At 38.0% G+C, this 288,358-nt stretch overlaps 8 protein-coding genes and 1 long non-coding RNA gene across 22 annotated transcripts; 6 read left to right on the top strand and 3 right to left on the bottom strand.

The window, feature by feature from the left end:
• Positions 1-58,914: 58,914 nt before the first annotated feature.
• On the bottom strand, positions 58,915-82,598 carry LOC100127872 (uncharacterized loc100127872). Of its 6 annotated transcripts, none has more exons than XM_031892486.1 (6): positions 82,458-82,598; positions 75,722-75,839; positions 66,056-66,151; positions 63,329-63,481; positions 62,607-62,801; positions 58,915-60,629 (listed from the first exon to the last, which is right to left on the bottom strand). In XM_031892486.1, the coding sequence occupies exons 1-6, from the start codon at positions 82,578-82,580 to the stop codon at positions 60,190-60,192; spliced, it is 1,125 nt and encodes a 374-aa protein (XP_031748346.1). In that variant the 5' UTR covers positions 82,581-82,598; the 3' UTR covers positions 58,915-60,189.
• Positions 82,588-86,704, top strand: c2orf69 (chromosome 2 open reading frame 69). Of its 2 annotated transcripts, none has more exons than XM_012970432.3 (2): positions 82,588-82,834; positions 83,900-86,704. In XM_012970432.3, the coding sequence occupies exons 1-2, from the start codon at positions 82,607-82,609 to the stop codon at positions 84,713-84,715; spliced, it is 1,044 nt and encodes a 347-aa protein (XP_012825886.1). In that variant the 5' UTR covers positions 82,588-82,606; the 3' UTR covers positions 84,716-86,704.
• A 1,532-nt stretch (positions 86,705-88,236) lies between these two features.
• On the bottom strand, positions 88,237-97,010 carry maip1 (matrix AAA peptidase interacting protein 1). The gene is given in 5 exon segments (NM_001113118.1): positions 88,237-88,830; positions 91,147-91,297; positions 91,727-91,853; positions 93,633-93,704; positions 96,476-97,010. Coding segments are annotated over 5 exon segments (915 nt in total). The 5' UTR covers positions 96,962-97,010; the 3' UTR covers positions 88,237-88,751.
• On the top strand, positions 96,801-109,820 carry tyw5 (tRNA-yW synthesizing protein 5). 4 transcript variants are annotated; one of them, XM_004917763.4, is made up of 9 exons: positions 96,801-96,887; positions 98,802-98,890; positions 99,793-99,947; positions 101,693-101,762; positions 105,440-105,484; positions 106,006-106,143; positions 106,457-106,544; positions 106,805-106,921; positions 108,180-109,820. In XM_004917763.4, exons 2-9 carry the CDS (start codon positions 98,807-98,809, stop codon positions 108,434-108,436), a joined length of 954 nt encoding a protein of 317 aa, XP_004917820.2. In that variant the 5' UTR covers positions 96,801-96,887; positions 98,802-98,806; the 3' UTR covers positions 108,437-109,820. The 4 variants fall into 4 exon arrangements, with proteins under 4 accessions (XP_004917820.2, XP_002937758.2, XP_004917819.2 ...); XM_002937712.5 differs by lacking the exon at positions 96,801-96,887 and adding an exon at positions 97,131-97,212; XM_004917762.4 differs by lacking the exon at positions 96,801-96,887 and adding an exon at positions 97,156-97,232.
• Positions 109,821-113,076: 3,256 nt separating this feature from the next.
• Positions 113,077-130,935, top strand: spats2l (spermatogenesis associated serine rich 2 like). 2 transcript variants are annotated; one of them, XM_002937711.5, is made up of 9 exons: positions 113,077-113,870; positions 119,505-119,567; positions 119,760-119,994; positions 122,357-122,492; positions 125,708-125,766; positions 126,429-126,538; positions 127,229-127,331; positions 128,953-129,173; positions 130,566-130,935. In XM_002937711.5, the coding sequence occupies exons 2-9, from the start codon at positions 119,529-119,531 to the stop codon at positions 130,857-130,859; spliced, it is 1,197 nt and encodes a 398-aa protein (XP_002937757.1). In that variant the 5' UTR covers positions 113,077-113,870; positions 119,505-119,528; the 3' UTR covers positions 130,860-130,935. The 2 variants fall into 2 exon arrangements, with proteins under 2 accessions (XP_002937757.1, XP_031749273.1); XM_031893413.1 differs by lacking the exon at positions 113,077-113,870 and adding an exon at positions 115,490-115,684.
• Positions 130,936-134,863: 3,928 nt separating this feature from the next.
• LOC100495429 (aldehyde oxidase 1) lies at positions 134,864-181,584 on the top strand. Of its 3 annotated transcripts, none has more exons than XM_012970229.2 (35): positions 134,864-134,967; positions 140,197-140,254; positions 141,879-141,975; positions 143,606-143,714; positions 145,519-145,645; positions 147,109-147,170; positions 148,305-148,373; positions 149,459-149,539; positions 150,335-150,476; positions 150,631-150,723; positions 150,802-150,953; positions 151,037-151,130; positions 151,238-151,335; positions 151,686-151,870; positions 154,780-154,942; positions 155,024-155,098; positions 155,413-155,582; positions 156,589-156,715; positions 156,898-157,020; positions 157,582-157,678; positions 158,472-158,596; positions 161,213-161,346; positions 161,918-162,005; positions 163,153-163,239; positions 164,073-164,264; positions 164,917-165,144; positions 168,936-169,031; positions 170,287-170,415; positions 171,591-171,665; positions 172,673-172,725; positions 173,301-173,415; positions 173,713-173,778; positions 174,307-174,495; positions 177,347-177,514; positions 180,321-181,584. In XM_012970229.2, exons 1-35 carry the CDS (start codon positions 134,914-134,916, stop codon positions 180,369-180,371), a joined length of 3,972 nt encoding a protein of 1,323 aa, XP_012825683.2. In that variant the 5' UTR covers positions 134,864-134,913; the 3' UTR covers positions 180,372-181,584.
• Positions 181,585-182,456: 872 nt separating this feature from the next.
• Positions 182,457-229,002, top strand: LOC100493336 (aldehyde oxidase 2). Of its 2 annotated transcripts, XM_031892938.1 has the most exons (28): positions 182,457-182,750; positions 188,806-188,853; positions 195,238-195,382; positions 200,866-200,958; positions 201,663-201,805; positions 202,039-202,132; positions 203,616-203,725; positions 204,187-204,371; positions 204,694-204,883; positions 205,549-205,635; positions 206,655-206,833; positions 209,938-210,043; positions 210,137-210,259; positions 210,377-210,473; positions 211,897-212,021; positions 212,972-213,102; positions 217,460-217,547; positions 218,956-219,042; positions 219,615-219,806; positions 220,661-220,888; positions 221,503-221,598; positions 221,689-221,817; positions 222,809-222,883; positions 223,610-223,662; positions 224,058-224,169; positions 224,415-224,480; positions 225,428-225,610; positions 228,459-229,002. In XM_031892938.1, the coding sequence occupies exons 3-28, from the start codon at positions 195,238-195,240 to the stop codon at positions 228,660-228,662; spliced, it is 3,321 nt and encodes a 1,106-aa protein (XP_031748798.1). In that variant the 5' UTR covers positions 182,457-182,750; positions 188,806-188,853; the 3' UTR covers positions 228,663-229,002. The 2 variants fall into 2 exon arrangements, with proteins under 2 accessions (XP_031748798.1, XP_002937755.3); XM_002937709.5 differs by lacking the exon at positions 188,806-188,853 and having other exon boundaries at positions 182,458-182,750.
• LOC105948542 lies at positions 220,883-230,972 on the bottom strand. The gene is made up of 3 exons (XR_004220396.1): positions 230,825-230,972; positions 222,472-222,654; positions 220,883-221,554 (listed from the first exon to the last, which is right to left on the bottom strand). It is a non-coding gene; the product is annotated as an uncharacterized LOC105948542 (long non-coding RNA).
• Positions 230,973-231,034: 62 nt separating this feature from the next.
• Positions 231,035-276,072, top strand: aox1 (aldehyde oxidase 1). The gene is made up of 35 exons (XM_018097547.2): positions 231,035-231,351; positions 234,374-234,431; positions 236,278-236,374; positions 238,129-238,237; positions 239,117-239,243; positions 239,930-239,991; positions 240,311-240,358; positions 241,684-241,764; positions 244,739-244,880; positions 246,001-246,093; positions 246,955-247,106; positions 247,724-247,817; positions 249,338-249,441; positions 249,612-249,796; positions 251,440-251,602; positions 252,513-252,599; positions 254,268-254,437; positions 254,871-254,988; positions 255,255-255,377; positions 256,057-256,153; positions 258,035-258,159; positions 258,733-258,866; positions 261,147-261,234; positions 261,317-261,403; positions 262,011-262,202; positions 262,475-262,702; positions 263,565-263,660; positions 264,793-264,921; positions 265,276-265,350; positions 265,982-266,034; positions 267,013-267,127; positions 268,370-268,435; positions 269,709-269,897; positions 272,803-272,970; positions 275,793-276,072. The coding sequence occupies exons 1-35, from the start codon at positions 231,295-231,297 to the stop codon at positions 275,847-275,849; spliced, it is 3,969 nt and encodes a 1,322-aa protein (XP_017953036.2). The 5' UTR covers positions 231,035-231,294; the 3' UTR covers positions 275,850-276,072.
• The last annotated feature ends 12,286 nt before the right edge of the window (positions 276,073-288,358 follow it).

Genomic DNA, 288,358 nt, shown 5'->3' with positions numbered 1-288,358 from the left:
TGCTGCTATGAGTGAGTGAGTATTGCTGAAACGCAGCAACAACGAGAACTAGACAACTCCTTTCATGCAGCACCGCACATACTGATATAAGGGAAACAGAAATCATACAGTATAATGCTTTTCATCCCTCCTTTAACTAACTACGTTTTAATTTCTCAGTTTATTAGACTGTAAGTTCTTTTGGGTAAGAGGAAGCACTTTTAATATATTAATATATTTTAATATATTGCAAATGTAAGCAGTCAATACATATTTAAATTTGGACTTCTGGTTGCTTCTAGGGTCTGCAGCCAGGCCGGTCGTCAAGGTAGATTTTTATTTTGATTGTTTTCTATATATACACCAATCATGTTTCATTTTAACATACGAAAGCCTGGTTGCTATGACCCTAGCAACCAGATAGCACATTCAATGGCAAGCTGTAGAAGTTTCCATTTTTAGTGCTGCCACCTAAAAGGCACATAACCATCTCTCTACTCTTCTTATGAAAAAAAAGAGATATGTCTCTGTGTCTATCTGTGTATATAATACAAAACGAATAAGCTGTAATATATATCCTCATACAAAGCGCTTGGTGATATTATTCTGTATCACTACTGGAGCTACTAGAAGCATCTTCAGAGGCACAGATCTTCCCAGCTAAAGCACTTTGGGCTGGTACAGAATCTCCAAACGTAATGGCCAGCATTTCTACCCTACTTCTTTCTTAGGCTTGTGTTCTAATTTAAAATAAGATATATTAGAAGTCACCATGGACAGATCACTAGCATTAAAAGTATATTATAAAGTGACTTATTCTAAGCTATACTGAAAAAATAAGCACCCACTTTTTTCCTATAGATCACGTTTAAGCTTCTTGAAGGTTATTTTTATACTGAAAAGAAACCCAGTTCTAAAACTTCCCAAACTGTGTTATTGGTATAACCACAATTGCATGGCATACAGAGCCAACAGCATTTCAACATGCAATAAAAATTAACCTTTTTTTTTAACTATTTTATCCTAAAACAGACTCAATATCAGACTCCACATGCTTTTCTTTGTAGCTCTCCATTGTGTTTAATTTTATTCAATGCTTGGACAGATATGGGATTCATTATCTGGAAACCTTTTATCCAGAAAGCTGGAGTCATAGGAATCACAGGCAACCCACACCAGTAGGCATGGATCTGCAGCAAATTTCTGCATTTTTCCTTTGGCGTATTGTTTTGCAAGACGGCTGCAAAAATTAGTCACGGAAAAAAATGGTTGCATGTCAAAAAAATTTTCATTTTTTTGACACGTGCAACAACTTTTTTTGACGCGCATCCTTTTCATATTTCGAAAATTTTTCACCTTTCGCTAATTTTTTCACAGTTTTGCCAATTTTCCAGCGAAACAGGACAAATTCCTTTATAGAAATAGCTATGGCACAAAAAGACAATGATTGAATATACTTTTTACAAACTTGACATAACAGGTTTCACATTTGACACATTGGGGAGGAGGGAAATAGTAATAAAAGTCATTAATGGAAAAATATGTACAATCCAAAAAATGATTCCTCTTTGCACAAAAAGATTGAAGTGGAGCGGACCGAAACATCTGAATTTTGTGCGATGTGCTCACAATAAAGATATTTCTATGTTTTAAAAAGGGTGCGCAGGTCTGAAAACATATTTTCTATACTATTTATTTGACTGAGCACCCCGCTACGTGATATTTTTTTCTTGAATTGTACTTTTAGTGCTAAAAGTTTCAACTTTTCCAAGATTTACTATGTGACAAAACTATGACAATTCCAAAAATACTCCATCTAAAACTTGTCAAGATCATGTAGAAGTCAATGGCAGATGTCCCTTCCCTTTTCTTTCTTTGCTTCGAATTGTTAGTGGTTTTTTAGATTTTTGACGCAAGCTTTTATGCAACAATTTAAAAAAGTCACAACTATCATGCGACAAGCTAAAAAAGTTGCAGTTTTCACAACTTTTACGCTACTTTTTCCTGTATATGCTTCATCAGTTCAGATTTTTTTATAAATGTCAGACATTTGTGGAAATCAGTTTATTCAAACTTAAAAAAATGAGAAAAATTTGAGTTTGAAAAATTTGAGTTTACTGGGTTACTGCTCCTGGGCAAACTTTGTGCCTTTTATTACATATGGGGGTTAGAGTTTGAGTAAATCTGCCTCATAGTAAGAGCATCACAGGTTAAGTGGACACATCTATAAACTTTCCTCCATATCCAGTCAATAGTTTTATGTCATGCAATGGCCCAACTGATTGAGTCCTTGGGCTGTTGTATAACCTTGTTAAAGATCCCAGCTTGTTGGGAATGGTATTAAAATGGTTACTTGATAACTTTTACAAGTATTCCTTTACTTTTTAATGATGGAACGTGCAGAGAATAAGCATGATTTAAAAGAATAATTCTGAATGAGAAGCCTTACTTTCTGTCATTCTTCAGTCATGAAAGCTTAGGATACTCAGATTCTTCTTCCTTGTCTCCTATTGTAAATCTATTATATGCACAGTAAAGCATAATTCTAAGAGTTCATAAAGTTACCAGTAAAAATTCTATTGAAAAGTCGATAATCACTGTACCACTTCCAGTTAAAAGTGCTCACAATTGTAAAATATTTGCACAGACCTGATAAAAACAATTGCAGAATAAAAAAGTTCATCAGTCTATTCCTTAGCTAGAGTTTTTTTTAATTCAGTAAAAGACATCACAGAATTTGTCTGGAAGAATATAATTTTATGTTTTTTTCCTGATTATTAGTTTATTTTATTCTGCACTGATTGTAACTTTGTAAGTTCTAGTGGCAAACACTATGGGGCTCATTTATCAAAGTACGATATTTTCGTTAATCTCCGCAACTTTTTCATACATATTTTTCATACAATTTGTGTGACAAAATCGTTGCAACGAGTACGAAAGTTTTGTTCAAGCTTCAGTATTGTGAATTTCCTTGGGCCAGGTTGGAGCTGCAGAGTGCCATTGAGCCCTATGGGAGACTTTCCTTGGGCCGGGTTGGAGCTACAGAGTGCCATTGAGTCCTATGGGAGGCTTCCAAAAACATGCACTGAAGGTTTAAAGTCTGAATTTTCTTTGCTCCGATCATTTAGATACGAAAATTTCGTAACTTTCAAATTGTACCACAATATTTTTGGATCGTAACAATCCGAATTTTCATAACATTTACGCAGAAATTATCGTTAAGAATACAAATTTTCGGCAATCGGACTTTAAAAGAATCATGATTCGGACTTTGATGAATCTGGCCCTAAGAGGCCCATTTATCACCATTCTTGATAACCACAACTAAACTCTGACTCTTCTGACTAAAACCACAACTTTCTAGTCATTTATTAAAAGATTTTGGTGAGGGCAGTGAGGTTGGGGAATGCCCTTCCTATTGATGTGGTAATGGCAAATTCTGTTAATGCCTTTAAGAGGGGCCTGGATGAGTTCTTGAACAAGCATAGTATCCAAGGCTATTGTGATACTAATATCTACAGTTAGTTTTGATGTTGGTATATATGGTTTATGTATGTGAGTGTATAGATTGGTAAGTATAGGTTGTGTGTGCTGGGTTTACTTGGAAGGGGGAACTTGATGCACTCTGGTCTTTTTTCAACCCTATATAACTATCTGGATTGAAAATGCATGAACAAAAAAAGGGGAAAAAACCTGAAAACCACATTCGTTTCTCATTTTCCAACTAATATAGTATCTGAAAATTCCAAAAACCTCTAATACCACAAAGCAAAAGAAGATCTTCCAACTGGAAGTTTAAAGCTTAATACATAAAAACTTGCTCACATTCTGTTTATTGCTATGGGATTTTTATAAGCGTATTTATCAATGGGTGAAAGTTAGAGTACACCATTTGATAAATATCTGAAAATCCTATAGGAATGAAGAGAAATGGGTGAGTTTGTCTGTGGTAAGCTCTGATTTCACACTTTAATAAATCTGCCCCTTAATAAGTATCCTTGCAGGGTCTAGCATTTGAGCATTTCATTTTACTTTGCCAGGCAGGCAGAAATGCTACATAAGACTGGACTGTGTGCTCTCACCTCCAAATGTTTCTGCAGCATCTCTGGACACAATTACATTTAGAAAATTATTAAATCCTAAATCATTAAACTGGAAGCACAGACAGCAAGCAGGAAAAATATTCTAACAAAACTATTGACAGTATTTTAATACTTTTTCTTCCACTAGCCAATCAATTGGCTGATCTTAAATCAGAATGTAGAATAGCTTGGCATATACAGGTATACAGTATATATGAGAATGATACACATTTACCTTTATGAACCGAGTCAGGGTCATCATTAGGATAAGTGGCAATATAAGCAAAATATTTCTGTATATACAGTATATACATATATTTACAATGGCATAATAGTTACCTTTGCATGCATACTTGCAGTCTGATTTTTAATGATGGATCCAGTAGTTTACAAAGTACAGAATACAAAGTACAAAATATGGAGGTTCATCTTAGCACCCCTTTCATGTGGCACCATGTGCCGAGGCACAGATAGAATTCTCTGAGGGGCAAACCAGTTTTTTGTAACATCCACTAGGGTGGGTTTTATTCTAGTCAACCTTAAATACAATTTTGATCAGACAGTTTTTATCAGACTGATTTATAGCATGGAGTTGTTTATATATACAAATCATTTAGTGAAATAATGTAGAATATTAAATTACAAATTAAATGTGACACCTAAGAATTGACAATGCGATATATTGTTCAAATCTGCTAGACAAGCCTGGATTTGTGGGAAGGCCACAAAGACCCAGACCTAGGGTTCGGCAGAAAATTAGGAGCTACCCAACTGCATTTGCCTCTGGAGCACTGAGGACTGGAGATTTTGACAGCTCCTTTATCTCCTGAGTGACTACTACCCTGTGACAGGTAAAAAATACTAACGAGCGGCACGCATGCATAGTAGGGGGCAGCGTGAGTTGTGACTAATTTAGGGGTGCCAAGTTTAGAAATTTAGCCCTGACCATAGTTATAGTTAATGGACCTGTCACCCAGACAAATAGCTATATAATAAAATACTTATAAAGGCATTTAAAAATCCCAGCTGTCGATCTTATATTGCCTGCCCCGCCTCTATGACTTAGAGGCAGGGCAGTCAATTACTTTCACTTTCTATTCAGTACTTCCTAGATTTCACTTCACTTTTCACATTTTCCCTCCCTCCTAACCATCTAATTGTGTAGTCAGTGCATGGGCATGAGCATCAGGACCCCCATTCTGGCACATACACACAATATTGGCATGATGCAAAGCCTTCCTTAATAACAGTGCCCACAATATGGCACCTGCATGCTTGCTGTGGTTTAAATTCCAAGACTAAAGGGCACAAATGTAACTAATTTATCTATTGTAAGTTAAGTTAATTTTGCTTTAGAAACAAAGCAGAAAATAATATAGAATTATTTCTTAGGGTGACAGGTCCCCTTTAAACTGAACAGTTCAGTCAGGCAGGTGATATTGAAGAGTTCTATGATGTCACATATACAAAACAGATGAAAATTTAAAGCATTTTGAAAAATGAAAATATTTTTACTAAATATTTGAAAAAAAGAGAGTTTGGACCTCTGTTGTAAACATTTAGGTTGTTTTTCTTTTTAATTTATTTATTAATTACTTTAAACTTGGCCTTATCTGCCATGGGAATAATCTACCATAGTAGAGATAACATTTAAGACTATTGTACTGTTTGCTAGTGATGAGCGAATCTGTCCCATTTCAGTTCGCCATAAAATTAGCAAAACAGCGAAAAATTCGCAAAACTCATTTGTTGCGTGATTTCTATTTTTGTCGCCTGTGTCTTTTTCTTTCTGTTGCCCGCACTTTTGTGACGTGACTGCGCCTAATTTGATGTGACAGCACCCTTTATAGAAGCAACCGTGACCAATTTTTGACGCGCCCAATTTTCAAAGAAGTTTCTCAAAACAATTCACCAACGGCAAAATTCGGAAATTTGCTGCGAATCCATGCTTGGCGCAAAAATTCGCTCATCATTACTGTTTGCTATATTTTTTCCAATTAAAAATTGAAGCATATTTCCATGCTCTGTTTTAGTGTCCCACAATCTCTGCGTTTACCACTGAACCAGAATTGTGTAACCTAAGATCTATAAAGCCTCTGTCTGGGAAACTTAATAGAAGAATTCAGAATAAAGTTACCCATTTAGGGTACCAAACATACATGCAAGTAATACACTACAAGGGCTGTATTGGGTAATTGCTTAGTGGCAGTCCCTAGAAAAGTACTCAACCACAATCAGTGCCTAGAAAAGCTACTCACATGTGCTTGTGAACAGCAAGTTGTTTACACAAGATGTCTAATATACCAGAGTGCAAAAGGGCAAAACCTTAAGGATTACAATGGAACATTTTCCTGACCATCAGAAAAGTTTGAATTGAACGGACACATCAAGCCTAATATTCACATCATTTCCCCAGAATACTACCTTCCCATTGTTTTGTTGATCATCTGCTGGTGGGTGAGATATCACTCAACCTTGCAGCGCAGCAGCAAATTGTGACTGAAGTTTATCAGAGTGCAAATCACATGACTATGGGCACCAAGGAAAACTTGACTAGGAGATGGGCTTTCCCATAATTCAGAGCTTTCTGAATAAGGGGATTCTGGATAATGGATCCCATACCTGTATTCCCATTTTGTTTTGCTTTCCCTGCTTCTTGAGATATTGACTCAAATTCCATTTTAACATTGTATGTCTTCTTATATGTGTCTGGCTACAGCCATAACCCAATTGTTTTGTCTTAGCCCCTTTGCAAGCCATAAGGGCAAGGTTATGCTGCCTGTGTGCCTGCACTGAAAACTACAGTATCCGCCTTAGTGCAGCCACAAACAGCGGAGCGTAGGTCCACCTGTAAAATGCGAAAGCAGGTATTTTTGGGTGTACATGCACTTCGCTTTGCAGCGTTAGGGAGTGGATCCACTTCACTGAGCCCTGTGCTTGTCCTTTAGGCAGAGAGAAATGGATCCACTTCCCTATGCTGCCTGTGTGCCTGCTCTAAAAACTACAGTATCAGCCTCAGTGCAGGCACACACAGCGCACAAGGGAGAGGAACTAATAAGAGAGAACTAATGAAATTGGGCATTTCCCCCTAGAAGCAGACACAAATTGGATTATTATTATTATTACTGGGATTGTTATTTTATTAAAATCATCTCATCATAAGTAGTCCTCTGTGCCTAATGCTAAAATTTTTACTGTAAAATGAGAATGATTGATGGAAGTTTGGGTTTGTACTCACTTAAAAATTGTATATTAACATGGCATAATAGTGTAACTTTATTTTCTTTATATAGGTTACAAATAATGTACTAATAGGTTAGAGACCAATATAAACAAGTGGAGATCTCTGTAAATACCATCTTCCCCAGCTGTCCAAAAGAGACAACTCAATGATGCCCTTACAAGACAAAAGCTTTTTTATTAAGCAAGAGGCTGCCCAAAACAATAGCAATTGGAGTAACAAAATTCCAAAGGTTTCCAGTGTCCAGATAAGACAAACAGTGTAAAAAGCTGTATAAAATAAGTGGTGAATTTATAAATGTGTGTGTTTTATTTTACACCACCCATTTGCTGGATGTGACACCATTATCTTATATGACTACAGGCCTTGTTTAATTCATTATAGTCAATGGGAAATTTTCAAGCGGCAAGTAAGTTCCAATTAAAAAAAAACAGGTACGTGAATGCTGGAAATCAATACACAGCTTGATGAGAACACCATTTTTTACAATGTGGTGTCTGGTGATGTGTGGTGAATTTGGATGCAGTTTTTTTTTACACAGCATGATAAATAGGCCCCATAGACCTGTACAGTGACACACCCCTGTGAGTACAGTGCAAAACAACCCTTTCAAAAAGTGTGTACCAAATAGCAATGAATAGTGATGAGAAAAAAATTTCAGCAAGAATGGATTTGTGCCAAATTTCCTCGTTTCTCCATTGGTGGATTTTTTCACAAAACAGCCGCAAAAAGTTGTGCATCAAAAAAGTTACAATTCGTACATTTTTTGCAGTTTTGCACATTTTTTCTCTGTGAATGGAACAGATTCACTCCTCACTGGCAATGAATAATCAACAGTAATAACACCAAAGTGTATCGCTATCCAAAAAGTTACAAACAAGCCATACTCTAATGAAGGTGGTTACTTAGAAACCCAAAATTGAAAGTAGTCACATCATTAATGATAAAAAAAAACAAAAATATATTTCTAGGGATATGATCACTCTTATGAAGATACATACACACCTTTATTCAGCAGTCTCTGTAGCAGTGACTTCTATTTTAATGTCCAGTATAGAAATACATTGGAAGGTAAAATTAAGCAATGTCTGAAGCTATGCTTGATCAAGGCCCAGAGGCAAGGCTATGGACTATATACACTATTCTCTCACTCCTCTGTCTAACATATTGCCCTTATTCCATTTCTATTCTTCTGTGTCTTTCTTTTATCTTATTTTTTATCATTTTCTTTTCTCCCTCCATCTTGAAATATTTAACAAGATGATTTTATGCCAGAGGGTAGTGGCATGTATTTCATTTTGTTGGCTGTGCTTATTCTGATGTATCTGTAAAAGAGCTCAGTTAAGTATTTTCTGTCATTCTCTGGAGGGTTACTGTGTAGGGTTGAACTTGATATTCTAAGAGCAAAAATGTTTTTAACAAGCAGAAATTTGCAAATGGTGGTAGAACTTTCTTTAAAGAAACTTTTAGCCCAAAGAACTACATCTGATGTTGGAAGCCAAACTGGGACAAAGGACAAACAGTCAGTGAGGAATTCATAGAAACATTGGCAGATCATCTAGTAAAATGCAACCTTGAGTGTTATTTACAGTAAGTGAGGTTCATTTTATTAGATTATTGAGGAATTGAATCACTAACATGGTCATAAACTTTATCATTTCTTCCTTTTAAAAGACAGACTACTGCTGCCTAATACAGCATCCATAGTTGGCGCAATAATAGGTGTAGCTTGAAATACTGACTATAAAGTCAATGTTGCATCATTGTGCTAACAAAAACCTGGTTTTATGAGTTAATACGTGCGGTGGCTAATGTCTGACAGCTTTTAAAAAAATTCCACAGAGAGTAATATTAGATTTTACCACTTTATAGCACAAGACGCCAGCAACAAAAGAGAAATGTACAGATATGATAAATAAGTAAACCTGCACTTTTTATGATTTATGATTAAATGTATAAAGTTTTAGGTTGATTCAAACATTTTTGTTGAAATCACAAATGTTAAAAAGAAATTATATTTTTAAAACAGCAAGCTATAAAATCCAGGCAGGCCCGGATTTGTGGCGAGGCCACAAAGGCCTGGGCCTAGGGCGGCACAAACTTAGGGGAGGCATGCCGCCCCGCCGCAGCAAAATTTTAACATTTTGCTCCCAAACGGAGCAATGGGGACCTTTCCCCACTGCTCTGTATGGGAGTTTAAACGTTTGCTCATGGGCATCGGGGGCGTCATCGGGGCACGCAAATTAGAAATCCGGCGCTGAATCCAGGGCCTGTTTAAAACAAAATTGTCAGAAGTTTTGCTCAAGGCCCTTCTGGATTGGGCCCCCACCAGTCCCTTTTCTGAACAAAACGACCATTCTCTGTGTTGCTGGTTGTGACGTAGAACTAATATGGATACTCCTAATCCCATAATGGCATGCATGTTTTATGATTATGAGAGTTGTGAAAAATGAGAATGGGTGTGCAACAAAGCACTGTAAAATGGAGTCTTGGATGGAGGGGATATGAATACTGCAACATTGTTTTGATGGTACATGTAGTCAGAACCAACAGCACAGGGAATGGCAAAACACAGACAGAAACTACGCTCAATAGCAATTATATTACAAATCACTTTAAGATCAATCAATATTTATAATCAATATATTTTGCGGAGTTGATCTACTTTCATTATGCAAAGTTTATATTAATTTTGGAATGCAAAGGTTTTTTTTAAACTCGATCACAAAAAAATAGATTCAATCAATCAAGTTTTTCCTGCAGTCAGTTCTGTTTCTATTTCTTAATTGTGGGCTTATTTACAATTATTGCATTAAGCCACAAAAAAACTCAATTAAAATGAATATTGCATTGTTCTATTCATTTTTGAAAATTTAAAATAGCTGAATGATTACAATTCCCCTCCCCTAGATTTCTACTAAATCTCGCCAGGTTTTAGTAGCCATATTTTTTCCACTCAAAGTTTTGAGATTTTTTTATACCCTTCCTTAAAGGCTAGGCCAAGTGACAAGGCTCTGGCATGAATACGACTAATTATCCTAGTACCATGTCCTGTTTCTGTAGTCTGGCTGGATTAGAAAGGTTGCTCTGAGTATTAGCTGCTGCTCTAAAGGTTATGTATGCCTGTTTGCCACAGTTGTGTACATTTAGCTAATCAAAATATTTTTCACTGCATGTTGTAACAATTCTTATGTCAATAAATTTGTCAATATTGTAAGGAAAAAGCATTGCTGCAATTATGAAACATTTCACAGTGAATAATTTGATCTAGTTTAGAGAATTTTCAAAAAATGTACAAAATATGTTATGTTACATTTTTTTCTGTCAATTTAGCTTTAAAGTAAATCAATCTGTGATTCACTGGGATGCTAAATTTGCTTCCACTATAACATATTGTTAAATTAGGCACTATTTTAACTAATACATCTGTCTGGCAGATCGAGCATGTAAGCACACTGCCCCCCACACACTGTTGGATATTATCCTGAGTGTTGTGTTCATGGAAGCTGGAAGGACACAAGCTTTCTGCTGTGGGGAAACCTGCTTGCAAGGCTTCAACTTTAATGTTGGTATTAAAGAATATTTAGTGCAAATGATCAAATCTATATTTCCAAATCCTATTTATAATTGTCTTTCAAGTTGTATATGTCAGCTATCTTGATACTTAACCACAGAAGAATAAAAACAGACTAGTACGGCTGTGTAAAACCATAGCAGGATATGAATCATAGTGACTGATTAAGATCTAATAGGTCATTTTTGAATACGTGAAGTACAGACAGGTGGCAACTATATTATCCTCACATAGTCAACCAAGTTCAGATTGATCAACACAGACAGGATCATTCGACTTCACTGTAGAGCTTGTGGCTAATGGTGAGAGAGTTATTTTCTGGCGTCAGATGTAATAAACAGGAATAGCCTGTGTTTACACACCCTCATTTGTTGCGTGCGTTTTGTCTTAATTGGCCGTGTGAGCCATCATAAAATGACATGGAAAACATATAGTACCTGTCCAGGTCTCAGTAACAAACCTTCCACCTACTAATAGTTTCTCACAAGGTCAAAACCTGTTTTTTTGTTTGTTTGTTTTTAAAAATAAAAATAATTAAAAAGGATAAACCTCTTAAAGAAATACTAATATTGAAACATAGGATTTAAGTTGGAAATGTTTATTAAAAACTAGTAAAAACTTCTTGAGGGATTGAAGCCTATTACAGGAAGAAGTAGGAGGTGAGCAGTGTAAGGGTTATTGCTTCCCAGAGCAAACAAAAATTACAACCAGCAACATCTCGTACTGTATATTAACATTTACTGTACATCTTTATTTGGAAATCCTACATGACACTCTTATATGACATTGCTTAATATGAATGTAGTGTTAGTAAAGATTCAGTGGAAATGCCTATAGCAGGAAATTCCACGTCATACCAGCAAAATAGTGTTTTACATTGTTATCCAAGCAAGAAAACTAAAGGGTTTTAGATGAAGCTATCCTGTCTCTGCAAGTTAAACCTGATCCCAGCTGTAAGTACAGATGGAACATAATTACTGAGGTGTATATTGTACACATTACACATGGCACACCATTCATCTGAGCTCCATGCTGAACATGGAGCTGGCCTACTGGTCATAAATATGTTAAATGAGGTGCAAAAGGCCAGAAATCAGGAAGACAGAAGCAGCAACAGCAAGCATTGTATGCCTCTCTTTCTGAGTGAGGCCCATGACACTTTCACTAACATGAACACAGAAGTAATGCCATGTTTTATTGCAGAGACTCACCCTAGACAAATCTGTAACTGTGCAGCACTGCTATAGGACACTTTTGTGATATAAAAATTAGTCAAGCATTTTAACAAATGTTAAAAAAAAAAAAAAAAAAAGCAAGTCGGTCAGGAAAATGTCAAAATGTCACTGAAATGTATGGCCAATATAAGGTTTGATATCTAAACCCCATGGTATAAGGCCTTTAGCATAGTTCCAGCAATTACAATGTCTTTGGAATCAATGGCTAAATATATAATTACAGTATTATATTCAATTAACACCCCAAACTTTTGCATATATATTTGTGCTTATATATATTGTATTTATGTATTGAATTTATGTATTTTATTTAATGTTTCTAGCAATACATATCTGTCCATTGGGCTCACGTACCACTGCTAGGCAAAAATTGGTTTACCAATTTGCCAGCTACTGTTACTCTGCAAATAGAGACTTACTTTTATTTTGTGTGAAAAGCACTTGACCTTGCACTAGTTGAATGACTAGCTACTGAACAACATGTATGCTTATATCCTACCTGCATGCTACTTCTCACCTAATAAAATAAAGAGTGGTATCATAAGTGGATCCTTTATAATGCAAATATATCAAGTACCAGTATTTATTATTTAAGTGAGTATGGAACTATGTCTTTTGCAAATTGTTGTTAATCCCAATTTACTTCTATGGCCTTATACAGAGGGTTGGGTGGGGGGTACCGTATTTCCTATTATGAATACCTATTGGAATAGGGATGCAGGTTGTGTCCCTATGGAGGTATAAAAGGAAGGGGTTCACTCACATGGTTTACATAGTTAGGCATGTTAATATTTTAAGCTTCACTGACGCAAGTGATTAGATACCCTGAGATAAAGAGAGATTCAGAGGAAACCTCTGAATGAGGGCTAGCTAGTTGTAACCTAAAACCTACATTTAGTTGCTTTAGGAGAGAAAAATAATAAAGGGTACTTTGTAGAATAGTCTGAAGCTTCACCAAGGGATTAATAACCTGTGTGTTACCATTATCTTAGTATGTAGGCTTAGGGTAGTGAAACTACCTTTACTTTAAAGGTCCTGTGGCTGGGATTCCACAATAAGTACTACGTCAGTCTGTAACTAATAGTTTTACCTGGGATGATAATAGCTAAGAAACTGATTTTCTGACAATGCATCTTCCTTCCAGCAATTGCATTAGCAACTTTACACTGTAACCTAGATTATGTATGTTAAAAGGTATTAAACCTTCATCCAACATGATAGCAGTGGCCTACCTACCCTTAAGTACTCATTCGTGGGTCCCTTTTAATGAATTGCACTTCTCTGGGGTCTGCCTAACCGAGGGCATGGATATGCATTCATCTCTATAAGGGGCTTTCAAGACAGAGAGGGTGAGACAGATCTGGACTACTCTCTTCCTGTATACATGGTTCTGCCTGTCACTTGCAATCCTAACCAATCCCACAATTGAACGTCATTATTTGTACGGCTGAACTATGCCATGCTACTAATGTTTCCCAAAGCAAACAACCATCAATGCAGGTTCGCTTCTTCGCCCTTAACCCTAGTGAGGCATCAAACAAAGAACAATCTATGGTTACTAAGTATACCATATGCCTACACTAACATTAGAATGGTCATGATGACTACAAAACCTTAACGGCAGTATAGAGCATTCTGTAAGGTGTATATTGGTTTTAACACTAAATGATTTATGTGAAGAAAAATCTGTACTTTGTTCTTCCATAGCCTGACACTACGCAGAAATAAGCTTTGAAAGTCTCATGAGGTATGGCTAAAGTGTGGTTTCCTCTGTACTTTCTTCCTGACAGTGTAGGTAAGGTAACATGCACATTCTCATAGAAGAATAAGGAGAGCACTTGCTACTAACCAAAATGTTTAGTAGGAAATAAAAGGTATGCAAGAACAGATTCACCCTGCACAAACCTAGTTAACAAATTCTGCATACTGCATCTCTGCTGAGTTGCAATATAATTTAAGTTCCATTAAAATCCTGGAATCCTCTTCTGTGAAGCCACATTGTCCTGAATTTTTCTTTTGAACCCATTCATTTCTCAATTTTTCAATATATATTTCCAGTGTATGGAGGTAATTTAATAAAGCAGCTGCTATTAGTTCTCCACTATTGTCTTATTACTGAATTGTATTCCCTTATTTATGTGTGCATATTTATCAGGGGGAAATTGTTTCTATTGCCCAAATGTTTGAATGAAATTAGCATGGGAAAAATATACAAACTCCTTGCGATAATGCCCCAGTTGGAGCTGAACACAGGACTTCAGTGCTGCGATAATCTAACCAAATTTAATGCCAGCTTCTTCAGAGGTGTCAAGCATGCTATAGTGAAGTCTACTACACAGAAATGCTATATCAACATGTCTCACAAACACTTATTCTGTTGAGCTACAGAGAGGGTTGATAACATAAATAGTGACATACCCTGACCCCCCCCCCCCCCCCCCCAATCCCCCAATTTTTATATATGGGAGCTAAACACTACCCCTTTAATGCAAAACAGAACCTGTTTTCAGAAACAATATGGGGTTAATGCTGGGGTTTCAGTAGAATTGTTCCAGCTACAGCACACCACACCATTTATTTGTTGCTGCAAGAAACTGTACTGATACACATTTAAGCCTACAATTATGGGTTCAGGATGCTTCTGCACTTCTTCATTTAGAATAAAGTGTATCTAGCTCCTTTCAATTCAATGTAGTTAATTCATGTAAGTGCCATTCCGGTTACTATACAAGTTACGGAGTTGGAGGAGTGGTGGAGAGTGGTATGAAAAGGTGGTGGCTCTAAGAGGAACACACGAGACAAGCCAGAACACACAGAAACTAAAGAGATATATAGTGAGGTGTCGAGCGGTGAAGGGCTTTGAAAGTTAGTAGAAGGATTATGTGAGTTATCCTTTAGGGAGCTATAGTTAACTGATTTTTTCTTAAGGGCTGAACTACATTGGAGATTTTGTGGGATGGTGTCAGATCACCAGATCACCTTTTACAAGTCAGATATAGTTTTAGGGGTCAACATATAATAGGACCAACATAAAAATGTGATGTGTAAACTACATGGGAGATATGCCATCAATCATGACATGCCAATCAGAGGGAAACATTGCATGCTTCATATGCATCCGACAATATTAAATCTGATGAAGTCTGAATGACTTTTCCTTCTCGCTAAAATACATTGTCTGTCGGATGTAGGATGGTATTGCATCCTGCAAGTCAGATGACGTTGCATAGGGTCAAAATGATATACCTGTCAGAAGGGAATGTAGCGGAAGGATAGATTAAGAGCATGGATGAGTATTTTAGTATAAAATTGTGTCTTTTTGAAACTGTTTGGAATTCATAAATCTGTCCTATAAATAATGTTTATAGAGTTCTCCTTAGTATATTTCTTCTTTAAAACCTAGTCAGATCTAAAACCTAGTCATACCTCGTAGGAATACAGTATAGGCTGTTACAGCAGGGCACTACATTAACTATAATAAATTGACCTGTTTTTGCTAGAAGCTCCGTGAACATTAAAACTTGCTGTCTTTCTGCTGTAGAGTTAAATGGTCTTAATTACCTCTAACAAATGGGACCTGGCCTCCACACACACGTACCAGGATTCCAGCCACGTTGCAGTGATTACCTCACTTTAAGGAAGGAGTGTTTTTCTTTCCACTTTCCAGAAAATTGTCCAGACTCAAACACTTCTTGTAGAAAATGCTTTTCCTAGAAAAAAAAACCATCCTGATTTTTTTTTTCTTAAATGACCCTTTCAGGTAAATGGTTAAGTAAGTCTTATTGTTAGAGTTTGTGCCGCTGACAGCATACAGCAACCTATAAGTAAATGTGTTTAGTTGACAGATCTTGGGCAGATTCACTAGGAGCCTAACAGCTCTGCAGTGACAAGATTTGTTGCAGAAAAATTGCAAAAAAACTGCAAACAGCACTGTCGATTAAGTTGGTAATTCAATTTCTTAAGTGGCTACATTGTCTCTGTAATCTGTGTAGCTCACACGCTGAGGTATGTGGGGAGACACTATGGCAGGACTGAAACAAGATAAGAACTGCAGAGTATAGCTTAGCAGAACAGAACCTAAGCAGGACTGGGAACTGGGAGGTAGAAATGAAAAATTCAGATTTGAGAAACACAGAGAAGCAAAATTGGAACAGACCTTGTGGCAGGCAGGTGTTCAGGAATCAAAGTCAAGGCTCAATTTGGTTTAGGCACTACACTTAAAGAAAAACTATACCCCAAGCAATGTAGGTTGTATGCTTACATAAATAGATAGACAGATAGATAGATAGATAGATAGATAGATAGATAGATAGATAGATAGATAGATAGATAGAAAATTGCCATTTTAAGTACTTTGGGCTGCCTTCTGGGACCATATGATTTATGGTGCACACAAACAAACCAAGGACACACATACAAGTCACATTAGCAAATGAATGGGCAATGTTCTGTCTGTCTTGCTCCCACACTTCTTCCTGTTATAGTTAGAGCTGCATTATTTTTGGTGATCTGTGAGGAAGCACACAGCCCATCACAATATGGTAGCTCAAGGGAAAACATATAAAAGGGCAATATTTATATGATATATATGTTCCAGTTCAGAAATATTCTTTAATAGGCCACTTAATATAATATAATTTCCTAACTCTAAGGAGGTAATGCATTGCAAGTCTTACAGTTTGCACCAGGTCTGTAAGGGTACAATATGGAATGAGAATGTATCCTTAATATATATATATAATGCTGATGTTGCTAAATGTGTAAATACTAAAAAGGTTTATTAAATTTTTGGTACTGAGGGGAGGAGAGTAAAAGTTTATGGGCAGCGCCAATTGTGTTTGTAGGAAAGAAGGATCTTTGGTTCTGTGTTGATTACAACAAGCTGGACTCTTGTACTCATCAGGATGCATATCACAAGAGTCTAGGGCACTAGGGCAAGCAAAACATTTTTCCACACGTGACTTAGCTTGTGGGTATTGGCAAATACCTTGGCAAATATTTAATATTTAATAGAATCCATTTTGGGCTAACAAATGCCCCAGGTACCTTCCAATGTTTAATGGCGATCAGCATTTTGTGTCCATATTGATTTATTTAGATGACATCATTATTTTTTCCAAGACCTTCAATGAGCACCTCTCCCACATGGAACAAATCCTGCAGCAATTAAAGGAATATGGACTTAAAGTAAAGTCTAGGAAGTCCTTATCGTGGCTTCCTATTAAACAAAGAATATCTTACAAACTCCTTCTCTTAACTTTCAAAGCCTTCCATTCTTCTGTTCCTCACTACAGAGTTGATTCACTAAAGTGCGTTATTTTTTATTGCACGTTTTTTTGCGTTAAAATAGGCGCGAAAATTAGCGTGCAATTCACTACAGTATTACCGCGTGTGTTAAGTTGCATGTCGCATGCGTTAATTTTTCGTGCAACCGCATGCATTAATTTTAACGAATGCGTTAATTAGCGCACTGAAAAGAATACTAACGCATGATTCACAAACACTTAGACGCGCTAAATATCGCATTAGGCTATGCGAAAATTAACACCTACTTGAGGCAGGCGATAATTATAGAAAAGTACAGTTAATGAGCTTTTGGCAACACAATATGGACTTTGCAGTGTTATTTATTCAAGTATGTGTTTCCCCTAGAGTGATGCAGCCGCCAGTTTTCAGGGAAATGGTCATTTTTAATACAGTAATTTTACGAAAGTATTGGCAAGTATGGCTAACATGGCGTGCGTTTATTCGCACGACTATTTATATGCAGCTACAAGTGATGAAATATTTCGGCATCCAAAAATTGTCGTAGGCGTCAAAAAATAATAGTCGCGGGCAACAATTTTTTTGCCCGCACGACATTTTTGCTGTTTTGCGAATTTTCTCTTGTGTCTCTGTACGTTCCTGGCCGGGCTCCTTCGTTCCTCGCAAAGCAACTGCTTGATTGCGCCCCCCACTACTATTGCTGTCTCCCGCCTTAAACCTTTCTGCCTTGCTGCTCCTTACATTTGGAATGCCCTCCCTGATTTCCTCCGGAAAGAATCCTCCCTCAGTCTTTTTAAAACTAAACTTAAAGACTGCCTTTTGGAGCACTCGCCCAGCACCTGATCTGGGAACTAGCACTTATATTGTAATGTCACCCACTGTGACCTACAGCACTTATATTTGCCTATTTGTGTCTGTAAGTTACCCTCCCATATAGATTGTAAGCTCTACGGGGCAGGGACCTCCATCCTCTTATTGCAACTGTATCTTGTATTTATTTATTTATTTGTATTTATTGTTATACTTTGTATTTATCTGTTATTATCTTAATAACCCCTTGTAATGTATTAATGTATTCTACTGTACAGCGCTGCGTACATAAGTAGTGCTTTATAAATAAAGATATACATACATACATATAGTTCCAGCACCAATTCTAGCTTATGCAAACTACCAGCTTCCATTTATTGTATACACTGATGGGATTGGTTGCATTGTTGACTCAGAATCAAGAAGGATGTGAAAGGGTATTGCTTATGCTAGCCGCAGTTTGAGACCATCAGAGCGAAACCCAGAAAACTATAGCTCCTTCAAATTTGAATTACTAGCTATGATTTGGGCAGTAACCGAAAAGTCCTCAGAATATTTACTTAACAACAAGTTTGTGGTGGTAACCGATAACAATCCATTAGCCTATCTACAGACTGCCAAATTTGGTGCTCTTGAACGCTTGGTGGCTCAATTAGCCCAATTCACTTTCATCATATGACATTGGTATGGAAAGAATAATATGAATGTTGATGCTCTCACTCATAACCCATGTGAGGCACCAATAGTAGAACTGGATGAAGAAAGGGAGAGCATAGAATTCCCACCTGTGAATCTTTCAGCTAATTACACCAAAACCCTATTATCACAGCAAACCCAAAAGGTAACATCTTCCCTGTCTGAAATGTATCTACCAGAGAAACGGAGACATCTTAAATGGGAAGATACAAGTATAACTAGAAAGGGAAGTTTGAGAACAAACTTCATGTTGGGTTGAAAAACATGACATCACTGAATGGGCTCTGCCCACTTTCTCTGACCTTGGACCACAGTTATATAGTAAAAACCACTGTTCAAAGTTGGGGACCCTGGTTTTAATAGTGTCTGAATGGCAGCAACTTCAATTTCCCCACTGAAAGTCAACAAGTGACATCTGATTGGCGGTTGGTGGCTCCACCCCCTTTTTCTAACCTGGAACTGCAGTTACCCAGTGACTAACTCTGCAAAGTTTAGGGACCCTAGGATTAATAGTTAAAGAACGGCAGCATTTTAAATTTAAACCAATAAAATTCAATGGATGAAATCTGATTGGCTGTTAGTGGCCCAACCCACTTTTCCAATTTTTGAACTGCAGTCCCCCAGTGACCAAGTTTGCAAATTTTGGGGCATAAAAATTGTGAGACTGACAGCATTTTACACTTCACCATTGAAAGTAAACAGATGAAATGTTATTGGCTGTTGGTGGCTCCGCCCACTTTTCTTTTTAATTTTGAACGGCAAATACCCAGTGACTAACTCTAGAAACTTTAACAACCCTGGAATTAATATTTAAATAATGGAATCAGTTTAAATATAAACCAATGAAATCTAATGGGTGGAAATGGATTTGCTGTTGGTGGCTCCTCCCACTTGTTCTAGCCCTGAATATGTAGTCATCCAGTGACTGACTTTGCAAAGTTTGGGAACTTTGACATAAATAGTGTGAGAAAGGCAGCATTTTAAATTTAAAAAAAAAAATCAATAGGTGAAGTCTGATTGGCTGTTGGTGGCTCCACCCACTTTTAAAAACCTAAAAAATGCAGCCCCCTAGTCACCCAGGTGTTAATACTGTAAGAATGGCAGCATGTTAAATTTCCCCATTTAAAATCAATAGTTAAAATCTAATTGGCTGTTGGTGGCTCCACCCACTTTTTCCTAACTCTGAACCGCAGTTACCAGGTAACTAGCTCTGAAAAGTTTGGAGACCTTAGTATTAATATTTAAAGAATGGCAGCAGTTTAAATTTAAACCTATGAAGTCTATAGGAGGTAGTTGTTGGCCCCGCCCACTTTTCTAAACTTGGAACATAGTCACCCAGTGACAAACTGTGCAAAGTTTGGGGACCCTGACATTAAACATGTGAGAATGGCAGCAGTTAAAATTTCCCCACTGAAAACAATGAAAGAAATGTGATTGGCTTTTGGCGGCCCCGCCCATTTTTTCTAACCTTGCGTACAAAGTCACGCAGTGACTGACTGTGCAAAGTTTGGGAACCCTGGCATCAAACCAATAAAATTCAATAGGTGAAATCTGATTGGCTGTTGGTGGCCCTGCCCACTTTTTCAAAACTAAAACTGCAGTCCTCTAGTGACCAATTGTGAAAAGTTTGGGGACCCTGGTGTTAATACTGTGAGAATGGCAGCAGGTTGAATTTTCCCATTGAAAGTCAATAGGTAAAATCTGATTGGCTGTTGGTGGCTCCACCCACTTACAAAAATACGAAAAACCTAAAATGCGTAAAGTAGTCACCCAGTGTCTGACTATGCAAAGTTTGGGAACCCTGGCAACAAACCAATAAAAATCAATAGGTGAAATCTGATTGGTTGTTGGTGGCTCCACCCACTTTTCAAAACTAAAACTGCAGTCCCCTAGTGACCAACTGTGAAAAGTTTGGGGACCCCGGTGTTATTTCTGTGAGAATGGCAGCAGGTGGGATTTCCCCATTGAAAGTCAATAGTTAAACTGTGATTAGCTGTTGGTGGCTCCACCCACTTTTTATTACCTTGAACCACAGTTACCTGGTGCCTAACCCTGCAAAGTTTGGGGACCCTGATGTTATTACTGTGAGAATGGCAGCACGTTGGATTTCCACAAGTCCATAGGTAAAATCTGATTGGTTGTTCACAGCTCCGCCCACTTTTGGGCATTCAACAATCATCATATTTTCATTCAGGCTGAGCCCATGACAGTGTGATTCAAGTTTGGGGAGTGTAGCCTCAAAGCTGTAAGATTGGCAGCAGTTTCAATTTTCCCATAAAAGTCAATGGGTAAAATTTGATTGGCTGTTGTTGGCCCCTCCCACTGTGCGTTTTTTAAAAAAAAAAAAAAACTTGAATGCGTAGTCACCCAGTGACTGACTGACTGCAAAGTTTGGGAACTCTGGCATCAAACCAATAAAAATCAATAGGTAAAATTTGATTGGCTGTTGGTGGCTCCGCCCACTTTTCAAATCTAAAACTGCAGTCCCCTAGTGACCAAGTGCAAAAAGTTTGGGGACCCTGGTGTTATTACTGTGAGAATGGCAGCAGGTTGAATTTCCGCCAAATCAATAGGTAAAATCTGATTGGCTGTTCACAGCTCCGCCCACTTTTGGGCATCCAACAATCATCATATTTTCATTCAGGCTGAGCCCATGACTGTGTGATTCAAGTTTGGGGAGTGTAGCCTCAAAGCTGTAAAATTGGCAGCAGTTTCAATTTCCCCATTAAAGTCAATGGGTGAAATTTGATTGGCTGTTGCTGGCCCCTCCCACTTTGGGGTCATCCAACAAATGTTGCTGTTTCATTCGGGGTGACCCCACGATTATGTTATTCAAGTTTGGGGGGTGTAGCTTCAAAGCTGTAAGAGTGGCAGCAGTTTGAAAATCTTCCCTGTCAAAGTCAATGGGAAAATTGGGGAGTTCGGAGCGGTGCCACAAAAAGACGGGGGGCGGGATCGCTTAGAAAAGCACAAGCAACCTTCTCCGCTATTGGGCGAAGAAGTGTGGAGAGTTTGGGTATTGTACCCCTAAAACTGTAGGAGGAGTAGCGTTTAGAAAATGGGGGGCGCTAAGAAGAAGAAGCGGAAGAATAAGCTAAAGTCGAAGAACAGTATGTTGGGGTTTTCAACCCAACATAACTTAAGTTAGACAGTACCTCCAGACTGGACAGAAAACATCCAAGAGAGAGAGAGAGAGAGAAGTGAATTAACCCCTGAAGTATCGGAAAAGCCACAGTCCAAGAGATCAGCGGGAAGTATGGCAATTAGTCTTGCCGAAACAGGAAGTAGGAGATGTATTACATTTGCTGCACGAAATCCATGGGCATCTTGGAAAAATTGCAGAATATGCAGCCCGATATTATTATTACCCCAATATGAGTCGATGGGTAGATAAAATCTGCCACACGCGCCCTGTCTGTGAACAAATGTTCACCTCAATCTTGTTCCAATTATATCACAGTACAGGAGTCACAGGGTGGGCATCTATATGCCCTTGTTTTGACTGGTCATTTTACAAAGATGGCTGTAGTGATTCCCACCAAGAATCAAACTGCTTTAACCACAGTGCTATGGAAATAATTTGTACAGGTATATGGATGTCCACGCAGGTTTCATTCTGATCTGTTTGTTTAAGAACTTTTCTGGGACAAGAGAAATGGAGCTTGTTGTGAATGCTAGAAGAGAATTGGCAAGAGTTGTGGCCTGAAGCTGTGTTGGATCTATAATAATACAGTTCATCAAACAACTGGGTATACAATATTCTTCATGATGTTTGGAAGGAATGGTCAAACCCCTATAGATTTGCTACTCCAGAAGCCACAAGCTGAACATAACTTTACTTCATTTACGAGGGTGCAGTATCACAAACAAAAACTGAAGGAAGTGTATCAAACTGTGGGCAAAATACTTCAACAGAAGCAGACTGAAGATACCCCCAATAAGAGCAGGAGATAGAGTTCTTGTTCTTAACAAAGGGAATGAACGAAAGGATAAACTTTTACCGAAATGGGAAAAAGAGCAACCTGATCCTAAATTCCTGTGTTTGAAATCCAACCAGAACTGACAGCTGGAAAAAAATGTGTGGTGCACCATAACGTGCTGTGTATTTCATACAGAGGGTTCATCAGAGACATCAGTACTCTCTCAACAACAGCACCCTCCAGTTGAGTCTACAGCTGTGCCTGTTACTCTACCTGGTCCTGAGCAATCAAATATAACAAATAACCTGTGCTCTACAAGTGCACCAGAAATAAAGGAGAAGGAAAGGTAAAAACTAAGTAAGCTGACTTTCTCAGAAAGATCCTTCATTCCCTGGGCCAGAGACTGTGCAGCTCTCTCCCCTCTCCTGCTCCCCCCTCCCTTAGGAATGTGTGATCTGAGCTACCAAGGGAATGCAAGCAGGAAGCTACTTAAAATGGAAGCTGCTGTCTTAAGCAAACGGAAAAAGCTTCTAGAGCTGTTTACTCAGGTATGGAAATGCTTTCTGCAGAATAAATATATTGTCCTAGGTGGCACTAATGTGACAAATCTTTTGGCAGTAAAATGCCAATATGACTTTCCTTCTCCTTTAAGGGCACTAAGATGGAACGTAAAACTCTTTCAGAGGGAAGAGAACAACACACATAGGTGGTAGGGTCTTTGGCCACCTATAGGATGGCAGGTAACAATACCAGGTAGGTAAACTTACCTGGTATCGTCACCTGCCATCCAATAGGTGGCCCAAGGGGCTTGAAAGTACCTTTAAAGAAATTGAATTATCAACTTAATTGACAGTGCTGTTTGCAATTTTTATTTTGCAATATTTCTGCAACACATTTTGTCACTGTGGAGCTGTTAGGTTCCTATAATTATGTTGAATAGTTGTCTTCCAAGACAGCGGTCTTGAATAGTTGTACAATCATACAACATTAAAGTTTTAAAGAGACAAGAGGAAGCACATACCACCCTCACAGAGCTTACAATCTAAATGGATGGTCAATTATATATTATATAAGTGTGTAAGGAATGTAACAGGCCACATCATACCATATCAAAGTAGGAAAGTGGGATATGAAAGGAAAGTCAATAATAGAAATATTGGTAATTACTTTGCACACCCTTACCCTATGCTAAGCATCTCCCTAGCCTTGTAGCTTTGATCTACAACATAGATGCACAGAACTTGGCTTAGCATACTGGGGATTTACTCCTGTTCTAAGGGGTTAATGTCATTTTATTGTTGTTTGCAGTTAAACATCTCAGTGTATATTTTATACACATTTCAATGAACCCTTTCCTAATTCCTGTCTTCTCTCCTTGCCAGAATCATACAGTAAATTGGTCAGAATCTTACAGGAAGCCAATCTACCTTGAATAACGCCAAAGATCACGAAAATCTCAGTCTGAAAGCAAAAGCCAAGCAAGTTCACATTTCACATTGCTGAACTTGGCAAAATCCAGATCTGTAGCCTGTTGTTGGAGAAAAAAATCTTGTCAATTTCACTCAAAATTTGTATTGTTGTTTTTTCACATTTCACTTGAAATTTGCAATCAATAGTGACTATTTTTTGTGCTGCATGACACAAGTAAGATTTGATTGGCTGAGAAAACCCACACAGGCAAAGCAATTCATTACTGTTTTCTTGAAAGCTAGAAGCACATAATGTTTATTAATAAAGGACTAGGTTTACACAGATTTTATTATTATTGAGCATAAAATGGTTTATAGTACAAGCAAGGGTGAAATTACCAGCTAATTAGGCTGCGAAGATCAGGTTTAATGGAATATAAATCTGGATTCTTCACAAACCTTAAGGGCCTCATTCATTAAACATTTATACATACAGCGTTTCTTCTCAAGTAGGGGGGTTTGTACATACAGATGGTGATCCAAGGTCAAACAACTCATTTCAAAATGCAAATGACTTGCTGAGATATTAAAGATTCTCTAAGCATGGAAGGAGGGAAATCAAATTCTTCACAAATGGAAATCTGGCTATTGATATCTTTCTATGCTGACAATTGTTTTTCTGTATATCTATCCCTTTTATTAGACTTATGCAGCACAATAACAACATAATATTAACAATAATAAGACAAATAACTGAAATATCCATAAGTAAAAAATTAAAAGCATTCTGTTCAACTGTTTTTATTTGGACTTCATTAAAGGCATTAGGGTCTGATTTATTAAGCTATGGAAGACATCTGAAAGTATAAAAATGCAATGGCTCTGTTGTACCCCCATGGTATACAAAAGGACTTATTTACTAATAAAAACAAATTGATGTGTTCCTTAACCCACAATGCAACCTTGCTAAACAGCATGCACATACCTCCCAACATTTGAAAAATGCAAAGAGGAATAAAAAGAAATGGTGAGCCCATTTTTGATACATTTTTTAACACCACACCTCTAAATACAACTCTCATGTTACAAAATTTGGCAGGTTATTTAAAGTTTGAACACATTTCAGGGGGTTTTGGAGTCTTGTTTTATGCGTTATTACAGTTTTGCTTAAAAAAATGTAAATTGCCCTTTAAGCTGCAAGTCTCAGTTCCCCCAAGAGACCTGTTTAGCTCACTAGTTACAATTGTATCTAAGTGCAGGTGTAGATTGTTACGTTTTCTGGGCTCTCTGCCAAAAGCTACGTATTTAGCTAAGTTTGAGGAACATTGTATCTTTTGTAGCATTCATTGCAGGTTCAGTGAAATCAAAGGGAAATAATGAACTTTTCAGAAAGAATCCGGGACTGCGTAGCTGTCAAAATCAGGACTGTCCCGCAAAAATCGGGAGAGCTGGGAGGTATACATGCACTCCAATATGTGTTTGCATTAGTAAGCTGCATGCAAGAGGCCTTGGTGTTGCAAGGGTGAGAATTATTTCATTTACAGACCACAAATGTGCATGGCACAGAAAAATATATAAATATGCTATTCATTAGGTGAACGTCAGATGGATGTATAGGCAACACAAGGGGCCCTGATAGTAAGAAATCCTCAAGGCAGGTGTTAATTTTAGGGCTCCCTTGCATCCATGCATCCTGTGTTTTGCACCTTATTTTGGAAAGCAGAAGCAACCAGCATTTTGGAGACGGGCAGGTGTATAAAGAAGCATGTATTAACACAAGTACTTTTGTAAATAGCATTTGAATGGATGCAGTTTTGCATGTTATTTTGCGCTTTGCACTGGTAAATGAGTCCTTAATGAATGCAAATACAGGAAAAGGACCCATTAACCAGAAAGGCCATCTCCCATAGGTATGGAATCAGTTACCAGAAAGCTCGGGACCTGTTTTTTTGTAGAAGTGTTACTGTATATGCAGTGCTGCACAATTTTACAAAGTACAAATAAGGATAACAAACATAGAAATACATATGCAGAGATTAAGTTCCATGTCATAAAATACATTGGTGGTTTCTAGAATTGCAACCTGTAGGGTTTTCACTCGGACATCCTGTCCAGAATTCTAAATTAGAAAACCCAGACAGAACTCCGAGGTAAATGATGCAGAGATCAGCCAATCACAGATCGCTTGCCATAGTTCCCCCCATTGATGTAATTGGCCTGCCTCCAGGATGTCACTGCTCTAGCCCTGGCAGCACTCATCCCCCAAAACTTCATAACCCCGTCCTTGCCACCCAAACCTATCCTGTGAAAATGCAATTCCAATTATTTTTTCACTTACACTAACTTTTCTCATGAAGATTACATGAGAGAAAAGTCTGCTTGCAGTCAGTGAATCTGGGTAATGGAATTATTTTCTATGGTCACTAGTAGAGTACCTAGAAATAACAGCTTGATATGCAATACTTGCACATACTAAAACTGAGCATTAATCTCTACTGTCTTCAGAATGGGTCTGCTATCTCTAATGGTACACCAAAAAGCCTATAGTTTTTTTGCCCATTGTTTATTATTATTAATAATAATAATAAAATGTTTTTTGTTCATTCTTACACTAAGCAGTATAAAATCTGAAACTGAAAGGGAATCTGTATGCTGATGATATCCAAATTTATCTGTCGACCCCTTCGTTAACAGTTGAAACTGAGACTCAAATCTCTAACTGCCTCCTGGCTATCTCTAACTGGATGAACCAACGCCACCTCAAACTGAAACTAACAAAAACTGAACTAATGATCTTTCTGCCTAAGCCTGGTCCTACCCCCCCCCCCCCTTTTCTATCTCTATTGATGGCACCCTCATCAACCCCTTCGATTCGGCGCGTTGTTTGGGGATGATCTTTGACTCCAGTCTCTCCTTTTCTGACCACATTAACACCAAAACCTGTCACTTTTTCTTACGCAATATTGCCAAAATCCGTCCCTTTCTTTCTACTGCAACAGCTAGGCTGCTCATGCATGCTCTCATCCTGTCACGACTGGACTACTGCAACCTGCTACTAACCGGCCTCCCTAACTCCCATCTTTCCCCCCTACAGTCTATATTAAATACTGCTACCAGAATTCTCCTCCTCTCATCCAGGAGAGTTCAGGCCCTTCCCCTGCTAAAGTCCTTATCGTGGCTTCCTATTAAACAAAGAATATCTTACAAACTTCTTCTCCTAATCTTCAAAGCCCTCCATTCCTCTGCTCCTCACTACATCTTTTCCCTTGTGTCTCCGTACGTTCCTGGCCGACTCCTTCGTTCCTCGCAGAGCAATCGTTTGGTTGCGCCCCCCACTACTACTGCTGTTTCCCGCCTTAAACCTTTCTGCCTTGCTGCCCCTTACATTTGAAATGCCCTCCCTGATTTCCTCTGGAGAGAATCCTCCCTCAGTCTTTTTAAAACTAAACTTAAAGACTACCTTTTGGAGCACTCACCCAGCACCTGATCTGGGAACTAGCACTTATATTGTAATGTCAACCACTGTGACCTACAGCACTTATACCGCATTTGCCTATTTGTGTCTGTAAGTTACCCTCCCATATAGATTGTAAGCTCTACGGGCCAGGGACCTCCTTCCTCTTGTGTCCTCGACTCTTAACTTATTGCAGCTGTATTTATCTTGTATCTATCTGTATTTATTGTTGTACTTTGTATTTATCTATTATTATCTTTTTAACACCCTGTTTGTATTAATGTACTGTACAGCGCTGCGTACATAAATAAAGATATACATACATACACAAGGGAACTCACATTCTAATTACAGTTCTTACAAGAAGTCCTCTGTATTAACAACCAATAAGTGCCTTATTATACAGAAGATGCAGAGCAACAGTGCAATAAACAACACAAACATACATATTTCCTAATTTACAGTTTACCATTAAAAAGAGGTTTCAAAAATTAGAACTACATGGGAGGTATGTCAGATGCAAACCTTTGCTGTCCAGGAAGAACATCAAAGCAAGAATAAGGTTTGACCATAAACATCTGGTACAGATGGGACTAGAACAATGTTTACTGGTCAGATAAGACAAAATAGTGTTATTTGGTCATAGTACCAGAAGAGAGCAACTCATAATAAGAACCTGATACCAACTATAAAGGATGGTGAGTGAAATGGTATGGTTTGGCCTGCTTTGTTGCATCAGCTGAAAGTGGACCTTGCAACCTGACAATGACCATAAACATTTCAGCCAATTCAACAATGAATGACTGAAAAAAAAAAAGAAATTGAAAGTTCTGGAATGGCAAAGTTAAAGCCAGATTTACATCCCATCGACATGGTGTAGGGGGATTTGAAACCAGCTGTGCATGCAATAAAGCCCTCAAACATTGCACCGCTCAATAAAATTGGGCATGGAGAAATGGGAAATAGATTCTCCCAGTTGATGTCAGAGACAGGTAGACAGTTATAAGAAATACCTACTGGAGGCTGTTTCTGCCAAAAGGGGGGCTATGCCAGATATTAGAGGCATGACTGTACTTGTTTTTCCCACAAAGGAAAATGGCATTTATACTAATTTTCTAAATAAATTATTGCAAGGTCAATTTTCCTTGCTTTTTGTCCAGTTGCGTTACTGTTAGCTTTATATATTGTACGTATAAAGATCGAAAATTGATATGTTCACATAAGTTAAAAAAGAGAAAAAAACTTTACATGGGGTACGTGGAATAACCTAAATAATCTACTAAACATTTGCAGAAAAGCTGTGAAGCTCCTTCAGTTGCTGAACTACAAATTTTCTGTAAACAGTAAATATGGAGGGTTGTGGGTTCGACAGTCCTACTTTAATTAAAGAATGGGGCCCTTGCAAATGCTAATATACCGAAGTCCCAGTACCATTAAAGCCAGCCCTGTTTTTTTGCCACTGTATCATTTTGTAGCTGGATAATTTCACTCAAAGCCCCAGCTGCATCAACCATTACAAACCATTACAAAGTCTGTATGAAGAAAAGATTTTCCAATTTTATTTCGGCTGCACAATACACAGCAGAAGCAGTTAAGGGATTTAGAAAATAAGTAAAAGCTGCAGGCAACTGATCTTCCCAAATTCACTGCAGGGAGACTGGTTTATGTGAAATTATAGATGTCTGATTGTCCAGACCAACATTTCTAAATTTGCTTGGGGTCAAGTAATTACGATCATCATGTTCTGCACTTGAAGCCGGGCGAAGGAAAACGGTATCATGAAAATGTTAGCTTTAGATCAGGAGCATGGGTGGGCACGAAGGACACAGGAAAAGATTTGGGCTCATTTCATGACTCTCTAAATGTTAGGTTTACCTTGTGATTTGAAAGAAGCTTAGCTCCCTAGCTCTCTGGCCAGTAAGGGTTACACAGAAACAGCTGTTTAAGATAAATAGTTACCTTTTAATGAAAAATGTAGGTTTAAATTTGCAAAATCCTTTCTTAATGGTTAAAGGGAAACTTAGATGCAGACAAGGGGAATCATGCATTCAGAAATGCTAAAGTTCCCCAGTGTTTTACAGCAAAGTTTTCCAACTCAAGTTACTTGCAGGATAATGTAGTTTATGCACTGATTGCATGGCTGAATACAACGGACATTGTCCTGTGTGAGGAAGTAAGGAGGAAACAAAAAATGAATCTGCAAGCTTATGTAACTGGATCAGATGTCACTTCCAGATAGTCATTTCCTAAAAAAAATGGCAAAGCTGGGGCAAGTGACTAACAAGAGCATGCTTAGGTTATGAAGCAGAGGTCTGGGTAAACGTTAGCCAAGGAGCATAGTGATCGAAGCAGGCATTGGCTAAACTGAAAAGGCAGAGAGCAGAGAAAGCAACCAGAACACCAAACAAACACAGGGGTCCTAGAACCTACAAACACAGCTCAGCAATTTGGGGTTCCCCATCATTATTCTAAATGAACCTAACCAGAAAACATTAACTCATTAACTAATTAATTGCTGAGTCAAAAGTCCAAGTCAAACCTTTGCTGTGCATTAAAGAAAAAATATACCCCATAATCAATGTACTGTAGGCCTCTATATAAAAACATATTGCATAAAAAAGCTCATCCAAATAAACCCTTTTCATAAAAATATACTTTTTTAGTAGTATGTGCCATTGGGTAGTCCTAAATAGAAAATTGCCATTTTAAGAATGAGGGATCATAGGTAGTGATGGGCGAAAAGTTTCGCCAGGCATGGATTCGCGGCGAATTTCCGCGTTTCGCCATTGGCGGATTGTTTCGCGAAACTGATGAAAAAATTCGCCGCACGTCCAAAAATTGTCACCGGCGTCAAAAAAAGAATAGTCGCGTGCGACAAAATAATAGCCGCGCGACGAAACAAGAGCCGCGCGACGAAACAATAGCCGCGCGACGAAACAATAGCCGCGCGCGACGAAACAATAGCCGTGCGACAAAATAATAGCTGCGGGCGACGAAATAATAGCCGCGCGACAAAACAATAGCCGCGGGCGACGAAACAAGAGCCGCGCGACGAAACAAGAGCTGCGCGCGACGAAATAATAGCCGCGCGACGAAACAATAGCCGCGCGACAAAACAAGAGCCGCGCGCGACGAAACAATAGCCGCAGGAGACGAAACAATAGCCGCGGGAGACGAAACAATAGCCGCGCGACAAAATAATAGCCGCGGGCGACAATTTTTTTTGTCGCACGACATTTTCGCCGTTTCGCGAATTTTTCGCCGTTTCGCGGATCTTTTCAAAGATTCGCGAATTTTTCGGCGAAGCAAAACGGAACAGATTCGCTCATCACTAATCATAGGATTCACAGTGCACACAAACAAGCCATGGCACACATACATGCTAGGTCACATCAGCCAATTAATGGACAGAGTTCTGCCTTTTGCTTCCATGCTACTTTCTGTTACAGTTAGAGCTGCATTATTTCAGGTCATGTGAGGGAGCAATCAGCCCATCACTAAATGGTAGATCAAGATAAAGGATGTACAATGCCAATATTTAATGATATATATTCCAGTTTGGCGAGATTCTTTAATAAGTCACTTTGTAGATTGTAAGCTCTTTTGGGCAGGGCCCTCTTCACCTCTTGTATCGGTTATTGATTGCCTTATTTGTTACTCTGTATGTCCAATGTATGAAACCCACTTATTGTACAGCGCTGCGGAATATGTTGGCGCTTTATAAATAAATGTTAATGTAATGTAATGTAAACATAATATAAAATATCTGTTGGTTAAGTATTCATTCTAGGGCAATGTGGCCCCCCACCTGGCCCCCCACCTGTCTGGCTGCTTTGATGGCTTACCTTTGTGTAAGCTTTAAATGGTATCAGAACTGTGATTAACTGGCCCCCTGCATGGTTCTCACCTCAGATTCAGGCTGTAATCAGGCTGTATTGTTTAAATATGTAATCCCCTGTGTTGTTCACACCTTTTAATCTCTGCATTGTTCACCCCCTGCAGTGTTCACACATCAGGCTCAGGCTGTAATCACCCCCATTGTTCCCCTGTTCACACCTCAGAAGCAGTAGAAACCCACAAATAATCCCTGCGTACTACAAAAAGAACATATACTGAGGTGGTACTGCAATTAAAAAGTTTTTTAATATATAGTTATTGTGCAGACTGTAGGAGCAGTGCCAGCATTGTGTCACTGTAGGCTGCCTGTGTGTGCCATACAGCATAGGGCAAGCAGAGTATGGCACACACAGGCAGGGTAGGGAAGGCAGAGTATGGCACACACAGGCAGAGTATGGCACACACAGGCAGAGTAGGGCAGGCAGAGTAGGGCACACACAGGCCAAGTTTGGCACAAACCAGCCAAGAATGGCACACACAGTGAAAGTATGGCACACACAGGCAGGGTAGGGAAGGCAGAGTATGGCACACACGGGCAGGGTAGGGAAGGCAGACTATGGCACACACAGGCAGGGTAGGGCAGGCAGAGTATGGCACACACAGGCCAAGTATGGCACAAACCAGCCAAGAATGGCACACACAGTGAAAGTATGGCACGCAGGCAGGGTAGGGCAGGCAGAGTATGGCACACACAGGCAGGGTAGGGAAGGCAGAGTATGGCACACAGGCAGGGTAGGGCAGGCAGAGTATGGCAGGTTTTTGCTGTACTACAACCATTAATATGGGTGTGGTTTCAAGTGGGTGCAGTTTTAAAAAGGGGAGTGGTCAAAACTGGCTTCCATTATCGGCCCTCCACCACGTAGGTCGGAAAAATTCCGGCCCTCGGTACAACAGAAGTTGGACAGCACTGTTCTAGGGGTATAGTTTTCCTTTAACATTTGACTGATGTATTCCATGGCATTCTGCGCCAACAAGTGAGCAGATATCTATGTATTCTATCACTGTTTGCACCAAGCAGAGCAGTTCTACAAGTAAAAAGGTGTCCATGCAGTCATATAAAAGATTGCCAAAGCAATGATATAATTGCCACCCGAGGTCAAATACATGCCAATGTTGGTGAAGTATTTATGGTGCCATGGGTTCAGCAAATGCAAGTTTTGTTGTGTGACTAATACGAAATGCATTATACAGACTACTAGCTTTTTATAAATAAGAAGGACTAAGGGCAGGAATGAGTTAATTTGGATTGCCTGGAAAATGAATTCCCATTTAGTAAAGCAAGATTTGTTGTTTTGTTAGGTTAACCACAAGGGCAAAGCAATTGATTCACTCTGTTTTAGTCTGGTTAAATGTAAAAGGCTGAAGTTTGTAGAAAAGGCCATTATGCCAAGTGGATGATCAGAGATCAGACAAACATGATTGGAACAATATTTTAAAAGGCCCATCCAACCCACTAAGCAGGATCCATAGAGATTTGTTGTAAGAAAGTAAAAGCAGTAGGTTGAGCAAACTTTATTTATTGTGCTCTGCTATACAGGTATACCAGGTATAGGATCCTTTTTCTAGAAATCTTTTTTTCACAGAAAGCTCAGAATTTCAAAAAGGTCATCTCCCATTGAGGAATTCAAAGCAAATAATACTAACATTCTAAAATGATTTCCTCTTTCTCTGTAATAATAAAACAGTACCTTGTGCTTGATCCTAATTAGGCTGCATGAATCCATATTGGGGGTAAAACAATCCTATTGGGATTATTAAATGTTTAATGTATTAAATGTTTTTAAGGAATGGAGATCCAAATTATGGGAAGATTCAGTATGGTCTTTTGGCAAGTTGTCAGGTTCTAAGCATTCTGTATTATAGATCCCATACCTTTATATAATGTTAAAAATCCTCTGTTGCCTTTATGTAGCACCCACTAATTTATTCCTTCCACCGCAACTCAGTACATTAATTTATACTTGTTGAGCAGGGTTCAATGCAGGCTTCTCTGACATCTAATGGGTTAACTAGGCCAATCAAAAGCAGCCTTGTTTATTAAAACATCATTGGGATGAAGGGTTACATTACATGACACAGCGCTGCCCCTGTAATCCTAGATGCTATGTGGCTGCCTTTTCAAGTTCAGGGCTGTACAGTTTTTTTATTTTTTTTTTTTAGTATGTGATATACCTAAAACTGCATTGCCATTTTATAAACTGTATGCTTGGAGCAAAGATCTACTGTGCATTAAATATAGTGGCTAAAGATTGTCCCTATGTATAATTGCACATTTACAGATTCAAATGCTAAAATCTTTTATTGTGAACATATATAGTGTTTATAAGAAATCTTTATATACAATGTATTTCTGGTTCATTATTCAGCAGCCAATCTCTGCAGAGAAACATTAACATTTTTTTAGAAGAAACAATAATACTTGGTAGATGAATCCAAAACTGAATGAGGATTATTAAATTTATTCAAGTCAATAGGTCAATTTAATCCCGTCAGGGAGTCTGTATTTTCATCCCCCAGTAAAACTGCTTTGAGATATTGAATCCCATAGTAGGCAATGTTTTATTTCTATTATTTTATTACATGTTTTTTACCGTTTATTCGTTCAACATTGATATTTACATTAATCAATATGAGATTTTTCTTTCCGTTGCTTCTGAATCAATCTAATTGGACCAGATTTGTCAATTTGCCAAAAGTCCCAAAATTGATATATATTGATTGGAATTTTTTTCATCTTAGGATGCCTCACTGCTTATCTAAAACAGACAATTCCTTAATTCAGGAATGAACGTAAACCTGTATTTATGCTTTCTACTATACAGCAGAAGCATAAAAAAAGAAGAGAAAAATAAGTATTTCCAAAAAGTTTGTTTCAAAAATCATATTTTACTATTCCCAGTTTTAGGGTGTCAAAATAAAATAAGATTGTGACAACGAGGCATATTAAACCCATTAGAGAACATAAACCACCTAGCCACCAGAATAACAGTTGACTCTTTGTCCTGTTTTCAAATGAGCACATATAACATAGCACAAGTGCTGACCAGCAAATGAAAGCAGAGGATGCACTACACACCTTAGTAACCTGGCCTGGGGGTTAGAGGCATTAAAAATGGAGACAAAGGGGCAGATTTATCAATACAGTGGCTTGCAAAAGTATTCGGCCCCCTTGAACTTTTCCACATTTTGTCACATTACAGCCACAAACATGAATCAATTTTATTGGAATTCCACGTGAAAGACCAATACAAAGTGGTGTACACGTGAGAAGTGGAACGAAAATCATACATGATTCCAAACATTTTTTACAAATAACTAACTGCAAAGTGGGGTGTGCGTAATTATTCAGCCCCTTTTGGTCTGAGTGCAGTCAGTTGCCCATAGACATTGCCTGATGAGTGCTAATGACTAAATAGAGTGCACCTGTGTGTAATCTAATGTCAGTACAAATACAGCTGCTTTGTGATGGCCTCAGAGGTTGTCTAAGAGAACATTGGGAGCAACAACACCATGAAGTCCAAAGAACAGGCAGGTCAGGGATAAAGTTATTGAGAAATTTAAAGCAGGCTTAGGCTACAAAAAGATTTCCAAAGCCTTGAACATCCCACGGAGCACTGTTCAAGCGATCATTCAGAAATGGAAGAGTATGGCACAACTGTAAACCTACCAAGACAAGGCCGTCCACCTAAACTCACAGGCCGAACAAGGAGAGCACTGATCAGAAATGCAGCCAAGAGGCCCATGGTGACTCTGGACGAGCTGCAGAGATCTACAGCTCAGGTGGGGGAATCTGTCCATAGGACAACTATTAGTCGTGCACTGCACAAAGTTGGCCTTTATGGAAGAGTGGCAAGAAGAAAGCCATTGTTAACAGAAAACCATAAGAAGTCCCGTTTGCAGTTTGCCACAAGCCATGTGGGGGACACAGCAAACATGTGGAAGAAGGTGCTCTGGTCAGATGAGACCAAAATGGAACTTTTTGGCCAAAATGCAAAACGCTATGTGTGGCGGAAAACTAACACTGCACATCACTCTGAACACACCATCCCCACTGTCACATATGGTGGTGGCAGCATCATGCTCTGGGGGTGCTTCTCTTCAGCAGGGACAGGGAAGCTGGTCAGAGTTGATGGAAAGATGGATGGAGCCAAATACAGGGCAATCTTGGAAGAAAACCTCTTGGAGTCTGCAAAAGACTTGAGACTGGGGCGGAGGTTCACCTTCCAGCAGGACAACGACCCGAAACATAAAGCCAGGGCAACAATGGAATGGTTTAAAACAAAACATATCCATGTGTTAGAATGGCCCAGTCACAGTCCAGATCTAAATCCAATCGAGAATCTGTGGCAAGATCTGAAAACTGCTGTTCCCAAACGCTGTCCATCTAATCTGACTGAGCTGGAGCTGTTTTGCAAAGAAGAATGGGCAAGGATTTCAGTCTCTAGATGTGCAAAGCTGGTAGAGACATACCCTAAAAGACTGGCAGCTGTAATTGCAGCAAAAGGTGGTTCTACAAAGTATTGACTCAGGGGGCTGAATAATTACGCACACCCCACTTTGCAGTTATTTATTTGTAAAAAATGTTTGGAATCATGTATGATTTTCGTTCCACTTCTCACGTGTACACCACTTTGTATTGGTCTTTCACGTGGAATTCCAATAAAATTGATTCATGTTTGTGGCTGTAATGTGACAAAATGTGGAAAAGTTCAAGGGGGCCGAATACTTTTGCAAGCCACTGTATGTGAGATTAGAGCTCACCACAGAAAACTTCATCCACTTTATATTTAATCCTATGAAATATTTAGAATAGTTCACTATTTTATTAATCTGAAAATCCCATAGAAAATTATAGAGAGTGGGTGAATTTTTCTGTTGTCAGCTCTAATCTCACATTTTGATAAATCTAACCCAAACTGTTGTATTATGTTTCAAATGTGTCCATTTTTCTTGAAAGTCTATTTGGCTAATTGTCAGAATGGCTTAGAATGACAGCTAAGGTCAATGCTGTTAGAGCTTGTCATTCCAGAGAAGGGTTTTACTGAGAAAACGTGGGCAAGGATGTACACACCCAGCATAGCTAACACTAATTAAAGAAAAAAAAAATCTACCCTGCTGAATTCATAGGAAACAAAATTACATTTTACCTCAATATTATAGATTTTTATTTTTGCCACTTTATATTTGCAATCAATGGGCTGTAGATAGGTGTAGGATCTATTACATGACTTTTTTGGGACTTGTGCTTTTCCAGATAAGAGAATAAAATGTGGAAACTGTTTCACATTGTTGCACAAAACACAGCGTAAAAAAAACTGAAAAACCTCTAAAAACCACAAAGCAAGGAAAGATCTTCCAAATAAAAAAGGAACCTCTTCCATTGACTTCTACATGATCTCGACAGGTTGTAGCTGGCGTATCTATGCATTCAGAATTGTCACAGGTTTGCCGCATAATAAATTGTGACAAATTTGAGTTTTTTTCGTGACAAAAAAAACTCGGACTGAAAAAATCAAGCAATAGTAAATGCAGCTTAGATACCATTCAGTACAAGGCACTGTTTCATTATTACAGAGATAAAGGAAATCATTTTTAAAAATTAGATTTATTTTCTTTAAATGAACTTTATGGGACATGGCCTCCTCGTAATTTACAGCTCTCTGGATAATGGGTTTCTGGATATCAAATCACATACCAGTTCTAATCAGCACATGTTTATTGCTTAAAAGCTGTATATAGAAATATAATTCAACAGATAAAATGCAGCATTCTTTAATATGCACACTGATATGCATATACCAAAAATATGATGTATATGAATCCTCATTCAGCAGAAAAGAATATTTCCAATGAGCAGTATAAAACAATTCTGCATACTAACAGAGGTCGTCCTACAGTACTGGGGTTTCATAAAAATTAAAAATGAGATATAAAACTTAATATTCCTTCCCATCTTTCATTTCTTCAGCATCCCATCTCTAAAATGTATATCCTGTACCCTCCATCCTATTTTCTCTTCAGTGTTATACCCTAGTCCACTAACAAATCCCTATGAGGAGGCACTGTAAAGGACAAGTAACCTTTATTTAAACAAATACAGGCCCCACCATAACCTTGGATGTTTTGTGCACACAGTGTTTAATCATAGGCTGCTGAAATTTCAGGCCTTTGCACCCAGACTCCACGTCAGTACTGGTGGGCTTTTTGTTTGTGGTTTCACACTATAATCTCTTGCCATTATTCCCTAATTCTTTCCACTTTATTTCCCCAATCAGCATGAACTTTAGATTAATTTAGATTAATTTAAAGTGTTAAATAACATTTAAAGGGCAAGGGTATATATACCTGCACATAACTTACTGGATCAGGTAATAGCAAGGCAACATTATGTATTATTATTATTAAGTATGAATAATACAAAGAAATATTTTTTTTTACAGTTCAAAACCTGTAACATCATTTGTATACAGCTGGCAAAGGAAAGAGAAAGGAAAGAAATTGAAGTTGTCAGTTTGCCAGTCTTCTTATTCAATAAGCTAGATGTTTACTCAGAGACTGGTATGACTATGTGCCGCCATGGCAAATCAGGTGCAACAGGAGAAATGGTCATGGATGACTGCTGAGGCCACTTGGTTCAAGATGCATACACACACACTTGGCATTTTTGCAGCCACAACAGAATAGCAGATAATCTGTATTTCTTGTCAGTTGTTGCAAAACAAACATGGAAACCCTATGTGAATGTTTAATAATGCAAATGAAGAACTGTACCTTCAAACATATAGAATAAAGGCAAATTTAAGTCATTTTTTTGCACTTCTCACTATAATTGTTTTTACCCTCTCTTCACTGACTATTGTCTACCAACAACTGCTTTGACAAGAACTGCATCCCTGATCACTTAGGACAATGTCATACGATACGTGGTGGCCCTCTACTACCCTACTTATGTATGCAGCATGCAGGGCATTTATACACAGGTACCATGGAGAGCCATGGTCCTTGTTAAAAAGGAGCCACTTCTTCCTGCAAAAATAATGTTTAAAGGGATAGTTCAACTCTGGATGAACTGAATTGTGAATTTCAGCAGCTATATACATTGTAGTTTCTATAGTCCAAGCTGCCCTAGCAACCAGATAATAATTTGCAGGACAGGCTGGAAGATGAATGGGAGAGGGACTGAGTACAGTGATATGTAATATAAAGTAATAATAAAAAATATACTGTAGCTTAATAAAGCAATAGTTTAAATGCTTCTGTGGTCAGTGCTCCCTAAGAACCTAAAATCATTTTAAGATGAAATCTGGAAAGAGATAGAAGAGGAAGGCAAATAATGAAAAAATAAAGACCAATTCAAAAGCTGATAGAGTAGAAAATTCTATAATACATGTTAATTTAGATGTGAGCAACCTTTAAGGGCTCTTACATGAAAGCATTTCTTGATATGTTCCCCTGCAGTGGCCCTTTCATATGTTTCGCTGCAAGGTAATGCATGAATGAACACATTCTACGCTACAGCACAGAAGCACAGCAGGTTGATAAAAGCAAATGGTGGCAACACACTCAGGTTGTAAATGGCCAGACAGCATTTATGCAAGGGGGCCACACACACAGGTCTGTATAGAATGCAGAAGCAATTGTGAGTTTGAGGTTAACAACAGGCAGAAAGCTGTATTTTGGACAACCATTATTGTAATGGTTAGTACACTCACTAATAACTGTGGATGCCATATTTCTATACATATATAGGTGACTAATATAGAGCAGTTATTGTTTTTAGTGAGGAGGGTAAAATTTAATGCAGACTGTTTAGACAAGTTGCTTATAGATTGTCCAGCACAGGTTGTGATATGCACCATTGCCTCTGCCTGACAGCCTTCCCAAGTCTGCCCTCTGCTCAATATGTTTCAGTAGGATATGAAGATTAACAGCACCATCTACTGGAAATTTTCAAGATACACAAAGTAACATCATTGGTGTAAATAAATGTTTTTATATCCATTTCTTTGCGCTAAAAGCATTTTAAGCCCAATGAAAATCACAATGCGGCTAGGGGCACACAGTCTAATAAATGCATTAAAAATTTAAGTGAGAGCTGTTCCATTAGTGAGCCAGCAGTATGTCCTTCTTACATGTTGGTGGGGTCTGGGAATAGCTAAATTATTGCGCTCCAAGCTGTATACTTACAACTCTTCAGACCAGAATGACACCTCTCTTCTTCTGATGCCTGATGCAAACTGGTGCTGTATTATGGTCACATCAGGTACGAGTACAGCTAAGTTGTTGCCCCCAGTCCATTAATCTTAATGGGGGCCACACTGTAAGAAATTAATAGATCTTTCACCAAGTATGGGACCTAATATGCAGAATGCAAGGGAACTTTGGGTTTTCCAGATAAGGGGGTCTTCCTGGAATGTGGTTCATCATACTTAGGGTTGATTTATCAAAGTACGACAGATCCGAAATACTAAAAATTTTACAAAACAAAAATTTTTTCATACTGCGACTTTTTCGTACATTTGCGTGACTTTTTCGTTCTTTGCGACAAAATCGTATTGTCACGCCGAATACGAAAGTTTCGGGTTCATTTAAGCTTCAGTATCATGACTTTCCTTGGGCCAGGTTAGAGCTGCAGAGTGCCATTGAGTCCTATGGGAGGCTTCCAAAATCATGCACAGAAGGATCAAAGTCAGAAAGGTTTTCCCGCCGTTTACGATCGCTCAGATACAAAAATTTCTTGACTTTCGGATGGCCAATACAATATTACCGTGACTATTACGAGTTTTTCGTAAGCATTTTCGTGATATTTGCAATCATCAGAAATTATCATATCTAATCCAAATTTTACCCATTTCGGGATTCGAACTCATACTTTGATGAATGTGCTCCTTAATGTCTACTAAAAAAACGTTTCAACATTCAATACATTTGTTTTACCTCCAAAAAGGATCTTAGTTGGGAAAAAATACAAGGTAATGTTTTATTATTATAAAGAAAAAGGAAATATTTTTGATTTATATTGAAGTCTATGGAAGATGGCCTTCCAGTAATTTGGAGCTTTCTGGATACCTGGTTTCCAGATAACCCAGATCCCATATCTGCATAAAAATGAAAATGTATTGCTTATATGCTTATAAACCTGCCTGCATTACTGGGCTTCATCTAGTTTCTTAAGCTCATTCTACTTGCTACTAATGTTAAAGATTAAAAATGTTGGGCTAGTTCTACAAACTAAATTCCAGTCATGTCTTCAGATATATTCTGTCATTTAGTTAAGTATTTCCTGATATTTCTGGTTTTGCCTGAAAATTTCTCAGTGATTGAATGATTCTTTGTTTATATTTAGAGTCTGATGTGAAATTAAAAAGAAAATGTGTGTCGGAATGTAACCCCATTGAAACACAGACACACAAGCAGACATTATTTTGGTATCTTATATCACTGTAAGAGCCCTTACACAGGGGCAGGTCTGGTTCCTTATGTTGTGGCTTTTTTTGTATGTTCCACCGCACAGGAACACACACAAGTTAATGGACTCGTCTCCAATATGTGGGCTGTACTCACGGGAGAGTACTAAAACGCCAGATGCTGATAAAACACTACATGGATTTTACTCCTGCATTCTGGTTTTGTCATTAATAACTTTACATTTTTATTGTTCTGACAGATTTATCCAAAGAATTTCTTCTTTTAATGACAATGTAATATTTTTACTCCAATTTCAGTTTACTCCACTTTTGTGAATTGCAACCTGCCAGGTAAGTGCTTATTCCTACCCCCACTCCAGATCTCCTTCATGTGTGGAAATAATAACAATACAATTGCAATTTAAAAAATTGCAAAATAGGTGAAAATAGGGAAACTACTGGAGTAGTAAGAGTAAGTAAAATAGTCCATATGCTACGATTTTAAAAGCATAGTTATACCTTCTAGGTTTTAATAGGACCTTGCCACTATTGTTGTTATGTAATAAGAGTTTGCCCAGTAGCACCTAATCGGCAGGTCACCTGTTTAAAAGCAACCATCTTATTGGTTGCCATGTGTAACTGCTCCTGGGCAAATATTTATTACATGAATGTATGTCTATAAAATCCTAACAATACTGATTTCCCATTTTCATTTCATACTGCAGACTAACCCATGTTGTAGTATTGACCAACTACCAGAAGCATCCATATGGCAGGGATCTGTCTAATCTACTTTTTAAAGCTGACCCATTGCTACAAATGATATACAGCTATTATTAACTCAAAAAATAGTGAAAACGATTGTGATCACATGGGCAAATATATATTTTAAATCATGGGTCACCACTGATTCTCCTTTCTGCCTACACATACACCTTACCCCTAAATAATGTGTTTTAATTGATACTCTGAGACCTACTTACACTAACATTTATACTGCTAAGTATATTTAGATCTCACAAAATGAAGTAAAAAATGGTGGTATTAGTTTATCAGCAGGTCTCTGTAGAGGGACAGATTCAGGCTAGTTCTAGCAACAAGTGTTACATTTAAACATACAATTTATGGCAGAGGCAGTGGTTTATTATTTTAAATTAATTGAATTCATTCCATATCACAGCACTTTATTGTCTATAGGAAGTCCTCTATAGTGTTAAAGGGTTAAAGAGTTTTTAGATGGCAGTTCAGTATAAAACCAGACCTTTCCACTTGTGCTGAATTACAGACCACACAAAAAGCCCTAATAGAAGCCAGCTGGTATCAGGCCTGTGTCACCAATGGAATCCAGTGTCTTGCTGATGTCTGTTTCTGTTGCAGGTCATACTTACCAAACCCACTGAGACACAGAGCCCAGTGCCTGCCTGGTCTTTCTTTTTAACCTGTTAGTGTTAAATTATAAGGCTAGTAGAATTGCCATTGTTATCCTGATCATATTTCTTCCCTGCATATGATCTTTATCAATTTTTGACTAATACTTCATTGTTTAATGCACCGTTAATGAGCCATTTAGGTCACTTCTCGCTAAATCAGGGTGATCCAGCAATTGTCATCTACAGCTCCCATCATTCTCAGCCAGCCAAAATGCTTGCAGCTGTCATTCAATAGTTTAAAATCTGCAAGTTATCCATATTTCTTTTCATGGACTTTGAGCATACATTAAGTAAGTCTGACTTCTGGCACTAGTTGGGCTATGACATTGTAAGTAGTGATGAGTGAATTTGTTTCACTTGGCATGGATTCGCAGCGAAAATCTACATTTTGCCATCAGCAATTTTTTTTTCTCGAGACTATGGAAAAAGTTCACAGCAAAAAATTCAGCGATACAAAAAATTTAGCGAGACAAAAATCTCGCCAAGACATAAAAACCGCCACAAAAGAAAAACCTTTAACTTAATACATTTGGAGTAAGAAAAAAAGTTGTGCATAAAAAATGTCACTCACGTAAAAATTTGTCGCACATAAAAATTGTTGCATGTAAAAAAAGTTGCCTTTTGACCCCAATGCGTTTAGCTAATTTTTTGTTGATTTCCTCATTTTAATTTACAGGAACAACATAGCTTACTCAGCATATTCAGACAGTGACGACTGACTACACCTTCCCAAATCAACTACAAAGAATATCCTAAACACAAGTCTAGAGGTATTTGGAGATATAAAATTGGCAATGTATTTATCCTACAATGTGTTCTTGGGGTATTATACATAGTTACATAGGGTTGAAAAAAGACCAGAGTCCATCAAGTTCAACCCATCCAAGTAAACCGAGCACACACAACACACACCTTCCAATCTATACACTCACATACATAAACTATATACAGTGGTGTGAAAAACTATTTGCCCCCTTCCTGATTTCTTATTCTTTTGCATGTTTGTCACACTTAAATGTTTCTGCTCATCAAAAACCGTTAACTATTAGTCAAAGATAACATAATTGAACACAAAATGCAGTTTTTAAATGAAGGTTTACGTTATTAAGGGAGAAAAAAAACTCCAAATCTACATGGCCCTGTGTGAAAAAGTGATTGCCCCCCTTGTTAAAAAATAACTTAACTGTGGTTTATCAATTTCAATTTTCAATTTCAATATCAATTTCTGTAGTCACCCCCAGGCCTGATTAGTGCCACACCTGTTTCAATCAAGAAATCACTTAAATAGGAGCTACCTGACACAGAGAAGTAGCCCAAAAGCACCTCAAAAGCTACACATCATGCCAAGATCCAAAGAAATTCAGGAACAAATGAGAACAAAAGTAATTGAGATCTATCAGTCTGGTAAAGGTTATAAAGCCATTTCTAAAGCTTTGGGACTCCAGCGAACCACAGTGAGAGCCATTATCCACAAATGGCAAAAACATGGAACAGTGGTGAACCTTCCCAGGAGTGGCCGGCTGACCAAAATTACCCCAAGAGCGCAGAGACAACTCATCCGAGAGGCCACAAAAGACCCCAGGACAACATCTAAAGAACTGCAGGCCTCACTTGCCTCAATTAAGGTCAGTGTTCACGACTCCACCATAAGAAAGAGACTGGGCAAAAACGACCTGCATGGCAGATTTCCAAGGCGCAAACCACTTTTAAGCAAAAAGAACATTATGGCTTGTCTCAATTTTGCTAAAAAACATCTCAATGATTGCCAAGACTTTTGGGAAAATAACTTGTGGACCGACGAGACAAAAGTTGAACTTTTTGGAAGGTGCGTGTCCCGTTACATCTGGCGTAAAAGTAACACAGCATTTCAGAAAAAGAACATCATACCAACAGTAAAATATGGTGGTGGTAGTGTGATGGTCTGGGGTTGTTTTGCTGCTTCAGGACCTGGAAGGCTTGCTGTGATAGATGGAACCATGAATTCTACTGTCTACCAAAAAATCCTGAAGGAGAATGTCCGGCCATCTGTTCGTCAAATCAAGCTGAAGCGATCTTGGGTGCTGCAGCAGGACAATGACCCAAAACACACCAGCAAATCCACCTCTGAATGGCTGAAGAAAAACAAAATGAAGACTTTGGAGTGGCCTAGTCAAAGTCCTGACCTGAACCCTATTGAGATGTTGTGGCATGACCTTAAAAAGGCGGTTCATGCTAGAAAACCCTCAAATAATGCTGAATTACAACAATTCTGCAAAGATGAGTGGGCCAAAATTCCTCCAGAGCGCTGTAAAGGACTTGTTGTTAGTTATCGCAAACGCTTGATTGCAGTTATTGCTGCTAAGGGTGGCCCAACCAGTTATTAGGTTTAGGGGGCAATTACTTTTTCACACAGGGCCATGTAGGTTTGGATTTTTTTTCTCCCTAAATAATAAAAACCCTCATTTAAAAACTGCATTTTGTGTTTACTTGTGTTATCTTTGACTAATAGTTAAATGTGTTTGATGATCAGAAACATTTTGTGTGACAAACATGCAAAAGAATAAGAAATCAGGAAGGGGGCAAATAGTTTTTCACACCACTGTATACAACCACTAGTACTAACTGTAGATATTAGTATCACAATAGCCTTGGATATTCTGATTGTTCAAGAACTCATCCAGGCCCCTCTTAAAGGCATTAACAGAATCTGTCATTACCACATGTCTAGGAAGGGCATTCCACAGCCTCACTGCCCTCACCGTGAAAACCACCTACGCTGATTCAAATGGAAGTTCCGTTCCTCTAATCTAAAGGGGTGGCCTCTGGTGCGTTGATTGTTTTTATGGGAAAAAAGAACATCCCCCATCTGCCTATAATCCCCTCTAATGTACTTGTACAGAGTAATCATGTCCCCTCGCAAGCGCCTCTTTTCCAGAGAAAACAACCCCAACCTCAACAGTCTAACCTCATAGTTTAAATCTTCCATCCCCTTAACCAGTTTAGTTGCACGTCTCTGCACTCTCTCCAGCTCATTAATATCCTTCTTAAGGACTGGAGCCCAAAACTGCACTGCATACTCAAGGTGAGGCCTTACCAGGGACCTATAAAGGGGCAAAATTATGTTCTGATCCCTTGAGTCAATGCCCTTTTTTATACCAGACAGCACCTTATTTGTTTTAGTAGCCACAGAATGACACTGCCTGGAATTAGACAACTTGTTATCTACAAAAACCCCTAGCTCCTTCTCCATTAAGGAAACCCCCAAATGAACTAAGCACTGCATATACAGTGGTACAGTCCTGATTTCTTATTCTTTTGCATGTTTGTCACACTTAAATGTTTCTGCTCATGAAAAATCGTTAACTATTAGTCAAAGATAACATAATTGAACACAAAATGCAGTTTTTAAATGAAGGTTTACGGTATTAAGGGAGAAAAAAAACTCCAAATCTACATGGCCCTGTGTGAAAAAGTGATTGCCCCCCTTGTTAAAAAATAACTTAACTGTGGTTTATCACACTTGAGTTCAATTTCTGTAGTCACCCCCAGGCCTGATTACTGCCACACCTGTTTCAATCAAGAAATCACTTAAATAGGAGCTACCTGACACAGAGAAGTAGACCAAAAGCACCTCAAAAGCTAGACATCATGCCAAGATCCAAAGAAATTCAGGAACAAATGAGAACAAAAGTAATTGAGATCTATCAGTCTGGTAAAGGTTATAAAGCCATTTCTAAAGCTTTGGGACTCCAGCGAACCACAGTGAGAGCCATTATCCCCAAATGGCAAAAACATGGAACAGTGGTGAACCTTCCCAGGAGTGGCCGGCCGACCAAAATTACCCCAAGAGCGCAGAGACAACTCATCCGAGAGGCCACAAAAGACCCCAGGACAACATCTAAAGAACTGCAGGCCTCACTTGCCTCAATTAAGGTCAGTGTTCACGACTCCACCATAAGAAAGAGACTGGGCAAAAACGGCCTGCATGGCAGATTTCCAAGGCGCAAACCACTTTTAAGCAAAAAGAACATTATGGCTCATCTCAATTTTGCTAAAAAACATCTCAATGATTGCCAAGACTTTTGGGAAAATACCTTGTGGACCGACGAGACAGAAGTTGAACTTTTTGGAAGGTGCGTGTCCCGTTACATCTGGCGTAAAAGTAACACAGCATTTCAGAAAAAGAACATCATACCAACAGTAAAATATGGTGGTGGTAGTGTGATGGTCTAGGGTTGCTTTGCTGCTTCAGGACCTGGAAGGTTTGCTGTGATAGATGGAACCATGAATTCTACTGTCTACCAAAAAATCCTGAAGGAGAATGTCCGGCCATCTGTTCGTCAACTCAAGCTGAAGCGATCTTGGGTGCTGCAGCAGGACAATGACCCAAAACACACCAGCAAATCCACCTCTGAATGGCTGAAGAAAAACAAAATGAAGACTTTGGAGCGGCCTAGTCAAAGTCCTGACCTGAATCCTATTGAGATGTTGTGGCATGACCTTAAAAAGGCGGTTCATGCTAGAAAACCCTCAAATAAAGCTGAATTACAACAATTCTGCAAAGATGAGTGGGCCAAAATTCCTCCAGAGCGCTGTAAAAGACTCTTTGCAAGTTATCGCAAACGCTTGATTGCAGTTATTGCTGCTAAGGGTGGCCCAACCAGTTATTAGGTTCAGGGGGCAATTACTTTTTCACACAGGGCCATGTAGGTTTGGATTTTTTTTCTCCCTAAATAATAAAAACCCTCATTTAAAAACTGCATTTTGTGTTTACTTGTGTTATCTTTGACTAATAGTTAAATGTGTTTGATGATCAGAAACATTTTGTGTGACAAACATGCAAAAGAATAAGAAATCAGGAAGGGGGCAAATAGTTTTTCACACCACTGTATCCTGCCATGCTCTAGGATGTGTTATAAACAATGAGGTACTGTATTTGTCTTGTTACATGTTCTAGGGTATCATAAATTACCTGGGATACTATGAAGCAATCTGTGCAGAAAATGTCTTTATTTGCCTGCCCATACACAAAAATCACCCCTGCATATTCTGCTCAGCCCTATACATCTAGCAGCAACATCTAAAGATATATAAACCAGACAATAAGAACAAAAAAAATACAAATATAGTGAATAGTTGCAAAGAAGGTTACACTATCACACTGTACTATCATAAGTCAGCACTTGGTATATGAATTTAAGCAACAAAACCAATGCATTCTAAATAATGGATCCCCCATATCTGTATATTAAATATTACAACGGCACATTTTTTTTAAGAGCAATTTCCAAGAAAGGATATATAGCTCAGTGATCTATATGAATAAAAGAGCATATGCAAAATTTAATGGACATTGCTATTAATTTATTATGAGATGGCTTACCAACACAAAGTGGTTACTATGGCCTGATAAATTTTATCATTCTCATCCCTCCATATGTAATATAAGGCACTACATCTGCCCAGGTGCAATGCATGCTTTGTAATGAACAGACCTGTAAAGAGGGAGAATCACAGCAATGTGGATAGCACTGACTACAGGAGAGCTGCCTTTCCAGCAATGGAGAGGGAGATACTTTCAAAGCATTTACAAATAAATGGAAAATCATTCAAAAATTGTGGTTAAAGTATATTTGAAATAAATGTTATCATTCTCATCCCTCCATATGTAATATAAGGCACTACATCTGCCCAGGTGCATTAACCCATAGCAACCAATAAGGTGCTTGTTTTTAAACATGTGAGCAGTAAATGCTACCCCCTTCTGATTGGCTGCTATGGGTTACATCTGGGCAAGCATATAAAATATCCACAATAATAATGTACTATGATACTACTAATTATCTACAATCATTCTGTTGATCAAATATAGTATTGTGTTATGCAGGGGAATATTTAAAAGATGCACCAAATCTATAAAGCCTACACCCAAGTGCAGAATTGGGTGACCCAAAATTGCAGGCACTAAGTAAACCAAAATCATAGGCTCTTAGAGCCCCATACACAAAGCACTTGAACCTATCCCTTGGTTAGTGTACACTGCATCATTGGTGAAATGAAAATAAAGCACAAGCTGCATGGGACCCCTGTATTTAAAATCTGTCGCTAAATATAGGGGTCTCTTGCGCCTCTTTATTTTACCAACCCTTCCTGTATGCAATACTACCAAGTGCCCTATGAGCAAAAAGGCTTCATGCCAAGAGCCCAAAGAACCAAGTCACAGGAAGAAATATGCAACTCCAGGGCTGTAAAAACCTAGAAATTTGCACCAGCACTCTTTTTGCATATACTGTACCAAATTATCTACAAAAGATGTGGATGCAGTAGAGTAACTGTAGAGGAAGCAGAGCAATCTAAGGTTGAAAAAAAAATCAATAAATCTGCTAAAAATCTCAAAAGGATTATTTTACCACCATTATGAAATCATGCAACTTTGTTAGGATCAAGTACAAGGTATTGTTTTATTATTATTATAGTGAAAAAAAAATATTTTTATAATTATTTGGTTCTCTATAGGGGATGGCCCATAATTTAGAGATTTCTGGATAATGGGTTTCCAGAATTTGAAATCTTCTGAGTTTGCTCTATTATACCACAACTCACTTATTAGAAAAGATGAATAAGAGTGCTGGTGTAATATAACGCTACCAGATTTTAAATCCAGAGACACACCACACGCTACAATTGCTTGCAACCATTTTTGGTTTTGGTTAAACATTTACTTGACTTGTTGCTTAATAATCTATAGGAATGTCAACAATATTCAGTTGTTGGCTGTATACATATCAACCCCTATACCAATAATACCCTGCAATAAAATGTATTGAATTGCAAAGACCTGCACATGGACTATAAGCATGGGGCAGGATGCAAATTCACTTTGAATTCTGCCCAGTGATCATAAATGAGGCCCACAGTGCTTTAGCTCTGAAGTAGTAAATGAGCCATATAATTTCCAAAATTGCAAGCACTTGCAGGCCTCTGCTTATGATGAACAAGAGATTGATTTATAAACATAGGTGCTAAATTGAACAAGTGCGGTTGCCATTAGCTGGAAATTATATACAGTGAAAAGAGGAGATGTACTGTAAAAAGGACAACTGTGCTATAATCGATTCAGAAATGTAACTTGAAGGACTGAGAGGTGGGACATGTGGGCGTGTTTTGCCAGTAAACCATTCCTCCTGGGACTGTTTAAATTCACTTGGCGTTTCACTTTGTTATATGCTTGGATAAAGGGCTCCATGAACTACACAGTTCAGTTAAATTAAAGGGATACTGCTATAATTTTTATGGCACACCTTTTTATTTCAAAATTACACAGTTTACATAGCAAATAATTCACTCTACCATTTAAAATTGTATTACTGAACCAACAAATGTATATTTATTGTAATACTTCCATGTAACTACAGAGTTCATAGCTGGACTTTCTTACAATTGATTGCTATTTTGTTACCTACTGGGAGCTGCTATCTTCCTACCTTCCTAATGTTCTGCTTATTGGCTTCTGGGGGGGGGGGGGTGATATCACTCCAACTTGCAGCTCAGCAGTAAAGTGTGACTAAAGTGTCTTCAACTCTTATCTTATTGCAACTATATCTTTTATTTATTTCTGTTTATTGTAATACTTTGTATTTGTCTATTATCTTACTGACCCCGTTTGTATTAATGTATTCTACTGTACAGCACTGCGTACATAAGTAGCGCTTTATAAATAAAGATATACATACAAGTTGATCAGAGCACAGGTCACATGGCTGTGGCACTCTGGAAATGAAGAATATGGTTAGCCCCATGTGAAATTTCAAAATTAAATATTTAAAAAAATCTGCTTGTGTCTTTCTTTTTATAAAACATGTTTTCCCATGAAAGTATTTCTTTAAGATTGTAAAGTTGTCAGTAGCAACTAGTAAATTGACTACTACAAGTTGGAATATGAGGGCAAAGCCATGATTTGTAACTACTGGCAATCTACACTGCTGGTTCGGACTACACATACCAGTAAACAGCATTGCCAGTCAGCTTTTCTCCAGCCAAGACTCCAGTTTATGCAATGCATGCTTTGTAATGAACAGACCTGTAAAGAAGGAGGATCACAGCAATGTGGATAGCACTGACTAGAGGAGAGCTGCCTTTCCAGCAACGGAGAGGGAGATACTTTCAAAGCATTTACAAATAAATGTAAAATCATTAAAAAATTGTGGTTAAAGTATATTTGAAAGCTGCTTTTTTACTGAGTGACTGTATGTTGTTTATAGCTGCCAATATTTCAGAATATTGACACAAAGCCAGTACATCACATTCGTAATGTGCCACCAGCACCTACAAAACCTCAAAAAATAGATTTGAAATGCTACCTATGTCTCAAGCTTCTGTACCAGACCAAAGCCACCACAGTTGTTTAGCAATGAAGATCTAGGCCAGTAGCTCCACCACATCTCCTTTTCTGTTGGTTCAAAGCACATCAACTTAAATTTACATTAACTAGGACAGCACGTTGTGCATCAGAAATAATTAGCCCAGTGACATCAATTTCTATATCCTTACCTTCTGCTAATGTGTTAATGATTTCCTACCCTGAAGTTCAAGTTTCACAAGAAAAGCAAACTGAGCATGTGTAGTGGCACTCTACAGAGAAGCTTACAGGATCTGAAGGTGGGATGCTGCTATGTACATTTTGAAAGCCTGGCTTATTACTTATATAGAAATGCTGGACCTCTTGCCTGGTACATTAAGTTCACTATATAACATAGAGAAGATTGTAAACATTACTTTCTTGAAAATAGAACACAAAAAATATGTTGTGCACCTTATACTTGGAATGGGGAAGCTGTCCCTGGAAATTAGATTGTAAGAGTCACTGTTTCAATAGAGATTTTTTTTTTTTTTAAAGATGCACAAGCCTATAATAGAAATTACCATAAGAATTTGCCCTAGCAGCTTTCTTTCTGGAGTCTAAGCTGATAACAATGAGCTGAAATTTGTGGTCAGCAGTTAAGAAAGAGTCCAAAAGCATTTAATATTCGTGGTTATTGTGTGAGCAGGAAGAAAACCATCTTGTGGCTCCATATTGTAATTCCAGATGGAAAACGTCTACTTAAAATAGAAGCAAAAGACCAAACATAAATTAGATTTGGTTGGAAAAAACTAAGGAAGAAGAAGAAACGGACTTTTATTTACCTAATGTTTCCATCCTATACTTGAAATATAGTTACCTCTTTTTTAACCCCTTTGTTCTTGGCTCTACAATGCAGAATTCATTTTTATTAGTGTGACTATGCTAGAATTAAGACGATTTATAATTCTGCTTAAAGTTCATCTGTTCCCTATTTGGCATTTTGCTCCAGACAGACAGTAAATCACAATGACACTGCCCATTGGGTGCACAGACCATCGACATTTAAATTTACACATACAGTTTGGAGATGGAATATTATTTTTTTAGTTAAAGAAACCTCCAAGGGTTTCCAGATACAAAATTCAATCTGGATATGTATAGAACCAAATGTATCTGGACATGTCTGCCCAACATTCTCAAACCATGGCATTCCAGTTCATCCCACTGGTGGATTGCAGCCAGAGTTCTGTGCAGGCCAGTCAAGTTCATCAGTTTCTGTTTTCAGCAAACTCATTCTGTACGAACCTTGTTTTGTGCGTGGGAACATTTTTGTGCTGAAACAGGAAAGGGCCTTCCCCAAACTGTTGCAACACAGTAGGATGCGTGGAATACCAAACCCTCTATGGATAGTTCCAAAGACAGCAAAATAAATATCAAGTCTAATGGAAATGGTGGCACATGGGGTGATACAGGGTGTGTCACTACCAGAGTGATATACAGTTTGGCAGGTAACAAAACACTCTGAATTGCCAACATCCAATTCAATGGCATTACTTGGATGCAGAAGTGCACTCATCTGTCCAAACAATTGCCATTCAATTGAAAGTGGACAATTTTCAATGTTTTCTTGCCCACCCCCTTAAGCTGTAAATATGTGAATTGCCTAATCTTCCCTTTCCCTAAGTAAACTCTAGAATTTCTACGATTTACAAAATAACAAAGCTTTTAGTTACTCCACAATCAGTCTAAATGTTAATTGCATGGACATTGCCTGCCAGTGCACCAGCAAGGTACAGGAATTAACATTTAGACCAATAGGTGACTGATTGCAAGTCTTTTGCCACAGCCCAGCAAGTTGGAAATTGAGTGGGCAACAAAACACTTCCAATTTCCAAGGGTGCAACTGCCCTTAAGGCAGCCAAGTGGTTGTTGTATTAAGTAACAACAACCACTTGGCTTCCTCAAGGCAATCTGCCTTACAACTATTGTTAGACGTTTTGTCTAGCACTAGTTTTAGAGCACCCTAGAGCATATATGTCAAACACAAGGCCCGGGGGCCAAATTCGGCCCACCTGGCTGTTTTATGTGGCCCTTGGTGAGTGTGTCTGACCATCCAGCCTGATCAATTTCCATTTTCCTCACATAGTAACTAGTAAGACTAAGGGGTATATTTATCATGCTGTGTAAAAAGTGGAGTGAAGCATTAACAGTAATGTTGCCCAAGGCATCCAATCAGTAATCAGATTTCAACAGTAGCAAAGCATCTATTGGCTGCTATGAGCAACATCACCGGTAATGTCTTACACCACTTTTTACACATTTTGATAAATATACCCCGTAGTATCTTACTAAGTATATTAATAAAAAATTTGGCCCACGACTTAGCCTGTGTTTTAGATTTCGGCCCCCTTATGTGATTGAATTTGACACCCCTGCCCTAGAGCATAGGAAAGCACAATAGAAGTTAGTTTTGAAGCCAATTAATCTGTCTGTATTAGTTGGAGTATGGGAAGAAACATATACGCCATTGGTAATGCCTAGGTTGAAAATTAACTCAGGATGTCAGGAGCTAACCATCTTGTAGTAAGGGGACATTCAAGAAAAGCATCACAGCAGATTCCCAGACAGCAGTGGTTCTCAACCTTCCTAATGCTGCGACCCTTTAATACAGTTCCTCATGTCGTGGTGACCCCCAACCATAAAATTATTCCTAAGACCATCGGAAATATGTGTTTTCCGATGGTCTTAGGCGACCCCTGTGAAAGGGTTGTTCAACCCCCAAAGGGGTCACGACCCACAGGTTGAGAACCGCTGCCATACAGGAACATCACACTGAAACTCACAAGAACACAGTACAGTTAGAAAGAAGATCCAGGACACTACTCTGAGCAAACAAATTGAATCCTTTTGAATTTCTCTTGAGTGACCCCTATATATGTTAGCTGGTGTTTTCTTAACATAGTTCCAGGGATAGTGTGTGGGAAATGCAGATGAATCAGGCTTAAATGAAGCATTTAGCATTCACACCTTCCAATTGACATAAATGGTGCAATGAATTTGCAATGTGGGATCATACACACTAATAAAGACTACTCTTTCTGTATTTGCAGTTCAGGTAAAAGCCCCTAAATGAAAAAAGCAAAGCCAGACCTTCATGTAACAATTCTAGCTAATTATATGAAAATGTGTATAAATGTCACATCTGTGTGTATTATGGTACCAGCGTAAATATACAAACAAACAGATCCTTTTTATTAATGAACTCGCCTAACAACTACATAAAAAAAAATAATATTGCTGCTCCTTTCTGTATTTAAATATTATCTGGCACTAGATATTAGCATTTTAAAGGTAAATTAAAGGGTGCACAATTAATGACAACCTGGACCCTGATTAACCAGACAGTATTATTTGTTCTTATGTTTAAGAGCTGTGTAGGATAGCACAGCTTAGTAAATATGATAACCCATGCCACTGGAACTAACAAGGATGCAGTCATTGAGGCTTAATGAAGCTGTTGGACCATAAGTGAATTTTTGAAGTGTAAAATAATAAAGCACATATCACGTACAACATCATAGGAAGACAGGCCTGCAAGTACTAATGGAATGCCATTAAGTCTCTGAATTTGCTCTAGGGTGAACTAAATGTTAAAAATAAAAGAAAGAAACATGCTAATATCATGAATAATTAAGCAACACAACAGCCGCTACAACAAAACAGCATTAACAAAAATGAGTTTTCTTGCTTATGGAGAGCAGCAGGTCATTTCTAATTAAATGCCCCTTGCGTCTATAAAAAACAATTACATTTTTAACATAGCCTTATTAGCTTTCTTCTGGAGTAAAATCTTGAGTACAAACAAGAACATTTCTGCTGGTGAATGAACAGAGAAAATGGAATTCTTTAAATGCTACAGGGTCTTAATTATATGAGTAAACAATCAAACATATGCATTAGATCGGCAATGCCAGCAAGGAATCTGTAAGCTTTAGGGTGAATGCGCATATGGGTTACAAAATGCATTTCTAGGCCAGAGTCCATTAACCTCATATGGGCCTGGAATCTATCACCTTGCTTCACTAAAAGGTTTAGGGGCATATTTTTATGCATGAAAACCATATATATTCTATTGTTACAGTAATGTTTGTACAAATCTAACCTTTGCTTTCCAACAAGTACACAACATTTACAACACAAGAATTTCTACCAGACTGCCACCCACAGAGCAGACTGTTTTTTGGACAAGGCAACATAACAAACACTGATTTTGTAGTATCATGCACAGTAAAAATGCTAATTGTGCATGGGTGTTGTTTTGTGAACGGAAACACAAATTATTTCCCAGAGTCGTCGGGCAATACTGTACAGTGTTTAATATATGGTTAGAAAATGTAATTAGATGCATTCATTCTGGATTTGTAGGGGAATCAATTTAAAGTCTAAAGCAAGTAGAAAAAAGTTGAGAGTAACAACTTTTGTTATGGGCAAAAGTGCATGCACATTGGGCCCCAGAGGGTGCAGAGTACTGGTGCAAAATTATTCCACCCAGGGTTTACAAAAACAAAGTTGTACTGGCAAAATCCCTATGAATTTTGTGGTCACAGTCTCATTGCACCCGTCTAACGGTTTAAAATTTGGTGGTGAGTACAACTTCCCCTTTTTTGTTATGGTTCATATAGGAGCAGGGCCAGTTCCCACCAATCCCAGCTACAACTGGGTAATCCCAAGGTTGGACAATAAAAGGGCAACCATTTGGGAGTTTTGACCTTTGATGGAGGCAAGTTGCAGGAAAAAGCAGTCCCTTTGTAAAATGTATAATGAAGCAGCGGAATTCTTAATGAATCAAATTAAAGTGAGTAGGAAAAAGGCAACTATTTGGAGGTTTTAATCTTGAAAGCAAGTAAGTTACAGGTAAAACTTAGACCCTTTGTAAAATATATAACGAAGCAGTAGAATTCTTAATGAATCAGATTAAAGTGAGTGTATGATGGCCAGACTGGGGATGACTTTAACGTAGTTGGCCATCTTGAAGTATGTTGCAATAAATGGACAAACAATCCCTGTGCCTCATCGCACCGCCACTTAATGGTTATAAAATTTGGTAGTGAGCACAACTTCCCCCTTTTTATCATTTCAACTATGCACATAAACCCCCTTATCTATGTTTGACAGAGTGCTATGTTACCCATTGGATACTCCAACTCGTTGTACAGTAATCTCAGGATGGAGTGGCACAAAAGCTCTAAAGCAAGGTGTGCCAGCAGCCTGTTAGACAGTACCACCAAACCTGTATTAATAGACCATAAAATATAGAGTCTGACAGAGTCAGCAGCAAGTACACAGGCTGTCTTTATCCTATGAGTCATTTGACCCTATTTGGGTCTTTGTATAACAATATTTGCTAAGAAATATGTGTCATTTGCGTCACTGCTATGCAAACAAATGCAGACTGTAGTGCATAAGACAATGAAAAATCAATCGGAGCATTAGTGGAGAATTTGGCAGCATTAAGCATGCTCTAAGTAAAAATTTGTTTGTACTCTAAAAGTGTCAGTGGTTTTCATTATTTTTCTCTTTTAAGTGGAACCATCTATTTGAGATTTCAATTGCAAGCAGTTGGCTTTGCATAAATAGCATACTTACAGGTGTACTGCAATCATCAGGGAAAGTAAAAGACTCATACATTCCAGACATGCTTTGGTCACAAAAGATCTTCTTTTATGTGGAGTATGTAAGGGAAATCATTACAGTGTCTTGCAAAGCAAGCTGCCTAGTTTCATTATAGTTCTCTAATATGGTGTGGTTACAAAGAGCTATGTTCTTTTGTTCACTATGCATCTCTCAAGATGGTAGCACTTACAGAAGCCTGCTTATAAATTAATGCATACCCTCGGGGCTCTGCTCATTAGATAATGGGGCTTGAGCTGTGGTTCTGGCATCTATACCAATAACCATACCATAGCATTGCTTGTGCTGCAGTCAAAATTTACTGTAGACAAAGCACAGTAATTAGAATATATACTTGATCAGGACTTTAAAAAAGTATATATCTAGAGCTCTCACTAAACACACACACACAAGAATATTGCAGTTCACTTAAACAGAATAAAGGTTTCAGATTAACACTATCTATAGAATTTTATGCACCAAAATTATACTTTCAACGGCTGGTAATATGGAATGCAGAAACCTGCAATTATAAGTTTCAGGTGCAACCAGTACTCCAGTACTATCTATTCAAGTTTAATAAAAAATATAAAATCGTGGCTTCCTTTAATGTTATTATTTGAAAGGATATGATGTGTGTTAAGAGTCCTGCAGCGTGTTGGGTAGCAACAGGTTACCTACAACAAAAGCAGGTACCCTGCAGGTTCTGGGAAGGAGTTCTGGATGTGGGTATAAATGTAGGTCTGCGGCGCTTATCTATATTTCTTATTATATTATCTATATTTTAGTCCTTCAAAACGTTTTTAAACTTTTTTTCTACTCCCACCCACTTTTGATGTCACTTTTAGAAAATCCTGGTGGTGTGCACCTATTCATTTTTGGATTTTATATATCATTTATTATCCCAAAACCCATTCTCCAGAAAGTGAATTACGGAAGGTCATATGGAAGCAAATAACTCCCAATTACGCTGCATAATTACAAATTGGTGGCAAAACAATCCCTGTTCAAATTATTTTTCGTATGGCAAAGAAAAACTAAACCCTAAAATGAAATGAATGAAAATTAATATGCAACAGCCTAAACTTTCAGCATCTCAATAGCAGCAATGATCCAGGACTACAAACTTGACAAAGGAGCTCCCCATCTTGGAAAGTGTCTGCAAAACTCACATGCTCAGTGTGCTCTGGGCAGTTGTTGAGAATCTGAACTTAGGGGCCGTCACAAATTATCAAGCAGAAAATGAGGTTGGCCTGTCATATAAGATGATTCTACAGGGTGGATTATTAATTTTTTTATGCTAGTTGCACTGTTTTCTGAGCTGCCATGTAGTAATTATCTGTATTAATTACTAATCAGCTTTATATGACATTTATATTCTCTAGTCTGTCTCTAAACTCAGGTAAGTGACAGCAGCACAGGGCATGTGCAGTAAACCAGCAGGAAAAAAAATATGGGGAGCTACTGGGGCATCTTCAGAGGTCCAGATCTTCCCTGCTAAAGGGCTGTGATTGCCCTTGGCTGGTACAGCCCAAAACATAAGGTACAATATTTTTTGACCTACTTAATTAAGCTGTAGTTCTCCTTTAATGTATAGAGATGGAGATTATGGAAAGACCCCTTATTTTGAAAACCCTGGATTCCAAGCATTCTGTATAACAGATCCTATACTTATACTCTGTTTCAGATTTTTTGTATGCTTTCAAAGACCCTGGCCCACTGAAGTGTAGTGTATAAAGAAAAGTTTTCTGTTATCCACAGTAATGAATCTGGTCTTATTCATGACATATAAAGAAAACAGGATGCTAATGGTAATTTCAGCTGTGTGCTAAAATGACAGATGGTAAAAAGTACCCACATCATATACAGGAAAAATATAAGGCAATGGATTCAGGTAAGAAATCTATTATCCATAGAAAGATTTAACTTAGTTTGTCCCTTTGAAGTGATACTACATTTTGGATTTACCATAATGCAGTTAGAATTAAAGAATAATAAATACATTACACTATCATACACTATCAACAACAGAAGACTGGAGGATTTTTGCAACAGATATTGTTTAGCTGTATTATACCACATAGACTCCTGCTACAATAAATTGGGCAATGTGTGATGTGGTAAGAACATGTGCAGGACAGACAATTATACACGTGCAGCTCATTTGCTGACATGAGAGTGGTATGTTTCAGCGTTTTAACGTTTTCAGATCGAATATACTTGTCAGTATAGCACTGCCTAAAATGCTTAACATATTGGAAACATGCCTGGCATTGGACGCGAAGAACAATTTACATGGTGGTTAGTATAATAGTCTCTCGAGGGTACCATCAAAACGGTTACTGAGAGATTCTAGAAATCAAGTCAAAATAATGTAGGAAACATTGTTCTCCCTCACTGGTCCTCTTGGACCCCAGAATCTTTAATAGATATCTGATAAAATGAAGTTTAAGTTAGTTGCCAAGGGTAAAAGCATAAAAGCAAAGTAAGTGAAAGGCTGAGAAGAGATGGCATGGCCTTGATAAATTAGTCGGCATGGACAATATTGTCTAGATTACCACCTTTGGACATTGCTTAAAAAATATTATACATAGAATAAACCTAAAACACACTATATACAGTGAGCTATATAAAAGTTCATATGTACATAAAACAGACATGTGAAAGTCACACAATCTCCTACGCCCCCATGAGTGCTGACCCAATTGAATAACTCAACCCAAAAAAAATAGTTAATAAGCCTCTCTTTGTTGCTGTAATCTTATAATCCAAAACTGGTTGGTATAATGGCTCATTAAAGGAGAAGGAAAGGTAAAAATCGCTGCAGGGTGCCAAATATTAGACACCCCCCGTGATCATAAAGCTTACCTTTTACCACAGGCTGGTGCTTCTGGTAGGAGAAAACTGCACCAGCCTGGGGTAGCTGCAAGGGAGAGATCCTTTTCGTTCTTTCGTCTTTGCACCGCTTCCACATGTGCAGAGTGAAAGGCCGAACTCTAACAAGAAGGTTGGCATTTTCACTCTATTGCGCATGTGCCGGCCCTAGGATTCTGAAGAATGACAATTGGCTGAAGAGGATCGCTCCCTCGAAACTACACTGAGCTGGTGTGGTTTTCTCCCTTTCCTTTAAGAAAATAGTTCCCTCAAAATTTTGTGGGTTTAAAAAGTGATTCCAGTTAATGTGGCCCTAAGTTAATAGCAGGTAAATTTTTAGTGGTACTTTGTTTCAATTTCTCTTTCCTTTATTTGCACTCACTAAAGCCTTTATGGTTTTCTTTAAATACAAGAGAGAAAAGCAATTTGGAAACCTTTCTGGAAAAGTCTTGGTAATTTATTATTTCTGGAAAAGGAGCCAGAACATTTTAATCTTACTTTCCCTAATCAAATGTTATGCTACAAGTGTATTAAATTACCCCCAACATTTTATAAGGCGATATCACTAACACATGACAACATAGGTAAGAATTCTATCTTTGTGTACTGGATACAAAAGGAACAGTCTCTTAACAAAGTGGAAGGTTAGTTTTAAAAAAAAATCTTCTGTTCTTCATATTTTATACAAAAACAAAACCTGCCAATACAATGGCAAGTTGCTGTGAAAAAACACCCCTTGACTTCAATATGTTTTGCATATTTTTGCTGTTTCGCTCATTTTTCTGTGGAACGGCAGAGGTCCGCTAATCACTAATTGTGGGCAAATGCCAAAGGTGAGACATGGTAACCAAATTTGCTTTGAACTTGGCACTTTAAAATTGTCTGCAAAATGACCTTCATTTTAAAAAGCTAGTACTTTTTTTATTTTACATAAAAATCCCTTTTCTTGTTTTCCAAAATTCTGCTATTCCATGAGATAAAGCATACTCTGTAGTGCTTTTACAAATTTGAGGTGAAAAGCCAACAAGTGCAGTCCCAGCTATCTCAATACCATGCTGTGTGGCCAGCTCCCTAATTCGAGCCTCTATATGCTGAGGAGACATGTATGAAAATGCCTTCCCACAAATGCTATAGGAAATATATTTCTTCACATGTGTTGTAAAGCTGGACTCTTGGGCATCACTGAAGCTCTCAACATTACAAGCTATTTCTACCAAACCATCATGTGGGAAGGCCATGGCTTGCACTCCTTTTAAACCCCCTTCTGTGCGGCTGCGAATTGCAGCTGCAATTGCTCTTCCGATTGCCAGATCCTGAGTGCAGAGAGTCACATTACAGTTCATCACATAAGGACTTGCACCAACACCTACAAGTACAGAAACGTGACTAGTTATACATTATTGCCACTTGATCATTTTTAAAAAAATAAACATTTACACTTACACTCAGAAAGTATGATCAAAGCTTGATTTCTATATAACAATTTTTTTTAACAATCTATAACATTACTAAACAGTTAGCCTGTCCATAATGTAAAATACCTGGGATGGAAAATACCTAGTGTAAGGAAATAATCTTTTCAATTGAAAATTTTACCATACCATACCAGAATGTTCCTTTACTGTATTTGTGTTTCAGAAGACAAATATGGAGTCAGCCTTAAGAGAGCTGATTATGCTAGAACATCAATGGCAAGGATGTTTGCGGTAGGCATTATTATTGAATCCATATACACAAGTAAGCAGTAGACAAAACACTGGAGAGGAACACTGCAAAAACAGGGGAGTGGGGTGAAGCGCACAAAGGGATATGCTGTTTTTATTGTTCCCTCATAACAAGTTCTCTCAGAATCAAAATCATTTATTCAGCATAAGTGAATAATAAAAAGAATAAGCAAGCTCTTATTTATGAAAAATGTATTGGCTCCACATAAGTCTGGTATTTTAGTAAAACAGGAAGGGTATTACTTATATAGGTGTGATTAGAATTCAAGAATCACAAGGCTTGTTTGATTGCCTCCAAAAGTCTTTGTATTGTGAGTACCTATGTAATTAATAATATAGCAATAATAATAAATCATTTAAAATGTACTTTTCTCCCATGTAAAGTGTATTACAACAGTGAAAGCAGCCATCTTCCTTTGCACCTATGATGCTAGACCACCAGAAAACACATTGATGTATTCAAGGTCATAAGGAGCCCTGGGACTTATTTCCCTTTTCTAAAAAATAAATTAGCACTTTATAAGAATTTCATTTTTTTTGGGTTTCATCCCAAAAGCTGTCTTTTTGGAATGATATTTGCCATCTGTAACAGAAATGCAAATTCCGCCCAAAGATACCACCATTCTTTCCAAATGAATTGCTGCACAGCATGAATAAAATTAGTTTGATAAATTACTGTACAATAGGAAAGATTTGACGTATTCCAGAACTTGTCACTAAGCTGGTAGAAAATGTGGCCAAAATCTCTATAAAGTTAACTTCGATTTATATGCAAAGCTTATACATTTGGGTTCTAAAATTACCTAAATTTCATATGATGCACATTTTTATTTCCCCATTTTAAGCCACACTGCTAATAAATTTACATTAACAGTTAAAAAAGTTACAATGGAAAATACAGTATACAGTATTTTGATTCTCTAATTTTTCTACTATTAAAAATGTATAGTTAAATATTTGGGCTACTGCTTACAGGGAACCTTTTCATCAGTATATGATAAATAAGTGCAAGTGCTTCCTCTTCTGACAAGGTAAAGCAACATTTTGTCCATGCACGTCAATATAGCATACCCACCAGTAAAATTACAGAACGATTCCTTGCTTTAGCAACCATTACATTTTCCCTAAAGCATGCTGCAAGTATGGAAATAAACTAGTTTAACCCAGCCAAATCACCGTTTAATCATAGTTTAATGTGGTTGCAAAGGGGCCATGCTCTTGACACAATTGTGGCAAAAATTTGCAAAAAGTCTGCCTGGCATTATTTGGAGTGTGAGTGATGCATGCTCCCTATTGTTTCAACCCAGCTGAACTGTGGTGCAAGGTGCTGAGAAAACTCTGGACCTACCGCCTGGAAGTGTGGAGGTGGTGGTAGCACCAAGGTTCCCCTATGTCAATAGGTGAACAGTTCTCATATTGGAACAGAGAGGCAGAATACTAGGAATGCATTTTGGCACAAGCACATTTATGAAAGTGATGTTACTGGCAAATGCACTTGTGGAGGTACATGAGCCCTAATATAGTATATATCACACAAAAAGCTATGGCTTAACTTTCTACTTCTGCTTTGTGCGAGGTTACAAGAGGCTAAACAAATCTTAATGTTTTGTCATGCTAACCTGTTATTCCGTATCTCCTTGATGGCTGTGCTCCAACATCAGCTTTTAGTTTGTTTAAATCAATACCTGTTTTGTTCTTAAACCAACCCAAATCTCTTCTTTTCTCAGCTAGGCTTTTCTGGTCTTGCAAATCAGCATACCCAAAAAGAAAGATACTGCATCCTGGAATGGAAGTGGCCATCCCTTCAGCAATGTCTGGAAACATTGTATGATAGACATATATATATATATATATTAGAAAAAAACGTCAGAACATTTAAGAGTTTGTGCAATATAACTACAAAAGATTCCCAAGTCTCAGTCAACTGGGAGTTACTATTTGATCAGCCACAATCAGCTTTGATGCAGTGCAATGCACAAGCACCCTCTTGGTTTTTGTCACTAAAGAAGTTTTAAGTACCTGCCAATTTCTGAAACAGACCTGTAGTATGTCTATAATAGTTTATTCTGTATGTAATTATTGACAAGAATGGCTAAAAGGCAAATTGTATCTAAGAAGGAATACAATAGTGACATCTAGTGGCTTCAAGACTAAAAAAGACAAATTCTATGGATAATTATACAACATAATCTTGATTTAATAGAACATACACACACCAATTTTAAAGTCACTGACCCCTTGAGATAGTTGAATTTTATATTAATGTCTTCTATTTTAGTATTTCTAATGCGTACTAATTTTATTCCTCTGTTTTATTAAAAAAAATAGTATGCAAACTCACCCCTGGCCACTTCTCCACATTTTTCCAATGTTACACCTGACAGTGGATAAATAGGAACAAGGTCTATAGCTCCAAGACAGGGATGTATTCCATCATGCTCAGCTAGGTCAATGGAAGCAAAGCCTTCAATGCATGCAGATAGCACTGACTTTCCTACATAACAAGGCATTGAAAATAATTGTTGAATATGTAGTGTATAATTCTGAAGATTGGAAAGGCAAGAAAAAGGGACACTGTATGTTTGAAATTGCATAGGGAGGAAAAGAAGCACATTATGATACCTTTGTGTGGTAGACAGACATGAAAATGTACTAGTTGTGCAAGATAAATGCAGACAGAGTTCTGAATGGTAGACTGGGTATCACTTCATAGTTAGCTGGAGGGATAAAGGGAGGTATAACTTAAAGATGGATTTAGTTATAAATATAACACAAAAGTGTGTGGATATTTTATAAAAGATTTTTGAATCTAGATACATTATTTAATGTAGGTGGTGCACACAAACCGATGATCATACAGTTTGTCTCTCTTGGAATGGTGCAGTGTAGTACAACAATAGCTGTACCTATACTCTCTGGCCAAGATGATCTGGCCCCTACCCTAATAATTGGCCTTCTTCAGTGAGAGAGAGCGCTGGGAAAGCATTTCTATAAGATTCCTGGCAGTCACAATGTGAATACATTCTTTCTATTAGTGCTGCCCTAACATTAATTGTAATTACATTTGGACAATAGTGTAAAGAACTCATGAACAAAAAAACATTTTCCAAGGCAAAGAAAAAGAAGTACAATTTATGTATTTATGTATGTATTCATAAATAAATAAGGTTTGACAATGCAGCATTATATATTTATATAATTCACTTATGTATCAGACCGACTAGCCAAGTCACTGACAAGAGTTAAACAAGAAAAGGAAATGAATTGTTAGTGTCTTCAAGAGTTAAACATTTTATGAGCATCTCATTTCTTGAGCAAATGAAGTAATTTAATTAACATCTTTTTTTAATTCCCTTGGGACCTGTTTTTTCACTTGCTCAGCTAAAATAATTGTAACAAATGTTCTTCTGAGCTCTTAAAGCAACAGCAAGCTTATTTATTAAGTGATAAGGCTCTTTATAGGCCATTAATTACATCCACTGACTAACTGCATAGCATTGCCTAGCAACCGAGGGTTTCTTCTTACTCTTCACTCTAAAATAACACAAATTTTAACACAGAATCACATCATTTGACAGCAGTTAATGCAGCCTTTATTTCCCTGTGCATTTAGGAAAATCTTATTGCCACTATATCATGCATCTCAATATTAAACGCTGTCCAAATTCTCCCAGATCATGGTACCCACAAATTCAAAGAGGTGGTTACAAGAATTGAAGATACTGTCATTCAAAAATGATTGCCATTCTGCCTGAAAACAATATGCAATATCGAGCAGAGTATACTTGGATAAGAATTTACTCAAAATGTATAAAAATATAAAATCACATTTTTGCTCTTGAATAGGGGAGATTATTTTCATGGTATATCAAGTCACAGGTCTTTAATCTGTAATTTTTAATGTCAGGAGACTCCTGTAACCCCAGGCTGTTACAGCAAACATGGCTTTTTTAGATAGTTCTTATATTATCAAATGTGGAGCTATGCTTCCCATTTACTCACTTGACTACCCTAAAATGTATAGTCTATGGCATCAACCTTGGAATTGTTGGTGCCGTAGAATTTATGTTTCGGTTACTCTTTGATCTATTGTGTGGTGCAGCAAGACCAGTGGGGCCCAGGGTCAAGAACATTATGGGATATTATGCCTTTTTAATTAAGCTGCAACTTATTGTTATTAATGAAAATTAAGGATTATACTTTGGCACTAATATTTTGTACACATTTACACTATAGTTCTTTCCTAGTGGCCTAAGGTTGTGCTGTGTTTTCTTTGCATCTGTCAGGTGGGTTCTGGCTGACCAGTTACCTCCAGAGGCAGGTTTGCGGGTGGGTGGCAGGCTGTATTTGCCACAAGTCTAGTCACTCCCCAACCTCTCTGTTCTGTCCTAACCCCCTAGTGACAATGTAGTGCTTCTTTATACAGTCACACTTGAGGCCCCTGAGGAACAGTGGGCCAGGTTTCAGCTTGAATCAAGGTTGAACCTGCAGACCGTCATATCACTACTCAGTAGGCCCTGTCTTAAACATCTGATTTCAGCCTTGTTGAGGCAAAGGAGTCAGAATCTTATGAAAGGGAATTCAGGAGAATATAATCTGGCCATTGCCACAAACCATAGTTATGAAGATTATATTGTATGGGATCTGTTTTCAGAATGATTGGGAGACCTGTCAAATCTTTACTGTGTGCCTTGTAAAGGTGATTTCAGCATTGTCCTATGGCATGATGGGGCCCATGCCACCCCAATCCCATTTCTGATTATCTTAAACCCATTCTAAGCTCTTTCTCAACCTCATCCCTTACATTTCATCACGGGACCCGATCTGATTAAGCCCCTTCCAGCCCTGGGTTATTGCATGGTCCATCTGTACTTGCGCCTGGTACTTTATAAATGCACCAGTAAGGCTGGCTTTTTAAACAGCAGCTACCAAGAGGGAAGAAATAATGTTATTGTAAATCCTGGGAACCATTTTGTGATTTCACATTGATTATCTTAAGGGGGATGGATAACATATAATGCTGCACATAACCATAAAATTAAACACACTGGCATGTTATGCTACATACCTATTTGTTCAGCAGTAGCTGCTATAGTGATAACGGATCGGTTGTAGTCATAATCTGAAAATATGTTCAGCACTGCTGTATTTGGATGCATTTTACCTGCAATTACAAAACAAATTCCATTTCCTGAGAGGTGGATAATACTGATAAAGTTTAATCTCGCGTGCAAATATTTAAAAAAAAAAAACTATTTTGTTAGTGAGTAAAAGTTCCCAAAGTCAGTAGGTATGTATACTAATATAGCACTATTTAAGTAAGCACAATGGTATATTCCAAACAACACATAGACAGGAACAATACAATGAAAAGACCATAAATAACTGCTAAAATCTATACAATTACATTAAAGATTATATGCCAAATGTTTAGACATGGGGGAGCTTATTATCTAATTGTGTGGTTAAATACTAGGGATGCACCAAACCCACTTTTTTGGGTTCGGCCAAACCCCCAAACCCACCCTGATGGATTTGGCCGAATACCGAACTGAATCCCAATTAGCATATGCTAATTAGGATTGGGAAGAGTTAAAAAAAAATCTCCCCTAAAATGTAACTCTTCCAAATGCTAATTAGCATATGCTAATTTGGATTCGGTTCGCCCAGGACTGTGGATTCGGCGAACCCTGCCAAAAAAGGCAGAATCCTGGCCGAATACCGAACTGAATCCTGGATTCGGTGCATCCCTATTTAATACAGTTATAAATATGAGGGTAATAAGTGATGGCATTCCAAAGGTTGATGTATTGGCTCATAATTGCCAAGATCAAATCAAGAAAATGTGGACAGGACTGTAAGGATTGTAAAGAGGGACTTCAGGATGTAACGGGGTAGCAAAGGAGTCTATGTTGGTGAGAAGATCCCTGTGCTGGTGGTCCTACAGCAGTGTTCCCCAACCAGTGGCTCATGAGCAACATGTTGCTTCCCAACCCTTTGGATGTTGCTCCCAGTGGCCTCAGAGCAGGTGCTTATTTTTGAATTTTTGGTAAAGAGGCAAGTTTTGTTTGCATAAAAACCAAGTATAATGCCAAACAGAGCCTTCTGTAGGCTGCCAGTCCCCATAGGGGCTATTAAGTAGCCAATTATAGCTCTTATTGGCACCCCAGGAACCTTTTTCATGCTTGTGTTGCTCCCCAACACTTTTTTCATTTGAATGTGGCTCACGTGTATAAAAGGTTGGGGATCCCTGTCCTACAGGAAGGACTAGATAGGTACGTTGAATTAGGTACCGTGAAGTAAACCTCAACAGCTGGAGCAGTGACCAGGCAGGCAAAATTTTGAAGAAATCTTAAAATATAAAATGTATCTCTCTGTTTCTGATTTTGAAGCTTTTAAATCAAGTAACTTAAGGGACAATTGATAGAGGAACAGTAATCACAGGTATGCAGAATGTAGGCAATACACTGGAGCAAATTTGGTCCAATGACTTTCAAGTTCAGGAAATCTGTAATTTCCCTGGACACGTGAGTATCACCAGCTATTGCGTTTTTCTGTGAAAAAGCTACAGGTATGGGATCCCTTACTGGAAACCCGTTAACCAGATAGCTCCGAATTACAGAAAGCCTGTCTCCCACTGACTCCATTTTAATCAAATAATTCAGAATTCTAAAACTGATTTCCTTTTTCTCTGCAGAAATAAAACAGTACAGGTATAGGACCCATTATCCAGAATGCTCGGGACCAAGGGTATTCCGGATAAGGGGTCTTTCCGTAATTTGGATCTCAATACCTTAAGTCTACTAAAAAATCAATAAAAGATTAATTAAACCCAATAGGATTGTTTTGCATCCAATAAGGATTAATTATATCTTAGTTGGAATCAATTACAAGGTACTGTTTTATTTCTACATAGAAAAAGGAAATCAGTTTTAAAATTCTTAATTATTTGATTAAAATGGAGTCTATGGGAGACGGTCATTCCGTAATTCGGAGCTTTCTGGATAACGGGTCCGATACCTGTACCTTGTAATTGATCCCAACTAAGATATAACTAATCCTTATTGGATGCAAAAAAAATCCTATTGGGTTTAATTAATGTTTTATTGTTTTTTTAGTAGACTTAAGGTATGGAGATCTAAATTATGGAAAGACCCCTTATCTAGAATACCCTCGGTCCCGAGCATTCTGGATAATGGGTCCTATACCTGTACCAATGTCAGCAATTATAATCATAGGGGGCCTAACAGGCTGACATGCCTAAACCTATCCTTGTCCTTAAAGCATGACCTTCTATCTGCTAGACATTTCTGTGTGTGGATGTTGCAACAGAGTTAGAATCTGCCTACTATCATACATATAGTGGGGCCTCAGTTTGCATGAGTAATGATGTAAGTTAAGGGGCATGTTATTTTTTTCTGCAATATGCTTTTAGAGATACACATTTTCTTGAATTTCCATACAGATCATGTAAAAGCTAAAAAAAAAAATTGCATGCATAAGCTGTCAATGTGATTCTCTGCAGAAGTAAATTGTATTGTCTGTCTAATGGAGTATAATAGCTATAATTTTACTTAAACTGCAGCCTCTAATAAGGCAAAAAAGCGTAAGGCCTAAAGTATCCTACCGGCACATGGCTGGCACACGGCTGCTAGACTGCTAAATTCAATCGCTTAATCACTAGGCTAATAACTTAATCCTACAGAGTTAGTGAGGAGCCAGGAAATAAAAGCCTGCGCATGGCTGATTTTAGTACATGGGAGGCTCACTAAGGAAACAAAACACTACAATAAATTCTTTTTTGTATGTTGATGTGCAGGTTTCCTGTTGCAAACCAGACACACTACTTGAATAGAAACAGTTTAAGGGGGTGCGTTTACTAAGCAGTATACATGTGTGACATGCAAACTCACGTGTGCACCAGGGCCAGCCTTAATGGTATTGGATCTGGGTTGAGCTGCATTGGGTGCAGAGGATTGCACTGAACTGACCATTCTCCATCTAAATGGTGAGGGACACACTGTGTTTCCCGTGGAACTATTTAGGGTCGTATTTTCTACATAGGCACCTGAGGGAAAGTGCCTAGGTTGGCAGCTTTAGTGTGGCAGCCCCAGTAAAATAATAAAGTTTTTTTTTTTTTTTTTTTTTTTAAAAAGACATTTTGCCAAGTCTGTCAGCAAACTTTTGCAGCTAAATTATAATCGGCACTGAGTGGGATAGGGCGTAACCCTCTCTTCCACGATCACCACATGTAAATACTGCCCTGGAACTATTTACTCTAAGGCAGACCCTAATAGGATTTTTTTCCTGTTAGTATGGGTTTAATAACATTGAGTAGAAGAAAACACATCATACCATAAAATACTTACTTTAACATTCCTACTGTAAACAAAGACACAGGTCAAGTGTGTGGGTCTATTTCCATTTGAGAAAGCACATGTGGTATATACTGGTTTTGTCAGTACATAGAGGAAAAATCTAGAGTAAAAATCCAGGGGAAATGACATACCCAGAAAATGAGGGAAAATAAAAATAATGTTGGCAGTCAGTGTGAACCCACACTCCATTCCTTAGCTGAGGGATAGGGCACAGTAATGCAGGGTATTAATGTTTTGATGTCTCTGCAAAAATTAGAGCAGACCGGAATATTTGCATACCTATATGGCCCAGAGAATGAAACCAAATTAAGTAACACACAACTCCATCACCTATAATTTGCTTCTGTTGGGGTAGATATTACAAAATAAATGTTCACATCATCTTGATACAGGACCATCACCCAATTCTTGACCATTTCAAGAGTTTTGGATTTAAGTCTACTTTTCAGCAGAAATTTGTCTTCCAGGACATAGTGGGCTTCAAGCACACCAGCAATGAAGCTAGAAGGTTTAGGGCATGGCTTGTAAAATGGGCATATTGTGCCAAAGCATACAGAATGACTTAGCTTTGACTAGGACTGGAATGGAATTCAAAAAAGGCCCAGGAATTTTTAAGTACACAGAGGCCCAAACAACCCCCTCAGGGCCTGGTTTTGACCCTATAACTTGAAAAGTAGAGGCACGTTCCTGTGGATTTTAATAGGATTTTAGTATACTTTTAAGAATTTCAAGAAGCAAAGAAATGTAACCAGTGAAGGGGTTGGTTTCATTACTGTTGGTCTCTTACAACAGGTCATGGAATATTATATATTTGTTTCTTGTAACAATATTTTTACAACAATTATTATTTACTGAGAATTTAAACATTACATGTTTGATAAAGTTAATTAAAAGTTTGATAAAAATGGTTTTAAATTTTCCTAAACTTATTCACATATGCCAACAGCTTCTCGGTCCCCCTGCTTTTATTATTAGCAGAAAAGTATGTCTGATAAAGGTCTAGGATAGGACGATTCATAAAAAACAAAACTGCTTATTATAGACAAAATTTTATGCAGTCAAATAATAAATGGTATTGTAGCTAATTAAACAGACCATAAATATGATACAGGTATAGGATCTATTATCCTGAAAACCTTTTATTCAAAAAGCCTCAAATTATGGGAAGGCCATCTCCCATAGATTCTATTGTAATCAAATGATTCAAATTTTTAACCCCTTGGCTCTCAACTGAAACATAGTCCCGAATCCCCTACATTACTACCCTCACAGCAAAAATTACAGACCCTAAACACATAGCAGCCCATTTCACTAAATATTACTCTCATCTAACGAAACTCAATTACATCTTAATCTAACGAATGACCCATTAGAGTCTAAACATACCATAGATAAGATACAGATTTATTTACAACAATGCAACTACCAAAACCCAACCCTCCACAAACTGAAACCTTAAATAGCTAAATTACTCACAAAGAAATCCAGCAAGTCACCAGGCCTTGATGGATTTACAAATAGTTATTAAAAACACTGTAAATAAATTTTTCTGCCATACCTATATATATAAACTAATAAACAGTATTAAAAATAAAGAAACTATCAATCCAGAATTCCTACAAGCAAACATTGTGACAATTCCAAAACCAGGCAAACCACTCTACTCAGCTCCCTCGGCCACAGTTAATGCATCTGGGACCCCGTCCAATGCCTTCTCAAAACGGATCTCAAACGGAACATGCCAGGGCTGCCCATTATCTCCTCTCATATTCACTTTGATGGTTGAGCCCCTAGCTCACTAAATCAAATCAGGTACAGACATTAGGCGAATTCCAAACAAAACAGGTGTTTGCCTACTATCAGTCTATTTGCTGATGATATCCCATTAGCGCTCACAAACCCCATAATAACATTACCAAATCTCCTTTGAGCATTGTCACACTTTCAAACAATTTCACAGTATAAAATTTATACAACAAAAACTCAAGCATTAAGCACAGCAAAAATTAAAAATGTTCATCCACTCTAGGTGTTAAATTTTCTTAAGACCTAGAACAAATTTACCACTTGAATAACCAACCACTGATAAAGACAATAACACAAGATTGCAACAAATGGCATAAGAAAACATTATCATGGTTTGGGTGCATTGTATCAATTAAAATGTCTGTTTTGCCACATATTATATACTTATTCAAACCTTGAAAATCCATCTACCGCATCAATACTTTCATGCACTCCAAAGGACTATAAACAACTTAATATGGTATAATAAACCAGCACGGCTAAAATTTCAACTAGCACAACAGCCAAGGCCACAAGGTGGCCTGGGAATACCCAACATTAAATCCTATTATATAGCCTGCCTCCTATGCATAGCCCCAAAGGTTTCAGAAAGTGGGAAGACCATGAAATGAGCTACACACACACCTCAGACTCAACTCATATTTTTGGTTACCTAAACCAACCTTCCATTTCCAACTTATTTCCCACTACTAAATTAATATTACATAATTGGCATAGAGTGATATCAAGGCACGAACTAGGAACTTTTCCATCCCCATTGTTACCACTATCAGCATTGAATCAACTGATGCCAAACTTAAATATATCACATTGGGCAAATCAAAGACTTCAATCCTTAGAGGACTTATACTCTCTGCATACTCTAAAATATTTTGAGACACTCTTAGAAAACCACCAGATTATACCATATAACAGATTATTATACATATATACAGGTGGTTCACTGGTTCAAATCAACCTACCGAGACCATAAGACAGCACCCACCTCACTCTTATGGAACACCTTTGCAAAAAAGCCTGGAACAGAAGAGGTCTTATATCAAACCATTACAAACTACTATTGCCTGACCAAGCAGACAAAAAACATGCAAAATTGAGAACATAAATTACAGCAAACATTTACCACTGAACAATGGCAAGAAGCCCTCAATACTTCTAAAGGAGCCACCAGATGCATTAATCATATAGAAACCCATACCAAACTCCTTTACTGATGGCAACTCATGTCACAACATATAGCAAAAATAAATCAACAATATGCAACTTTATTTTGGAGAGGATGTGGAGGCCAAGGATCTTTAATACATATGTGGTGGCACTGTCCCACAGTAACCCTTTACTGCCAATAAATATTTCATACGGTTCAACATTCCAAGACCTTCCCGTCCAACCGGAAATTGCATTACTACAAATCTACCCATATACCAAGTCTACTCAAAAGCTACTATTTCGCATATTCAATACAGCTACAACATTGATAGCCAAAGCTGGAAATTGTCTATGCAACCATCTATCCAGCAGTACATCACACAAATAGAAAATAGAGGAATTATGGAAGGCGTAGCAGCTGAAAAGGATAATACATTAGATCAGTACCATAAAATATGGGACACTTCATCAATATAAGGACCTAATGAACCCAACATAACCAAGAGCAATGTAAGGGTGTTATAAAAACAAACTGCCACTATCTCCATCTTCCTAGGGGGTTTTTTGTTTTGTTTTGTACAACTCACTTCTCTCTATATTTCCTTTTTTATACTTTTGTATAAAACATAGATATATAATATTGAATATTATACCAAAGCAATCTGAAAAATTCAGTTATTGATGTACTAATCCAAATCAACTTCTTTGCTTTTTGTGATTATCTAAGTTAAAAAAAAAAATCAAATTTATAAAAATGATGTAATTCCTTTTTCACTGTAATAATAAAATAGTACATTATACTTGAGCTCAACTAAGATAATCCTTATTGGTGGCAAAACAATTCTACTGGATTTATTTAATGTTTGAATATTTTTTTTGTAGCAGATTTAAGGCATGGAGATTAAAATTACAGAAAGATCCCTTATCTGGAAAACCTCAAGTTGAAAGCATTCTGAATAATAGGTCCAATACTTATAATTCTAATTTTGGGCTTAAGCAGAAACAGGGAATAGCTTTAATTAATAGATTTGGTTATGAGAATATTTAGGACATTGGTAGGTGCAAAACACAAATCCAGATGTCTTAAATTGCACAACTGATATTGTTGTTAATAATAAAACATGGTTAAGCGAACAGTGAATTCTTACTAAACAAAAAATCCCAAAGTGTATTGCCACCTCCCCCTACCATACACACAAACACAAATATGCGGATTATAAGCTGCATATTAGTGAATGAGAATTTGTACCATTAAAAAATTGGTAAAAAATAAAAATTAAAAGCCTGAGGCGTTTTCTAGCAAATATTCTTTATAGTGTTTCTTTATGTGCTAAATGAGAGTATCTAATTTGTGAGTGATGAGACAATGATTCTGTCAATCTGGCTCACATAAAAACTTATGGGCAATACAAAAGTTCAAGACAATAGCTCTTTCAGAGCACTATCTGAGGAAGGAAATCATTATTTCCTAGTCAGTATGGTTTAAGAAGAAAGGGGGAGAAATAATGGGTGAGAGACAAAGAGACAAATATATATTTGTATAAACTATGTTTCAATCTCATGGAGTATAACAAGCATGCAACAAAAATATAATGCAGACAAACATTGTTGGGGCTAGAATGACAATAAGCACTGATATGCTGATACTTTCTGTGGTTTTGGAAATATCTGCAAAAGACCTAAGAAAATAATTTGTGGAGTCTAAGAGGCATGTTAACATTCCGTTTTGGTTTCTCAATCCAAACCAGTATTATAATCCAGATTTCATGACAAACTGACATAAGAATTTGCCAGTACATTAAGTACATTTTTAATACTTCTACATAGTATGGGTAGCAATTAGCATATGCACTAAAAGGAAGAGCATCAATAAACTAAAAAGATGATATTTTTGCCAGAAAACTGGATCCAAAAAAGGATACACACATTTTTCTGTTTGCTCTGGGCTCTATATTTTATCTCATTTCTCATCTATACCTTTTTGTACTGCAGGATGCTACGGTGTTTATTATTTAGTGATGGAACATGAATGACAAGAAACCATGGATACTCTGTGGGAACAGATAGTTACAATAGGGAAAAGAGTGGAGAAGATAATCTATGTCACTAAAACAGACCAAGTTTAAAGTTAAGTAAAGGCATATTTATTTGAGATCCAGCATGGAAACTATTTAGTTGTAAAAAGAAATAGAACAGCACAGTTAAATGTGCTTTCTACACTAAATTAAATGTTTCCCACAAATCCTAATTCAGTAAGTAGATTTCCTAAGCCCTAGAGAACCAGCATTACTACCTAGCAAATATACTAGGTGTTGGCAGCAAGAAGCAACATATACTTTAAAGCAGGGCTGTACAACTCATCTTTCTCTATGTTTTTTACGGATGGAACTGCTATTACAGGCAGACTGCAAAGCCCTGATAGTGGGCAAACACACAAGGGAACTGCTGCACAAGAGATTCAAACAGGGGTTGTTTAAGACCTCTAATGCAGTGTACAAAGAATACAATGTTGTCTACATTTAGGAGCATTGTATTATGAGTGGTGGGAGGCATGTAAGAAACATACAGTGGATATGACAGTAGGACTCAAACACAAATCAACATGTTTTCTACAAAACATTCCCTAAAATTCCAGCTTAATATCTCACACATGGTATGTTGTGTCTACTGCAACTTGTGTGCGATGCACCAAAACAGAAGCAAGATAGGATCCATTTTGGTAATTTGTGCACAAGTTGGGTGCACACCTTTCCTCAAAATTTGAGAATGTAGGATTGTATTACAACGTTAAAATGTGAGGAGAAGAGGAATTGAAGGGTTTGAAATTTTTGAGAAGGATTTTGTAAGTCATTACTGCTTAATGGGTAGCCACGACACAGATTTCAACTGCGGAAAGACCTGCAGAGTATAAGACAGACTGAAGCAGGCTTAAGGGTTTTGAAAGGCCAGTGAAAGTACTCAACCAACAATAGAATAAGAGCAAGAACTAGAATGAGGCAAGAAAAAAATGGATTTTGGATGTTGCATTGAAAAAAGTCAAAGGTTTGACTGTGATATCAAATTTTACAAGGTTAATGAGCATACCATCAGTAATAATTCTAAAGACGGGAGTAGGGCCAGGTTTAGGTGTGACTTTAAATAAAAAGAAGCATTTACTATAAAAATAAAATACAAAACATCAAGCAGGCACAAAATAAATAAAATAAACTTAGGATGAGCAGAAAATGCTTTTTCTATGTCTCAATACACTACAGTGACATCTAGTGGTGTCATTTGAGTATTACTGAATACTGGTTGAACATTTTACAATGAGGGAGTATGTAGCATTTTTAGTATCTAATAAAAATAATTATTCCTCCTACAAACTTTCTTTAGTTTGAACTTTAATCAAAGAGACTTACCATTTTTGTCATACAATGCAGCTCTTGCAATTTTCTCTACAACGTATTTTTTCCTGGCCTCTGACACGTTTAAAAGACATGCTGCTAAACGCTGTCCCAACTTGCTCGATGACATTGCAGTTTGCTAAACATAAAGTATATTATTTTATTTATTTATTATCAGTAGAGAATGTATCAAAGTAGAAGGAAAGCCTAAATCAATGGGGGGGGGGGGGGTGCCAGATTGCCAGTCCAGGCCTGGTTTTGTCCTGCTGAAAGTACTTTGTACTTTGCAACACAGAGTATTAAGTACTCGAAGTATTCAATTAAACTTGCCAGTGGGGATCTTACCCCATTAATTTTGACCACTTATGCATTAACATTTTGGTGGGGCTTAAACCTGATGAATGGAGGGTTTATTCCTCTATAACACTGATATACTGGTGGTCACAATAAAGGGGATCAGCTTCCTGCCTTCATGTTATGTAGCGTGTTGCGTGTTTGTGGCTTCTTTAATATTTTGTGTTAAAGTGTATGATGCATGTCTTCCTTCTAGGGAGGTCTGCACGACCATTGCAGGAGTGTGTGGAGTGAAAGTTGTGCGGTTGTGTATATTTATTGGGCTTTCCCAGCATTTTGCACCATCAATTTTTACTTATAGTGAAAACTAAGTGCTTGCTGCAGATGGTCTAATGCTGTAATTTGACTAAAGGTTACAAGTGATGTTATATAAGCGTCATTATTGTCTTACATCTGTTTAATGTTTATTCATGAATTAGAAGTGGCATTTAATGAAAACTATACCATCAGAAGGAATACTTGAAAAGTTTATATCATATTAAGCTGCCTATTAAAGAACCTTACCAAACTGGAAAATATTTTTTATTCTTCCTATTATGTCCCACTACCTGCCCTACACAATAAACAGGGGGGCAGAGCAGAATGGAGCTCACTCCTCAGTCCCTGGCTCAACTTGTACTATGAACTATCTTCCGTAACCCTGTATTTCCTCAGTTGCTAAAAAGCCATCCAACCCCTTCTTGAAGCTATTTAACTTATCAGCCAGTACAAATAATTTAGGGAGAGAATTCCACAACTTCACAGCTCTCACAGTAAAAAAACCCCTTTTCGAATATTTACATGGAGCCTCCTTTCTTCTAATCAGAATGGGTGCCCTCGTGTCTCCTGGAAGGACCTACTGGCAAATAAAGCATTAGAAAGACTGTTATATGATTCCCTTATATATTTATACATAGTTATCATATCACCCCTTAAGTACCTCTTCTCCAGCGTGAACAACCCCAATTTGGCTAGTCTTTCCCTATTACGAAGACTTTCCATACCTTTTACCAGCTTAGTTTCCCTTCTCTGGACCCTCTTTAACTCAATAATGTCCCGTTTGAGTACTGGAGACCAAAACTGCACAGCATATTCTAGATGGGGCCTTACCAGCACTCTGTAAAGTGGAAGAATAACCTCCTCCTCCTCCTGCCTTTGTGGTACCCATAAACTTGTATGGCCATCTTTATACTGTTCTGTTCAGGCTACCTGCCTAAACAATCAAACTGCAGGAAGTGAAGCTGTGGCTCCTTTATGCTTAGTTTTGGCTAATGGAAGTAATTTTCCATCAATACAGATAATCCTTAATCCACCAGAATTATCTGTTGAAACAGCCCCTAAAAAGCCATATGTCCATAGGCGGATTTTCCATAAGGCTAGGGTAGGCTAAGCCTCCCCAAACATGCTTGGCACATTAAAAAAAAAAAAAAAAAAACACCTTACTCCGTTTCTGCACTGTCCTGGAAATGAGTTCCTCAAGCCCGTTTTGCTGTGCTCCGATTGGATTTTTCTTTTTCTGGATTCTCCAATCAGAGCACAGCTTCCTTGACAGACAGTAAAATTGACCAATCAGAGCACAGATGCACACAGGGATCGGGAAACAGTGCAGAAATGAAGACTGAAAAGAAGAATCTGCAGCTGTAACTTTACCTAAGAACCAACTCTCAACTTTTGCTGCAGATTTCATCCCACAGGCACTATACACAGGCACTATACACAGGTACTATACCCAGGCACTATACCCAGGCACTATACCCAGGCACTATACCCAGGCACTATACCCAGGCACTATACCCAGGCACTATACCCAGGCACTATACCCAGGTACTGACCTGACATCTATAATAATTTATAATCTATCCCCTACCCTAACACATGGAGGGTAACTCTTTCCCTCTGAAAAAGCTCATTGTGTGTTTATATATTTGTTGTTGTTTTTTGCACTTACTATTTTTTTTTTTATTTTTGTCATTGTTTTGTTCATTTATAGTAAGTTACAGTGGGGCCAATGCTGTGTATCAGTGCCAGTGTTATAGTGCCAGGGCCTGAATATCTGCCATCAGTACCCACTGCTTCTCACTGTATATAATGTGCTGGGTTTGTAAATACGGACTGCGTCTCACTGTATATAATGGGGAGTCAGTACCCACTGCCTTTCTTGCTATAAAACTAACATTAACACATCTAAAGGGGTGGTTCACTTTTAAGTTAACCTTTAGTATGTTATAAAATGGCCTATTCCTAGCAACTTTGCAATTGGTCTTCCTAATTAATTTTTTTGAATAATTTGCCTCTGTTCTGCCTCTTTCCAGATTTCAAATGGGGGCCAAAAATATTGCTCTGTGAGGCTACAATTTTATTATTATTATAATTTTGTATTACTTATTTTTCCAAGTAGGCCCCTTAACTATTCATATTCCCATCTCTTGTTTAAACCACTACCTGGTTGCTAGGGTAAATAAGACCCTAGCAACCAGATAGCTGCTGAAATACCAAATGGAGAGCTGCTGAACAAAAAGCTAAATAACTGAAAAACCATTAAAAATAAAAGTGAATTCGAATGCGAACTACCCCTTTAAGCTAACTGATCACAAACACAAATGTTTGCAGATCCCCTAACAGAAGTGCACGTATGAATATTTTATGAAGCATTTTAGGGTAAAAAAAAAAAAAAGCACCCCCACCCGCACTTTTGTACAGTATCCCTGGGAGTCAGTGGGAACGGCAAGAGGTAGTTGGGAGGTTAATTACACCAGCAACGAATCCACTAAGTGTCACATTAGCTGTAGGTCAGTCTGTGTATGGGCCATTTTTAGCCTCCCCAAAGTCACCCTCCGCCTATGCATATGTCCCCTGATGGTCAGGAAGTATAGACAAAATAACCAAATAAATCTAGTCATGTATGGCCAGCTTTATCCCAATTCAGTTATGTCCACCTTGTGATCTGAATTATATCTTTATGTGTGGCCCCTATGCTAGTGAATCCAACAAGGTGCCTTTGCCTACAATATCTTATACTATATCTTATAGATGGTTTGCAAATTTTATAAACATGTGTATAAAGTAAATACATTCATAAATGCCTTGATAATTGCTTGATAGTTCTCTGTTCTGGACATATTACAGGTCCTTTTCAAAAAATTAGCATATTGTGATAAAGTTCATTATTTTCTGCAATGTACTGATAAACATTAGACTTTCATATATTTTAGATTCATTACACACAACTGAAGTAGTTCAAGCCTTTTCTTGTTTTAATATTGATGATTGTGGCATACAGCTCATGAAAACCCAAAATTCCTATCTCAAAAAATTAGCATATCATGAAAAGGTTCTCTAAACGAGCTATTAACCTAATCATCTGAATCAACAAATTAACTCTAAAAACCTGCAAAAGATTCCTGAGGCTTTTAAAAACTCCCAGCCTGGTTCATTACTCAAAACCGCAATCATGGGTAAGACTGCCGACCTGACTGCTGTCCAGAAGGCCATCATTGACACCCTCAAGCAAGAGGGTAAGACACAGAAAGAAATTTCTGAACAAATAGGCTGTTCCCAGAGTGCTGTATCAAGGCACCTCAGTGGGAAGTCTGTGGGAAGGAAAAAGTGTGGCAGAAAACGCGGCACAACGAGAAGAGGTGACTGGGCCCTGAGGAAGATTGTGGAGAAGGACCGATTCCTGACCTTGGGGGACCTGCGGAAGCAGTGGACTGAGTCTGGAGTAGAAACATCCAGAGCCACCGTGTACAGGCGCGTGCAGGAAATGGGCTACAGGTGCTGCATTCCCCAGGTCAAGCCACTTTTGAACCAGAAACAGCGGCAGAAGCGCCTGACCTGGGCTACAGAGAAGCAGCACTGGACTGTTGCTCAGTGGTCCAAAGTATGTCATTCGGAAATCAAGGTGCCAGAGTCTGGAGGAAGACTGGGGAGAGGGAAATGCCAAAATGCCTGAAGTCCAGTGTCAAGTACCCACAGTCAGTGATGGTCTGGGGTGCCATGTCAGCTGCTGGTGTTGGTCCACTGTGTTTTATCAAGGGCAGGGTCAATGCAGCTAGCTATCAGGAGATTGTGGAGCACTTCATGCTTCCATCTGCTGAAAAGCTTTATGGAGATGAAGATTTCATTTTTCAGCACAACCTGGCACCTGCTCACAGTGCCAAAACCACTGGTAAATGGTTTACTGACCATGGTATTACTGTGCTCAATTGGCCTGCCAACTCTCCTGACCTGAACCCCATAGAGAATCTGTGGGATATTGTGAAGAGAAAGTTGAGAGACACAAGACCCAACACTCTGGATGAGCTTAAGGCCGCTATTGAAGCATCCTGGGCCTCCATAACACCTGAGCAGTGCCACAGGCTGATTGCCTCCATGCCACGCCACATTGAAGCAGTCATTTCTGCAAAAGGATTCCCGACCAAGTATTGAGTGCATAACTGAACATAATTATTTGAAGGTTGACTTTTTTTGTATTAAAAACACTTTTCTTTTATTGGTCGGATGAAATATGCTAATTTTTTGAGATAGGAATTTTGGGTTTTCATGAGCTGTATGCCACAATCATCAATATTAAAACAAGAAAAGGCTTGAACTACTTCAGTTGTGTGTAATGAATCTAAAATATATGAAAGTCTAATGTTTATCAGTACATTACAGAAAATAATGAACTTTATCACAATATGCTAATTTTTTGAAAAGGACCTGTATATATACATTGTGTCTAATCAGACGTAAGTTATGTAATGTGTTGCAATTACCATTGATATATAATGACAGTCAAGTCAAGTGAATCCTTGAGCTAAGGTAACTACCACAGAAATGATTAGGGGGTACTTGTTTTGTCACCCATCTGCTGATCTGGAATTTGCTTTTCCAATAAAACTCCTTGAACTGCCCTGTTCGTCCTTACACTTAAAGGACATTATGGAATTAAGAAAGCTCACAAGAGGGCAGATTGTTTAGTTCTAATTCAGGGATTTTTAACCCACGGGTTCCCATGTTGGCCCAGCCTATCTGTAGATTATGGCAAATTCCAGAGGTGCTACAGTAGGATGCCATATTTGGGTTGGACTGGGCCAGGGGGGCGCCGGTAACAAACTCAGTGGGACCCGCAGGCCCATACCTAATCCCCACCAGAACTTGCTTGTCCGCGAATAGCTCTTCCCTGACACGCCAACACTATGCATAATGTGTGTGCACACAGGGGAGGGGGTTAGGCAGCCAGTGGGGGCTGTGGCGGGGCCCCTTGGGGGGTGTGGGGACCCGGAAGGCCCTACACCCCCAGTCCAACCCTGGCCATATTTATCGGGTTGGGGTGGGGCTGTTTGGGCCTCTGTATACTTGAAATGCCAAGGCCTATTTTAAATCTCAATCTGGACCTGTTCTCCATGATATAACAAGGATTACATCTAATTGTAAACCAACTTCGGGGTTACAAAGCTGATTTTGCCAGTTAACTCAAATCCCCCAAAGCACAAAGCTGAATAAACATTGTTCAACATAGATACAGGGAATGAAGTATCACAGTTAAGACAGACTGGCTGAGGCACTGACTCCAGGTATAAGATTACTTTGTACAAATATATAATGGGTTCATATAATACAGTGATCCCCAACCAGTCAGCGCCGGATTTCAAATCCGAGCGCCCGGAGGCCACCCCACTCAGCCGCCCCCTGCGCATGCGTGTTTGCAACTTACCCCCCCCCCCCCAGCACACGCATGCGCATTTATGCGGGCGCCGATATGAACACATACGGAGCAGCGGGGAGAGGTCCCCGCTGCTCTGTATGGGAGCAGAACTTCGGTGCGGTGGGCGGCATGCCGCCCCTAAATGTTTGCCGCCCTAGGCCCGGGCCTTTGTGGCCTAGCCACAAATCCAGGCCTGCAACCAGTAACTTGGGGGCAACATGTTGCTCACCAACCCCTTGGATGTTGCTCTCAGCGCCTCCAAACCAGGCAAGTTTTGGTTGAATAAAAACAAGATTTCCTACCAAATAAAGCCCCCTGTAAGCTGATAGTGTGCATAGAGGCTGCCTAATAGCCAATCTTAGCCCATATTTGGCTCCTCCATGAACTTTTATGGTGCCTGTGTTGTTGCCCAAGTGGTTCATGAGTAGGGAAGGTTGGGGACCCCTGATTTAGTAAGATCCGAAGCAGCATATTCACTAATCGATCTCTAGAGGGCAGGACGGCAATCCTATGAGAAAAAGAGATGAGTTTCTGCGCCTCCAGATATTAATGTTATCTTCTCAGTTACTAGCTGTAGCCAGGGGGTAAGTACATGCGTTTCAGGAGATATTTATTACCCTACATGCCTGCCATCCTAGCATCACAGGAATCAGCCCCCGTTCTTTTTCCCGGTGGCAGAACGGGCTCACTTGACACCCCAGCACTGTCACTGCCTACACCTTACTCGCCTCTGTTTCCGGTCTCCTGTCTCTTTCCCAAACGCCAGAGCGAATTGCTTCTCCCCTCCACTTTCCAGCTAACCACGTGGTGCGGTGACGTCACGAACGAGACTGGGAATCCCATTGCAGGCATAGGAACTGGGCGCTAGGTTTGGCCCAATGCACCAAGTGCCTGTGCGCTCAGCCCACAAGCTGCTGCTTCACACAGTGGCAGGGGTCATTAGCATGTGTGCGGGGGTCTCCTCTGTGAGCAGCTCGCCAGCAGTCTACAGGTTGCCCGCCGTGCCCGGTTGCGAGGCTACGAAGTGCAATGACGTTGTGTTGCGCCCAGCTCGGGAGAGTAGCCAAAAGCCCCAGCATGTGGTTTATTTCCCAGGGGATGTGCAGGTGAGCTGGAGCCTGAGGCATGGAGCGCAAGCTGCGAGTAGAAAACACATTTAGCTGGGGACAGGAAGTTGTAGGAGTTGAGGTTAGCTATGCAGAGGGATGCTCCCATCTGTAGTTCAACAGCTGGAAGAGTGCTGACCGAATAGGTGATTCTGGGAACTGTAGTTTAGCAACAGATTCCCAGGTCTTCCAGAAGCTTAAACACCTTAACTACCAGGGTTGTGCATGGGTGCCAGAAAGTAATAAAGGACCCCAGGATAAAGTTGTCACACACCATCTTTGCTGTATTGCCCAGTCTGTGTTGAAAAGTGTGACATATTAGAATGTTTAGCATATGGGTGTTATGTATTAACAACAAATGGAGAAATAGCAGTCACTAATTTGGCCTGGCAGTTTGACTGATTTTGACCATACTGCCCAACCATCTGGTCTGGTATGGAAAGCCATTTGGACCAATAATCCTGTGATCCTGGTGCATTATTGCTCCTGACTAAAAACTCGTCATAGGTTGCCATAAAATCAGTGAAGAAGAGCGACTGAGCCACTTCCATCTGTTCTCATACTTTTGTGTCTCAAAAATAGTACCAGCCACCCAAACTATACACAGGTGGCCATAAACCTATAATGCTCACTGTCTTTCCTTACTAGGGGCAGTCCCTCATGTTGTCTCTGTTGTTGAAAATTCCCCTAGTTTTCAAAACTGACCAATTGCAAGAATGCCAATTATATCAGAAGATGTTGCTTCTTAGTGTCTACTTATAGCAGTGGAATTTATGTAACGATGAGCCATACCAACAATGCAACTTTTTTTGTGTAGTTCCTATGTTATAAATGCCTAGCAACAGTGTCCTGAGAATAATACTTTGAAATAGTTGGCAACAGTGGTGATACTGCAGAATTTTGTTGACACTTCTAGATAAAATATCTCTACCCATGTGTGGTAGACATGGATAGATATGGATCTTTGTCAATAAAACTGCGCTTTTTTCCCTTTCTTTTACCCCCCACTAAAGGCATAGATAATGAAGCATAACCTAACTGACTGTTGATGCCTTTTGCTTGCAGAATTATCGTGATGTGATGGCTAGCCACCCAGAAAATTTCCGATGGAAACAGTGGAGCCTAGAAGATGTTGCCGACATGCTTTCTCAGCGCTTTCCCTACAGTTACATCTGGATCATTAAATCATCTCGCATGCACTTACACAAATTCAGCTGCTACGATAACTTTGTGGAGAGCAACATGTTTGGGGCTCCGAAGCACAGCACTGAGCTGGGAGCATTTAAGCATCTTCAGTCACTGCTGACCAATGCTTTCAGTGCAGCCCAGAGTCTTCTAGTATCACAGAATAACAAATACAGTGTGGACAGAGATTATGATCTGTCTAAAATGGATATTTGTCCCACATACACTACAAATGGTTGTCCTGAAAAAGACAATATAATCCATTCTACAATTTATCTAGGTATGCCTTCCTTAAAGGATTCATTGTCTATTACAGTGATTGGATTCAGCAAAGGTTGCGTTGTATTAAATCAACTACTTTATGAACTGCAAGAAGCCATCAAAGACAAGGATATTCAGTCTTTCCTTGCGAACATCAAGGCCATGTACTGGCTTGATGGGGGGCATTCTGGTGGCTGTGACACATGGATTACAAATCCTGAAATCTTAAAAGCCTTTGCTCTGACAGGGATTGCAGTGCACACACATGTCACACCATACCAAGTTAGAGACATTATGCGTTCATGGATTGGGGAGGAGCACAGGAAGTTTGTACAGCTCTTGAAGAAATATAATGTAAAGGTTGAAAACCAGCTGCATTTTTCATATGAAATGCCTTCCCTAGATAATCATTTTCAAGTTCATGAAGTATTCTGAATTTATTACATACAAATATATCTTGACATGCTAGTGGCACTAGTAGGTCACATCTCATGAGATCAAACTAAAGGACAAAAAAACATTTTCTATGCAAATTTCATTTTCTCCAACAAAAGCCTCATCCATGTATGATCATAAAGCTAGGCTGACCCTAAATACAGCATTAGCGGTTTCTTCCTTAAAGTTTATTTGTTGCATTGGTATATCTAGTTATTGGTATACTTTATTAATACACTATGCATCAACTGTGTCTGCAAGATTGGATTTTGTAGTGATTACTATTTACTTTCTGTCCTGTGTTTAATGTAGGTTTTGGGAACATGCTAGTGTTCAGTTTGTGGACCTTTGCCTGTGTACTCTGTTTTCTATGCTAATTGTATTTGTTTCTGGCATTATTTGTGTAGTCACACAATTCTGGTTGTGTTTTGGTATTTATAACAAAAATCTTTTTTTTTTTTAACTCTTGATCATTCCAAAGTGTACATCTTTATAAAACTCAGCTATAACTTTTCATACAATATATAGATTTGGGCACAACTGCAATACAATTTAAACAAAAATTAGTAAGGCCTTGCAACTGGTTGGGTTACATTTGCAATCATAATGCACTATCTTCAAAAGAAAAACATTTGTATTTATGGTTGACACCAGTTTATAATTTCTACTGGATGGGAAAATGGGTTATCTAAATAAACACTAATGTGCCCCAGGCCCTGCCCCAAAAGTAACAGAACACTCTTTAAAGAGGCAGGTAGTACTGTATTCTTGAATTCTGTGAATATTGCACACTGTCTTACTGGCTTCTGTAAAAAGTCTTCTTTTAAGGCAGGCAATGTTGGGGCAGGCTGGGAGTGGGAGTAAAACAGGTGGATAACAAAAAATGCCAGGTAATGCACTTGGCTAAAAAGGGTCTGGGGAGAATACTGTTTTAGTAAGCCAGATCACCAAAATGTTATCACTTTTGTGCTTTTATTTGATGCTTGTTTTTATTCCTTTTAAAGCAGCTGTTCTGCTTCATGGTTTAATTCATAGCTATCTTTAATTTAACAAATTGACAACACTGGTCTGAGATCTCACTAGCACTAACAGTGAATGACAAAGCAAAAGAAACAAATCGGCAGTTAAAAGTAATTTTATGAAAACTATAATGTATTTAGTAATAGATAACTACCCAGAGCTAATAAGATATCCATTAAAATGTAGTAGAAATAATTTAAACTGGCACACTTGGGGTTAACATGGTAATGTCTATGATATTTGGCTGAATCAGTCTACTCAGCTCCAAGTCAAAAGAAGCTGCTTTATACTGCATCTTTTCTTTGACTCGGCCAGGACATTAGAATACTGCAAGGATTGTTCAGCAGTCGGGTCCCGTGCCATTTTGTGCCAGTCTCTGATACCATTCATATGTAATGAATTAATATTTCATTCTAAAATACCAAGAACTTTTCCCCAAAACTGTGCCTAAGTGTATGGTACTTATGAGGCCTAATTAAAGCTCTAAAAGTCTGTCATGTCTCTAAAGATTATTTGTCCTGTTTGTGAGAAGCTTTACCAGCAGGGTTGGAAAGCTTGTATGATTTTTAGATACTCTCTGTGATTTTACTTTGTTGACTGTGCTTCATCTGTTATAAGAAGCACAGTTGCGAGTGTTTCACTTTTGCTTCCCTGCTCAGTTCCATCTCTCATATCACAATAAACAGAGATTTTGCTGTTCCATTGGCTGTTGCCACAGAAAGCTATACTGTTTCTAATATATATAAAAAAAACAGCACTGCAATTGTTATATGGATGGGTACATGTCCTCTTTAAGGCAGAAATCTGCAGCTGTTGCAGTAGTAGGTGATCTAACATACTTCCACTTTGGGAGCTATATTTCAGTAAAAAAAAAAAAACTGCAGGTTGTAGATACTGAGAATAAAATTACATATTAATATTTACAATTTGGATACTGTAACAGTCTGAATAAAGATCATAAAATCAGGATTGTATTGTATTGATTTTGTATCAAAAACATTTATTTAGAATAGACATTTTATAGACCTCTAAGACCTATTTTATCACCTAATTTTTCAGTATTCATTTGGAATATAATGTACAGGGGTACACAAAGGATTGAGGCATTTAGTTATATCAAAATCTTCTGACCTTTTGCACACCAAGAAGAAATAGATATGGGAACAGGAGCTATAAGTAACATGTTTCAAGTGGAAAACTGCATCAGGTTCAATGAAACTGGGGAACCTAAATTTATGGTGCTGGTGGGAGATATGACTTGTGGTAACAGGGCCATGTAGAGCAATGACTGATTCTTTGTATGGTGACATATTAAAGCTTTTAGCCAGCTGGCATGAGTGTTTTTAAATAGAACAAAGGCACATGGAATGGGGGACTAATAAGGCAGTTAATCTTCCAAACATTTTTTCACTCTCACATCCCCCTGGAGCAGCTCAGTTAGATTTGAGCGCATTAGTCAATACTTTTCTTAAAGGAACATTAACACCAAAAAACAGAATTATTTAAAGTAATGAAAATATAATATACTTTGCCCCACACTAGTAAAACTGGTGTGTTTGCTTCAAAGATGAAAAGGCATAGGAAGACAAGCAGACAGAATCCCATTGTATTCTACAAAACGTTTGTTATCTTCTAAGTTACCTGTCCCTTTTCTTCATTTTGTTCATACTGAATGGCTACACAGCAGCTATATAAACTATAGTAGCATTTCAGGGCTACAGTACAGTATATTTATTACTTTAAATTGCATTTTTTTGGTGTTACTGTTCCTTTAACTTTAGCCCTACTAAACATAATTCCTGAGCTGTATTAAAGATATAATATAATTGATACAATAGTTGCTAACACTGCACAAAATCTGCCATGTACTGACTAATGTAGCAATTTGTAACAGTTAAAAAAAAATGTGGTCCTAGGTGTAATTTACTCAATCCTACATAGGTGGATAAAGATGTTAAACAGCAGTCACAGCTAACTAGATGTTTTTTGAGGTTGACAACTGTTGCATAACTCTTACTGAACACTAATCCCTTTGGAATTTGCAAGCCATGCTCCCAGTGGCATGTTACAAGGCTTTATTACTGGCTCTTTAAACAGATATCAGGTTCACTGGTGTCTGTCTTTGGCAGGATATAGACAGAGATCCAAGAAGCATTACATAATACACTCCGCTAACTCCGAAAAGGAACACGTGCTTGCTTAGTAAGGCCCTGGCTCTGTGGAATATACACAAAGCAGGTCAGAAACTCCAAATCTACAAGAGAGACCAATGTGGAAAAATGTTTATTGTAGCATAACTACAGTGGGAATATACAATATGTATATTTCTCCAGGCATCCAGCTGAGCATTCATACCAATACACAGGCCTATACCTGTACTCACAACCTATTTGAAAATGATTATTTACACCAAAGTTTCCGGTGCAATCTCTCACATTCACTGACACATCATGCATGAAGCCTGAAAAAGCATGCATTACTCCAGTTCATATTTCTATACATTGGTATAAAATATTTAATATTTCCCCCATATGATTTTCAGTTGCATTCAGTGATGTCCAGATTAGTTAGCTCACAGCAATGCTTATTCACTATTACTATATTTAATGTTTTCTATAATGACATCAGACCAAATGTGAACAGGTTATAAAACAAAATCCAGAGGAAAGATTTTTTTTATAACTATGGCATTTTTGTATCCACACTGAAGCAGAGCATACAGGCTGTCACCCTCTACAATTTTCTGTACTGGAAACAATCTGAGCACTTAGCCTGGATCTACAGCCAAACCACCTGTAAGAACCAGTAAATTTAGCACTTAAAGTAATGTAACTAAAGAATTGAGATGTTTTCTATTGAAGGCATTGATTTACCATTCTCAGTGCATTCTCCTTGTGCCTCAGAAGGAGCACCCATATGTACACAAATACTTGGCAGTTTGAATAGAAATAATCAATAAAAGTTCAAAAATGTGGCAGAGAGTTCAGTTCTTTAGCCTCTTCAGGTTCAGGTATTTCTAATCTATAAGTTTGGAGTGCTCAATGCGCGTGATGATCCAGTCTGGTGTAACTCCCTGAGTGAATTCCCTACGGAACCTAGAAAGACACATGCAATGCATTAACCAAGTTTTCCAACAAAATGTTAAAATGTGAGAATATCAGGGTTTTTTAGTTACACAGTGCAAAGGTGACTCATACAAACCAACTAGATAACTGCTTCGTTATTCTATGTATATGTGACTATATATCACCAAAGTCATTAGGTCACAAGCAAACATCTACATAATATTTAAAATGTTAATTTGATCTTCCACTTTAAAGGAGAAGGAAAGGTAAAAACTAAGTAAGCTTTATCAGAAAGGTCTATGTAAATACAGCCATAAGCATTCACAGAAAAGCTGCACAGAGTTCTCTATCAAAAGAAAAACATGATTTCTTGTCTTCTTTTGTGTACACATCAGACGTTCTTCTCTCATAAAAATGCTTTAGGGCACGGCACGAGTCTGGTCAGTTTGTTCCTCTCTCCCCCTCCCATAATCACTCTCTCCCTCCCAACTGTGCTGTAATCTGAGCTACCAGCACCAGAGCGGCAGCACGGAACCTACTAAGACCAAGCTAAAATGGCAGCTGCTTAAACAAACACAGGGCTTTTTAGGGCTGTTTACTCAGGTATGGTAAAGCTTCTACAGAATAAATATAGCATTCTACCTTGTACTATTGTGACTGATCTATTTGCAATAAAATGACTTTCCTTCTCCTTTAAAGAGAAAACATACCCCCCTTCCTCATTTAGTTGGAAAATGTGCATAAACATTATCTGAACTTCCAGATATAAATGTATTTTGCACAAACATTCCTGGTTCCACAGATTGAAAGGAAACCATATGGGCAATGACACATGGAGCTACTAGTAGTATTGTCTACAAGACAATACTGATAATTTTTTTTTGTGCGTTTTAGTAGAGATAATCCTCAGTATTGTCTATGCCAGGGTATTTTAGCTGGCTACAAGTAGCATCATGTAATGATGAGCAAAATTTTTTGCCAGGTATGGATTTGTGGTACATTTCTGCATTCTGCGCATGATACACAATACATTTGCAGATTTTTACATTAGTGGACCAATATTTTCTAACCTGGCCGATTGACTAAACGATCAAACTATAGTAGGGTTACTGTAGCAAATGCATAACTTTTATCAGTGCAAGGCAAACGTACATTATATTTTAATTACTTTAAAGGAGAAGGAAAGGCTATGCCACTTGGGGGTGCTAAAATGTTAGGCACCCCCAAGTGACATTAATCGCTTACCTCGTACCCCGGGCTGGTGCCCCAGTTAGGCAAAAACAGCATCAGTCCGGGGTACCTGGAGCAATGCGCTTCCTCCTTCCGGCTTCGTTTGACTGCGACTATACAATAGGCGCATGCACAGTAGAGTGAAAAGCCGACTTCTCTGTGCGCGCACGAGCGATACAGGAAGAAGGAAGCGCTACAGGTACCCAGGCTAGCGCTGTTCTCTCTGAACAGGGGCACCAGACCGGGGGAAAAGGTATGTGATTCAAGTCACTTGGGGGTGCCTAACATTTTGGCACCCCCAAGTAACTTTACCTTTCCTTCTGCTTTAAAAAAAAAAAAAAACTTTTTTGGTGTTACTATTCCTTTAAGTGTATTTTCTAGATGAAAGCCCCGTGTGTATAGTAATTGGTGCTAGCCTTAAGTCAATGTCTGCCTGCAGTGTGACAAAACAGGGGCAGATTTATGAAAGTGTGTAATTGGAGCTAATGACAGAAAAATTGCCCCACTTTCTATTGATTTCAATGGGATTTTTAGAAGTGTATTTATCAATGAATGAAAGTTAGGAGCAGATTTACTAAAATTCTTAACATTTCTCATTTTCTTTATTGTAAACTTTGAATAAACGCATTTCGCACAGGAAAAGTTGAAGAAAATTCCAAATTTTTCAGCCATGAAAACTGTAACTTTTCCGAATTGTCGCACAAAAACCAGTGTCCAAAAATTTTGAAAGTTTTGAAGCAAAAGGATCATCCAGGGAAGGGACATCTGCCATTTACTTTTACATGACGGCAAGTTTTAATTAGTGAATTGTTGGATTTCGGATTTTTAGCCAGTTTGATGCATAATAAATCTCGGAAAAGCCTCAACTTTTTTTTTTGTGACTTAATCTGCTAAAAATCTGGCAAAAAAAAAAAATAAAAGTCAGACTGTTACTAAATGGTCCCCTTAAAGTTCACCATATGATAAATACACTTCTGTTGTAAGTAGCCACCTCACATTTTGATAAATCTGCCCCTTAGTATCTGCAGTGTGGATTTAAGTTAATTTAGTAAATTCACTTACAGTTGCCCTAATTTATTAATTGCTACTGTATTTTATCACCAATAGTGTTCTTACTCATAGTTTGCAGTGAGAAGACGTTTTGTGTTCTTTGTATTCTCATCTCCCATGATAAACTGAAAAACTTTGGTTCCTTCCAAACGGTCATCTGGGAGCTCAGCACATGTTAGGTACCAAAAGCGCATCAGAATGCTAACAAACTTCCTTCCTGGAATAAAGAAAGGAACATTTTAATAATTTCAGTCCACATTTTAGAACATTAAAGCAAAATAATGTAACATAACAATATGAATATGGTTCCCTCCATATATTACTGGATAACATAAGGACTGCAGTTCCACAACTTATAATTAATACTATATTGACTACAGAGGTTGACAAGATTACACACAAGTGTATCTTGAAATTTATACAAGGAACATTTATTATGCAGATCATTGAAAGAGCAGTTGTGTTGTTTAAGGGTGATGGCACGCGGGATGCTTTGTCTCCAGTGGGGAATCTCCCTAGTTTCCAGAAATGACTTTAAACAGGTCTAGGTTTTTCCCTAAAACTGTAACATCTTCTGCGTTATAAAGGGATATTTCTAATGATGTTTGAATCCAGCATGGTAGGGATCTATTCATGTCACACATACCATTATCATCATAATAAATAGCAACATCGCCTGTGGTTGTATACATGATTTCATCTAAATGTGCTGCCAAAGCATTCCTGTGGTTGTCAGAAAGGGAAGAACATTTTTCCTTGATATCTTCTAGGAGCTAAAACAACAGGAAAAACAAAAATGAAACAAATCAAAATTTCATCATCTGATCTCTTGGTATGAAGAGTCCAGAACACACCACAGTTATTACTACTTTTGTTATATTTGTGGACAGCAAATGGCATAGATGTGCCTATATCAGGGGCACCCTGGCACATAGCTAACTATGAGCAGCTTTTTTAAAGTTAGAAGATGTACCTATATGCATATGGAAATCAAATGAAGACTTTAATTATGATCACTCATTTATAAACAACTTTAGAGAAATTGTTCACAATTAACATCATACCCTGACCCAGAAGAAGTTACACTCAAATGTACCTAGCACATTTTATGAATTCCTTATATATTACATCACACTACAGGTGGAGCCTTATGTTTATGCTAGTACCCACAAAATAAAAAACAAGAGGAAATGTCTCCTTGCAGTATTTATACCAGCACTGCAATGTTCACAGTACTTTAGCAGTTGCTATGGTGCAGCCGGGTGTCAAAGAAATGACGCTCTACCTAACATCAAGTGAGATATTGTATCATCGTCACTATGTGAGAACTAAAGCCTAAAAAAGAATAGGACTAGAAATGCTGCATAAAAAATATAGTACTGACCTAGGGGTTTAGCAGCTCCATTTATGGACTTTATAGTGTCTATATTTTATCATGTGAACCAGACCCCAAGCTTAGGTAGTTAACAGCAGCACATATTATGTACTGTGAAACAGCAGAAAACAAGATAGGGAGCTACTGGCAGAAGGTGCAGAGGGAAAAAGCTCCACTGTGGAGGCCTGGGTCTGGTACTGAAGCCATAATATAAGGTGTAGCCTTATTCTTGGTTCAGTCTTATTTTAAATGTAAACTCTAATTAAATGAACTAAAATGAACAGAATAATTGATTGCAATAATTAAGATATGTTGTACATTTAAGGTATGGGGTAGCTTTTAATATGATGTAGACACTGACATTCTGAGACAATTTGCATTTTTTATGTTTTTTTTCAGTTATTTAGCTTTTTGTTCAGCAGCTCTCCATTTGGTATTTTAGCAGCTATCTGTTGCTAGAGTCTTATTTATCCTAGCAACCAGGCAGTGGTTTAGATGAGAGATTGGAATATGCATAGCAGAGGGCCTGCATAGAAAGATAAGTAATAAAAAGCAACAATAATAATAAAACTATAGCCTCAAAGAGCAATAGTTTTTGGCTGCTGGGGTCAGTGAAAGAGGCAGAAGAGAAAGGCAAATAGTTCAAAAACTATAAAAAAAAAAAAAAATAATGAAAAACAACTGAAAAGTTGCTAGGAATAGGCCATTCTACAACATACTAAAAGTTAACTTAAAGGTGAACCACCCCTTTATGTGAAGGGGGGAGCACTGGTAGGCATGGCTAGTATTTCTTGCAGTGCCTACTCATTGTGGCTGAGGACAGTATCCCTGATAGTAAAGAACACCACAAACCTGCATTCACCCCACCAGTCTAATTACCAGTTTGCTCCACAAGGAAACAGATCAACAGCGTGTCACCAAAGGAATTTGAAATGTGTTAAGTCAACCTTTGTTCAAACTGGGGTATGTTGCCTATGCTCAGTCACTTTTGTCTTTCTCTATCTAAAAGTGACATTTAATTCCAAAGAGCTAAATTAGCAAATCAAACAAACACTTTGGGCCACTCAGAGGCATAATTCCCCATACTGTACATTCCCCCACCTACATCTTCTGCAAAACAAAAAGGAAACAAATGAATTATTTAAACTATCTTACCAGTGTAAAGAAAATTACATACCTCCCCGCTAATGAGATTCTGCAACGCATCAAATTTACATTGAGACAGCAACTTGGAAACCAATGTAAAAGCCTTAAAAAAAAAAAAAAAGAAAAAACAACTCAGTGTTAGTTTAGAACAGTAGACAGTATGGAACACTGGGTATTAATAATACTGATCATTTTAATTGGTCTTCATTTTTTTCATATCTTCTTTTTTGGTTACTCGCCAACTTTTTGTTCTGCAGCTTGGAAGTTTTGGAAGTCATAATGACAGACAGATAGGAAATGAATGATTAGATAAGCCATAAAGAATAAATGTAACCTCACAGCAATGTTCCCTCTAATTCCTTCTTGGCTATGTGTGCAAAAGAAAATTCTTTTGTGAGAACATTTTAAACCTGCATGCACATTCTTTAAATCTGTATGCTCAGGTCAGAATATATACAAAATGTTGTGTTTTGGCACAAATTCTTTGTGTGTGCACAATTTGTTGTGGCTTAAAGGGAACAATTGTGCCTGGAGAGCATAACCTACCTGCATAAATAATGCAGATGGTGAAGTTTTGCTGAAAAAGAATAATAGTCTGGGGCTGTTTCCCATTCTTTGGGGGCAGATATCTTGGTTCCATTTCAGGTTTTAAGGTTAAGGTGACAACACACAATGATATTCTTCACAATTCTATGCTTCCTACTTCGTGGCAACACTTTGAGGAAGGCTTTTTCCTGTAATGCCCACATGCACAAAGCCTGAAGTTGCCTTCTGAGGAAACTCTGGGCTACTTTGGAACACTGAGAAAATGTGTATGTTTTCCCACTGGTGATTTACATTATTGCTAGTGGGAAAGCATTATTGTATTAGTCCCCATTAGAGCAGATTTTACTAAACTCTACATGTGCCATAGCCATAACTGTGAGCCAGGTCGGATCTCCCAACCCCTCTGCTACTTAATATGCGAATAGGACAAAGGAGCCAGTCTACAGGTAATATTTATCATGATGTGTAAAAAGTCGAGTAAACCATTGCCCGTGATGTTGCTCATAGCAGCAAATCAGATGCTTTGCTTTGGTTTTCTAACTGTTGAAATGTAATTGCTGATTGGTTGCCCTGGGCAACATCACCAGTAATGCTTCATTACACTTTTTACACAGCACAATAAATATACCACTAAGTTGCAAAGTTGCAAATTACGATCCCTTTGATAGCTCAGTGGAAGAGCAAGGACTGTAAATCCTGATGGCGCTGGTTTGAATACAGTTCGAAGGTGATCTCCCTTTTTCACCCTGGGTGCAAAAATAATGTTAGCTTGGCCCATAAAAAGATAGATGAAGGAATTTAAAGGAAAAGTAACACTAAAATGTTTTAAGTAAAAAATCTATTCTACCCTGCTCCAGTAATTGCCCTATCCTGCACATCATTTATTATTTTGAAAGCTTTATTAGAAAATACCTGCTAAAACTTGGCTTCCGGTCATTTGATATAGGGCGATATGGATATGCGACGATCGATTGATCGATCCTAGCCCGACTCCTTCCTATACAGAAGGCTAGGAGGAGAAGTCGATTGTCGCATAGTGGATTCTGCTTCTTCTGCATCGCCGTATCGCCCTATTTAAAATGCCAGGAAGCCAAGTTTTAGCAGATATTTTGTAATAAGGCATTCAAAATAATAAACGGTGTGCAGGATAGGGCAATTATGCCCTAAAAAACATGTTTCCCATGACAGTATTCCTTTAAAATCTGGCATGTTTTAATAAACTTGGAAAATAAATAGGGTTGTTTGAGGCAATTCCCTTTGACTTGTATAAAAACCCAACAACTTTTACATGCCATGTTTTTCCTGGCAACTTTTTCACATGATTGTTTCTTTAATAAATTCTAACTTTGAGGGTTCGGAAAATACTTGCATGCATATTGCATGTTTTTTCTTAAAAAGAATCATGAAAAAGGGGCAACTAGCTTTTAAATAAATCTGCCCCAATTCATTAAGAATTTGGACACATAAGCTCTTTGTTAAATATGATTTCAGTGAATACTGTCCCTGTAAAAGTGCTGGGATTCAGCTTAATTCCTGGATTCGGTGCATCCCTGGACTACAAATCAGTAAGTTATGCAATCCTGTAACACTCATCATTATTTGTGCTCCCATAGCTCTGCATGCCCCCTACTCAAGCAGGTCCAGACTGGCAATCTGTAAATTCTAGCAAATGCCAAAAGGGATGCTCTAAGATGCCATAGATAGTCACTATTTAGTGGGCTGGTGGGGGGCTGAATCCCAGTCAGTCCTGCACTCATGCACAACCAGGCTCATTTATTAATTAATCGTTTAATAACTTGTGCAGTAACCCACAGCAACCTGTCAAATTTTCATTTTAATCGTAATTTTACAGCACATATTTGACAATTTCTATTTTTTAACCTAATTCCGCCTATATAACAAAATGAAATAAAATAAAGCTTTAGAATTGGCTGGAATGCACCATTATCATGGCCTAATATGGAAACTCAGAACTACTGTAAACTGCCATAGACTGGTACTTTATATTGGGCCTTTGTGTATTTTATACTTTTGAGTTGTTTTGGATCTCAGACCTGACATACTCATTATCATCCTAATGGCATTGGGGCAGTAATGTCATAGAAAAAATGGGCTGTTCAGGATGTCTCCCTGCAATACCGTGACTACATACAGGCATGTTTACACATAGGTAGTTTTTAATTCTACCCGTCAAAGATGAAGCCTATGGGCTCATTGGAAGGAAAAGGCATACAAGGAACATCAGGGACACTTGGAAGACAGAAGTGGAGAAACACAGGTAAAAAAAACCAAAACCGTGACCATTTTTGAATTAATCACTTTGCCCACCTGCTTGGCACCATCTGTGAACTCCTCAATGTTAAACTCTCTGTCAAAGTAGGCTCTGATCAGGAAGAAATAGATTCTGCTCCGAAACCAGATGACCGGGTTGGGCAGCCCAACTACTAGCACATTCCGCCTCCCGGTGCCGCTGTTGCTGCTGTACCCCCGGCTTGGGCTTGGGATACCTGCGGGGCGGGGAACTTGTGCTTGGGACACAAGGGGAGCTCCCCATTGGGGCCAAAGAAATCTCCGGGCACATAACCGGGACAAAAGAAGCACAGAGTATCGCATCCTGTGCACAAGATAACCAGTCCCACCCGGAAACACGCAACTACAACAGGTTCCTGTCTGGTAATGAGGTACGGCTATCCTTTGGCTTTTCGGCTGCTGTAGAACGACGAATTCCAGCACTCTCTCGGTAAGGCTGTAGCTGTCAGGTGGCACTACGAGCTGTAACTGGAGCCAGGATCGATACTTTGCGAATGAAACCATGTCTTGCAATAAATCTGTGCGAAAACATTATACATGCGTTTTTTTTCTGATTACTGTTAAATAGCAAATCATTTCTTATGGCTCATTGCAAAAAAAGTAATGCACAGTTGATGGGACATGTGAGCCTTGTGTTCGGAACGCAACAAATCTGCCATAGCGATTTTACTACGGAAAATATTGCTGAACGGACAACTGAGACACTTCCGGTACATAAAGCGGAAACATGCAGTTGAGCCTATAAGGATAGGATGGTGAATGCATTATTAAGAAGGTTTATGTTTAATTGCGTTATATTTATTTAATGCATCCTATTGGAATAGAGGTTATTGTACATCTCCTGTTACTGCTGGACTCACAGGCGCAGCGTTCTCTTGTTGTATAGTTCACTGGCGCTGAATTGTTCCAATGTGGTAACCAATCAGCAAATAGTTTTTCTCAGCTCACCATCCGTTAGACAATTATACCAAAGATCTGATTGGGTGCAATAAATAACTGCATTGTCATTTCCATCTAAGTAAATCAGATCCAGTTCTGAAAAAGCAAATATACTAACAATATAATTTACTGGGCTGTGGGGTTGTACAATTAAATTGAAGTAGTTCTGTCTAATGTATTGATTGCCACAGGGTGATGGAAGTTACAACTTGTTCCCTGGCTAAAAATGTGCTGTTGATGTCTTGGTCAGAAAGCAAATTCTCAACTGGTTCATAGTTTTTCTTTAGAGTTACAAAATCTTTCTTTTATTTGCTTTCAAATTATTTTTAGTGTGATATGGGCATATATATTTAGTACTTGTTTTTTTTAATTCTCTAACTTCACTTTTGTTCTGCAGCTATCTAGGTAGAATATTAAAGAGTGGCCCGCTATTTAGGGTCACGCAGACCCTAGCAACCAGACAATGGTTTGAAAATGTAAAATAATAAAAACCTATCCTCTGATTAAATCTCCTTTTCCTGAAACAGCTGTAAGCCTAACAAATTGGCACTCTCCCAGTGAACAACGCTTTCCTTGTGCTTTATTAAATCAGGGTCAGTAGAAGCAAAATAGAAATGAAATGATTCCAAAACTTAACCTAGCACCTTCTCGAATGGCACGTTCTTTGTTGAGCTGAAATGGGATGGTGATAGCTGTCATTTAAGTCAGTGGTAGTCATGATGGTAGTAACAGGCATTATTCTTCTGGCAAAATACTCCATGTGCCTTTTGCCTAAGATAAATTTCCTCTTTAAAAACTGGACTTCTTTGAAATAAAAATGCTTAAGGCATATATAGGAAATCACCACTTGGATGCATAGGAACTGACAGAAGACCCTCGCATTTGAAGTACACAGAGGCCCAAACAGCCACCCCCCCCCCCCCCCCACCAGCCCAATAACTAGTGACTGTCTGTGGCATCATAGAATCCAGGAGATTGCCAGTCTGGACCTGCCTGACCCATAATCAACCTTGTAATGTATATATTTTGTAGTTGTCCACATTAAAAGGCCTCTTGCTTAACCCTCATTAAAAAAGTAACAGAATACTAAAATTCAATATTCAGTCATTCGCATACGTGGCACTAAGGATACTGCGTGCCACGCTACTTCTGAAACTAAATTTCTAACGTTTAAATCTTTAGTCTTACTACAGTTGACCTTTTAGAGCTAACTTTAGATTGATTCTCTGAACTAATCCCATGGAAAAGTGCTCTAATTTTGTCAGTCAGATCAGATTTCAGTGCAATGTTGCAATCCAATCATTCAGCCCCATGTATACATCTAGTATACATCTAGTAATAGTCTGTATTTTAATATTTTGGATCCAACATCATGAGAAATTACTTTTACCTCTTACCTGTGCAGGTATTATGGAGATCAAGCAGCAGAAAATCTCTTTGCCTGAGTACACAAATGTTGATAGAGACAGGTTTCTCCAGGACATTTATCCCTTGGTAAATACATTTATAGTTACTAATCTTTAGTCCTATATTTTTCAAGCTGTATGTAATTAAGTTGTAGTCTCGCTTATGTGTTGATGAAATCACAACCTTCACAGCAGAGATTTATTTTTTAACATACAAAGTAATTTTCATCGGAGTAATACTGTAATATTGTTTTTTGCTTAATTCTAAAAATTTACTTTTTACTAAAAAGAAAAACTGCACTGTTAGAGGGAGTTTTGTTTTCATTGTAAAATGCAGTCACTCTTTGAGAGAGCAACATTCTCACTGCTTCCTATTAAAAAGATAAATGTGTTCTGCCTTTGGTTGTTGCTGGTGACAAGAGAAGGGCACTGCTCAGGAATTTTAGCATTTCCTATTCATTTCAATACAAAGCACTGACAGGGGAGCAAAGGTGGCATGAGTGCCATGGTTTTCATTGAGTGTACCACAGTCGTCAAAGGGCATCATACCATATGGTTTGCTGGTAAAACTCACAGGTTTATTGTGCCTAGATCTCTCAAAAGCTTGTTTTTGTTGCAGAGTATAAGTGTGTTGATTAGACAGTGTTTCTGCCTTGTGGTTGTCCATCTCTTATCCAGTAGATAGCTGAATGAAACTATTGGGACAGCAAGCAAGGTGGTACTGCTAATAGGCGTCCACAGAGGGGGGAATCACACATGCCTGGCATTAATTAGATTTATTTGTGTTAGAGGAAATATATTTTTTGACAGTAAAGTGCATTTAACCTACATTAGGGTAAAGCGGTGGAAAACACCTACATATTTGTTGTTTTCAATTTTACATCCTTTCTGTACTATTACAAAATTCTTTGTCACTGTGTTTAATGCATTGGAATGCTGTTTTTTCAAAGTCCATAGATGTACTATATCCAACAATTATTTGATTTTCAGAGAAAACCAGTTGTTGTGAAAGGCCTGCATCTTGGAGCTTGCAGCACAAAATGGACTGTGGACTATATAAGCAAGACAGGAGGAAGCAAAGAGGTGAAGATTCATGTATCTGAACTCCCTCAAATGGACTTTATCAGGAAGAACTTCTTGTACAGGTGATTCCTAAGGAATGCGAAGGAGCTAGAGAAATTGTAATCTGTGTGTTAATTAGGAATGTCCATGTCACTTGATTAGGCATTTTCCACATTTTATATATGGTATTGTGAAAGAAAACAGAAACCATCTTGTTTTCTTAACTCCATCTTGTTCATATCATTTAATATTAGAGTGTTTTGAAATATGATTAAGTTGCTTTTCTGTTAAAAAGCTATGTTTGAGTTTTGCTTAGTCCGCCTGACAGAGAGGCCTCAAATGTACTTAAGGGCTCTGGCACACGGGGAGATTAGTGGCCCGCAACAAATCTCCCTGTTCGCGGGCGACTAATCTCCCCGAATTGCCATCCCACCGGCGACAATGTAAGTCTCCGGTGGGATGGCACACGCTGCACAGGCGATTTCGGCAAATCGCCGAAGTTGCCTCGCGCCACCGCATGTGCCATCCCACCGGCGACTTACATTGTCGCCAGTGGGATGGCAACTGATGGCAACTCGGGGAGATTAGTCGCCCGCGAACAGGGAGATTTGTAGCGACTAATCTCCCCGTGTGCCAGAGCCCTAAGGCTCCTCCACCCATTGTGTTTACTTAATTGAGGGTCCTTGTTGTGTTGGCCAACTGGGCCCCACTGCTTTTAGAGATAACAGCTAACTACTAATAAGTGTTTTAGAGCCTACTATATTATGAGCATGTTTTGTGACAATAGTCAGAGTATCATTTTGGAGACAGCTCCGTCAGGACTGTCTGTATACTCTGTACGAATAAACATATCTACAATCAAAACTGCCCAACAGTTTCACTTTAACAGTATCTACCAGCTATAATCTTGCACTCGATATATAACTAAATATACCCAAACATCTGTATGCATTAAAGTTTGTAAAAAGGAAGAAAATAATTGGATAAAGTAGTGGCTGCACAAAGTGCAACATATGCTTGTCTAATGTTTATTAAGTGCCGCAGTTAGCAGGAAAAATATATATGAGAGCATCGGTGGCCAGCAGAGAAGTCTTATACTTCATCATTGGGGAGCTCACTGCACTTTGAGATATTGGTCTTGGGGAAAAAAGTAAGCACAAGCTCAGCAAGCGAAAGGAAATCTTTCTTTTACACTTGGGGGTGTATTTATTAACATTGGAGACGAATATCACTGGTGATGTTGTCCATAGCAACCTATCAGATCCTAACTTGTAGGTGACTGTTCAAATGTAATTGCTGATTGGTTGCTATGGGCAACATCACTGGTTATGTTTGTCTCAAATGTTTACAAATAAGTCCATAAGTCTATTTTACCTATAACTTACAGGCTTTCGTTGCTCATTATATTGAAATTCACTATGTCTTGTACACAAATTACAAATGATAGGCCAAGTATTGATGCTAGGCACTATATAATGTTCACACACTTTCTATATTTAGTTTTTTACACATATAATTCTGCACATAGCTCTGTACCCAATAAAAGTCAACAATGCACTGTATGGTGTAAAGTGTGCTGTTTGTTGCTAGAATATGGTTTGTACAGTGTCACTAGTTATCTTGCTGTGCTGTAAATGTGTTAGCTATGATAATTCATAAGACTATGGAGACTGCAGACTGGAGAGACTGGGAATACTGAGATGCAGTTCATTTAATCAACCAATCAGCAATCCTGAGTAATCCTCAGTAATATGGAAGACATTTGGCTGTTTGTAAAATGCTAAAAGTCCTGATGTAAAAGTTTCTTTCTTCCATATTTGTGTTTCAGAACGCTGCCTTTTGATATATTTGTGCAGAGAGCAGCTGAGGAAAAGCACACCGCGTTCTTTATCTCTGAGGTAACAACTACTTATCTACCACTCATATTACCATAAAAATATTAAACAATAAACATACTATACGAAACAATGGAAAGGTGCAGCCCAGTGTCTCATGGCACCCACTCTCCTAACGCATTTCGCACCATTTGGGTGCTTCATCAGAGGATGATGCACTTAATGGTGCAAAACGCATTAGGAGAGTGGGTGCCATGAGACACTGGGCTGCACCTTTCCATTGTTTGGTATGGTATGTTTATTGTTTAATTTTGAGTTGTTTGTTTAATTTTGAGCCAATAAATGTTTTGTTAATTTCACTGAAATATGTTGTTATTTGTTCATATATTGATTCAGGACCTATCAGTGGGATATAACTTATAGATTCTCTTTCTCAATCTAATCTACTATTGTAGTTTGTAATTATAAGACTGTCCATCTTAACAAGTTGCAGAATGTTAACTGTAGCAACTTTCCCTTTGTTGTTTTTGGTTTGACAATCTGTTTCTTTTTATATGATTTTGCTAGGAGCCTAAGGATAAAATAACAATGAAATATTTAATACTGCTAGCATTTATAAAAAGTTTTACTTCATCAATAGTAAAGGGCGGCTGCTGTTCAAAGGTGTCAAATCTATCCCTGAACAGTTCATAGACTCCTGCAAACACATAATTTTTTTTATGGGAGAGTGTCACCTAGCTTCAGTTAATAGGAGACATACAATTAGGGGTGATTATGAAATCACTACAAAAATATTTGCCCACTCTCTGTTTATTCCTATGGAATTTTTAGAAGCGTATTTATCAGTGGGTCAAAGTTAGAGTTCCTAGGACCATTGTTGGACTGATTTCTCTAGATTTTCTGGAAACCTACAGTGGCTATAAAAAGTCTACACACCCCTGGTAAAATGTCAGGTTCCTGTGCTGTACAAAAAAGAGACAAAGGTAAATCATTTCAGAACTTTTTCCACCTAATGTGACCTATAAACTACCACTCAAATGGAAAACAAACTGAAATCTTTTAGGTGGAGGGAAGAAAACCAAAAAAACTAGAATAATGTGGTTGCATAAGTGTGCACACCCTCTTCTAACTGGGGATGTAGCTGTGTTCAGAATAAAGCAATCAAATTCAAAATCATGTTAAATAGGAGTCAGCATACACCTGCCATCATTTAAAGTGCCTCTGATTAACCCCAAATAAAGTTCAGCTGCTCTAGTTGGTCTTTCCTGACATTTTTTTAGCCGCATCCAACAGCAAAAGCCATGGTCCACAGAGAGCTTCCAAAGCATCAGAGGGATCTCATTGTTAAAAGATATGTCAGGAGAAGGGTACAAAAGAATTTCCAGTGCATTAGATATACCATGGAATACAGTGAAGACATCATCAAGTGGAGAAAATATGGCGCAACAGTGACATTACCACGAACTGGACGTTCCTCCAAAATTGATGAAAAGACGAGAAGAAAATTGGTCAGGGAGGCTACCAAGAGGCCTACAGCAACATTAAAGGAGCTGCAGGAATATCTGCCAAGTACTGGCTGTGTGGTGCATGTGACAACAATCTCCCGTATTCTTCATATTTCTGGGCTAAGGGGTAGAGTGGCAAGACGAAAGCCTTTTCTTACGAAGAAAAACATCCAAGTCTCCCAAAAGCATGTGGGAAAAGGTGTTATGGTCTGATGAAACCAAGGTTGAACTTTTTGTCCATAATTCCAAAAAATATGTTTGGCGCAAAAACAATACTGCATATCACCAAAAGAACACCATACCCACAGTGAAACGTGGTGGCAGCATCATGCTTGGGCTGTTTTTCATCAGCTGGAACTGGGGCCTTAGTTAAGATAGAGGGAATTATGAACAGTTCCAAATACCAGTCAATATTGGTATAAAACCTTCAGGGTTCTGCTAGAAAGCTGAACATGAGGAGGAACTGCTTCACCGGAAGAAGATTAAAGTTTTGGAATGGCCCGGCCAGAGCCCAAACCTGAATCAGATTGAAAATCTGTGGGGTGATCTGAAGAGGGCTGTGCACAGGAGATGCCCTCGCAATCTGACAGATTTGGAGTGTTTCTGCAAAGAAGAGTGGGCAAATCTTGCAAAGTCAAAATGTGCCATGCTGATAGACTCATACTGTGCTGTAATAAAATCAAAAGGTGCTTCAACAAAGTATTAGTTTAAGGGTGTGCACACTTGTGCAACCACATTATTTTAGTTTTTCTTTGGTTTTCTTCCCTCCACCTAAAATATTTCAATTTGTTTTTCAATTGAGTGGTACAGTTTAAAGGTCAGATTAAAGGTGGAAAAAGTTCTGAAATGATTTATCTTTGTCTCATTTCAGGAAACTGACATTTTACCAGGGGTGTGTAGACTTTTTATATCCACTGTAGGTCCACTTGTAGGGATAAGATGTGGTTGACCACTTCCTCTTGGATAAGGTGCCTTTGGCAGAAAGGAGGGTTTGTTGGTTGGATTAACAGCCCAGTTTGGTTCAGGCAAATCCTGAGCATGTGCAAAACATCCCCTTTTTATGACAGGGCTTTGATAAAAATGACTTGGTCTTTATGACTGCAAATAATGTCTTAGCTTATATCTCACTTAAACTTCCTACATAAAATCTGCAACAAAGAGGCATCATAGAGATATTTGGAGCCGAGTCAAAAAATCAGCACTATACCAGGGAGGCTCCCACCTAATACACTAGCCTTTGCAGGCCCAGACATGCTACGAAGATCTGTAGATAGATTAAAAGCATTACCTACACTTGCACAAGCAGCATACAGTAGCAAAATTTTTCTTCTTTACTTGTACTCCAGTCCCATGCTACTTGGTGCTCGCTCTCTCTCTGCCTGGCTTGCCTAAACACCTGTGAAAAATCCAAGATGGCTGCACGTTCCACAGTGGAACACAGGCCATCTTGGATTGTTGCTGAAGAACTGAAGAGTCAACTCGGCCAGCGTGAGTAGGTGAGCGGCAGCAAGGGGAGTATGAATGGAGGGGAAAGTTAAAAACATTGTGGCATAATGGTCCCCCTCAAATCAGTGGACCCTGGGCAGATGCCTCCTTTACTCTTTATTAAAGCAGGCTTGCTGTGTTTACTGAACAGAGCAATACATATACTTTATCAATCAAATATACTATATCATATATGTACAAACATCATTATTAGACCCCGGCAAACAAGTGAGTCCAAACTCATATTTGCGATTATATTTTACGTTTAAACCAGCAAGGAGTAACCATTTTTGACATTGTACATTTCACTTGAACATCTTTTTACCCATGGAAACCCTGGCATTTTGGGAGAAAATGGTGCGCTGCGGGTAAGAAAAGCCATATGGGACATTTTTTTGCACTTTATCCAAACTGTTTTTCCATATCATGAGTATTTAATCAACAATCAGTTATGTGTCCCTTAATTTTGTACATTGTATTTGAATAATTATGAAATATTTAGACTTTTCAGCTTTTCGTTTTTAAAGCAAGACTCTAAATGAAAGTTGTCTTTTACTCTTCTTGCCATATGGCAGTCTAACTGAAGCAGAGGTGTAAAAATGTACCTCCAGGTTTCCTGCTCTCCAACAGCTTCTTGTTTGCTTTTTTCCTTATCAGTATTCGCTGCAGGATTTGGGTGCCAGTTATACTAAACAAAGTAAACTACAATTAAAATACAAAGCATTACTAAACTTTGCTTTTCTTTTCTAGAATGAAAAGTATTACCTTCGTTCTTTGGGGGAAGATCCTCGCAAGGTAAACAATAGTTACCATGTAGAATATTTTGATTTATATTGGAAAGATAATGGTAATAGGTCGGTAAAACTGTGTCATTGTCAGGACCATGTATGGAGTCTTCTCTGCAGCACAACCCTGGGATGACACTCCTATTATTTCCTCTTTGCTTAGTGCTGCACAGGTTAATATTAGTTGAAAAGCAAAAAGTATGTTTAAGGCTTTGCAGCCTATAACTGACAATATTTAAAAGAAGACTGTGCAGATGTTGTACGTAGCCTTTGAGTGCCCCCAGACAACTAAAAGAATCTGAAGATTTACTGTCACGTGGAAAAAGCATAGTGAGCAAATTGTGAGTTTCACACACTGTTCTGTTAGTCCTATAGCAGGCAGTTTTTAAGACTTTTTGGGTTTAAGTTCCCTTTAGCCAGCATTTGGTTAGTGTCCTTCAGCTAGTAAAGCTCTTAATGTTACATGTCTTAAGATCTCTCCTATGTGTTATTATCAGTTGTCTATTGATAAATCTGTTTGTCCATATGCAGGATATTGCTGACATCAGTAAACAGTTTCCTCACCTTGCCACAGATATCCAGATACCAGAGTTCTTTGAGAAGGATCAGTTTTTCTCCAGTGTCTTCCGCATAAGCTCCCCAGGCCTGCAGCTTTGGACACATTATGATGTAGGCATCTGGTTTTTTTTTGTTTGTTTTTTTAAAAGCGTGATCTACATTTAAGCCTGTTTCAAACCTGCCAAAAAGATTCTGTCTGGAGCTGCCAGCTGAGCTCACCCTTACTCCATTTGGGAGAAACTACAGCTGGCCCCTGGTTGGACTGCAGAATTGATACATTTTAGGCAAGTAGCTTTAGCTAGGAGACTGAAAAAAGATATCAAGTCTCCCCCTATCTATATTTCAGTATGTGGCAATAAGCTAATTGTTTTGAGCAATTTATTCCTATATTTATTTGCTCATGCACTGGCACATATGCTTTCAGGTGATGGATAACTTGCTTATTCAGGTGACTGGAAAGAAGAGAGTTGTGTTATACAGTCCTCGAGATGCACCATATTTATATTTATCAGGTATGAAGAATTAATTCCATCACTGCTGCTCAAGCAACCGTTAATTATTTAAAAGGCCTGTAGTCTGACACCCAGTGGCTGGCCCTGGTATTGATGTTGCTGTGTGCATATAAACTTTTGTACTTCAGATTTGTATGTGGCACAAATAATAACTTTATGCATGCGCCTGTGATTCATGTTTGAATAGAGTTCAAAATGATTCAGGGGGTTATAATGTGGCACCCATACAAATGCTAACGCTTTCTAACTTGTCTGGACAGGTGACAAATCTGAAGTCTTAGATGTGGATAACACAGACTTGGTCAAGTATCCTCTTTTTTCACATGCCAGGCGATATGAGTGTTATTTGGAAGCAGGAGATGTCCTGTTTATTCCAGGTGAGTGTCACACACCAATGGCTTTTCCCTTTGAATGTGAACAATACCCACCTATCCCTATTGCATAGGAAACAGGGAAATAAGTGCAGAGGAGGAACCTTTAGGCTGGATGGCAGAAGCCTTGCAAATGCACTTCCATTGACTTAAATGGTAATCTTTTGGGTTTGCATATGCATTCACAGGTCAGAAAATAATGTCTTTAATAAATACCTAAAAAGCTTTCTGGTCAATAACTTCCTAACCTATGTGTGTACCAACAGTGTCCAGAAGAGTTACCATTCAGGTCAATGGAGGGGCAATTGCCCATCCAGCAAACTAGAAAAAAATCTGTGGCAGTATGCTATGACCAGAAATCGAATTTTTGGAATTTGGCAACATTAAAAATGTATTAAGTGAATATGAGCTTCCATTTGAATCATGTAAACCAATATTACAAGTGCAACTAGGAAAATATAATCATATAAGGGGTAATTTACGTTACGGAACACAGTATGCAAAGTGCAAAAAAATGGTCTGATGGGCAATTTTCTTGCTCTTTGCCCACTGCATTCTTAACTTTAGGTATTGCGGCACGTCTGTGTGTTTGTCACCTCTGTGAATTATAGCATTCCCCAGAGAGCAAGTATTTGTTAGACAGGCACTAAGGGCCATGCTCTTGTATCCCAGGGAAAGTAAATAACACTTATAGTGTTTTTAGTAAAATTTAGGTATATATCATTATAACCTGTGTAATTCTATATTTTTCTATAGTTTGATGCCCAAAAGTTGTGTAGCATTACAATATACGTGTTAAATATCCTAAAACAGTGGAAAGCCATAGAAATGTATTGTAGTAGTGTACACTGGTGTTAGTTCGCACAGGCAGGGGTTCAAATAAATGTACTGGGCTGACCCTGCCCGCAGGACATGCTGAAAGGAAGCTCAGGCATAAAGTACTACTGGGCAGGCCCCTTTATTTCCTGTTTTATTTGCATGTCATGGCTAAATCATGACTTCATGACTATCAGGGCTTCTCAGCACCTAAACTTGTTCTTCTGCATGTGTACACATTATTATTTGTAAGACTTGTTTTATTACTGCAGGTGTTATTTACTTGTGCGCAAAAAATGTACAGTTTACTTCCACAGGATAGTCCCCTAGTATACTTTGATGGACATGTTTACTCTGTTAAGAATGCAGAAACAATAGGGCTGAATAATTTATTAGAATATTTCTGCAATGACTGACCAAATAAACTATATTCTGTTTTATGTTGCAGCCCTTTGGTTTCACAATACAGTTGCAGTTGGCTTTGGAGTCGGAGTGAATGTCTTTTGGAAACACCTGCCTTCTCAGTGCTATGATAAAACAGACACTTATGGAAACAAAGATCCCTCTGCTGCCTCCAGAGCAATGCAGATCTTAGACCGGGCTTTAAAAACACTGGAGGAGCTTCCAGAGGAGTACAGGGACTTCTATGCAAGGAGAATGGTTTTACGTGTGCAGGCAAAAGCCTACAGTACTAACTATGAATAAACATCTTATAGACTGTTTTTGGGATCTAATTCCATTGACAGAGAGCAAGTTATTATTTTATCTAAACAATGAACCAGAAAAAAGGTGAGGTAATTTTATCCCCACTTTAGCGATTATTGGCAGAGACATGCTTGCCAGTCTATTATGTCAAAGTGGCTATTTTTTTAAGTAACCAGCAGGGGTTTTAAATTCCTAAAATGTTATGTTTTGTACCCAAAAAGTACAGGCTATGAAAATAAACTATTAAAGGAAAAAAAATATCCTAATTATATTGTAGCTCTACAATTTTAATATTTTTTCAGGAAGACCTTATTTATGTGCTCTTAATTCCATAAGTGAGAGCTGATACAATTTGCAATTGGTCTTAATTTTTTATTTTTTATTGTGTGCAGCAGTTATCTGGTATGATTTACCTTAGTAAACCAGGGAGTGGTTTGAATGAGAGACTGATATATTTATAGGAGAGGACCTGAATAGAAAGATAAACAATAAAAAGTAACAAAAAAATTGTAGCTGCACAGGACAGTAGTTTATTTTTGAAAGTTAGAAAGAGTCAGATGAAGAAGGCACATCATTCAAAAACTATAAAACAAAAATAATGAAGACCAATTAAAAAGTTGCTTAGAATTAGCCATTTTATAACATACTAAAAGTTAACTTTAAATTGAACCACCCCTTTGAATGAGATATATCTTAGATTTTGTTTAACCCATCATGAAAATCATTCAGAATTACTTATATACCCATACATTTTAGTTTGATTGCCATAATGTCACTTTGTTTTAAAAAGATGCCCTATAATAAGGTTTTATGCTACTGTTAATGTAAATATGCACATATTTATCTGTACTTTTACCTTTATGCATGGTTGCTTCTATATTGCTTTTTTGTATGGGGAGGTTTAATTAGTTAAGTAATAATTCCAAAGTATTTATTGTGTTGACCGTGGCAAAGGGATGATGAGAGAGAAGAGTCTCTCTCTAAATAATCCATAATTGGTCAATGTAATGACTCTTAACTGCTGCAGATTTTAGTAGAGGAATTTAAAGGACAAGGAAAGGTTAGCTCATTAGGGGGTGCCAAGCTTGAACCTTTTCCCCTGGTCCAGTCTGCTACTTTGTGGTAGGCACATGCTCAGTATGCTAGAATTGCTCTATTTTGCATGTGTCCGACCCAAGCCTACACAAGAACTACAGAGTACATAAAACAAGATGGCAAAACAGGGCAGAAGGCTAGTGTTTGGTTCATTTAATTTTTGTGAATTTTTTGATGTTGGTGAATGCTGGGAATTCTCTACCCCTTAGTTATACTGAAGAAGCCTCAAGGATGAGTGTTGAAATGTTTTTAAGACTATAAAGCAATTCTATTTGCATTAGACTAATAACTACTAGCTATCCTTATTGTTTTATTCTCTTTTGTTTTTTGGTCAAAATAGTGGTACTTCAGCACTGTCCAATTCTAAAGGGGCAGATTTATCAAGGTTTGCATTTCTTTCTTGATTCAAGTTCTAAATCATGAATTTAAATAATGGGTAAAAAATTTGGATTTTCAAAACTTAGTAAGCAAAAAAAACCGCAAATGTAAAACTTCAGCATCTAAAAGCTCACAAGGTCATGTAAGTCAACAGAAACAATTTTAAAATTTAGGCAAAAATAGTCAGTTTGAGTTTTTCAAATTTTTTTTTTTAACTTTGGGACCCATCAAAAATGACACAAAAATAAGGAGGTATTCAGTTCGAGGTAGTCAGTGTTTTAAGGTTTTATTTGACTATGGTTTTTTTATTCTGATTTTTTTTTTTTAAAAACAAAAACCTCCACTTGAATCCCTATGATGAGTTTTGTTCATGCATACTTTCCCATGTATTTTACTTTACTAGTAGGGCCATTCAGCCCTTTCTCAGGTAACTTTGTTTATTCTTTACAGTGCCGCCTGGGGCATCACTTTACCAGGGTCAGTAATAAGCTGAATTTTTTTTTTTTTATATTTTTAAGAAAAAGTGTGACTGTTTAGTGCAGAGCACAGGTATGTGGAGGGGAGGGTGGCATCAGGTCTGCTGCCTCAGACAGCAGCAGGGTCAGAAGGTCCCATGATTCTTTGCCCTACATAGCTAGACATTTTGAACAATTTAGTTTTTGATCTGCAGAAGTGTTTTGCTTGTCTATGAAACCTTTCTTTTACAAACCCTGTACAGAACCCTGCAGCTGAAACGGGCTGTTGTTTTAGCTTCATCTGAAAGCCACAAAGGGTTAAGGGAGCATGGAGATGCTGAATTCTTCCAGTTGTGTCCAGTCATTCACATACTGATGATTCATTCACTGCATCCCTTTAAAAGACATATTCATGCCTTTTTGGGGGGTTTATCTTAAGTATGAAAAAATGTGTTTCCCTGTAGGCACAAAGATTTCTTTCATTCGCCAGCTGCTCAGGTACGCACAGAATGTTCCAAAAGCTTGCAGAGCTTAAGAAAAAAAAAAAATCTTGGTTTCTGAGTCCAGTTATTCCAAATCCAAAATACGTTTGCAGCCATTGTGACTCTTGAATTTAACTACATTTTCTGGGTCCTCTACCTAAACGCTACAGTAATAATATGAATGTTCTATATTGAACATCTAGCTAAGAGGCTTGTTTTTAGCAGTTCATGACAGCCACAAAGACAGAATTTCCTAGGGGTAAAATCAAATAAATTTACTTTGTCCAGTCAGTTTGCAATATTAGGAACATATATTGCCAACATTATAACCAAAATTCACTAGTGGAGAAATGTACTAGTCTGTGCTAATGTGGATAAGTCACAATTTCTCTATAAAGCAGCTTTACTTTTGTACAGTTTCTAGTGTTGGAGTTTTGTGAATGGTTTAGGGACCTCAGATTGTAAGTTCCACTGGCACAGATGTGAATGATAAAAAAAAGTTTCTGTAAAGCACTGTGTAACATGTTGGTACTATATAAAGAAAGCATAATGATTGTATATAGCTTTCTTTTTAGCTGTGCCCACAGATTTCACTACGAAACGGAATAATATGCTAGAAAGCTTAATATAATAGTGTAAATATGATTTCCAAGCTGTGTATTATAGTCCCTGGCTGCATATTATAATACTATAACCCATAACAGGGTAGAACAGAGGCTGTGGTCTGATTAAAACAGGGCGGAGTTTGATTTCTACATTTAATACACAAAACCTATAAGCATAGGTAGAGGGTGAATTTTTAGTTTGGAGAGGCTAAAAACAGGCCATACATAGAGTGACCTAAAGCTAATGTGAGTGTTAGTGGTATCCACTAGGGACTGTGCAAAAGCGCAGATGAGAGTGCTGTTTTAACCTAAAATATTTAGACTGTAAAAGTATTCATACATGTGAGGGGTTCTCTGTCCATTTGTGTTTGTGATCAGTTAGCTTAAATGTGTTTTAGTTTTATAGAGAAAAGAGCAGCGGTACTGACATCCCAGGCACATCATAGACAGTGAGATTCAGTCTGTATTTACAAAGCCAGCACATTATATGCAGTGAGATGCAGTGGGTACTGATAGCAGATATTCAGGCGCTGGCACTATAAGGGCTCTGGCACACGGGGGAGATTAGTCGCCCGCGATTAACTCCCTGTTCGCGGGTGACTAATCTCCCCGAGTTGCCTACCCCTGCCATCCCTCCGGCGAACATGTAAGTCGCCGGCGGGATGGCAGACACGGCGGCGCGATTTAGCGCAAATCGCCGAAAAAGACTCGCGAGTCTTTTTCGGCGATTTCCGGAAATCGGCCCGCCGCGTCTGCCATCCCGCCGGCGACTTACATGTTCGCCGGTGGGATGGCAGGGGTAGGCAAGTCGGGGAGATTAGTCGCCCGCGAACAGGGAGTTAATCGCGGGCGACTAATCTCCCCCGTGTGCCAGAGCCCTAACACTGGCACTAATACACAAAATTGGTTTGTTTCCCAGCTATGCAGTCTCATGAGGGCTCCACTATAACTATAAATTAACAAAAGTGTGAAAAAAGTAAGTGCAAAAAAACAACAACAACTAAAAAAAATATATAAAAGCACAATTAGCTTTTTCATAGGAAAAGAGTTAGTTTAGGACTGGAGCATGGGTAATAGAGATATTATAGATGCCAGGTGAAAAACTATTTAATTTTAGCTAGTGATTGAGCCTTTAGAACATATACAGTATAGTACCCGTGGGAGTGGGACGAAATCTGCAGCAAAAGTTCAGAGTTGGTGAGGTTCTTCGGTAAAGGTTACAGCCTGCAGATCCTTCTTATCAGTCTATTTCTGTAGTGCCTTTAGTTTGTAATATTTCCCCAGCCCTGACAATACCTGTGCCTTGATTGGGCAATTTTACTGTCTGTCAAGAGAGCTGTGCTTTAATTGGATTAGCCCAGAAAGAAGGATCCAATCAGAGTGCAGTTATTACAATAGAACTGTATCTTGCAGGAATGGAAGAAAGTGTCCATTATGTCCATTGTGCAGAAACAGAGTGAGGTTTTTTTAAGGTGCCAAGCAGGTTTGGGGAGGCCTAACCTTATTGAAAATTCGCCTATGAGTTATCTGATCCTTATAATACGGGTACAGGATCCCTTATCTGAAAACACATTATCCATATAGTTCTGAATTATGGGAAGGCCATATAACATAAAGTCCATTTTAAGCAAATAATTTTAATTTGAAATGATTTCCCTTTTCTCACAATGGGTTTAGCTCTTACACAGGAAGATAAACAGATCAAATGCTGTTCATCACTCTCTACAGAACAATACAGAGTGCAAATCTTTGGTGTATAAAATTGGATATTTGTAGCCATGAAATAGTTTATTTATAGCTGCTAGATGAACAGATACAAACAAAATAAATAAAAAATGTATTTTCAGTGTTTAAATGTTATTAAATTAAAATGTAAAATTAATCCTCCTTTGTAGCTGTATATCAGTTCTTCTGCACCTTCTCTTTTTGAAGCTGTAAAATGTTACAGGTTTTCTGTGTTGTGAGAATAACTCTGACTTGGGGGCAGATATGAAAGGTAGATTAGAGCTGCAATGGGCGTATTAGTTGGGACTTGGAAAAAAAATGTTTTGTGAAAAGTATTGTGCTTTTGTAGAGCTGCCATGGTGCATGCACAGCTTCAGGGTGCTTCAAAAAATAGAAACAGAGTGTTGTATTTGGGTGGATATTTTTGGGAGGCCCTTGGATAATACAGGCTGTGCTTGATCTTTCTCCCACTATATTCTTTCCAGGGTTATATGAGGACACTGAAATAAATCAGCTACTTTCAGCCAACCTCTTAACTCATTCTAACAGCAACAGAGTCCTCCCACTTCTTCTGTCTATTCGCTCTAACACTTGGGTTCGACTTTGCTCCTAAACTTCCCAGATAGTTCTGTCTCCTTCTCTGCATTGCCTCTGTATTCCACTCTGTCTGTTTTCTGTGAATCCTCAGCTCCAGGTAAGACTTATTGTACCAGTCAATCAGATCAGAAAAGAATGTTTGTATTTGATCAATGCCCTGTTACTTTTGCTTTCAGATTTTGTGCTTGGAAAGACATTTAATCTAGGGCAGCATCCAGCTTATTTTCCTGCAGATCTTCCAGTACATAATTAACAAAATTCCTGGCAAGTTTTGCTTTTATGTATTGCGAAAACTGCAGGGAAATAAATTCACTTGCCTAACTTTCTGCAAACTGATTTAATTGGTTACTGATTTGTGATGCCTAAATTGATTCACAGAAGTTTAGCTACATTATCACTATTTTATACAGTATAATAATGCTTAATATACATCAATATTTTCTGCATATATCAAATATGAATGTATATGCATTAAAATATATATACATAGATATAATAGGGAAATATTCGCATATTCTGTAGTATTATGTAAGTGTGAGATCAAATGCAATTGCCAAGCGTAGTTCATACAGCATGTTTTCCTATTATTACCAATTAGTATAAATGTATCCTTGTGAAACTGCGCATAGGGTTTGGCTTATTTGAGCAGAACTGTAGATGCAACATTTTAGGAACTTACTGCTTAACCCATTCCCTGCTAAACTGCCTTAAGTTTGGATGAATGAGAGTTTCATATGTTGGGGGAGGGAAATTCCTTGGGGTTAGGGACAAGAATGCTGTGGCTGGAATGTGGTTATTTTACAAAGTCTGGCACAGTACTTGGTGATGGACAGAATGGTAAACAAACCCTCCAATTATAATCTTATTACATGGAGCCTCAGATACAGCACATTTAAAAAACAAATTGGTTGTAGGGTAATATTACATCCAGCAATTGCCTTCTGCACTTTGCAGCTTTTTTAGGAAAATATTGGTGGCTATTATGTGCTGTTGTGATTTCAAAAGAGGGTGGCCAATGGGCTACTTGTCACTTTAGGCAGCTAGATAAACCTTTTTTCGCATTTTTAAGTGATACTGACATGGTGCTATAATTGGTAGGAATGTGTCCGTATGACTAAAAATGGGGGACTGCACAATCATTTTTTTATAACATCCTCCCCCACGCCACAGCCCAGCATTTCTGAAAAACCCCGACAATCTGGCAAGGCTAATCTGTGATTTAGAGAAATGGAGGGCACTCCTGGCTAGAATATCCTTGCCAAAAAATTATATATACAAAAAAAAACAATAAAGTATCCAGGTGCTAGGGTTTTAATAATCCCCCCATAAGAGGACTATAAACATCCACAAAAACCCTGCACACCAGAAAAAACTTCTCCAGGGAGGTATTTATAATTTAAAAAAACATTTTATTCATTTAAAAATAATACAGAAAAAAGTATCAAACTTTAAACATTGTATATCCATCAAAAAGCAAATAAATACATACCCCCAGAGCTCCCTTGACAAAGGCGTTTGAGCCGAAACGTTGGGGTATTCTCTCATCCAAAGTATCTGCCTTCATATCTTGTTTTTTAGTTATTACACTGGGGGTATGTATTTATTTGCTTTTTGATGGATATACAATGTTTAAAGTTTGATACTTTTTTCTGTATCATGTTTAAATGAATTAAATGTTTTTTTAAATTATAAATACCTCCCTGGGGAAGTTTTTTCTGGTGTGCAGGGTTTTTGTGGGGTTTTAAGGCTAATCTGTGAGCCAGGGCTGTCACCCTTGGTTGGATGGGGGCTGCAGGATCCGTCAATAGGCTGGAGCCTTTACATGTGGATATTAGCCCTTAAAAGGATCATGCCACCTCCAGCCAGCATGACTGATGGAACACCTCTCCCTTCTCAATCTGGTCCTAAACTGTAAGTAATGCTGGGCTTGGGGGTGGCTTACAGGGACATATAAATAAAAGAATATTTCTGTAATATGGAGAACCATTTCTTAAGGATACTAAAAGTATGCATTTTTGCACCAAAACCCACTCTGTGCGCACGCAGGCCAACAACAAGCCTGGTGAGGCATTAGCCTTAAAGGTGACATTAAGTGAAAAATAATACTGGGGTGTGAAGCACTCCCCCACCAGTGACTTTTTTTTAAAAGTTAACCATGTAACGGTACTTAGCTACAGAGTGTAGGTGAAAGGCAAGATGAAATGCAAGTATAAGCCCCTGGTACCTTTAAGAGCAGAATTTCTGTTTCTTAAATTCAACTCTTTTAGTGCAGAGGTTGCAATTGTTACCCTCCCAGAGTAACACTAAAGTAAGCACAGTTTGGAGGTGAGGGGTTGACATTGGGGCTGCTGGTTCCAGGTGGTGGCAGCCCCATAAAGACCATGGCTGGGCACTTGCATAGTATAATACTGCACAGTGTCCAGGCCAAGTTGCTGCAAGAGACACTTGGGATGGGGGACAGGAAATGGGATGACTTTTTAAAGAAGAGGTGCACTAGTCCAGGGTTAAAGGTTAACAACTGTGGTGACTGGGTGGGGGTGAGTAAAAATTGCCATTCCCCACTGTGTGGCAGTGCCTTACAGCAACGGCAGTCAGTGAGATTTGTTGTGCACCAGAAATCTTCGCTTCCTACTTGGAACCTAAAAATACCTCTCCCTTCACTAACATTAAGCTGGAAAGTGGGCAACAAATTTCATCTACCAGAGGTCCACCTGTCACATTGCTACATGTGTTGCAGCTACAGTGTTTCCCAAACATTAGTATGGGTATTGCTACAAGATGCAATCTGACTGCTGCTGTTTCCGCAGATGGAAATGCAATGCTATAGATCATACTACTGCCACTTTAAATAGGGCTCTATGGGAGATGGTAATGCAGTATTATGGATATTTCTAGATAATGGGTTAAGGAAAATATATTCCACCACAGTATTTAAGAATAGCTGATTATTTGAATATATCCCCCCCCCCCCCCCCAGAATTCTTTGGAGGCTCCTTGAGGATCCAGTAGTTTACGCCAATATAGGAGATTTATTGCCTTGGCTCCCCCCAATGTTAAGAAACCACAGCTGCTCCATTTTGCACAGATCCATATAAGGGCTGAAAAATGGAATTTAAAATGAAGTGAAACTTCTGGGCAGGAGCAAATGTAACCAAAGGAATGCTATGAGATTATATGAATGTTAAAGCAGAATTTAGCAAATTATGTAAAAAAACCATTTAAGGAGGGAAAAGTATCAATTTATTTTGAATTAATCGCAAAGTTCCAACACATTTCGCAGAAGCAATTCTCTTGGTTATGTTGAAGGCATCAGAGATGTGCAGCCTGTGGCACTGCAGCTTTTTCAGGACTACAACTTCCAGCATACCCCACACATATTCTTTTGGAGGAAAGGTGCTAAGAATAATAAATATGTGTGAAGTTTATTCACCTGGCAGGAATGTGTAGCTCTTGGGTCAGGGAGGAATATCGCTTGCATTTCCTGTTCTGTGCTGTGTTTACACAGTCTGGGATATTAAGCCTGTAACTCTCCAGTGGTTGCTGAACTGTAGCTTTCTGAGAAATCCAGTGACATGGGATTCTTGGAAGTTGTGCTATGGGAACAGCTGGGAATCTACAGATTCAGGATCATTGCTGCAAATCATAAAAGGGACAATTTGCCTTTACAAACACATTTTTTTTCAGTTGATTAAAAAATGTTTTTACAATTTATTTTTTTGTATAAAATGTACATTTTAAAAGTAAATTAGTTTTTTTCCCCTCTCTCCAGCAGCTGCTTAGCAGTCCTGGCCACCTACTCTCTAAATAATTGAATATGTTAGTACAGGTATGGGATCCCTTATCCAGAAACCCATTATCCAGAAAGCTCCAAATTACGGAAAGGCCATCTCCCATAGACTCTATGGGAAGCTGGTTGTAGTAGAACTATATCTCTTGGGTTGAAAAACTAAAATGGGTGCCAGTGGTTCTGTAAACCTAAATTTACCCATGAGTTTATACATGTTGAGTGCCTGTCACTGACCCAAACCGCATAATCTTCACGCCCAAATTGCATCCATTGTCCAGCACCCTGCTTTGTTCTACATCGCATTATTAGTTTTTCCTGGCAGCCATTTTCTCCCATCCAACATCATCACACCCTCACTCCTCCTACAAACACACGTGTGAATAATGTAAAATTTAATAACAGGATATAATGTTTGGTACCCCCCCCCCAGCAGTGATTATAATCTTACATGATACCCCAGGCCAGTACCCCTGTCAGCAGAAAACTGCACCTACTTGGGGTACCTGTGCGCAAGCAATCCTCTTCCTCCATTCTTCATGATCTGGGTAGAGATGAATGGGCAGTACAGTGAAAAAGCTGGCTTTTTTGTTAAAGTTTCCTCTCTTCTGCACATGCGCAAGCAGCGCAAAGACAGAAGAAGGAAGAGGATCACTGGCTCACATGTACCCCATGCTGGTGCGGTTTTTGCTAACAGGAACACCAGCCTGGGGTATCAGGTAAGTGAATACAGTCACTGGGGGGTGTCTAACATTTAGGCACCCCCCAACAACCATACCCTTATCCTTTAATTTTACTAAAGCTTTAAAGTGTGCATGGCTACGATGGCAAACGCCAAAGCTAATCCCAGAGGGAGGAGGGAGAGTGAGTAAGCAATGAGAAGGAATGCAAAATGATTAAGGGAATGCTGCAGTTTTACTGTTATGTTTCGAAGGACCAGAGTGGCAGGTATTAAAAGAATGGAAATAGGCTTTTTAATGATTAGATTTCTGTCTGGGAGGTTTACATGTCCTTTAAACAGTAAAGGCTTTATTAATTGAATCCTCATAAGAGACACAGGTGTCAGGCATATAATTACAGTTATAGCTTCAAACATTTAGTATTTTGCCCCATGGGGTGAATCATTGAACAGAGCATTATTTCAACCTGAAACTGTCACTCCCAACTTTCAGGATTCCTCTCAAGTTGAACCTAGGGGAACTCCTCCAGTCCTCTTCCTAGGTCTGGGCAGTAGTGTGCCCAGCATTCTAATCCTTACTAAATCTCCTCTGCAGCTTCAGGCTGCTTGACTATCTAGCCCTATTCCTATCTATCACACCTAATAAGGTCCAAGACTATCCTAACACTTACTAGGCCCTATTAAACAAAGGTTCCAGTCTCATCCCCCCTGCCTGTTTAGGTCACGGAATCTCTCTTAGAAAGAGATGGGCTCTACATTATATACTTTAGCACAGTGACACTCTCTGGCTAGTCACTGATCTTACAGGAACTTAGTTCTATAACTAAGGACCCCCTTAGCTGTCAAAAATCTAGGGGACTGCCTAAATAAAGGGATAGCTCTTTTACCAGTACCCAACAGTAAGGGGCGAATTTATTAACATTGGAGACAAACATTACCATTGATGTTGCCCATAGCAATATAGCGGGATGCTCTTTATGTGAACGGCGTTAATAATGATGTTTGAACACAATTCACTTTGTGCAATTCAGAAGCAGCAATGATAGAAACACCAGTGGAACCCTAAAACTAGCCCAAGATCGACATTATTTCAGCGATAGCATAGTGTCAATTTTGGCAGCAATAGCATTGTTGCGTGGGGTCCACTCATTGTCAAGTATCCTCTAAAGCACAATATTTTAAATGTCATTGGTCTATACTAATGAATTTATCCAGGGGTAGTACAGTACTGTGTTAAGCTATAATGTGTTAAAATCCTTCTTTTGCAGTGTTCTTGATATATATGAAGCAGCATGGAACAAGCACAAAACAGGAATAGCACCAAAGATCATGTACGTATTGTGGCCAAATCATATGGAATGTGTTATGTAAAATAAAAATACAATGTAAAGTATCTGAGATCTACAAAGTCTTCAGCATGATGTAAAAAGCAGTTCTCTTGTAATAGTTACAATGACTAGAATATAGGAAAAATAATATGTTTTCACAAAATTTTCACATGATTCTTGATTTTGGATTTTTAGGTCCAGAGACACAGAAAAAGTAAGACAAAACACAGTCCTGGGGTTGCCAATGAAAATAATAATCCAGCTGCACTAAGACAATTGAAATGTCAGCTGGAACCCTGCCCTCTATTGAGTGGAAATGATAAAAAAGATTCTGTTTTGCACATTTCTGAAGAAGGTGGAATTGTGAAGAAAGTGGAAATAGAAGAAAAGATGTTGAAAAAAAAGCTGAAGGCTCTTCCTGAAATCCCAGGTGAGGTAAGCTGTACTAGGCTTTATTGCTGTACTTGGAGGAGTAGAAGATAGTTTGGTGGTGTGACTTGTAGCAAAACTGATTTTTCTAACAATGGCCCTTATGCCACTGAAATACAACTCCTACTACAATGTCAGAGTCTTTGGCATTATGCACACTGTTAGCATGTTACCCTAAAATATTGCAGGCAGTCCACCAAGGTTTTGAAGAGCTAATTTACAATTGGGAGGTGGAAATGTTTTCCTATTCTGGGTTTCTTGTCAAGTCAGTAATGTGCTTGGCCTTTTTGCATCCCACCTGTTGAAGGGGTTGGATGAAAAATTCAGACTAAACCACAGTCTGCCATTGGTACACGGTTTAAGCAAGCACTGCTGGAAGTTGTATTTGTGAGTAACTGCATTGCGTCATTTGTACCTGTCCTGCAAAAGATTGTTCTACATTTCCTCCACTAATGCCACAAGGACCCATTCCAAGGATTAAGGCCAAGGGCACAAGGGGTGTTGTCTCTGCTTCTCTGCTTTGTTTTTTCAGACTCGCTTCCAGGTCATGATATACAATATCTAACAGAATTAAATCTAAAGCAATAGGACTTTCTTGAAAACATTTCACCTCTCATCTGAGTGGCTTCTTCAGTTCAGTTGAAGTCCAGTTGCTGTAGACTTAATTCTACTTAAAGCTTTTGGTCAGACACCCCTTTGTGTAAAACTAATAATATATCGCACATGTTATAGTTTCTGGTGTATCTATTATAGAAAACAAACATTCACCCAATTTCAAACCCGTAAATCTTTGGAACTGGAATTTCAGTCCACTGCATTGAGTGCTCCAAGGATCCATCCTAACAGTGAGGAAACTCTGGTTAAACTATTTGCATAATAGAGTGTGGCAGATCAGGGTGTGAACTAAATTTTCCCAATATTCCATTTGGGATCTTTGGGAGGGTTGTCAAATGACATAACAAACTAAATTAAATGAGTGAAAATCAATGTGAGGATTGCACACACTTAAGACCACTGAAGCCCACCAGTGAGTAAAGGGACATATACCACTCCCCAATATCTGCAGTGAGGGCCTAGACATTGAATACAGGGTTAATGTAATCTGTATTCTACCTTAAAGGCAGCAAACAATGGGCATCTATATGCTAAGAGAGAGAATGTAATGTTACCCCTTTTTGGCTATATCATTCAAAATGTCCACCTAGGATAGAGCACAGGGTACATTTGCAGAGTGGAAGCAACTACACGGAGGGTGTTGTGCAGTTACACCTCCCACTGCAATGTGTATGTGACAAGTGCAATAATTAAGCAGGTGGACACCAGGAGCTATTTCAAACAAAGAATAACTGTTTCTTGTCCAAGAAAAGTGATGGTAATGCAGGGCAAATCAATACTCACTCTTTGAGGAGGTATAACAGAATTTCAGCAATACAATTGATGTTAATGCAGATTAAGCAGGGAAGCGGGGGTTTCCACCGGTTTATCCCTCTCATGCAGAGTATGGGCAGGGTAAAGACAACCAACAGAGAGGTAAGTCCACCGGTTTATCCCTCTCTTATAGAGTTGGGCAGGGTTAAGACTGACCTAGTCCCACTTTTGTGTCCCTAAGCAAGGCAAGTAAGCCTGTAGGAGACTAATCCTTTACTCTCCTCTCCTGGGTGAAGCAAGAAATCTGCCTTTTCTAGATACACTCTGTCCGACTCACCTTGTTCTGATATTAATTAACCTGTTCTTTCTTTACCTCGTTCACGGTGTCCCTGCTCCCCGACTGTACTAAGGGTGCTTGTCCCCTTAGGGCCCAACCTTCTGGGCCTTGTGGATCCCAGGCTTCCTGGAGACATCCACTTAGGTCAGATGCTGCAGGCCAAGAAGAAAGAACCACCCCTTTCCTAACACTATATTAAAGTGTGGTAGGGTGTTGTCTAGCCTTGGGCCAATAATAAGGTATATGTTAATACCAAATAGATACATTCATCCTTGCCTAGTGACAAGGAGAAAGGAAAAGTAGGGTTGAAAGCCATAGGGGCACATTAACCCTATGGGTCCCTGCAGTAATAAGAGGTGCAAAATCTGCTATAGCCCTAGTAACCCATAGCAACCTATCACCAGGTAGCATTTACTAGTAAGCTGAAAGCAAAAATCTGAATAGTGTTTATGGGTTACTGGGCCTGGATATGGTTTACTAGGCCACAAGTATTGCCAGTAGTGCCACATCATTATGCACAGTGTCATTCAGTGTTGCTTTATAATTGAGAAGCAGATAACAATTCTCAGATTTTCTATATAAAGAATGTATCTTACAGATGGCTATCACAGATAATAACCTATAGGTTCAGTCTTATAAACTACAATAATATTTCTAGGTTTAAACCTTGAGAAGTCTGCAAAAGATCTTCAGCGCTGCTCAGTCTCAATTAGCAGATATCGAGAGATGGTTAAGGAAGAAGTGGAGATGTCAGTGAGAAACATCAAGAGTACATTTGCTGAGTTATACAAGAGGTTGGTGATTGTTAAATATTAGTTTTGTGTTTCATGCCAGTAGTTTACTACATCAGCACTGGCCCTTGTTCATGAATGAATGAGGGGCGGGAGGGTGTTTGAGACATTCCTAGATACAATACCTTGCCCAGACTAGAACCAGACTAGATCTGTATTTGTCAGCTCTGCATGCCGGGTATCATAAAATTACTGTCAGTCACAGTTTAGGCATAACTGGTAAATGTGGGTCTATATTAGGTGTAGGATTAGTATTGTGCCCAGGGAGCAAAATGGGTCCCCTGGTGATGCAATTCTTTAATAAATGACACACTTTTTTTGCAAAAAAATAAAAGTCAGTGTGCATTAGATAAAGCTTGTTCTTTATTTTTAAGGCTAATGCAAGATAGATGGCTCATCCAGCATAGGTGCAGGATTAGCCTGAAAAGACATTGGGGTTCAAGTCTGCAATCCCTTTAACATATAAACATGCATACTCACTCGCATTCAGGCTCATAAGAACTAACACCTGTTCACTATAGTGAGCAAACTCTCAAACACACACTGACACACTCACACATACAATCCTTCTCTGACAAGAAGTTTTTCTAACAGAGACATCTAAAGCCCTCAATTACAACTCTCACATACAAGCAAACAATCTCTCTCAGACAATCGTAAGCATTCTTTTGTCCCCAAACACCCTCAAGACATTAGGGCACATGTACATTTGCAAATGCAATAAACAAAGTGCAATTTCAAGCCCAATTGCCATGTTTTTTTCCCACTATGCAGTGCTTTTTCCCAGAATTCAAGCATCATTGCAGAGGCAGGGGCTCAATTGTCCTGCACCTACTGCAATTGTGTTTAATTTGCCAAAATTACCACAACTGTGTATGAATTTCATTCTATATTGGACAGAACTGTGCGTATGCCTGGCTTGCGTCATTTCTGGTGTTTGAGTTGCAAATAATGTCTGTACCTGATTCTTTATGGGCAAGTGTGCCGTGCCTATTGATGCTGGTGCAAAGGGAACCCTGGAGCTAGCACTTGGGCAGGAGGTGGTGGCTCTAGGGTTCCCCTGTGTCAATAGGTGCAGCAGGGCTCAATTCAGAATGGAAAGCAGGAAGGACTGAGTGATGGCAAATTCTCAGCCACCTCTTCTGGGCCACGTTATACTAACTACAGGCTTAGGCAAATGCAAAATTTCTTCCAGCTTATAACCTTGAATAAATGCAAAATAATGCTGGTTCAGTGGTTTTATGATTTTTTTGTAGGTCCTCAGAGCTCAGAGCAAGTTAGAGATGGTAAGGTTTTGTGAATGTAGCGCACTTTTTGTTTCCCTATAAGCAAATTATGTCACAATTATGTCACTTCCAGATGCACGCCCTGTCTCACACACCTTGCACACAGGTTAGACTAGTGTCACAGTACCCCAAAGACCAACCAACACCCACTAAACTCATAAAAAACTTGCTGCCACCACTTTTCACGTTGGCGATGAGAGATGCCAAGCACTCTAGTATTAAAGAGATACTGACACCAGAAATTAAACCTTTTTTTTTTACATCTATCATAACATTGTCTTTGCATGACCTTAATTTTTGCCATAAAAGTATTTGCCCAATGCTTTTATATAACCTGTCTGATCGCCCATGTTCCCCTATAAGGGGGCTGCCATATTTGTGCAGCAGTAGGCCGTTAGCATTAGAAGCTATAACTGACAGGCTGAGAAGGGACAGTCAGGTTGGCTAAACAGTCAGGTTTAGGGACTTTAAGTAACAATTATTTACAAAAGCAAATCTCTCAGCGAAAATCAATCAACATGACCTATAGGCAACTTTTTATGTACATTCATATTTTGAGGAGTCATTTTTTAGTGTCAGTATCACTTTAAAAGCGCTCATGTAACTGACACACACACTCTTCCTATCAACAGTCAAAAGGTTACTCAGTATACAGGTTGCAGAGAGCTAAGGCACACAATTACATACTCTGAGATTAGGTTAGCTTAGAGCATGAAGGAAAAAACTTATTAAAATTTAGTGTTTAATATTATTAAAGGTATAACAGTGTATATACAAACAGATATACAGAAAAATAGACATACAGAAAAATAATTACAAAAAGTTTTTTAACATAGAAATCCTGTACTGTATCAAACAGTGTCCTTCTAGTCCTGGAGGCGAGGGAAAACCAGTGGGATGAATGTCTAATCGAAATTGGTCCTCTAATCTTTAGTCAGAAGAGCTGACTATTTATCACAGTTTGCAGGGGCATCAGGTAACTGGACACTCTTCCCCCTAAGAATGTAGAAGGGCCGTCACCATTAGCAGGACACAGTGTGAGTTTTATGATCTCCGGAGTTTATGGACTGGACCAATAATATAATGCCCATAACTCCTTACAGGAACATATTAGAGAAATAATATTAAATTGCATAGATTATGATTTATAATCCTGATTTCATACAGACCAAAAATTACTGCTGTGTGACCTGCCCCTGCCGAGATATTCCTATCTGATAAATTGAGTGCCCAAAGTCAGTCATGTTTGGACTCGTTTGACAGGCAATATCAAATTAAACCTATACCCATATTTTGATACCACTGGTATAACAGGTATGGGTTCTAGGGTGATAAATATGGGCCTTGATGTGAACTTTAAGTTACTGTTATGTGGGCTTTCACTCCCCCCACATGGCATGGCTCTTATCTGCCAGGACTTAGAGCAGGGCATCCCAGGACCTTTACACATGGATGGTTACAGACCTTAGTGAACAGAGGCCTGTTAAATATCTATTCCTGGTACGAGGGAAGATATTTGGATACCTTGGCCTGCTTTATTAACTTTTACAGGCCTGTATCATGACAAGTGTTTTTTTACAATTTCAGTGGCATTGCAGCTACGGCTAAGTTGTGTCTGCTGCACTTGTGCGTGTTGTGACAATATATTGCCAATAAGCATGCACTTTTCCCAGAAAATGTGGAATCGGTGAAAAAGGTGGCTGTGCTAATCGATATACTGTGAGAAAAAAAGAAGGAGGGGCTGATATTTATGCTTAATACTACTGGGACTCATGATGCACCACTAATTCCCTTGTGAACCCATCTTTCCTCAGTACAACCGACACCCTAGAAACTCACACACTCACACCTTGTGAATCTCTTGCTTAGTCTTTTAATTACAGTATAAGCAGTTTTGCATATTGCATTGATCTTTTTATTCTCTTTTTTCAGTCTTATAGACAGAGAAGCTCAGTTGATGCTAGAAGCAGAGAAGCTTAAATGTGAAGCGTGTAAGTAAATTTCTTTAACTTTACTTGACAAATAGTATTTTATTATGATTTCCGACCAAAAAATGTATGAATAATGAAACATAGATTTATAAATAAAAGCTATGCTAAGCATTTAGATAGTAGAAGTCTTGAGAAAGTTTAGGAGATAGTTTGGAGTAAGAATAGTTTAAGAGAGTGAGAAAGAAGAAGGATGGATGGAATACTAGTGGCCACAAACTGCCCACACTGCAGTTAGCAGTAGCATCTGGTTGTAAAAGCTTTAGGCAACAATCTTTTCTTTGTATAGCAAATGTCCTCCAGATGGACAGGATACCTGTCTAATCAGAGATCCATTTTTGCTCAAATAGAAGTTTGTTGCTGAGCACTAGATATGGTGAGCACATAGAAGATGGGCAGTGAGAGAGAAAGAGGATTAATGGCAAGAGATGTACAAAGAGATCAGAACAGGCTGCGGTACAAGAGTAGGGCTCTAAGTGGCAACCTTTAATAAAGTGAAAGGAAATAGTTAGGATTTAAGAAAACTGAGGTATAAGTTGGATGTACAAAAACATGTAATTAGGGATACTTGTGATATAAATAGCCAAATAATGTTTGACAGATATTTAAGAAAACTAAGAACATTTTTACCCACTTACAATAAGTCATTCTTTATTTACATCCAGTGGAAACTTTGCTGGCCAGAGAGCAGAAGGCAGAGGAATTGAGAAGATTTACAGAATTCTCCAGTCAAAGGACAGATGTACAGATGGTTGAGCTGAGATCCCAAATTAAGGTTTTTTCTTCTTATACGCCTTAATTGTCAGAAGCCTTCTCACTTTAAATGATCAGTACGTCACACATCACATTAACACACATTCATTTTATGAAAATTTGAATACAGGTACCTCGAAAATTAGAAAAAAATCATACATTCTACAAATCAAGCTGTTTTCCTATATAAATGAATTGCAAAAGGAGCTCACAGACCAAAGGCCAGTCCATGAATACAGTACTGCCTGCATTCAGCAGCCTGGTATTCATGGGAGTTGGGCATGGCATGGCACATAGTCTATTGCACTCCTTAGTGTTCTTGCACTCTGCATTAGGTCTTTGTAAATGATCCCTATAATTTTAGTATGCATTCAGTTTTATGATTAACCCACTTCAGGTTTAAACTACAAAGCTGCAAAATGTCTATATTTCTGCATGTGTAGTGTTTAAAAAGCTGTCCTAAAGGGTCAGATAATAATGGCCAGTTGTGGCATTTTCAGCAGCATTGTCCAGATATCTTCCCTTGTGCTTGATAAAAAGCATTTCTTTTGCTCTTTATAGTATTATGCTTTTCCACATTCAGTATATATCAGCATTTTCTTCTGTAATATAGGACATTTTCCCCTGAACCTTTGAAATATCAGGCCTTTTCCTGTGAAATCTCCTTTTATATATATTAGCCCTGCTAATAAAATAACCATTAACACTTTAGAATCTTGTAAGTGATCGCAAATATGATGAGGAGCTTCTAAAGACAGCAAGGATCACGTATGATGCAGAGGAACTGAAGAGGCAGATTCTCACTTGTGGAGAAAGTAAGTTCTAGCATCCTGGGTTTTAAAGAAAATTTCCATGCAAAAACTGTTTTTGCATAATGAAAGAAAATGTAATTCTAAGCTACTTGTGTAGAAAAAAGGCTTTCAGCTGTTTTAAAGTTATGTTGGGTTGAAAAATCCAATATATTGTTCTTTGACTTATTGTTACTTGTTCTTCAGCTTATTCTTCTGCTTTTTATTGTTCTTATTCTTAGCGCCCCCCATTTTCGCTACTCCTACAGTTTTAGGGGTATAACACCCAAACTCTCCACACATCTTCGCCCTATAGCAGAGCAGGTTGCTTGTGCTTTTCTAAGCGATCCCGCCCCCGTCTTTTTTTGGTGCCGCTTCAAACACCCTGATTTTCTCATTGACTTTGACAGGGAATTTGCTTCCATTTAACCACAAGAGCATTAGAGAGGTGGGGTGCTGATGTTGGTACTCAGGCCTAGTTTGAAATTAGCCCTACCAGTTCTTCCCTCTAGTGTTCATTTAGGTTGAGGTCAGGGTTCTATGGAAGCCAGTCACATTTTTCTACTCTAGTCTCAGTAAACCATTTTGTATAAAGTTTTTGCACAGGGACAAAATTATGGTAAAACAAGATAGGGCCTGCTTATTAGTTTCCACAAAGAAAGGAACAGCTAATTGGCAGTAATATCGCTGTACATTGTAGCATTAATATTTGCTTTGCCTGGAACCAGGGCCTTAGCTCAAATCAGTAAAACCTACCTCACTCCATTATTCCTCCTCCAAAAAACTTTTTTTTGCATACAGACAGGAAGAGTTCTTCTAGCATCTGCCAAACCTAGATTCATCCTTCTAAATGCCAGATGGATAAGTGCAATTCATCACTCCAGAGAAGGCATTTCTAGGGGTTACTTGTGTGCAGACTCCATGTTCCTGACAAATAGTCTTGTCTTGACATTGCTTACTGAGAGTCCTGATGTTGCTTACAGAGACAGTTTGGAATATGCCTCTAAGTACATCAGTTTAGAGCAGGGGTGTCAAACTCAATCACATAAGGGGGCCGAAATCTAAAACACAGGCTAAGTCGTGGGCCAAATTTTTTATTAATATACTTAGTAAGATACTACGGGGTATATTTATCACAATGTGTAAAAAGTGGAGTAAGACATTACCGGTGATGTTGCTCATAGCAGCCAATAGATGCTTTGCTACTGTTGAAATCTGATTACTGATTGGATGCCTTGGGCAACATTACTGTTAATGCTTCACTCCACTTTTTACACAGCATGATAAATATACCCCTTAGTCTTAGTTACTATGTGAGGAAAATGGAAATTGATCAGGCTGGATGGTCAGACACACTCACCAAGGGCCACATAAAACAGTCAGGTGGGCCGAATTTGGCCCCCGGGCCTTGTGTTTGACATATATGGTTTAGATGAATTGTCCAGAGACTTTTTGAATTGAAATTGTTCATTATGCAGAAAAGCTGTTCAAAAGGAATCCATAATGATTACAGATAGTGAAACTCTCAATACTTTTAAAACTGGTCCAGGGGAGATTTGTTATTTGAAAATTGTCCTTGTATGCTTTTATATACTTTAGATACATTATAAAAATATTTTCTTATTAATTCTTCTTTTCCCTTCTGCAGTTTCTCATCCTAAAAACAGTTATTCTGTAAGGGAAGTATGCAACCAAGTTATGTCATATGAGGCAGACAGTATCACTGATACCAGCCCAAAAACTCAGTGGAAACTTATGCAGAAACCACCACGCAACAGCAAGAGTTGTGCAGAAAGCACTAAAATTGCAACTGTCATTTCCAAAGAGCCTCTGGATTCTGACAGCCCTTCTGCCTGTAGCACTAAGCAGGTAATATATGGAGTTATTAAGATTGTTATTGACTGTTTCAAAGTAAGGTTAATATATTTATTGGAAAACATCAGAGGGCTGCACAGATTGCATTTACATTTTCTGGATGGATTAGTGAAGTGCCACTATGCTTAACATGGTCTGGTAATTCCAAAGAGCCCCTGGATTATAACTACTAAGTTGCTTGTGCTAAGGAGGACTCCCAACTTGCTCAGATTATGTGGTAGTTGGAAACATTTTCTGTGAGAATTTTTTTTGCACCATATTTATTTTACAATATTAATTCCACTTTCTTACTTTCTTTAAAGGGAAGGAAAGGCTAAGTCACTTGGGGGTGCTAAAATGTTAAGCACCCCCAAGTGACTTGAATCGCTTACCTCGTACCCTGGGCTGGTGCCCCTGTTAGGAGAAAACCGCACCAGCCCGGGGCACCTGGGGCGATTCGCTTCCTCCTTCAGCCTTCCTTTCCCCTAGACTCCGAGTCCGGCGCATGTGCAGTAGAGTGAAAAAGCCGACTTTTCTGTTAAAGTTCGGCTTTTCACTCTACTGCGCATGCGCGCGCAGCGAGAGAGGAAGGAGGAAGCGATCGCTACTACCCCGGGGTAGAAGGTAAGCGATCTAAGTCACTTGGGGGTGCCTAACATTTTGGCACCCCCAAGTGACTTAGCCTTTCCTTCTTCTTTAATGACTCTTGGGTTGAAGCAAACTTTATAGAAGGAAAGGTAAAAACTAAGTAAGCTTTATCAGAAAGGTCTATGTAAATACAGCAATAAGCACCAACAAAAAAACTGCACTGAGTTCTCTGTCAAAAGAAACAGGATTTGTTGTCTCTTTGTTTTCCTGTGCCAGAAACACACAGCTCTCTCCTCTCTCTTGCTCCCCCCTCCCTCAAGAATGCTAAGAACTCACTCCCCCCCTTAGGAATCTGGACTGAGCCAGTCAGCAGGAAGCTTCCTCATAGTCTTACAAACTGCACATGTACACTGGTCTTGGTGCAGGAGCGAGGCATTGTGGGAACTTTCTTTACGGAGCTCAGTGTTTTTTTTTCCTATGAGGCTTCTGATCATCTGAATGGGAGAAATATGGGGAGACTTAAGGGCACTATTGAGAAAACTGAAGGTATGTCTGCAGCTTGAGATTAACTCTTTATTAGCCTTTCCTTCTCCTTTAAAAGACATTCCTAGTGACTCAAATACTAAACCTTTTTTGAATTTGAAAAGTTATTTGACATAAGCTAGTAAAAGCAAATGATAGCTCAGATTAACTGGCTTCAAGGACCACTGCCATCACTGATCTGCCTTATTACATCTCTTTATATTAAATAATAAACCTTGTTTTTTTGTTTTTTTTTTTAAATAATGTATGTTTAACAAAAATAACTATCTTTTGTAGAGAGGTGGACATTACCAGCAGAGAAACCCTGCTCCTAAATTACAGAGGATAAGAATGAAAGAGCAGGCCGAGCATTTAAAGATGGAAGAAGCAGCTCAGGGCTGTAGCACTATTTCTTCAAGTGAAAAGATAAGGGGGCAGCACTACACCCGCAGGAATAAATACAGGAGAGGCTTACAGAATAATGGGCTGCCTTTGGCTGAGGACAGTACCAAGCACAGGAGGGATGCAAAACAAGTGGAAAAACAGACACCATCTCAGAGTGACTCTCACCTGCTAAATCATAATAATTGATATGTTACCTGTCACCCGATGATCTCTTTTGTACAGCTGAGCAATAAAATCCACAAAATCTGTTAGCAAATCCAAATATGGTGTCAGATTTCTGTTTAATTCGAAAACAGGTTTTATATTTAAATATAGTTTCCTGTCAAACCGGTGTTTTGAGTCATAGTTATCAAGGGGTTAAAAAATATCTGCAATTTTTACCAATAAATCTGAATGAACTGCATACTTTTATCAACCGAAAAAACACCAGTGGGACAGTACCACAATTAATAATGTTGTTTTGCCTCGCTGCTAAATGCAGCTAATTTATGGGGTGTCATTTCTCTGATATACATTTTGTCTACAAAAATACATTCCCCAGTACACAGAATGAATGTGTGGCCATATACACTGGTAACAAATATACAAAAGACATATGTCTGAGAATAAAATCAATTTTATGCACAAAACCATATTATTATATTACAAACTCCATTCTGTAAATTTTAACAAGCATTCTGTCTCACAAATGTATAACATACATGCAGCAGAACCAGTTGTTTACAGAATTAATTATGTAAGACAAAACTTTGATAAATATACAATGGTGTAACTGACTAGCATATTCCAAGCTAGATTTCATGACAAAATAGATGCTTGTAAAAAAAAAAGCAAGATTATATAGCACAGAATTCATTCTATCAACAAAATGAATACTCACTTCTACAAAACTGATAAAATTGACTCCAGTTAAAACCTACATATTATTGTATAATGAATATGCTTGTTTCTTATTGGTTCAGGAATTTGATTGGTAGTGTTGTTTCACAGAATGGAAATTTTTGCATTTTTGTGGAACTGGGTATTCATTTTATTGATAGAATGAATTCTGTGGTATAGAATCTTGCTTTCTGTCACAAGCATCTATTTTGCCATGAAAATCTAGCTGGAATATGCTATTCAGTTATACCATTATATATTTTGTTGAAGTTTTGTTTTTCTTAATTCATTCTGTAAGTAACTTTACACATAACTGGTTTTGTTGTATGGATATTATACATTTGTGAGATAGATTGTTTTTTCTTCTCATTCTTCACTCGAAATATATCTTTTGTATATTGTGCTTTGGACAAATGGCACCACATACTTACCTGCCATAGCTTGTCTTATTAAAGTACACATTTGAGGGATTTGGGGTGTCCCTTTTTGCAGAACTTACTTGCTATCAGTGAGTGTCTCCATCAATTTCCTACTTTTAAGCTGATGTCCATAACTCCATGCCCTTGTCTCTAGCTTTCCCCAGCTCCTTATAATGTTACCCTTCTTAATATTGCTAAACCTCAGGATATGCCAACAAACCTCATTTCCATCCAATCAGCTCTCCTGCCTTTCCTTCATCTTATACATTTACTTTTCGCATTATACTATTGATGTTATTCATTTCAATGGGAGCTGTTTTTCTGTGTATCAGGCTACACCAGGGGTCCCCAACCTTTCTTACTCATGAGCCACAGTCAAATGTAAAAAGACTTGGGAAGCAACACAACCATCATAAAAGTTCATGGAGGAGCCAAATAAGGGCTGTGATTGGCTATTATGCACACTATCAGCTTACAGGGGGCTTTATTTGGTAGATAATCTTGTTTTTATTCAACCAAAACTTGCCCCCAAGTCAGGAATTCAAAAATAACTCCCAGGTTTGGGGGCTCTGGGAACAACATGTTGCCCCTGAACCACTGGTTGGGGATCACTGGGCTACACTGGGCTACACACACATACACACACACATATATTATACATAGTAACTTGATTGAAAAAAACACATGTCCATCCAGTTCAACCTTTTATGCCTACATGGGGGGGTATTGCGCTCTCTGCGATAGCGATGTGGCCCCCCCTTCTGATGCGAAAAAGCTAAGTGTGGGGGGAGCGGGGGGTCAGCATCAACTTGCCCTCCTCAGCCGATGCCACCCAGATTGCCAGTTTCTAAAAATCCTGCTGCAAGGATGCCACATCCTGGATGGAATTAATTGGGCTTCATCCTTTTGTGTAACACTGATACATTACTTCCAATACCCTCTTCTAAATCATTAATGAACAAGTTAAATAGAAGTGGACCCAGTACAGAGCCCTGAGGATCCCAACTAAGAACCCTACTCAAAGTAGAGAATGTACCATTAACAACCACCCTCTGTACCAGATCCTGTAACCAGTTTCCTATCCATGTACAAACAACTTTACTAAGACCGACAGTGCACAAGAGTTTAAAGTGCCCCCCCGGCACCATCATATTTTAGGAACACCTAGTAGCTGCTGGGCCTGCTGTCTAAGTTTACTAAACCAAGTAAAACTATGGGAGTCTTCTAGAAAACCCTGTTTGGGCTATGCTGGCTGCAATTAAAGGCAATCTAAAGCCATAAATACAAAGTTATCATTGTTAAGATACATCAATTATAAACTTTACAAATAACTTTAATAACTTTAAAGTTATTTGTATATGTAATAACAGCACTTTCCCTGTGGGTTCTGACTTTTGAACCAATGTTCAAATTGGTTCACAGCCCTGCACATCCATGGCTAGCTTCTGCTACATTATTGTAAGAAAATTACAATGCAAAGAATGAAAAAGAGAGTGAGAGTAGGGACCAATATTTAAAACAGACTATAAGTGACAAAGGGGCATTTTTATAAGTGACAGAGGGGCATTATTATATAAGCTAACGTCACCGGTGATGTTGCCCATAGAAACCAATCAGATCTTTGCTTTTGTTTTCTAACTTGTAGGTGACTGTTGAAATGTAATTGATGATTGGTTACTATTGGCAACATCACCAGTGATGTTGGCTTAATAGAAATGATAAAAAGCCATTATTTGTACACCAAAAGAAAGAGAAAGGTTGCCAGCGCTCAGTATGCCTTTATAAATCATTTTTACTAAAAACAGGGTGTTAGTATCATACTTTGCCCAAAATATGTAAGCTCACGTGCCACATCAAGGCCCCTCATTGCATGGTACTAACACCTAATTTTTATCAAATCATGTCACTTTCACCTAAGAAATATTTTCAAAATACCATCATTTATCACCCAAGATGCTGACAGAATTTGAATTCACTTTGTCATCATGTAGCACATTTATTGGCCATCCCCTCCAGAAACTGTCACCTCTCCAGTCTGTATTGAGACTGCTGCCAGACTCATACACCTTAGTAACTGCAACTCCTCTGCCATTCCACTTTGTCAATCCCTGCACTGACTTCCATTCAGATTAATATTCAAACTTATGACCCTCACATGAAAGCAGTTCATAATTCGGTCCCACTCTACATCTCTAAACTTATCTCTAAATACTCTCCAAACAGCTTGTTACGCTCCACTACTGACCTGCTCCTCAACTCCTCTCTCATTTCCGTCTCACATGCAGGACTTTGCAAGGGCTGCACCCTTTCTCTGAAATTTGCTCCCACGGACTGACTTTCTCCCAATCTTTCTGCATTCTAAACATCTTTAAAAAAAAAAAAAAAGTATTTAGAGAATTTTAACCCCATTTAGTTAAGGATAACTTCAGTATGCCACTAAATGCAATACCCTGTGGTACATCTCTCACCTTGTTTACTTCTGATCTTGCCAATTCCCACACCTTGTCTTAACCCCCTTCTCCTTTTAGATCATAAGCTCTTTTGGGCAGGGCCAAGTTTGTGCCTATGTATATTCCTTTTTGTCACTTGCCCAGAATTCTGTGTATATATCAGAGCCATTGTGGCTTTACTTGGAACTTAACTTTTCAAATTTTTGCTGTGCTTTTTTTCTTTTTTATTCCATAAAGGTATGACCTTTAAATAACTTTTATGTTCAATCTCATTCTTTCAGATTAGCTGAGACTTCTGTAATACTTGTTCATTTATTGTGGTTTGTTTTTTTTGAAAGAGAAATAGAATCTTGTTGTACTTTGCACTGTTAAAGTGCCTCATCCAACTGAAATACAGGGGCGGAACCTAGGAGTGTTTCACTGCTGGCTTGTTTTCCTTAACCTTCAATTTAGTCAAACGTTCGCATTGAAGCAATAACAACAGTCTGAAAGATGTTAAACCCTGTAGATTCACATACTCTCATATTTTTTGTGAATGGACGGAAGGTAAGTTGCAGTTTTCCTTCTAGATTTTCCTAAATTACTTGTGTAATTGACTCTTTATTTGCCCAGAGTGATAAATATTGGCAGAAAGCTGGAAATGTTGACATCACAGTAATGTTTATCTCAACTACCTCTGAGGGAAAGAGGGACAGTGTTAGAAGTCTGTTTCAAGTTTCACACCTCGGTTGTGATGATGTGGAATTAATTATCATGAAGAATATGTTTTGTGTAATAATAAATGGAATTAAACAAACAGAAAAATCTAAATGATAAGCTAACCAGCATTTGATAATTTACTTATCTGATTACATGCAAGACATTTTATAGCCTCAAGGAACCAATAACCTACTAAAATTAAAAATAAATCTCACTATGAACTCTTAAGGGCAGATTTATCACAGGGTGAAATAAAATTCCCTCACTCTCTGAGAGGTGTATATCAATATAAAAAGCTGTATATATAAAGGTGTATATCAATAGGTTATAAATACACCTCTAAAAATCCCATAGGAATAAATAGAGAGTGGGGAAATTCTCTAATCTCATATTTTGATAACTCTGCCCCATAGTTTGTGCCATCCCCCAGAAAATGTAAGCCCTCATGCATAGTGGATATGGTTATACTGTTTTCCTTCTCTGATTGCTGGTGGGACAGGTTATTATTTTTGTATGGCATCCCTTATCCAGAAACCTGTTATGTAGAAAACCCTAGGCAGATACCAAAACATATGGTCTACAGACTGCATGTTAGTGTTTCCTGTGCCAGGATTTGTCAAGAATTGAAAACAGTGAAAACAGAAATAGAGTTATAAACATTAGCAGACAGCAAACTGTAAAAAAAATATTGCTTAGTTAAATAAATACTAAAAGAGATAAGGGTTGATTCACTAAAGTGAGATAAGCGTTATCGCATGTTTTTTTTGCGTTAAAATTGACGCGGAAAAAATGCGCAATTTGCTAATGTATTATCGCATGCGTTAAGTCGCATATCGCAAGGCGTTAATTCTCGCGCAGAAATAATACTAACGCATGATTCACAAACACATAGACGCGCTAAATATCCCATTAGTCTGTGCAAAAATTAACACCTACTTGGGACAGGCGGTAATTATAGAAAATTGTGGTTTGTGAGCATTTGGCAACACAACATGGACTTGGCAGTGGGATTTTTTCAAGTATGGGGGACAGTTATTAATATTTGAACGCTCCTATCGTATTTTCTAAAGTTTTTCATACTTCTCGTGACAATTTTGTACTTTGCAACAAAATTTGTGCAAAAAAAACGTATTGTTGCGCCGAGTACGAAAGTTTCGGATTTATTCAAGCTTCTGTATCGTGACTTTCCTTGGGCCAGGTTGGAGCTGCAGAGTGTCATTGTTTCCTATGGGAGGCTTCCAAAATCATGCACAGAAGGATCAAAGTCGGAATCCAGGATCCAGCCTTTTACGATTGTTAAATACGAAAATGTTGTGATTTTCGGATCGCCAATACGATATTATTGTGACTAAACCGCTCAACACGACTTAAATGACGCAAACAAAATCGCGTCTAATTTAATGCAAGTATCCTTTTAGTAAATCGTGCATTAAGTTGCGAAAAATAAGAAGCGATAACATTTTTAACGCATGCTATAAATAGCGATCATTTTATCGCACTTCAGTGCGATCACTTCAGTGGATCAACCCTATAGAGTTAAGAAGGAAGGAAGGAGGAAGATAGAGTTCAGAGGGAGAGGCAGGGAGAGGAGAAAAGCAGTGAGCTGCTTGTAAGTAAGAATTCATCCAACAGAAGTAGCAGGTGAATGCAGACTCTTTTACCCACAATGTATGTATGTATGTATGTATATCTTTATTTATAAAGCGCTACTTATGTACGCAGCGCTGTACAGTAGAATACATTAATACAAACAGGGGATTATTAAGATAATAGATAAATACAAAGTGCAACAATAAATACAGATAGATACAAGATAAATACAGTTGCAATAAGTTAAGAGTCAAAGACACAAGAGGATGGAGGTCCCTGCCCCATAGAGCTTACAATCTATACAATGCAGTGTTTTATCCAGAACTACAACATCATTACACCCACTGCAATTGCACCAAATGCTTTGAAAGAAACATAATTGGGGTGCACATCTTAATAAATAACATTAAAGCATAATGCCACAAAAAAGGGTATTCTTGGAAAACTGATAAATGCTTGCCAAGAATATGCCTCTACGCTTGAAAATCCTCCTACCTGTGCCTGCAGCGCAACTATAGCAATGTGTCAGCAGTGTCTTTAGATGCAAGTACCTGAAAGGCATCAATATGCACAATGATTGCATTCATTTAAGTGTTACAGTAATTACAGATGCATTCAGAAATAAGTCTCTATACAGTTGATTTTTTTAATGCTAAAACTGAACTTTTATCCAGTTTCACAAAATTTTGCCTGGCGCATGTTATGGTTAAAGCAAACAAAACATGTTGAGCAATATCTGCTACACTTGGCTTTATACAATACTCATGTAATTTGCATCTGTTAATTGAAACAGACTGGGTCTTAATATGTGCTGTGCCCAAAACTGACCCTGAAATAGTTTCGTTCATAGCGATGAAGCAAAGGATTTAATTTGATTCCAGAGATTAGGACAGATTGAGAGTGAAGGCAAGGCCATAATCTGGGTTGAGGGCCAAGGATTTCATTCCAGTTTGCAGAGCTTTGTATATCCATGTCACAGCCTGCTATTTGTGAGCACACTAAAACATGTTGATAATAGCTTTACAGTTATATAGTTATACTGATATTGTTATGTCTGGATTATTACTATGGCCACAACATACCACCATGTATGACAATATGGTGTCAATAATATAAGAATACCATGGACAAATATTTGGAATGACTGGCAAAAATTTTGACATAATGAAAATGGCAGAAAATAGGCAATTATTCCCAGCCACAGCACATATTAAAAGAGGCAAAAAAAATCATTAATATGGGGCAGATTCACTAAAGGTCGATAACGCTTATCGCATGCTTTTTTTAAAAAAAAGCATGCAATAATTAAGTCTCGATTCATCAAAGTCATTTTGCATGCACTAAGACGCATATCGCATGCGCAAAAAACCGCAATGCGTTATTTACCTTGCATTGCGTTAATTCTCGCATAGAAATAATACTAACGCATGATTCACAAACACATATGAAGCGTTAAACGGGCTAACTATCGCATTAGTCCGTGCAAAGATTAACACCGACTTGGGGCAGGCGGTACTTAATATAGCATGTGGCGAAATATATTGCGTGCAGCAGGAAATAACGCACACGGCGGGAATTAACGCAAGGGAAACGCTCATCGCAAGTTAAATAAGGCAAAGAATATTGCGTCTTAATTATGACGCCTGTCCTTTTAGTGAATCGAGCGTTAAGTCGCAAAAAATAAGAAGCAATAACATTTTTAACGCATGCTGGGCCCGATTCACTAAAGTCCGAAATAAGGAGTGCTATTTATAGCATGCGTTAAAAATCTTATCACTTCTTATTTTTCGCTCGATTCACTAAAAGGATACTTGTCATAATTAAGAAGCGATGTTCTTGGCGTTATTTATCTGGCGATGACAGATTTTCAAGCAACGTGCTGCGTAATATGTTGTGCGCTGCGTAATATATTGCTTGAAAATATGTCGTCACAAGATAAATAACGCCAAGAACATCGATTCTTAATTATGACAAGTGTCCTTTTAGTGAATCGAGCGAAAAATAAGAAGTGATAAGATTTTTAACGCATGCTATAAATAGCACTCCTTATTTCGGACTTAAGTGAATTGGGCCCGCTATATGCGATTTATTGCCCTATAGTGAATCAACCCCAATGTATGGATTTTTATATAATAATTTTCCTTTAAACTGACTCAGCATTATAGCATTATAGTTAATAATAAGCAAGGATGTTTCAGAACAATTCTATATAAATTACTTCAGTGTTATCTTTCAGTTTGTCATGGTCAGGCCCGGATTTGTGGCGAGGCCACAAAGGCCCGGGCCTAGGGCGGCAAAAATTTAGGGGCGGCATGCCGCCCCGCCGCAATAAAATGTGTAAGTTTGCCTCCCTTACGGAGCAACGGGGACCTCTCCCCACTGCTCCGTATCGGACTTTAAATGCTTGCGCATGCGCGCTCGCAACCAGGGGGTGGTGGTTCAGAGTTTGCGCATGCGCACACGGGGCGGTGGTTCCGCGTTCGCGCATGCGCACATGGGGGCGGTGGTTCCGCATTCGCGCATGCGCACACGGGGGGGGGGGGCTTAGGGGCGACCAACGGGGGTGGCCTAGGGGCGCCGAAAGGACGAATCCGGCGCTGGTCATGGTGCACAGTAAACATATCACTAATTACAGAAACTGCAATAATAAATTGAGGGTATGAAATGTTCTTCATACTGTGCCGTGGCATATTGCTGACATTCTATAACAACAAGCACAAAAAACAAAACAAGTTGAAGTTCAAAAATATTGTATGAAATACAAGTAGCGTGAGATGCTCTTTTTCATTACTCTGTCATTCATCTTAAAGGAACAGTAACACCAAAAAATAAAAGAGCTTTAAAGTAATAAAAATATAATGCACTGTGGCCCTGCACTGGTAAAACTGGTGTGTTTGCTACAGTAACACTACTATAATTGATATAATAAGCTGCTGTGTAGCCACGGGGGCAGCCATTCAAGCTGGAAAAAAGGAGAAAAGGCACAGGTTACATAGCAGATAACAGATAAGCTCTGTAGAATACAAAAGTGTTTTATCTGTTATCTGCTATGTCCCTGTGCCTTTTCTCCTTTTAATGGCTGCCCCCATGGCTACATAGCAGCTTATTTATATAAATTATAGCAGACTTTCTGAAGTAAACACACAACTTTTACCAGTGCAGGGCAGCAGCACATTATATTTTAGTTACTTTTATACACTTTCATTTTTTGGTGTTACTGTTCCTTTAAGAAAGGTTTTATACATCCTACCTGAGCCCATGTTATGTCTTGACTTCTCTCTGTCCCTGAAACATTTGTTTCATAGTTTTCTATTTTCTTTTTACCATCATCATCTGAGAATGAGCTGCTTCAGAAAACATACAGTGCTTTTTACTAATTCTCTATTATAAACTGTGAAATGAATATAGGCTTTAATGTGAATTCCCTGTAAAGCCACCTGTAAGTACAGGAATTAACCACATTTATTTATTTATTTTAAATGGCAGATTGTTGAGGAAAATGCAGATCCTGAAGAGTTGCTTCTACCCTACTTAAGGAAGAAACGTATCCTTTGAAACTTTGAGGTTTAATCTTTCTTATTTTGTAAAATTCCATAATAAAGAAAAGTCATGGTTAGAAAACATGTGAAGTTATCATTAAAGGAACATAAAACTTGCCTCCACGCCCGGAATGTAAAAATAAGCACCTGATTTAAGGCCACTGGGAGCAACATCAAAGAGGATGGTGAGCAACATGTTGCTTGCGAGCCACTGTTTGAGGATCACTTGAAATAATTCCCCTTTAATTTGCATTTTCCTGGCTCCTGTGCCCCAGGATCTACAAATAAAGAGGGTTTTTAAAAAAAAAATAAAAAATAATAATTTCTGAACAAAATGTTTCCCCAATACAAATCATGACAGGCTTGTTCCAGTTGCCAGCAACAGCACTCAGAAATCACACCCTCAATGACTTTAATATGGATAGGGGCACAAGTGCTGAAGCAATAAGGAGCACATAATTGGACCCCTTAAGGGTCTAAAGACAAAGCACATGACCCTGTATCCATGGCAAGTGCAAACTGCATTCTGTGCCTTACACAAAATCCAAGGTTTAAAGCACTTTTCACATAGTAATGAGGGATCTTTGTACTTAAAAGCTTTATTTAACATGTATTAACTACAGGACTCCATTGTACTTGCATCCCTTGGTGCTCATCCTTTTAACCTCCTAAATGATGCTTTAGGTAGGGTTTTGCTAGTTGGTGCCCATGTACCACCCATGGCCCTCCAATAGTGAAGCCTGCATACATAAATAGTCACACAGCAGAGATGGGGGAAAGGTGTAAAGTAGACCTTTCACTTTTTATGTTTTTTATATTGCATTCTGCGACATCATTGCAAATGGACCCATAGGGGCTGATTTACTAAGACACGATTTAGAATCCGAATTGGAAAAATTCCGATTGGAAACGAACATTTTGCGACTTTTTCGGTAATTTTGCGATTTTTTCGTATTTTTTCGGCGTCTTTACGATTTTTGCGTAAAAACGCGAGTTTTTCGTAGCCATTACGAAAGTTGCCAAAGTCGCGATTTTTTCGTAGCGTTAACACTTAAAAGGCGCAAGTTTTAACGCTACGAAAAAATCGCGACTTTGCGCAACTTTCGTAATGGCTACGAAAAACTCGCGTTTTTACGCAAAAATCGTAAAGACGCCGAAAAAATCGCAAAAGATACGAAAAAATCGCAAAAGATACGAAAAAAAATAGCAAAATTACCGATCATTACGAAAAAAACGCAATCGGACGCATTCGGCCCGTTCGTGGGTTAGTAAATGTGCCCCATAGACTTGTATTGACTTATACTGATTGAGTGTAATTTTACACTGCATTATCACATCAGTAGCAGCATACAACTTTCCTCTGTGTTAACATATAAATATGTGACGGACACCTGACTAAACAGAAACATGCAGTCACACATTTTCATTAGGCTAAAAAACAAGCCAACACAATAGATACAGACAAGATAGATAATAATAGTGGCACTTTTTGTAATGTAAGTATATTCACTCCCAGTCTCAGATAAGTGAATCTAAAGTTTCACTTCAGTGGCTCATTGTTTTAAACTGAAAATATTTTGCTCTATAAAGACTATGAAACGTAATTTTCCTGAACCTTGTGCTCAATAGTTCTTCTCACGGGAACAAAATATGGATGTGGAGGTGGTGGATGTGGTGCTTGCACAGTAATGGTATCAACCATCCATCCTGTTTCCAAGAAGATTCTGTATCCTTAACCTGCTTTATCATGCTGCATTTTAGTGACAGTTTTACAGTTGCTTAGGACACTTGTAATGTACAGTGTTAAGTAGATTAAAGAACTCCTTCCTTTAATCAGGATATACACTTGGGTATCTATGTGGTTGTTTTTCATCCTTAGCCTCCAACAAACTGCTTTATCTGAATTATAGAATTATCTGACCAACACTTACCTGGAAACTTTAAGGGCCGTGACAGACTGGGAGATTAGTTGCCCGCGACAAATCTCCCTTGTCGCGGGTGACTAATCTCCCCGATATGCCATCCCACAGGCTAGAATGTAAATCGGTGGTGGGATAGCATACGCGGCGCGGCGATTTGCCGAAAACGCCAAAGTTGCCTTGAGAGGAAATGGTATGGTATGCCATCCCACCGGTGATTTACATTCTAGCAGGTGGGGTGGCATATCGGGGAGATTAGTCACCCGTGACAAGTTAGATTTGTCACAGGCGACTAATCTCCCTGTCTACCACGGCCCTAAAGGAACAGTAAAATAAAAAATGTAAAGTGTATCAAAGCAATAATATATTATGTACTCTTGCCCTGCAGTGGAAAAGGTGTGTGTTTGCTTTATATAAACAAAGCTGCAATCTATCCAAGGGGGCAGCCATTCAAATTGAAAAAGGAGAAAAGGGCACAGCTTACATAACATATATCAGATGTGTTCTATAGATTCCCATTGTATTCCCATGGTTACACAACAGCTTGGTTTATATAAAGTACAGTTGGGCTTCTGTAGCAAACACACATTATATTTTAATCACTTGAAAACACTTTCATTTGTTGGTGTTACTGTTTTATTGGTGTTGGTGTTACATATTTATTAAAGCAGATAGATGTGCAAATGTGTCCATCTTTGTTCAACTGCTCTTAGCTTCTAAATCAAAAACAGCTGGGAAACTACTAGTAATAGTAACCACTTTTTCGCACTTCAAACATAATAGATCTATGAGGGTAGAACCAAATATATTGATTACTTGAAGGATATAAACCTCCTAGTCTATTTATGTTAGTATCAATGCTAAACTACTTTGTCTGTCCCTACATGTTTCTTGTGCTTAAAGAAAGTGAAACATTCTAAAAATATTGTGAATAAAAATCCAATCACTAGTTACAACTTATTGTAACACCAGAACTACCAATTCATAAATTCAAATTAAAGTGACTAGTGCCAAATAGTATATGGCTTCACACCTTGTGCATCAACACAGCTCTCAGTTACAAATCATTACATCTAAAAGTGACTTGTGGAATAAACTATTGTTAAAAATCACCCAGCTGACCCCCTATATATATATATAGTTATACTCCATCCACTGCTGGTGGAAACAGGAATTAACTCATATAAGAAGAAAAACAGAAAAACACAGTGGTTTGGAATCATGAGATTACAAAATGAGAACCAGTTTTTCAAGCCCAATATAAAAGGTAAGGTTACTAATACTGACTAATACCGTGGGTCACACAAAGTACAAACCATTCTCACCTGTTTCTCACCTTTTTATATAATATCATAGTTAGTATCAGATGCGGAATGTACTTTTTTTTTAAATTTTAGTATAATGTTTCATTCAGGAATGGCACTTAACTGTTAACAGACATTTCTCAGCCAATGCCTGCCTACTGCCAATATGCTCCATGCATGGTGCAGCCGTCACAACCATCGAGGGCATCGGAAGCACAACTACCAAATTGCATCCTGTGCAGGTACAGTAATAGTGATTGATTCCAAAGTAACGCAAATCAAACTACTGTTGAAATAAAAGAAAGTCTTGCACATTCTGTTCCTGACATTGTGACATATGTGTAAAAAAATAACTAAGGTAATGAAATGGCTATTATGTAATCATATTAACAATAATAAATCATTCTTAACATCTAAAAATTGTGAGTAAGGAATTTGGTTTAGTTTAGTGCAATTTGATCATGTATGGGATCCATTATACGGAAATCCACTATTCAGAAAGCTCCTAATTATGGGAAGCCTATCTGCCATAGATTCCATTTTACTCAAAATTTCACGTTTTTAAAAATTATTTATTTTTTTCTTTGTAATAATAAAAAAGCACCTTTACCTGATCCCAACTAAGATATAATTAAGCTTTAATGGTGGCAAAATAATCCTACTGGGTTTATTTAATTTTAAATGTTTTTTTAGCAGATATGGTGATCCGAATTACCAAAAGATCCCTTATCTGGAAAATCCCAGGTCCTGAGCATTTTGGGTAACAGATGAGGACCTGTAGTCATATCTTCTTAAAAGAGCAGAAGCCTCATTTTCAACATGCATTGAAAATGAGGCTTCTGGTTTTTGTTAATTCTTGAGCTAAACAGGGCAAACAGGGAAACTTTCACTTTAAGCCCCATTTTGTTAAACACAAAACTTTAGGTTTTTGTGATGAAACCAACAGGAAAGCCTTTTTCATTGCACTCTGCCCCTTTATCAGTTCTTCCACTCCTACTGTAGCATATTTTGTCTTTATAGTTTAAACAGAATGAAGCATATTGGTGGGATAGATTACTTCTGAACAAGTTTATCCTATGCGAGTGTGTGAATTGTATGACTGATATTAGACTCTTTGGGGGCAGAAATTGATGTAAGTGATTATTGTACAGTGCTGCATTAAAGGTTTGCTACTGCTATATAGAGGATAATAAAAATCCACCATGCACCACAAAACATTCAGAAACAACAAGAACAATCATTATATTGTTTCCCAGCTGTCTGAATTACATTACTTTAGTTTCTCCTAAACCAAAGAGTCAACACTAGTTACATTCTTGATAAGGATTAATTACAATATAAGAGACACAGGAACTGGTAAAGCTTTGTAAGTAGGTCTTATATTCAGCTGTTCAATGGCAGACCAGGAGTATATATCTGTACGATACATCTGTATTTGGAAAGCAATGATGGCAAACTTATGGCCAAAACTCCTAGAATATTCAGTCTAAAGAAGCTGCAAGGGGTAATGCGAGGCACAAAACTGAAAATTTGACAAACTATTGCTTTTGATATGTGGCTGTAGATAAACTCCACCTACAGAACTGTCCTACCACCCATTCTGAAGAACCATTAGTACAAACAACAACTGGCTCCCTGTATAGTGCAATGATATATCTAAGAAATGTAATACAAAAGAAGGAACATGCTTGTGAAGGTCGTAACACGAGGGGTAGAGGATCTATTTTGCACACATATATTGAAATTACAGGTCAGTCAGTGGTCCCTCTATAATTGTACCATCCCCCAGGTCTGTTGTTATGGATTCCCCATTGCAAGAAATCTTAACATATGGATAACAACCCCTGGATACAGAGAAAGTTCCTCCTGCAATAGAATATAGTCACTAAAATGAAGTACATAAGTACATTTGTGGTTCAAAAAGCTACTTTTCCATTTTAATTTGGATCTCTTCAGATGTGAAGTTAAGAAAAAACTAAAGTTGTTTACCACTAACTAAACACATTGTAGCCTGGCTTAATGTATTTATGTTGTTTGCCACTACAGGAGAGAATAGCTAAAGCTCATGGTTCCCAGTGTGGTTTCTGTACTCCTGGGATGGTGATGTCTGTGTATAGCTTACTAAGGAATCATCCAGAACCAACTATGGAGCAGATATATGAAAGCCTAGGAGGTAAGATATGCCACTGCAGCTCAGTGTACCATTCAGTATATATGTTATTTGGTTTGCTTAGTAAAACCTTCTTAATTACAATAAAAATATCAAGTTGGGCACATAAAATAGTGCATGCATGTTTTATATTTTTATGTTTTATATCTTTTAGGAAATATTTATTAAAGGGGACCTGTCATCCTAAGAAATAACTCCAAATTATTTTCTATATTGTTAGTTGAGCAAAATAAACTTGACTTACTCTATATAAATAGTGGCAGGCACCATTTTGTGGACACTGTTATGAAGGCAAGCTTTGTATCATGCCAAAATCTCGTTTATGTGCCAGAATGGGGGACCAGATGCCCTTGCCCATGCACTGGCTACACAGTTAGATGAGGAGGAGGGAGGGGAAAAGTGAGATGTGCAGTGACATCTAGGTAGTGCTGAATGGAAAGCTAAGGGTATTGTCTGCCCCACCTCTATGCCTTAGGCATAGAGGCAGGGGAAGCAATATATGATTGACAGCTGGGATTTTTAGATGCCTTTATAATGGGTTTGGATGTGTTAATATAAAAATGAATTTGGGTTTCATGTTTAATTTGAAAAGGACTTTTACTATACAGCTTTTTATGTCTTGGTGGCAGGTCCTCTTTAAAGAGATACTGACACCAGAAATGAAACCTTTTTTACATCTGTCATAACATTGTCTTTGCTTGCTATTTATAATTTTGCCTTAAAAGTATTTGTCCAAGCTTTTACATTCCTTATCAGATCCCCCATGTTCCTCTATGAGGGGGCTGCCATATTTGTCCAGCAGGAGGCCGTTGGCATTAGAAGCTGTAACTGACAGGCTGAGAAGGGACAGTCAGGCTGGCAAAACAGTCAGGTTTTGAGATTTCAAGTAACAATTACTTACAAAAGCAGCCATATCAGTAAAAAATTATCAACACGACCTATAGGCAACTTTTTATGTAGATTCATATTTGAAAAAGTTGTTTTTTCGTCTCAGTATCACTTTAAGGCAATGGAAACAAATTTCTTTCCCAAAATTAATCACTTCTTAACGCAGAGACACATGGCAGCTAGGGAACATGAACTAATGTGGGCAGACTTTACAGATTGTGGCCTGAAACCATACTGTATGAAAATGATGCAAACACACCTTCTGCTTTTAAATGCTCACCATTTCATCTGGTACACATCATGTTGTTCTCTAATACAGTTCTTTTCAAAGTTTAGCACACCTTATATAAAATACACAAAAATGGGTTTCATGCTTCACAAAGCAAAGAAATCAATTACTTTCTCCCCAGCATAATATGCTGAGCCATTGGACCAGTGGTAGAAAAGGGGAAAAGGGGAAAAGGGACCAGAGAATACTGAGCTGAACTGGCCTCTAAATAAATATTCCCCCACCCCCTCAAATGCTTTTCTCACCCTGCAAAAATGTCATTTTTTTTCTATAAATTTTCTCTTGCCAGGTAATCTCTGTCGCTGTACTGGTTACAGGCCAATAGTGGATGGATGCCGAACTTTCTGTAATGTAAGCAAAAACTTCTGCTAAATATTAACCAGTTTGTAAATATTAAAGTTTGTAAAGTTCAAATACTTGAACTTGGCTAGCCTCCCTATGATTTAGCTACATAACAGAAATTGCTTTTTACATAGTTACATAAGTGTTGAAAAAAGACCATCATATCAACCCTTCCACGTAAGCCCAGCACACACAAACCCATACTGACCTATCTATACACTCACATACTGTACATAAACCCAATATGACCTATTTATACACTCACATACATAAACCATATATACCAACATCAATACTAACTGTAGATTTTAGTATTACTATAGCTTGGATACTATACTAGTTCAAGAACTCATCCAGGCCCCTCTTAAAGGCATTAACAGAATCTGCCATTACAGCATCACTAGGAAGGGCATTCCCCAACCTCAATGCCCTCACTGTAAAAAAACCACCTACGTTGCTGCAAATGAAAGTTCTGTTCCTCTAGTCTCTAATCCTCTAATGATTTGTTTTGTGCTTCAACATTCACAACTTCAGAACTGAGTATAAAGAAATGGTCCTCAAATGCATGGCAGGGCAACTCAACACTGTCCCTTGCTTTTGTTATTTATTGATATTGTCATTAGGTTCAACATAAGCTACATACGACCTGTATATGTATGTATGTATAACTTTATTTATAAAGAGCTACAAGGGTACGCAGTGCTGTATAATGTTACAATATACACAATTATACACAGGAAGGAAAAGTGTTTTAATAAATACAATAAATAAGTATAAATACACAGAGATTTAGTGCCATGTGGTATGAGACACAGTAGGAAGGAGGTCCTTGACCCGTAGAGCTTACAAGGCACAAATTGGATGGTAAGAGTGCACAAGGTATGGGCATTTAGACAAAATAGTGTTTTAGTGCTCCAGAAAGAAGCATCTGAGTTTTATCTTAAAGAGAAAGAGTGAGTGTTCCCTACGGAGAAATTCAGGGATACAGTATCAGAGGTAAGGAGCAGTGCGATAGAAAGCTTTAAGGTGAGAGAGCAGTGTGTGTGGATGGTTTAAAAATAAATTTTACTTGCACTTTCTCCTCCTTTAACCATCTGCTAAATGTGACACTTAACTGATAATACATATTTTTTACTTTTAAAGAAAACTGATTGTTGCCAAGTCAAAGAGAATGGGATGGAAAAGATTTCTACACCTGATACAGTAGATAACGTAAGTAACTTTTCAGATGAATGTGAGGCAGTAGAGCATTTATGGTGAAGACACATGGAGCTACTAGTAGCAGCTACTTTTTGATGTCTACTAGAAGCTCCATGTGTCTTAACCCTTATAATTATTATTTTCACATATATAAAACCTACTCAACAAAACAAAAGAGACTGAGGTACTAACGTATCCTACCACAACATCATCTCTATTCGCTGTCATTTCATCAGACAGGAATATATTTTACAACATACTGTGACATAACCATAATTTATTAAAATACATTTTATATCTTGAATGCAAAATATGTTTTTCACAACATGCAAATGATCTCATTAAAGCTTTTAGTTATCACATTAAAGCAATGGCTATCACATTAAAGCTTTTGGTTATCACATTAAAGCAATGGCTATCACATTAAAGCTTTTGGTTATCACATTAAAGCAATGGCTATCACATTAAAGCTTTTGGTTATCACATTAAAGCAATGGCTATCACATTAAAGCAATGGTTATCACATTAAAAGCAATGGCTATCACATTAAAGCTTTTGGTTATCACATTAAAGCAATGGCTATCACATTAAAGCTTTTGGTTATCACATTAAAGCAATGGCTATCACATTAAAGCTTTTGGTTATCACATTAAAGCAATGGCTATCACATTAAAGCTTTTGGTTATCACATTAAAGCAATGGCTATCACATTAAAGCTTTTGGTTATCACATTAGGGCGAAGACACACGGGGCGATTAGTCAGTGCAGCTTTTTAAAAAGTCATGGCGACTAATCTGCGTAGCAAAAATTCATGGACGTTTAGTTACAGCAACTTCTATTTAACCCTATGTCAGAAAAGTCCCTCTGATTAGTCGCCGCGGTGGACTTTTTAAAAAGACGCAGCAACTAATTGCCGTGTGTCTTTGCCCTAAAGCAGTGGTTATCCACATTAAAGCAATGGCTATCACATTTTTTTGCCGCGAATTCATGCCTGCCGAAAAATTTCACTCATCACTAGTTGTGTTCATAATATTTCGCTTTTGGTTATCACATTAAAGCTTTTGGTTATCACATTAAAGCAATAGTTGTATTTTCAGATCCTCACAGGTTTGTTTAAAGAAGAACAGTTTTTACCTCTTGATCCAACACAGGAATTAATATTTCCCCCTGAATTACTGGTAAGAGTTTTCTATTTCAATTCTTTCTCTATTTTTATGGTTTTAGTTTTACAGCCACATACTTTACATGTGTCTAACTAACTCACAGTAAATTTGGCACAGTACTCCAAAAAATATAGATAGTGCAGTGGCCCCATCATTTCACAATGTCCCTAGCATTTTATGATACAGTGGCCCCAGCAAAATACTATAGAGGTCATTTACATTTTCCCTGGGCAGTAGCACAAGAGCTTGCACCTTAGTGCTCATTCAGCAGCACTTCTGCCCCGGGTAATGGCTGGTCTGTGCACTGGTGCAAGGTTCACAGTGTCAGCAGTTGCAGCCCTGTTATTAGAAAACCTAATAGGAGACAACTGCAATAAATTAAATTATTTTAAAATTACAAAATTATATAAAAAATCAAGAGAAAGTTTGCAATTTATTAAAGGAGAAGGAAAGTTAAAAACCAAGTAAGCTTTATCAGAAAGGTCCATGTAAATACAGCCATAAGCACTCACATCAAAAGAAACACAGGATTTCTTGTCTCCATTTTTGTAAACATGTTTTTCGGTATCTGACTTCCTCTCTCAGAAAAAAGCTTTCTGCAGAATTCATATAGCGTTCTAGGCGGCACTAATGTGGCAAATCTATTGGCAGTAAAATGCCAAAATTACTTTCTTTCTCCTTTAAACTGCTCTTGGTAACATATATTTGTAAAACAGGCACAAAAATGATGTGCAAACTTTTGCTCCTTGTTTGTTTGCATTGTCCAAATGGAAATTTTCGCTGCGTCATGTCAGTGTTCTTTACCTGCAGCTAATGGATAAAGAAAAAAAAGAAAAACTCATTTTCCAAGGGGGGCGTATGACTTGGATATCACCTTCCAGTCTTCAGGAACTTCTGCAACTGAAAGCAACATATCCGAAGGCTCCACTTGTTGTGGGAAACACCATCGTCGGTAGGTGTGCTGATGGGTATGCTTCATCATAGTTGAAGTAATACATTTGTTTAAAAGATCCATCAATGATAAATTCCATCAGCCAAGTTACAAAAAGAATCTTGATTTAACCTTGTTGATAGCATATTTGTAACATATGGACTTTGTTACCTAGGTCCCGAAATGAAGTTCAGAGGAATTTTTCATCCTGTTATAATTTCCCCTTCAAGAATACCGGAGCTCAATTTTGTAATTCATAAGGATGATGGTAGGCTAATGTTTTTATTAATTAATTAGGTTGTTAAGTAATTTAACTGCATTTTATTATAATGTTTTATTCTATCAGGAATAACAGTAGGGGCAGCTTGCAGTTTAACAGTGCTGAAAGAAGCTCTAAAGGAAGTTGTCACCCAACAACCAGAGGAAAAGACCAAATTATTTCATGCCCTTCTACAGCAACTTGAAACACTCGGAGGTCCACAGATAAGGAACACAGCAGTATGTTTTTAACTAGTTTTGTAGTTTTATAATTTACTGTACAACTAATTTCTCAGTAGAAAATATGGTCTTGTAATTTTAAGTCTCTAGGAGGAAACATTATAAGCCGTTCTCCAACATCTGATCTAAACCCAGTTCTGGCTGCAGGCAACTGCATTCTAACTGTGGCAGCAATAGGTACAGTATGGATTGTTATCTTTACAGCACTGAAGAGAAAACCTACGTTTTGTTTGGTGCTAAACCTACTGATGTTAAACCTAATGATGTTAATTTCTTTCTATTAGATGGAACTAGGCAGATGCCATTGGATGAGGCATTTTTTGCTCATTCGTTGAAGGCTGAAGAGGTTTTAGTATCAGTTCATTTACCTTATTCCAAGAAGGTATGCCAAAACCTTAAACTAATGCAGAAAGATGGACCCAAATGTAATCATATTCTGCTCTTCAAAAAGTATTTGTAACAGTGAAGTAAACATGAAACCACAGAAAGAAAAGGAATAAGAGAACTCTAGCAATTAATCCAAATTTGTTTATATTAATTGTTTATTGAGGTACATATATATCTGTTGTTTTTTTTTACCAAATCTTACATTTTACCATAGCTTCTGCTGTCTGATTGATAAAATATATTAAGACTGAATAATAGGTATGTGAACTGTTTGTGAACTTGCTCTACTACTAAACAGTCAATAACCAATATAAATTGTACTGAAGGTTTTGGTTTTGTTAACAGGGGGATCATTACTCCGTTTTCAGACAGGCCCAGAGACGAGAGAATGCATTGCCTATTGTCACTGCTGGAATGAAAGTTCAGTTTGAAGAAAACACTGACATAATTAAAGTCATTCGTATCTTCTATGGTGGTGTTGGTCCAACCACTGTTTTTGCAAAGACCACATGTCAAGATCTGATAGGAAAGTATGGACATGAGTTCATAAATAACATCAGTAATGATTTAGCTGTCAGTTAATAACAGGGTTCCCACAGGAATGCCAATCTGTTGCAAAAGTATATTTGTTTTGGAACATAGTACTAGAATTTGGCAGATAAAAAAATATTTTCTAAATATATTTAGCCCTGGAACTTGTGCAAAACCGAGATCCTACTGCCAAAATGTAGCAAAAAAAAAAGTGCCCAGTATAAGAAAACAGACATTTGACAATTGGGCCTTTAATACAGCCACAACTTCATTGACTTAGTAAAAGAAAGAACCACTGGGAGAACAAGTAATTACCCATTATCGCAATGCATTATTTTATCGCATTGCGGTAATTATAGCATAGAAATAATACTAACACATGATTCACATATGAAGCGTTAAACACGTAAAATGTGGCGATAATTACTGTGAAACTTAACGCCTCCCAGGAGTAGGCATTACTGAACAAAATTGCAGCTGGTGATTGTCTGTGGTGACAAGATGGAGTTTGCAGTTGGATTTTTTCAAGTATGTGATCTTCCTAGAGTGATGCATGCTTGTGTTTTCAGGGAAATGGTAATTTTCAGAAAAGTAGTTTTCAGAAAGTAACTGCTACATGCGTAATAGTGTGCCCTAATATAAAATGCAGCAAAAAATATCGCACATGGCGGAAATTATTGCGCATGTGTTAAAATATTGTTTAAAATCGCTCATCGCCAGATAAATAATGCCAAGAACATTGCTTGTCCTTTCAGTGAATCAATCGTTAACTTGCAAAAAATAAGTAAATAAGTGATAATATTTTTAACACATGCTATAAATAGCATTTGTTTTTTCATCCTTTAGTGAATCGGCCCCTAATTATCATATAGCAGTGGTTGTGAAGTTTTTATGTTCAAGCCCTCCCTTACATGTACAAGCTTTCGCCCAAAAGATTGGGCGAAATGGCAAACTAAATCTGAAAGCAAAATGTATGTATTAAAAGTTGAGAAAAATGTTAAAAAAATCCTAGTTTGTAAACAAAAATCTATCACCTTTAGTTGTGTTGTAGTTCACATCAAAATAGAGCTTAATACATAAAGATTCACCCAAATTCTATTCAATCCTATGGGAATTTTAGAAGTGTATTAATCAATGAGTGAAAGTAAGAACTCACCATTTCATAAATATGCTTCTAAAAATCCCATAGGAATGAATAGAACATGGTTTTTATGATTTAAGCTCTAAACTCATATTTTGAAAAATCTGCTCCTAAAAGTTACTGTAGATGCCAGCCTTGGTGTTATTTGGCCAGACAGATGAATATTGTGCAATTCAGTCATCTGCAGGGATGTCTGGGTAGCATTGTTCTGATATTTTTGGCTATCAGCCCAAATTTGACAGGAAGTGAGGAGAAGCTATGGCTACTGTTACTTTCTTATCTGCTGATCAACCATCCACCCACCAAAAAGGAACATGACATTTTTATTTTGTACTTTTTTAGACTGCATTCCAGTATGATAGCAGTATGGTCAGTATGATTGCAGTATGGTCAGTATGATTGCAGTATGGTCAGTATGATTGCAGTATGATTGCAGTATGATGCAGTATGATTGCAGTATGGTCAGTATGATTGCAGTATGATGCAGTATGATTGCAGTATGGTCAGTATGATTGCAGTATGGTCAGTATGATAGCAGTATGGTCAGTATGATTGCAGTATGGTCAGTATGATAGCAGTATGGTCAGTATGATAGCAGTATGGTCAGTATGATTGCAGTATGGTCAGTATGATTGCAGTATGATGCAGTATGATTGCAGTATGGTCAGTATGATTGCAGTATGATGCAGTATGATTGCAGTATGGTCAGTATGATAGCAGTATGGTCAGTATGATTGCAGTATGGTCAGTATGATTGCAGTATGGTCAGTATGATTGCAGTATGGTCAGTATGATTGCAGTATGGTCAGTATGATAGCAGTATGGTCAGTATGATTGCAGTATGATGCAGTATGATTGCAGTATGGTCAGTATGATAGCAGTATGGTCAGTATGATTGCAGTATGGTCAGTATGATTGCAGTATGGTCAGTATGATTGCAGTATGGTCAGTATGATTGCAGTATGGTCAGTATGATAGCAGTATGGTCAGTATGATTGCAGTATGGTCAGTATGATAGCAGTATGGTCAGTATGATTGCAGTATGGTCAGTATGATTGCAGTATGGTCAGTATGATTGCAGTATGATGCAGTATGATTGCAGTATGGTCAGTATGATAGCAGTATGGTCAGTATGATAGCAGTATGGTCAGTATGATTGCAGTATGATGCAGTATGATTGCAGTATGGTCAGTATGATTGCAGTATGGTCAGTATGATTGCAGTATGGTCAGTATGATTGCAGTATGGTCAGTATGATTGCAGTATGATGCAGTATGATTGCAGTATGGTCAGTATGATTGCAGTATGGTCAGTATGATTGCAGTATGGTGCAGTATGATTGCAGTATAGTCAGTTTGATAGCAGTATGGTCAGTATGATTGCAGTATGGTCAGTATGATTGCAGTATGGTCAGTATGATTGCAGTATGATTGCAGTATGGTCAGTATGATTGCAGTATGGTCAGTATGATTGCAGTATGGTCAGTATGATGCAGTATAAGCTATGGTCAAAATCAGCTACACTACCCATTCCAATCTTAATATGTTTAAAAATGAAAAAATACCTAAAAGATTTTTGGTATGTACTGGATAAAATCCATCCCTGCTAATAGGAATATGGGCAATTGCCTAATCAATTCCTTTTATTTACTTTTAATACAATACCCACACTTCACTTATAAAATAATCACATCAAGTACTCTAATGATTTAAGAGCCTTTAAAATGTTCCCTTTGGTCACAGAGTCTTTATGTTTTGCTCTTCCTAGGCACTGGGATGACCACATGCTAAGTGAAGCCTGCAGACTCATGGTGCATGAGATTACCCTTTCTCCCTCAGCCCCGGGAGGCATGGTAGAATACCGCAGTACTCTGACCATCAGCTTTTTTTTCAAATTCTACCTTGAGGTGTTACAGAGACTTAACCACATGGTATTTTATAATCCCTTTCTGATTCCTCTTTTTATAATGTTATTATAACATGGCAAATAAGGTTTATATCTTGTATTCCAGGGCACTCATTATTCAGATGTCAGTGCTCTTAACAGTTTTGAAACATTATGCAATGAAAATGTCCAGCTGTACCAGGTTTGTTCTTTTTAATTATTACTCAAAACCTATTCCCATTGCAGTAACTAAATGAGCAGCCTGCCAACTATTTGTGCAACCTCCAGTGTCCCCATCAACCTTAAGTTCAATTAACATTTCAGTGGTCAAGTTTAGCAACTCAGTAACACAATTGCACAATAAACTGCTACTTGTTTGTTTTTGCTTACTATGGAGGTTGTATGCATACTGTATATATTAGATTGTTTCTTATATATAATGTCCTAGGTCTTTTACATGCTGCTAGTATCTAATAATTTTGTCACAATATAATTTGGAGAAGTTTCTCTTTCCAGGATGTATCTTCACGTCAATCAGTACAAGATCCCATCGGACGGCCTATCATGCATTATTCTGGAATAAAACATGCTACTGGCGAGGCTGTATACTGTGATGACATGCCCTGTGTAGATGGCGAACTGTTTTTGTATTTTGTCACCAGTACAAAGGCTCATGCAAAAATTGTGTAAGTAGAAACAGACGTGCATATTCCAACCTTTGAAAACCAAAAATTGAGCTAAAACTCATGATTAGATATTTCTAATCCCTAATCCTATACTTAATTATATCAGTTCTACAACAGTTTGAGGAAGGCCCTTTCATTTTTTCAGTACAATAAAGTTTTCATGCACAAAGCAAGCTCTAGTAAGAACTGGTCTTCCAAGATGGATGTAAAGTAAAAAGCCCTAACCTCATCACAGTGGAACACCCATGGGAAGGACATAAAAGGGCTGACTGCAAACCAGGCCTTATTCCCAATATCAGTGCCCAGTCTTTCTAATGCTTTTTTGTGGAAGCAAATCTCACCAACGCTATTCAGATATCTAACTGAAAGCCTTTACAGAAAAGTAGAGGCTGTTATAGCTGAGGACCATAATTTATATTAATACCCTTGGTTTGAGAACACAATGTTGAACAGGCATTCACGTACTTTTGGCTATGGAGTGTAGAATAAATGGGTGGCACTACTGAGATATTTCTTTGCAATTTATTAGTGCCCAAGGTTATTTAATACTTCTCTTGCAATAACACAACCCAGAATTGGATGGCAGATAAGAACTAATTGAACAATCTATTCTGCCCACGGGGCAATGCCAAGGGGCTAAATCACAAACTTACCAAGTTGCAGCTTTAACATTTCAATGCTAATTGTGCTCATTGGGTGATTTAAACAACATCTGATTGTTAAAGAAAGGTTACTACATGGATCTAAACAAACTGACTGCAAAGCATAGTGTATACAACTTATTGAAAAGCACACAACTGCCCTTTATTTGTTTCTTTTTTGTCAACATTTAGCCTTCTGCCTTCACTAAAAATGTACTGTAAGAATGCGTCTCTTTATCTGCTTTTGATCTACATGTTTCCACCTTCTAGCGTTTAAGGTTGTTTTGGTGCAATCATATGTTACTTATACCTGGCCTAATGCATTCAGTGCATAATATGAAATCTACTGGTGTGTTGTCATCAAGGTCACTGGATTTCTCGGAGGCCTTGGCCCAGCCAGGAGTGGTGGATGTTGTAACAACAGAAGATTGTCCAGGCACATGCAAATCTATGTTTGAGGAAGGGGAGGTACCATTGCTAGCCAAAGACAAGGTAATATAATCTTTTTATCAGTTTTACCATTTTAAAAGTAACTTTTCTTGCCCATTTTCTCCAAGTTGGCTTTCAACAAAAGCCAAAATACTAAAATCTTTTGCAGATATCTTGAAGTGTAATATTTTCAGGATTCCAGTGGATTTTTAGAGTAACTTGTTATGTTTCTCTGTATTGCACAGGTGCTTTGCGTGGGTCAGATCATCTGTGCAGTTTTGGCTGACACTCCTGCCAGAGCTAAAAAGGCAGCTGCTGCAGTTAAAGTGGTGTATGAGAATCTGGAGCCGGTCATTCTAACCATTCAGGTTTAGTGTTGTTGCCTATTATATTATAGTATATGGACCAACTTTATGATTGATTGCTTACAGTGTAATGATGTACTTTTCATTAAAATTATTTGTTTTGTTAGACTATTTAGATATTAGGGGGTACACAGTAAATTCTGTTTTGCTGTGATATACTTCCCCCCAACCTAAATTTATTTTTTTGCATGTTAACAAAAAAGCCTGTGAAATTATTTTTTTGCATTTCCCCTGCAAAACATGAGAATTAATAAATCTGCCCCTCAGACTGCATTGCTGTTTGTGTCGAACTGAAAGGCTGATTAATGTACTGAGCCATTGTACGATGGACCTTTTCAGGTATCAAGTCGTACAAAAGATAAAGTACATGGAACCATTTGCTGGCACAATGGCATAAAGCATAACTGCTTGGCACCAGTTCCAGACTTATTGCCATGTAATAGGGCACATACTACACATAGCGCTTGTGCCTGGCATTAGTGAATGAGCCCTCATGTTTTTTCTGCTTAATCATGTTTCTGTATGTGTTTGTATTGACTTTTGTTATTGTTTATTTTTCTCTAGGAAGCCATTGAACACAATTCATTTTTTAAGCCACAAAGAAAGCTGGAGAATGGAAATGTGGAAGAAGCATTTAAATCTGCTGATCAAATACAGGAAGGTAAAATTGTGTATTGCCATTTCATTGATAAGTTCTGAATAAACATTTGATTGCTATTGCTGCACTATGAATATTAAGATCGATTTCCAGTTCTTATAACGCTCGTGGGAAATTTAAATGGGTATATTCTACATAAACAAAAAGGTGGTGCCCAGTGTAGGATCTTTTTTTACCTGAGCTTTACTTTTCCAAATAACTTGAAATGATTAATAAATATTGGAAATCTCTTCCTCTGTCATGTGGCAACTCTTCAGATATACTGAAATATTAGGCTGGCACATCTTCATCATCTTTATGTAGCATTCATACCACAGTGCTTGCCTTTTAGACATCCAACATAACTGCCTCACACGTTTCTCTCCTTGGTATAGATTTTAGACTGAAACAAAATCTTCTGTAACCCATATATACAAATACAATTTTCCTTACTGTGATGAAATGTAGACTGTTGAGTGCTAGGATAGTGTTAAATACACCTTTGTCATTTGCGTTTCTGACTTGGCTTGTTTAAACTTTTAACCCACACTGATGACAGAAGGTTAACAATGTTTCTTATGAATATGCATGTATACATTTAGCATTTCTGTGTAAATTCTACATATTTTACATGCCCTAGAATGGAACATACCTAATGTGTTATTCTGTCTCATCTCAACAACCTTATACTTTATGTAGATAACATTTGATGGTCATTGATAAAAGCAAGAAACAATCCCAAGCATAATAGCAATTATGTGTAGTTCTTATATTACATACATTTATTATAATACTGTTCATTTACTCTCACACACAGGTGAAATATACATTGGAGGACAGGAGCATTTCTACATGGAGACCCAGAGTATCCGTGTTTTGCCTAAGGGAGAGGACAAAGAGATGGATGTGTATGTGTCTACACAGGATCCAACATATATTCAGGTAAAAAGAAAGTCAACCATTGTAGTCACTTTTGTTGAACCCTCAGTGTACCTGCAACAGCAGTTTCTGGTTCTATAAGATCTTTCTTATTGTAGCATCTAACAGGTCATGTATGGCACATATGGTTATGTTCCTTTTTCTATTGTATATATTATAAAATTACTCTACATACCTATAGAATTCACCTTCTTGTACTGCTGTTGTTGGTATTAACTTAAAGTGTTGTGTTAGTGTGGTTAGGAAACACAGCAGGTTTTTCTAAAAATGTAAGAGAAAGTATACATTTGAGGTGTGTGATGTGGTCGCAGGGGGATTCCTTATGTAGACAGAGTAAATAATCCCTCTCAGTCGGCTAATTAAGAGGCAGCTGAGAGAGGAGCTGCCTGGAGAGGTAAAAGGTGTGTGCTCCAACAACTGGGGGCCTCTCAGTGTGAACTTCATTGGGGTTGGATCTTGACTCAGAGTAGGTCACTCTCAGAGCAGGGCACAGGGAAGGAAGGTTGTCTGACTGTGTTAGGAACTCCCAGAGGGGCTGGGGGTACCTCCTGCCACTGAGGAGCTGAGGGAGTCATGACCAGGTGTGTGAGAGCTGAGAAGAGTCAGCAAGGCTTAAGGGGAAGCCACAACGTCAAGGGTTAGTGAGAAGCCAGAGCGTTCATGTGTGTGAGAGTCACAGTGAATGTTTGTAACTGGGGATGGTGAGAAACCCAGAAAAGGTTCCAGAGTGTGGACGTTACCCTGGAAGGTGAGAGTCCCAGAAAGGGGACAGTTTTTGAACAAGTTTGATGAACTGTTTGTTGATGAACTGTGTTCCTGTGAGCTTTATGTTGGTAAGAATTAGTCCTAAATAAACCTGTGTTCTTGCCTTAAGAAGTGGTGTCCCTGTCTCTGTGCTCCAGATCCTCTGCTTACCTGCCTGCCATAACTAATTCCCCCCAAAAAATTACATGTACAGGCATTCAGCATGTCACAGATAATAATGGCAAGTTAATCCTTGCATATCCATTGCCTCTGTGATCAAAACGTGCTGCATTATTTGATCCAGTCGTATTTAAAATAGATAAGTGGTTGATTTAGCAACAGTAACTTTAGATAACAGTAATAAGTGTTACCACTTTGTAAAACTTTATTGAGGGTTTTAGATTTTTTTTTTTTTTTTTTAATTCCAGCACAGAATATAATTGTCCAAATCCTTTATAATGTGCATTAAATACACTTTCACTTTAGGGAGCAAGAATTAACATAGGAGATAGCGTTCATTGATGCTGCAAGGCCATGATAACCATTATCTCTCTACAGAACAGAATTACATTTGACTGTTTAAAGCAATTTAACACATTCTGCTTTTATAAATGAGTCATATTCCCCCTATATCTGATAACTGACTTGTTGTCAATAATGGCTGAAGTACCACTAGTATACAGTGTGCTAGAATTGTTAGATAAACTAGTTAGAAGGAGGCAATGTGCTATATAATCACTAGCAAACATATGAAGGCTAGACACAAACTGCTTGTTAATCAAGATTTAATAAGAAAGATTGAAAATACACAAACCCCTGCGGGATGTTGGGAAATGGCAAAAAAAACAATGGCCAGGTTCAGGCAATTGGTCAGGGCAGGCAGCAATCAAACAAGTCCATCAAACGGGCCAAAAGTCAGGGCAGGCAAACAGGAATCAAAGGGCCAAAACTGGGAAGTCAGAATAATGGGGGGAACAAGGGCAGGAACCAGCCTTCAAGGAAGTCAGGACAGGATAACGAACAGGATACTAAGCCAGGATTTTTAAGACAGGATTCTCAGGAACAGGAGTTTAGTTGGCTTGGACAAGCAGGAGAGCTAATGATCCAGCACTAGGGTATGGGGAGGCAGCCTTAAAGGAACAGTAACACCAAAAAATGAAAGAGCTTTCAAGTAATAAAAATATAATGCACTGTTGCCCTGCACTGGTAAAAGTTGTGTGTTTGCTACAGTAACACTACTATAATTTATATAATAAGCTGCCTTCATGGCTACACAGCAGCTTATTTATTTAAATTATAGTAGACTTTCTGAAGTAAACACACAACTTTTACCAGTGCAGGGCAGCAGCACATTATATTTTAGTTACTTTTATACACTTTCATTTTTTGGTGTTACTGTTCCTTTAAATAGCCCTTTAATTGGGCTATTGTCTGCAGCTGGATCATGGGTGTGGGCTAAGTAATACAGACAGGAGTTTAAGCAGGAGGAGCAGATGCCAGTATATAGCAGATCTAGACCAGGTAGTTTCTGACACAGTGGAATTATGTTAACACAGTAGTCTGAAATACCCTCAGACTTCTTCTGTATCCCTTACCTCTAACCAAGAAGAAGAGGCCTCTTTTTTTTTTTTTGATCAGGAGAAATGGCTTTGATTATGTCATATGGCACAATTTGCATGGATTTCTACTCAAGTGAAGTGTAATGACCTGTATAAACACTCAGTCTGTGGCTTTGTTACTTTGCATTATCACAAAAGTCAAAATCCTTATATTTTACAGCAAGGGGTACATTCTTCTTTTACCTTTCTCTTCTGTCTTTGAAAACAGTGTACTAGTCTTAAACAGAAGTCTTAAACCAGTTTCTTGCCTCTCCAGAATCTTATAGCTACAATACTGAACGTGCCATCAAACAGGATAACATGCCACGTGAAAAGGGTTGGAGGAGCTTTTGGAGGCAAAACCACAAAGACAGGAAATATTGCAGCAATTACTGCTGTAGCAGCAAACAAGTATGTCTTATTTAAATCTCATTCTAAAGTAACTGAGAATGATTACACTTCCAGTCATGCCACAGAGAGAGTAAGCAGTAGACAGAAATATGAAAATTGTTGTAAACAGTATTGAGCTCTGAGCATCTCCAGTGTCCTACTATTATAATTGGTTACAGCTAAAATCAATATCTACCAAGGAGAGTTATTAACATCAGGAATCAGTTATTCATAAAGGGGAAGCTTAACTCTATTGCACTGGCTGCTTGTTTAAGGTACCATTTTTCTAACCAACAGAATTCAGTGCTTCCATTAAGGACATGCTTAGTTCTGATCCATATAGTCAGTATAGCTGTGAGCATCTCCAGTGTCCTACTATCATAACTGGTTACAGCAAAAATGAATGTCTACCAAGGAGAGTTATTAACACCAGGAATCAGTAATTCATAAAGGGGAAGCTTAACTCTATTGCACTGGCTGCTTGTTTAAGGTACCATTTTTCTAAACAACAGGATTCAGTGCTTCCATTAAGGACATATAGTCAGTATAACTCTATCAAAAGGAACATTTTCAATAACAATATATATTTTAGGACACGGAGGGCTGTTCGGTGTGTTTTCGAGCGTGGTGATGATATGTTAATAACAGGAGGAAGACACCCCTTTCTTGGGAAATATAAAGTAAGTGCAAAAATTCAAATAAACATCTGGTTGATGTAGAGAACATGGCTGTCTTTAGAGATTTATCAGGGTTATGTAATATAAGGCACTAATTTTGCCCAGGAGCAGTAACCCTTAACAACCAATCAGCAGGCAGCATTTACTGGTCACATGAAAACATCTTATTGGTTGCTATGGGTTAGTGCTCCTGGGTGAAAACCTTTCATTACATATGGGGGTATGTATTAAGAGGTCCTGTGGTCAAATTCATTCGATCCTCTATTGTCTTAGCTTACTGCAGTTATTGTAGTTTGCCCTGGCATACCTTAATACACAATCCTGATACTGTTTCTGTATCACCTCTACAAAAAATGTTGTATGCAGATTCTACAGGCACATTTCTACCCTAAAAGACTTATTTTTCAGATAAATGTGACTCAGTCTGCCTAATGTTTCCCATGTTTTGTTTAGCAGCAGTGGCAGATGACTTAATGGATTTTGACTGAAGTGAAAACCCTCACACTGAGGGGGTGATTTATCAATGTTTGAGTTTGATTTTTTTTTCACGATTTCATGAACCAGGAATAAACCCATTTGCACAGAAACAATTGTCTAATTATTTATTAAAAGATCCAAATTTAAAAAGCATGAACAATGTTGGTTTTGTGGCATAGTAAATGTCGAAAGGTGAAATGGCGAATGAATTTCCATTTTCTTTACAAAAAAATTGTTTGTAGAATGTTAGTACATCTGCCCCTTAATGTTTAGTGATGCGTGAAATTTTCAGGAGGCATGGATTTGCGTCCAATTTTTGCGTTTCGCCACTGGCGTTTTTTCTCACGAAAAATTTGATGTGTGGCAAAAAATTGTCGTCAATTTTTTTTGACAAGCGTCATTTTTGCTGTAACACAAATTTTTGAGCGAAGCAAAATGGGACAGATTCACTCATCACTATTAATGTTCCTTATAAAACTGTTACCTGACATTTTTATCCTCTTTCCCATAATTTCATTAATTTTCTCCTTACAAAAAGTTATTGTAGATGAATGAATTATTTACAGCCATACAAGAATTTAAAATTCTTCTGTGCAGAAACAAATGAGTAAAAAAATAAAATATGGCCGTGCACAATTAAAAAAAAGTTTTGACAATATAACTTCTGTTTTAGGTGGGATTCATGAACGACGGGCATATTACAGCAGTGGATGTGGCTTACTTCAGTAATGCCGGGTGTACCCCGGATGACTCTGTTCTTGTAAGTGTAGAAAATTAGGTGGAGGACACAGTGACAGTATAAAGTGAAGTTGTATAATACAGCACATTTTAGTTTGCTATTTAAGGAAGAAACTTACCATCAAATATAATAACCATTGTTCTACATCAGGCAACAGTCAGTTCTATGTCATAACCTATATAGAGGTATGATACCCCACCACACAAAAAAAATACCCGAGGCAATTGTACTTGACATTGCACTCGCAGTAATGATCTGATTCTGCACTTGCAATAATAAATGACCCCCTATATAAGTGTTTGCTGATGATTAAATATACATTGGGGTCATTTATGACACTTTGGAAGAGGTTTAAAGAGATAATGACACCAGAAATTAAACCCTTTTTTACAACTGTCATAACACTGTCTTAGCATGCTCTTTATAACTTTGATACAAAAGGTATTTGTTCAATGCTTTTACATTACCTATCTGATTTATGAGGAGGCTGCCATATTTGTGCAGCAGGAGTCCGTTAACATTAAAAGCTATAACTGACAGACTGCTGAGAAGGGACATTCAGGTTGGCAAAACTTCAATTAACAGTTACTTACAAAAACAGCCCTATCAGGGAAAAATGATCAACATGACCTATAGGTAACTTTTTACATACATTCATATTTTGAAGAGTGGATATATAGTGTCAGTATCACTTTAAGTGAGAACAGTACTGCAAGTGTTTCTGTTGATTTAATCATTAATAACTCCCTTTCAGTACTGATACAGCTTAGAGCCCAAGCCAAGGCATTTTATAACATATATCAAAAGCACATCTTCAAGTATATTTTTTATCTGTCTTATGGTATTTTTTGCAGGTTGTTGAGATTGCACTGATGAACATGGATAGTGCTTACAGGCTGCCCAATGTGCGATGTACAGGGACTGCCTGCAAGACAAACCTCCCCTCAAACACTGCCTTCCGAGGATTTGGCTACCCACAGGCTGCCTTTGTCACAGAAACATGGATCAGTGAAGTGGCTATAAAGTGCAGAATTCCACCTGAAAAGGTAACTTCTATATAGGCTACAATCATCTATACACTTTGTATTAGAGTGGGGGTTATTTATCAGCGCTGGGCAAATTTTCCCATGGGCAGTAACCCATGGCAAATTGTTCTACCTGCAGCTGGCAATCACTGATTGGATGCTATGGGTTACTGCCCTTGGGCAAATCTGACACGATTTGATAAATTACCCCCATTGTATTTTTTTATGCATCTCACATAGACTCTGTATATGTGGAAAGCTTTCTCCTTTGGCTTCACTTAGGATCGACATTCACATTACCTTAACTTAACTTGTGCTTCTGAATGACATGCAAGATAAATGCAGCACTGCTGAACACAGGTAGAACCATATTCATTGGAGAGCCGCAGGTCCTTGGGCTCAATTCTAGAGTGAAAAGACCTACAGTACGTCCTCGGGTGCTCAGCACATGGCAGGATGCAGCTTGCATCTGTTTTTTGCACTTAGCACATGCCTGTGCATTGTAAATGACCTCTGCCCACCCAGTCCTGCTCCCTGGGCTGCCATTGATGGGAACAGTCTCTGGCTTGATGGGTTTTTGGGTGTTAGGGGGGCCTGGCCATGCTGCACTTACGTGATTAGCTGCGCAGTTACACCTGTATCTACTTCCAATCTCTCTTTCTGTGTCTTTAAGGTCAGGGAAATGAATCTGTATAAGGATATCAGCCAAACACATTTCAGGCAGGAAATACTAGCCAGGACTCTGGGAATGTGTTGGAATGAATGCATGGAGAAGTCTTCCTACAACAGCAGAAGACTGGCCATTGAGAATTTCAATAAAGACAATTATTGGAAGAAAAAGGGCCTTGCCATTATTCCTATGAAATTTCCTATTGGATCACTGGCAAAGTTCTTTGGACAGGTGAGTCTTTCACATTTGGCTATAAAGCTATTGACAATACAGGAATGAAACGTGCAGAATAAAACCTCTCTTTGTTTTTTGAAACATCACAAGGAATTTATTACAGCATAGTTTTTAATGGAAAGATATAGTACAGTGTATCCAGCCAGGGAGTAGGAGCGTTTTGGCCCCTTTCCGATGCTTTCTAATTCCTACCAGCTGTCCCTAATCATATTTGGCTCCAAATATGTACACTTGGGGCTTTCTAAAACAACAAAGCTTTTGAGCGAAGGAGTCATAGACTTTGGCACCCCTCCTGAAAGCTTCAGCCTCTCACTATATACATTAACTATTATACTTTTTACTTTTATTTTAACTGTCTCTTCTGTAAAAACAAAGAAGTAGCATGACTGTCTGCTGGATCTTCCCACCAAATAGAATATGTAGGCAACACTAATGTATGCAGCACCTGAATTTTTTAAATAGGGAATGGAATATTAAGGCTATTGTTTCTTGATTAGGGAGGCTTCCACACACGTAAGGCACTAACACACAGCAACATCCATTAACACACAACTGTGTTGTGTACTTGGGGACAAGCAGGCACTAGGATCATTACAAAGACTCTCTATATGTGGAAAGCCAGCTCCTCTGACTTCACTTATGCTCGACAGTCAGCTACCCTACAGGTTATAGAGAGCCCTTTAGTATAAGTGTTTCCTACCACACTGCTAAGCTGTGCAAATTGCAAAGTGGTGAGCCATGCAGAGGCTTTGGACTCTTAGCAAATAAGCCCTCTGGTGAAGATCAGGACTAGGATTTAAAATAGGCCAAACAGCCCCCAACAGCACTATAAATAGTCACTGTCTATGGCATCTTACAGCAGTCCCTCTGGCATTTGCCAGAACCCACAGATTACCAGTCCAGGTCTGCTTGGTGTTTTTGTACACTAAACTGAGGGTCAAGTCTGGTCACTGTTGTCACCCAGGGTAACCCTAGAATAAAGTCCATAGTGGGAGGAATCAAACATTGAATAAAAGCTTCAGTCTTGACTGCTTGACTGAGTCTAGCATCTTGCCTGCCAACAAACACATTGGACATTATTACTGAATTCCTCAGATGTTCATTGTGAGTGTTTGTTTGCTGAACAGAAAACTGCTACATCTGACCTCCCTTTAGCCAACAGGGTACAAGCCCCATTGATGTGATGGAACTTAAGAGCGCAGACAGATGGAGCCATCATTCGCTGCCATGTTTAAAATCCAGTCGCAGCGAATAATGACCCACCGCAAAAGTTGCGGCTACTAGTCTCGCATGGTACATTTCAAATGCTGCAACTTGTATACTCCTGCATGGAGATTAGTCGGCGCAATTAGCCGCTGCTACTGTGCTTGCAATGCCACAACCAATCTTCTTTTCTGCTAATTCACCACTATACATGCTCTGTGCTGCTTTCAGTTACTGAGCTTAGGACTGACGCACAATATATTGTATAAATAGAATATAAATATAACAGTAAAAGGCTGATTAGTAATTCAGGGCATCTGCATTAGAACTAAATAATTAGCCCTGTAGCATTAGCTTTTATGACAGACAAACCTTATTTTCTGCTAGATATTTGTGACAACCCCTAAACTCAGCTTCTCAGCAGCTACTCAGAGCACACTGAGCATGTTCACTGTCCCGGACAGTTCTAATAGTATACAAGATAGGGAGCTCCTGTGACTGTAAAGATCAATATCATTACTACTATAGAGATGCTGAAACTTTAAGCCAGTGCAGTCAGTTTATAATATAACATATGGCATTTCTAGTCATATTTATTTTTAGGGTTTAGTGCTCCTAAGGTTATTTGTGAGTTTGCGAAGTACAGGGGTGGGTAAGAGATGTCACTGCAGTTGATCATCTTGAGTTTATTTAAAAGTGCAAATTTAAGAATGGCTATAATAACAGATATTTCCTGATTAACAAATATTGCCCTCTACAGTAAATTCTGAATTCATATACCAAAGTATGTGGGCTAACTTATTTAATCTAAGGTCAATTTCTATAATCACTAAGAAATGTTATTGCACGTCTAAGGGCAGATTTAACAAAATGTGAATTTAGAGCTTAATACATAAAAACTCATCCATGTTCTGTTCATTCCTATGGGATTTTTAGAAGCATATTTATCAGTAGATGAAAGTTAGAACTCACCATACACTTCTAAAAATCCCATAGGAATATGAATAGAACATGGGTGAGTTTTTATGTATTACGCTCTAAATTCACATTTTGTTAAATCTGCCCCCTAGTGTATTGGCAGCTTGTGTCTATTATTGTGAGTACACTAGATCAGTTAAACTGACTTGATCCACTTAGTGACTTTCATTAAGGACCATGCATACATAGGGGCAGATTTACTAAAACACTAACTAACATTTCTAATTTTCTGATTTTTAATAAATTAACTTGTTTCTACACGTCTTACATTTGCTAAAAAGTCTGAACTGAAAAAGTCGCAGAATAGTCACGAAGATACACAATTTTTTTACTTGTCACATGAAAACTTTTTCGAATTGTCGCACACAAAAAAGAAGGATCTTCCAGAAAAAGGGAAGGGACATCTGTCATTGACTTCCACATGATCTTGACACGTTTTAGCTGGCGAATTGTCAGAGTCGGATTTTAGCTATTTGGACACATAGTAAATCTCAAAGTTGGGACTTTTTTTCCAATAGTGTTAGAATTATATTGTGTCTTTTTATTTTTAATACAATAGATCAGTGCTGTCCAACTTTTGTGGTGCCGAGGGATGGAATTTCTCTAGCATATATAGTGGAGTTTAGACCACTCCCCTTTTTTAAACCGCATCCACTTCAAACCACACCCATGTTATCTTAAGACCATGCCCACATTAATGGTGGTAGCACATTGCGGGGGTATCAACCATCATTCATATGTGAAAGAATTATATTATGTCATATTAAGACATACTCTTAAATCCATATGCCTCCTCCTCTCCTGTGGATAGCACAGCAAGCCCCAGCACATAATTACACACCTTAGGGACCATTTAATGGCTATTTCCAACTATTAACAAACTCTCAGAATACATACCTCCCACAGGCAGCATAGGGCAGACAGAGCATGGCACACACAGGCAGGGTAGGGCAGGCAGAGTATGGCACACACAGGCAGCATAGGGCAGGCAGAGTATGGCACACACAGGCAGCATAGGGCAGGTAGATTTTGGCACACATGGGCAGTACTCTACCTGCCCTATACTGCCTGTGTGTGCCATACTCTGTCTGCCCTATACTGCCTGTGCATGCCATACTCTGTCCTATGCTGCCAGTGTGTGCCATACTCTGCTTGCCCTATGCTGCCTGTATATGCCATACTCTGCCTGCCCTTAGCTGCCTGTGTGTGCCATACTCTGTCCTATGCTGCCAGTGTGTGGTGCCATACTCTGCCTGCCCTTAGCTGCCTGTGTGTGCCATACTCTGTCCTATGCTGCCAGTGTGTGGTGCCATACTTTGCCTGCCCTATGCTGCCTGTATGTGCCATACTCTGCCTGCCCTATGCTGCCTGTGTGTGCCATACTCTGCCTGCCCTATGCTGCCTGTGTGTGCCATACTCTGCCTGCCCTACCCTGCCTGTGTGTACCATACTCTGCCTGCCCTACCCTGCCTATGTGTGCCATGCTCTGTCTGCCCTACGCTGCAAATCCATGCCCGCCTGAAAAATTCGCTCATCACTAATGATAGATAGATAAACTGTTTAAATACATATAATGTATAACTTATATTTTTATCATTTGTTTACAGGCTGCTGCTCTTGTCCACATCTATTTGGATGGATCAGTGTTGGTGACCCATGGTGGAATAGAGATGGGGCAAGGAGTTCATACAAAGATTATGCAGGTATTTCTATAACACTTCTATAAACGCTTATAACCTGCATTTTATTTGTGTTTAATTAACACAGATCTTTAATGTAGAAAATAGGGGTATGCTAAACTAGATATGCTTAGCAGAATATAGACTTCAATTTATATTCCTTGGGGCCCGGGAGTGCCTTCAACTCCATGACAGGTTATTCCTCCAGAAGCTTTAGGTATTCCACAAAGATTAGACCATTGCCTGTATGTTATGTGAGTGCTGTAGTGTTACAGGTATTGTACTATGCTGCGGTAAGTTCTGTGCTGCCTGATTGATAGATCTGATTTTGGCTATAAAAAAGGTATTCTAGCTATATTTGTCCTAAGAGTAAAAGGGGAAATGCACGCGAAAATTCATTTTAATATGATATAGAAATTGATGCTGCAAGACATTTTCTTCTTTTGTTGCCACAGTCTAACCTGAAAATTAAAATGCTGTGTGGGTCAATGTGCAATGCAAACAGAACACAGGCTGCAATTGAATTAATTATGTTTTAATTCAGGCCCTTTTAAACCGTGCTCTGTTCATAGCTCAGAGAAACTGCAGAGCGAGCTTGTAATTTACAAATAACTTACAAATAACAAGATTAAACATCATCCAGTGCAGTTAGGCATTAGCTGGAAGAAAGGTACATGTATCATAGCCCCAGCTTGTGTTTATACTCTATAATGTAAAAAGTTACCAGATGCTTCTAATGTTTTTCCTACCCAAAACAACATCGGACCAGCTCTCTTTCTTTACCTATTTACTATTTTAACTACAGTTGGAATGTGACCAGCAGGTGGCACTGTTGTGATAAAATTAATTCATATTAACAGTATTTATCCCTTATTAATATAATTAAATCTTGAAAAAAAAAATAGCAACAGTAAGTTGTAAAAGTGCTTAGAATAGCACTCTCATCAATTTTATATTCACTTATTTTAAAGGGTTACTTATCCAGGTAATACAGAAATTATCCATTTAGATTGTAAGCTCTACGGGGCAAGGGACCTCCTTCCTCTTGTGTCCTCGACTCTTAACATTGCAGCTGTATTTATCTTGTATTTATTGTTATACTTTGTATTTATCTATTATTATCTTATTAACCCCCTGTTTGTATTAATGTATTCTTCTGTACAGCGCTGCGTACATAAGTAGCGCTTTATAAATAAATATATACATACATACAAATGGAACTTGGGTAGGAAGGGGTGACTTTTTCTAGCATTGCTATATTTTTTATACTTTCCAACAGATTGCCAGTCGTGAGTTGGGCATCCCTCTATCATACATCCATATTTGTGAGACCAACACAAGTTCTGTTCCAAACACTCAGGTCTCTGGAGGCTCCCTAGGGACAGATGTCAATGGCATGGCAGTGAAGGTAATTAGTAGCAACAATATGAATTTTCACAAAAACAGAGATGTAACAAAATGTTTCCAACGTGTCTCATTCTACCTATCCATGATATTCTAATTTAATCCACAATGTTTTAAATATTATCTCCATGCTGGCTTCTCCTGCTATATTTGTCAGTGACCTTTAAAGGAGAAGTAAAGGTAAAAACTAAGTAAGCTTTATCAAAAAGGTCTATGTAAATAACCATAAGCACTCACAGAGAGTCCTCTATCACAAGAAACACAGGATTTCTTCTTTTGTGTAATCTGAGCTATAAGGGCTAGAGCTATACAGCAGGAAGCTATGAAGACCAAGCTAAAATGGCAGCTGCAATCTTAAGCAAACAGAGAAAGCTTCTAGGGCTCTTTACTCGGGTATGGTAATGCTTTCTGCAGAATAAATATAGCGTTCTAGGTGTCACTAATGTGGTGAATCTATTGGCAGTAAAATGCCAAAATGACTTTCCTTCTCCTTTAAGACTCTGCCTGCTGTCTACACTGTATTTTTCTCACCTTAAGGGTATTTTAGAAATTTTATTATCGCTTATTAGAGGGTTTTTGCCTTTTCCTCCACAGCTTTACCCACAATATATTTAGTTGCACATATGGATTGTGAAATAGTGGATAAATTAATCCTCTAAAATGCCTTCATCAGATTATGGTTTCAATCAGCCATTTGTTTCTGATATGAGTACTTTTAATTAACTCATAGCCATATTAATTACCCTAGATCTTCTTTACCTTCCTACTTCCTTTTTATCAATTACCCCACCTAATACCTCCTTAAGTCAGGTGTCTGTTCCAGAGTAGCAAAGGGAATATGTATAGATGCTAGTACAGGTACCTTCTGCTTGTGATTGTAAATGATCTCTTGTGTGTACAATACCATATTTACTATTGTTACTATTATTATGCTCTTTCTCATTTTCTTCATACAATAGAATTTGGTGTAATCCTAATACAGGTATACAACGCATTATCTAGAAAGCTTGGGACCAAGGGTATTTTAGATAAGGGGACTTTCCGTAATTTGGACCCATACCTTACGTCTACTAAAAAATCAATAAAACATTAATTAAACCCAATAGGATTGTTTTGCATGCAGTAAGTATTGCTTAGTGTGCTATAATAATCTACCGATACTTGCTTTTATTTCTACAGAATGCATGTGAAATCCTTATGCAACGCCTTCTGCCAATTAGAAGTAAGAACCCTAAAAGTTCCTGGAAGGAATGGGTAAGTATTCCCTACAGATCCTTCACTTGGCAGCAATCCATTTCACAGTTTAGCTGTATCCCTGCCTCGCTAGCTTTCTAAAACTTTTCATTTAGAGCATGCTCAGTTCCGATAATGTTATATATTGTGCTTTATGCTATATATGACATTAGCCATTATATATTTATCCAATGTGGAGAACAGGATTCCTTTTATCTTTTATCTTAACAACTCTCTAACCACCCAAGAATTGATCTCTGTATATTTATGATCAAGGGGATTTATCAGTGTTCCAATTCAAATCTTTTCCACAATTCAAGTTTTTTTTTGTTACACTAAAAGTTCGAATTATTGTTAAAAAAACTTTAACGCCCAATATTTATAAAGTGCAAATAACCAAAAAACTGAAATGTAAAACTAACATCCAACAGCTTGCGAGTTTATGTCGACATCAACTAAGCCATATTTTCAATTCAAGATTTTCAAGTTTTTTCGGTTTTTGAGAGTTTGTAAACACACAAATTAGAGGTATTTTAGTTTTATTTTGCCATTCAGAAAACAAGTGAAAAATACTGATATCACCTTCATATACCCCCACATTTATGTGTAGGAATTTGGGCAAATGTAAGAAAAATCATACACTTTGTTCCAGGTTTAGTGATTTATAGCAACCAACCAGCTGGTCGCTTGTTTAAAGACAGATTATGATATTGACTCATATGGGTTACTAGGCCTGGTGAAAAGTTTACATCTTCAAATACATTGCCTTCCTTAGTATTTATTAATATTGCCCATAAGAATCAATGTAAAATATACTCTGACTTACATTTCAATCACACTTTATAAACAACATGCTTTGTTTGATTTTTACTTAAGGAATAAAAAAGAGATATTTTTGAGTTGTATGAATTAATACAAAATCAATACAAAATCAACTTTTAAAATATTTAAAATTGGCTTCAGTTCTAACTATATTTTTCTTCTTTGCTTTTTTTTTACAAGTACTACTCTTTTTTTCTGTTTTAAAGGTAACTGAAGCCTATATGCAGTCAGTCAGCCTCTCAGCTACAGGATTCTGCAGGTCTGTTTAACAAAGGAATGGCATGATTATTATGTTAACATAGTGAATAATTCAAAAATGCTTGATTCTCAAATGATGATGATGATGATGAAAAGTGAAAGTGGCCACAGCATACTAACACAATTTTGACATTTCTGTTGTGCTGTATTCATGACATAATATTCTTAGGTGTGGCACTTTTTGGTTCTAAATGCCCCATTTTCAGTGCTGCACTTCCTGAGCTTCTAGACCCCAGTAACCACAGTGCTCCAGAAGTCGGACTGCTACGCTCTTGTATCTGTAGGATAATACTGCAGAGCTCTTAGAATTATTGCCTTGAGCTCATATATTATTGTTTTCATAACACAATTTTTTAATGTGCTTTGTGTTATGTGGTATTGCAAAGGATGTGACCTGTGTTTGAAAAGTTTAGAAATTTGTGCTTCTAAATTGATTTTGTAAAGGTAAGTTCCCAGTGTGAATTCACTTCTGTAAAACGCTTTAATGTTCTAGTGGCATTAGGGAATGTTTCCCACGTGAAAGTGCGCAATGGCCAGTTATATTTATATGTACATAACAGTATATTCTTCCTGCAGGTCCTTTGACAGAGAATTAAACTGGGAGACCGGAGAGGGCAACCCAGTTCACTACTGTGTGTATGGAGTTGCTTGCTCTGAGGTAGAAATTGACTGTCTCACTGGAGATCACAAGGTACAGACAGATGTGAAGGTGTTGTTATCTATAGAACATTAATTATTACCCATCATATGATTGCCTCAGACATAATACTATTCTTTAAATTCTTTATAATTGCTTTTAAATTCTAAGCATTCCTGTGCCATCACCTTGATATTTCCTAAAACGATTATGACCAACTACTGTACCTTTATCAGGTACCAGTCCCTACTGCCCCTTACCAAATGTTGTGCTTGGGCTTATCTTGGGCAGTCAAAATACCACCTACGCCAACTTATTTCTTCTCATGTTATTTTGCCCATGCCTTAACAGAACCTCAGGACAGACATCGTTATAGATTTTGGTTGCAGCATCAACCCAGCTGTGGATATTGGACAGGTACAGTATCTTTGCACTGAATATAAATAATTAGGAAGCCCTATTTGTAAAAGCTGGATCTACGTACTCTGCTTCATACTCAATGTTGCCCTTTTAAGTTGATGTTCTGATGCTCTGATTGGATACAGATGGTACTAGCCAGGTGAACATTGTAAACCACTTCACAGTTTGCTACATTTGCACCCATGTTGGATGTATAACACAGGAAAGAAATGAATCTTTCTTTTGATATAACCCTCTAAATTATATGCATAGATACAGACAGAATTTTTTTAGTTACATTGAGTCTCTGCCTCTGTTGTCTTTAATTTTGGTGGCTGAGGCGCAGGGATAGTAACTTGCTAAGGCCTGGCCACAAACACTGAGAAGATCTTTGACAAAGTAGTGATAGCAAGTAATATAAATTGCTTAATGTTCTCCATAGAGAAGCAAAAATGCTATAGATTATTTTGCTTCCCAAATATTATGTTTTTATACACATTACTTATTGGGGTATTTTTGTCGCTGTTTTTGCTTTTTTGCTCTTAGATTGAAGGTGCATTTGTGCAAGGTCTTGGACTATTTACGATTGAAGAACTCAAGTTTTCTCCAAACGGAGTGCTCTATACCCGTGGCCCAGCTCAATATAAGATCCCTTCTGTCCGTGATATCCCTGAACAATTTAATGTGTCACTGCTTTCCAATGTTCCCAACAGCTGCGCCATATACTCTTCAAAGGTAAACTTAACAGATATACATTTCCCCCTGATGTGGTTGAACACTCAGCACCTATGATTAAGAACGTCTGCTAGCTCTTTAAATGATAAGTATTGCTTTGCATTTAGGTCCCAGTACCCTTATTCTTTTACAAAGGTGCACATTTTACTGGCCATGCACCAGCTTACTGAAAGTTCTTATTCTGCATATGAAAACTTTACATATTAACAGTGGGATTTGGTTCTCAGGCAGTACTGGGGTCACAGTGTTCATGACTTTCACCTGGGCTGCAGAGCACTTATCATTTACAAAAATGCACTAATTTACTGAAAGCTGCTTTTCTGTATATGAGAACTTTGTAGATACATTTTAAGATTTGATACCTATGCAGCATTACCAGTAAATGGAATGACACTCATTTTACCTAATGTGCACCAATAAATAGAAGGATAAATAATATTTACAATATATAAACTGTGCAGGCAATCTACAGGATAGAGTATTGATGCAATACCATATAACTTGGACTGCTACACATATTGGATTTGAAGATCTTGTAGTCACCATTTTCATCAATACAATTACTATATAATGTCACTGTTGTAGCAATACAGATATATCATTAATGTTAAGGCTTGATATGATATATAAGTTGTTTAACTTTTGTCATTAGTGAGCTCCCCCACCCCTTGATTACCAATGTCTTAGTTTTATGGGTTAGGTTTTTAACTTTACCTTATTGTTAGTTAATAAACATTGTCTTATATGTGATTGGTAGTGATCTTTATATTGCCACCTGCAGGTTATATCCATTTATTTTTCTTTTCTATGCTTCCATTCATAAATGAGCCCTTTTAGGTTAGTCAATAAACAAGAGGGGGTATATTTATTATAGTGTGTAAGTCATCAACTAGAAGTTAGAAAACTAAAACAAAAGGTTGCTAATTGGTTGATGTTGACTTACACACTATAATGAACAACTAATAAATATACCCCAAAGTGTACAGTGATGGAAACCCACAAGGCCTCTCCAGGTGGTCAGCCAGGGCCTGTAATCCTCAGGGGGCCTGGTGTTATTAGGTGGAAGAGTTGGGCGGGACATTGGCAGAACAAGAGTGGAGTGTAGGTAAAGCAAAAGTGATACACAGAAGGCCGGGCAGAAAACAGCCTAGGCCCTCAAAAGATTAAAGTATGCTATTTACCATGCTGTGTAAAATTATTTATGCCTGAAAAACTCAGAAAAAGAGGTATAAAATTAGTGAAAGCTGTGTATTTTCTTTTTAGCAGCTGTAGGGACAAAAAGGGGTTACACAGCTTACTGCTTATTTAGGGAGCACTTCTTCACTGGGTCCCTCTGCTTTCTTAACCTCACACCAAATTAAAAAATCTGGTGAAAAGTTCAGGGCAGTATCAGTAGGTGCAGGCCAGCCCTGCCCGTATTCTGCCCAATGGCAAGTGGTAAGTACATGGCCACCGATTTCTGTGCACTGAAATAGAACCAGAGGCCTGTGGAAGTGTAGGGAACCATAGGGTTAACATGCCCCTATGGCTTTAAACCCTACTGCTTCCTAGTCTGTGCTGTTACTGGGCAAATACCCATGTATCAGTTTATAGTTTTGCATATGTTTCTTATTGGTTAAAAGGGAGATCACTCCCTTGGCACTCTGATATAGTGCTTAGCAGGGGGTGGGTCTTCCTCTTTGGCTGCATCTGCTGACCCAGGTGGAAGTTCCACTGAGCCTGGGATCAACAGGGCCCCATTAAAGCCTTCTACCCTAGAGTCTGCATCTAGCTCTAGTGAAGTATGGGGCAGGGACCCCGTGAAAGAGGAGTAGTAAGTATTAGGATAATTTATAAAGAGCACTCTCTAGGAAAATGAGATTAGTTAGAAAGAGCAGTTTCTGGCTCCAGCCAGGAGAAATTAGCTGGAAGTATTCTCCCGTACAAGCAGTGTTGCCTTAGAGCAGAACACAGTTAAGACGCAGGTATCAGGTCAGTTCCTATCCCTGATCCATAGTCGGCTGTGAGGGATCCTTGGCTGCTAAGGGACACCCTGAGGATACAGATACTGGGCCAGGCTGCTTTCCACAGGGAGACTATGCTGGTTGGTGGTCCTTTCTACTTCCCCACCCTCGGCGAGGTGGGCAATACGGGTGGACACCATATTTTTCTACCTTCTGTGCAATTACCTGATATCTCCTCTATGTGAGTATTGCTATAACCCTGCGGATCATTGTCTTGGACAATAAACTTACGTTCTGGTTTACCATAAAAGAACCTTCTAATGACCATTCTTTTGTTTACTTGCACACAGCCTAAGTGAGTTGTAGTTGCACTACACCCAAAGGATATTTCCACTTAGCGAAAGCCCATCTGATGTGTAGAGTCCTATGTACTCCATGCTCTAAAGCCATTCTAGCTGATGTTGCCTGTTTTACAGCCAAATAGGGGTTACAGCAGTTTGTTGGGGAAGGAGGCCAGTGTGCAATGTGCAAAAAATGGTGCATTGAGCACTTTTTATACTTTGCACACTGCCTGCCTATTGGTAACCAGGCCCTACTTTGTTTAGAAATAAGTGTTGCATTTTTTTGTTACCTGTAATTATCAGTATAATGTACTTATCAGTACATAAAATTTTTACAGTGTTCTGTATATACAATTATTAAGTTTAAGTTGTAATTCCCTTTGAAAAATGCATTTACCATAGAAATGGCAGCACATTTAAATCAGCTAGCACAGCAAATAAGTCCAATCAATTTATTACCACAAGTTAAACGGACAATATACAGCGGGTGGAGATCAGATGTTTTCGCAATGTATACGTTTTTTACAATTACTGTGCCAAATGTTATATTAATATATCTTTCCACAGGGAGTTGGAGAGCCAGCTCTGTTTTTGGGGTCCTCAATCTATTTTGCTATAAAAGATGCAGTGTTATCAGCCCGAAGAGAAAGAGGGATGTCTGAGCTCTTTACGCTAAACAGTCCAGCAACTCCAGAGAAGATAAGAATGGCTTGTGGTGACCAGTTCACAGATATGGTATATCATCATTGTCCAGCTTATTCTTTTATAGGTTTTAACATAAATTATTGGTATGATTAAAGGGACAGTATACCCACTTGTTCAACATAACTTCAATGAATAGTGTTTGCCTTAAAAACACTTTTTGCCTCAAACAGCCCCTCTGCTCATGATTAAGGTCTTGTTTGTCTGCAGTGGCTCTGAGTGCTGCCCATCATAAATAGTCACAAATAGTCCAGGGGAAATTTTGGGGTCAGGCTCGATTTGAGTAAGTATTTATTCAAATCCATGAGTGGCTTAATCATTATGGGTGAGAATCTTTTATCCCTAGTGGAGAATCCTATAGGCAGACGAGCATATGAATACAACAGAAGGGAGAGGGTTGTTTTCACGGGGTAAATTACTTCTGGTTAACAAAGCTTATTGTGGAAGCAAAACACTTATTTGTAACTGCTTTATAATAAGAAAATATGTGTATTATTGTTAATGTAAAGAACAGACAGAATGTATTGTCAGTAAAAATTAAGCTGCTGCTTAAGATATAACGTTTATTTTCTAGGGACAATTACATTTTAGCTTTAAAGGAACAGTAACTATAAAAACAAATAATTACTTTAAAGTAATATAATGTAAATAGAATGTACTGTTGCCCTGCACTGGTAACATTGGTGTATATGCTACAGAAACACTACTATAGTTTATATAAACAAAGCTGCTGTGTAGCCGCAGGGGGAGCCCTTCAGTCTGAAAAAAGGGGTAACGGCACAGGTTACATATCATATTGCATATAAGATGTGTAGAATAGAATATAGGATTCTGCAGAACTTCTCTGTTACCTGCTATGTGTACTGTGCCTTTTCTCCTTTTTTATAGCTTGAATGGCTGCCCCCATGGCTACACAGCAGCTTTGTTTATATAAACAATAGTAGTGTTTCTGTAGCAAACACACATATTTTCCTAGTGCAAGGCAATAGTACAGTGATGTCCAACTGGCGGCCCGCGGGCCGCATGCGGCCCACGACCCCCCTCTGTGTGGCCCCCCACCTGTCTGGCTGCTTTGATGGCTTACTCTTGTGTAAGCTTTTAATGGTATCAGTACTGAGATTAACTGCCCCCCCTGCATGGTTCTCACCTCAGATTCAGGCTGTAATCAGGCTGTATTGTTTAAATATGTAATCCCCTGTGTTGTTCACACCTTTTAATCTCTGCATTGTTCCCCCCCTGCAGTGTTCACACCTCAGGCTCAGGCTGTAATCACCCACATTGTTCCCCTGTTCACACCTCAGGAGCAGTAGAAACCCATAAATAATCCCTGCACACTACAAAAAGAACATATACTGAGGTGGTACTGAAATTAAAAAGTTTTTTAATATATAGTTATTGTGCAGACTGTAGGAGCAGTGCCAGCATTGTGTCACTGTAGGCTGCCTGTGTGTGCCATACACACAGGCATCATAGGGCAAGCAGAGTATGGCACACACAGGCAGAGTATGGCACACACAGGCAGAGTATGGCACACACAGGCAGAGTATGGCACACACAGGCAGAGTATGGCACACACTAGCCAAGAATGGCAAACACAGTGAAAGTATGGCACACGCAGGCAGGGTAGGGAAGGCAGAGTATGGCACACACAGGCAGGGTAGGGCAGGCAGAGTATGGCACACAGGCAGGGTAGGGAAGGCAGAGTATGGCACACACAGGCAGGGTAGGGAAGGCAGAGTATGGCACACACAGGCAGGGTAGGGAAGGCAGAGTATGGCACACACAGGCAGGGTAGGGAAGGCAGAGTATGGCACACACAGGCAGGGTAGGGCAGGCAGAGTATGGCAGGTTTTTGCTGTACTACAACCATTAATATGGGTATGGTCATGTGATAACATGGGTGTGGTTTCAAGTGGGTGCGGTTTCAAAAAGGGGAGTGGTCAAAACTGGCTTCCATTATCGGCCCTCCACCACGTAGGTCAGAAAAATTCCGGCCCTCGGTACAACAGAAGTTGGACAGCACTGCAATAGTACATTATATACTTAATTACTTTAAAACACTTTCATTTGTGGCGTTACAGTCCCTTTAAGATGCAAAGTAATTATATGTAAAGCGGGCCACACATGGCCAATTTGTTTGGGTAATTTGACCGGTTTTGACCACACTGCCTGATTGTCTGGACATGTATAGCAGGTTGGAGTCCAGTTTTAACAACCCTTTGCTTTCAAATTACAGATGATCTGTCAGGGTTGCAAATTTCATGTGCCAAGGCACCATGTCAGCAGGCAGTACAAAAAGAGCTACTGGAAGTAGTAGAAACACACAACAAATGAGGAGTGGAATTATTAGAAGCAGAAAAAATAAATCATTTTTATTAAACCTGATGACCATTTTACTAATGTTTCCACATGTTTGTTGCCTGCTAGTTACTTAAAAGTGCACCTGATTGGGCACATTTTAGTAAGTGGCTCACAGTGTACTACCATGAACCAGACAGTAATTACAGGACTTAATTTGCTGAAACCCAGTTGCCCTAGCTGTGCTGGGGTATAAAGTGCATTTGTAACACTATTTAAGAAATGCAACATCATCCATCAGTACACACATACATCAATACACACCAATGTGGCACAGGTCATGGGACTCATTTAAACCAGCTGAATCTTGGCAAGGAGGTTTATAAATCTTTATGCTAAATTATAGTTCTAGCAGTCTATTTTCTGTTAGCTGTTTATGTATTGAAATATCATGCCATATGTGTCCAGATCCAGTAATGCCTAATAATCTACATTATTTTAATCATGGTGACCTGAATATATTTCTTAATCTTCCTTACAGATTCCACAGAATGTCCCTGGCTCTTATGTGCCCTGGGCTGTCAATGTGTAATTGGAACTTATACAGTATGGCAATGCCACCAGCAAAGTGCAACCTTGCTCACTATTAACTCAGTGCATATGATAACATGCTCTCTGTCTATTTACACCTGCTAAAATATTTCATATGGTTTAATAGTGTATTAATGTTAACAAGCTTAAGTTTTTGTAAGTCAACATATTCTTCATATTATAAATGGTAATTATCAATTTACTCTGTAATCTGTGCAGTTATGCAGAGCCTCTTCCATCTATATAAACCATTTTTGCTCTGCAACCAAGGAAATACGGCTCACTTTTAATTTAGGGCATATAGGAATTTAATATTCAATATCAATAATTTTGATTGATTCACAAAGAGATCCGCCATTACTTAGAGGTATTTTACACTACAGACAGACCTCAGGTCAACTGTGAAATCCTAGTATGTTACCCACATACAGTTCCACTGCAATGGAACACACATTATTTAAAATTGGAGACACTCATTTTCCACACTAAACTAGAATCATAAATCACAAATCATTTTATTTCTAAATGGGAAAATTATTTAATGTAATCAAAGAATATAAGTCTCATTTATGACCACAATCTCAGAGTGGAAAAATGGAAGTAAAATCATCCGTATACTGATGCTGTTCATAAAAGGTACTTGTACCCAAGCATGCTCCTCGCACTTCCATGTACTTGCACTAAGCACCAGTGTGGATACTCAGCCTGCTTTGATAAATAGTGAACAAGTGCACCTACTGATTGCCCAGTATTACCACCGCCCTGGACGTGGCACTAATTTCAGGGTTCTATCAACAGTTATATCAATAATCAACAGACTGGGTCCAAGAAAATTGCATGCTGATGCCACAAGCACAGGCATGCCAGAAATAATACAATCCTCACTGTGATAATGCTATAGTCTGTATTTAGAGTTTGGAAATAACACAGCATCTTAAGAATGTGTTATATTGCAGGTAACAGCACCCATAGCATCAACAGTATATTATGTAATGCTGCATATGTTACAATTGTTTTTAGGTATGGACTAAATCCAGAATGAGGTCCCAGAATTATTTGCAAGATATTGATTCCCCAGTATCCCTAGCCTTTGACTGCATTAAATATACATTTGTATATACTTATTTTGATCAGATCAGTATTCTCATTATTTTCCACATCTTGAAATGTACCCTGTTAGCACTGGAATAAATGGTTTATGGACTGATGTCTGATGTCGTGTCAAGCAAAACTTTTACAGCACATCTTACAACGCTCTACAAATAAATGGCAAAACATATTTTCTTGCTACAAAATAGGTTTGGTGATCACAGAATTACTTTTGTTTAAAAAAATCTGTAATTATGGTACTTCTTATGCATATATACATCTTGTATATAAGTGGTCAAAACAGATTTTTCTTTGCATATAATACATTGCACAAATTTTGTTTCCACAAAATACAGTTTCTTTTATGCAGTACTTTGTAAAGGGCGCCCTATACTGGCTTCCCTTCCCAGTTCTCTGCAGCAGGTATTTGCATACACCAGCCCATTCATCATTTCTGAAGGCTAATGACAGGTATGGGCTTTCGTAGCAAACAGTTCACTTTAGGGTAAGGCCATACAAGGAGAAAAATAACACTTTGTTCCCACAACTATCCGATGCTTCAAGGGAGTTAACCATTAATGTTGCCAAATTATTATTTTATAATAAAAACAAGCATACTTTTTATGATTGAGGTTCACACATATATAAGAATCATGTTTAATTTGTTGTAAAATTTGATGTCAATATATGTGATTCTCAATTATATAATTCCTGCTTGTTTCTAATAAGAAATGGGCAGTCGTAGAGAGAGAGAGAGAGAGAGAGAGAGACAGCTCATTGTGCCAATATTGTAGCCCCCAAAAAATTATTAAATCATTAAAATCATCGTCTTAATATACTCAAATTCTAAAGTGTTAAGTGACATGGTCAGGAATGCAAACCCAACACCCAACCCCTGAAACACAGTGAGCCAAGCCTGGATATGTGTATCTCCTTTGTTTAAGGCACATGGAGTGATGTAAAGGGAGGGATAAACATAATCACTAGATGTGGAAGTTCTAGTCAGACCAGATTATAGAGCACAGACATGTTTTATGAGGCAGACTTCCAGTTTTGCCAAGGATCTGGGAATGAAGCAGGAGTGAGACAAGTGAGCAGGGGCAAAGCTGCTGAATTTACTCATCCAGGTGATTGTTGCTCAGACAAGGAAGTAGGAAAAGTCAGCAGTGACGTACTAGTGGGTGTGAATCCCAACAAGGAGGAAGAATACAGCCTGGAGAAGAGCTGAAATTGACATTAATGAAGCCGACCCAGTGAATGTGCTTTTGCTGCTCTGGATCTGAAAAAAAAGGTATGAGACCTTCTCACGGTGTTAAAGTGTTGGATTACAACAGATAGAGCTATCATGTTGCTATAGAGCAATGGCTACCCACAGATGCTGGGACTGGGACAGTCTAGGCTTTGCTGACAGAAGCTCCTTCTGTAAGACATTTACTGAACTGAATTTAAATTAATTTCCCTTTTTTACTTCTACTGTATATAAATTATATGATGCAAGTTCTTTATTTATTGTAATGGTTTAAGTGCATTCTACCCTTCCCTCTGTATATCAGATTTCTGCTCTAGAGCTGCAGTGTCTTTGTATCATGTGAACAAGGAAAGTTGCTGCTCTCTGTTTGGCAACTGTGCTTACAAAGCGCAATCTGTACATATACACATATAATAGCACTGTTGAAGTGAAAGTATTCCAGATATGATAGTGTTTATTAAAAGGATTAGGTCTGTATGAGATGCAAGAAAAGACTTAAGTGAATACACATATAAATTGTATGGGGAAACCTGTTTAGATACGATGACAGACACTTGTCAAGTGCCAGTTTAGGAACTGGTTTTCAGGGGAATTAATGTATGTTACTAAATGCATAAGGTTTGGATTTTGCGCTCTCTGCACTAGCGATGCGCCCCCCTCTGCTCCAACGCTAAAATTGTAAGTATGGAGCAGGAGAGAGGGGGCGGCATCAGGAGGCAGCAGTCCCAGGATCCCCACTGGTAGAGCGTAGTAGTGCATATAACTTATACTGCAAACTGTAATGTGAAAGCCGATCAGAGAAACTTAAATGGTTACTTGTGTATATCTGTCAGTCTGTTTTAGTAAAACTATTGGGAAGGCAAGACTTTCAAGCATTTTCAAGTGTCAAGTCTTTTTATAAGTAATACAATTTATGGACATGTTCAGCTACATCAATTTTGCAGGATGACATATCTAAGGAACCAAATGATAGCCCTGGTATATTTCAGCCCATGAAATCCCATGAAGACTTGGGTCAACCCCTCTGTGTTTGGGGCAAACAGAATTTTAGACTAGGGGGCTCATTTACTGATGATTGATTTTTTTATTTTAAACTCGATTTGGATTTTTTTGAAAAAAGTCGCAGAGAAAATGCTGCAACTTTTCCAAGATTTACTATGCATCTAAACAGCAAAGATCAGACAATTCGCCAGATTAAACGTGCCGAGTTGTAGTGCTACATGTAGTGCTGGTGTAGTGAAGTCAATGGCAAAGTTCCCTTCACTTTCCTTGAAGTTCTTTTTTCACTTGATTTTGTCTGAAAATCCTGACTTTTTCTAATTGTCTTAGGCTGATGCCACACGCGGCGTAGGGCTGATTTTTTCGGCAAGCGGAAAAACGCTTGCCGAAAATTCAGCCCTACGCCTGCTACTTGTGCCTGCACCCGAATGAATGGGATACGCTCGGGTGCAGGCACATGTAGCCGATATACGCACGAAAACGCGAGACTTTGCATTCTCACGCGTTTTCATGCGTATATCGGCTACATGTGCCTGCACCCGAGCGTATCCCATTCATTCGGGTGCAGGCACAAGTAGCAGGCGTAGGGCTGATTTTTCGGCAAGCGTTTTTCCGCTTGCCGAAAAAATCAGCCCTACGCCTGGTGTGGCATCAGCCTTAGCAACAATTCAATAAAGTCAGGATTTTTATGGCGACAATTCAAAAAAGTCTAGTTTTTTACGTCGTTTTTCATTGCAACTTTTTTTAGTAAATTACAGACATTCGGGAAAACAAATTTAGTCGAATTTGAAAATAAAAATAAATGAGAAATTATGGAGTTTTAGAAAATCTGCCCCCTAAAGAATTGCTGCACACAACACATGATCAAGTGATGCAATTGCATCTGATTCTCATTGAAGTGCAATTGCAGCTGCATCAATTTTAACTAATTGCAATTGCGCCAAGCACAACTCCTTTTTAGTACAGGTATGGGACCTGTTATGCAGAATGCTCGGGACCTGGGGTTTTCCGGATAAGGGATCTTTCTGTAATTTGGATCTCCATAACTTAAGTCTGCTAAAAATCATTTAAATATAGAATAAACCTAATAGGCTTATTTTGCCTCTAATAAGGATCAAGTACAAGTTACTGTTTTATTATCACAGAGAAAACAGAAATCATTTTTAAAAATAAGAATAATTTGCTTATAATGGAGTCTATGTGAGATGGGCTTTCTGTAATTTGTAACTTCCTGGATAACGGGTTTCTGGATAAGGGATCCCATACCTGCAGTAATGATGCTAGAATTATGGGAAAACACTGTATTGTCAGTGAAAAATATGATCTAAAATTGCACTGTGCAAACCGTACTTATAGTCATAAATGAGAGTCCTTAATGGTACCTTGGAATTAATGCACCGCTACTTATATAAACAAATACCTTTTCATTTATCCAAAAACAAACAGAAGTGTGTGCCTTTGGATGCCTCATTACTATATGCAGAATCTTAGTAACTCTTATAAAGACCCTAAATACAGTTTTTTTGCAGTTGTTATTTAGTTAGGAAACTCAACTTAAATACATGAACTCAAAAGATAAATCATATTATATATTAAATTCAAAAGATAAATCATATGTTATATATCATATTTCAGAGTGATTTATGATCACAATTTACTGTAGAAAAACAGGTCACAGATTTCATTGCCTAGAGCTTTAATGCTACAGGAATGATGCTGACTTACCATGTACTGACATGGCCGCCTGCAGGGGAAGTGGGGTGACTGGCTGTATTATCAAGAAAAATGTTCTGCAGTGCTGACAGCTAGATAGTACGGGGAACATGCTGGAGACTGTAGGGTACAACACATCCAGTGCTCATAAAATGTAGGAAGGGTCAAAAGCAGTAAGGATTTATGATGTAGAGTGATATTCTGAGAAAATTTACAATTGGTCTTCATTTTTTATCATTTGTGGGTTTTTTTTTAATTATTTAGCTTTTTATTTAACTGGTCTCAAGTTTGGAAATTCAGCAGCTATCTGGTAGCAGGCGTCCAACAAGGCACTGATGTGAATAAAAGACTGTAATATTATTAGGAGATGGCCTCAATAGAAAGTTAAGTACTAAAGTAACGGTAATAATACAATTGCAACCGGTGTCAGTGATCCCAATTTGAAAGCTGAAAAGAGGCAGAAGAAGAAGGCAAATAATTCAAAAACTTTAAAAAAGAAATAATGAAGACCAGTTGAAAAGTTGTTTAGAATTTGCCATTTCATAAAATGCTAAAACTTAACTCAAAGGTGAATTATCCCTTTAATAAATGAGCAAAAGGGGCTTTTTTTTTTTGTTGGTGTCCAGTGAAGAGATGTGCTGTAAGGTTTTACTTATTCTTTAGCATGGAGCATACATGGGTTTCTGTGGGGTTAAAGGTTTCATTTAGAGTCACTGCATAGTTGCCTAAATGAATTCTGCATCAGTGGCAGGTCAAGAGTTACTTTACCTGATTTCAAGTATAATTTATAAACTAATTTCTTAATTACTGTTGGCATGCTATTCTATATGGCTGGTGTAGCAGTGTGTCTGATATCAACATTGCATGCCTTAATACAATTTCATTTATGTTTATCTTTCCTACATAAAGTAAAGCATTCAGTATTCTCTACTTCTAAAATAAATGTAAAAATGGAATTATACTTGCCTAGAGTTGTGAAGCTGCTAACTGCTGCTTGACTTCCTAGCTTTATGGTCAAGGTCTGCATTGCAGCACACACATACAGTCACACTGACTGAAAAATTAATATATACAATATTTGACATAGTCATTCACACAGTGCAGCCTAGTATGTAGCACAGATTGCATTGCATAGGCATAGATACACATACATACTAGGGCAGGGGTCCCCAACCTTTCTTACTTGTGAGCCACAGTCAAATTTAAAAGCACTTGGAAAGTAACACAAGCATCATAAAAGTTCATGGAGGTGCCAAACAAGGGCTAACATTGGCTATTAGGGAGCCTCTATGCACACTATCAGCTTACAGGAGATCTTGTTTGGTAGTACCTCTTGTTTCCATGCAACTAAAACTTGCCACCAAGTCATAATTACAAAATAAGCACCTGCTTTGGGGGCACTGAGAGCAACATCCAAGGGGTTAGTGAGCAACATGTTGCCCCTGAGCCACTGGTTGGGGATCACTGTACTAGGCTACCCAGATCACTTGAAAATTCAGGCACTCACCTAGAAAATCCAGCCAGCAGGGCTGAACTGATTGCAGTTTAATTTAAATGTAGTCAGTGATTCCCTGCAACTTGTATTTATTTGATCACCTTAGGGCCTGCACATCAGTATGGATCCTTAATTTACTATACTCTTCCTGTGGATTGTTTTCTGAATTATTATTAACTGAAGGTAAGCTGTTAAAGAGGAGCAGTTAAACAGCATAGAAAGGGGGGGAACATACATACATTTAAGTAAGGAGTCAAAGTAAGGGGTAATATGTATAATTTTTTTGTGCTGAGATACATTCATTCCCACAATGACACAAAAACATTGTATTAACAAGATAAACATTATAACATTTATTGTTAAAATGTAAATGTTCTGCATGTTAGTCAGAATTATTGTTTACAGTTAACTTTTTAATTACCACATTCAAAATGTTTATTTAGAGAATTTTGTGTTATTTAGTTTTGTTTGCAACAGCCCAAGTTCAAGAGGTATTGTGCTGTTTTGCTTGGCTCCTAAGCAGCAGTGACTTTGTTTAAATCTCATTATTAGGTCTTTTGATCTCATGCAGTATATCTTGGCTTTGGTTCCAAGCATGTGGTTAGAGGAAACTATCATCATATTGTATTACATTTTATATAATCTTTGGTTAGTTTATAAATCGGATTTACATAATTCCAAAAAGCATTTTGCTTCAAAGTTTCACCTGATTGCCCGCAATCCTCTTGAGGTCATGCTGTGGCTGATCTGTCAAATCACCAGGGTAAGTTGTGTGCAGATCTGGGCTGTTAACCAAATGACTCCTAGGGCCAGATTCACTAAGGTACGAATCGGAATCACAAAATCCGATCATTTCTGATGATCGCAAATATCACGAAAGTTCTTTCCATTTGAAAATTTCGGATCATAACTACGAAATTTTCATATTGAAACGATCGTTTGCAATAGTCACAAAATTTTCGCATCTGAATGATCGTAAACAGTGCAAACTTTCTGACTTTGAACCTTCAGTGCATGGTTTTGGAAGCCTCCCATAGGACTCAATGGCACTCTGCAGCTCCAACCTGGCCAAAGCTTGAATGAATCCAAAACTTTCATACTCGTTGCGACAAATACGATTTTGTTGCACAAATTGTCGCAAAAAAAAGCCAATAAAGATATAAGCAGGAAAGCCAAGCCCATTGCTGCCTAGAGACCCTGTTTACACTGCAAGACATCTATGATTCAATGACTGAAGGTAGTACCTAATATAGTACTACTACAGGGAAGGCATCCAGAGCAACTGGAGCACACCACTTTTTGTAACTTCACAGCCATTTAATGACCTCCTTGGAAGAAGATCTATAAGAAGATAATATATAATTGTTCACATTGCATCATGTATAAATTGGCAAATGATGAAGCAACATTTCAACCCTTTAGGGTAAAGACACATGGGGCTACTAGCAGCAGCCACTTTTTCACGACTGCTAAATGCCAGAAAATAACCCGCCATAGACAATGCTAAGAATTCCCTCTGCTAAAACACATGTAGAGACAGTTATCAGAAAATGATCAACATTGTCTATTTTAGTAGCTGTGACAAGTAGCTGCTACTAGTAGCTCTGTGTGTCTTCACCCTTATGGTTCCACCAAACTGCAAGTAAAAGCTGTGGGAGTGGTTTTGGTGTGCCTTATTCAAAGTCTGATTGCCTGTACGCCCTCATAGTGATGGTGTACTAACCCCCCATGTCCATGGGTACCAAGATGGCATTGGAAGAAACAGTGTTATTATTCAGATAGTAAAGATACATAAGATAAATTATTGGGTTAATAAGGGTGGATATAAAAATCCGAAGACCACCATCCTATTTATTTGGACCTCTTCTTTCTTTGTCTTTACAAAAAAAGGTTTGTTGATTGCTCTGATGGAAAAGTAAAGCAGAGTTCTCAGAATAAGTAAGTATGGAAAATGCAGATCCATCTAAGGTTTCCTTGATTTTTCACACAATCTGGTATAATATTCTCAGTGTAAAAACTGTTAATATCCTGAAAACTAAAAAAGAATAATGTAAATTGCAAAAGTGTTCAGAAGAGCCCTCTAAGGTTTGCATTTTCTTTAACTCATGTTGCAGGTTAGGTAACCTACATGTTGTGGAATACTGCAAACCAAAACCTATAGCACCAACCTGACAAACATGTATATTGCATTTAGTATATTGAACTTCTGTTTTCTAACATATACAGTAAATTAATTACAGGGCCACAAAATACAGGAAACTATAAACAATCAAACTGCCAGTGCCGAATTTCTAATGGAGGCGCCCCTAGGCCGCCCCCATTCTTCGCCCAACCCTACACCCCCTCCCACGCATGCGCGAACACCCAAACCCCCTCTCCCCCTGAGCACATGCACGAACAGTAAAAGTGCCATACGGAGCAGTGGGGAGAGGTCCCCATTGCTTCGTATGGGAGCAAAATTTAAAATCTGCGCTGCAGCGGGGCGGCACGCCGCCCCTAAGTTTGTGCCGCCCTAGGCCCGGGCCTTTGTGGCCTCGCCACAAATCCGTAGCTTTAAAAGTGTGGCCCAACATCTAGTAAACTCTCATTACAATCAATGATTAGTATAGGAATACCAATAAAACAGAAGAACAAGTGTTTTCAAAAGGTGATTGTGTGAGGCATGAGCAGTATTCCACCTACCTTTATCCATAGCTGCAATTAACACCAGCATGTAAAAAGATTGTTTGTTTTCGTTGTTGCTTTTTTAATACCGCACCCATCTATTCCTTTATTTTCATTAACTTGGCTTCATAAATTGTTTGTCTTCTGTTGTGAAAAACTTTGGTTTGTACTGAAAGTGCTTCAGGACATGCACATTTAACCTTTTTTCTTTTTTGCTGCCAAAGCAGTTTCCAGGGAATTGCCTGGTAGAAAATGGATAATAACTCTGGGACAGTGAATAGTGCATTGCCTCTGGCTCTTTGGAGCTTTCATTTACACTTTGATTTACTTACAGTTATGCATTCCTAATGGAGTGCAAGCTGTTAAAGGAGTCGTGGGAACCTGGTTTTCATGCCTGTGCATGTGTTGTGTTCCCTTCAGCTATATCTTTAAACATACAAAACTTGGTTTTGCTTTCAATAGGGCTGCAGCCTGCACTGCCACCAGACTGTTATTGGTATATATTTTTTGCAAGTACAGGTATCGGACCCCTTATTCGGAAACCCATTACGCAGAAAGTTCCGAATTACGGAAAGGCCATCTCCCATAGACTCCATTTTAATCAAATAATTCACATTTTTGAAAATGATTTGCTTTTTCTCTGTAATAATAAAACGGTAGCTTGTACTTGATCCCAACTAAGATATAATTAATCCTTATTGGAGGCAAAACAATCAAATTGGGTTTATTTAATGTTTGAATTATTTTTTTAATAGACTTATGGTAGGAGATCTGAATTACACAAAGACCCCTTATCTGGAAAAACACAGGTCCAAGCATTCTGGATAATGGGTCCCATACCTGTACAGTATAGGCAAATGTAAGGGGTTGTTCCAATTGCTGTCAACTTGGATAATTCCATGTTATGCTCAGTATAAACATACCCATAAAATTATTTCATACGAGTTGCAGTAATTTTATGATGGTCAGATTATCCTGACTGATATCTATGTTGGTTTATTGATTGGGCAGGTTTGAAAATGTTATCTGCCAATGCATTATGTCAGCTACTGTTTGGCGCATTAGCAGATGAGGTAGGGAAGAAGAGTAATGCAATAGAAAGGCAGCACTACATGGGCCGATAATGGAAGCCAGTTTTGACCACTTTAAACCGCATCCAATTTAAACCACACCCATGTTATCACAAGAGCTTTTAACACCATGCCTACATTAATGGTGGCAACACAGCGAAAACCCAATGGTTGGTGCTCACTGTGGGGATATCACCCTTCATTCATATGTGAAAGAATTATATTATAATATATTATCCCATTTCGCAAGAATTATCCCCATTTTCGGCAAGAAAATTTGCGAAACGCATTTGTCGCATGATTTTTTTGTTGGCTGCATCTATTTTTTGACGCCCACACTTTTTTGACTTGACCGCGCCCAATTTGACGCACAAATTGTTTTACGGCGTTTTTTGAGGGAACTTTCGCTAAACAATTTACCAATGGTGAAATGCAGAAATTCGCTGCGAATCCATGCCTGGCGAAAAATTCGCTCATCACTACTTATATCCATATGCCAACTCATCTCCTGTGGATAGCACAGCAACCCCCAGCATATAATTACACACCTCAGGGACCATATAATGACTATTTCCAAATGCTAAGAAACTTCCATAACAAACCCCTGCCAGGTTCACCCCCCAGAGGGATCATAGGGCAAGCGGAGTATGGCACACACAGGCAGGGTAAGGCAAGCCAAGTATGGCTCACACAGGCATTGTAGGGCAGGCAGAGTATGGCACACAGGCAGGGTAGGGTAGGCAGAGTATGGCACACTCAGCCAGGGTAGGGCAAGCAGAGTATGGCACACACAGGAAGGGTAGGGTAGGCAGAGTATGGCACACACAGGCAGGGTAGGGCAGGCAGAGTATGGCACACAGGCAGCATATGGCAGGCAGAGTATGGAACACACAGGCAGCATAGTGCAGGCAGAGTATGGCAAACACAGGCAGCATAGGGCAGGCAGAGTATGGCACACACAGGCAGCATAGGGCAGGCAGAGTATGGCACACACAGGCAGGGTAGGGCAGGCAGAGTATGGCACACACAGGCAGCATAGGGCAGGCAGAGTATGGCACACAGGCAGGGTAGGGCAGGCAGAGTATGGCACACACAGGAAGGGTAGGGTAGGCAGAGTATGGTACACATAGACAGGGTAGGGTAGAGAGAGTATGGCACACACAGGCAGCATAGGGCAGGTAGAGTATGGCATAAAGAGATAGTTTCTGTAATTGACATCCAGGTTCATCCAGTATACCAAATAATACATTCTTTATCCTATATAGAGAGAACTCTTAATCTGTTATCCAGAATTCCAAATTACTTGATCCTAACTAAGATATTATTAATTCTTATTGGGTTTATGTCTTATATAGATTTTTTAGCAGACTTAAGGCATAGAGATCCCTTATTGGGAAAACCCTGTGTACCATGCATTCTGGATAACATGTCCTATACAGTACCTGCATGATGAAGAAAAGAGATAATATTGAAATTAACCACAGTTATTTGCAGCTATTATGACCCATTATTCAAAATCTCATAGTATTCAAAACAATGTTATTGCTTATGCTTCATGTAGCTTTGTAGGATGGGGAGCTTTTTTGGTTGTTTTCTAAATAATGTCATCATCACAAGTGTGGTTGACTCTCCAAAGACACAAAGGTGTCTAAAGGTGGCCATACACGAGCAGATCCGCTCGCCTTGGCGATGTCGCCAAGCGAGCGTATCTTCCCCCGATATCCCCACCTACGGGTGGGCGATATCGGGGACCATTTAGGTAAAAAAATAATAATCCGATCGTTTGGCCCTGGGGCCAAACGATCGGATTATGTGGGCGGCAATGGGGCAGTCGGATCGGGGACCGCATCAACGAGCCGATGTGGTCCCCGATCCGACCAGATTTTCTAACCTGGCCGATCGAGATCTGGCCAATTTCAGGCCAGATATCGGTCAGCCAGGCCGCTCTGCTCTCCCCATACACGGGCCGATTAGCTGCCGAATCGGTCCAAGGGACCGATATCGGCAGCTATAGTCGGCCCGTGTATGGCCACCTTAAGCCTAGGAATGTGGATGACTATCCCCCCACCCTTAACTTGCTTGCCATTGAGATGCAAAAGTTAGGAAGCACAATAAAGCATGGCCTGCAAGGGGGCCCTGTCTATACCACGTGACCTAAGGCAGGCAGTAAGGGCTCTCCCGAGGTATTATTCTGATTCTGCAGGGTGCAAGTGCTGAGAAAGTGAGCGCTAAGGGGTGTGCTCTTGCTCCTGGAAGCACAGTTCAAACCCCTTCCATTAACTACCTGCTGTTTGAACAGGAATTTTACAAATTGGAATCAAACCTTGTGACATTCTATAAAATGAGACACATGTAAAATCCACTAGCTGCATAACTAATTTATCTAGATTGATTATTGATCCTATGGATTTTATCTGCTCCTTAATCTACCAAAACTGTCTAAACTGAATAATCAAGTTAATCAAGTCAATGTTGTAATGTTTGGGTGTTCTGTCAATAGTTTCTCTTTAATTTTTAATGAAGACCTTTTAATTAGTAAATGTTAATTGATGATGATGTGTTTTCAAAATAACCGAAGAGCCTGAGGGAGAGTGGCAACCAAGATAAAGTGTATCATTGTGTTCACACAGTTTTAGGTGGTTGCCGTGTTGTAGCTCTCACCAACATAAGTGATCAATGCATTGTGACACAACTCTCTGACCTACTTTAAAAAACTGAATTCCCTTTGCAGTTGAAAATGGGGAAATTACTTGCATAATGTAAGTTAGTTCATTGTAGTTATGTAAGTGTGACCCCTATTTGGCTGTATAAGTCAATATGTCCAGCTAGGATAGAGCACGGGGTACATGTAACTCTGTTTCACAAGAATGGGCCTTCGCAATATGGAAGGTGCTACATGTAAAGTGCAAGAATTAATCAGGTGGGCGCCATGAGCTCTAGCTGATGAATTGAATAACGGGTTTATTGATGCACTAAACATAAAGAGGCAGGGTTCAGCAGATATACTCACAGACCATGAGGATTTATAGCAAGGCAGATGGTACAGATAATATAGTAAACCAGTTAGGCACCACTGTAGAAAGTTTAGGGAAAGTAGTTCTTTATCCTTAGGATATCACCCTTATTGGACTGGATCCCAAATGGCTGATGATGGTTCAGGCATTTACACTTACCTGCATCCTGTATCTAAACCGTGGTCCCAACAATAAGGCAACAGTGCCTGTAAAGGAGAACTAATCCTCTATCCTCCTGGATGGAGTCAGAAACTGCTCTTACTAAATAAGCTGTCTATCTCACATGGTTACACGTGCTATGACACAAGATAGTCTGTCCTCACTATTCCCTCATTCATGGGTTCCCTGCTCCCCGACTTCTCCAAGGGTGCTGGTCTCCCTTGGGGCCTAAACTTCTGGGCCGATGTGGATCCCAGGCTTCATGGAGCATCCACACAGATCAAATGCTGCAGGCCAAGAAGGCAGATCCACCCCTTTCCTAACACTATATAAAAGTGTGGTAGGGTGTGGTCTTCTCTTGGGCCAATAACAGGGTATATGTTAATACCAAATATGATACATGGGTCTTTGCCCAGTAACAGGAAAAGAAGAAATATCGGGCTTAAAGCAGCGATCCCCAACCATGTTGCTCACCAACCCCTTGGATGTTGCTCTAAGTGCCCCCAAACCAGGTAGTTATTCATGAATTCCTGACTTGGTGGCAAGTTTGCTTAAATAAAAACAGCATTTGCTACCAAATAAAGCCTCCTGTAAGCTGATAGTGTGCATAGAGGCTGCCTAATAGCCAATCTTAGCCCTTTTTTGGCTCCTCCATTAACTTTTATGATGCTTGTGTTGCTCTCCAAGTCTTTTTACATTTGACTGTGGCTCACAAGTTAGAAAGGTTGGAGACCCCTGGCTTAAAGCCATAGGGGCATATGGGTCCCGACATAAGTTAGTTCATTGTAGTTTAGAATACAAGTGGTACCTACTGACCATTGTCACGTCATACGTTATAGAGTGGTGCAAGGTTAATAACTTCAGTTTTTATAACACAACTATGGATTGAAAAGAACAAGTTGTGAACCCCAAAGAGTACATACAAACATCATAGTCTTGAAATAAAACTATATTTCAAATACTGTCACAATTATTGTATATTATTGTATACAATTAGGGGTTGAGTGTGCTTAAAATAGCTATTGTAGTCTGAAAACTGTGACCAAGCACTTCCAGCTAGTGATGTGTAAGATTTTTCAGCAGGCATGGATTTTTTTGCGAAACAGGGGCAGAGTGGAAAAAAATTTCCTGTGCAACAAAAAAAATTGACGCACAGGTCAAAAAAATGATTAGCATAAAAAAAACGGGACAGATTTGCTTGTCACTACTTCCAGCTCTTGGCTCTTCAGCTGAAGGTTAGTGGAGCTGATGAAGGCTGCTAGAAGGTAAAGTTCAGATAGATATTAATTTATCATACTAAAGATGGTATTTTTTTCCTTTTATTCTTTGTGTTTGCTGTCCATTGTCTTCTAACCCCTTGTTAAATTGTTAATTAAACTCTGCTTTCTAGTACAGCTCATATTTTTTTATTCCAGATGATGGAAGAGGATATGAAGCACAGAATTCTGGTCCTTCAAGGTGATAAGAGCACATGGGTAACTCCATCATGTCTCAATGAACTCTTGGATCTCAAATCTGTCTACCCAATGGCTCCACTGGTGGTGGGAAACACACTTATTGGTAAGTAACTGTTGTAAATACATTAGATCATCAACTAGAAGCAAATATTTTGAGACCCTTAAAGAACTGTACAATTAAATCAAATCAAATTAAAAAAATCAAATAAATACAATCAACAGAATTAACAGAAAATTAAGAGAATGAAAGTAAGTGTGAGTTATTTATCATTATGATCATTGCTGATGCTTGTATTAAGATAAACACCATGTGATGCATTTACTGTACATTTTATTCATGTGGCAGTACTGGAAGGCAGCAGTCAGTTAAAACAATCCCTAATTGTTGTGGGTTAAAATAACCTTAATTGTTAAATTGGAATTTTATATTTATACTTCTCCCTCAAAAGAAGCCAACAGTTACTGGCTTGTCAGCTTTGACAATGAGCAAGCGTAATTTCATGCTCTGTTAATGTTTGAAAGCAATTTCATAGGTCTCATGACCCAAAAATAGTGGCATCAGCACCTGCATTAACTCTACTGTTATAACCTGAAAAACAACCTTAGCTATACTTTAACAGTTCATTGTGAGCCTGAGAAGACATATAGGGATATGTATGAAGTTAAATTTATTATAGTTATGAGGTTATCTTTTTTAGACACAACTGCCCAACAGTAGTTAGAAACAACTTTTTATAAATATATATACTGCTTAAAAACAGCAGATGCTTTTTTATATATATTTTGCTATTGAGCCACTTTATAAATGTATATAGTCATTTGTAAGCCTTTTTAGTATAAAATGGAGTATATGTATCACTTTGTACCGTGGCTGTATGCATATGATATTTGTGTGTGTATTTATATATATATATATATATATATATATATATATATATATATATATATATACACACAATATATATATATATTTTTTTTTATTTTTTTATTTCATGCATATTTATTATGTAATGCATTAAATTTACTATCAAGTCAAGTGCTACTTCCAGTTTGTAAATATGGCACAACCACCTTAAAAATAATCATTTTGTATTGGCTATGGGCTTCCTCCTCAAATGTTATAAATAGAACGCACATCACATGTGACTCACCCAATAATCCCAAAGGTTGTGCAATAGCTGGAACCTTATGCCAAAAGAGGTGATAGTCTTATAAACAAAAAGCCAGCAGTCTGTATCACTGTATTTCTGATCTAGAAATGTGTTATCCTGGAAGCTTAAAAACACTTCATTACAATATCCCATGAATAGTATGTACCATTGGGTAATCCTAAATAGAAAATCATGATTTTAAGTACTAAGGGCAGAATAAATGCAGCAAAAAATTTCAACACAAATATTCATAAAGCCATGGTCAGTATTTATTAAAGAAAAAATCCTTGAAAAGTCACAAGACAAAATGGCATGAATTGGTCCAGACAGAGTTCTAGCACAGTCAAGTAATAAGGCAAGAGTTGGTCCAGGCAGAGTTCTAGCACCAGGCAATAGTCAGTTCAAACACAGTCAGGAAACAGGCAAGGCTGGTAACAGAAAGCAATCCAGAAGTGCACCCAGGAATTATGGAATATGGACCTACAATGGGCACTGAACCTCTGTAAAAATTGGCTTTGATATTAAAATGTTTGCGCCAATGTGACATTATCATGTGAGCCTCATCACTGCATTATTGCTTAGTTACGGGTGTGTAAATGCAGGTGTCCCTTACAAAAATGAGGATTTTGAAATTTTTGTATTGTTATTTGTATTGTTTGTGCATTTTTATTCATTTGTGGCTTTTATATTTGGATCTTTTATTAAATAAGTCAAAACTCATGTTTTTTTAATTTGTGAGTTTTTTTCATGGTAGGAAAATCAATAAAAATCACACAAATTTGAATTTTATCAAGCTACCTTAAATCCATATTGATGATAAAACAATCCTGCTTTTGTGGTGGGCGATAAGTCACTGCGACTGGATTTTAAAAATCGCAGCAACTAATTGCCCTGTCTTTCTTCGCCCTCCAGTTCCAGAGCCTTTTACCCTGTTGGCTAAAGGGATGTCAGATGTAGCAGTTTCTGTTCAGCAAACAAACAGTCACAATGAACATCTGAGGAATTCAGTAATAATGTCCAATGTGGTTGTTGGCAGGCAAGATGCTAGACTCAGCCAAGCAGTCAAGATTGAAGCTTTCATTCAATGTTTGATTCCTCCCACTATGGACTTTATTCTAGGGTTACCCTGGGTGACAACAGTGACCAGACTTGACCCTCAGTTTAGGGCACAAACTGGCCAGACAGGCAATCTGTGGGTTCTGGCAAATGCAAGAGGGACTGATTTTAAATATTATAGTAACACAATGTTCCACATGCCAGAAAGCTTTCTGGATACCACTTCCAAAACAGCTGTATCCTTTCCACTCTGCCTGCTCTCTAGGTTTTTATTAGGTATGCAAAGTTTTCTGACAATAAATTCAGGCCTTTCACTGCAAATTATGTGGAACTGGCTACATACATTATAGTGAAAAGTGGGGGAATCTGAAAATTAGAAGACCCAATTACTAAATTAGGTGCAATGTGCAAACTGCAAATATGGATGCAATTGCAAGTCGCCATGTTTTTTATTTTTTATACACAATCCAGGTAAGTAGCATGGGCCTCAGTTTTCTTGTGCAAGTCAGAGAAGTAAAGAGAAGCACTAACCTTTGTCATTAGTGTTTTAACGGATGCGACTATGCACTTAGCATTTGTGCTTGCACTAATAAAGGAGCCCTTTTTTCTTGTAAAGTATCCAAAATATATATTGCCATAATGATTTTTATGAAGTAGCATTAGAAATAGGGCATTGTCCCCAGAACCTTTTTTTTTGTGTGTGTTTTGACCAATTAGCAATTGGTCATTTTTTATTATTAGTAGTTTTTTAATTATTTCCGTTATTGTTCAGCAGCTCCCCTGTTTAGAGTTTCATCAGCTATTTGGTAGCTAGGATCCAAATTACCTTAGCAACCAGGGTGTTGTTTGAATGAAAGACTGATATATAAATAGGGGAGGACTTGAATAGAAAAATAAGTACTAAAATGTAGCAATAACATTTAAACTGTAATTTCACAAAGCAATAGTTTTTTTGGCTGGGAGGGTCAGTTACCCCCATTCAAAATCTGCAAAAATATAGAAGAAGAAGGCAAATAATTCAAAAACTATAAATAATAAATAATGAAGACAATTGAAAAGTTGCTTAGAATTGCCCATTCTATAACATACTAAGGGGCAGATTTATCAAAACACGAGTTCGAATCCCAAATGGGAAAAATTCGGATTGGAAACGAAAATTTCTGAAGATCGCAAATATTCCGAAAATGCTTACGAAAAAATCGTATTAGTCAGGATAATATCGTATTGGCGATCCGAAAGTCACAGAATTTTCGTCCCGAACCATTGTAAACAGTGGCAGAGCCTTTTTCGAATTTTTCGCGCGGACGCGCAAAAAAATCAGGCGCCCGCGTGAAAAAAATGGCGAGAATACGCTCGGAGCGTTCTTCGGGTCTTGGTAAATCTCCCCCTAATAGTTAGCTTAAAGGTGAAACACCCATTTAAAGCATTCTAGTTGCATAGTTACATATTAAATACTGGTATGGGATCCCTTATCCGGAAACCCAATATCCAGAAAGCTCCAAATTACGGAAAGCCCATTTTAATCAAATAATTCAGATTTTTAAAATTGATATCCTTTTTCACTGTAAAAATAAAACAGTGCTTTGTATTTGATCCCAACTAAGATATAAGTAATTCTTATTGGATGTATAATAATCCTATTGTTTTCCTAATGTTTTATTGATTTCTTAGTAGACTTAAGGTATGAATATCCAAATTACAGAAAGACCCCTTATCCGGAATACCCTTGGTCCCGAGCATTCTGGATAACAGGTCCTATACCTATATATGTGATGAAAAAAAAATCATTTTCTCTGTCCATGAAAAAAAACCACTTGACTGATCACAATGAAATGATACATGCCTTAAAAAGGTCTATTATTAGTCACTGCTTTGATTAACCTTTTATTTGTGTAACTAGAAAAGTGAAAAGTTGAGCCTATATTTACTTCCTTAAGTTTTATTTTGGTGTTACATGCTCAATTTGCTGTCGTAGTGTTGCCTTAGCTTCTATCATTCTTACATTTAACTTCACACTGAATGAAACAATATGTTCTTTCATAAGAAACAATTTTTAACCCATTATCAAGATAGTTCTGAATTACGGAAAGGCTATCTTCTATAGACTCCATTATAAGTAAATAATTCTAATTTTAAAAATGATTTCCTTTTTCTCTGTAATAATAAAACAGTACCTTGTACTTGATCCCAACTAAGATATTATTAATCCTTACTGGAGGCAAAACAAAACTATTTGGATTAATTAATGTTTAAATTATATTTTAGTAGTCTTAAGTTATGGAGATCCAAATTATGGAAAGATCCCTTATCTGGAAAACTCCAGCATTCATACCTGCACATGTTGCATGCTACATCTAATGGCCTAGAGCTAGCTCTGAGTGACATTTGGGACTTGACATATAAGAGATGCTACGTTCATGTATGTATGTATGTATGTATGTATGTATGCTGGGTTCAACACAGGCACCTGATGTGTATAACCTTAAAAGGGTTGTTTACCTTTGAGTTAAGATTTAGTATGATTTAGACAGTAATATTCTGAGACAATTTGCAATTGGTCTTCATTTTTTTGTTATTTATAGTTTTTAAGTTATTTCACTTTTTGTTCAGCAGCTCTGCAGTTTGGAGTTTCAGCAGCTTTCTGGTTGCTATGGTCCAAATTACCTTAGCGACCAGGGATCAGCTTGAATGAGAGGATGGTAAATAAATAGGAGAGGACGTAAATAAAAAAAAAGTTATAAAAAGTAACAATATAAATAAAATTGCAGCCTCACCGAGCAAATGTTTTTTGGGTGCGGGGGTCAGTCACCCCATTTGCAAGCTGCAAAAAATTAGAGGAAAAAGGCAAATAGATCAAAAACTATAAGAAATATAATGAAGACCAATTGAAATGTTGCTTAGAATAGGCAGTTCTATAACATACTCAAAGTTAACTTAAAGGTAAAGGTTTAACTGACTGCAACAGCATTCTGGTCTTTGTTGTACACCTAGCATTCATTACATAGTTGAAAAGCCACACACACTATACAGGTATGGAACCTGTTATCCAGAATGCTGTGGTTTTCCAGATAAGGGATCCTTCTGTAATTTGGATCCCATTACTAAAAAATGACTTAAGCATTAAATAAACCCAATATGATTAAATATATCTACCTTAGGTGGGATCAAGTATTGGTACTGTTTAATTATTACAGAAAAAAGTAAATCATTTTTAAAATGTTGAACTATTTGATTAAATAGGTGATCCTCCTGTAATTCATAGCTTTCTGGATAACAGGCTTCCGGACAATGGATCTCATAACTGTACATTATTTTAACTGTAGGTACAAATGCCTGTGTGTACATTTGAATTTCTGAGCCTTTTGTTTTTTTCTATTAGGCCCTCAGGTCAAGCTGACAGGTTCATACTATCCTGTAATCATCTCCCTTTCTAGAGTCCCTGAGCTGAGTGTCATGAGTTATACAGAAAAAGGTAAGCACTGGATTGCAGCCGATTTGTTATGTGAAACTATATTAGCTCATACCCTATTAAAGTGATATCTGTAAAAAATATTCTGTATATGATTATCAATCATAAATCTAAAGCCCCCTGTCTGATCCCAGCTTTAAACTTCAATTTAATTTCTTATTATTACTAACTTGCCTATCAACTAATAAGCAGAAGCTACACTGTTTAATATAAAAATGTATTAATGTTATTGGTTGTGAATTTTCAAATAATTCTTAGATAAAAATTGCTTCAATGCTGGGGTCTCGTTCTTCATTAGTCCCCAGAAAAATATCTCCATTTTATAACAAAGTGGCTATTTTCTATCTGCTTCTTCCTGCTGAGTCAGTTACAGGGTTAACACTAACTAGCTATGCTATAATTTGTTGGAACTGGCTTTAAAACAAGGGTGCTGGCAAGCAGAAAAAAAAAAATCAATTAAACCTTGGCAAAGCAGATTTATGGAGAACATTGCATGTCTTTATGCAATAGCTGTTGAAGCAATTGAGCCCTGCCATATTTGTTATATAGTATTAAAACTACAAACACTAAAGCGTTTTCAGTTGTGTTAGTCTTTCTTGTGGGCAAATGAGGGGTCCCCAACTTATGCTTATCCTATTTATCCTATACTTATCCTAAGTTCCTCAATATTTACATTTGCCTTCTAGTAACAGTTCATGTTTTTTCAGGGATTACTATTGGGGCAGCTTGCAGCCTGGTAATGGTACGATCCATTCTGTCTGAGGTTGTCTCTCAGCTACCAGAGGAGAAGGGCAAAATGTTCCGGGTTCTGTTACAGCAGCTGTCCGGGCAGAATATAAGAAATGAAGCAGTAAGTTTGCTGTTTTATGACGTATCTTTGACATCGGTAATGGCCCTACACACAAACATGCACATTTTCTTCCACTCTGGTTTGAAATTGAAATAAAAAAATGGTATATTTTTACAGAATCAGTTTTCTAAATGTGTATAGATTTACTATGTATGATTTCCTGTCATTCACCAATGAGACCAGAAACAGTTTTAGTCAACTTTGCTTATTATTTAACCTTTCCTTATTCATAGTCACTAGGAGGGAGCATTTTAAGTGGAAGTGCAACGTGGGAGCTGAACCCTATTCTTGCTGTTGGACACTGTACCTTTAATTTGGCATCAAAAGGTGAGATCAGAAAGGATACAGGTGTGAGTTCCTTCCAAAGCTGTTGGCATCAGTTTAAATATAAACCAATGAAATTTAATGGGTGGAAATGGATTGGCTGTTGGTGGCTCCACCCACTTTTTCTAACCCTGAATACGTAGTCAGCCAGTGACTGACTGTGCAAAGTTTGTGAACCCTGACATAAATAATGTGAGAAAGGCAGCATTTTAAATTTAAACCAAAATAAATCAATAGGTGAAGTCTGATTGGCTGTTGGTGGCTTCACCCACTATTTAAAACCTAAAAATGCAGTCCCCTAGTGACCCTGGTATTAATACTGTGAGAATGGCAGTAGGTTGGATTTCCCCATTGAAAATCAATTGGTAAAATCTGATTGGCTGTTGGTGGCACCACCCACTTAAAAAAAAAAAACTTGAATACGTAGTCACCCAGTGACTGACTGTGTAAAGTTTGGGAACCCTGGCCTTAAACCAATACAATAGGTGAATTCTGATTGGCTGTTGGTGGCTCCACCCACTAAAACTGCAACCCCCTAGTGACCAACTATGAAAAGTTTGGGGACCCTGGTGTTAATACTGTGAGAATGGCAGCAGGTTGAATTTCCCCATTGAAAGTCAGTAGGTAAAATCTCATTGGCTGTTCACAACTCCGCCCACTTTTGGGCATCCAACAATCATCATATTTTCATTTGGGGTGGAAAATTGGGGGGTTCAGAGCGGCGCCACAAAAAGACAGGGGGTGGGATCGCTTAGAAAAGCACAAGCAACCTGCTCCCCTATAGGGCGAAGAAGTGTGGGTAGTTTGGATGTTGTACCCCGAAACTGTAGGTGGAGTAGTGTTTAGAAAATGGGGGGCGCTAAGAATAAGAAGAAGAAGCGGAAGAATAAACTCAAGTCGAAGAACAATATGTTGGGTTTTTCAACCCAACATAATAACTTTAAAACTATTGAGAATGTTTAATTTATTAGAATTGCATTTTATTTCATTAAGCAAAAAAAAAAAAATCAGCTTGGAGCTCCCCTTGGATCAGCTGGAGATCCCCTTTAATTTATTTGGGCATTGAACATTAACTTTCCCACATTTGACCCCTATTGCTTCAGTACGTAATGTCAGACTTGTGGAGTAATTTTTATGTGAGACTGCAAAGACCGGTTTAGCAAGATTACATCAGTCATATAACTACAATAAGCCTTTGATGTGCCATTTTAAAAGAATCTTTAACAGAATCTCTTAATTAAAAAGTAAAAACACTGTCATACTTTTTATAACATGAGCAAAAATGTGATTCAAGTTTCCAAACAAAAATGCACACTTTAGAGTATTTGGGCTGAAATCCCCCCCCCCCAACCCATGCGCGCAGGTTGATGCTGCCCCTGTCAGCACTACTGGGTACAGTAAGGAGGGGATTGGTGTAATCAGTGATTTGCCGTTGGGTGACACAAGGTGATGAATGTATTAACGTTCTTATTTATTATCTATACAGACAGAAGACGAAAGGTCACCCTTAGACAGTTACTGTTTGGAGAGCCTGGGATAGCATCACTGAGGCCAGAGGAGCTCCTAATTTCCATTAACATTCCATTCACCAAGAAGGTACATTCATGTTGGTCTGATTCACTTTTTTACTGATTTCATGTTTCACAGAAGAGACAAACCTCGCTGTGCCTAGAGGTTACTGGTACCTCATATGATATATTGTTTGGCTATAACTGGCACACTTGGGAGTGATCTCCCTCAAAGTGATCATGGTAATTCCTGCACACAAATCTTCCCCTAAAAGATGAAAAAAACATCAGCAAAGAAATGTAATCACTGTAATGACGCTTGTTAAATTGTAATTATCTATTAGATAATTAGGTTAGGTCCCCTTCGCACAAGCATTTGAACATATGTTACCATGCAGCATAACTAATAAAAAACCCACTGTATCTAAACATATGACTTACTAGAACTCATGTTGGGAGACAGAATGAAATGGCCATGTTAATGCCTGATGAGGGGTGCAGTCTGTTTTTTGTATTTATTAAAGTACTTCATTCTTTGTATTGTTTCAGTGGGAATTTGTGTCGGCTTTCAAGCAAATCCAGCGATGGGAAAGTGCAGTTCCAGCCGTGGTTGCTGCTATGAGTGTTCGTTTGAAAGATGGCACTGACCTTATTTTGGCCATGAACATTTATTATGGAGGCTCTGAGTCCGCATGCTTGTTTGCAAAGTGGGTCAGTGAGCAGCTGATTGGAAGGTATAGAACTATAAAGCAATTCTGTAGCTGAGGCTTGCATTAGACCTAGTAATGGCTAATAGTGCAGGAGCACTTTTTATTTAAGAGAAACAAACATGTCTTTATTCATCTTATCATTCAACATACTAATATCCACGGGATAATTAAGCACTGATCTGTTGCTCTTCCGAAATGGTAGGTGCTGCCAACATCTTGTACTTTCACTTCTTCCACAGTCCCCAGTCACATTATTGAAATGACAAATACAAGGAATAAATATATACATTTAAAATGCCCCATCTTATCTTTTATTGCTTGTGCCAAACTGTACTTTCCTTACTAGGCGCTGGAATGAAGCCATGTTGGATGAAGCTTGCAGGCTATTTTTGGGAGAAATACCTCTTCAAGACTCAACCTTTGGAGAGATGGCCGATCATGAAAGAACCTTGGCAATCAGCTTTATCTTTAAGTTCTACCTTCAAATCTTGCAAGAGTTGAATAAAAACAGCAACTCTCTACATAAGCCTATTTATGTGAGTTCTATGGCTGCAACAGATTCACTACCAAAACAGCAAATGTGGCAGAATTATAGGAGGTACCGGCAGTAAAATGTTTCATAATATTGTACTTCAGGTTTACTGCGTATGTGTCTACCCAGCCCATAATTTATTTTTTCAGTTTGTTTGGTTGCTTTGTGATTTTTCTGATAAATCCAGGCCACCCCTTACCTAATTTTGGACAACAAAAATTTCAGCCAACACCACACATTTAAATGTTGTACCAATATAGGGATGTTACTGAGCGAAGATTTTCAAACAGAAAGTTGTCTGTTTGCAATTTAGCAGTGAATATATAAATGTAATATTAGGCGTTAAAGCAAATGACATTAAGGGTACATATTGGGTAATTCTGGGCGCGGGAATAAATACTATAGGACAACCTGTCATTATAACAAAGCATTACAACACGTTTCTTGCTGAAACACCTCCCCACTGACTAAAGAGTACAGGATAGTGCCCCCAGTGAGCAGGGACATGTCAGTAACAAAGACCGAAGGACACTTTGCTAGTTATATAAGAGATGCGTATATGCATATTTTGTATTAAGACTTTTTAAAATAACTCATCTTTTTGTGCAAAAAAACAAGCTGCTGCCACATTCCTGCGTCTTTAATAACTTTTGCTTTTCCTTTATATAGGATACTCTTAAAAGAAATGTTATGCTGAATGGGAAGAATCCAATAAATGATTTGCAACAGAGGATCTCCAATGGATTTCACCTTAATGTACGTGGTCGTGTATGCTAGCACGTAATATTGAATCATCCTGCATTTTCCATGGCTACTTAAATATATAAAGAAATGAATGCTTATAACGAAAAACAGCTTCACAGGAATTTGTTTTTTTTAATTATTAGATATGAGAGGGCAGCGTAGGGCTAGGATGCCAAGGGTCCATCAGATAACCAATGTTCCCTCTAAGTTTTGAGACCAGCACACAAAGAATTTTGTGTGAAAACACATAATTTTATACTATGCACACAAGTTTTTTTATAGTGCGCACACGTTTTTTAAAAGTGCGCACACAGCCAAGAAGAAATTAGAGGAAACATTGCAGATAACATAGACTATAGGCCCAATCTCCAATTTATTTATCCTGCTGCCCTGACTCAGCCTTTTTATTCTCTTTTGTGTAGATACTATAACCCATCCTTCCATCTATTCCTCCCCTTTCTTTCCATATTAAAATAGATAATGACCATGAAATAGGCCAAATGGTTAGGAATAGGAGGTCTCACTGACACCTGGGTTGCCCAGACGTTTTCCTGGTTTCCTGGTGGGCAGTCCAATACTGTGAGAGGGCACCTTCCTTACTATACCCTATACCAGTGTTCCCCAACCAGTGGCTTGTGAGTAACATGTTGCTCACCAACCCCTAGGATGTTTCTCCCAGTGGACTCAAAGTAGGTGCTCATTTTTGAATTTCTGGTAAATTTTGATTGCATAAAAACCAAGTATAATGCCAAACAGAGCCTTCTGTAGGCTGCCAGTGCACATAGGGGCTATTAGGTAGCCAATTATAGCTCTTATGGGCAACCCCAGGAACTTTTTCCATGCTTGTGTTGCTACCCAACACATTTTCCATTTAAATGTGGCTCACGGGTATAAAAGGTTTGGGATCCCTGCCCTACACCTTGGGGTCTCAATTGAGCCACTAACTGATTCGTCTACAGTATTAACTGTAGCCGAAATCAGACACTATAGAACAATTTTCTTTATGTAACTTTATGTTTTTTTCTGAGCAGGATGAAGATGATGATCTCAATTACTCAAACGGGGGCATCAATGGTGAAACTATTACACACCAACCACATATGCTACATACCATTGCAGAGGAGGAGATTGATAATGAAGACTCACAAGTGGTGGAGGGAGAGCTTTTTCTTTCACTAGTAACTAGCACCAGACATCACGCCAAAATTATGTATGTGATCTCTTCCCCACTGTTTTGTTCTTTACTCAAACCTCAAGGGGGAGATTTAGCAACATTTGATTTTGAATTTTTCCCGATTCCAGTTTTATTGCTCTAAAAAAAACTTGAATTTGAATTATGGTGAAAAAGTTGAAAGTCTGGTATTATAGACAGGTTTCTATAAAAGTCAATAGCAGTTGTCTTGGGCAAAGTCAAGCCATATTTTCAATTCGAGATATTCAAGTTTTTGATTTTTTTTCAGGTTTGTCAAGATACAAGATATTTGAGTTTTTTTATTCGGATGAGTTTTCCTTATTAATAAGCCCACAAGTGTCTTGCCAGGGTTTGTGGGGTTTGGGTGCACATGTAACTTCAGTCAAAACCTTGTGGGTTGAACAAAGGGCATCAAATTTTATTATGTGATCACAAATTATTTTAATGAGTAGTTTATTAGACATGACTGAGCTGCTTGCATGGAAACTGGGAGCTGTGGTTCAGTATTCAGTATGTACTAAATAGTACGCTGAATATATTTTCCAGCCTTAAAAACAATACCCTGATTTGCTAAGTCTCTTATCTATTAATTGCACAGGTGTGCTCTAAAATGATATCATGCTAGACTGAAATGCCAGTTTAAATAGGAACTCAACCCAAATGAAATTTAAGCTTTTTGAAAAGTAAACATACATTCAAGCAATTTTGAAATATACATAATTAAAAGAATATGCAGCCTTTTCATGATTTTTGATGTGATATTATGGTTTGGAACAGTTACCTAAGCCTGGCCCCCTGCTCTCCTGCTGATCTAGCTGACTACTTTGAGACACACAAAAAAAATGTTACAGTAGTCAACTCTCCTCAGCTTGCATCCTTCAAATCCTACAATGCACATGTGACGTCAATAACAAAAAGGAACATTACAGTGCAATGCATTGTGGGTTATGTAATTCCTGCATGCTGTGTGTAAACTGTAGAGAATTTGTTACAATTTGTAACATCAATATTTTAGTCCCTCCTCCCCTGCCAGGATTTTAAATGATGTAGAAAGAAAACTATTTTGCAGCTGATATCAGCATATAAAAATGTTATTTATTCATACTTTTTGAAGGAATGGATTACAGTGATAGGTATTTTAGGGGCTTCTGTGTTGTGTGGGGCTCCTTAAAAAACTTTTGGTTGGAAGCCATAGTTCCCCTTTAAATACAAGTGCAGCTTTGTAATTTGAACCAAAAATACTTTGCACCTGAAAGTCATTTACTGTCATTATACATTTTCCCCTTTAAGTTTAAGTGCTATTATAACTTATTTTGTTTCTCATTTTATTGATGCATTTATATGCTAAAAGTCATTTACTTACTTATCCCACAGGCAGAAGTGGAAGAGCACTAAGAGTAACAAGAGCTTCTCATAGCTTGTACAGAGAGATATTACATGTCAATGCTACAATAGGAATTCTTCTATTTTAAAGAGAATTCTTCATTAATATATGCCTCCTTAATAGTGTTTTACTACATACTACCACATTAGAGGTTTTAATTTCATATATTTTAGAATATAAAATATAAAAATTATATATAAAAAATATATAAAATTGAGTGCACCTGTTTACTACATCTCAGTTAAGCTTTCTTGTCTCATTCACTGTCATTGTTAAATCAGCCAGAGGCATCAAGAGAGCAGTGGAGTAAATGTTAGTAAGCATCTCTGATAGGGTAATCTGGTGGCTCAAAGGTGCCTGTAACCTCATTCTGCCACTCCCATTGACTGTAATTGGATATACACAGAATTGCAGGTTTGAGGGCTGTTCAGTCTGAAAAACCTTTCTCCTTTCCTTTCTACTGCATTTATAAACCACAAACACTCTCACACCTTTGATCCATAGGTATTTCAAATTACAAGCTTACTTAGATTTTGTCTACTAAGTTCATAACCATTGTCTATAACTCACCACCCATTAATGCTGCGTGTATTGACACAACAAAATGAATGCAGCTCTCAACAAATTTGTCTTGTGATAACTGCCTCTGTTTACACAAGCACAGCAGTTCATTTCAGTGTTATTTCTATTATATGGCATTCATTTAGGCCAATTGCATAATCAGCTATACCATACCTTCCAACTATCCCGATTTTCGAGGGACAGTCCCTCTTATAACAGCTCAGCCCCCAGTCCCGAATTCTTAAGGTGGCCATACACGTTGAGATCCACTCGCCTGGCGAGGTCGGGTGGGCGATATCAGCAAATTTTGGCCGTGGGGCCAAACGATTGAATTATAACGATGGCAATGGGCGCAGTCGGTTCAGAGAGCCGATGCGGTCCCCGATCCAAAAAAAACAATATCGGCAGCTACAATCGGCCCGTGTATGGCCACCTTTACTGAAAAGTCCTTCATTTCCCTTTGATCTCCTGCACTAAAAAACTTACAATGTTTCTCAAACTTAATTAAATTGCTATCTTTTGGCAGAGAGCCCAGAAATCTTAACAAACAACACCTGCACTTAGATACAAGTGTAACTAATAAGCTAAACATGTCTCTTGGGGGAACTGAGACTTGCAATTTAAACCGCAATTTTTTATCAAAACTGTAATAACACATAAAATGACCCCAAAACCTCCAGAAATGTGTTCAAACTTTAAATAACCTGCCAAATTTAGTAAAATGGAAGGAATGGCATTTAAGAGGTGTGGTCACAAAAATTCATGTGGTCAAAAAGATTTTGCCATGCTACGCACAACATTTCTTTTTGTCCCTCTTTACATTTTTCAAATGTTGGGAGGTATGAGCGATACATCTCCCGGATTTTTTTTTTTTTGCGCCACTGCAAATGACCACACTAATAAATAGTTTATTTTAAAAAGTCTTTATTAGCAATTTATGAATGTATTAGAAAATGTAATTATGGTCAATGTGATAATAGCAGTAAGCAATTGAGCAATTTTTTGTAATAAAACACAATAAAGACAAAAGCTTCAATTGGGCAGTAAAATATTTTGATTTGGAGTGATTTTTTTTTATTGTTTTATTAACAGGTATTTAGATAGAGGTTCAGAGTGTTAAGAAGTATTTGCATTTCAGTCTGCATTAATTACACATGTTCTTATTCCTCCCTATCAGAGCCATACGTTCAGAAGATGCATTAAAAGTACCTGGGGTTGTTGATGTGATAACAGCTGTGGATGTTCCACGGGCAAATGACAAAGATGTATTTGCAGAGCATGAGGTACTTCAGAAATATCAGCCTGGCCCCATATCAATTCATTTCCCTGTATTTCCCATAATTTAAGGACTTAGAACTTTTTTTTATCTTGTCTAGGTGCACTATATGGGGCAAGTGGTATGTGCTGTTGTAGCGGACACCAAAAAACATGCCAGCCTGGGAGCATCACGAGTAAAAATAGAATATCAAGACTTGGAGCCTGTGATCCTTTCAATTCAGGTGACGAGCTGGCGCGGTCTGTCATAAAATACATTCTTGTGCTATAAAACTTGAAAACATGACATTTGTACAAAATGACCTTAAACACACAAATCCAACTGGTCATCTGTTTTACAGGATGCTATAAAGAACAATTCATACTTTGAGCTAACAAGAAAAATAGAGCAAGGAAACATAGAGGAGGCCTTTCAAAATGCGGATCATATCCTCGAAGGTAATTACAGTAATTAGAGATATGAAAAATAATGTTAGCAAGAAATGGAATTACGCCCAACTCTCCATTCCACACTTAGGCATAAGTGGATTTCATACAAACTTCTCGCTTAGCTGCTTGTTTTAGGGCATCATGAGATACTGTGGGGCCGATTCACTAAAGGTCGATAACGCTTATCAGTACTTAAAGAAAATTGGGGTTCGTGAGTTTTTGGCAACTTTGCAGTGGGATTTATTCAAGTATGTGTTGGCCCTAGAGTGATGCAGCCTCCAGTTTGCAGGGAAATGGTCATTTTCAAAACAGTAGTTTTCAGAAAGCAATGGTTACGTGTGTAATAGCGTGTGCTAATATAGCACACGGCAAAATATATTGCGCGCAGCGGGAAATAACGCAAGAAAATCGCTCAACGCGAGTTAATTATGAGGCCTGTCCTTTTAGTGAATCGAGTGTTAAGTCACAAAAAATAAAAAGGGATGAAAAATTTTAACGCATGCTATAAATAGCGCTTGTTTTATCGCCCTTTAGTGAATGTTTGGAAGAGAATGTTTTAGAGAATGTTTGGAACCTGGGGTTTTCCAGATAAGGGGTCTTTTTTTATTTTACATTTGAATACTTTAAGTCTACTAAAAAATAATTTAAACATTAATTAAACCCAACAGAAATGTTTTGCTTCCAGTAAGGATTCATTATTTCTTAGTTGGGATCAAGTACAAGTTACTGTTTCATTATAACAGAGAAAAAGGAAATCATTTATAATGCTTATAATGAAGTCTATGGAAGACGGCCTTTGCATAATTTGAAACTTTCTGAATAACAGGCTTCCAGATAACGTATTCCACCCCTGTATAAATTTAAAATGGCTCATAGTGTATTCAATGAACAAATACCAACAGTAATCAAATATTTTGCAGTAGCATATTGAATGGGGTAATAACATAGGTCTTTGATTCAAAGAAGCATGGGTTTCTATTAGTGGTGAGCAAATTTTTTCGGCAGTCGTGGATGAATTTATGTGTTTCGCCATTGGTGTTTGGGAAATGGGCTGCGTCAAAAAAATAGTCGTGTGCAGCAAAAAAATAAAAAAAGACGCACGCATCAAAAAAGTCGAATTTTTCGCTGTCTCGCTATTTTTTCTGCGAAGCGACAGATTCGCTCATCACTAGTTTCTATGTTAACTTCTTGCATCCTCAGGAAAAGCAATAACCTCTCATTGACTTGAGTAGGCACTAACTAGAGTTTACCTTTAAGGTTTTTTTTGTACAAATTAATGTGTTTAAAATGGTGAATGTAGAGGTTTATGACCTAATAGCTGTAGTTACTAATGTCATTTCTGCCTAATTATACATTTAGCCACTACAATATGATGTTGAGTAGCGGTTTAGTCTCTAGTGTGTTAACTCCTTCTTTGATTTTCAAAGAGCAGGTGAGGACTATATTGGAGGACAGGATGATTCTTCTTACCCATTACATACTCTATCTGTGATCCCAAGACTGGAGGAAAATGAGATTGAGGTTCTTATAGCAACAAATGACCCAGCTCCAATACAAGTAAATGTCAAATCATCAATTCATTGTCCCAGGGTCATGCAAATTCAGATAACCCTGGTGTATTCTATATGATAAAATGTATAAATGTATGGTCTGTTTATAACTCTCATTATTTGTCAACATCTCCTACTTTAGCCTTAGGGTACGAGTACAAGTAGCTTCCATAACTAATTATGGGTAATAAATATTATTTTCTTTTATTTTACAGTGTGGATCTTTAAGACACAGGAATGCAATGAACACTTGAATATTTTTATTTATTCCACATGCTTGCCTTTATTAATGTTTATGAGCATAATATTTAACAAGGGGAAACCCAATACAGCACTGTCAATGTAGCTGAGATTTATGAAATAATAAAGCAATTTTGTTTTACAGCTCATAGTATTCTAGGAACTAGTTTGTATTAAATACATTAACAGTGAATCTTACATAGTAGTACTTCTTACCTAACAAATAACAACAGGAAAACAATGGCTATAGGAAACTTATTGGGTTGAAATGTCTTGTGTGTAGGTTCCTGTATATTCTAGGAACATTTTGCATTTAGACTACAGGCTTTCCTGTAGTCTAAATGGCAAAGCAAAAACTTAGAACTTGTTAAATCAACCCTTGTGATCTACTGGTCATTGCCGGAAAGGTTTGCCCAATTTTAACTGCTTACTTCTCCACTGATCATATTCTTTACTTCAAGACAGTGTACTCTGTGCTTGTCTTTGCAATTACTTATTTTCACTGTTAGATACTTCTCCATCCATATTCTACTGCATCCCTAATTCAGTCTCCTCTCTCCCACAGCACCTCCCATTACCCCCATTATTTTTTAGTCTCTTCCATGATATGATACAAAATCACAGTACTTTCCCCATACAGTATGCTTTTATTCTGAATATAATTTTGAAATAATTCTGTTGAACCATTTTTTCATAGTTTTTCCTTTGTCTTTACAGGCTGCTGTGGCATCGGCATTAAATATTCCATCTGACTTTGTTATTTGCCATGGGGAACCACAAAGAGATGTAGGGGCACAAAATTATCAAACTGCATCTCTGGCCGCCATCACTGCAGTAGCTGCACACAAGTAAGATTGTGTTGGATTGTATACCATTATCTAATTTTACTTCAGACAGAATCTTATGGGACTCTTTCATACAAAGAATAATCTACTGTTTCTATGAACAAACATAGAGGTGTTTCATTTGCATAATGTAAAATAATCTTCATTACTGCTTACAGAGTTCTGTAGGGATTTCTAACTGGCAGCTAGGCAAACCTGGGAACATCCCACTGTAATGGGATACCATATGGCATATTTACTAAGATTGGAGATAAATATCACCAGTGATGTTGCCCATAGCAACCAATCAGCAATTAGATTTGAACAGTCACCTTACAAGTTAGAAATCAAAAGCTAAGATCTGATTAGTTGCTATGGGCAACATCACCGGTAAACACGCCCCCCATATGAGGAAGACAGTTAGGCAAGATGTTGGTCCCTACACATTACCAACACTCTAAATGTTTACACAAAACTTTGCACATTTTGCACTTGGAAGGGATAGGGAATAAGGGAAATGGACCATTCCTTAAACAGACAGTTTTGTCCTCAATAGAAAAACAACTTCTATGGTTCAACAAGTCATGTGGATTCTTCTTGGGGTGCACATCGGTTCATATTGATGAATGTGATTTTAACAGCTTCATACTGGACGTAATACTTGCATTCAGCAAATTATCCTCCATGCTGAAATACTTGATACTGAGGTTTAGTTTCCCACAGCTATACACGGCATTCTTAAAGAGGTGTGGCCTCGCCTCCACTGTTTTTCTCTCATCCTAAAATATTGCCAACCCTTGTGGCTTTCTGCAGGCTTAGGACAGGTTAAGCAATTTGGAGCTATCTTCTCCTTGAAGGCAATCTCCTCCTAGGTCTGGATTTACAAAGTGGACTGGACACCCCTAGGACAGATAGGTGCTGTCACCGCTGATCACTCCCGCCCCCCCCCCCCCATCCTTTGCACACATATGCCCAGGATTCACTTTTAAAGTCTGGAGCACTAGGGATTTGGCTTGCAGAAGATTTAAAGATGTATCAAATCTCCTGCACATCCTAGTGCTTTGTGGATGCACAGGAGATTTGATTCTATGTCCCTTAAACCTTGCCACCCTAGTAGTGATGTACAGGCCAGCCACATATCGCAGGTCGGGTAGGTTCGAGTCAACCTCAGCACAACATTTCCTGGTCACAGGTGGGCTCAGGTTAAGCTGTTCTGCCTGCTCTCCCCACCCGCGACCTTACACTGCCAGCTTCCTCTTCCTGTTCTCTCTCCCTTGCGCCTTTTGTGACATCATCAGTGAGCTCAGGTACAGTTCAAGCTGGGAACGGGCAGGTTAGGATCGTATCCAGGTCGAGTTTTAGTCGACCCGCGCAGTCACTACACCATAGGCCTGGGCCTTTGTGGCCTTCCCACAACTCTGGGCTTCCACAGTCCATTCATCTAACATGTGCTCCATCCTTTCGTACACCTACACTGGTGCATAGGACATGACATACCACATGTGGCTCATTTTGAAATGAATGACATGGCACATGATGGTTTCTGGATTTGCCCCTCCATGCAACACCCATAATTACATTTTCTCCTAAGGCTAATCTTCGGGGGGGAGGGGCCCAAAACTATTTGGCATTTTAAATAATGGAGTTGCAACCATCCCTTTAACATCTGCTGCTTGCTCAGAGTTCTTCTCCCAGCCAGTGGCAGTAATGGCACAGGTGCAAGTACTTTGCCTGGATGGATTAATTGTATACAACTGTAGAGAGTTAAGTCATCCTTCAAACTCCATCCTTCTCCAGTTGCTTCTAGTGATAAGCAAATCTAGTGATAAGCAAATCTGCCCCATTTCGCTTTGGCAAAAAATGAGCTAAACTGCTGAAAAATGGCAAAAGATTTGCAGAACACAGTTACTCCATTACTTTTTTGACATGTGTAACTTTTTTAACGCAACTGCAGCTAATTTGACACGCTCATGACAATGGCATTTTTTGCAGCGAATCCTCTGTAGTTAATCCGATAGCACACCAACATATTTGTTTATAAAATATGTGAATTCATCTTGCTAGCATTGTCATAGAGTATTCATTGAAATAAAAACCACAATTACACAAATTCACACATGTAACTAAATAACTGCATACAAATATATACAGTGTCACAATTACACAAATTAACCTACAGGCAAATGTAATCACACATACTGTATACTTTAATGTGTCACATAATAAGTTTACTATTTTTTAGTGTGAAACAATCACCCAGTACCTTGTTAATTATAGGTTTGGTTTGTGCCACCAGGAGCCTCATTGCTAAAGGCAAGGGAGAAGCTACTATTGGACATTACTGACTGTGTACATATAATTTTCTGTTTGTTAATAAAATTGTCACTGTACAAATTCCCACAGAGTTGCAGTTAATCCGGATATTTGCATTTCTCTCTTAATAGTTAGAAAGAATATTCCAATTAATAGTATATTTAGCACCATAATGATTTTAACCAAAAAGCTTTGCGGATAATAGTTTGTTGCAAATAGAAACACATGGCAGACTTGCACAGTAACTACAAATGCCAGAAATTAGTGTGTTTATTAGCGCAATATTTCTTCACATAAACAAGTTTTTATAGGTGTAACCATCCAGAGTTCTGATGGATTTACAAGCCACCCCCCCCCCCATTAATGTCTAATTAAATACTGAACAAACCTGTTTTTGTATCCTGGAGATACTATGCTGAGATACTACTATCTAATCTATGGCCAAATTCAGAAGATTTATCCCATGGTTACCCAGACAGTGAGACACTTAAAGGGGTCAAACTTGTTAGGCACTACCCTGAGACTCTAATTGCTTAAGGCCTACCCCAGGCCAGAACCTCCTCCTCTACTTTAACAAAGTGTACCAACCCACAGTGGGGAAACCACCATCGGCCCATGCTTCCAGAAAAGTTTTGTACCTCACAAAGTCTGAACTCGCAAAGGGAATGCTTGGGAGTCTGGGGTATAATTGTTGAAAGTACCCAGGGCTGGTAAGAAAAGGTAAAGATGTAGACTTTTAGAATCACTGGGGATGCCCAACAATTAGCAACGCTCAGTGGTATTACGTTTCCATGTCATTTAATTAGGTTAGCTACTTATAACAGTGCATAGTGCATAGTGCACAAATTATACACTTCTATGGACTTGATAAACTCCACTCAAACCTAAGGCCCTGGTCACACAGAGTGTTTTCTCCCTTGGATTGGTTCTAATACGCATCACCCTGTAGCTGCATTGACAATCACAGCTTCCACCTGCATGCAGCTACATGGAGCTAAGATTGACCCAAAAATGGGAAAGCAGACATTTTTTTCTCTGCTTCCGCTCCACTCTGTGTAGCTGCACACACATCAAATCTATGACTCTCAATGCAGCTACAGGGTGATGCATATTAGAACCAATCCCCGTCTCTTTGTCTGATTGGAAACTGTAGGCGGAGAGACACGAAAGAAATGCTTTATGTGACTGGGCCCTAGAGGAATAAATGTTAGTGCTCTATTAAACTTGTGTATAATTTAATGTAGCTAATAAAACTGCGTAAGAACAGAGGTATCTCTTGCAATTCTAGCTAAACTGGTTTTTGAGAAGATTATTAGACTTGTGCTGGTTTCTATTGATGATGGGTTGGGTAAAATAAGAATGGTACAGTAAAGTGTGTTTCTTCTCTGCTTTTCCTTCCCTTTATTTTGAATTGAACTTTTATGGGGTTTTGTAATATAAGCTACTAAATTTGCCCAGGAGCAGTAACCAATCAGCAGGTTTTGGACCAGCATTACCTGGTCAAAAGCACACATCTATTTGGTTGCTTTGGGTTGGTGCTCCTGAGTGGTGCTCCAAATTTAGCACCTTTTATTACATATGGGGGTTTGAATTTGACAAAAGAATGAAACCTGGTGATCATACAATGTTTAGCACCAGCAATTCTATCCACTAAAAAATTTTACTTTCTTTTTTTTTTTTTTTTTTTTAAACATACAACCAAATATCAACACTTTTTAATTTATATCTTTTGGGTTTTTTTTAAGTTAGCCAAGTGTTTTGCTGCATTTGTTTATAAAGTTCTTGACTTATCAATTCATTCTCTGTTGTGCGAGTCATTATCTAGGTCAGTGGAGTGCACTGCTTATGTACAATGGCACTGGGAGGGTTGATCACTTATTTTACACAACAGTACAAGACAGGATGGAAAAGTGCAAAAGAAATAGCAGTTTACACCTATTTTTTGCACTTTGCACCCTGCTACACTTTGTAAATAAGCCCTAATATATTTTTGTTTTGTATATAAGCCACCTTTCTTAATCCATAAATGCTTGTATTGGCAGTCCTAAGGAATATCTTTTAATTTCAGAACTGGGCAAATAGTACACTCAGTCCTGGAATGGAGAGAGGAAGGATCCATATCCAGATACCAGCCACCTTTTCTTGGGAAATACAAGGTTGGTATTCAGATGGATAGGAAAAAGCAAGTGATTTTTTTTGTTCTTTAATGACTAACAAATCCTGAAAATGTTCTTGTTGTCCTTAGTTAATAATAATACTAAATTATGGAATCTCTCTGCTAAAAAGCTTATTTTATTACCGTTTATGCTAATGCAATGCCAAGTCTTTCTTATGTTTGGAGTTTTTTTTCAATGCAGAATCTGACAGCAGAAACAGTAATCACATCTGTTTGCCAAAGGGTAAAGGGGTTTAGCAAGAAACCATATTTTAAAAAGTAAAAAAAAAAAATTCAGAAAGGCTCAGGAAAGACCAAATGAATGCAGAATTATGCCCATAAAAATGTCATATAAAATGTGCTTACACATGTTTGTATTAATTAATACTAGTGCCATGCTCCAAATTGCAAGTTGCCCTAGCTTTGGTGTACAAGGCTCAGAGTGCACCTGCTGGCTTGTCCAAAGGGCTCCCTTTGCATGTTGTGCCTGTAGGGCAGGGGTCCCCAAACTTTCTTACTAGTGAGCCACAGTCAAATGTAAAGACTTAAAGAGCAACACAAGCATCATAAAAGTTCATGGAGGAGCCAAATAAGGGCTGTAATTGGCTATTAGGGCTTTATTTGGTAGTAAATCTTGTTTTTATTGAAACAAACCTTGCCACCAAGTCAGGAATTCAAAAATAACTACCTGGTTTGGAGGCACTTAGAGCAACATCCAAGGGTTTGGTAAGCAACATGTTACCCCTGAGCCACTGGTTGGGGATCACTGCTGTAGGGGATCACTGTTGCAGCATTTGACCCACGAGCAGTTTAAAAAATGTAAGGGTATGCCCCAGTGTGCCACCTGTTCCCTCTGGGGCACAACCTGCATCTATTTGCCTGCTCACCCTTACTAGCATATTTTGTTCTCTAAAGTCAACAGAACACATTTTTCAGTCATGTGAATGAGAAGTAGCAGATACAGTTTGAGGTGCATCTCCTTGACTGAAAACATCTGTGTGCTATAGCCCTAAGGGAACACCAAAAATGACTATTAATGTTATATGTACTATTTCAGAGGTTTTCCTTCTCCTTGAGATACATCTTGTTTATACAATAAATATACAATTAGTTAATTAATTCTTCCAACAACAAAATATCATTTATTGCACTCAAAACCTTAAGAAAGGTTATTAATTTCACATTTTGTTTTAAAATGCATACTCTTAAGTACCCTGGTAGGTGCTCTCTGATCCCGGGTACCAACAGCTTATGGCTCAGCTTACATTATTGTTATGGCCTTGCCAACATATTAGGTAATGGATTCCAGTAATCCACAGCTATCCATTCAACTTGGTGTCATGGTCTAACATACTCCAACAACATATCTGCTTTATTTAATTACATTTTATTTATTGTTATCAACAAAGGTGGCATACAAAAGTGATGGCACAATCATAGCACTGGACGTCACGTATTACTGCAATGCTGGGCATAGATTGGATGAATCTTCAGAAGTAAGTACTGAGCACTGTATAGTGACCTTTTTATGAAATGTGAGCTGTAGACTTCCAGCTAGCTTATTAAAAATGTCTATTCCATAATCTATTTACGGATATTCAAATTCAGAAGTCAATATCCCAAAAGGAATGCTTTTTTGAATTACAGAGAATTTGTAACCATAGACTTATCCATAGGATAGACTTTGATTGCTTAGTTTATTTTATTGAAGATGGTAAGCACGCAGGTATGGTACAGTTAGTAGAGACAAGATCAATATAAACTATAGTTTGCTACTTCTTGCAATGTAGATAATTAGATTCCCAGAGCACAGATAATTCCTCTGCATAATGGACTTCTGCAAACAATCACAACAGAGCCTGCAGGGATGTATACTAATAGTGTTATTATCTAGGCAAAATGTATGTTAAGCACAATTCCTATTTATTGAACTCATTTTGAACAAGGGTTATACTGCCTCTTCAAATTAGACAATGGAATTGTTCCTGAATAATAAAGAAAGAGGTAAATACTGTTAATTTCTAATCTTACAATACTGTTGTATTTCTATTCCCTGTGCCACATCAAGGTGCTTGCTGTGTCTCTGCTGAGTGCCCAGAATGCATATTACATCCCCAACACGAGATGCTGTGTAGTTGCTTGCAAGACAAATTCACAAGCAAAGTGTTTCTGCAGAGGGTGTGGATTCCCTCGGGCCTGTATGCTTGCTGAAATATGGGTAGATGCAGTGGCAGACAGATGTGCATTACCACCAGAAAAGGTAATAAAATAGTAACCAAATAAAATAGATCTTGTTAGTTGCAGAAAACCCCATATAATAATTCAAATATTACGGATACATGGGTAAAGTGCAGGTAGTGCACTAAAGGTAGGGGAGGTCGCAAAGCAACTGCAGCCTCCTGTTTTCAGTGTGAATGTCTGCCTGATTCCTATATACAGCATAGAGTGGAAACCAAGGTCTGAAAAAGGTACAGGCAAGGTAAAGATAAGGTGTCCAAGAGGTTAAAGAAAGTGTCCAAGGGGTTTAAGATAAAGTGTCCAAGGGGTTAAAGATAGGGTGTCCAAAGGGTTAAAGATAAGGTGTCCAAGGGGGACCTGCACAAGGTCTTTACTGCTCAGTGTGCCAGACAAAATGCTGGGAAAAAAACACTACAGTTATATAAACTTACTGCCTATTCTTTAGTTTCTGCATTTCACCACATCTAATACCATGATCCTACACATTTTAATCCTTTTGCATTATGTTTATACATGCTTATGTTTATACAGCACACTGTTTAATACTCAACTGCTTTTAAAATGTATAATCTTATAATTTCTGAATATAGTTGCAAACAAGCACTAAAACCTGCATGCTTTTTACACACTTTATACAATTTTCCCTAGAATCTTGAATCCCCTGCTTCAGCTCAATTTACCAGTGTGGTCACAAATTAGTATTGCGAGCAAGCTCTGTGAGGCGTTTTGGTGTTAATGTGTGTGAATTGGCACGGTACGGAGATGCTTGCTGTGCAGGAAATGGCATCACTCTGAATTTTTGACCCAAGGATGCAAGTACCTTTTTGTTGAAAATCTTTCCTTTGCTACCTCACATCTGAAATGCATTTCCTGCAGGTGCGGCAGATAAATTTGCACGGGGCAGTAAGTCACGTTGCCTTTAAACGAGATTTTGACTCCTCCAATTTGATAAAGTGCTGGAATGAGTGTATGCAGAAGTCTTTATATCATGAGCGACACACAGCAGCAAAAGAAAGCAACAAACAGTGTCCCTGGAGGAAGAAGGGGCTCTCCATTATTCCAGTTATGTTCCCTGCAGGATTTATAGAAGATGTCCTTAATCAGGTTAGAAAATGAATGCATAGACAAGAATGCAATTCACTGTGTGCTATAAATGACTGATGTTCATATCTGAACTGTTATCTCATTCAAGGACTGCTAGCTAGATATAATAAAGTATCATAATTATGTTTGGGAAGGCATGTCATACTTCTTTGTTAGTAGGATATTAATAAAACAGACCTACCACATTTTATGCAAAGCACCGGGAAATCTACTGTTTAAATACCACAAATAAGATATTGCCAAGTCCATATTTCACATGATCTATTATACTAGAATACAGGAATAAATGATGCTGCTTTGTATAGAAACATAGTCTAGGAATTACAATACGAGCAACAACTATAAAAAGGAAGCAGCATATGCAAAGCCACAAACTAAAAAGACCCAAGGCATAAATACATACGGAGCTGATGTATATGTATATATAATATGTATAATATGTATACATAATACATATGGTACAAATAAAATAATATAGAAACAGAATAATTATCAGATGATATTTAAAAATAATAATCTAGAGGCACAGGAATACATAGTACAGGTGTTGTGTTTCAGTGCTTCTTCTTGTAAGAATGCTCATCTGTGTGTCTTCTCCCCATTCTTTTCCCTAGGCTTCTGTGCTGGTTCATGTTTCTGTAGATGGATGGGTCCTTGTGACTCCTGCTGGAAATGAGACACAAGAAGAAACCCACACTATACTGATGCAGGTGAATCTGATATCTCTACACTATGGTGGGTACAAATGATACATTATAATGAATCATAGCAATTAACTCAGTCCTTCTTCTTTTGTGTAGGTTGCAAGTCGGGAGCTAAGGATACCGATATCTCATATCTATATTAGCGAGACCAATACAACTGTTTCATCAACCACCTCTGTCACAACATCATCTGTTACATCAACAGTGTACGCATTGGCAGTACGGGTAAATACAACATACAGAAATACTCTACAAGTTAAAATGCTGAAATTATGGGGTCTTCTTTATGTATAGAGCTTTCATTTGTTTTTAAGCTTAGGTTTTGAGCTGCCATTTACCATTCATTTTAATATAGTGATTGAGATTTACATATAAGAACTGGTAATATTTTGACTCACTGGTTAGTATTGCGGTCTTCTGCTGTGGGCCCTATTACATTAACTTTGTATTGTCTCCAAGGGCAAATCCTTTTTGTAGGTATCTATAGGAACCTCCACATAGTAATCTCATTAGCTACGACACATGATACTGGTGGCTGCAGTGGGTTAATGGAAGAGTGAAAGGCACATAGCCATTTCAGTGTTTAACTGCAGTGAATTATATGTTCTGTTCTGTTTAGTCACTGGGTGGCAGTGTGGTTTTATTTTGATTTGCAGTCTGTTCTTTCTTTTCTATACTGTGCTTATGTTGTGCTGTCATTTAGGGAGGCCTCTTCTGTGGAAAATTGTTGAGGGACAGCAGGAGGGGAAGTAGTTGCCATTTTCTCAGGGTTCTTAATAGTACTTATGGCAGTGGCATGTATAGTTGTTACTAGGACACACAGTAAACTAATTTCAGGCCTCCAAAGCTTCCCATTTTACCAATATATATTGAACTTACCCATTAGTATGGAATCCATTGGCCCCTGTACATTTACATAGTCTGCTTCCCCTATAGTTTCCCTCTCTCTGTCACAGGGTCCCCTTCGCCAAGCATTTGAACAGCTCCTGTACGAATGTGTTTCTGCTATGTCCTGCAGGCTTACACTTTTATTTTTTTGCATCCGAGTCACTGGTAGTGAATCTGCACGACAGGAGGCATGTGATTTTTGGGGGGGAATTAAAGGAGGAATTTATCTGTCATTGGCAAAATGATCTGCATGACCATGTGGAGCTGGGTGTGTGTTCACATACTACACTTTCTAATACAATTACTAATCATAATTATTTCTTGATAGGAGGCTTGCCAGATTCTTCTTCAGCGCCTGCATCCAATTATCATCTTAAACCCAGACGCCACATGGTTGGAGTGTGTAAGTATTGGAAACTACACACATGTAACCATGTTACAGAATATATCAACCTGCAGATGCCAGGGAGTCATTAAATGTTTTGGCATAAATTAATAAAAAATGTACATACAAAAAGGGTTGGCACCAAGAGCTTATGGATTCTGCAGGTTTCTTTAATTCATAATCCTGCTTTCTTTCTTATCTTTTTAAATCTGTTTATTGAATTTTTAAAACAAAGAGAGAATTTTAGATTTTATCAGTGCAAGTTTCAAAGTATATTAATCCTTATGTCTCTACAGCCCCCGGTTCAACCCTCTTATCTGGGTTGCTCTAATAGAGCTATCCATTGTTATAGGAAATGTCAACCTTTGAAAAATAGTAATGAAGAATTGTTTAGAGTGCTCTTCTGAACACTTATGCAATTTATTTTGTTTCTAGATATCAGTTTTTACTCTGTTAATATTGTGAACTGGGCAGACACATGTCAGATGACTTTTTCACTCACTAACTTAATTCATGGAGCAAGAACACTTTCTTTTTTTCACTAGCTTAATGAACAGCACAAGGTGATGTTCTTTCAAAGTCATTATATTAGCAGTGTAAAAACTAATAGTAATTTTACATACATTTCCTATAAGGGTGTTGTGAATTCACAATACTTGTCTTGGAGTAAAAATAGCTGGTCCTCGTGCACATGAAAACCCCTTCTGCCCTAAAGGTATAATGTATCTTGTATCATTTTGTCAGGTTCAAGAAGCTTTTCATCTCAGAATTTGTCTTTCAGCAGCTGGACATTACAGGTAAAACCACTGAAGGAAGCTTACATTTTTCCATTATATATTGATATAGATACATAGGTATCAATGTAGAGAAAGAGGTATAGATACAGTTATTCTATATCTGCCAGTGCACAGAATAGTAAGTGCAACCTATCATTTATCTATATGTACTTACACAGTAACACTATCTATATGTACTTACTTACACATTAACACTTCCAAAAGCCTGGTCTCATGTTAGTAACAATGATATGGAGAACACTACAATGCCCCATTGCTTCCAGGTAATGTTCTACAGTTCAGTGATAGTTTGTAGGTTTAACATTAGCTTTCCATGTCATCCCCACACTTGTTTTATCACTTTGTATATGTAAAATTGGATTATCCTATTAATTATACTATTAACCTTTTTAAAGGAGCACTAAAGCAATGGATTGGTGTCTAAAGGAAGGGTTGGAAAGTCCAAACTTTATATTTGGAGCTGCATGTTCTGAGGTGGAATTAGACTGCCGCACTGGAAATCACAAGGTAAAAAAAATAGCATTTTAATTAAGTGGATTAAATTGGAGTCAATTGAATATACAGAGGTGCCCTTTAATAAACCAGCCCTTATTGTGAATGTCTTTTACTGTATATTACCTTTGAAGGGTAGGCCATCTCTGGTAAGCAACAGTATATTTTAGTATATACTTACAGTATACTTGGTAACTAACCAGAATTATGCATTGCACAAGTATATGGAAATCTAATTCTGTAATATTTTTTTAATACAGTGTTTGAGAACTGATATTGTCATGGATGTTGGGTCCAGCATCAATCGTACAGAAAACACAGAGCAGGTTGGTAGAGAAAATGGCTCTACACAACAGATTTGGGCAAAAATGCCTTTTTCAAATTTTTATCTCCTGCTGCTCTCTGGGCAGAGTACACATTACATGTGACCCTCTTTCACTTGAGCCCTCACTGTTGTGTTTGAGAAAACATTCTTCAAGCTGAAATACATGAACAATTCTTTACAATAATTTGGGTACCATAGTTACATAGTTAAACTGGGTTAAAAAAAAAGACTAAAGTCCAACAAGTTCAACCCCTCCAAATGAACCCCAGTGCATATATATATAAACACTCATACCTATCTATCTATACACTCACATATATAAACTATATATATACACTAATATCTATACTAAATGTAGATTCTGCTATTACAATAGCATTTTATATTTTGCTTATTTAAGAAATCATCCAAGCCAAGCTTAAAAGGTATTAACAGAATCTCTCATCACAACATAACATGAAAGGGCATTCCACAGCCTCACTGCCCTCACCTACAAAACCCACCTACGCTGCTTCAAATGAAAGTTCTGATCCTCTCTAATCTAAAGAGGTGGCCTCTGGTGCACTGATCGTCTTAATGGGAAAAAAGAACATGCATAATCTGTCTATAATCCCCTGTAATGTACTCGTAAAGAGTAATGTCCCCTTGCAAGAGTCTCTTTTCCAGAAAATTTAACCCCAACCCTCATAGTTTTTATATTTCAAGCCTTTTACTAGTTTAGTTGCAGTTTAGACAACTTGTTATTTACAAAAATCCCCAGATCCTTCTCATTTAAGAATACCCAAAACATACTTCTATTTAGTGTATAACTCTCATTTTATATTAGTTCAACCAAAATGAATAACTTTGCACTTATTATTATTAAACCTCATTTACAAGAGAAGTTTTGTTTCAGTTTGCTTTGTGATCCCTCTCCAGATGATTATTTTCCATGTCATTCATTTTTAGATTAAAAATGCCTTTGTTCAGAGCCTTGACATTTTCATAAGTGAAGATTTTAAATACAGCTTGCAAGGCTCACTTAATGGCGCACAGTGTGAGAAACCTGAGGTGGTGAAAGCACCAGAACAACTCAATGTGACTTTGCCTATGTCATCACCACTAAACCTAAATGTGTCCTGCTCACCAAAGGTAAGTTATGGCCATCTACCCAACATATTAAGATATGCATTGCATTCATATAGAGATATATATCCTGTTAGTTTTAACTATTTTGAAATGAAGTGAGATAAAGGGTTTTATTTACCATTTCTATGGGCAAATGCAGAATGGCATGTATAACACTTGTGCCTCTGTTTCCTTGGGCTTTGTGCCATCACTTTATTACTGTAATTGTGGTGTAAGACACATTGCACAAAAGCATAAGATAGCAGCTTTTGTGATTTTGACCAAGAGGTAAATACAGGTCTCTCTTTGGGCACAGTATCCATGTTAGTATGCCAACATGATTCCAAGAATGACAACTTGAACACCATTTACAAACAGATGCACGTTTTACGCGCCTATAAGTGCACACATAATGTTGTGGCTCATTTACACTGGAATATGGGGAAACAATGCACTCTGGATAAAAACATGCCAAATTGCACTTGTTTAACTTAGCCCATTATTAAATGAGGCCCAGAAAGTTCTCTAAGTTTTAGGACTACACTTCAAGACAAAATTGCAGATTCGCCCACCCCCCTCTCATCTCCAAATCTGTCCTCTAGTTATTTTGTGTTCTCATTTAGGGTACAGGCCCTGTGTGAGGGAATCTTTGGTAAGCAGCTAGCACTGATAGTAGAGACCGGAGTCAACTCTCTTTCTAGTCTTGTTCAGCAAGTCCCCTTCACTGGATTCTTCATCTGTAGGTCTTTTGCCTTTTGAAATCATTTAGTATACAGCCTACTGTAAAATTAGTTACACTAGTTGGATGGGTGTCTGGTGAAAATACTTTTTTTACTTACTGGTATCAACTTCTTGAGTTTATTGTTTAGGTGAAAGTATTGAGTAGCCCCTTTGGCTAACTGTGTAAGCGAAAGATAAAGCCTTACTGGCCCTTGCCGCTGGCGTCATTCCCCTGTAGATAGTGGTCTTTCTGTTTAATCTTTTTCTGGTAAACATTTGCCCTCATTCTGTTGGCACAACCTTAATGGGATCTTAACATATAAAAATGAACCAAGGTAAAAGTCTCCAGACTCCTAGGGGCACATTTACTAATCCACAAACGTCCGAATGCGTTTTTTTCGTAATGATCGGTATTTTGCGATTTTTTCGTAGCCATTACGACTTGCTTGTAAATTGTTGCGACTTTTTCGTAGCCATTACGACTTGCTCGTAAATTGTTGTGACTTTTTTGTAGCCATTGCGCCGCGTACGAAAGTTTCGGATTCATTCAAGCTTCAGTATCGTGACTTTCCTTGGGCCAGGTTGGAGCTGCAGAGTGCCATTGAGTCCTTTGGGAGACTTCCAAAATCATGCAAAGTCGCAAAGGTTTGCCCGCCGTTTACGAGCGCTCAATACGAAAAAGTTGCGACAATATACGAGCAACTCGTAACGGCTTCGAAAAAGTCGCAACAATTTACGAAAAAGTCGCAAAATGTTCGTTTCCAATCCGATTTTTTCCCATTCAGGATTCGGATTCATGGATTAGTAAATCAGCCCCCTAGAATTAATTTTCTATTTTTAGTCGTTTCGAAGATCTTTGAAGTTTTAGTTCAGTTTTGAAATGTTTCTTGTAAATTGTACACCTGGTAGAATTTCTATATTCTATATTATATGCTACAATTACTTTTCATATAATAACAGTACATAATAATTCCATGAGACTTTCTACAACCAAATGTCTAGTACTGTTCATCTAAAAGTAAGAACACTATCTGAAAGCCAACCTATATCTTAATACTCTTATCTTTACTGTTCCAGCTTCATCAATATGTCTACCCTTAATGGAACAGTAACACTAAAAAATTAAGGTGCTTTAAAGTAAAAATACAGTATAATGTAGTATTGCCCTGCACTAGTATATTGATCTGTTTGCTTCTGAAACATTACTATAGTGTATAGAACCAAGCTGCTGTGTAGCAATGGTGGCAATTGAAATAGGCCTAAATGGCACACATTAAATAGTAGATAACAGAAAATATATGTAGAACATCATTGTATTCTACATAGCGTATCTGCTATCTGCTGTATAACCTGAGCCTATTATATTTTAATTGCTTTAAAATACTTTTTTACATTTTTGGTGTTACTACCTTTTTCAAGAGCATTAATAATTTCCTACCGATATCTGCAGCTTTGCATTTGCCTTGGGAGGAGTAAATATGAAGTCTCTGTAGTGCAAAGGTCTAGTCATCTATACCAATAAGCAGGTAGCATTTATTGGTCACCTGTTTAGAGGCAATGCAAACAACAAGTTACAAGTTATTGTAAAATTGCTCAGGGCACTCTTGCAATTTACGTTCATTATTTTTGTCCCTAGTTTTGAAGATCTTAACAATTTTTTCACTGCTAATATAATGAATTTGAAACAACAGCACCACCCACAGGTCATTTGTCTGACTGGCTCCAGTCAAGGAAAATAAATTTCCAGAGTCCTGTGTTGCTTAGTATGGACTTAGGAAGCATCAGGAGATTCTTCTCTGCTCACTTCACATTTATTTTCTAAACAGAGCAAAATCACAAGATGTTCCTTTTCATGCATTTACTCTTTTCTGACTGTAGCTAGTTGGCCAAAATAACCAACACATGGTACTTTTTTATGATTCTATTATATTAGCAGTGTAAAAATAGATAACATATTGAAGACTAGGAAAAATAGTTATTGCAAATGGCAAAAGTGCTTAAGAGAGCACTCTAAACTATTTTACATTCATTATCATTTGTTTTGAGGGTTAAAACTATCTTTTAGCATGGGTTATTGCACCTGTAAAAAATGTATGACATATGGGGCATAATATTTCAGTATAATTTCCTTATAAGCTGTTTTTTCCCTCAGGCTATTGAAGAAACATCGCTGTTCTTCGGTACCTCCGTGTTCTTTGCTCTGAAAGATGCAGTCCTTTCTGCCCGTAAAGATGCTGGCCTGCCTGGGACTGTCTCACTGCCCATCCCTGTCAGACCTCAACATTTAAAAATAGCATGTGGTAGTCACTTCATAGATGCAACACAAATATCCAATCCTGAAGAACACAGTATCTAAAAAGTTTGCTTGTTTTTTTAATTGTATATACAATTTCATTATGTTAATGGACATGAAATCTACGATGAACCATAATGCTCATGTGAGATGAAAGAAGGTTCTGCTTCCTTGAAATAGTAGTGGCCTTGGGGATTACTTCTCAGCATGGGTGGTGGAGGCTAATACAGGAATATTCTTTAATCATTATACATGGAAGATTCAAGACTAGAAAAGCTCTCTGAATAAAGTTTGACGTTGAAGTTGAAACAGAACAGATAATATAAATACTTAATATTTTATTTATGTCACATTATGTATTCATAAAGCCAATGACATGTCAATAAACATGTTTTTCACTACAGCTTATAGTGTGTCATTTCGGGATCAATTCAAAGAGCAGCATTTGTGCTTTAGGTCTAAAAAACGCAAGGCATTTTTAGTGCCATTGAGGACAAAACACCCCTTTAAGCCTATCAATGCTCCTAATAGTACTGAATAGAAAGCACCCACTAGTATCCACTTCATACCTTCTATTATTCAGAAGTTTTACCCTCTGTGAAGAGGAGGTAGAGAGTGGATTTCCTACAGTAGTGCAAGACACAAAATGGTACTATTATGTCTGGCTAGCCAATGCATTAGGACATCAGAAGAGGTAGCATATACATTAGATACTGCAATCCAGTTCATGTATTGAGGTAAAATAATAAAAAAGGCAGGCATGCCTTAGTGGTACTAAATGTCTGGTTAGGCCATGCATTTTGACATCATAAAATTTAGATCACACATTAGGGTTTTTTAATTCTAAATTTGCCTGCAGGATAGATTGTCAGTTTAATAGTGAAGGCAGACATTTTTTGTAACTTGACTTGAAATATGTTGGCTGACTAGGCAACATATTTTGGTATCAGAGAATACATTTAGGGGGACACAATAGCACACCCCTCAGTGCTATTTTTTCTTGAGCCCCCCAGTGCTCATTCAGCAAGTACTTGTCTCCTGGTCTGGCTACCGTCTGCACATCACACTGGAAAAATATTCGGAGTAAGGTGCAGACCGCAACATCAGTTGTATTGGCCTTGTCCTTGGTCCCAACCATAGGGCAGACGGTTATGACATTATAATTGAAAAGTTTAGGCTGGGGAGCAAATTCCATTTATTATGGAAATATACACCATAATTATCATAGGCAATGTATTATGACATCATACAAAATGAATACATTACGTGTTTTAATTCTAAGCCTGGCTAGAGGACATATGATATAATAATCAGGCTAGATGTTAGTTGTACTGCTAAGCTTGGCTATGCATTATAACTTCATAAAATTTGGAGCATACATTAATGGGTAGTATAAACATTATAACATCACAAAAGACAAGGCAGGTATTAGTTGTACTGATATGTTGGGCTAAGCAATGCAGTATGACATCAAAAATGATGGAGAATGTAATATGGGTTTTAATTCTAAGTCTGGCTAGAAAATGCATTGTGATATCATAATAAGGGCAAATATTAATTATACTGCATTGCCTGGCTAGGCAACTCATTTTGACATGAAAAGGGGTAGTGCATATATTAGGGAGCCTATTTACGACTGCCCCTTGCAGGCTAGGAAGCAGATTATGACATCATGACAGGCACAGAATGCATTAGCTATAGTATTGCAGACTGGCCTGCTGGAGTACCAAAGGATCAAGCAGGAGGTCCAGCCTAAAAATATTCCCCTTTATTATTGCCATCATAAGGCTGTATAACTAGTGATGAGCAAAATTTTTCACGAGGCATTGATTTGCATAAAAAAAAAATGTGAAACGGCGAAAAATTTGCAAAGTGTAAAATTGCAACAAAATTGCATGTCAAGTTTATGCGTTTCGCAAATTTTTCGCCATATCACAAATTTTTGCAAAGTTTCATTAAACGGTACAGATTTGCGCATCACTATGTATAACTCAGCACTATGTACTAGTTAACACGGTTTTCATCCATTTGTTTATAGTAAGCACTGGCTTGCAAGTTATCTGCCGGGCCCTTGAAAGTTCCATCCAACACTTGTCCTCCCTCTGTGGCACAAATCAGCTGAAACCAAGGAGAAGTGTGCTAATGAAGTCACAAACAGAAAACTAGCAGCACAATATACAGTGCTACAAGTAAACACAGTCCTGTATTTCCTAGCTGGTACTCACTGTGGTGCAGGCAAGTGCTGAACACTGATGGAACACATCAAGTCAAAAAATATGTTTCCTAATGTTCTTATAAGTCAGCCCTTGATTTAAGCCTATAATTCAAGGTGAACTGCTCCTTTAACAGGCGCTTGTCAAAGAGGGTGCAGGTGAGTTGTGAGGCTTTATGCACATAACGCTCCACCCTAATGCAACCAAGGCAAATTAAATGGGAGGACTTTGATTAGGTTTTAAGCATCAGTCTTTTCTGCTGACTTAACACTCAGGTTGAAAGCTCACATTTCCCTTTCTCTATGCGCCACCTTCCTCAATAAAGTGAAATACACTAATTACCTGTAATGTTTTAAAAGGTGATGACAAGTTAGGCAAGTTCAGCTTTCCATACAGCCCCAGGTGGTTTTTGTGCTGAAACATTACACTTCACAAAGGACTTGCAGATTAATATACGTATAAAGGAGATTTGCAGCGTATGAATGATGGCGTTTCAGCAAGCTTCTGACTACCTAATCTTCTATGTCAATGGACGGAAGGTATGTTTCTCAGCACTATCTATTTGTTCCTCATCTGGCTGCAAATAATTCAATTTTTAATTATTATTATCCCCACAATGCCTTAATGGCTTAATATTTCAATGCCTGCTAAAGGAATGGGAGTTCACCCTCCAAAAACATATTGATTTCAAATGGTGCAATACAAATAATGACCATTCTTTTTGTAATTGCTGTGTTAAAAATTAGAAAATTAAAAACTACTGAAAAAAGGCATTCTTTTTGGTATAATACTAAGATACGCTTAATTATAATATTATAATATAATTATAATATATATATATATATTTTATGATAATAAAAGGTTCCTATGCCATCTCCTAACCACCCAGCTTAGAATGAAACTAAAGAGCTGTGTCTTGTGATCAGCTTGTATCTTACTGTTTGTAACCGCTAAATATACAGTAAATGGTTTGTTATGAACACAATCTGCAGTACGGAAACCCATTATCCAGAAAGGTCTGAATTATGGGAAGGCTGTCTCCCATAGACTCCATTTTAATCAAATAATTCAAACAGTTAAAAATGATTTCCTTTTTTGCTGTAATAATAAAACAGTATGTTGTATTTGATCCCAACTAAGATATAATTAATCCTTACTGGAGAGACAAAACTATACTATTGGCATTATTTAATGTTTAAATTATTTTAAGCAGATTTAAGGTATGGTGATACAAATTATGGAAAGACTCCTTGTCTGTAAACCCTAGGTCCTTGAGCATTCTGAATAACAGGTCCTATACCTGTACAACTTTTTATACATGTGGCTTTTTCCATAGAAAACCATGAAACCTATTTTAGCCTGTACCAAGTTGCCCATGTATGGCAGATTTATACCTGTTATGGATAATACACAGTTGTTCATGTATGTCTTGAAATGCACTTAATATTGGTTGTAAGCTTCCAGACCAATGTATTACCGTGTAGGTATAACATCTATAATCTGGACCTTGGATTTTCTGGATAAGGCATCTTACTGTAATTTGGGTCACCATACTTTGTCTACGAAAATCATTTAAAAAGTAAATAAACCCAATGGGATTGTTTTGCCACCAATATGCATTCATTTGATTTATGTACAAGGTACAGTTTTATTATAAAAGAGAAAAGGGTAATTTAAAAAATTACAATTATTTGCTTAGAATGGATTCAATGAAAGATGGCCCTCCTGTAATTTGAAGATTTCTAGATAATAGGTTTCCAGATAAGGTATCCCAGGCCTGTAGGTTTTTTTGCTGAATTATACTGCCCATTCATGTCACAAGGGTTGCTACCTCGTTAGGGCTCTGGCACACGGGGAGATTAGTTGCCCACGACTAATAAATCGGCGGTGGGATGGCATACGCGGTGGCGTGATTTGCCAAAGTCGCCGAAGTTTCCTCTCAAGGCAACTTTGTTCATATAATGTGAATTATGTATTTAAAAAGTGATAAGATAACAATCTTGTTTCATTGCACACCTTATATAAATACAGACACAGTCATAAATAATTTGACATGCATCGCTATGAGGTATGCATGGGAATAAATGTTTTTACTAAATTTGATAATAATGGAGGTAGTGTACATCATGCCAGAACGCCCAACATATGGAAACTTACAAAAGATACCTCCTACTGGGCTGTATTGATTTCAGCACAGAGCCAAGGGGAAGGGTAGGGTTGCCAGCTAGTCCTGTAAAACCAGATACACATTTAATCCGTATGCTAGTTAGGATGCATGCTGTATACTGAGCTGGTTTCTGTGTTTCTCTCACATAACTCAAATAGTTTGTGAGGTGTATATGTTTTGTTATTCAGACAGTTTTGTAACTATTCAGTGTGACAGTACTATGCTTGCTCTGTTTGTTCCATTTGCTACCTTTTGCAAAAATAATAAATAGCATGCAAATGTTATGATAGATGTAAAAAAGGTTTAATTTCTGGTGCCAGTATCTCTTTAAAGGAAACTGAAGCTTAACTTAAGAAGCAGGCTATAATTATTTTTTGGGCTTCTGCACCAGGCCAAGGCACCCACAGCCCTATAGCAGTAAAAATCTGTGCCCTCCACATGTTCTTTTCTGCTGATTCCCTGCACATACTCTGTGCTATTGTCAGTTAGGGACAGGTTTAGGCTAAGGCACTGACTCAGGCCCGGAGTTGTGGCAAGGCCACAAAGGCCCAGGCCTAGGGCGGTAGAAATGTAGGGCCGCCCAGCCGCAATGTGTCAGGTTGCAATAAAGATGTAATTACCAAATGGGCTGGCTGAATATGATTAATAAGTTTATATAGACCGAGTTATGAAACACTGGGCAAGCAGAATGTGAAAGGGAAGAGGAAAGTGTCTAGGGAGGCAGTGAAAGGATAGTGAAACACGAAAAAAGAAGTGCAAAGAGAGGGAGATGGCAAAAGAATAGTGAAACAAGAAAAGGAGATGTGCTAAGGGAAGGAAAAAAGAAAGAAAATGGTTGGGAATGGAAATATAAGGGAACCGAAAGCGGTCACTTGTTTGTTCTAGCTAGCCACAGGCAATGGTGTATCCTGCTTAGTCATAGATGGTTGAACACAAAAGGGCCTTATTGCCCTAATCAAGCCGGCGGTGTGTTGTTCCATATGTGTTATATTTTGATCAGTGGGATTTATTTCTGGCCTTAGGGTTATGCCTTCCTGAAAGATGATTTTGCACCCCAGCTTTATTTTTTTTAAAAAACACTCAGATTTTCTTTAACTATTTCAATGTATTTTGCCCCATTTGTTATATTTTAACAAAATATACCTGCAGAAGAAAAGCATACTGACTGCGTGATTCCAACACCACACTTCACCGGGGGTATGATGCCTCATACTGATCACCAAATGCACTGAATAAGACAAGTCCCATATGGCTTTGCATAGCTCTGGCTGCACCAATCTGCAATAGACTTGTCATTCCAGTTTTTGCATCACTAGGGTTTTGCAATCTGTAATGCAATTCTGTACATTGCTTTGTTTTCTTAACATGTCATTTTATATTCCTCCTCAACGTAGGTCGTGGAAAAAAATCCAGACCCTGAAGATATGCTACTTCCATATTTAAGGAGGAATTGTATCCTTTTTTTTTTAATACAAATAGGCAAATGTGTCATGAGATCCACTTGTGTTCCCGTAGGTTGTCCTCTCAGAATTTGGGAAATTTAATGTCCATTATACAGGCACAGGCCAAGCTAACGGGGCGCCCTAGGCAACCCAGTCGGCCACCGCACCCCTGCACCTTCCACCCCCCCTTGCGTGTGCTTGGGCGCGCATGTGCAGTTCCCTCAAGCATGGGGGGCCATTGCCCCACCACGTAATGACAACCGGTATGGGCAATGCAAAGAAGTGCAGACCTAGGGGTAGGAAGGAGAGGTTCCTGACTGGCGCCCCCCAATCATTGCGCCCTAGGCAGATCTGCCTACCCCTAGATCCGGACCTGCCATTATAATTTTTAATCAAGATCTTTCCTTCTATATTATATATACAGCCAAGTCTTTGAATTTTCCTAAATTTTCCCAGTTTTGGTTCTTGCTTGGATAACTGCAGTATACTGTATGTCAAAAAATAGTTGTGCGCGTCAAGAAAATGTCCCTTGTGCCAAAAAAGTTGTGTTTTGAATTTTTTCACAGTTTCGCAAATTTTTCGGCAAAGCAAAACTCATCACTATATAAAAAACAGTAACTTTTACGATGCAGACATTTATATGCAATTTTTTTTTAAATTTTCTGTCTCTGAAATCTAAAGTACAATCTGTTTTTAGGGGTCAGCAACACCTAGCAAGAAGACTTTTATAGTAGGGATGCAACGGATTCAGTTCGCGATTCGGGCCGAATCCAGGCATTTTTTGAAGGATTCTGTTTCGGATGAATCCAAATCATAATACCGTATATACTCGAGTATAAGCCGATCCGAATATAAGCCAAGGTACCTAATTTTACCTAAGAAAACTGGAAAAACTTATTGACTCGAGTATAAGCCTAGGGTGGGAAATGCAGCAGATATAATGTAATAAAATTACATTAATTGAGGCATCAGTGGGGTATATGTTTTTAAATATTTATTTCAAAGAAAAACAGTAAACTAGCTCTGTAAGTGGAGAAGAGGGTCAACAAAAACAATATGAGTACTACCCCACGCTCATTGCGCATTGGCAAACTGGCGGCAGTCCCGATCCCGGAGGACACGTAAGGGGAAATGAGTATTGCGACTGGGAGCCTAGGCCAGGGCACTGGAGGGTCTGGTTGCAGGTGGCCTAATTTGCACACAAAGGACAGAGGGTGCTAGTCTGGAGGGACACATGGCACCCGACTCAAGTATAAGCCGAGGGTGACTTTTTCAGCACATTTTGGGTGCTGAAAAACTAGGCTTATACTCGAGTATATACAGTAAGCATAAATTAGCATATGCTAATTCCCATTCAGAAAGGGTTAAATGGTTGGGGGGAAATTTTCGCTGCGCGCAGTGATTTTTAACTTCTTCCTATCCTAATTGCATATGCATATTCAGCATATGCTAATTAGGATTCAGGATTCAGCAGAATCCATCGGGGTGGGTTCGGGGATATGACCTAAAAAAAAAATTGGGTTTGGTGCATCCCTAATTTATAGTGAGTAATATTGGTTTTTACTTAGGTTCTCTTCTGTTCATCTGCCAGTCATTCAAGAAACCTTTCTGTTCTAAAATTCCATTGTCTACATAATCAATTTAACTTAACATGTATATTGAATTTAACGCAAAATAGAATGTTTTTTTTAATGGTTCCCAATACATACATTTATTTTTTATACGGGTTCTTCTTACAAAAATAGGTAAAAAAAAAACTGGTAATTTTAGAAAGTGCTATTAGTTCTACATTTGAAGGTTGTCCAATGAATATAAACAGTGAGCAGTGAATTTTTCCTTACAGTTCTCTATTACAGTGCACCTGACAGGAACTAAATATGGCTGTGGAGGAGGTGGTTGTGGAGCTTGCACCGTCATGATCTCCACTGTGCACCCAGTCTCCAAGAAGATAATGTATCCTCCAAACAGTAGGGCAAAGTGGGATGTGGTTATTTAGAAAAGAGAGAATTACTTTCTAGAATTTAAGCATGTCACAATCTACACCTGTTTTCAGCGCTGGTTTTCTAAAAAGGGGCCCTGAGGCCGCCCCTTTCTCCTCCCTCCCCAGCATCTCACTCAAGCGCATCCTTTTAGCTCACACACAAAGCACTGGAGACAGGACATGCAGAAAACTTCAGAGCACCTAGACCCCAGTGTTCCGTATGTGAACAAAGCTTAGGTGTGGCTGAGTGGCATACCACCCCTAAATTTGTGCCTTGCCCCAAATCCAGCCTGCCTTTTTTGTTAGTTGTACTGTAAAAACGTGGGTGTGGGTAAAATATGTAATCCCAATGAAACTATGTGTAGGAAAAAGAATAATAATTGTTTTTTAACAGCTACATGACCATGTGAAGGTTCCCAAGTGCCTGCCTGACAATATCAGCATTACACCTTTCCTATGCAAATCAATGAGAAGCTGTAGCTGTAGCTGGGGAATGGCATTTTGACTGATGACACTGTTGGAATCATCCAAAAAGTGACCAAAGAAATACTTTGTTTAATTGTAGTGCCTTAAGTGTTCAGTCTCATATTAACCAGAAACTTCAATAATAAAATACAGTATATATATTTTCAATTTTTCATGTATTTCAAAGTATTATATTTTTGAAATGGGACATCATTTTTTGTTAAAAAGTAGAAAAATACTTTAATTTGTTGTTTTGGTATCCAGATGGCATCCAGTCAGGAGCAGTTGTATATTACAGTTTTAATATACAGCTGAAATTGACTGAAACAGGAGATTAAAACAAATTCATTGCTCTAAAGCTCAACTTAAATTGTATATTTGACTTTAGAACCCCTCTAGGGGCATCTCAGTTAGCTGTCAGTATGTACCAGTGCTGTTAACACATACAGGAAATTAAGGTTTAAATACATCTGTGTGTGGTGGGGTCAATAAAAAATTGTTCTGTTTAATAAGTAGATATGCAGTCTCATAGTGAGAAGAATGAGGACATTTCTATCAATTTTCAGTTGATTTGTTAATGTGCCTTGCTATTTTCTGTCATTGTCAAAATTCACACAGTTTATAAAGTCTGCTCTGGAAGCACTTGGATCATACTGCCGAAGCCTCAAGGGTATAATCTTTAAGGGGCAAGCAACGCTACTGCAGAGTGAGACCCACAGTTAAAGAGAGATTGCCTATGTAATTATTGCTCAATAAAGTTATGTTTCTACTGGATACTTAAGTGATTTTTATTACATAAATGTAACCGCTTTTGTTTGTTTATATGCGGGAGGTGACTGAGTGACCCAGAGCTGACAGCAGCTGTCCTTTTCTTCAAAAGGGATAGACACCCGCAAGGAAATGATTAAATCCATTTCAGCATATCAAGAAAAACAATTTCATTTGAACTTTTCACTCTCTTCATGTGAAGAGCATAAGGCCTGTGTTGATCTATGGAGCCTCTGTGGACTATTTTAGTAATGTCATTTGAAAGATGTTTAAAGCTGTCAAGGGGAGGTTATAGAGTTATAGGACTCCAAATAATATTTGAACTTAAGCAAGACCACACATTTGTGTTTTACAGTCACTTTGCATAAAGTTGTTTATGGACTAGTGGGTGTTTTATAAGCACATTTTTATAAGAGTAGAAAATAATAAAGCTATAAAAACTAGACCATTACAGAATTACTTGACCTCAGTATTGCCCTTTACGCTTTGAAAGACACTATCCAGCATTGGCTTGCCTCCTCCCTATATGTTCTCTCTATGGAAATGCTGTGACAACTACAGAAGGAATAGGAAATTCCACAACCAAACTGCACCCGGTTCAGGTAACAAATAACTATCAATTGCCTTTAGGAACATAAGTCTTTTTTTAAAGGGGAAGCTCGCCTGAAATTGTAGTATAGTAGGCACCCCAAGTATGACCAATTTTAAAACCAATAAGTAATATAAAAAGAAAATAAATCACACAACAATAAAACATCAAATTAAAATACATTTAAATTCAAGGTGGACTGTTTAAAGTGCTGTTCAATTATCCTGGGCGTTTCTCTTGGTGTAGTATACTTTCCTCTCCCTCCTTCATATGTTTCTTGCTTACTTTGCCTTTGGCAACTAGGGAGTCACCTCCCCAGCATTACACTGCATGACTTTTGTAAATCAGCACATAATGTCCATTCTCTGAAATTTTTAAAGTTTGTCTTTAATTAGGACATACCATCCAATAGTCCTGAATGGGTCATAGTCTAAATTGCCCCTCATTTGAGAATTCAAATTTAGGGTGGTTTGAACTAGGGGAAGAGGGAGGAATTTTTGTTTGGGGAAGCACCCAATAGAGAAGGTATTGTGTTTTCTGCACAATAAGTAGAGATTCACCTCTTAAAGTTACCAGAAGCTATCCCTGGTAACTGGCCACTCACTCCCACCTGGGGAAAGGTCCTTACCTTAAGTGGATGTAGATATATCTAGTCAGTAGCATAACTTTCCTGGGACAAACTTCAATAAATATTTGTAGCCCCTGTTCCATACACCCAGTTGGCATAGAAAGCCCCCAAGAGAAGCAGAACAAGGTAGAACAATAGTTCTACAATTCAATTTTCAACCATGTAAGTTCCTATGTTCATGATTCAGCGGCATTTGAAGTACAGATTAATAATTCTAGCCAAACTCAATATTTTCTGCAGTAAAATGTGACTTTTCCACTACAGGAGAGAATAGCCAAAGCTCATGGATCTCAGTGTGGGTTCTGCACGCCTGGAATGGTGATGTCTATATACACCTTGCTAAGGAATCACCCAGAACCCACAATGGAGCAGATACTGAGTGCTTTGTCAGGTATGTCCGCCTAATAAGGCAAGGTGTACTCAGATGGGATGATTTAATAAACCGTTACATGCATAATCTAGCTAGAGCAAGCATAACTCCCTCATACAGTATATCCAGTGAGCCCATATAGATAAAAAACAACGGAGGATCAGAAAATTGTGAAAAAAATGTTTGGTCAGGGGAAAGAGACATGTCCCATTTCCAAGTTTAAAGTTGGTAGTCGGTAAACAGTACATGCGTGATTCAGGTAGAATTCATTGTACATGCAAAAATGTATAGCCCTTCTACTAACTAAAACATAATTGGGAGAGGAAAGAGAGGTAGATACCTTTCTGGTTGTACACAATAGTATATTTACTGGTAGCTCTGCCACTTTATTTATCTCATGAATTAGGGCTGCTTTGTTAGATTTATACATTTATATACAGGCAAGGATAAATGTTACCATTAGACACTGTTTAATACACTGTGAGCTGGACAGAACAATTACATACAGTGCAACAAGGCTGCCCACCCCTTGTATTTTTTACTTAATGACCAGAAATAAGCAAGCCAGTCCTACATATAATCCCGTGGTTTTCAACTTTAATGTAATACGTTTAACATTTTTATCATGTTTTTTTTTTAAATATGTATGTATATATTTCATTTGAAGTTGGTCCCTCACGGAAGAAAACCATTTTCTTATTTTTCAGGAAACCTCTGTCGGTGTACAGGATATAGGCCAATTCTCGATGGTTGTAAAACTTTTTCCAAAGTAAGTTTATATACTATACTTATCTGCCATATCAGAACTGCTCAGCTCCAGGCATTCACAGACCATAATATTATTAAAGATAAGGCCATTAGTAAATCTGACACTGGGCTAGATGTGAAGACAAGTTATATTTTTACTCAATTTAAGACAATACTTGAATCAATGATTATTGTCCATTAGGCATCATTCAGGGAATTTTCAGTACTAATAAACTGGTATTTCAATCTACAAGCTGTTATACTGGGAGGAGAGTCCTTAAAACCCCAGATCTAACATTTAAATCAATAAGCTGCCTTCTGTTTATTGCTGTCTTTTTTAGGATTGTTGTTTAAATGAAAAAAAAGAACATAGGCTGGAAGAAGTAAAGGTAATTTTAAAATTGCTGAATTTTAGTAGCAACTTAGTGGTATATTTATGCAACAAAGAGAAATATTTTGCAATTTTTTAGATTGTTTGTAAATGTTACCCTACAGGTAAATGGTCCCACCATGCCCACGCTCCCCTATTTTCTGTTAATCTGCACATGCCCATGCAAGCCCGTTTTGTTTGAATCCATTGCTGTAATACTACAGGCATGCCATGTATTCAAAGCATTTGTATTTCAAAGGAACCCTGCGGCTTGTCCTTCAGAGTTTTAAATATATGTTGCTGATAACCAAATATTGAACATTTTGTTTTTTAGTTATGTACACTGTTCTACATGATACAGAGTTTAACTCTACCCGTGAGCAACTCTTAAAGGGGCAGTTAATCTTGAAAGTAATGGGCTTATGGGCATTTATATTTAAACTGTTGCCCTGAATGCACTTGTAAATGAAAGCTGAAAATATAAAATGCAAATTAGATATGTATCTATATGTACAATATGTTAATATGGCCATTAATAGTACTTAGTACTTACAGTGATCTCTATCTGCTAAAAATGGTGTTTTTGTTGTGTACCTTTGGGGTTAGGGAATGCATGTTATTGCATGCTATCATCTACTCTGAAATAAAGTAAAAAATTGGCTGTTATCTTTTAAGCATGATAAATTACAGCTTGACTGAGTTGAGGATGAAAAAATGTATTGTGATAGTCTAGGATGCTACAGGGGATAACATACAGCAATCTAATTTGCAGTGTGTTCAAATGAAAGCTGTGGCACAATTGCATACAACAATGTATCACACATAAATAACCATTGCTTCATTCGGCTCACCTCAATGGCCTATGTGGCATACATTCAAATCATAATACACACCCAGTAGCCCTTTAAGGGCCTCAGTTGGGACAGAGGCATTTAAGCCATGAGGAGAGGTGAAGCTGCCCTCTCTGTGCTAATGATCCCTGCCGCCACCATTGCCTCATTCAGGCAGAGGCTAAGAACCCAAGCCCATGGAGGGGAGTGCCTTAAGATGAGGCCCTGAATTCTTATGGTTGACCTGGTCCTTTTGTCCTGTTGCAAAATTTTCAAAGTCTGTCAGCAACAATCTGCAAACTTTATCCATGGCAGCACAGCTCCACACTGCTGCTGAAGAAAAATTGCCTTTTGTAAAAAGATGAGCACATAATGTATATTTTTACTATATTTTTGGAGTAAAGAAACCATGTGAGGGCCCTTCACTGTGGAACAATAGACTAGAGCAGGATATATATATATATTATAGAGTTGTGAGTTTATCTAATCTTCATTTCATATTCCACACATTTAGAGCTTTCCTAAACTGTTTTATGAAAAAGACTTCTTGCCTTTGGATCCAACGCAGGACCTAATCTTCCCTCCAGAGTTAATGGTAAGTTAAAAATTAACAGTTCTGTCATGCTTAAGGTTCTAGAATTCTTTATTACAGCGCATTCTGCCTTGGTGGATTATCCTGTCATAGATTATCTCAAATTAGTATTCATTTGTTGACATACAAAGGCAATGTGAAAAAGAAGCATACAGTATTTTGGGTTAACAAGGCTGTAAAAATTGCAGGCCAATTCCATTCAGGACTTGATGTGATTGCAGGGGGATCTAGACAAACTGGCAATCTGGACAGTGGAAAGTGGGAAATGAGATTTGGTGTTTTTGCATACAAAAATAGGCAAGCCACTTATACCCTAAATGGCATGAAGTTAGACATCCTTGATGGAGAAAGTATGGGGGGGTCATTGTGTGTTTAGCTGTTGCAAGCAAGGCCAGTCAGCAGGGTATAGTTCTGTATTTGAATACAGGATAATCCCTCGGGGACCCTTATTGTTCCTATATATTCTCTAGAGGAGAAGGTCATTATCCTTATTTGCAAAGTGCTGGTAAGGCCCCATCTAGAATATTCAGTGCAGTTTTGGTCTCCAGTGCTTAAAGGGATATTACTGAAATTAAGAAAGTCCAAAGAGAAGTAAGATAATGAGGAAAAGTTGACAAGCTGGGATTGGTTACACTGAAGAAGAGGCACTTATAGGGGAATATATACCTATGTATAAATATACAAGGGCAATATACAATAGACTATATCTGAATAACCAGTAGGTCCTTTCAACAAACATAAGGGCATCCATTCAGATTAGAGAAATTGAGGTTCCTTCTTTAAAGGCAGAAAGGGTTTTTTTTTTTTTTACAATGAGAACTGTGAAGCAATAGATCTCTATTTCTGAGGCTGTTCTGGCATATACATTAGTTTTAAGAGAGAGTTTTGCCCCTTCTGAGACAAACTGGAGGCTGCAGATGAGTTATTTTCACCTTCCTCTGAATCACCTTGCAGTTAGGCCATATTTGTTTTTTCAACCTTACCTACTATGTTATTATGTATGTATTTGGAACATCAAAACAAATAGTTTGTGTGTGTGTTTCTGTGAAACGCATGACATTTCCATTCCAAGAAACCGAGCTAATGCAGCCTTTATTTCCTATCAGACTGTACTCCGTGGGATGTAGGCAAATGCAGGTGTAATGCATCAAGTTGCTTTTCACCTGTGTTTAGTGCTATATTAGCTTTCATGTCTCTACAGGCATTTAGAGGCCATTAATTGAATCTGAATTAAGGTGTGTCTTTGTTCTCAGGAATGTTGTATTGCAAATAGAAAGGGCCTTCAGGTTTTGATCTTCCTAAGCATCAATAAGAGTCAAGCTCTTTTTTTCCAAGCCATGGTTGTACTCTATGATGATTTTCACAGAACCTCTGCCACTGAGGCAGCCCTTTGTCCCTTAGCCAGGGTCGCCGGCCAGTGGAAACCTATACTATGGAGTTCGGCAAGTTTGCAGCTGACACTGACTGGAACCAATCATCTCTCAAGCACCAACATCATCTGGGGTTGTCTGAAAATCTTAAGGATAAGCTCACCCGTACTGGTAGTCCAGAGTCTCTTAAAGATCTTATTTTGGCCATGGTTCTCCTTCTTGGATGCTTCCCTGAGCCCTCACTTCTGTTCCTCTGCCCTCTGTGCCAGTGCACTCTTCTGATCCAGATCTCAAGCAAACTGGAGCATCCCGGGAATTATTCACAGTCTGTACAGTTGTGTGCAAGAGGCTAAGGCTGCCTTTTTTATATGGGAACTGATTAATGCATTTAAAACAGCACTTTTTCAGTGCAACTGCCACTACCCTCAGATCAGAGCAGGGGCAGAATTATGTGAAAGGCATTACAAATCAGAAGACATTTTGCTGTTTTGATGCATAGTAAATCTCGAAAAAGTTGTAACTTTATTTTCTGCAACTTTTTTCGAGTTTTGACACTAAAAAATCAGAATCGTAAAGCAAAAAAATCCAACCATTAGTAAATGGCCTCCTTAATATCAAAAGAAATGACACGGTACAAATGGTGGGGGATGTGTGACTCCAGGAAAAGAGGAAGAGAGTCCTAGACAAGAGCAAGAGGATGGGTAAGATGTAAGTATGGTATGGAGTAGAAATGGATAATATAACAGCACTAATAAACTGTCACTCAGAAAATGTACTAAATTTCTGCAACTTATGTGGGTTAAAGGTTTCTAATTATTAAACATTTTCTTCCTAGCAATGTTAAATCTTGTTTCATAAAACACTTGTTGGTCTACAACATCCTACCGGATAATGGATAACAAGTCATAATATCCATTTTACTTCATGGTTTAGATTATCTGGTGTTTTATTAAGCCAAAATAAATATTGCCATTGTAGGTGCTGATTAAAACATTCTGGTCTCATAGAGGTATGAGCGTTTTACTCACATCATGTATCCCCATACAGAACTAGGATGGTGATATGCTATAAAGACTATATGCTAGCCAAAATAAAAAAAAACTATAGCATGCCAAAATATAAGAAGGATCAGCGGCACTAGGTAAATAAATGGTCACAGTACTAGGGATGGTTGCAGATGAAAAATGAAGCAGCTGATTTCAGGGTAATTATGCTGAAAGCAAATGATTGTGTCTTGAGATCAAACTGTGCAAATACAGAGCTCATTAATTTCATTAATTCACATTTGACTATGTGAATTCCAGAGCTCTGCTGACTTGCAAAGAATTAGATGGATGTCAGATTAGTTTTGTAGGAAAAATGTAAAGTCCTGGAACTTCTAGCCCCCTTCACATACATGTAAGACATTTTGATTAAAGAAACAAAGCTTATGACTGTGACTAAGCTCTTGTAGAAAATAAGAAATGTATTTGCAAGAAAAGAGAACAGTAGTCCAAGCACCATATTTACATAATCAAAATTACATTACATAATGGCAAATGCTAAATTTTTTTGTGTCCACACAACAAAAAACATTTTCTTTTAACACTTTTTCCCGTTCCCTTAAGATGATGTTCAATAGCCAGAAAAAGATGAATGTTTTCCTCGGAGAAAGAATAACGTGGTATTCTCCTTCAACACTTGATGAAATTCTAGAACTGAAGACTAAGTATCCCAGTGCACCCCTTGTTGTTGGGAATACAGCCCTAGGTCAGTATGTTGTGCTGTGCTTTACTGTCAATACAAAATCCGTATTCCCATTTATTCTATCATCTGGCCAGTGACTGGATTGTAAGGTCACAACAATCAACTACATTCTGGTCAGATTATTTAATGAATAAGTAGAATATGGTCATTGTACATTAAGCAATAGTTGATCAACAAAGCCAAGAACAAGTGTACTGACTGATTATACTGCTCCGTGTGTGGAGAACTTACATGTTGAAATCCATAAACGTTCTAACAGCTGATCAAGTCTCATAATCAGACTTGTCTGATGTTACACTGGGAACATGAACTTGGTTGTATGTGATGCAGGTAACGGCCAATAACCAGCAATTTGCAACCTGAATTACTGAATTCCTGCTGAGAGAATACAAATTCTAAACTGAGTTGGATCATGGTTTTCATCTCCAGGGACACTTCTAAATTCATAAGTGCGTAAAAGGCTATTATGTAAAAATTAACACAGGCTGGCCGGTGTGTTGCTTGTTGTAATACAGTCACTGGAAATCAGAGCACCATAGACATTTCTTCCTATAAGTTTAGCAGCTGATGCCTGGTTGAGGATTCAGGCTGTGGTAATATGGATTGCCTACATCAGTGGTTTTCCAACTTTTAATTAGCCCTCCTTTGAGAACCAAAATGTAGTCAGGTCCCCATTAGGTCAAGAAAAGTTTTTAGATACATTAAAACATTGCTGTAGCAGCCACCCAGTGCTGATATGGATATCTAGGACAGAAAGTAAAAAAATATATACCATTAACCCCAAATCTGGGCATAATTTTAACAAGGTTACACCTAAAGCTTACTAAAGGCCTTCAGGTGGAGTCTGTGCATAGAAACAGTTGTTCCTAACAACGTCAATAGTCTAAAATACTAGAACTACCCTCTTAACTAAAAAATTGGAAGCAGACTTAATGACTACTGATGGGTTTTCCGGTGAAAGATTAAGCAAAAACTTTGTGTTTTTCACATCATTTTGATTTTTCTATTAGTATAAAGTCAAATTCAGAAGCAAATGGACTATTGCATGACTTTTTTTTCCTTATAAGTATGTGCCTTACTGGTATTTACTAAAAAAAATGTTTACATCTACTCTTTTGTTAAGGTCCTCAGATGAAGTTCCAAGGAGTCATTCACCCTGTGCTCATCTCACCAGTCAGGGTCATGGATCTGTACAATGTCAGCTTGAATGATATGGGTAATCAAATTATACTAATGGCTCCACCCAGTCAATGGTGGACATAAAGACATATCAGCTGAGTAATGACAATATTGCTGTCTAATTACTCCACAGCAGGTTCACCACCTTTGTCTCTTTATTTATCCCTTCCCCCTACAGTTACATATATTTCTAGATCATTTTGTAATGTGTTTGTAGCTTATATGGTGTGTTGTTAGTTAAGTGTTTTAAATATAAAGAAATACAGGGCCATTGAAGAAACACAATTATTGTTGCCTTTGTAGTTTCACCTTCAGTAACTGTATAAAACCCAAACCTAGGGCTTTATGTATTAAACTTAAGCACTATTTTGCACTGTAACGCTGTAGAATAGTGGTACAAATGTAAAAAATTGTCCAGAACAGAATGTGTCTTTAAGGATATACTGTATGTAAATGGGTATGTGAGTAACCATTGTACTTATTATATTTATTTGTAAACATTTTGGAATAACAGAGCCAGGATATTTTGTCTTGTGTTACAAATTTTACAGATATTACTGCAAAAAAGAGAATCATATCTACTAAAACTGGCCCACATGGCTAGTGTTAGCATGATGGTCAGACTGCACTGGTCTGATAAATCACCTTGCAACTCAAGTGATTGGATGGCATGGGAAGTAGGGGATGGGCAGTTATAACTACTGCCCTATTGCAGTTTAATGCTGTATGTGTCCAGTAGCAAAAAGAGTGCATAGCAATATAAACTGTATAGAGAAAGCTAGGGCACTTAAATAAATTAAACCTTAGTAACTTCTTTGAGTTGTGCTATATCACAAAGCTATAAAGTATCCTGTACAATAAACAGTACCGTTACATAACTATAACTCTCTTTATTAAGGAATATCTATTGGAGCTGCCTGCAGCCTCTCTCAAGTCAAGGAGATTCTTTGTGAGAATATATCTGCTATACAGGAAGATAAAGCCAAGATATTCCATGCACTTCTACAGCATCTCGGCACACTGGCGGGAGAGCAAATCCGCAGCATGGCGGTATGTATAAAAGCCTTGTCATATGCAGCATTAGGAAGTTTTTTCTTTTTGTCTATTATGCTGGGAGCCAAGTATCCCTGGAAAAACGTAACCCCAAAATAATATACAGTTCAAATGAATTAAAGGGGAACCATCATGAAAACAATGTAATATAACTTTATAAAATATATTTATTATTCATTTATTTAGATATCATATTATTTAATCTAATGGAAACAAACATTATTCAAATTAGTCTCTGCTGCAACAGGGTATCATACATATATCCTATGGTCAATTTTATCAGGAGTTACTTAATCTTACTGTAAATGTATGCAGTGTGAGAGGAGACCTATGCAAGCACATAAATGCATTAGCCTTTTAGGGGGGTGATGTAATAAAAGGTGCTAAGTTTGCCTAGGTGCAGTAACCTATAGCAACCAATCAGCAGGTAGCATTTTCTGGTCACCTGTTTAAAAGCAAACTTTTTACTGGTTTCTATGGGTTATTGCACCTGGGCAAACTTAGTGCATTTTATTACATATGGGGATAAATGTTCTATAGCGCGTTTTAATACAATATACATTTACATTTATCTTAACATGGATGCCTTTTTCAATGTGCCTAAATGCTTTTAGTCTATAGGAGGACACATCATCAGCAAACGTACCATAAGCGACTTAAACCCAATACTTGCTGCAGGAGGTGCCATACTGAATTTTGCTTCCAAAGGTAAACAACATGGCACAAAACAATTTATGCCTTACTGCAACAGTTGCAGCACGGTGTCAGATTATACACATCACTGGCAACATGATTAAAAAGTGAAAACAATAAAACATTTTTTTTAAGTATGTAACATCAATAGACCATTATCATAATATCACCAAGCAGTTTTGGTGCTATTAGCAATACTCCTAGTGGGCCCAGGTGTCAGTGGGCCTTCCTGTTCCTAACCATTTGGCCTATTTCATGGTCATTACCTATTATTTCTGTGTGGGAACAAAATGGAGAAATAGATGCAAGGGTACATTAAAGTATATAAAGAAGAGACTAGGAGAATACCAAGGTTGAATGAGGAGTCTGGAGAGTAGACCTATGGTCTAAGGTTGTGCCCCTGGCATGACAGTCCAACACTGGTTTTGTGGTGCTTTCTCCCAAAATAATGTTTGCTAAAATAAAGAAGGCTTGGAAAAATGTACTTTAACAATTCCTTCTTCTGTCAGTACTGTGGCCCCTACATACAACAATACAACAACCAATGTTTTCCCATCTGACAACTGGCCTCTTAGTCATGCACCCTTTCTCCTTTCTGGGTCTTTTGCTTTCTAATAATTCTATTCTAATGAATAATTCTATTCATTCTTAATGGAAGGCCACGGCCTTCACTTGTGTTACCTGGATATGAGTGTACAGTCCACTCTGTGGAACACTGAGCCATTTTTTATGTATTTTGTACACAGGAGCTACAAGGGATACTGTCATTATTTTTATGGGGTACTTTTTTTTCTAAATTACACTGTTTACATAGCAAATACATTTTATTCTTGAACTAACAAATATATATTTTTTAGTTGTTGTATTGGTGTGAAGGCAGCCATCTCAGTGCATTGTGCCTGAGTCTGAGCTTTCAGACGGAGGAGTCCCAAGCCGGACTTGGATTTCTTAGTATTGAGTGATATTCTGATATCTACTGGAAGCTGCTATCTTGCTCCCTTCCAATCGTTCTGCTGATTGGCTGATGGGAGGGGGGGATATCACTCCAACTTGCAGCTCAGCAGTAAAGTGTGACTGAAGTTTACCAGAGCACAGGTCACATGGCTGTGGCACCCTGGGAAATGAAGAATATGGCTAGCCCCATGAGAAATATCAAAATTAAATATAAAAAAATCTGTTTGTTTTTGAAAAATGGATTTCAATGCAGGATTCTGCTGGAGAAGCCACACTTTTTTATGAAGGATTTTTTGACTAAATCAAAAAATTATAGAGTTTGTGCATCCCTATCTGTTATAGAATGACTGGGTTTTCATGAATTTTAAGATTAACCTTATGCAGATAGTATATTAGGAGTAGGAATGGTATACACAACAATAAATTTTTTCTGTGTATTTTACATTGTATTAATATGAGCCATTTTTAACCTAGATAAGATTTTAAATAAAACAATTGCAAAAGGAAACTGTGGAATAGCCTTTGTTGTCAGTTTTTAGGTTACTACTTTGATCACGTTTTTAATTTGTTTTTTTATTTAGGAGAAACTAGACAGGTCGAACTGAATGAATTATTTTTCACTGGCTCATCACCACAGAAATCAGAGGAAGTCTTGCTCTCTGTCTTTATCCCTTATTCTAAAAAGGTCAGCATATAAATATTTTTTTTCTTTTGCTTTGTATTTTGGCTGTGAGGAGTCAAGCATTCACACAGTGCATTGCCTTACAAGAGTTTCATGCTCCTCTCTCTTACACTGTACAGTTCTACAGTCTCATCCTTTTCCCGCTAAATATCTGCAATTTTATTTTTAACCAGGATGAGTTTGTGTCTGCCTTTAGACAAGCTCAAAGAGATGAAAATGCAAATGCAATTGTAAATGCTGGAATGAAAGTCCATTTTGAAGAAGACACTGATATTGTGAAGGAAATGGCCATTTACTATGGCTGTATGGGACCTTCAACTGTATATGCAAAGAACACCAGTCAGGCCCTTATAGGAAGGTAAGAAGATAACATTTCAATAATATACAAAAACATACAGTAGTTTTTTGTTCCCTTTTACAGTTATACTAATTGTTTAATAAGTGTATTTTAATGTTTGTTGACTTGATTTGCATGAAAATAAAAACCTCCTAGACTTCTACTGTTAATAAAATATAAAATATTCAGAAATACATGCTTTGAGAGGTATTTTCTCTCTCCCCCACTTGTATGAGAGAAAGAGGGTAGTGTTGTGCTGGGCCGGGAAAATCTTCTTCCTTAAGGGCAGGGGGCAAACTCCACTGACGCCCAATGCACTGACTTTTAATTAACACATTAAATCAATAAACTGGTTATTATAAATGAACGTGAGCTGGTTATATTGCACTCAAAAGGGGGCGTGCCAAAATTTTGTACTGCACACTTGTGTTCATGGGGGGCCCTATATAAATAACTTGTATGGGGCCCCAAACTTCCTGATGGCGGCCCCGGATTACTGTCTCTACTGCCTGCCATAGGGTAGGCATTAGGAATAGGGCACAGTGGACCACCAGATCTCCTAAATTGGCCATATAAAGTATGAGAAGTTAGGTGGAGGGGAAGCCTACATGCCTCTATCATAATTAATTAATTAATAATTCATTCATTTATTTATTGATTGATTTCTTTTTTTTTTGTAAAATCTTACACAAAAGATAGCAGCACGCCCAGACTCACAATCTGTGGATTCTGGCAAATGCCAAAGGGGCTGCTGTAAGATGCCATAGACCAATGGTCCCCAGCTAGTAACTGGGAAGCAATATGTTGCTCACCACCACCTTGGATGGTCGAAGCAGAACGGGCAAACAGGAACAGAGCTGCCAATCAGTGGGAAGTGCCAGAACATAAGAGACTTTATGGTCTCCCCCCCGGTGGGGGCCTGCTGTCAGAGAGCTGGAGACTTGGGAAAGGAGGGGAGAAGCTTGGGTGCCAAGTTAAGGCTTCACCCACACAATCCCTGTGCAGCTTTGTTGCTTGTTAAAGTTAAGGGACATTTATCCCAAGACTTTCCATGTGGTTACCAGGAACAATGATAGCTTTTTTCATTCATATGAAGCAACATAAATATTTATTTGTACCATCAGTACAAAGAACCTCATGTACAACATGTTTAAACCCTCAAAAGCTTAGTGAAAGTATAGTGATAGCGCTACTGATATAACCAACACTGCTGCATACATACACATGCAGAAACCTGACTGATTGGTGAACATTTGCTTCCCCTTGTTTTAATGTTAATTCATGCTTTGCAAGCACACCGCATTTTCAAAACATGGGGTTTTTAGTCAGAAGTTTATGACCCTAAAATTAAGCCTTATGCTTATGGTAGCACATCCTTGCCTGGTTATATATTCTTTAAAAACTGATTTCAGGCTCTATTAATTGGTCTTGGCTTTCCAGAGTTTTGTCTTTATTTTCCTTAAAACCCTGGTGAAACTATGAACTGCTCAAAAGATTAAGTTTAGCACAATCCTTCATTGTTTCTTTAATAGCATCACTTAAGTAACAGGCATTTTTTTTCTTTTGCAGTCTTTTCTACATAACCCATTTTTCCATTTGATAATAATGGTTTCTGAGAATGTCATTATGGCTTATTTTATTGAGCTGCTTATCTTCATTGTTAGGCACTGGGATGAGGAGATGCTGAACGAAGCTTGCAAACTGATTCTGGAAGAAATTACTCTCTCGCCTTCAGCTCCTGGAGGAAAAGTGCAATACAGGCGGGCTCTTACTATCAGCTTCTTCTTTAAATTTTACCTGCAAGTCCTACAGTGTCTGAAGAAAACAGTAAGATTATATAAATTCACAGATACATACACATAATTTGTCCAAAGATTTGGCTCTAGTGATGAGCGAATTTTTTAGTTAGGCATGGATTTGCAGCAAATTTCTGCATTTCGCCTTTGGCGAATTGTTTTACAAAACTTCTGTGAAAATTCGCAGGTGAAAAACTCGCCGCACATAAAGTTTTGTCATGCGTCAAAATTGGGCGTGGTCTTGGAAAAAAAGGGCTCTGTCATGTCCAAAAAGCGATGTTGTCAAAAAAGTACGGGCGACAAAAAAGATGCAGATTTTGTGCCGTTTCGCAAATTTTAAGGCGAAGCGAAACTGATTCACTCATCACTATTTAGCACTGTATATATAATTGTGGGTGACACAGTGTAAGCCTGCTAAAAACAGCACAACTGACATGTAGCAATATATACCACTTACTGTACTGCCAAGATTGACACTGGCACGCAACATCCAGAAACACTATACTTTATTTTATGCCAGATTAATGTTTAACATTTTTCTGCACTGTGGTATTACCAAAGCCAATTTTCTATAGCTCGTACTATATAATTAGCTTTTTTTTTTACTTAAATATATGTGTATATATATATGTATTTATTGTATTACTGCCTCTTTGTTCTATTCATTTGAAGTTCTGCTGTACAGTGCTGTGTACACAAGGAACACTATTTCAATAAAAATATACATACATACTGTACATTTCTCTGGACAATGAAGGACTGTGCACTATACATTCCGACCTGTAGAGTGAAGCAGTTGTATAAGCACAAATACACTTTAATTGCCAATACAATTATGCCTCAGAACAATTTGTGAGATGTTAAAAAGGAAAATATTGCTAAAAATAAATAATTTCTAAACCTTTTTCTTTTTTTACCATTTAACTTTTTTTTTTTCAAAGATCAAATCCTCTTCTGTGGCCTCAGATTATATAAGTGCAATTAAAGACTTTGAAATAAATACACCAAAGACCTTACAGATTTTTCAGGTAAGTCTTAACAGCCCAGATATTTTGTCTACTGGTGTGTGTATGAGCTGACTAATGCGAACACAAATGTCTCTCATTTTCTACATACATGCCTGCAGACCTTTCTCTCTCCTGGCCATCATCACCACTGATGGTACAATTCTAGAATGAAACAAATCTCGTCCGAAATGTGAAACCCCAAGAACCTAAGATGTTACCACTTTTGAAATCATATTTTTTAAATTAATAACTAATTAAACAAACAGGGCCATACTAGGTATACAGATCATCTCTGTGACAACCATGGATAGTTGTTTCAAAAAATTAGGGAAAAAACAGATATATTAATGTAATGAATAAAAATAATGGAAACAATGTTTATAATAATAGAACCCTAAGGAAGCAGCCCATTTCTTATAAATATGTTTCAGGTTTATCAACTAACCTAGGTGCCAATTTAATAGATCTAAATCTTGAAAGAAGAGACAGACAGTGTTAGAGTAAGTTGAGCAATGATCCCCAAACCAGTGGCTCGTGAGCAACATGTTGCTCACCAATCCCTTGCATGTTGCTCCTAGTGGACTTTAAATGAAGTACTTACTTTTAAGCTCCTGGCCAGGAGGCAAGTTTTGGTTGCATAAAAAAAAACAAGTGTATTGCCAAACAGATGCTCCTGTAGGCTGCCAGTTCACATAGGGGTTACCAAATAGCCAATTACAGCCCTTACTTGGCAACCCAAAGTATAGCTCCCCAACTCTTTTTACATTTGAATGTGGCTCACGGGTAAAAAAAAGGTTGGGGATCCCTGCAGTTGAGGAACAGATCCTGGATTGTACTAGGTAAGAAAAGACTGCCCAAGTACCGGAGGGTGTTTAAAATGCCAGTTACACCTAACAAGTACCTGTTAAGGCAGGAGTACCCTTTCTCTTCCAATGGGGATAGCCTAATTTCAGTGCAGTTAATTCAAACCTCATTGTTAAACTGCCTTAAAAACTAACTTTTGCATTAGACATAAAGAGGATGTATAGTTGTATATATATATGAGCAATACTTTTATTTCATATCTAAATATCCAGGTACCCAGAAGGGCAGTCTAATGGAACTGTGCTGTGCTACTATCACCTATAGATTTCCAGCAAGATTGTCTGGTAAATCACTATTTAATCTGCTGGGCCCCTTTGTAATAAGGAGTAGGGCCAACTATTAAAACAGTTTCAGCCTCCATCTTTCTTTGAATGCTGATTTCTTGATTTGAATTTTATTCTTGAACAAGAATATCTGCCTCGCAGAGACAATTTTTCCTCCTGCCTTTTGGCTGGCAGAGACATTCAGCCCCTTCCTCCCTACCCTGTTCCATGTTGAACTGATAAAATCCTTATGCTTTCCACACCCCACTATGAGTTATTAATAACTTTTTTAACATTCACTGTACAATTTTAACATTCACTGTACAATTATCTCACTATCTAAATAAATTCCCTTCAAATATTCTAGCTATTGTATTAAGATGTAAACCCATCCGTCTTTATTATGTATTGTATCAAATACATTCTGCTTATTGCCCGGGCTCTGAATTGAGTTCATAAGATCATTTATAATTTTATTCAATAATTCATCACTTAGTGACAAAACCTACTGCACTTTTAAAATATGATAAAGAACTGGTCATTTTTTTCACAAATCACACAGGAAACTGAACAAGAACAGCCAATTGATGATCCTGTTGGACACCCCATAGTGCACACATCTGGTATCAAACAAGCCACTGGGGAGGCAATATACGTGGATGATATGCCTACAGTGGATCAAGAACTTTTCATTGCTTTTGTCACCAGCAAGAGAGCTCATGCTAAAATATTGTAAGGCATTTTCTGCTTTGATAAGGCCATATACCAAGATTTTTTTGTAAACACCAGCCTTATTATCTCAAGTCTTTTCAAGTTTAATGATTTGTGATTTAGGTTGTAGAAAAATATTATATAATCAGGATAAGGGTAGAAAAAGCAACCCTATTTTATTAAAAAATAAAAAGTCTCTACCCCTAAGGGATTAAAAAGGCAAATGCCTTGTATTGTTGCCTTTGTTTATTCCATTATGACTGTTCCGGAGGTAGAATGGACACCAGTTATATTTATTTTATAGTTTTTGTTTCAGTTCCTTCTCCCTGGGATCCGTTTTGCCCACTTGAACCTAATGGTTATAAATAATTGTTCAGTTAAAGTTAAGTGGTGTCCAACACCTGCATGTCCCCATCTTTTCTTCATTAACAATCAACCTTTTCACACATTGCAGGTCAATTGATGCATCTGAAGCTCTTGCACTTCCTGGTGTGTGTGATATTATAAGAGCAGAGGACATCCCAGGAAAGAATGAACTGGATGGATTGAACCATTTGTTTTCAGAAGACAAAGTAAGACAATTTTGAGTTGATCTTCAACACAGATCAGAGCCTAAAGGGGGCAGCCAATGCCCTCAAGAGAGAGAATCCTAAAGCAGTCATGCCTATTTTATAATATACATTACTGCTGGATTGTTAACAGCCTTAAACTCTACTTTATGTAAACTGCGTATATAGATTTATTTTTTCTTGTATTATTAAGATACTGCTTTACTGCTAAAATCATATAACTATAAGTTTTGTACCAATTTGTGTTCTAATGTCTGCTTTGGCTGCAGGTAGAGTGTGTGGGTCAAATAATCTGCGCAGTTGTGGCAGATACTCCAAAGCATGCAAAGCAAGCTGCCGCCAAAGTGAAGATCGACTACCAAAATCTAGAACCTGTTATTCTTACTATGGAGGTAATGTCAACAAATAATATAAAAGTATTGAAAGACTAACCCTTGTTACTAAAACCTTGCTTATCTTACATTTGAGTTTTGTAGTGGGGGTTTTGTAGCCAACATTTTGTGGGGGTTAGGTGCAGCAGCTTACTACAAGGGCCAAAAGTCTGAAGCTCTTCTGATCTTGTGCCTAGCCCTTTGTAATCATGTTACATTTGCTCACATAGACTAGAGGACTTTAAACCACCACCACCAATTTATATCCAGTTTACACCAAATTAGCAGTCTGCCCTCACTGTCCTTAGTGATTCAGATACAGTTCAGTTCTTACAATTCTAGTGGTACTTGTAGTGTAAAGTAGAGGTTTTGCCAGATGGCTTTGAGAATCCAGTATGATTTGCCAACCTGCCCTGTCATTTTTACTGGAGGTTTGGGTTTGGCTAGTCTGCACTGATGTCTCATAAGATCATACAGTAATCTGAAGGAATATGACAGAATAATTCTCACAAATTGAAATGAAACTCTACATCAACACTGTATATGTGCATTTAAGCACCGTTGTGTATAATTTTATTAATGTTGCAAAATTATCCATTATTTTCTCTTTAAATGAGACACGTTCAAATTAATTACTATTGTTTTTGCAAAACCCTACAATTTTATTTAATGTCTTACATTATGATGTGTTTTTTTCTAGGACGCTATTAAAAATAATTCATTTTTTGAGCCTGAAAAGAAAATCATTCATGGAAATGCAGAGGAAGCTTTTAAAAGTGCTGACCACATCCTTGAAGGTTAGTCTAAAGAATGGGGATGACCAGTCAGAATGATGGAGCAGTTATTTAGTTGTCTCTTTATGCAAGGGTGGTTCTACAATGATGGAAATCTGGGAAATTACATTGTCATTTTAAAATAAGGCATTGCATTGCACATTGAAGAGCTTCCAATTAACTACACTAAAAAAAAAAGAGTACATTCACTTTGATTTGATTAGATATAACTTTATTAAAGCAATGTTAGAAAAGTGTTCTGATAATGATACAAGGCCAGAATGCTCTACAGTAGCTGCTGAACCTGTTTAAAACCTTTCTGTTGGCCCAAAAATGATCTCTTACTATTATTTTTTACATATTCTACAAATACTGTAGGTGTAAAGTTCATAAGGTCTGTTTTTTCTGCTTGCTTGCCTGAGGTATCCTCTATGTAGCCATAACATTTAAAACCTCTTTCTAGTGGACTTCTCAGTCAAGCAGCTAAAATATTTTTTTGTACAGGTATAGGACCTGTTATCCAGAATGCTCGGGACCTGGGGTTTTCCAGATAAAGGATCTTTCCGTAATTTGGATCTCCATAACTTAAGTCTGTTAAAAATCATTTAAGTATTGAATAACCCCAATAGGCTTGTTTTGCCTCCAAGAAGGATTAATTATATCTTAGTTGGGATCAAGTACAAGGTAGTGTTTTATTATTACAGAGAAAAAGGAAATCCTTTTTAAAAATTAGAATATTTGCTTATAATATGGGAGATGGCCTTTCTGTAATTCGGAACTTTCTGGATAAGGGGTTTCCGGATAAGGGATCCCATACCTGTATTTAGTTTTAGTACAAAAGGCAATAGCACACCTGAAGCTTTAGTCTACTGGAATTTTAGTGGGAAAACTACCATAGTACAAATGCTCTTCCTTCTCTGTCATTGGGAAAAGAATCTGCCAATGGCAAACAATAGTGGAGACAAACGGGAACACCTGATCTTTGGAAGTGATAGTGGCACCAGCAAATACAGCTGGAAGTCTTTTGGATCACCATGGGAGAATGTCCTTCAGGGTCCTGCCTAATTCTGTCCACATTGCCAACCCATTCAACCAGCATTATCAAACATTTGAGTCATGGATGAACCAACCAGTAGAATTGAACTGTTCTTTTTTTCCAGTAAATGGTTCATATTATTTTACAATGTAAAGGACAGGTAGCTTAAGGATGGAGCGGCACAGAAAATAATATATGCTAAACATGCGTATTTAAGATGAGGCACAGCCTTGGCTTCTCTCTGCCAGTATTTTCTCTTTGTGGAGAGAGAAGCTGATGCGCTCTCTCTTCTCTGAGAGAAATTTTTGTGACAGAAATTTTTGTGGCAGTGGCAAAATGTGGAATTTCATTGTGAATTCATGCCTGGTGAAAATATTTGTTCATCACTATTCATCTACCCAAATCAACCCTAACCCTCATCATGTATGCCATAAGTTCTCCAGGGGCTCTGACACCTCTTAAAGACCTGCACCTTAAATTCTTAAAATATTCTGTATTGGCATGTACATCCCCTCTTTGTCTGCCATTTCAGCCTAACCAGGACTCGAAGCTAGATACAATTCTAACTTTTGAAATATACCCCTACAAATGGTGCTTGGTGATGTAATCAATGTTTATTGATGTCTTTTGTCACATGACTTACTAAAACGTATTAATTGTAAAAAGAAAAAAGTGTAACCCCTTTAAAATCCATAATAGACTAACTGAAATGTTCCTTAGAATAGGTCCTTCTACAATATACTAAACATTTATTTAAGGTAAATTTTCCCTTTAAGATCAACCGCATTTTTTTGCTATTCCTCATCTTACACCTCCCACAAATCAATTTTCAAATAGGGGGCTCTGTAATCAAATTCTTTCATATGCAGGTGAAGTCCACATTGGAGGACAGGAACAGTTCTACATGGAAACCAATACTGTGCTTGTTGTGCCTAAGGGAGAAGAGAATGAACTTGACATCTATGTATCAACCCAAGATCCAACTGGTGTACAGGTCAATATTTCTTTGTATCATGTCAGCTTTCTAGCTAAATGTTCTGTTTCTAGCTATATATTCTGTTCTTTATCATCTTTGTTTAAAAGTGTAATAAACAGCATGCGTGAATAAAGAAATCAAAACTTTTTTTTGAAAGAAAAGATCATTATAAGCTACTTAGCAAAATGTAGCAATATAAACAGTAAGACGTACTGGGTTCTATAGCAGCTACAATTTTAAATAATGCTAAAACCACTGCAGATTTCATAATGTTGTATATTAGAAAACTGCAGTGGAATAGATTTTGTACAGTTTAAGTGAGGGGTTATGTACTACAGTGGATCATACAATATCTTCATCCTGTGTGAGCTTTGTAGAAAGTGGTGGTGACAATTATATTTTTATCATTTAAAAAACTGTAGATGAGCATCTGGTGCCAAAAGTTTATATAGTGTAACTTGCACGATTTTATTGATCTCTGAACTTGTGTACAGCAATGTAAAATGTGTGCATTGTGACTTATTATTCAGTGCAAACATCATTATCTAATCTGTGCCAGTCAGTGGTTACAAAATGTTACTCTTTTTCCAGCTTGCAGTTGCTGCTTGCCTTAATGTTCCTTCTAACAGAGTTATGTGCCACGTGAAGCGTGTTGGAGGCGCGTTTGGAGGCAAGATCACTAAGCCATCCATATTTGCCTGTGCTTCAGCAGTGGCTGCTCACAAGTAAGGTTTGCACACTATCCCCCATATGTAATAAGAGGGGCTAAGTTAGCCCAGGAGCATTAACCCATAGCAACCAATAAGATGTTTGATTTTAAACATGTAACCATAACTTCTACCTGCTGATTGGTTGTTATGGGTTATTGCTCCTGGGCAGACTTAGTGCCTTTTATTAGATTACCCCATATGCTGATAGATAATCTGATATGACAAGGTTTACATGGTTACTCCTGCTCATTGATAGTAGAGTCTAATAATTTTCAGGAATATTGTCTGGAGCCTAGCTTCTATACAAGTACATTTATATCCCATGGCTAAAGCCTGTTTTTACAGAAATGGCAGCAGACCCCATGGAAGATCCATGCCAAATACACTGATCATAGTAGGGAATTTCCTATTTGCCGGTCTGGCACATGTGCCACTAGAGTGCACATAACTATTCAACAACTTGGACTTTTCAACATTTCATTGTGTTACAACCTAGAATTGATTTAATTTAGGGTTTTGTCATTACATTTATACAATGTTAAGACTCAGATTGTGACACAATCTGTTAAACAATAGTTAATGAAATGGAAAAGCAACCCCTAAATTGAGCCATTGCAGGATTTTCATTTTTTTGTTCTTAAGTTACTCTGAAGTAATGGTATTTTTTATGTGTGGGCAGTTGTGGATTTTTACTATGCTTATTCTTTTCATCTTTAGCAAGAAAAACTCTTGCTTGGTATCATATGACTACACACCGTTTTTCAACATTGCAGCTAGGTTGCTCCTATTATTTTGCCCCACTCCAGACATGCTTTGATGTGATTATTTTTGTATAACATTCTTTTGTAGCACCCTAGGCTAATTTTATGCAAGGTTACATAGAAGTAAGCATGGTGGTAGCATCATGCTATGGGAACACTTTTCACGAACATGATCTAGGTATTTTTTTAAAATAGAAGAGAGAAGGTATGGTGAATAACACAGGTTAAAATACTAACAAAAAAAACTCTAAGGGGCAGATTTTCTAATCCACGAATACGAATCACAAATGTGAAAAATTCGGATTGGAAACGAAAATTTCTGAAGATTGCAAATATCCCGAAAATGCTTACGAAAAAATCGTATTACTCACGATAATATCGTATTGGCAATCCGAAAGTCACAAAATTTTCATGCTGACCATTGTAAACAACGGCAGAGCCTTTCCAGATTTTTTGCACGGCCTAAGCTGGTTCAGACTTATCCTAAACGCCTCGGGGAGGCCGTAAAATGTCTGCTTTTAATAATGCTGATGAACTAAATAATGAATATGTTCTCAGGGGACCATAATAATGGTTTAAAAACCTGCTGGCACAGGAGTTTCTCTTTGAAATACTATTTCACTGTGTTAATGACATGGTTTTAAAAAAAACTAAAGCTACACCATGTTTGATTTTTGCAAGGTAGATAAGTGCATGGATAAGCATAAATCCATTATGAAAGGGGATTATCAGGGCGCCAGTAATCTCGTCTACCTCACATAAACTAAACATGGAGAAGCTTCAGTTTCCCTAGTTCTCCTGTTTATCTTAAGAAATAACAAAAACCATAACAACTGACCAGCACCATCTCAGGGGTCCTAGCCACCCCCTCTCACTCCTCCCGCGTTTAGTGAGGGGGGGCCGCATCACTAGTGCAGAGAGCACAATAGCACTCACTGCACTAAGAGCCAAATTCCGATTTAAAAATCGGAATTTCAGCTCTTTAACTTACCAGGAGCGCCTTTTTGCCAACCCTGGTAACTTGCCAGGACTGATTGCTAATTATTCCCGTGGCATCAGCTTCTAAGACTGATATAAACTTTGCGCTAAATTGTTTATTTTGTGCCATAGCTAATTGGGTCTATATTATAAAATACATGTTATGTTATGTTCATATATTTAAATTAAACACATTATGTGAACTCATGATTATTTTAGAGTAACAGAACGCAGTTTGTTCATTCAATTCACTGATTTTTTTAGGAAATGCATTTCATTTTAAACATATACTGTACATGAACCACACCCCAGACTGATGTCTATCCTCAAGCCACAATGTGTTATTATCTCTGGCATTATAAAGTCTGAACGTATTACTTATTCTAGTCCATACACACAATATTTTTGTAACCTAAAACTAGTCTGTAAATGGGTTCAGCAACACCCAACCATGACTACTGCAGTATGTATATTTATATTTAGAGATTGTTTTTCTCAGTATCGGTGTCTTTTGTCCTGCATAGTGAAAAAGCTGTACATTAATAATGTATTTCAGGACCAAACGCCCTGTTCGTTGTGTTCTGGAGCGTGGGGAAGACATGCTTATTACTGCAGGACGCCACCCATTCTTTGGAAAATACAAAGTGAGCTATAGATATACTTACAGTGCCTAATGGCAAGGCTCCCCATTCTGGAATATCATGCAAATGTAATCATTTATTTCAGGTGGGATTTATGAATGATGGCAGGATTGTTGGACTAGATGTTTCTTTCTATACCAATGCTGGGTGCTCCACAGATGAATCAATCTTGGTAACAAAAAATCTCCTGCTGAAAGTTTCTTTGTCATATTTATTTCCCTATGTATATATTATTTTAAACCCCTTTCAATATGGGGGCATTTTTTTCTCCTCCGGGCTATTGAGGATAAGGACCCTGTATTGGCAGCTAGATAAAACGAACACCCTTTGATTTTAGTTACTTGTTAGTTAAACTAAAATTAATTTAGAAAGATACATTTGTTGTTACCTACACAGGGCTAATCAAAATCTTACAGATGTTCATGGTACAGACTGTACCATCGACCACTGCTCTCGTGAGCAATTTCTTGCTCTATAAACAAGGTCAGGATGTGCAGATTTTGTTAAACTGTTAAACTGCTTATTCTCTGTAGAGGCAAAAAAGACCTCTGAGACCTAAGAAATAATTTGAAAAATAATGGCAAATCTTTAGGGATATTAAGTTGGTATTGATTAAAAATGTAAATTCTAATTAAAGACAAAACATGCCTGGGGATAAGGATTTTTGGAGAAAAGGGGATTTGGGTTAAGTTCTGGCTTCAGTAGATCTGGAAAATAATGATGTATACATGTATTACAGCTTTTCAGAATGTATAATATTATTAGTAAATTTAATGCAGGTCTTAGTGGTGGCCTTGATAAAGATGGACAATGCCTACCACTTTCCCAACCTAACATGTACCGCTACCGCATGTAAGACTAACCTTCCATCCAACACCGCTTTCCGTGGCTTTGGGTTTCCCCAAACTGGCCTGGTTACTGAGACCATCATGGATGCAGTGGCTGTAAAATGTGGGCTACAACCTCATCAGGTAATATATTTATTTAACTGGCATAGAGTTTTGTTTAAAAGCACAAAATTGATTTGACTGACATGTATTTTAAGCAATATTTTGCTTTTCAAAGTCCTCTCAGTTAACCCCTGGTGGAACAAATTATCAGTGTCACCCTTTACATTTGCCACTAATTTATAACTGACTTTTCTGTTAGTTCCACATGTGTGAGGCAGCCCAACATCATGTATAGGAATCCTTTCGCTACTTCTTCAATTAATTACCCCACCAATGTGGGTAAATATTTACAGGTGAGAGAGAAAAACATGTACACAGGAATTGGGAAAACCCATTACAACCAAGAGTTTGATTCTACTAATCTGATGCGATGCTGGAATGAGTGTATGCAAAAGTCAAGCTACCAGAGCAGAAGAGATGCCATTCAAGAGTTTAACAAGGAAAACTACTGGAAAAAGAAGGGAATTGCCATTATACCTCTAAAATTTACAGTTGGCTTTGTTGAGAAAACATATCATCAGGTCAGTGTACCCAAACCCTGCATTGAACCTTAACAGCTGAAAAATAAGGATGTTTGCGTAGTGGAGCTGAAGAGTGAAAGTGTGCTGCCGTAGGCCTGGGCCTTTGTGGCCTTGCAACAAATATGGGCCTGGCTGCAGAAATGTAATTGTTCTCCGTCCATGCTGTCTTCTTTGTGCAGCAAGAGCTAATTGAAAGCTACCCATCTAATGGACTGTATAAAGCATACAACACAAATCACATGTTCATACTCCATGTTACTTTAAAGCATTGGATAACTAGAGGTGACAATTTTTTTCAGATTATACATTTTTTTGGGATGTTGCTCAAATATGCATAAAAACTAAGGTTTATATTTGGTTTGGTATTTGGCTGAATCCAAAAATGATGCATTTTTTGCATCCCTTTTCCCTGTGCAATTTGTTCATGCATTTGCATTGTATTTATGGGGGCGGTCGCAGGTCTCTGTGCTTCAAACTAGAGCTCAGAGACCTGCGGCAATTCATTTAAAATGAAAGGCATGCTCCAAAAGTTCTTGAAAAAAATGGTGAATTTGTTCCCTTTTTTGGACTTTGTATCCTGCCTTACAATTTGTAGATGAATCCTGTATTCCATAAAAGTAAGATAACATCTCAGAGTCATATTAACGGACACTTTGGAGTCTATAGTTATGTTGTTCAAGTCAGGTTTCTAGTCTGGTTTTGGATAAATCAGAAGCAACCAACCCCATAAACACACTTGTATTTGTACATTTTATATCTTTCAAGTCTTGATTATAAACTGACCCTTAGTTTAGAAAATAATTTTACTGTAATAATAATATATTTGTCCTTCTCCTTTTTAATTTGTGTTATTTGCTTGCAGGCAGCTGCTCTGGTGCATATTTACAGGGATGGCTATGTACTTGTTAGTCACAGCGGTGTGGAGATGGGTCAGGGACTTTACACCAAGATTGTACAGGTAAGTATTTTATGGACACGAATGACTTGATTACAAACATTTGTAGAAGGCTTTGTGGAAGAGAGTGCTTTAATTAGGCTCATTAAACAGTGTGTGGGCTCCTCAAGCATGTGAGCATAATAACTTTTTTTCCACTCTCCTTGATCATTGTCTGGTCTGTGTTCACCCACAGTCAATTTTATGCACCAAAAACAATTTTTTTCTTTTGATGGTGCAATCTAAAAAACATTTCATATTACCCCTCTATTAGGTCTTAAAAAGCAATCCAATAACATCAAGGATACAAAAAATTTAGATGCAGTACATTGTGAATATGACAACACCCATGGGTACCGAGTGCTGAAAAATTGGCATTTTATACACATTAAAAAGTAAATAAACTGTGTAGAATGTAAGTGAGGCTGCTAAGGTAGAATGCCCAAGACATTATACTTAAGGTCTGATAAGCACAACAATTCACATGAGCCAAAATGATACGTAGCATATATTGTTATTCCATGGGTTACTCCAATATGGCAGAGTATATAAAAAATATATATAATATATAAAACACCAAAGTGTAAAATACACAATTTTGGCACTACATACACATGGGGGGTTGTTATATTCACAATATATTGCACTATATAAAAACCTTTTTCTGTGCTTCCTGATAGTTATATGTATATGAATGCTGTGCTTAAATATGTGCTGTAAATCCACCTTGGTTCTCCCCACTTAGTGTAGTCCAACAATATGAGAAAGGGGCTGATGTGCTCTGGGCAAGTCCTTAGAACTGCTGCTTTCAAACTGCATCCATGGTGGAACTGCAAATGAGCTGTTTAGAAGACAAAATATAATCTAAAATAACAGCTAGGAACACATACACAATTAGATTTTTCGGTTTTGAGTTCTGTGGTTTGGTTTCTAACATTTTGGGGTTTATTTAATACATTTAGAAGATAAAGCTCTTTACAAGACTACAAAAATCTATACTCCGTAAATGAGTTGCCGGAAAGTATTTTTTAATAATTTCGTGTTTGTTTTCACTTAAACTATTATATAAATTTGTATATAAACTTTTTATACCCTTTAGTGGAGCATACATTTTTTTCTTTTTATTTAAGTTTTCCCTTTCTATTTTCCACTATAGGTTGTTAGCCGAGAACTAAAGATACCCATGTCTTATATTTACATATGCGAAACCAGCACAGTTACTGTACCAAATTCTATCGCATCTGGAGGCTCTATCGGAACAGATATAACTGGGATTGCTGTTAAGGTAATGATATCTACAGAAATTTGCAGATTTAGCCTAATGTTTTGGTACTGAAAAAAAGCAAATTTCCTTTTATTGAACTAGAGAGTAATTGGTAATGAAGGTAAGAAATAGAAATAAATGGAATAAATCTGTTTATAGGTTTCTGGGTATCACAGACCTTGACAACCTCACAGAGAGCAAATAATTGAAAAAAAATCAAAAATCATAAATAGAATACCAGCCGCAAATCTCATCTAAATATCATTGTCTACATCATGCTAAAAATTACTCAAATATAAACATTTCCTTTAGAAAAATAGCTGCCAGCACCAAATTGTTTGTTATAAGGATTTTACAAATTGTTCTATTTTGCAGAATGCATGTGATATCCTTCAACAGAGACTGGAACCCATAATCAGTAGGAATCCCAATGGCAAATGGGAGGAATGGGTAAGAATCATGTAGATTAGGATGGGGGTTGTGTGTTGCCTATATTGGATACGTTTGTAACAATAATAAGGTTAATTAATAAGGTTAATCAGAGATGGTCTGTCATGCTCAATACATGTATAGCACCCGTTATATAGAATGCTTGAAACCTGGGGTTTTCCAGATAAGGGTTCTTTTTTAATCCTAATATTTAAACATTAAATAAACCCAATAGGACTGTTTGCCTCCAATAAGGATTAAGTCTTAGTTAGGATCAAGTACAAAGGAAGGAAGGAAGGAAATCATTTTAAAAAATGTAAATTATTAGGGATCCCATACCTGTACATATAAACACATATGAGAAAGAGATGGAGAATTATTGCTTCTTGTTTAACAAATTAGCTAAAATAAGAATCAGTGGCAGTGGCAGTCTGCCAAGACCCCTCACTTCCTCTGGATTCGCTTGCCATAAAAATTCCCCATCCTTCCTGATACAATATACCTTTATCACGGCTACAGCAGACCGCAGACCCCCAGGAGATGCAGGCCTCAGTATAATCCCCCGGTAGTTTCACCACTGAGCACTGGACTATACTTACTTTGTTGAAACTAAAAAATTAGCTATGCAACTCACAAAATTGTTTGCTCTAAGGTTTCAGAGGCCTTTGAACAAAGAATTAGCCTTTCATCAACTGGATATTACAGGTAAATAATGATAATCATTTTAAGCTGTTACATTTCCTATGCTCTCCTACAAGTGGTATTGCTTTTGGCAATGTAAAATTAAATAGAGGAAAACCATGCCGATACGTGTTGTCAGTGTTTATCCGCATTCTCAAGAAGCCACCCATACCAGGGTGCAATTTAGCCCTTTCAGTGCCAGATAATATTTTTCACTTCATTGGTGTTAAAGAGGAAATAAATATTCCAATTGAATGATACAATAAAATCACTACCAACGGCAAACAAAATCACCAAAATAAAAATAAACACTAATGCAGTGTGCTTAGTGCTCATGTTATAGGACAGATTTGTCAGAATTTGAGAGCTATATCTCAGCTTTCTTTTTCTGTTTAAATCATTTTATTGATTTTTTAAACAAATACAAATTTTACAATTGATGCAAATATGTGAGCATATCCAGCATTAGCTACTGAGATATAGAAAAAAATAATGTGTTGTTTTAAAGGAAGAGAAAACCAGTGTATCACAAACTACAATGTGTTCAGCTTACTTTTTGTGCCATTTCTGTCCCTATGTGTATACAGTTGTCACACTTAAGTGCTCACGTCACAAATGTGTGTTTTAGTTTAAAAGTAAGTGTTGGTTATTATTACACTTTTGTGTGTGATGATGGTGGTGGGGTCTTACCAGGGTGCACATAGGAAGAAATAGCAGGAGGGCCGCAGGTCTGGAAGGGAAGCTGCAACATGACCCAGATCTACTCTGCTCACTAACTAGTTAATTTACTTGACTAGACTGATTGTGTTTTTAGATGTAAACAATGAAATGTCAAATAGATGATTCTGTATCACCTTCAAACTCCTGGTTTGGTGTTTGCCACCCTGTGATGCACATTTCTTTCCTTGATATTCATTCAGATTTTTCTCTTTTAATATTATGCCATTCCAGCCTTGTAGTGAGTTTTCTGAATGAAACTGACTCTTTTTTTATCTTGCTCAGGGGATATGACACTTACATGGACTGGGAGAAGGGAGAGGGTCACGCTGGTCCTTATTATATTTTTGGTGCTGCATGTTCCGAGATCGAGCTTGACTGTCTGACTGGAAAGTACAATGTAATTATAATTTCCTATCTATTTAAAGAATGTCATTCTCACCATCATATGATCCATATGCTGACAGCCAAACATTTTATATAACTCAAATAAATTAAATTCCATTAAGACTAATAAAAAGGCTATTCTTTGTTACATATATACAGAATGAGAGAAATCTTTTGAACTACATCCTAAAAGGTCCCAGGTAGTGTGCTGCACTAATTCAAAGTAGAATCAACAGCAAAATGTTTGTAGGGCAAAAAGACGTCCCACCACAGAGGGACAGAAAAAAAGCACACCTTCCCACCAATAGATGCAGATTGTCTTAGGAACAGAAAGATAAAACATAACTTTTACTTCTATCAATAAAACAACAAATTAGTTAAAAATGAATTACCCTGGGAAACCATATAACCATAAATTAGGCTTACTACAACTGACTATGTAATAATTGTACCCAGTGTGCTTATTACCGCCCACTGTCTCTATCTAATATTTGGTATTGCAGAATGGGCAATAGCTTTAAAAGGCACCAGATACTATTGAGGCCAAAATGTTCTATGCTCCATATCTGTAACTACTCCTACACAAACTTAACCCACCTCAACCAAGGCATCTTAATAATCAAATAACCACAATGGACAAAGAATTTTGTGGGAAATATAAGGGACCAGAGGTCACTGCTTTATTAAGCAGGATTTAGAGTCAGTCCCCTCCACCAAATGCGGCCCAGTTAACACACATGTAAGTTTTTAAGAGTATCCACCAAGGAAGAGCCCAGAGCCACTTGCCCTGCTCTCCCTGGTATATCTCTTCCTCTCCTCACTTTCTCTCTCTCTTTCTCTCCTCATGCCCCATGGTGGCCCGTACCATACAACAAAAGGACCTTCAGCTGAGCACTTGGTGAAATCTGGTCAATAAATCTCTAATATAGAACTCTATAAATGTTTATAGTGTTTATTTTGATCTTATATAATATTATACTATAAATCATTCCTACTAGATTTGTAGATTGTAAGCTCTTTTGGGCAGGGCCCTCTTCACCTCTTGTATCGGTTATTGATTGCTTTATATGTTACTCTGTATGTCCAATGTATGTAACCCACTTATTGTACAGCGCTGCGGAATATGTTGGCGCTTTATAAATAAATGTTAATGTAATACTAGATCACATGCCCTCTGTGCTGATTTTTCTCTACATGTTAGCTCTAATGCAATAGCAAATATTAATTACTGTGGTAAACATTTTGTTGCCTGTAGAACCTGCGCACTGATATTGTTATGGACCTGGGACAGAGCATTAATCCAGGAATAGACATTGGACAGGTCAGTGGAAGTTATTAGAATGTTTCTGCCTTAAAATGTTTTGTTCTGAGGTTAAGGGCGAGACATTTACTTCATAACACCTTGTTCTGCAAATAGGGGGGCATGAGCAATGAAGGGCACCTGAACTCACAGCTTGAGGACAAATTAAAAGCCATTAGTCATTATTTAATTACAGCTCCCTGCATCCTACTGACAATTGTGGATTACTGGGATGTAGATGAACAGACACATAACTACAGGCTGGACATTAAACTATTAAAATGTAATACTGGTATGGGATCCCATTTCTGGAAACCTGTTACCCAGAAAGCTCAGAATTACAGGAGTCCATTTTAAGCAAATAGTTCTAATTATTAAAATAATTTCCTTTTTGTCCGTCATAAAAAAACAGTGGCTTGTGCGTAATCATAAGTAAGTTACGTGAATCCATATTGCTGGCAAAACAATCCTATTGGCTTAATATAATGTTTGCATAATTTTTAGCAGGATTAAGGTATGCAAATTCAAATAATGGTACAATCCCTGATCTGGGATTTTTTTCTATGTCCTTAATAGGCTGCAAAGCTAAGAATGGGCTAGCCGAAGCAGCCAAACAAAAACACAAATGTTTTATAAAGTTTTATGTTTTTTATGCAGCAAATATAACAAATATTTAGGCTTATGCACAGCTGAACTGATAATGTGGTGGAATTTAAACTTTTAAAAATATAAAAAAACAGCAAAGAGCAATATATATAAGCAGAAGATAGCGTCGGTGTCTAGTACACGTATGGGACCTGTTATCCAGAATGCTCAGGACCTGGGGTTTTCTGGATAAGGGGTCTTTCCATAATTTGGATCTCCACTAAAATTTCTATTAAACATTAAATAAACCCAATAGGATTGTTTTGCCACCAATAAGCATTAATTATTAAGGTACTGTTTTATTACTACAGAGAAAAGTGAAATAATCTTTAAAAATGTAAATTAACTGAGTAAAATGGAGCTTATGGGAGATGGCCTTTCTGTAATTTGGAGCTTTCTGGATGACGGGTTTCCGAATAAAGGATCCCATACCTATATAGCATAGTAGGGCTCCTGCATATCTTATGTTTCTGATGGAATCCTTGTGCATTCAAGTATATACAATAAGCATGGTCTGGAAAAGATGCAGCCTCAGAGACATAAATTACTTGTTTCAGTACTGTATAAGTCAACATTAATAGTCATGTGTTTTGCAGTTTAAACAACTGATCTATGCTTTTTTTTAAAAAAAAGAATGTGTTTTTCCTAGGTTGAAGGGGCATTTACCCAAGGATTTGGTCTGTACACAACGGAGGAACTTCAATATTCCCCTTTTGGGTCATTGTACACATTGGGCCCTGATAAATATATAATGCCAGCTGTGTGTGATATTCCAAGAGAATTTAATGTTTATTTACTAGCTTCATCCAATAATCCATATACCATCTACTCATCAAAGGTAATTTGCTTTCCTGCTTTTGTTGTTATTAACTCTATTTAGAATAATAATTGGGTCCCACCTGAGCTGTACCACTGGGGACCGACCAGAGTGGCCATTTCCATTAGCTCTGAAATGCAGAATAGCATAGTAGGGTTGGAAGGCACCATTTCATTCCTTCCACTTCATGTCCTCCTCCCTGAAATCATTTGGCGTAGGTGAAACCGTTCTGGACCTGGATTTAACTGTATGTGCTTAGTGTTGCCAGTGCAGGGAAATGTGCCTAAATAAGTGCAAGATGGGCCAGACAACAACCCTGTTGTGCTACAAGGGGCATCGTTTTCACTAAACGGCATTGAAAACCATTACAGAATGACTATTACCATTGGAGTCAGGCCTTTACTGTTTGGGTGCAGTCCCAGATGCCAAAGCATCACTAATTATTTCCCAAAGGTTACATCACAATAAGATCTGCGGTATTAAAAGGATTAAAAGAACATTTTACCATAACTAATCATTTGTGGTACACCATTTGAAATTAATGACTATTTTGTACTGCATTGCCTTTTTTTAACAAAAATGTACTATTTTTCTAAAATTTAATATTTTAATTATTTGGTTTCATTTTCCAGACATTGCCAAGTTTCTAAACTGTTAACATTTTGTATAATTGCTTTATTATAAAATTACCATCTATCATTGTTTCATGGTCTCTGCCCTTTGGTGCAAAGCTTTTTTTTACTTGCCCCTGGCTTGAATATAGATGAAACCAAATCAACATATTAAGCAACTGATATAGGGGTAAAAATGAATCCATTAGAGGACAGCACTTGGTTGTGCTAGTCTCCAGTTACAGTCGCACCGCAGCCAATCCTGAAACTCAGATGCATGTACACATCAGTAACTGGCAGGGGTGATTCTACTGTAAAGAAGTATTAGAATATGCAAAGGAGACATTCTCACCAAAGGGGCAAAAGCAGTACCTGCCAATAAGTTCAATCCACACACATAGCTTTGCCACACTTTCAAGAAGTTTCTTGGTGAAGTAAGTCAGCTATATGTTTAGTTATTATGCCAGGAGTAATACAGAGGTACATGGGATTGCAGAGAAAGCAGATAGGGTGTTGGGATTTAGACATATGGTTGTTGAGCCCATAAAATGTATTGACCTCAGATAAGCTGAGACCCAAGAATGGGTTGGATTAAGGTGTCACTCCATGGAGAGGGTCCCATTAGTACAGGGATTTCAGGTGGTTTCCCAGTGATCTATAAGGCCAAGAAGTATTCATATTGTTTATCTGCATTCCCCTCAAGGAGAAAAAGGGATCATCCTGTAAGTGCTGATTAAGCCCCAGTGAAGAGAGAGAAATGGAGACCTTAGAGAAGAAGCACCCTAGGAACAAGGACTAGCTAATTGTAGCTACGGTTTGCCACTCTAGGACAAAAATAACATATAAAAAAACCAAATACAAAAGTATTTTATAAGTGATAACTATATTGGCTAACAATAAAGTACCTATTGCCATTCCACCGCATCGCCATTCCATTCCTTACAGAAAACTTTTGTTAATCAGGGCTACCCTCTGCAGAGGAGATGCAGATGATCAAATCAATAGAGCAGCTTAAATACCCACAGACATACACTTTGGAATACAAAAAGACAGAAAACAACAGGGTACATCATTTAGTTACCTACAACCCACTGCTGAACATTATTAGAAAAATAGCCAGAGACCTGCAGCCCATGCTCCATACGGATAACTAGATTAAAGGAAATACTGCCTGAATTACCTCTTCTGTCCTATAAACAACCTCGTAGTCTGAGGAAAATGATTGTTAGAAGTGCTCTTCTTCAAACTGCTAAAGCAAGTACATCTCCCTGTAACAAATGTGAAATTTAAAAGTACATTCTATGCAAAGATCAAATTGTAATACCATATACACAAAAAGTCTACACCATTCAGGACTGATATTCATGTGCTTCCTCCAATGTGGTGTACATGATTATATGTACTAAGTGCTCTACAGGAGGAATGTACATTGGAGAAACAGGGCAAAAACAATGCACAAGGATGAACCATCACCAAGATGAGACCTAGACCAAGGCCAAAGCCTGTGATACAACAGTGGGGCAACACTTCTGCAATCAAAATCACTGGCTTCAGGGCATGAAGGTTGGAATTCTAAAAGGGAACTTTAAAACTGAACAAGAAAGGGAAAGATCTATGAATTCAAATGTATGGAGTTATTTAACACATTGAGATGGGGCGTTAATTTGGGGTTGGGTTTCATGCCACACTATGTGACTTGACTGAATCCACTGACCCCTGGACAATTTACAACCCACCCTAATTACTTTTATTATATCTACACGTTATCTCTGTCTACCTGGAACTTCCTATGAACACTTTTAAATTATCTAACAGTATATATGCTGTGCCTTCCCAGTTTTCATTTGTATTTTCCTTGATGAAGGGGCCTTGCTGCTCCTAAAGCTTGGAATATATTTTTAATATTAGCCAATATAGGTATCGCTTCTACAATACTTTTGTATTTTTTTTATTTGTCATTTTTGTCACTGGTACAACAGTTTTTCTGTTTTAATCCACTTGACAGAAAGATAGTCATGGCTATTTGGTTCAACTAAGATAGGTACAAAAAGTGTCCAGGATAGTGAAGAATCTCCCACAAGGTTATGTGCACTGTGACTACAAGTACAGGCTGTATACTAATTCAATAGGTGAGCTAACTTTTAGTCATAGAATGTCCTGTTAGGAATTTTTCACTTTTTTTCACACATTGTTTTCATTTTATTGTTACTCTTTATTATGTTATTATTTTCTTTCTATTCAGCTTCCAGTATCTCATTCAAATCACTGGTTTCTAGGGTAAATTGGTAAAATTTTCATATGTTCTATACAAACAGGGTGTTGGTGAGACTGCCCTGTTCTTGGGGTGCTCTGTGTTCTTTGCTATCAAAGATGCAATAGACTCTGCTCGTGCCGAACGTGGGTTATCCAAGGACTTCACCTTAAACAGTCCAGCAGGTCCTGAGAGGATCAGAATGGCTTGCTCAGATTATCTAACCAACATGGTGAGTGACACCTCTGTGGCCACTTTCTCCTCACATTTTGCTTGTTCTTTTTTCTTATAGTTTGAATTTGGGCTCTTAGACATGGGCTCTAACATTGAATGCACCTAAAGATTGGTTAATTGATTCCGATACATTCTTCCTGTTAGTACTCATGTGCATTCAGAATTGCATTTAATTGCAGCTATATTTCTCTGCTTTTCTTTTTATAAGCACCATAGCAAATGAGGTTCAATGTTGGTAAATGCAAGGTTATGCACCTTGATACAAATATTATAAATGGTAGTTGGTAGAGAAAGATTTGGGGATTTTTGTGGATAACAAGCTGTGTAACTGTAGGGAGTGACACTTGAAAAAGCATCAACTGGAGGGATAAAAATATAATTTTACCTCAAAAGAACTGAACCAAATTCTGTTTCTCATTTCTCTAGTGAGGTTCTGAAATGCCCTGCCAAGTGATGTTGTGATGGCAGATTCTATTATCGAGAGTGGCTTGGATGGTATTTTAAAAAAGCATAATACCCAAGGTTTTTGGGATCTGAAGATCTGCAGTTAGTTTGGCATATTAAGGAATATTGGCCTAGAACATAATATTTGTATTTGGATAGAGAACTGGCTGAAGGATAGAGTACAAAGAGTGGTGGTAAATGGAACATTTTCTAATTGGGCCAGTGTGGTTAGTGGAGTACCGCAGGGGTCAGTCCTTGGTCCTTTGCTTTTTAACTTGTTTATTAATGACCTGGAGGTGGGCATAGACAGTACTGTTTCTATTTTTGCTGATGACACAAAATTGTGCAAAACTATAAGTTCCATGCAGGATGCTTCCGCTTTGCAGAGCGATTTGACAAAATTGGAAAACTGGGCAGCAAACTGGAAAATGAGGTTCAATGTTGATAAGTGCAAAGTTATGCATTTTGGTAGGAATAATATAAACGCGAACTATCTACTGAATGGTAGTGTGTTGGGGGTTTCCTTAATGGAGAAGGATCTAGGGGTTTTTGTTGATAACAAGTTGTCTAATTCCAGGCAGTGTCATTCTGTGGCTACTAAAGCAAATAAAGTGCTGTCTTGTATAAAAAAGGGCATTGACTCAAGGGATGAGAACATAATTTTGCCCCTTTATAGGTCCCTGGTAAGGCCTCACCTTGAGTATGCGGTGCAGTTTTGGGCTCCAGTCCTTAAGAGGGATATTAATGAGCTGGAGAGAGTGCAGTAAAGGGGATGGAAGATTTAAACTATGAGGTGAGACTGTCGAGGTTGGGGTTGTTTTCTCTGGAAAAGAGGCGCTTGCGAGGAGACATGATTACTCTGTACAAGTACATTAGAGGGGATTATAGGCAGATGGGGGATGTTCTTTTTTCCCATAAAAACAGTCAACGCACCAGAGGTCACCCCTTTAGATTAGAGGAACGGAGCTTCCATTTGAAGCAGCGTAGGTGGTTTTTCACGGTGAGGGCAGTGAGGTTGTGGAATGCCCTTCCTAGTGATGTGGTAATGGCAGACTCTGTTAATGCCTTTAAGAGGGGCCTAGATGAGTTCTTGAACAATCAGAATATCCAAGGCTATTGTGATACTAATATCTACAGTTAGTACTAGTGGTTGTATTTATAGTTTATGTATGTGAGTGTATAGATTGGTAGGTGTGGGTTAGGTGTGCTGGGTTTACTTGGATGGGTTGAACTTGATGGACACTGGTCTTTTTTCAACCCTATGTAACTATGTAACTATAGGTATCAGTAAATATATATATATATATATATAGATAGATATTTATATTTACTCCCTCATCATATCACACCTAGACTATTGTAAGTCTCTATTAATTGGTCTTCCCCTCCACACACTGTCCCCTTAGGAATCACTCTGCCATGCCACTCTGCCAGTCCCTGCACTGGTTTTCACTACCATCCAGAATAAAATTGAAACTTATCGCTGTATCAGTTCTTGTATCAGTTATTGGTTACTTTGTATATAATTATGTATGTCCAGTGTATAAACCAACTAATTGTACAGCACTGTAGAATACGTTGGAGCTTTATAAATACATGTTAATAATAAAAATATACAGTATGTGAATGTATAGATAACTGATAGATCACTAACAGACAAATCATAGATCTATAAATGCGTGTGTGTTTGTGTGTGTGTGTATATACTGTATATACTGTGTGTGTGTGTGTGTGTGTGTGTGTGTATATATATATATATATATATATATATATATATATATATATATATATATATATAATATACTAGGGTTTGAAATGGGTGGGAAGTGACTACTTATTCAGTCTATAATCCACAGTTGTAATAATTTGTCATTATAACACCTACTCCGTGTAGAGGAAATGATTCATTTATAACAAAATTGGAGGAACAGATGTCTGTATCCCAAGAAATGTTTTGTGAATGGTTCTTCACATTTTCATGTTTCCGGGGCTTTCTTATGGGTGTTCTGTAGCTACTTATTTGTTTCCATTATACCAGACACCAAATCAATAACAAAATCACACATGCAAGTTAGTATTTCACAGCTGTATCTGGTGGAAGGAAAGTAGCCAAGTCCTCTAAAATAAGCTAGTCTAATTTTAATTAACGTTTTGTGTACAGGGTGTACATGGGGTAAAATCCAAATAGATGTGAGCAAAGTGCACCCTTGATCACACTTGCAATTATTATATTATATTTCTCAGACTGGTGAAATGAAAAGGAGTTTTAGGGCAGTGGCACACATGGCAATATCAGACACTTTGACTGCCATGTTTTTGCATAGCCCAAGTGGTTTCTTTCTTATCTATCTTTCTGCCTATATTTTTTTTCTTTAGATCCCCAAAGATGAAGCTGGTACCTACAACCCATGGTGTGTGGATGTGTCCAAATGACACTGTGTACTGCCTTCCATATGAAACCAAAATAACTGTATGAATAGTAACCAATCCAATCAGTTAATTTTAATATGTTCTGTTAATACATTGTGGAGAGTAATCCCTGTACAAATATGAACTTATCAACTTATCAAACATCTTGTACACACATTGAGCAATATGAAAAATACTGATTGCTTCCTCTGGGCTCAATAAATTGTCTTTGCAGTTTCTTTGTGAATCATTTCCTAGTATAACTCTCTGTCTGTTTATGTGTGTGTGTTCGTATATTTATGAGTAGTCATACATATTTGAGTTATAACTCACATATGTGAGTTATATATGTGTTTGGGTATTGGTGTAATTTTGCTGTATTTTCACTAAATGTTTATTAAAACACATTAGCATAGTTAATCCCCTAGGGACTTTATATATTTGCTTACTTATCAGTTGACAGAGTAAACAACATTCTATCTGACCTTTTATTGCTTATATTTCTTTTGAAAGATTTGGACAAAATAGTAAGGCATGAATAAGCCATTTGCAAAGCTGTGTGATACTCACATGTCCAGTACTCAGTCACAAGTAACAGTCATTCCAGGGTTAGGAGTTAAGCAGTTCCTAGCAGGGGCACAGGAAAGTAGGTTGTATAACCAAAGGTCATTTTTAATGATCCAGTTATGTTACACTGTTACATTCTTTCTGCTATGGGATATATATTTCCCAGGAGGAGTTAAAACATAAATTCACCCATACGTAAATAATACAGCAAAAGATCTTTTTTGCGACCTACAGACAAGAGCCAGCATTAAAACACAATACAGAAAACACGAGAATTTAATTTAATATCTGCTGCTCCTATAGAGGAACTGGACCCTGTGACTGTTGAGGTGGGGGTAGTTAGAAAGGAGCCATTGTGTGTCTCTCTCAACTTTTTTTAAATATAACTTTTTATGGAATTTAAAAAAGAAATATACATAAAAAATTGGTACAGGTAACGAATATCTGAGTAATCATATGAAGACACATAAACCATCACAATAAGAGTACATTATGGATGTAATAGTATATAAGTCATATGTGCTTCTAGTTATCTATGATCATTTCCAAATAAACTATTTTAACAAGGTTAATTGGCTAGCTCTCTTGTTATATCATAAACCAGTGCTGTCCAACCGGCGGCCCGCGACCCCCCTCTGTGTGGCCCCCCACCTGTCTGGCTGCTTTGATGGCTTACCTTTGAGTAAGCATTAAATGGTATCAGTACTGAGATTAACTGGCCCCCTGCATAGTTCTCACCTCAGATTCAGGCTGTAATTCCACTGTATTGTTTAAAAATGTAATCCCCTGTGTTTTTCACACCTTTTAATACCTGCATTGTTCACCCCCTGCAGTGTTCACACCTCAGGCTCAGACTGTAATCACTCCCATTGTTCACTTCTTCACACCTCAGACATAGGTACTGTAGGCAGAGTATGGCACATACAGCCAGCATAGGGAAGGTAGAGTATGGCACATACAGCCAGCATAGGTCAGGGAGGGTATGGCACACACAGGCAGGGTAGGACAGGCAGAGTATGGCACACACCTGCCTGCCCAATGCTGCCTGTGGGAGGTGAACCTGGCAGGGGTTTGTTGTTAGCAGTTGGAAATAGCCATTAAATGGTCCCAAAGGTGTGTAATTATGTACTGGGGGTTGCTCTGCTATCCACAGGGGAGGAGGAGGCATATGGAATTTAAGGGTATATCTTAATATGACATAATTCTTTCACATATGAATGATGGTTGATATCCCCACAGTAAGGACCAAGCATTTGGGATTTTGCTGTGCTACCTCCATTGTGATAAAATAGGTGTGGTTTGAGGTGGGTGTGGTTTCAAAAATGGGAGTGGTCAAAATGGCTTCCATTAGCGGCCCTCCACCATGTATGCTAGAGAAAATCCGGCCCTCGGCACCGTAGAAGTTGGACAGCACTGTCATAAACTATTACAAGTGTATGGAATAAGGAAAATTTATTTAGGGTCATGTTGGAGCACCCACTAATTTGGGGAACACTGCAGTAGCACAGAAATAAATCAAATTAACCCAAGTCAAGGCTATACAGAAAGGAGAGACATTTCAAAGCCCAATTAAATAACTTTTGGAGACCAGGGTTCCCAAATCTTGAGAAATTACCAAATAATATAGATATCAGTTTTTCATTAGTGTCTCTTTCAATTGTTCTACGCCTACTATTTTAAACTGTTTATTGCCCAAAAGGCCAGTTAGGAAGAGGTGCAAATTATTGTCTATACCTTAAACCAGTGATACCCAACCAGTGGTTCATGAGCAACATGTTGCTCCCCAACCCCTTGGATGTTGCTCCTAGTGGCCTCAGCGCAGGTGCTTATTTATGTATTCCTGACTTGAAGGCAAGTTTTGGTTGCACAAAAACCAAGTGTACTGCCAAACAGAGGCTCCTGTAGGCTGCCAGTCCACATAGGGGTTACCAAATAGCCAATCACAGCCCTTATTTGCCCCCCATCCATGAACATTTTTCATGCTTATGTTGCTCCCCAACTCTTTTTACATTTGATTGTGGCTCACAGGTAAAATAGGTTGGGGATCCCTGCCTTAAACTGAAGGAACAATAACTGTTACAGCCATGTCTTATAGACTAATGGGCCCAACAAAGTTTTACACCACAAAGAAGGACCTGAGATCTGGCCTAATGTAGGAAATGAAAGTAATGATGTGATTGATTAATATCATTAACTTCACGGGTGCAGTTTAGCCCCTATGCTGCCAAATTAACCCTACTGGCATGTAAAAAAAGAAATTCAGCAAACTTCCACAAGACCCATAAAGGGGTCAGCTCTGGTTCATTTATATCTATTATAGGAATACCCTGAAGGTTTTGTCTGATTATTTTTAGTACAGCAGAAATTTCTGGTAAGCTGAAAGCTTCTGATGCATCTGGCTCTCTAGTCCTTATGATGATATGATATTTATGGCAATCTATAACATTTTCCATTGTAATCAAACTAAAAAAATTGGATACTGCTGTTTTTAGAATGATAGAATGCACTACAAACATTCAAAATCCATCGTTCAATCAGCTCATACATTAGTTATCCAACATAAAGAAACAATCTTATTTGTGCAGGAGTGTTACTTGGGATCTCTGGACACACCCATGCTCTGACCCAGACAGGGCACTTATTGAAGTGGGGGTAGCAGGCTCTTACTGGGCCCCACTTCCTGTGACCCCCTACAGATTTAGAGTCTGCTCCTACTATAGTTACAGCCACTGTCCAACCATAAAACCAGATAGCCAGAAAACTATTGCTCTGAGAGACTACACATTTATTGTTACTTTTTATTACTTAACTTTCTATTAAGGCTCTCTTAGTCATACTACAGTCTTTCATGCAACTGTTGCATGGTTTCTAGGATGAATTAGAAGCTAGCAACCAAATACCTGCTTAAATTCTAAACTGGAGAGCTGCTAAACAAACACTAAATTCAAAACAACAAAAAAATTAATACCAACTGCAAATTCTCATCATACTCAAAGTTAATGATATAAATATACACATTTCAACATGGCTTTGTACAGTACATTATATATATTAACAGGGCGTATTCTATGAAAAAAGCTCCTTCTTTCCAAAAGCCCTGTTGAACATATCACTCATTCCCTAATTCTCTAGTGTCATCATGTAAAATTGTGCCTACACTTGCATAGATGAATCGCGAATTTCCAGTACTATATGGTTTTTCTATTGTGGAATAATTCACTTTATTGTCTGTGACTGGATTATCCATGATTGTAATAAATATATATATAATTTTCATGGTAGAGGAAATGTTTGTTAGCTGTCTTTTACATGGCACTAATGGTGTAGTAATATGTATGGGGACTATGCATATATGCAAGTGTATGAAATAAATAAAATGTAATATGTTTCAATCAATGTACATAATGCTTAAGACAACTGAAGATATTTAAACAGTAAGTTAGTCAAATGTTAATTGTTACTTTAACTCTGGAATACTTTGTGATGGCTATTTTGGCATTTGTTATTCATATCTGATATGATAATAGGTGTTTGATCAACACCAAGATATCCTGGGAAGCCATCTGGAGAGGGTCTTAAGCATTTTAAAGTAAACTGTTTGTTCAGCTGTGAATGGTGAAACAGCATCTAAAAGAAATTACCTAACTAACACAACATGGGCATAGGGGAAAGTCCTTTACTGGCTATGCTTTATATACAATATAACCGGAAGGAGCTGTTACCTGAAAAACCATTTACCTGGCTGTGGTAACTACTGGAATCTGCAATACATTTTCTATATATACAGTGGAGGAAATAATTATTTGACCCCTCACTGATTTTGTAAGTTTGTCCAATGACAAAGAAATGAAAAGTCTCAGAACAGTATCATTTCAATGGTAGGTTTATTTTAACAGTGGCAGATAGCACATCAAAAGGAAAATCGAAAAAATAACTTTAAATAAAAGATAGCAACTGATTTGCATTTCATTGAGTGAAATAAGTTTTTGAACCCCTACCAACCATTAAGAGTTCTGGCTCCCACAGAGTGGTTAGACACTTCTACTCAATTAGTCAACCTCATTAAGGACACCTGTCTTAACTAGTCACCTGTATAAAAGACACCTGTCCACAGAATCAATCAATCAATCAAGCAGACTCCAAACTCTCCAACATGGGAAAGACCAAAGAGCTGTCCAAGGATGTCAGAGACAAAATTGTAGACCTGCACAAGGCTGGAATGGGCTACAAAACCATTAGCAAGAAGCTGGGAGAGAAGGTGACAACTGTTGGTGCAATTGTTCGAAAATGGAAGGAGCACAAAATGACCATCAATCGACCTCGCTCTGGGGCTCCACGCAAGATCTCACCTCGTGGGGTGTCAATGATTCTGAGAAAGGTGAAAAAGCATCCTAGAACTACACGGGAGGAGTTAGTTAATGACCTCAAATTAGCAGGGACCACAGTCACCAAGAAAACCATTGGAAACACATTACACCGCAATGGATTAAAATCCTGCAGGGCTCGCAAGGTCCCCCTGCTCAAGAAGGCACATGTGCAGGCCCGTCTGAAGTTTGCCAATGAACACCTGAATGATTCTGTGAGTGACTGGGAGAAGGTGCTGTGGTCTGATGAGACCAAAATAGAGCTCTTTGGCATTAACTCAACTCGCTGTGTTTGGAGGAAGAAAAATGCTGCCTATGACCCCCAAAACACCGTCCCCACCGTCAAGCATGGGGGTGGAAACATTTTGCTTTGGGGGTGTTTTTCTGCTAAGGGCACAGGACAACTTATTCGCATTAACGGGAAAATGGACGGAGCCATGTATCGTGAAATCCTGAACGACAACCTCCTTCCCTCTGCCAGGAAACTGAAAATGGGTCGTGGATGGGTGTTCCAGCACGACAATGACCCAAAACATACAGCAAAGGCAACAAAGGAGTGGCTCAAGAAGAAGCACATTAAGGTCATGGAGTGGCCTAGTCAGTCTCCGGACCTTAATCCAATAGAAAACCTATGGAGGGAGCTCAAGCTCAGAGTTGCACAGAGACAGCCTCGAAACCTTAGGGATTTAGAGATGATCTGCAAAGAGGAGTGGACCAACATTCCTCCTAAAATGTGCACAAACTTGGTCATCAAGTACAAGAAACGTTTGACCTCTGTGCTTGCAAACAAGGGTTTTTCCACTAAGTATTAAGTCTTTTTTTGTTAGAGGGTTCAAAAACTTATTTCACTCAATGAAATGCAAATCAGTTGCTATCTTTTATTTAAAGTTATTTTTTCGATTTTCCTTTTGATGTGCTATCTGCCACTGTTAAAATAAACCTACCATTGAAATGATACTGTTCTGAGACTTTTCATTTCTTTGTCATTGGACAAACTTACAAAATCAGTGAGGGGTCAAATAATTATTTCCTCCACTGTATATAGAATGGGCGAATCATGCCATGGGAAGACAGAAAGTGACAAGTCTTTTAAAAAGAAATGAGGGAAAATGGAAGATAATGTAGACTATAAATTGAGCAAAACTCAGAAAAACTGGAATTTTCACATTCAGTATATATAGAGAGAGAGTGTACCACACACGCTGGGACTTAATATACAGAAAAAAAGTTGGCACTCTGATTTTGACCAGCACCTGGGCAGTTAACTACATTTTTAGGGTTGTAGGGAGATAAGGACATATAAGGGTTAACAAGAAGCACAGGGAGTGCAAGAGATGCAGGAAGTTATAGTGATATTAGTGAGTCTGCAGTCACCAGTCCACAAATGGGCAATGCCATAATGTGTAAAGGGTTGTGAACGGCTTTCACACTAAAATCACAAAATGAGAAAGACATACAAGGGTTAACAAGAAGCACAGGAAGTGTTTAGGGCTGACAGGAGACAGAACAAGAGATGCAGGACGTTGTAGTGATATTAGTGGATCCGCAAGCACCAGTCCACAAATGGGCAATGCCAAAATCTGTGATGGGTCGTGAACAGCTTTCCCACTAAAATATCGAAAGTGAGAAAGACATACAAGAGTTAACAAGGAGCATTGGGAGTGTGCAGGGGTGACAGGAGAAAGTACAAGAAATGCAGGAAGTTATTGTGATATTAGTGAATCTGCAGTCACTAGTCCACAAATGGGCAATGCCATAATGTGTAATTGGTTGTGAACGGCTTTCACACTAAAATCACAAAGGTGAGGACATACAAGGGTTAACAAGAAGCACAGAGAGCACAAAGGGTTGACAGGAGACAGTACAAGAGATGCAGGAAGTTATAGTGATATTAGTGAATCCGCAGTCACAAGTCCACAGATGGGCAATGCCATAATGTGCAATGGATTGTGAACGACTTTCACACTTAAATCACAGAGAAGGACATACAAGGGTTAACAAGAAGCACAGGGAGCACAAAGGTCTGACAGGAGACAGTACAAGAGTTAGGCAGGTTATATATATAGATCTACTGCATCCCCACTGTCCAGCTTCTTACTCACCTCATCATAACAAGCAATTAAATTGGTCTGACATGACCTGTCCTTCATAAAGCCATGCTGATTGCTGCTCATAATGCCATTCTCCACTACATAACTTTGCATGTAATCCCTTAACAGGCATTCAAATAACTTGCCCACCACAGATGTCAAACTTACTGGCCTATAATTGCCAGGTTGATCCCTTTTTAAATATAGGAAAGACATCAACTTTCCTCCAATCCAATCAAATCCTCCAAGAATATCAGAAACAGAGGCCACTGTAAAACTAAACCTAGCTCTCTCAGTACCCAAGGGTGTATTCCATCTGGCCCTTGTGCGTTGTTCACATTAATCTTGAGTAAACCTTTATGCACCATATCCTGTGTCAACCACTGACTAGTTTGAGCTGAACCAACATTGCAGCTATTGGGTGGGTCTTGGCATTTTGGCTCCTCTACTGTATACACTGTATATCTTATAGTGCAGTGTACCGAGTGTCGCTGGCTCCCCTGCACAGCCTGGTAAAGTAGGTAGCAGAAAGTGGAAGAGATAGGTGGGACTAGTAACAATACTTTTTTGGCACCAAAATTGGACCATCTTCTATACATCTTCCTTCCATACTTATAAAATGTTGATACTTAGGGGCCCATTTACTAACCATCGATTTTTTTTTTTTTTTTTTAAACTAAAATCAAATTTTTAGTGCAAAAAAAAACGAGAAAAAAATGCTGCAACTTTTCCGAGATTTACTATCTGTCTAAACGGCTAAAAAATCCAAATTTGACAATTTGCCAGGTAAAACTTGCCGAGTTCATGTAGAAATCAGTGGCAAAGGTCTCTTCCCTTTTCTTGAAGTTTTTTCTTTTGTCTCAAAACAATTTCACAGTTTTTTTTTCTGAAAACGCGATTGCAGCGGCAGGATTTTTGCTCATAAAATTCTAAAAAGTTGAGTTTTTTATGATGTTTGCAAATTTTCCCTTAGACTTTTTTTTAGTAAATATTAGACATTCAGATAAACGAGTTTAGTCGAATTGATCAAAGGGTGAAAAAATGAGTTTGCAAATCCTCCATTGCAAATGAACAGAGAACTGGTCAGATCCCCTCTGTTGTCACTTTGATGAATATGCCACATGATATGATGTGCAGCTATGTAGCTGTGAAAGGTAATACCGCCTGTGTTTATGACTATATTCCCTTTTTGTGATTTTTCAGTTTCTTTAGTCATTTTTGTTGAATTGTTCTTAGTTTGATTTCATCTCCAGATTTAGATTCAAAAACCAATAGCAACCTGGAAAGCCACCACTGTGATGAACTAGGTCAACAATATCTTGCACACAAATGTTTGACACATATGGGTTTACATGCATTGTTGTTACTTGCAAGTGTTTGTTTGAAAATGTTTAAAAATTGTAATAAAAAACAAAAAATGAAATGTTACCCTTCCTACTTTCTCTATCTCAGCCATGGGGTACAAAACCTAGTACATTTGTACACCTAGTGCATTTGCATATACAATGACTTCCAGTATGGTAGGTACATGTGTAATAACGGGTCCAGCGTATACCTGTGGGTCTGTATCCAGGGGAACATCAGAAATAGGTAATTTCCTCCCCATTGGGTGCAGAACCTCAGAGAGGAATGGATTCAATTAAAGTTGCCATGCAGTACAAGACACTGGAATGTGCTATCCAGGGTGCTTTACAACCGGTTAGTAAAATGAGAGATAACTGTGTAGACCTCCGTTATCAGATGTGCATGAGTTTGCTTTCTGTATTTTGTGGCTTGTTCTAGCTCAGGGAATACAGTGGATCAACTGTAATATCTGTTAAGTGCTCTATGTTTTGTTGGTACTGCTATTTTGCTAAACAGCATGCATGGAAGTGTGCAAAAAAAAGCACATGAATACCAGATGCCCCTTCTCATCCTGCTAAACTGTTGAGCAATCATAGTGTTGGTTTACAGGCTTTCCATTGGCAGATCACATTGCACACCATAGATTAGCATTATTGCCGTGAACCCAGAGAACCTTGTAGTTACTACCAGATTTTACTCAGGCTATGGCATACAACCCTCAAAGGTTGGCATTTACTTTAATAATCATGCTGTGATATCACACTCAAGTTGAGTAATAAAGGTTCAGAAACCAAGTGCCCCCCCTCTATATACTTCACTCCTTGAATAATAATACTGCTTTCAACTGCAATTACATTTGAAATTACTTTAAAACAAATGACGTGTTAAGGAATGCTAAACTTGCATAAAATTACATCGCCGTTCATAGCGTGATTTTATTTTTAGTTTTACAAGCCCTTAATTTTATGGCATATAGCAGTTGCATAACAACTGGTAAATTATTTTTGTTTACTAAACTTTATTTTAATAGAGACATTTTTTTAACCTGTTCTATAAAGCTAATACCGTGCTTACATTAGTTTGACTTATTTTCATCGCATAAATGTTACACTTTTGAATAAGAAAAAGTAACAGTCCTCATTAGAGCCTTTACAAGGGCAAATGCAGGTGCTGAATGTAGATGAACGCAAGTTGTGTTCTATATGTGTTTGGTGCTTGCATGCTCCTGAATGAATATGGTCCTATTCGTAAGAATCAGCTGTGTTTCTCCCTGCATTCCCCTGTGGTGGCACACAGTAGGCAGCGCCTACAAAAAATCAGCACCTACAAATTCAAATGTTCCCATTATTGGAGAATGGAGAATCCTAAAAGCTACAGTAATCATAAGCCACTGAGTTTTAGATGGAAAAAGAATGGCGGATTGCTTAGACCAACAACCCTCTTTAGATGTTAAACAAAATGTCAAAACATCCTTTGGCTGCTGCCTTTTGGATTTAGAATGTAGACAGTGCCAGCTGTTATTGGACAATTTTATGGTGTACAGTATATTTAGCAGTAGGTTATCTATAGAGTATTCTGACAAACTTTTAAGGGTCTAAGATCCTGTCTGAAAACCCACTGTTTAATTCATTGAAGAATTTAGAACCTTTAGAGCAGGGATCCCTAACCTTTTTTACTCATGAGCCAAACATGAAAAAAGTTCTTTGGGGGTGCCAAATAAGGTAGCCCCACATGCATTGCTAGCCTGCAGAAGGCTCTGCTTGGGGTAAAACTGTGTTTCTGGGGTTCCAAAATTTGCCTCCAAGCCAGAAATGTATAATGGGCACATACTTTGAGGCCACTGAGAGCAACATCAAAGAGGCTGGTGAGCAGCATGTTACTCAGGAGCCACTGGTTGGGGATCACTGCTTTAGAGTAAAACTGCAGCAATCAAGATACCCTTCCCCACCAGAAGCCCCGTCTCCTAATGCACTAAATATAATACTACTGTTTGTATACACATAACATGTCCATTAAAGGAGAATGCAAGTCAAAATTTAAAAAGCATACTGCCCAATAGTCCTCCTATTGTTTAGTAAAAACGCCACACTTTTGGCTCATCTAATCAAATATTTACTCAGTCACACTTACTTCACATTTTCTAGAACAGGCAGCCATTTCTAAAAAGGTATTCTCCCTTCCTTTCCCTCCTTGCTTCATACTGCACATGTGTTTTATTCCCTCCCCCCCCTCCCCTCTGCCAGATCCGCTTCTGATTGGCTGGTGGGCATGTGTAGCTCAGAACAGGAAACAGGATCAAGTTACACACATGCTCAGAGAATAGTAAGGCTGCCGCTGGCACCTACAGGAAGGGGAGAGAAATTTCAGTGATGTCACTGCAGTCTTCTAACTGCTGTAGGCTGCCAGCACCATATCTCAGAGAAGCAAGCAGGGATCTGGGAATTTAGATATGCAGTAAGTACTTAAAAAGAATGCCTTTAGACTTACTTTTAATTTATATTAACATTTAATTGTCCTTTAAGCACATATTCGAAGTCAGAAATACGAGGCAATGACACGTGGTGGTTCCAGGAGCTTTGGCAACATTTTTGGGCTATGCTAAAGCATCCAAAACTGCCACTCCATAAAACAGCATTGAAACAGCCTGTAGACAACCCTGTACTTGCTAAAGTAGCTCAGAAATGATTTCTCCTGCTACTTTAACCAGACCAAAAAAAATGTGCCCACATCCTGACATTTAACCTTGCAACTGGCAGTGTATTTATTGATTTTTTCCCAGGCTAATGGTCTCCTGAGCTCTCCCAGCATTTTCAACAATCGCTGCCACAGACTGAGACATAAAAAGACAAGGAACACTCTGGCCAGACAAATAGAACAGAGATTGGAACACCTCGCCACTTTTTATTCCGTAACATTAAAGGATGTCACAGGCGCACAGGGGTGTTTTTACCTGTCACTGCAGCTGCCATCAGGCACAAAACAAACATGCTTGTGTGGTTTTACCCTTAATGCATGCAATATTCTGTGTGGTTTTGCTTTCAGCACTGCACCCACAAAGGGTAAATGTGGCCCTGCTATACTTTACCAGTAATTTATATGAATGTGGCTAAAAGTAAACATATAGAATATTTTAACATAAATGTAGACATTTCCATGATATTTCTTTACAGAACCCTTTCAGCTATTTTAAACCAGTAGAACATATTCATATTTTCATGAAGACAGTTACTTCTTTGCAAACAGTCAGCTGCTTACCCGTAGGCACTCAAATTTTGCAAACATTAATGGTCTGATTGTACCTAACCTATTTTGCATGTTGAGGCTCACTTACCCCCTGAGCTGTGACTATATAAAGCAGCGCATACACATGCAACCAAGATCACTGCTTGAATTTCTAGTAACATAACATTTTTTTCACTGGGGAATAACCCACTCTAATGTGACTGGATTTCCATGATTGTGGTAAGTGTCAAATTTTCATGGATAAATTCCTGAATTTATGTCTAAAACAGGTGTCATCTAGAGACATTTAGATGGACTACAGCTCTACTTTCCAGGGTGTAGTCCAACACAGAGGACAGCTGCCTTACCTGCCATTTCATGATAACTCTCTAAGGATCTTGCCTTGCTTGTATGACTGCTACAAAGTATGAAAAGGAGCTGTGCTATAATGGTAATTAGTAACTGGTGTTTTACAAAAACAACATTTGATTATTTAACATTTATTAACATATTACTATTTGAATATCTGATGTTTTAAAAGTAGTTGGATGTCATTAATTGACAACATATTGTCTTTGTACTGCTTCTGGTACATTTGAATAGCAGCTATATCTTTCTTTCTTTTTTTTTTGCTATCATTGCTATCATTCAATAGCATAAAATATTTTTCATGGTAGAGGTAATACTGTGTCTTCCAGAACATTAGCCTGCTTTCACATGTACAAAAAATGTTCTAGGTTACTTTGGCTTGAGTGCTCATTTATTACTGAATCAGCTCCTCTATCTGCCACAATACTGTTTTTGGTACATGCATAAACTGGTACTTTTACCTGCAGGTGGGGGGCAGACATGGCACATAGAGTTACCAACTGGCTGGTATTTACCTGACTGTCAAGTAATGATTATACCTGAAAGATTACCTTAATAAGTAGACCAGTATTTATGA

This window comes from Xenopus tropicalis, chromosome 9 (assembly GCF_000004195.4).
Source record: "Xenopus tropicalis strain Nigerian chromosome 9, UCB_Xtro_10.0, whole genome shotgun sequence".
Lineage (NCBI taxonomy): Eukaryota > Metazoa > Chordata > Amphibia > Anura > Pipidae > Xenopus > Xenopus tropicalis.
Note: the sequence above shows the minus strand (reverse complement) of the source record. Positions and strands in the feature narration are given on the sequence as shown.

Excerpts from the sequence above, each read along its gene's own strand:
- LOC100127872 (XM_031892486.1), bottom strand. The coding sequence starts at position 82,580 with ATGCCTGCAATGGGATTCCCAGTCTCGTTCGTGACGTCACCGCACCAC. Across the intron at positions 75,840-82,457 it reads GACAGGAGACCGGAAACAGA|GCAATGTCATCGAGCAAGTT; the intron begins GGCGAGTAAGGT and ends GTTTAGCAAACT. Across the intron at positions 63,482-66,055 it reads AGCTACTGCTGAACAAATAG|GAAAGTCAGTGCTATCTGCA; the intron begins GTATGTAGCATA and ends CTTGTTATGTAG.
- c2orf69 (XM_012970432.3), top strand. The coding sequence starts at position 82,607 with ATGCACCAAGTGCCTGTGCGCTCAGCCCACAAGCTGCTGCTTCACACA. Across the intron at positions 82,835-83,899 it reads ATTTCCCAGGGGATGTGCAG|AATTATCGTGATGTGATGGC; the intron begins GTGAGCTGGAGC and ends TTTTGCTTGCAG.
- tyw5 (XM_004917763.4), top strand. The coding sequence starts at position 98,807 with ATGGAGATCAAGCAGCAGAAAATCTCTTTGCCTGAGTACACAAATGTT. Across the intron at positions 99,948-101,692 it reads AGGAAGAACTTCTTGTACAG|AACGCTGCCTTTTGATATAT; the intron begins GTGATTCCTAAG and ends TTTGTGTTTCAG. Across the intron at positions 101,763-105,439 it reads CCGCGTTCTTTATCTCTGAG|AATGAAAAGTATTACCTTCG; the intron begins GTAACAACTACT and ends TTTCTTTTCTAG.
- spats2l (XM_002937711.5), top strand. The coding sequence starts at position 119,529 with ATGGAACAAGCACAAAACAGGAATAGCACCAAAGATCAT. Across the intron at positions 119,995-122,356 it reads GGCTCTTCCTGAAATCCCAG|GTTTAAACCTTGAGAAGTCT; the intron begins GTGAGGTAAGCT and ends TAATATTTCTAG. Across the intron at positions 127,332-128,952 it reads GATTCTCACTTGTGGAGAAA|TTTCTCATCCTAAAAACAGT; the intron begins GTAAGTTCTAGC and ends TCCCTTCTGCAG.
- LOC100495429 (XM_012970229.2), top strand. The coding sequence starts at position 134,914 with ATGTTAAACCCTGTAGATTCACATACTCTCATATTTTTTGTGAATGGA. Across the intron at positions 163,240-164,072 it reads CCCCGGATGACTCTGTTCTT|GTTGTTGAGATTGCACTGAT; the intron begins GTAAGTGTAGAA and ends TATTTTTTGCAG. Across the intron at positions 172,726-173,300 it reads TCAGCTACAGGATTCTGCAG|GTCCTTTGACAGAGAATTAA; the intron begins GTCTGTTTAACA and ends TTCTTCCTGCAG.
- LOC100493336 (XM_031892938.1), top strand. The coding sequence starts at position 195,238 with ATGATGGAAGAGGATATGAAGCACAGAATTCTGGTCCTTCAAGGTGAT. Across the intron at positions 213,103-217,459 it reads ACTGCAGTAGCTGCACACAA|AACTGGGCAAATAGTACACT; the intron begins GTAAGATTGTGT and ends TTTTAATTTCAG. Across the intron at positions 219,043-219,614 it reads GATTGGATGAATCTTCAGAA|GTGCTTGCTGTGTCTCTGCT; the intron begins GTAAGTACTGAG and ends TGCCACATCAAG.
- aox1 (XM_018097547.2), top strand. The coding sequence starts at position 231,295 with ATGATGGCGTTTCAGCAAGCTTCTGACTACCTAATCTTCTATGTCAAT. Across the intron at positions 238,238-239,116 it reads CCAAACTGCACCCGGTTCAG|GAGAGAATAGCCAAAGCTCA; the intron begins GTAACAAATAAC and ends TTTCCACTACAG. Across the intron at positions 249,797-251,439 it reads AGTCAGGCCCTTATAGGAAG|GCACTGGGATGAGGAGATGC; the intron begins GTAAGAAGATAA and ends CTTCATTGTTAG.